Genomic DNA, 288,358 nt, shown 5'->3' with positions numbered 1-288,358 from the left:
TTCTAAAGATATTTAAATTTCTAAGACAATATCTTAATTATTATATTCATACAGGGTGGGGCAAAGTAGGTTTACAGTTGTTCAAATGGGAAAAATACAATAATTAATAAGTAATAATATAAGAATAAACTGTTTCTTGTACTCATCACTGTAAACCTGCTTTTGTCCCACCCTGTATGTTATATAAATAATTTAACTGGCAAGTTAAATTTGTTATATAACTGGCAAGTAAGTGCCAATACTTACTGGCACTCTTCATCCTTTTCTCAATTTGTCTTCCATCCAGCATAATTTTTTTCTAAGGACTTCTGTTAATATTTTCTGTATCTGGAGATGAATTCTTTCAATTTTCCATTTCTTCAGAATTTTTCATTTCATTTTTGTTCTGAAAGACAATTATCCTGTGTACAGAATTCTAAGTTAACAGTTTCTTTTGTCACTTTAAAGACATCACTCCAAAAACATGTACAGTAAAATGACAGCAAACTCACAATTATTAACAACCACACCTAAAACAAAAACAAAAACAAACTAAGCAAACAACTAGAACAGGAACAGAAACACAGAAATGAAGATCACATGGAGGGTTAGCAACAGGGGAGTGGAAGGAGGAGAGAGGGGGATAAGATACAGAGAGTAAGTAGCATAGATGGTAGGTAGAAAATAGACAGGGGGAGGGTAAGAATAGTGTGGGAAATGTAGAAGTTAAAGAACGTATATGTATGACACATGGACCTGAACTAAAGGGGGGAAATGTGAGTGGGAGAGGGTATGCACGGTAGAGGGGAGTGAAGGGGGCAAAATGGGACAACTGTAATAGCATAATCAATAAAATATATTAAAAAAAAGACTTCGCTCCATTATCTTCGCACTTTCATTGTATCTGATAAGAATTCTGCTCTCAGCCTTATTTTTGTTCTCTATAGGACACATTTCCATGCCCATCCCATCCCCAGCTGCTTATTAAGTTATTTTCTTTCTCACTGGTTTTGAGCAATTTGATTATGTTACAATTTCCAGTTTTGTCTATTTTATATTGTTCTTGAATTTATTGAGATTCTTGGATTTGTGGCTTTATAGTTATTATCAGAGTTGAAAACTTTCAGTCTTGTTTATTTCATTAGGAAGAGGTAATATCATCTATTAATGTCTGTCATCTCTTAAAATTCTAGAATTGATGAGTTCCTTAGAAATTAGATAGTACCATACTTGTCACTTTTCTTGATAACTACAATGTGTTATAAAGTAAAATGCTCATGTTTTTGTTTATTTTTTAGTAGATTAGCCAAAAATGATCAGGTCTTTCTGATAGGGGACTCAAGATTTGGAAAATGTTAGCTTAAGGTAAAAAGCTGTAAGTCTAGCAAATAATGTGTATGTTAAGTTTTTGTTTCAGAAACTATAGATAAGACCCATCCTGGCTCCTGGGAAAAGCAGCCGACCTCCTGGGGCACTGACAGAGGATTACCTCCTGGGGAGGTCCAAACCTTTGTTCCAGGAAGAGCAGGCAACCACCCCTCCCCCTTGGAAACAGCTAACTGCCCAGGACAAGAATGTTGCAGCTTCTGAATCTCAAAGCCCTCACCGCACCTTGTTTGTCCTTCCCCCACCCCCTTATAAAAGATCGGGCCAGGAAAGAGAAGGGAAGATGGTTTGTTAGGGTATGAACCCGCCATCTTCTCAGATTGCTGGCCATCTGAATGAAGCGCCCATTGTGGTGGATACCGGGCCTGCAATATCCATCTTGGCTGTGGATGTTCGTCGAAACATGCTAAAAACATACACAGAGACAACCAGGTCTTGTGGGGGAATTGAGACAGAATGGCCACTCCTCACGTGGGGAGCACCCTGTGTCCATACCCAAGCAGATTTTTATTGAGAAAACAGACTTAGTTTGTGGATTCACAGTCTGGCAGAAAAGATTGAAAGATGTAAACAACTTACAAAGGTTTACAAAGGTAGGGACAGCACTCCTGCTGAGAATCCAGGGAAGGTTTGGGGTTTTTAACATATGAAAGAGGTACAGGTTCCAAAAGTTTCCGGCCTGTGCTTTTAAATTCCAAGGTAATAACATCCTTCAGCAAACAGATCTCACAGGATCTTGCATATTGTATGTCCCAGGCCTGATTACCCCAGGGGTCTGCTGTTTCTGGCCTGGGCTGGTTTGCCCCTGCAGGTCTCAGAAGACAAAGGCAGCCAGGAGACTTGGATTTCTCACATCCAAGTACAAAGACTCAGGCTTTGACAAAGCCAAGGGAGCAGGGGTTGATGTCTGATCACTCCTTCATTTCCACAGCCCTGTGAGTCTTGCTTCTGTCATTCCTTCGTGAACGTGTCTGTCTTAAATTCATTCTCTATCCAAGAGAATTGTTACCCATCATTGACTACCATTCAAGCCAGGGAAATAAGTTTTGTCTTCTTCAGTGGCTCCTGGTCCAGAGGTCTTTCACTCAGCCTAAGTCACTGGGGGTTACAGCTTCCTGAGACCAGGCAGGGTGGCCCGCAACAGCCCATAAAAGATTCAATCCTGTCATTGCTTATTGGATTTGGTAGTGACAGGCAGCCTGAATGCAGGTGTCTTTTCTAGTTATATTTCTAAGGCTTAACCTTCAATCAGCTCTTCTGCACATGGCTAAGAAGATAATTTTGATGCAGATCCCAGCTCATGGGGTCCACGTAGTTATGGATGAAACGAGACATTCACATGGACTACCGAGTCCAATGGAGAAAAAAGGACAGCATGACTTTTCTCTCAAGGGGAGCAAAAGCCTTGGCCCTTGCTCTGATGAGCTTTTATTGTCTTACTGGGCACATTACAAGAAGGTTCTCATTAACTATGCGCAGGCTCGATTTAGGTGGTTACCTTTTACAGAAAACAAAGGAGCCAATGCTGCTAATCACATCACAGAAGAGGGATATTTGCAAATGAAAAGGCAAAAGTAGTTGAACCGGTTACACTCATCCTTGGAAGGTTTAGCATGGATTTTAGGAAGTTGCTTTGTATTAAAATTCTTCAATTCAGGGTGAGGGAGTTTTAGCAAAAAGCAACTCATAGCGGCCTAGGTACATTGCAGGCCTGATTCCCCACAGGAGAACCAATCCGTGGGTGTGGGTCCTGTGCATCTTCCAGTGGGAGCTGGACCCACACCACACAGTGGCTTCCCACAAATTCGGTGTCCTGGAGTAGAGATTTTTAATAAAGGGTAAAAGTAGTATTACCTGCTCATACTTTACTAATTGCTGTATACATTGCCACAGGCTCTATGTATGTCAACTTGATACAGTAATTTCAGGTTGTGTAAAATTACTTGACTATGCTGTTACAGAAAAGATGACTCAGACAGCTTCGGAGTTTGAGAAGTGGAGTTTTATTCATTCATGTGGACCCAGAGGAGGCAGTCTCCAAATTCTGGGCCTTGCTTATGTACTTGCTGTAAAGGCAGAAGCGGGAGAGGGGAGGAGTGCAGTTTCTGGCGGGAAGCGGATTACAGGAGCAGAATGCGGAAGTTAGCACGCTGATAAAACAAGTGCTGCTCTGGCTTAAGAGGGCAGTCTACCTAAGATGGCGGCCGTCAGGGCAGTCCTGCCACATTCCCCCTTTTTGATGCTATAAAGTGTTTTAGTTCTTTTAGCATCACTTATACCTGGCTATACAGCTGAGGTTCTGGGGAAGGCTGCAACTGCTGATACTGGTGTTGGTACCGCTGGAGAGCTAACATTTTGGAAGGGGCCCTACGAGTCACCGTGGCTTCCAGGTGTTGGACTAAGGTCTGGAGGATGCAGGGCCCCAGGGTTATGCCTAGGAGAATTATGAGGATGGGCCCCAGGACAGGTATTATCCATCTTAGCCATGTTTGTAGGTTGAATTCAAAATTCCAATCCTTTAGGCCTGTTTTTTAATGTTTTCTTTCCTAGTCTTTTCAAACTCTGTCTGACTTATTCCACTCAAATGGCAGTGTCACAGGTGGGCACAGGTAACCAGGTTCTTAGTGATCGGGACAAAGAATTGAACCGAACACCAGAGTTCATAGTAGAGAACATGGGAGCAGGCCAACTCCAAGCAGAGATTGACCTCATGGGCTGGAGGGACTCTATTCTTATAGGGAGGACCCTTTCTGGCTAGTTTTGGTGGGCTTTTACTCAGTATATACAAGTAGTTGCATTACTTTAAAGTTACTGCGCATGTGGTTTCCCATGATCCTCCCTGATTGGCCACCAGGGAAGAGGGTCCCACAATGCTACCGAATTGACCCCGTTTCTCCTGGGGTCCCCTGTACTAGGTTCACCTTTCCCTAAGACAGAGAATTATAGCTCTCCATGCTAGAGATTGGTGAAAAAGAAAAGAGATATTTATTCAAGTTATACAGACTAAAAGTAATGACTTAATGTCTTTGTTAAAATCCCAAAGTCCCTTGAAACACCCACAAACACACATAGTCCTTCCTTCCCCCCTTTGCCCAGTCTGGGGTACCGTATCTCAGGAGAAGAAATAGAAGTCTGTGGCTTAGGCAGCTCTCAGTTTTTCCTAGTAATTTGTGCTCAGCTGGCAGGCCTTCCTTAGTTCCCAGCACCATTGGTTGTGTTGCCAGGATCTCCAGCTAAAGCCTCATGGTGATTCTTCTCATGGCTGCGGGGGCGGTGGGGGGGAGGGCCGTGATCCCCCTTTTGGGGAGAGTGGTGGCAGCAGTAGCAGCAGCAGCAGCGCCCAGAGGGCTAGCGCAGAGCTTATTGTGTCCTGGCCCCAGGTCCAGAGCAGGTGGCTGCAAGGTTGGCCTGAGGCTCCGAGAGCCTGAGCGGTGAGCCCGAGTGGTGAGCTTGGGTGTAGCACGCCAAGGCCTGGCAGTGGCTGCGGCGGCAGGGCGGTGACCTGGTGCTCCCAAGTCACTTACTGGTGGCCCCTTCTTGTGGCTGCAGCCGCAGAGCTGGCTGGGGCTTGGAGCCAGGCAGTAGAGGAGCCACAGGCGGCTGCATCACGGATGGTGTCTGCACGGCTGCGGGAGTCCCCACTCTGCTAAAGCCACATGGTTCTCTCCTCAGTGGCTGCTGTTCTCCCTGAACTGCCACAGCTGCATGGTTCTCTCTTCAATGGCCGCCAAGTCTGGGTTTTAAATCCCCGCGCCAATCTTCCTCTGCAGCTCCATTTCCGACTCCTCCCACACTCGGCCTCACATGCCAGAACTCATATCATTCCAGCTTCACTGGGCTGCCATCATGAGTCTGGGCAGGCATGGCCCCATGTCATGGAGCCAATCTTCTCTGAGCTGCCACGCAGGCGCTGTAACTCAGGGGACCTGCCTCCCAGTTACATCTTGGTGGAGAAGTTACTTCCATTCCCCTGGCTCAGAGCTGGTCACAGCTATTTAACATATCTATGCAACCAGTTAAAGGTTGTAGATATGCTAAATGACCACACCAGAGGGTAGCTATAAGGCTGTTGCTATGTGAAACAGCTCTCAATGGCTCTGCTCCATTTGTCCCTTCCCCTGGGGTGGAGGGTGAGGACACTCTATATATTTTTCTAATATTTCCTGGACCTTGAGTTCTGAACTCCATTACAAATCCTTTTGGGGACCCTTTGGATGCACCCTCCTACAGCAGTAATAATTCTAACATATTTGTTTGTCTGGGGTCCCATATGCCTGACATATCTGGGTCTGATATCCTATGATCCCAGACATCACCCTAATCCAGTATACCTTCCCTCCCCAAATACAGAGGGACTGCTGTGGCAGAATGCAACCTGATGGCATGTTGGTGGAGGAGCTGAAAGCTGACCCTGGGAGATAGTAGGAGACCACTCCACCACTGAGCATAATCCTACTCCCGGGGGTATTATATTTACAGGCTGGGGCTGAGACAGGAGCTGCATTTGTCAAGCAAAACATACAATAAATCCAAATGCAGAGACCAAACAGATATAAACTGTTCCCGGGGCGATCCACTCCACGGGATTCCATTCTGCTGGCGTCACAGTCACTAGTCCAATTCCCAATACTCTTGTGAAGGTGCCAATTAAAGTCAGGTATCTTGTGGAGCAATGGTCCATTCCTTGGTGTCTTCTTTACTGGTTGGCATTCTCTGGAGCCTCAGTGTGGGTAGTCTAGGTGCAGGCCTAGTCCTCGGGTCCTCAGGATCTGCTGCTTCTTCCATCCGTGTAGTAGGTGGCATCAGGTCGGGCCAGGGGCTGGTCCTGGAGGTCTGGCTGGCTGGCGTGAACTTCTTCAGTTACTTTGAGACAGTCATGGTCCAGCTCCCCAAGTTCTGCCAGTAAGTAGATGACCAGATTGACTTGTTTTACGGTTTTAACATGTACCCTCAGGTTCTCTAGGAGAATGGCCTGGTACTGAGTTAGTCGAGAGTTTGACAGCCACTTATGTCCCTGCCCGGCGAGGAGACTGTTCACCATGTGTGGTACGGGGAGATTGATTCTTGGCCTAGAGTTAACTTGTCTGCCTCTTTCAAGAGGGTCATGGCAGCAGCGACTGCCCTCAGACAGGGCAACCAGCTGGCGGTGACATAGTCTAACTGCTTAGACAGGTGAGCCACTGGGTGTTGCCATGGTCTGACAGGCTGGGTCAGGACTCCCAGGGCTACTTTATTTCTCTCGTGGGTGTACAGATCAAAAGGCTGCCTGGATCTGGCAATTCAAGGGTAGGAATATCACTGAGGAGCTCCTTGATATCTTGGAAGGCCTTCTTTTTATTTTCTCCCCATTTTAGGGGCTTGGTATCTGTCCGGACCCTTCAAAGCCTGGTAGAGGGGCCTCGCCATGGAGACAAATCCTGGTATCCATATCCGGCAAAAACTGGCTGCTCTGAGAAATTACCGCAATTCCTGTTGAGTGCGAGGGCGGGGGGAGGGGGAGGAGGGAATCGGGCTATGACGGGTTTTCTTTTAGTGCTCAGGGCCTTCTCTTGTGAGATGAGGAAGCCTAAGTATTTTACTTGTTTCTGGCAGATCTGTGCCTTCTTCCAGGACACCTGATACCCTAATTCAGTCAGGTGGTTCAACAGTGTATGCATTCCCTCCCAGCACCATTCCCGGGATGGGGTCACCAGGAGGAGGTCGTCCACATACTGCAGAATTGTCAGGTCTGGCTCCCCCTTGGTGAGGGGCTTCAGGTCTCTTGCTAGGGCTTCTCCAAATAACATTGGGGAGTTTTTTAACCCCTGAGGCAGTTTAGTCCAGGTTAATTGAGTCTTAACCACAGTGTGCGGGTCTTCCCATTTGAAGGCGAAAATGGGTTGGCTGGAAGGTGCCACAGGAATGCAGGAGAAGGCATCCTTCAGATCAAGGCAGGTAAACCACATTGCTGTTGGGGGAAGCTGGCTCAAGATGGTGTATGGGTTCGGGACGACTGGGTGGAGGATGATGGCTGCTTCGTTGAAGGCCCGGGGATCCTGGACAGGCTGGTACCTGCTCTCATCTGGCTGCCATCATGGGTCTGGGAAGGTGTGGCCCCATGTCATGGAGCCAATCTTCTCAGAGCTCCCACACAGGTGCTGTAACTCAGGGGACCTGTCCTCCAGTCACATCTTGGGCTGGGGGGAGTCTCTTTCCATCCCCCTGGCCCAGAGCATGGCCACAGCTATTCAGCATACCTAAGTGACCAGCCGAAGGCTATAGGTATGTTAAATAAATGACTATGCCATAGATTAGCTGTAAAGCTGTTGCTGCACAAAACAGCTCTGCATGTTCTTGCTCTGTGTGCCCCTTCCACCAACTTACACCTGTGGAGGAAGGGGTGAAGACATCTTAAAATCTCCTGGACACCTTGAGTTCTGCACTCCATTTTAAATGCCCATTTGGGGTCCCTCCTTTTGGCTTCACCTTGTAACAATCTCTCCTTTCAGATATACACCCACTTTAAATTCTTTTAAAGAACAATGGACAAAGGTCTCATCTTCTTGTAAGTACTTCCAGCTGGATATGGAAGTCGTCCTACCTACCCATGGGTCAGGGGTGCCCTGAAAGGGAAAGGGGGTGTAGCATGGAGGGAGTCCTTCCTATAAGGGGAAGGACCTTGCAGAATCCTGGTTAGTTGGCTGTCACCAGGAAGTCACAGGCTTGATGTCCAAAGACTGGCATTACTGGACCGTTGGCATCCTGGTCATATTCTGGAGATGACACATTTGGACAGAGTTGGAAGGCACAATTAAATCATAACCACTAAATGACAAAGGCAGGAACTTAAGTGAAGAATGGCTTATCTGGAAGAAGGTGTACAAGGCATGCTACATCTACCCAAAACTCTCGTGGTCCACTATACTTCACTCGGGCTGAGGGGAATATATTAGGATTTCCCTCCTTTCAGATTTCTGGACCCTTTCTGTCCAAGCCATCAAGACAGAAAAGGAGAAATCAGTTCTAAAGTGAAGCCCACAGACCGCCCTAACCATTCACCAACCCAACCACTTAGTTCAGCCAAATCATTGTTTCAGGGGGCGATAATGGAAAGTGGGCTCCTTAAGTGAGGCCTATATTGCAAGCAATCACTAATGTAATGAAGTCATAGGCATACGTCCTATGAAAACAGAAGAACACACAGGTTAATTCACACAATAATCCCCAAACCAGTCTCTGTGCCTATGAGACTGTCTTTTGGGAAGACATTCAGTTGCAAGGTACTTCCTGCAATAACATTTAGCAATGGCAATTTGACAGGTCATCCATACCTGTAAATTGTACATCTTTGGTGATATTACAAACCCAGTTTCAACTTTCAAATGAAAACAAACTTTCAAGACAGTTAGCTGCACCGTTCTGATGTCCAATACTGAGCATTGTGATTTTCCTTGAACCACAATTTTTCTCCTTAAGATCACCCTCACTGTTATTAAAGGGACTACTTTGAGTCCCGCTTTTCATTTTGACTGTTCGTTTGCATAAACACACCAAGAGCAGCCTGAATCACTTATGATCTTTAATTCCGCTTTGCTAGAACTCACACAGGGAACCTTTAGATTGGCTTCTCAGTCTGCCCCTCAGGGCACAGAAGCTGAGCCACACATCCGCCACCCGGCTTCGCCTGTACCAGTTGTTTCACTCAAATCCTTGAGGCTTCCATTGTGCCTACAGGTTCCTTTTTGGCCATCTTTCAGAAAAGTGACCTTCATTCCTTCCCTGGAAAGACTGCCATGAACCATACAACAAACCAAAGTACCAGGCTTTTCTCATGGGCATACGCTCGCTTCACAAGTCAATCCCAGTTCCTCAGGGCTTTCTGGTGACGACCAGAACCCTACATGCCTCCTTCAGGTGTGACGTTCCATTCAAAGTCTTGGTTAACAAAATCACTATTAATGACTGGTCTTAATTGGTTTTATGCAAAGAAACTTTATGTCATCACTCACTCCTACAGAATGCCAAATTCTGGAGGGATCAGGTAGGGAGAAAAATACAAAGCATGAAGGAAAATCCTTTCCCTTTTGATATCCACCAGGCTTCTCAAAACTTCCACTTCCACAGACCTTCTGCAACATTCACAAACCCTCTATTCTTTCTTTCATACATCTTCTGATATCCACCAAGATTGCATCTCTATGCCTTATACCTTCAATTACTAACACCACATAATTCCTTCCTAAAACTTTTACTTTTCCATTTATCTTTATGGTTTCCCATTTACTTCCCTAGAGTGTGAAGTTTCAACCTTCCCTGGCATTCTCAATTTCTTTTTCAGAGCAGATACAGAGCAAAATCCAAAACACAGAGTTCCAGAACAATACACAGATAGAAGCATTCTCTTGCCCCAATGCGTCCATTGGTGCGTCTCGGAGACATGCTCCTTCAGGTCCGGTCTCACATCAGAGACATGCCCCCTTTGCCTCTGGCTGAAGCACTCGTCAGCCCCAAATGACCCTTCCTGGGTCCCGAGTGGCAAAGGCATGTTCCTCAACCAGTTACAGGCAACCTTTCTTAGGTCTTCAGATACAGGTTTCTGATCAGAAACAGAGCCAAATGTGAGAAATTTGCCCTTTTCCCATGAAACCAGAAAACAGGTAGTTCAGGTTTCCTTTACTCCATGTTTAAAACTTTCACATCCTTTACACATAATTTTACGCATCCAGATTTAACCGTTGATCTCTTTTAATCCTGGTTCCTTTCCCACACTGGGAAGGACTGTTCTTAAACTCAGTATTTAAACTCAGCATGTGGCAGCCAGAAGTCCCTAGCACTACAGGTACCTCCCACTAAAAGTCCCTGGATTCTCAGGGACATCCTGCAACTTTCTGAAGCTTAGACCTTACTAACATCCTATATATCAGATGCTCACCCTTGGACTTCAGTTCATGACCTTCAGAACCAGAGCCATTCCTATCAGAAGCAGTTATACAGAGAACCTGGCTGGTGCAGTGCCCACACAGAAGCAGCATACAGCCCATAATCTGAAGAGAACCCTTAGTTTGGCACCTTGCCCAGTTCCAAGATGGTAACGCCCATGCACACTCAGTCCTCCATGGTGAAGCACTCACATGGCTCATCCTCCATTTTACCCAAAATGGTGGCGCACCCACATGGCTTGCTGTCTGATCCTCACTGTACATGCAATCTAGTACCGTGGCAGAATGCGCCCCCCACCCCAATGATGAATTCTCCCGATCAGCACTGACAGACAAGGGAAGGGACTATTGGGTCGCCTGCCTGGCCTCTCCCCTCTCAGGGTACTTAGGTCGTCATAGCTAAGGCTGCCCGGGTAGAATTCGGGTTAAACTCCCAGCCGTTACGCTGTACGGCAGACTGAGGAACTGCAGGTTGGGGCTCACTCACGCTCTGTAGGCTTCTGCCGGTGGAGCAACAGACACAATCATCCACACAAACAGACCGAGTTTATCACGTTCCCACCCACCCGAACAATGGGAACCTTGCCTGGGCCTTCCGGCCTGAGGGGTGATCAGTCCCTCCTTCCACCACGAGGGTGGGCCTGGTGTCGGGCGCTGGTCCCTGGGGCACTTACCAGATTGGTGCCTGCTCAGGTCTCACCAGTTCACATCCCACCAGCCTGTTACAGGGTGCAGCCAAGAAGGGGGACCCCAAATGGGCATTTGAAATGGGGTCCAGAACTTAAGGTGTCCAGGAGATTTTAAGATGTCTTCACCCCCATTCTTCAGGTGTGGGCTGGGGGAAGGGACACGTGGAGCAGGGCCTTTGAAAGCTGTTTCTCATAGCAACAGCCTTGCAGCTAACCTCTGGCATGGTCATTTAACATATCTATAGCCTTTGGCTGGTTGCTTAGATATGTTAAATAGCTGTGGCCATGCTCAGAGCCAAGGGAATGGAAGTAACTTCCCCACCAAGATGTAACTGGGGGGCAGGTCCCCTGAGTTACAGCACCTGTGTGGGAGCTTGAAGATGATTGGCCTCAGGACTTGGGGCCACGCCTGTCCAGACTCATGATGGCAGTCCAGTAAAGCTGGAAGAGTATGAGTTCTGGCATGTGAAGCCAAGTGTGGGAGGAGTTGGAAATGGGGATGTAGAGGAAGATTGGCGCGGGGATTTAAACCCAGAGGCGGCAGCCATTGAGAGAGAGAACCACACAGCTTTAGCAGAGTGAAGACTCCCGCAGCCCTGAGGGAGAGAACCACACAGCGTTAGCAGAGTGAAGACTCCCGCAGCCCTGAGGGAGAGAACCACACAGCTTTAGCAGAGTGAAGACTCCCGCAGCCCTGAGGGAGAGAACCACACAGCTTTAGCAGAGTGGAGACTCCCGCAGCTCTGAGAGGGAGAACCACGCGGCTCTGGCAGAATGGGGACTCCCGTGGCCTGGGGAGAGAGGACCACGTGCTTTTGCCAGAGTGGGGACCCCCGCAGCTTTAGAAGGGGGAACCACCACCTGGTTTTAGCAGAGATCCTGGCGACTCAGCGGAGGGTGCCAGGAACCCAGGGAGGTCTCCCAGTCGAGATGGAGTAATAACTGGGAATAACCAGAGGACTGCCTGAGCCATGGACTTCTATTTCCTTTCCTGAGATATGGTACTCTGGACTGGGCAAAGGGGGAAGGAAGGAAGGACTGTGTCTGTTTGTGGGTGTTTTAAGGGACTTTAGGATTTTTTGATAAAGACATTAGATCACTACTTTAAGTTTGTATAGCATTAAATAAAGATTTCCTTTCCTTTTCATGAATCTCTGGCATTGAGAGACGTCTTTCCTCTGGCGGCGGACATAACGGACCTGGGGGCTTCTTTCAGTAATAGTATATTGTCCCAGGCCCCCCCTTTTTTGTTCTGTAACAAGCCCGGGTGAAAGAGTGGTCCGGGGGCCAAGTCCACGGAGCCCGGGGTGTTCAGGACCTGCAATCACTGGGGAGTGCACCTCCTTTTCACTGCTGGGCCCCACCAGCCACCAGGTGGCCGCCTTCACCAGAGGCAGCAGCCTGCTCGGGTGAGTGGTTTCCCGGTCAAGGACCAAACCAAAATGTTACAGAAAAGATGACTCAGATGGCTTCGGGGTTTGCAAAGTGGAGTTTTATTCATGCATGTGGACCCAGAGAAGGCAGTCTCCAAATTCTGGGCCCCCAAGCCCAGGCTGGGGCTTGCTTATGTACTTGCTGTAAAGGCGGAAGCGGGAGAGGGGAGGAGCACAGTTTCTGGCGGGAAGCGGATTACAGGAGCAGAATGTGGAAGTTAGCGTGCTGATAAAACAAGTGCTGCTCTTGCTTAAGGGGGTGGTCTACCTAAGATGGCAGCTATTGGGGCAGTCCTGCCACAACGCTAGATACAATAACACATATGAGCAATCTTGTACAATTAAATGTGGCAGCCTGGTGTATAACAGTAAAGAGTGACGGTAATATATATGCTCATCAATGTAGAGTACTTTAAATAAGTCATGGTCCATTCACACAATGGTACACTCTTTAGCCCTAATAAAGCATGAGAAAGATCTTGGTGTACTATCATGAAAAGGGAGTTGAGATATACTAATATATAAAACATGACATGTGAAATGGAATGTGGTTTGTGAAACTAACAGGGTGCAGCCAAGAGGGGGGACCTCATATAGGGATTTGGAATGGGGTCCAGAACTCAAGGTGTTCAGGAAATATTAGGATGTCCTCACCCTGCACCCACAGGTGTGGGTTGGGGGAAGGGGCAAATGGAGCAGGGCCATTGAAAGCTCTTTTGCATAGCAACAGCTTTGCAGCTAACCTCTGGTGTGGTCATTTTGTGGCAGGAAAAGAAAACTCCACAAGTTTCTTATGCTCTGTAACTGTAACACTTGCAAAATTTCACACAGGACTGTAGAAGCTGACAAGTCGTAACCAAAACAACGGCCAGTTACTCAAGGTCATACACAGACTCCCATGATAAGCTCCTGTGCTCTGTAGCTTCTGTAAATTCCTCCTGAGTTTTCTCTTTGTCTCCCATATAAGGTAGCTGGACCTAACTTCCACATTTGGCTTCTGTAACCTTGCTTTGCCACATAGGTATCGCCACGTAGGTAGGAAGCCCAGGACTATTTAAACCCCGGGAGAGTGAGGATCGGTGCTCAGAGGATTTGGATGTTAACCACCCCCTCTGGGCCCCTGGGTAATAAAGTTTATGCTTCATTATCTCCCCGAGTGTGGGTGGATTTTCCACAACAATTTAACATATCTATAACCTTTAACTGGTTGCATAGATATGTTAAATAGCTGTGGCCATGCTCTGAGCCAGGGGAATGGAAGTAACTTCCCCACCAAGATGTAAATGGGGGCAGGTCCCCTGAGTTACAGAGCCTGCCCAGAGCAGAGAGGGGACCATAGCCCTTGGAGAGAGAACTACTTGGTCTTTAGCAGAGTGGGGACTTCCGCAGCCCTGTGAGAGAGAATCACCATGCGGCTTTAGCAGAGAACCGCCACTTGGCTTTGGCAGAGTAGCGAATCCCCCTTCCTCAGAGCCATTGAGGGGAGAACCACGCAGCTTTGGCAGAAATGGAGACTCCTGTGACCACTTTGCGGGGAGAATCACATGGCTTTGCCAGAGTGGGGACCCCCCAGCTTTAGAAGGGGGAACCACTACCTGGCTTTAGTAGAGATCCCAGTGACACAGCTGATGGTGCCGAGAACTGAGGGAGGCCTACCAGCCTAGCACCGATTACTGGGAAGAACCAGGCACTGCCTGAGCCATGGACTTCTATTTCTTTTCCTGAGATAAGAAATCTATGGTACCCCAGACTGGGCAAAGGGGGAAGGAAGGACTATATGTGTTTGTGAGTGTTTTAAGGGACTTTGGGATTTTGATGAAGACATTAGGTCACTACTTTAAGTCTGTATAGCATTAAATAAACATTTCCTTTCCTTTTTACGAATCTCTGGCATTGAGAGATGTCTTTCCTGTGGTGGTGGACATAACAAACCTGAGGTGTTCCTTTCAGGTAATAGTATATTGTCCTAGGCCCCCCCTTTGTTCTGTAACAAAACAATACCATGAAAATCAGTTTAGTAGTCCAGCATTGGCATGTCAGTCTATTGTTTGTAAATGCACAGGACATTTCTGGGAAAACACATAGGTAGGGAGCCTAGATAACTGCAGGGTGAGGAGGGATGCTGACATTTTACCTTGGCCCTTTCACACCCTTTGAATATTGTACCTGCCTGAACTGCTTATTCGAAGGAACAACTCCAAACACACAAAAACTATGTGACATCAATGGTGCACAAAGAAGATAATTTCTTCTAATTCCTCAAATTCTGACCTCACGAGAAAAAAATGGAGACTAGTTTTTCACAGTTTGTTTATTACTTGAAGATGGTGAATACCATTCTTTTTGTCTCTGTTGAGAGAGCATATGGGGTTTGAAATTCCCATATTTTGCCTTGTATAATGCACACTTTTTGCCCAAATTTTTGAGGGAAAAATAAGGATGTGCATTATACATGGGTATAATGAGTACATACCATGGGTATAATAATGGGCATAATAATCCCATGTATAATATGCACAAAAATGTGGGTGTGCACTATACATGGCAAAATAGGGTAGAAATCCAAATGAAAGAACTTGATTAGAATGCAGTACACATGGCTTTGAATCCAGGCTCTGAGTCCAGGCTCTTCAAATCCAGGCTCTGGACAAGGTAGCTGGGTGTCATGGGAATATAAAATCATTCTTTCTGAGCTTAAATTTTCTTCTCTGTGGAGACTGAATGAGACCATGCCTGTGTAAATGCCTAGCATAGATTCTGGCATATCTGTTGTTTCTCATCCATCCAGGAAATATTGCTGCATTAAACACACAGGAGCATTTTAGTCTTGCTCATTAGACAAGCTACTTCAATATGTACATAATGGTGAGCCAGACTAGAGGTCCTCTGAAAGGTATTCTCCTGAGAAAATCAGTTGGAACAAGAAAAGAGCTACACTCTCCAGGAAGTACCATGCAAAGGAGGATTGGGGTGTGGGACTCCAGTGTCCTTGGGCTACCGTGAGGTCAGACAGTTGGCAGGTGGGGGCAGAAGGACTTTCTGGGAGCAGGAGTTGTTCCTAGTTGGGGGATAGTGTGGGATATATGAGTGAAGGAAGAAAGAATTGAGCCTGCAAATTCAGGGTATCTGTGAGATCTGTGGGGAGAAAGCTGAGAGAACCAGGAAAGGAGAGACTACAATAAAGCAGCAATGGAGTGTGAGAAAAGAAGAGGGGTTTTAAGTAATCTTGTGTCAATTGCACATTTCATCTCCCTTACAGCTCTCCAAATAAATCTTTGAATAACTTTTTAACTACTTTTTGTTGATAGACGTTTTCTTGTGCCTGGATCATAGAGAATGCCAGAATTTATTCAGGTCATAACTGTCACACAAGGATCTTGGGCCTTTCGGGTCCTTGGGGACACAGTTGTATCTTTAGAAGCTTTGAAGAGTCTTAGAGGTTTTAGTGGATTTTTAGAGGTTCTTAATGCTGTTATGCTTTTCATAATATTCTACTTCATTCTCTGCCTCCAGAGAAGAAGGAGTGGAACAGAATATAACAAGCTTTCTGATGCAACATGACATTCATCCTTTCTCTGCTATACAAACACCTCTGCGGACTAGGCCTTTACCATCCATACAGGGCTGTATGTGGTCTGGGCCCTGCGCCTCTTATTCCTCACTTTCCAGCACCACCTCTCTTACTCCCTCTGTCCCATGGTATTACTGTTCACCCCAAATATCACACATACTTCTGCCTCAGGGCTGCTTAACTTGTTCCATCCACATGTGTGGAGGCAGGCCCCAGCATTCTCCTCAGCTGCATGCTGTGTCATGCAGCTGAGGAGAAGCAAGTTTCTGTAATAAAGACTATTTAAAATAGTGATTCCATCTGCTTCATTGATAACATTTATTACTGACTTTTACTGAGTACTCTGTATTTATTATATACATTTACTTCTCTCTACTTCACTTGAACAAAGCTCAATAAAGTCATCACCTTCTTTTATTTATGGCAGTATTCTAAGGACATAAAATGATGCTTAATAGATATTTGAGTGAATGAATGATAAACATGATGGGACCTGTTTCTCAATCACATTGGCATCATCCACTATTGGAGCACAGAACTCAGTGCAAGGCAACTATGAAAAACACAGAAGAAATATAAGTGTCTAGATTCTTAAAAAGATTACAGACTAATAGGGTCAGGGTAGGCAGATGTTGGATGTATACCCAAACCTCTGTGGCACTTATAATTTGACCAAAGTTCAAAAGGCTGTGGTTGCAGCCCAAAGTGAGAAACAATAGCGTCACCTACTATTTAGGTAGTGCTTTCCTGTGTAGCATGGGAGCGTTGCCACACATAGTTTCTTTGATGATGCATGTGAAATTGATATGAAAATCTGAACTTACAAAACAGGTCAATTAAAGGGTGACTATCTGCATTACAAAAGAATTCTTTGTGGTACAAAAGGATTAGTGCAGGTTTCCTTTAAATAGCTACTCCCTGAGTGTATTAAAGTGTTTATTTATAGATCATTAACTGCTTGACCAAGATGCCTCAGGGCAGAGCAATGAAAAGACAACTGGTCAGGAGGCCTTACCAGTGGAAGATCAATTAAATTTGAAGACAAAGTGTCTTTGAAATGATGCACAAAGTCAATGGGGAAAAGGATTCATTTGCCCAAATTTGCTTTATCACATCTATTGGATGAGCTGCATACCTATGTGTTCCTATTGATGCCTAACCAAGGCAGATGTGTTCTCCACTCTGTGTGGCTAAAACCTGATATGTCCAGGGTCATAGCTATGTTTGGCCTCCTTTTGGTGGTGCTTTAATTAAGAGGTAAAATTATTAAAGCAGCAGATGTTTCTAGCCCGAGGACCTGGGCCCAGTTATACCAAGCAGATGGTCCTAGGCAAGATAGCATCCTTTAATGAAGAAGCATTTGCAATTCATGAGCATTCATGATGTCCATTTCTCTTACTCCCCAATGTTCTGCCTGTCAGGGGTCCTATTGTGTGGCCAGGGAGCATGATGAATTAGGCAAACCCCTTCTGCTTTGGGATGTGGTCTTGTGCTGATGAAAATTAAAAGTACTATCTCCCAGAAGATCAAGTGATTGTGCTCTCCAGAGAGAAGGCTCCTCCAGCCCTCCTGCTTATCTGCCTGGTGATCTGCTTGAGAGTCATCACCCAGGTCACAGCCCAGCCCAGAGTAGGACTTCACCTCAAGGGCCCAGGGCTGTGACAGAACCTACTAGCTCTTCCACTGAATTGCTAAAACTCTTACCTTGGAATTGTCCCTGGTAAGATCTGGGGTTCACTTTGATGCTTTGCCAGGAAGACTCAGGCAAAATATTCTGGCTAGATACCAGAAACCTTGAATTCTGCTTCTGATGACTGAGGGAAAATCATACACACACACATATATACACTCTGTGAATTATGATTTCCTCATTTTTATTTGTTCAATAAATAGTTGTTAAGGATCTACTCTAGGTGAGTCAGCTGAGAAAGGGGGATAATCAAATTTGCCTTCTTTATCTCACAAGAGAACAGTAAGAAGCAAAAGAGATAAGTGAATGCATATTATTTTACAGTAATGTATGTTGATTTAATAGTCAATGAGTCAATGGTGATATGAGACAAGGGCATTCTGCAATGGGCTAAGCCCAAGAAGCAGAAGCATCTCTTAGTCACCTTATGTAATAAAACTGGAGAGCAACAAAAACAAACTTTACATTAAAATTTATCAGATTTAATGTTTTATTCCTTTTTAAAAGCCTGAGTCTGTGAATGATGGTCAATGTTGTATATGAAAGAAGGTTGAGGTGCTGTAAGCCCCAGGTCCTGTCCCTTTTCCTGAGAATATCAGGTAGCGAGCAAGAAAAGAAATTGGATGCAGGGCTGCCCTTGAGCCATGCTAATCTAGTAGGTGCATCATCTTCTGTTTTTCTCTGCCTTTCTGGCACTGTTGTTCACTTTCTAGATCCCTCTGCCTCCTCCCTCTTCTGAGTTCTCGGTATCCTGGCACTTTCAGGGGACTCTATGCCATGATTTCATTTGACAATGATCGGGCTAGGGGATGCATCAGTCTTGTAGGAGAAAAAAATAGTTTCCTCTCTATTCTTCTGAGTTCTTAGCTGAAACTCCTGCAACAAAGAACAGATTAACAAGAAAAAACAAACTGAAGTTCATTAATATGGATACCTTATGTATACCTGGGGGAAACCCAGGGAGAAAAGAATAACTCCTTGAGGAGGCTTAGAATTTAGACTTAAACATCATCTTAATAGGGAAAGGGGAGGGAAAAGTAGGCCTCTCAGGGGAAAGTAAATGATTTTTAGGAAACATGAATGGACCCTTAGAAGAATAGGAGGGAGGTGTGATAGTTCGTGACAGAGTGGGGTAAACCTCCAGCCTCCTCTTTTCCGATAAGTCAATCCTCCCTGGTGACGAAATTCTGGTGAGGTGGGGAGGGATCTATGACAACTGAGTTCTTGTTGGAGGATCTGTCTTCAGGCAGATAAAAAAAAGTTCAGAAAAATCTTCTCCCTGTACTTTTGGTTTTTTAAAGTGCCTCCAAGTCAAAATAATCAGTATGTCGTCATGGCCTATTTTGAGGTGGCAAGTCTGTTACTCTCACTCTTCCTTCTCTCCCAAGGCTCCTGTGACTAGCCTCAATTGACTGCAAACTGAGAAACCCATCAAATAAACTAATTTACTCTAGGAATAAACAAATGACATGGTCTATCTGAAGTAGAGGGAAATTTATTACCTTGTTTCCTTAATTTTCACATGCCTCTAATGTAGGTTGTGCTATTGCTTTAATAAAAACTTCTCAGTAAAAATAAATTTGTTCATTAAATGTGACATCAATTGTAGAGATAGCACAATTATAAAAGTTTTGAAATGCAAAAAAAATTGTATGCTAAAGAAATCTGTATTAAAATGTTATAAAAGTCAGGGATTTTCATGAAACCCAGAGGTGGCGGTGCAGCATTTTATACCATGTTGTGTTAATCTGACTCACTCTATTCTCATTCCTGTGATGTAAACTAAATGGTGGAGGAGAGAGAGAAGAGGGCAAGTGATGGTGGTGAAAGGACTTCAGAATTCATTTTAGAGACTCTGGGGTAGGAGTCTTTATCTGTAACACAGTAAAAATAATATCAACCTTAAGAGTCACTGTGAGGATTAAATGTAATAGTGGAAAATGGTTGTGAAAATTAGAGTAGGATCCTGATATAAAGGGCTTGGTATGGGTCCTGACACATAATATGTGTTCAGTAAATATTAATTTCATTCAGCTCTCTAGTTCTCATAATCTTGCTAATTATTCATAGTGATTGAGAGCTAAGTAGGAAATACGGAGTAGAGCATATCATCCACACCACTCAAGCAGGCTATAAAAGGTTATTTTATTAAAATGTTTAGTGATGATAAGAGAAGTCCGAAGTAGATAGGTCAGCTTATATAATGGTCAGACTGCTTTGATTGTGAATGTCAGAAATCTAGATTAATTGTAGCTTAAATAAAACTGGGAATCTATTAGCATTTGTAACTAGAAAGTTCACAAAGCAGATATGGCACCAGGAACTGTGAGATAATGAAAAAAAAAACCACTTTTCTCTGCCCCCAGTTCCTGACACAGAGCTCCTAAAACCCTTGTAATTTCCTGGGTGATACAAAGATCTATTGTTCTAATGAGTCATCTCTGGGTGGGTTCCTGGATGAAAGGTGGTCACAGGAAAGACCAAGCCCTGAGCAGAAGCTTGGCACTTGTAGCTCCACTGCATATTCTCCAGAGACGGGAAAGGGGCTGGAAATGGAGTTAATGATCAATCATGCCTACATGAGAAAGCCTCCATAAAATCCCAGTTGGGGGTTCAGAGAGCTTCCAGATCAGTAAACACATCCACATTGGGGAGGTGATGCACCCCACCTCCATGGAGACAGAAGCCCCTGTGCTTGCTCAGGACCCTCTCAGACCTTGCCCTGTGTACCTCCTTGTCTGTTCATCTGTGTCCTTTATCATAAACTCTAATAAACTGGTAAATGTAAGCATTTCCCTGAGTTCTGTGAACTGCTCCAGCAAATTAATTGAACCTGAAGTGGGAATCATGGGACACTCTGATTTGTAGCCAAGTCAGATTGAAGTTGTGGGTCATGTGGGGACCTAAAACTTGCAGATGTCACCTGAAGCAGGGGACAGTCTCGGGATACTTGGTCCTTAACCTGTGGGATCTGATGCTTTGTCCAGTTAGATATTGTCAGACTTCAGTTAAAGTATAGGACACCCAGCTGGTGTCACAGAGGACTGCTGGGTGGGGGAAACTCCCACATACATGGTATCATAAATGTTGTGATTGTTGTGGTAATGATAGAGTAAAGGACACACATGAGGAAAGACTGAAATTTTTCAACATAGGCACATATGGTAATAGAGCTTTAACAACATCAGCAATATCTGTCTCTCTCCTCGTCTCCTGGAACTTCTTGCCCATAACTGGATACTTTCTCAGATAGATTACCTTCACATGGTAACAAGATAGGCTCTGGCAGTTTCCACCCCATATGGTCTGTAGAGCTCCGACACCAGAAAAAGAGGATCACCCTTTTTGATGACTCTTACAAGGCCAAGACCTGTGGAGGACTCTGTATGGACAAGTTTGGATCGTGTTTTTATCTCTAAAGCAGTGTGGGTTGGGACTGAAAAATGAATTGGCCAGGCCTACATCATGTGTTCACTTCTGTAGTAGTGGGAATGGGGTTAGCTGCACTAAACCACATGGAAGAGGATAAAGAAGTGTCCCTGGCCTTGTGGCTCAGTTGGTTGGAGCATCATCCAGACCAAAAGGGTGTGGGTTCAATCCTCGATCAGGGCACATACATAGGTTGAGGGTTTGATCCCTGCTAGAGCCATGTACAAGAAGCAACTGATCAATGTTTCTTTCCCTCTCTCTCCCTCTTTCTCTCCAAAATCAATAAACATAGCCTCAGGTGAGGATAAAGAAAAAGAATGCAGGAGTGGTTTCCTGCATTCAGGACAAAATCACATGTGCACTATAGATTATAATTGAGTAAAGATGGTGGCTTAGTCACCCATATTTAATTTTTTATGTGTATCTTTAAGTATCAGTTTTTTTGATTTTCAAATTTACTTAAAATAAGAAAAAATGTGTATATCCAGTTAGCATGAAACCACACACTAAAGACTGCAAAGTATATTTGTTCAATATCTAATTGCTCTAAGAGAATGTTCCACTGACATATATTTTAAATGTGAGGAGCAGCTCATCGAAGAAATAAGTACAAACATCCTTATATACCTTCTAACTTAGATCAGAGATAGCTGGTAAAGAGGGTGAGAATTGGCATTATGGTTGTGGAGGATGGGTCAGAATGAAAATATTACCTGCACCCTTAGGAAAAGGATCTAGTGAAGTTGTTCTGTGGCATTCTCTCCTGCCATGCAGTGGGTGCAGATGGTCCTGGTCAACATAAAGCAGGGATGCTATGACAAATGATAGCCTATCACAAATGTGTGCCTAACAAAAAGATGTGTTTTTGAGAGTTTGGGATTTCTGTCCAGGTAACTTCCCACTGGTCACAAGAAGTTAAAAGAGGAATTCCATAACTAAGGGATAAATTCCCTTATGTTTTCCACACTGTTGGCTCTCTGATCTGACAAAGTGACAGTAAATTAAATTTAAACAATTGCTTTCTCACGGAAAGGTTAAATATTACAAAGGAAATCTATGGAAAAATGTATCTATTCCAAATACTATTCCAATCTGTCAATATTCTTTGACAGGTTGGAAAAAACCAACACAAATCACAATGATTTGAGAAGACATAGCTGTTCAGCTAGAATCCAAGATGGTGAAGAAGTAGGTGGGAGCTATACTCACCTCCTCCCGGGACAAAACTGGAATTATAACTAAATTATAGAACAATCACCCTAAATAACCAACTGAAGTCTTGTGGGGGAGTTTTGTCCAGCAGAGCTCCCCTGGCCTCTGCAGATGAGAATAAATCTACCAAGACATGATCTGCTTGGGGAGGAAAGGCTGACCAGTCTCTCAGAGGAGAGAGTTCCTCTCTTTCAATGGGCTTTTATTGAGTTTAGCTTGCATAGGGATGCATATCAAAGAAAGGAGGTATGATTTACAGGTAACATCTCTGGGATCACAGGGGTCCTTTTAAGTCAGGGTCTGGTAGACAGAGTCTTGGTGCCAATTGGCTATAAAACCTTGGGAAACAAACGTATTTTATGCTTAGATACTTAACATTTAAATTGAGGACATTCTTAGCAAAGCAGGTTTCACAGGACTTTATACATTCTTTCTTAGGCCTGATTGCCCACCCCCCTGCCCCCACCAGGAACTTCTGCACCCCCCTTCATCATTGTTTCAGGCCTGAATCAGGTGGAGGAAGCAAGGCAGCCAAGAGATTAGGAGACTTCTTACAGATAGAATGAGGACTCAGGCTATAACAAAGCCAAGGGGTAAAGGTCCATCACCCCTTTTCTGTAGTCCACTAGGTCCTTCCCTGATGGCCCATTCATGACTGTTCCTGCCTTAGTTTGTTCTTCCTTTGAGGAATCTTACCCATCACTGACTATCCAGCCATCCTCCAGGGGCCAAGCAGGGTGAAGTAAAGGGAGCAGAGGCTGTGCCCCTTATGGGAGGATAAGTTTTGTTTCCTTAGTGGCTTATGGTCCCAAGGTCCTTTAGCCGTGGGGCCTTTTCACCTGTCAGTGTGGTTACAGCTTTTGAAACCAGGCAGAATGGTCCAACAAAGACTAGTTGAAGAGAAGCCTTATAACTAAAGATTTACGGAAGAAGCCACATCAAGCCTGATAGGAAGGGTGGAGATGCAAAAAGGACTGGCCCCACACCTACACGAAGCAGCTGAAGTTCCAGAGGGATATCTTAGCAGCAGGGTTCCCCTGAGAAGTACATCGGGGTCTCAACTCCAAGCTGAGCTCCCCAGCCCACAACACCAGAGCCAGGCATAGGTACATAACATCTGGCTGGGAAAAGTATCAGGGTTTCTGTCCACCAGGGAGAGACAGGAGTCTTCAAGAGACATGGACTCCCTCTTACAGGGCCAACACACAAAATTTTGTTTGTAGCTACTCATACTGGGCTTTGGCGAAGGGAAGACTCAGCAGACTAGAGCTGTGAGAGGAAAGTCTGGGGTTTGTGGTTCTGGGGAGAGAGCTGAAAGGACAGCCATCAGGATCCCTGTGCTGAGTCACCCTTCCACAGTGCAGACACCTTCTTTCTTGGGTGGAGCACACCCCTTCCTATGACATCAGCCTTGGGAAAGTGATAGCCCTACACTCTGGGCTTTCTTGTGCCCCATGCTGTGGATCTTACACCCTGCTAGGAGGCGACTACCTCAGTCAACGTGTAGAGGTCTGGGAAAACACAGAATGTCAGTGACTGTTGAGTGACTTTGGAATGGGGGTAATTTCCCCCATTTTCCTGTGAAACTGACTGGTGCTTCCCCCTCACAGGAGATCCACTAGAACCACCCTTTGGGCTTCTGGCAGATACACTCTCCAGGCTCTGGGTTCCCACCCACCCAATTTCTAGTAGTTACTTGCTGCCAAGATTGGGTCAAAATTTAGAACAGACTGAGTCATGTGGTTCTGGGATGGGGAACACACATCACACCTTCCTCAAAGCCTAACCAGCATCTCTTACTCATAGAACAACCACTCGCCCCTACCTGGTGACTCAATGTGAACCTACCTTATGCAAATCAAGTACCACCAGAAGCTCTTTCAGTGACTGAGCTTAACAGGTAGCTGGCAGGTGGAGGCAAGTGGAGGTGGATCTCAGAGTGTATTGGGACATTTGCTGACCTACTCTGAGCCTGGTGATTGTAAAAGCAAGCCTTGATGCACAGCTTGGTCCTTCCCACACACACCCAGTCCCAGCAGAGGCAACCACAAACTGTAGATCATTTTTTAGCTTCAAATAGGTTGCCCAGGACTAGTCATAGTCAGTGTCTGACATTGGCTTACATCAGAGTCCATCCCAATGACCCAAAAAAGAAAAAAACCCATATAGACAGTGGCTAGCTTCAGACAACATCAGGGTAGGATTCAATAAGGTTCATTAGCAGCATAACCAAAAGGAAATCTCAGCAGGCATCAAACCCTGCTGAGGTGAATTCTGTTCTGTGTGGTGAGCACCTACATAACAGATCACATGCTGTGGTTGTGGTTGAGCTGTGGTTGTGCCTGGGGTCCAATCCCAGGCACAAATAGGCCAATAGCAATCACAACTCAAATGCAACAAGCAGGTTCACATAATCCACACAAGGAACATTCCTGGAGCACCTAGCTCAGGTGATCAAAGAGACTGCATGATGGATACAACAGGACATCGAATATATAAGGTCACCCTACTAAGACTTGGAGTCATAGCAGAGCTCTCTAACACATAGAAACAAACGCAAATAAGCAGCCAAAATAAGGAGACCAAAAAAGTCCCAAATGAAAGAGTGGGAGAAATCTCCAGAAAAAGAGCTAAATGAAATGGAGGCAAGCAATTCATCAGATATAGAGCTCAAAGTAATGGCTACATGGATTTTCAAGAGCATGAAAAAAAGACATAGAAATCATAAAAAAGTACCAGACATAAATGAAGAATCCAAATCTGAAACAAAGAATACACTAGAAGGAAGAAATAGTAGGCTGGATGAAGCAGAGGATCAAATCAGAGATTTGGAAGACGAAGTAGAAAAAAAAAACACACACACAATCAGAGCAGCAAAAAGAAAAAAGAATTTTAAAAAATGAGGATAGTTTAAGGGACCTTTAGGACAATAAGAAGTGTAACAACATCCATATCATGGTGGTACCAGAATGATAAGGGAGAGAACAAGGGATTATTTGATGAAATCATGACCAAAAATTCCCCTAACCTGAAGGGAAAAGACACACAAGTCCACAAACAGCAGAGCATCCCAAACATGATGAATCCAAAGAGGCCCATACCAAGCCATCAAATTTAAAATGGCAATGGTTAGAGACAAAAGAAGAATCTTAAAAGCAGCAAGAGAAAAGCAGTTAGTTACCTACAAGGGAGCTCCTATAATACCATCAGCTGATTTCTTAACGGAAGCATTTCAGACCAAAGGATATTTCATTGGCATGAAATATCCAAACTGATAAAAAGAAAGGACGTAAACAAGGCTACTTTACCCAAAAAAGCTATCATTTAAAATTGAAGGACAAATAGTTTCCCAGAGAAGAAAAAGATAAAGGATTTTGTTACCACCTAACCAGCATTATAAGAAATGCTAAAAGGTATGCTTTAAGAAGAAAGAAGGGGACTTAAGATGGCGGCTTTACTCTAGGCAGCGTTTTTCTCGGCTTCTGTGAAGAGGGGGGAAATTCGCGGATCGGTGGAGAGACAGATCAAGTGGGCTGGGTCGCCGAATCACTTTTGAAAGCAGGACATCAGAAATTATTGCACTCACTGGAAAACCAGACGGTAAGCAGTCTGATACAGGACAAAAGGGGCCCGGGGATCAGCGCAGGGTCTGGGGGAGTGTAGACCCCAGGCCTGCCCGGTGCTCCGGGCTCTGCCCCAGGGCTCCCAGGAGAGAGGGAAGCCGCTGCTCCCTCCCTCCCCCAAATACGGGGGTAAGAAACTCCAGGGGAGAACCGGTGGCTAGAAGGAACAGATTGGCCAGTTGGACTGAGAAAAAAATCGCACAGGGAATTGTGAACAGCGGCCCAGAGACCTAGGAGAAGTGAGAGTTTCTAGCCGACAGGACCAGGGGCATCCCTAGCCCGGAGGAAGTGCAGATCAGTGGAGAGCACAAGCAGGCCGTGCTCAGCTCGCACCCCAAAGGGAGGCCGGAATCGCGAGCTCCGATCCTGGAATCTCGAGCTGCGCTACCGGGACAGACGTGGTGCTGGGTGCGTAACTGCAGTGGTGGCTCTGAGATTTCCAGCCAACTCCACCGAGGGAGCCGGGAAAGGCGCCAACACCGGGTCGCGCCCCATAGGGAGGCCGGAATCGCGCGCTGCGATCCCGGAATCTCGCGCTGCGATACCGGGACAGACGTGGTGCTGGGTTAGTAACTGCAGTGGTGGCTCTGAGATTTCCAGTCAGCCTGACGGGGGGAGCCAGGAAAGGCGCCAACATCCAGTCGGAGCACGGGACGGCGAGAACACGGAGCTGGAAACTGCCGGGCTCGCGCAACGTAGTCGGAAAGACTGACTCTCGTGCGCCAGTGTGTAGGGGCGCATAAGGTACCTGGCGGACTTGCTGAGATCGGGTTGTGAGAGAGAGAAGCATTTCAAAGGCCCCTCAGCCAGCTGAAGCCAGCAAGAGCAGAAAAACTGGTCTGGCCAGTTAGAAACGAACAAGAGGTTTTTTTGTTTGTTTGTTTGGTTGGTTGGTTGGTTCGTATTTGTGTGTGTGTGTGTGTGTGTTTGTTTTGTTTTGGGTTTTTTTTTGTTGTTGTTGGTTTTGTTTGGTTTCTCTGGCTGTGGTTGGTTGATTGATTTTATCTTGTTTTTTACGTGACTTTTTTTTCAATTCTTATTATTTTTTATCTTGCAATCCCTTATATTTCTCTTCCTTTCAACCTAATATTATTCTTTCCACTCCGAATTTATCTCTCCTGCACTACATCTTCTGCTTTTCTTTCCTTTCCCTTTTTTTTTAATCTTGCAAGTTAATGTAAATTTGTATTATCTTTTTCTCACTTTTCCGACTTTTTATTTTAATAGTATTTTGGTATTCTTTTTCTTTCTGTATAGTCTTATTTGCTTGGCTGGTTATACTATCATTCGATAGGTTCCCCCCTGGTATCTCAGTCACAAGGTGTTGATAAGTTACTATCCTTCATCTGTGTTCCATTAACACACCCCTCAAGGTTCTATACCCTTTATTCTGGTTATCTAGACCTCATCGATTCTGCCACAAGACTGTCACTTTACTATTACTGCTAGTAAGACCTAGTCTATACAATTGTTAATGCTTCTCAATGCCCCTACCTGATCTCAGCCCACTTTGCAATTTTCTGAACTATACTATTGTGGGGGTTGTCTCTATTCTTGAACTCACTACTCCTATATACTAATCTTTAGTCCAACCCGACCTTAGAAGCTGACCTCCCACAGCTTCACAGCTTTCTAGATCCAACTAACAATCCTCTCGGCCCTAATAAGAGTCTTACCTTCTTTCCATCCTTTCTAAAACGTGGGATAGTGGGGTGGAGGATCACGGTTAACACTATAAGGAGCCAAAGGATAACACATCTCTTCTCTACTGGCTGCTAAGTAAATATCATAGTATACTGTCTTGCTGTTTTAAACCATTTTGCCTTACTCCTCCAACTGATCCCAAAAAAAGAGTAGGGGGAAGCTGTGAACACCAGGAGACATGAAGGAGATTGCACCACTGAAACACACAAATATTCTACCAAAGAAGTTCACACCATAAGTACAGGGAATCAGAACAGTTCAAATTAACAATCAAGAAGAAAAAAGAAGAAACCCACGAACAATGAGAAAACAAAGAAACAACCCCCAACTGAAGGGAAACGAGGAAGCCTCAGGAAAAAATGCTAAATGAAATAGAAGCAACTCAACTATCAGATAGTGAGTTCAAAACAATGATTACCAGGAAGTTCAACGAACTCACAATGAGCTTTCAGAAATTAGAGGGAAACTACATCAATCTCACTGCAAACTATATAAACATGAAAAAGGAAATAGAAACTCTCAATAAAGGTCAAGAGGAAATGAAGAATACAATTTCTGAACTGAAGAACACAGTGGAAGGAATGAAAAGCAGGATTGATGAAGCAGAAGATCGGATTAGCGAGCTGGAGGACAAAGTAGAAAACAGCATCCAGAAAGAGCAAGAAAAGGAAAAGAGGCTCAGAAAGAATGAAGAGGGATTAAGAGAAATGCAAGACAATATGAAACGTAATAACATCCGTATAATAGGGATACCAGAAGGAGAAGAAGAAGAGCAAGGGATTGAAAACATAGTTGAACAAGTAATGAAGGAGAACTTCCCTAATTTGACGAGAGAAAAAGTCACACAAATCCAGGGAACACAGAGAGTCCCAATCAAGAGGAACCCAAAGAGACCTACCCCAAGGCACATCATAATTAAAATGACAAAATTTCAAGACAAAGAGAGAATCTTAAAGGCAGCAAGGTCGAAAGGAAGTAACATACAAAGGAGCCCCAATAAGGCTGACAGCAGACTTCTCAATGGAAACACTTCAAGCCAGAAGAGAAGGGCAAGAAATACCCCAGGTAATGAGAACTAGAGGTCTGCAACCAAGGCTACTATATCCAGCAAGGCTCTCAATCAAGATAGAAGGCCAAATAAGAAGCTTCCCAGACAAAAGAAGTCTAAAAGAATACACCTCGACCAAACCAGCCCTGCAAGAGATTCTAAAAGGACTGCTTTAAGGAGGAGAGAAGAAAGAGAGAGAGAGAGAGAGAGAGGAACACACGTACATAAAAGACAATGAATAAGTACCTGTCAATAATAACCTTAAACGTAAATGGATTAAATGCTCCAATCAAAAGACATAGAATAGCTGATTGGATAAGAAAAAATGACCCACATATCTGCTGTCTACAAGAGACCCACCTCAGGATAAAAAGACCTACACAGGCTGAAAGTGAAGGGCTGGAAACAAATCTTCCAAGCAAATGGACAGGAAAAAAAAGCCGGGGTAGCAATACTCATATCAGACAAAATAGACTTCCAAAGAAGGTCCATAAAGAGAGACCCAGAAGGTCACTTCATAATTCTCAAGGGAAGAATACATCAAGAAGACATAAATATTGTAAATATATATGCACCTAATATTGGAGCACCGAAATACATAAAGAAAATCTTAGAGGACTTCAAGAAAGATATGGACAGCAACACAATTATAGTGAGAGATTTTAACACCCCACTATCAAAAACGGACAGATCTTCTAAACAAAATATCAACAAAGATATTGTGGCATTGAACAATACCCTTGATGAAATGGACTTTACTGATATATACAGGACCCTCCATCCAAAAGAAGCTAAATATACATTCTTTTCAAATGTACACGGAACATTCTCAAAGATAGACCACATGATAGGACACAAAGCAAGCCTCAAGAATTTCAAGAAAATTGAAATCATACCAAGCATTTTCTCAGACCACAAGGGACTGAAGCTAGAAACCAACCCCAAGGAAAAAAACCAAAAACACTCAAAATCATGGCGATTAAATAGCATGCTATTAAACAATGAATGGGTCAAGAATGATATTAGGGAAGAAATCAAAAGGTTTCTGGAAACAAATGAAAACGAACTCACAACAACCCAAAACTTATGGGACACAGCCAAGGCAGTCCTGAGAGGGAAGTTCATAGCGATACAGGCCCACCTAAAAAAGGTTAGAAACATTCCAAACAAACAACCTAACCCTACATCTACAAGAACTCGAGGAACAACAACAAAGGCAGCCCAGAGCAAGCAGAAGGAAGGAAATAACCAAGATCAGAGCAGAATTAAATGACATAGAGACTAAAACCACAATTCTAAGGATCAATGAATCCAAGAGCTGGTTCTTTGAAAAGATAAACAAAATTGACAAGCCTTTAAGCAGACTCATCAAGAAAAAAAAGAGAAGACCCAAATAAACACAATCAGAAATGAAAGAGGAGAGATTACAACAGATACCACAGAAATACAAAGGATTGTAAGAAATTACTACAAAGAGCTGTATGCCAAGAAATTTGAAAACCTAGGTGAAATGGACAACTTTCTAGAAAAATATAATCTTCCAAAACTCAATGAAAAAGAAGCAGAAAGTCTGAACAGACCAATAACAACAAAAGAAATTGAAGCAGTAGTCAAAAAACTCCCAACACACAAAAGCCCGGGACCTGATGGTTTCACAGGAGAATTCTACAAAGCATTTAAGGAAGAGCTAACCCCCATCCTTCACAGACTATTCCAAAAAATCCAAAAAGATGGGAGTCTCCCAAACTCTTTTTATGAGGCCAACATCATCCTAATTCCAAAACCAAATAAAGACACAACAAAGAAAGAAAACTTCAGGCCAATATCACTGATGAACATTGACGCTAAAATCCTCAACAAAATACTGGCAAACCACATCCAACAATACATTAAAAAGATCATACACCATGACCAAGTGGGATTCATTCCAGGGATGCAAGGATGGTTCAACATTCGCAAGTCAGTAAATGTAATACATCACATAAACAAAAGCAAAGACAAAAACCACATGATCATATCAATTGATGCAGAAAAAGCATTTGATAAGGTACAGCACCCATTCATGATAAAAACACTCAGCAAAGTGGGAATAGAGGGAGCATTCCTCAACATAATAAAGGCCATATATGAGAGACCTTTAGCCAACATCATTCTCAATGGACAAAAATTAAAACCTTTTCCATTAAGATCAGGAACAAGACAAGGCTGTCCACTTTCACCACTTCTATTCAATATAGTACTGGAAATTTTAGCCACAGCAATCAGACAAGAAAAAAGAAATAAAAGGCATCCAAATCGGAAAGGAGGAAACAAAACTGTCACTGTTTGCAGATGACATGATAGTATACATAGAAAATCCTATAGACTCTACCAAAAAACTGCTTGACCTAATAAATGAATTTGGCAAAACAGCGGGATACAAAGTCAATATCCAGAAATCAAAGGCATTTCTATACACCAACAATGAAACAGCAGAAGCAGAGATCAAGGAAAAAATCCCATTTGAAATAGCAAAAAGAAAAATAAAATACCTAGGAATAAATCTAACCAAAGAAGTAAAAGACCTGTATTCAGAAAACTACACAACACTGAAGAAAGAAATCAAGGAAGACACAAACAAATGGAAACATATACCATGTTCATGGATTGGAAGAATTAATATCATCAAAATGTCCATACTACCCAAAAGCAATTTACACATTCAATGCAATTCCTATTAAAGTACCAATGGCATATTTCACAGACATAGAACAAACACTCCAAAAAATTTATATGGAATTATAAACGACCCCGAATAGCTGCTGCAATTTTTGAGAAAGAAGAGTAAAGTAGGAGGGATCACAATACCCGACACTAAACTATACTACAAGGCCACTGTAATCAAAACAGCCTGGTACTGGCATAAAAACAGGCACATAGACCAATGGAACAGAACAGAGAGCCCAGAAATAAGCCCAAGTCTCTATGGTCAATTAATATTTGACAAAGGAGGCAGCAACCTAAAATGGAGTAAAAATAGCCTCTTCAACAAATGGTGTTGGGAGAACTGGACAGCCACGTGCAAAAAAAATGAAACTTGAGCACCAACTTACACCACATACAAAAAATAAATTCAAGGTGGATAAAAGGACTTAAATATAAATCGTGACACCATCAAAGTCCTAGAGGAGAACGTAGGTAGGAAAATCTCAGATATTTCACGAAGAAACTTTTTTACTGACGTGTCCCCTAGAGCAAGGGACATAAAGGAAAGAATAAACAAATGGGACCTCATCAAAATTAAAAGCTTCTGCACAGCTAAAGAAAACAGTACCAAAAATTAAAAGAGAACCAACTGTATGGGAAAACATATTTGCCAATGACACCTCAGACAAGGGTTTAATCTCCAAAATATATAGAGAACTTACACGACTGAACTCTAAGAAGACAAGGAATCCAATTAAAAAAGTGGGCAAAGGATTTGAACAGACACTTCTCCAAGGAGGACATACAGAAAATCCAAAGACACATGAAACGATGTTCAATATCGCTAGCTATCAGAGAGATGCAAATTAAAACCACAATGAGATACCACTTCACACCAGACAGAATGGCCATCATAAACAAAGCAACAAACAACAAGTGTTGGAGAGGTTGTGGAGAAAAGGGGGACCCTAGTGCACTGCTGGTGGGACTGCAGACTGGTACAACCACTATGGAAAGCAGTATGGAACTACCTCAGAAAACTAAAAAATGGATCTGCCTTTTGACCCAGCAATTCCACTGCTGGGACTCTATCCTAAGAATACTAAAACACCAATTCAAAAGAACCTATGCATCCCAATGTTCATAGCAGCACAATTTACAATAGCTAGATGCTGGAAGCAACCAAGATGCCCATCAGTAAATGAATGGATCCAAAAAACTATGGTACATTTACACAATGGAATTCTATGCAGCAGAAAGAAAGAAGGAGCTCCTACCCTTTGCAACAGCATGGATGGAGCTGGAAAACATTATGCTAAGCGAAACAAGCCAGGCAGTGAAAGACAAATACCATATGATCTCACCTTTAACAGGAACCTAAATAACAAAACAAAGAAACAAGCAAAAATATAACCAAAGACACTGAAATAGAGGTCAGGCTGATGGTGACCGGAGGGGAGAGAAGAGGGAATTTAAGGGGTCAGTGGGAAGGGTTCACGGGAACAAACTTAAAGGACACATGGTCATAGACTAAGGGGAGGGTGGTAATGGGAGGGAAGTGGGGAGGGTGGGAGGGGGGTCTGGATTGGGAGTAAAAAGGAGAAAACTGTATTTGAACAATGATTAAAATAAAAAAAAATAAATAAAAAAAAAAAAAAAAAAAAAAAAAAAAAAACAACAAGGGAACATAGTTAAAATAATAAAGTGGCAACAAATATGTATCAATCAATAATCACTTTACATGTAAATGGCTTCAATACTATAATCAAAAGACAAGGTCGCTAAATGGGTAAGAAAAAAGACTCATATAGGTCCATGAAAGACCTACCTCAGAATGAAAGACACACACAGACTAAAAGTAAAGGGATAGAGAAAAATATTTCATGCAAATGGAAAAGAAAAAAGGAATCTGGGGTAGCAAAACTTACAAAATATCGACTTTAATCTAAAGCTACAGTATGAGACAAAGGACCACGTAATGACAAAGGGAGCAATCCACAAGAGGATATAATCCTTGTAAATGCACCCAAAATAAGAGCACCTAAATATGTAAACCAAATCTTAAGAGACATAAAGGGATATACAGTCATAGTAGGGGATTTTCAAACCACACTGACATCAATGGATAGATTTACTAGACAGAAAAATCAACAAAGAAATGTTGACCTTAAATGATACTCTAGATTAAATGAATTTAAATGATAACTTTGGAGCATTTCACCACAAAGCAGTAGAATGCATATTCTTTCTAAGCACACATAGAGTATTTTATAGGATGGAATACATATTAGGACACAAAACAAGTCTAACTAAATTTGAGAAGACTGAAATCATATCAAGAATTTTTTCTAACCATAATGCTATGGAACTAGAAATCAATCATAAGAAAACAACTGAAAAACACGCAAACACATGGAAGCTAAATAACATGTTACTAAACAATGAATGTATTAATGATGATATCAAAGAAAAAATCAAAAGATACCAGGAAACAAATGAAAATTATAACATAGCAATCTAAAATCTATGAAACATAGGAAAAGCAGTCCTAAGAGGGAAATTCATAGCCTTACAGGCCTACCTCAAAAACAAAAACAAGAGAACCTCTACAAAGCAATTTAACTTTACACTTAAGGAACTTGAAAAAGAACAAAGCTGAAAGTGTGTAAAAAAAGGGGGAATAGTAAAGATATGACCAGAAATAAATGAAATAGAGTCTAAGAAAAGATCAATGAAATCAAGTGGTAGTTCTCTGAAAATAAATCAGATTGACAAACCATTAACCAGACTTATAAAGAAAAAAACAGAGAAGACCAACATAAATAAAATCAGAAATAAAAGAGAAGTAACGAGACACCAAAAAATGCAAAGGATTGTAAAAAAAATATTGCAAACGTATGCCAACAAATTGGACAATCTACAAGAAATGGATAAATTCCTAGAAACATACAATCTTTCAACCTGAATCAGGAAGAATCAGAAAATCTGAATAAACAGACTACAACTAGTGAAACTGAAACAGTAATCAAAAACTCCCCAAAACAAAACCTCTGGAACAGATAGCTTCACAGATGAATTTTACTAAACATTCTGAGAACTACATGTTTTCTTCTCAATTTTTTCCAAGAAACTCAAGAACAAGGAAGACCGCTGAGCTCATTTTGCAAGGCCAGCATTACTCTAATTCCAAAACCAGATAAAGAACTACCAAGAGAGAAAATTATGGACCAATATCCCTGATGAACATAGGTATAAAAATCCTGAAGAAAATATTAGCAAACCAGATTCAGCAATGTATTAAAAAGACTATATACCATGATCAAGTGGGATATATTCCAGAGCTGCAAAGTTGGTACAAAATCTGCAAATCAGTAAACGTGACACACCACATATACAGAATGAAGGATTAAAACCACATGATCACATCAAAAGGTGCAGAAGAAGCATTTGTTAAAATCCGGCACCCATTTATATTAAAAATTCTCAGCAAAATGGGAATAGAGCAAACATACCTCAATGTAATAAAAGCCATATATGACAAACCTAGGGCCCATATCATACTCAAAGGGCAAAATCTGCAAGTGCTTCCCTTAAGATTAAGAGTAAGACAGGGATGGCCATTTTTTTAAAAGATTTTATTTATTTATTTTTAGAGAGGGAGGGGAGGGAGAAAGAGAGAGAGAGAGAGAAACATAAATATGCAGTTGCTGGGGGCTGTGGCCTGCAACCCTGATTGGGAATCAAACCTGCGATGCTTTGGTTCACAGACCATGCTCAATCCACTGAGCTATGCCAGCCAGGGCTGGGATGCCCATTTTCACCACTCTTATTCAACATAATCCTGGAAGTCCTAGCTACAGCAATCAGACGATAAGAAGAAATAAAAGATATCAGAATTGGAAAGGAAAAAGTAAAATTGTTATTATGTGCAGGTGACATGATACTGTATTTAGAGAACCCTAAAGATTCCACCAAAAACTATTAAAACTGATAAATGAATTCAGTATAGTGGCAGGATACAAAATAAATATCCAATCAGTTGCATTTGTATGTACCAGTAATGAACTATCAGAGAGGGAAACTAAGAGGACAATCCTTTTACAATTGTTTTTAAAAATACCTAGGAATAAATTGAACCAAGGAGATAAAAATCTGTACTTGAAAAACTATTACACTGAAAAAAGAAAGTGAGGAGGATACAAATAAGTGGAAGCATGTACCATGCTAATGGATAGGAAAAATTAACATAATTAAAATGTCCATACTAGCCTTGTCAGTATGACTCAGTTGTAGTGTTATGCCATATACCAAAAGGTTTGGGGTTCTATTCCTGGTCACAGCACAAACCTAAGTTGTGGGTTCAATCCCTGGTTAGTTTGTGTATGGGAGGCAACCAGTTGATGTTTCTCTCTCACATCAATGCTTCTCTCCCTGTCTCTCTCCCCATTAACTCTCTCTCAAATTAATAAACATATTTTAAAAAAAATAAATAAAATTTTCATACTACCCAAAGCTATCTATAGGTTCAAAGCAATTTCTATCAAAATAACAATGGCATATTTCACAGAACTAGAACAAGTATTCTAAAATTTTATATAGAACTACAAAGGACCCCAAATAGCCACAGCAGTCTTGAGAAAGAAGAGCAAAGTTGAAGGAATCATGCTGCCTGATATGAAACTATTCTAAATGGTTCTAGTATTCAAAACATCATGGTACTTGCATAAAAACAGATTTATAGACCAAAGGAACAGAATAAAGAGCTCAGAAATAAACCCATGTCCTTATGGTCAATTAATATTTGACAATGGAGGCAAAAACATACAATGGGGTAAAAAGACAGTCTATTCAATAATGGTGTTGGGAAATTTTGACAGATACATGCAAAAAGTGACACTAGACCACTTTCTTACACTGTACACAAGAATAAACTCAAAATAGATTAAAACTTAAATGTTAATTTTGAAATTATAAAAATCCTAGGAGAAAACATAGGCAATAAAATTCTAGACTTTTTTTGGTAGCAGTACTTTTGCTGTATATCTTGTTGGACAAGGGAATTAAAAGAAAGAATAAACACATGGGACCATATCAAACTAAAAAGTTTTTGCACTGAAAGGAAACATCAACAAAATGAGAAGACAGTCCACTGAATGGGAGAACATATTTGCCAATGATACATCTAATAAGGGGTTAATATCCAAAATTTATAAAGGACTCATGCAAACCAATACCAAAAAACCCCCAAACACTCCCATTAAAAGAATGGGCAAAGGACTTGAACAGACACTTCTCCAAAGAGGACATACAGATGACCAATAGATATTTAAAAAGATGCCCAGCATCACTAATCATCAGAGAAATGCAAATAACAATCACAATGAGATATGACCTCACACCTGTCAGAATGCCTATCACTAAATCAACAAACAAGGGTTGGCAAGGATGTGGAGAAAAGGGAACCCTGGTGCACTGTTTGTGGGAATGCAGACTGGTGCAGCCATTGTGGAAAGCTATGTGGATTTACCTCAAAAAAATAAAAATGAAACTGCCTTATACCCAGTGATTTCACTTCTGTGAATATATCCAAAGAAACCTGAATCACTGATTCAAAAGAATACATGCAACACTATGGATGGACTTGGAAAGTGTAGCATCCAGCAAACGCGAGAACAAATATCAGAGACTTTCAGGGTATCAAAGATGTTACTTTATTGGCCAAGTTTAACTTGCGCAGGGGCGAACTCTCAAAGTGTCCAGTGACACAGTGCCCACAAGGAGTTGCAAACGAGAGCCGCGCCGAGCGCTTACAACTACGTTCTTATATATGAGTGGGCAAGCAAGCGTTATACAGAAGCAGACGTGGCAATTTCAAACCAAGCATTCTTTCATAAGGCGGGAAGGCAGGATGTTTGTTCGTTAACCTAGTAATCTCCTGGCTCTAACTAGCTAGTTTTCTATTTTCTCACTAAAAACTACAAAGCACTGCTTATCTAGCCTACCCAGGGGAGAGCGTCTGCTAGACACAGGATGTTTGCTTTAACTGTACTTTGTCTCTTTTATCATTTCTTTTTAGCTACAATGTGGTTCTTATCTATTAAGGTTAAATTTAGTTCTTAATTTCCGTGTTCCCAACAGAAAGCATTATGCTAGGTGAAATAAGCCAGTCTGAGAAACATGAAAACTGTATGACTTCACCCATATGTACAACCACACAAACAAAATAAATTAATAAATAAAATAGAAAGAGACTCATAGATAGAGAACAGACTGAGAGCTATCAGAGGGGAGAGGTCTTGTGGGACTGGTGAAAAAGGTGAAGACATTAAGCAAAAAAAACAAACAAACAAAAAACACCTCATAGACACAGACAACAATATGGTGATTACCAGAGGGAAGGGGGTGGGGAAGGTAGGTGAGGGTAAATGGGGGATAAATGGTGATGGAAGAAGGCTTGACTTGAGGTGGTGAACACAATAAAATATACAGATGATGTATTATGGAACTGTATACTTGAAACCTATACAATTTTATTAACTAATGTCACCTCAATAACTTTAATAAAAAAGATATAGCTATTCAAAAAAAGAAGCAATATGGTATAAAGCAAAGCTAGCTTTTGATACAAAATTACCCTATGAAGTGAAGAGAACTTAGGGTAAAAAGCCTCTTCCAATTGGTATTTTAATACTATATATGATGACATTGTAGCTATAAAATGTGAGTTATGAAAACAATGTAAGATTGCCTGAGGATGAAACTGATGCAGAGAGATCTGATCCAGATGATTCAGATCACTGGGGAGAAGTAGGGTGGGGCCCTAGGAGGAGTTTGTGGAGGAGGCAACTGTGGGCAGTCTAGGGCGGGATTGGCTGGAAAGCTGAATGTCTGCAGAGCCAATGGAAATAAAGAATGGGCTGGCTCTCTCTCTGGCTCCTGAGTTGGCTCTGGCTCTGACTCAAGCTCTGGCTTAGCTCTGGCTCTCAGGCTCTTCTTCCTTGAGGATGCCTGGATGATCTTGCTGCAGCTGCCTGCATTTCCCATTGGATGGTATTTTGTACAGGAAGGAAATCAGGGCACCGCCTAGGACCAGAGTGGCCTGACAGAGGGTGGCAGGTTTACTCTTTGGGTATTCTTGAAGGAAGGGACTCTGAGGCAGAAGCCTGCCATTTTTCCAAAATGGTGTAGTTTTTGTATCTTTTGTTGTTTTAGTTTGTAAACTACCCCTATAGAAACTAGATAACTAAAAACTAACAGGGAAAAGCTAGGAGCCTTAATTGATAGGTTTAAGTGATTAAAGCTGTGACTTGATTGAAACAACTGCTTTTGAATAAAGACTCCTTTCCTTTATCACCAAACCTTTGCCTCTGGAATTTTTGCCTGGAGGGTGGCAGCAGGCAGCAGAACCCCACCATTGTCAAATTTAAAAAAGGAAAGTAGTGAACACTTTGATTTATGCTGAAAATCATCAGAATTAGAAGGAATGCATTTGATGAGTAAATATGAAAATGATGAGAAAATAGATTAAGGCTACAAGGTTCTGGTTCAGGAGTTTACATACATTTTAATCATCCATTTCAGGTTTAGTGCAATGTAAATTTTATGTTGTAGGCTTCTTGAGCAGACAAGAGGGCCTGGCTGATGACAGAAAATTAGGGCCTTAATTTTAGGCCTAGGAGGCAGGAAAGACTGAAGGACCCCATGGATGATCCTGAGGAAACTTCAGAGCACTGTAGGGCCAAAAGTCCTTGAACTCTAATTCATCAGTATTATCCACGCCTGATGGCCCAACTGAATTCCAGGATGCAAGCTTAGGTTTCAGGTATCTTGCTGACCTGGTCAGAAGCTGTGTATCATAGTCCCTCAGGACACTAGATCAGTGGGTACTAAATGTTTTCCCATGGCGGTCCAATCTCAAAACTGCCAACAAGGCAATCAGCTCTTTCACTGGGTAGCCTCACTAGACCAGGGGCTTGCAGTCACTGAGGGTGGAGCATCCTTAGCCCGCAGCCCTTACCTTTGGATCACTGCTGTGTGGCCTGCCTTCTTTCCAGCTTACAGGTACAGTAGCCCAAGAAGAGCTGGAGTTTTTCTCCTTGAGAATTCTCTGTTAATTCAGAATATTCTAAATTAAGTGAAATAACATTAGAGTCTGTTTCATTAACAAAATTTGTGTGAAACTAAATTAAAATAAAAATAAAGTATCAAAATACATTATAATGTAAAATATAGACTTACAATGGAAAGATTTGTGCCGAGAATGATTACATATTATATAGTATCATCAAATAGCATTTTGAGCTGTAGTTTTATTGCATTAGTATTTTTCAAATATATCCTTTTTTCTACCCCTTCCCCTTTTGATAGATCAATGTAAAATTGCCAGTTTTATCTTTTTTGGGAAAACACTTGTCATATATTCTGAAACTATATGCTTTTTACTTGTGGGTTTCTCTTTTTAAATTAAATGATGGTAATGGTAGAAGGTAAACTTTTAAAAAGCTCTATTTGACAAAATAAGTTAACTTTAGTGGCAATTTTGGCCAATGGATTCAGTAGACCTACCCCATCTCTTCTGTTTACTCTCTCACGAAGCATCTGGCAGACTTTTCAGGGTCATGGGCCAAGGTGCTCTCTCCCAGGTTATGAGCAACAAACAGTCTGGACTAAAACAGAACGTTTTCCTGTGGAAGCTACTGCTCACTTTCCTTTCTTACTTTAGGCTACCATGTAGGTCTGTATCCTATTGTATGCATTCATATAATCATTTTAAATATATTTTTTGTTGTCAAATTTCCATTTGGTTCTATTATTGTTGGTATTTCGGCTGAAAATTACTATCTTTTCATTCATTGTGAGTACGTCTTCACTTAGCTCCTAGACCGTAGTTATAATGTTGGTTTAAAATCTTAACTCAAACATCTGAGTCAACTTGGAGTAATATTTATTAACTAATTTGTCTCTTGAGAATGGGCCATGTTTTCTTCTATTTTTATATGTCATATAATTTTGAAATGTATTTTTTTGTCATCACTTCATTTATTTATTTGTTATTTATTTTTAATTTATTTTAATTTTTGTTGCAGTACAATTTTCTATCTTTTACTCCCATCCCAGCCCACCCACCCAGCCCTCCCCGCCTCCCTCCCATTTCCACCCACCTCTAGTTTTTATCCATGTGACCTTTATACTTGTTCCTGTAAACCCTTCCCCTTTTCCCCTTAAATTCCTGAAATTCCCTCTCCTCTTGAAATGTATTCTTGATGTTATAATATTATATTGTAAAAACTCTGGATTTTTAAATATTCTTCTGAAGAGGGTTGATTTTTGTTTGTTTTAGTAGACAATTTATTTGGTAGGACTAAAGGTACAGATTATGTTTATTGGACAGCAGCTCAAGTTTTAATTCAGTTATTTTATCCTTGGTAAATGGCTTGGAGTCTTTCCATACATGTGTGGTTCAAGAAATAGCCCAAAATTTAACCCAGGTGTATACACAAAATTTGGGGCTCCCACCTCTGGCTCAGTCCCTTATAAGGTTCCTTCCTAACCTTCTAGTGGTTGTAGTTTCCCGCAACTGTTTCAGTTCTTTGGGCCAAAGATATGGCAGGCTTTCCCTAACGCTTTGGCCATCTCCACATGGTGAAGATTGAGGACTCTTTTCTGACTAAAAGTTTTACAAATGGGAAGCATCCAGTGCTATTTGAATCCGTTAAATGTCAAGTCCCTTCCAGAATGTGCCTACTTTTGGGTCTCTCTTCAGTGCCTTTTTTTTAAATTAAAAAATATTTATTTTAAACATTGTCTTCAGAGTTCATAGTTGCACTTTGCAAGAGGATCAATTCAATAGGAAATTACTTAGCCATATCAAAGGTGGATACCATTTTTACAATTATATAATATGTGTGGAATCAGTACTTTTAGTTTCAAACAACCAAGACCATTTTAGCAAATTCTAGCAGGAAATAAACATACTGAAAGATATTAATGTATTAGTTTGCTAGAACTCCCATAATAAAATACCACAGATTGGGTAAAATAAACAACAGAAATTTATTTTTTTGCAATTTTGGAGACTAAACGTACAAGATCAAGGTGTCAACACATTTCTTCTGAGGCCTCTCTCCTTGGCTTGCAGGTGGCTTCCTTCCCACTGTGTTGTCATGTGGCCTTTTGTCTGTACAGAGCATCCTTAGTGTCTCTCTATGTCCTAATCTCCTTTTCTATGGACACCAGTGCTACTGCATTGGGGCTCAAACTAATGATCTCATTTTAACTTAGTCATTCCTTACAGGCCTTGTTTTCAAATATAGTCACATTCTGAAGGACTGAGGGTTAGAGTTTCAATGTGTAAATTTTGGGGTGTAGCACAATTCACCCCATAATAATTGGCTACCTCACTCATTTTCCAAGAGGGCCAGAGGGTAAGGCCATGGAGTCAGGACAGTTGTCTGTCTGAACCACCTGGGAGCAGTGGAGGTAGAGACCCTGTTCCTACTTCTGTCTAGCACACAGTCTTCAACTTGTTTTTACACCGGGCGTTAGGTACAACTTCCAATGAAGCAGACAGAATTATCAACAACAACAAAAAAAGCACCATATCTAGACATTTCCTGTTGAAAATTTTGAATTTCAAAGTTTTAAAAAATAGCCTACATTAAAGAAAAATGTTCTCATTACTTATGAATGAAAAAGTTTGTCACTAGCCTTCTCAGCAACATTAAATGTCAGATGACTAAAGAAAATAATCTAGAGAATTTTGAGGAAAAATGCATGTGAACCGAAAAATTCCAATCAATGTATGGTCACATGCTTACCAGCAATACTATTCCTATGCATTTTCTAAAAATATTATCAAACAACTATTTTTACTGCTCAGTAAGAGAATGAATAATAGTAAGGAGTTTTAGAACAGGGGAGAAGTACTATAAATGAAATAAGACCAAAAGAAAACAGAGTGAAATATAAGCAAATTGTTATAAAATTGCAACACTATCAAAACTAGTCTCTTCAATGAGAAGGTACATAATTTAAAAATTAAGCTTATTAGAAAAATTATTATCTAAAACATGATCCCCACAAACATGAGGTGTGTGGATCTGGAGGAAGAGTAGAAATAAAAGCAAATTGCACTTCTCACCTTACTCAAGAATGAGCCATGTCAATGTTAGTAAATAGCAAAAAATAAAATCTTTTAAAACTCTGAGTAACATTAAATAGTACACAAAATTATTTTTATTTAGAATTTACTACCAATAGAATAGCAAAAATCTGTGAAACACCCAAATAATTTGTAAGTGAAGATACAGAACAACATTATATAATAAGACCCAAGGAAATAAAATAGCTTCAAAGTGAACAATGACATGTAAAGATATGATACCACAAAATTTACATGATAAATAACACCACTGTAAAATATATAAAGCAAGAATAGTTAAAAGCACAATGAGAAGTTTATAATCATAGCGTACAAGTTTAAAATACTACAGACAGAAAAGATAGCCAAAAATTAGAAGAGATATATTTAAGATATGGAACTCTTCTTCAGACTACTCATCAAATATCCATGGAACAGTTATAAAAGTTTATCATATATGTTAAATGGGCTATGTGCACATCCAAAAATAGATGAATAGCATATTTAAATTATGGTGCAAATGGTAAAATAAAGGCCTCTAAATGCTTTGCTAAGAAATAGAACATTACCAGTTTTTTGAAGCTCCCTGTTATCTCCTCTAATTTCCCCTATTTCTGCAACTTGCCCTCCAAATAACCTTCAGGAGGAAGGTTATTCTTACTGAATTCTGCTTATTATTCTCTTGCTTTTCTGAACAGGTTCACTAAATACATATATATCCCTTCATAATTGTGAACATAGACTCATACTGCAAGAAGTCTTCTGCAATTTGCTTCTCATCAGGCATTTGAGATTCACTGAGGTAGATTTGAATAGCTGCATCTTATTATTGGCATTCTGTTATGTGAATGTGCCATAGTCTATTTGCCATTCTTATGGCCAATTTTATTTCAATTATTAGGTATCTTTTTTCCAATTTTTATTAGTGCTTCTCTGAATATCCTCACTCATGTTAACTGCTACACACACACACACACACACACACACACACACACACGCTTCTCTGTGGTGGTGTTTTTTAAACTTTAGAGTCCCATTTGTTGGTAGGTCATTACATCAATTTAGTGGGCTGCAATGAGTACTTTTCAAAATAAGTTAATGTTTTTTAAAGAAAACTCACACACACACACACACACACACACACACACACACAACTGAAGTAAACATAATCAAAACAACAGGGGAAAAATAAATATACAACTTTAGGAGTGAGACAGGAAAGGTGACCACAGATTCTAAGTAGATCAAAACAGTCAAAGAAGATTCTGTAAAAAATCCCATGCTAATAAATTAAACCTCTTAAAGAAATAGATACTTTTTAAGGAAATATCTGTTACCAAACTTGATGCAAGAAGAGGAAACCTAAATAAAGCAATAATCATGAGAAAAAGTTTAAACATTTGTCAAAGAAATGGCCTAAAATACTAGGCCAACAGGGCACTAAAAATTAGTTCTATGCCTTCAAAGACTAGGAAATTCTTGCCATATTTGATGTGTTCCAGAGCACAGATAAAAATAAAAGGCTTTCCGGTTAATAGAAGGCTTTTCCTAGGTTAACCTACACACTGGTGCCAGTCAGCTTCTCAGCAGAACACAGATGCAACACTCACATTTGGTCATTGGAGGCATGTTCAGTGAAGGTGTGAGAAGGGTGGAGCAATGGCAGATGGGTACTGCAGTCCTGTTCCCAGCCTGTAATCTGAAGGGAGAGTGACTATCAGAACCTAGCTGGAGGGCCTGACAGAAGCTCTCCTACTTGTGGGTCCCAGACAGCTTCCCTTGACTGTGCAGGGAAGGGGCTGGGAGAATAGATGTCCTTGCTTTGTTTCCCTCCCACCCTTCAATTTCCTTCCCAGCTTCCTCATTGGTCAAACCCAACTGGAAGCCTAGGTCAGTGGAGTTCATTGACATGGTCTGTGCAGTCAGCCTCCTAGAGCAGAGAGCAGGTGAAGAAAGGTGGAGCTGTCTCTGGAGGTGCAAGGGAAGCCATCATATACCCCATGACACCAGTGTCCTGACTACAACCTAAAAAGGATTGCAGAAAGAATACAGTATAAGTGGAGGAATCTAACCTATGAGTGTAGATGCAAAAGTATTGAAATAGAATATTTGCAAATTGAATTCAGAACTTTATTATGATGCTATTAGCAAATAAGGCATTGGGTGTTTAACTGGGTGTTTTTCCAATTCTTCATATTTTAAGGAAATTTCCCACAATTTCCTCTCCTTCTTGTTCTCATCTTCTGAAGGGAGGGGAAATTACTTACTTAAGTGCTGAATATTGAAGAAGATGCCAGCCCTGCTGGATCTTGTTAGAAACAGGCTGTGCCTAGAGTGGAAGCCTCCTCTGTTTCTCAATAGAACAGCACCCCAGGGAAGGCCTCCAGGCTTCTAGCCAGGCCCCTGACCAAGCAGGCAGGTGGTTGAATTCAGGGGAATTAGCATCATCCAAACCAGTTTTTTAAATCAGTAATCGAGCTTACTTGGAAGAGAAAAATAAACAGTGTTAAGACACTGCCAATGTCGTCACCATCGAACAGTCATATAGCCATTGGGACTCTAGGAATCCCATCTTCTCTGTAGGGAAGAATCATTGGCTTTTGACCCCCGAAATGCCTTTATAAATCTGTATCTGGAATACAGACTTAAAAGCCATGGCTGTTCAGCAAGAAAGAAAAAAGCTTTGGTTTCTAAGAAACTTGGCTGTAAGTGGAGGAGGCAGACAGGAGATTTATAATATTTACTGGAGTATAGGAAGAATTAGTGAGGAAGAGTCTTTTCTTTGCCCAGAACAAGAAAAGATATTAACAGCAGGTAAGAAAGAAAGAATGAGAGGCTACTTGAGGTTGGAGGTGATGTTAAGAAATGGAAATTCTTATAGAATCTTCAGGGGAGAAGATTCTCAGAGTTGAAGGAGGTGCCAGAGCACAAAGGCCATTTTCAGGCCCTGCATGGAGCCACTTATGCTGACTCTCATATCAATAAACCAAAACTGAATTACAATTTTTTTAACTGGAAAAGACACCAGCGTTTGGGCTACCCGTCACTACCAAATCCAATAAGCAATGACAACGATTGAATCTTTATGAGTGCTTTGTTCAGATGGCCAGCGATCTGAGAAGATGATGGGTTCATACCCTAACAGACCATCTTCCCTTCTCTTTCCTGGCCAGAATTTTTATAAGGTGGGGGTGAGTGGATAAACAAGGAGTGTTACAGAACAAGGTGGAGGGGGGAGCAATATACTATTACCCAAAAGGAATCCCCCAGGTTCGTTATGTCTGCCGCCAGAGGAAAAGCATCTCCCAATGCCAGAGATTCGTGAAAAGGAAATGTTTATTTAATGCTACTAAATGCAGACTAAAAGTAGTGACCTAATGTCTTCGTCAAAATCCCAAAGTCCCTTAAAAAACCCACAAACACACACAGTCCTTTCTTCCCCCTTTGCCCAGTCTGGGGTACTGTATCTCAGGAAAATGGAAGTCTGTAACTCAGGCAGCCCCCGATTCTTTCCAGTAATCCAACTCAGTTGGTAGGCCTCCCTTGGTTCCCGCCACCATCAGCTGTGTCACTGGGATCTCTGCTAAAGCCGGGTGGTTTTCTTACATGTCCACAGCCGCATGGTCCTCTCAGCACAATGGCTGTGGGAGTCCCCACTCTGGCAAAGTCACGTGGTTCTTTCCCCAATGGCTGCTGTGTCTGGGTTTAAATCCCCGTGCCAGTCTTCTGCAGCCCCATTTCCGACTCCTCCCACAATTGGCTACACCTGCCAGCACTCTCATATCCTTCCAGCTTCACTGGGCTGCCATCGTGCCCGGGTCCCCCGGGTAGGCATGGCCCCATGTCATGGAGCCAATCTTCTCCAAGCTTCCATGTAGGTGTTGTAACTCGGGGGACCTGTCCCCCAGTTACATCTTGGTGGGGAAGTTACTTCCATTCCCCTGGATCAGAGCAAGGCCACAGTTATTTAACATATCTATCTAACAAGTTAAAGGTTATAAATATGATAAATGACCACACCAGAGGTTAGCTGCAAAACTGTTGCTATGCAAAACAGCTCTCAATGGCCCTGCTCCATTTGTCCCATCCCCTAACCCACACCTGAAGGGGAAGGGGTGAGGACATCCTAATATTTCCTGAATACCTTGAGTTCTGAACCCCATTCCAAATCCCTGTTTGGGGCCCCCCTCTTGGCTTCACCCTATTACAGGAGCGGTGGGGGCTTTGAAATTCAGGTAGGATTAGATGACCAAAGCTTCAGCATTCCTGTTCTGGGCAGTTAGCTGTTTCCAGGGGAGGGTGGTCCTCTGCTCTCCCTGGAACACAAAACGTCTGGATGTCCCCAGCCAGTGATCCTCTATCAGTGCCCCAGCTGTTTTCCCAGGAGCCAGGATGGGCCTTATCTGTAGTTTCTGGAACAAAAGCTTTAACATACACATTACTTGCTAGACTTACAACATTTTACCTTAAGCTAAAATTTTCCAAGTCTAGAGTTCCCTATCATTTTGGCTCTCCCAGAAATGAAATCTTAAGCTAGTCCATCAGGAATCTCGTGGTCAGCACTAGTGAGGCCAACTGCCTGGTAGACCCCTGCTACCCCTTAAAGGAAAGTGACCTTGCATTAACCAACCTGTTTTCTGCCTAGTATAACTTCCTTGTCCCTTCTGCCTACAAAAGTTTTTCATTTTGTACAGTGACTCAGAGCTCTTATCTTTAAATGGGATGCTGCCTAATTAATGAATTATTGAATAAAATCAATAAGATCTTTAAAATTTGCTCAGTTGAACTTTTTTAATAAGTCTGAGCCCAGACAACAAAACAAAGCAAAATAAAACAAAACATGGGTGCTAAATTGCACTGACTTCAGTTGCTGTGAAGCCATATGAACATGAAAGTGGCCTTGCAGATTCCTCGAGGAAAAGCCTATTGCCCCCTGCCCCCGTGGTAGAGTACAAAATATCTGGAAGAATCACTGTTCTGTGAAACACACCCTGGGATTTGCTGCTGTGCTTAATTATTGGATCTGATGCCAAGAGCTTACATTTGGATGAACGTGCAACAGATTATAACCATCATGTATAAACACCCCTTGGACAGCATCTGATCAGCAGTCCAGAGATGCTTTGAGTTGCCTTCACTTTCTTTTTTTTCTGGAATCCACATGGATTGCATCCACAACCTGCCAGAGGCCAGTGGCTCTTGTTTTCCCCAATAACCTAGGTACATTTCTCAGACTACTTTCCTGTCTCAGGAAGCTTCACCATGCTGTAATGCAAGAAAGAAATGTCCTTGGCTAGCCTTAAAGAGCCTGTTGTACAAGAAGAAGAAAGGAAACAGGTGGAAGGTAAGAATGAAGATGCTCAAAATGACTAAAACTTTTAAAGTACTCACTGATAACAGCATTGAACTGGAGTCATCTGGAGATGAGCAAAGTGGTGTTCCAAGAGATTAAAAAATATCCCCAAGAAAACAAAGCTATGAAGTAGCAGAAAGGGCATTCAAACACAGTTTTATGATTCTCTGCTTGTCACATCCTCCCTCCATCTCCCTGGGCTGCAGGGATGGCTCCAGCCATGGTGAATGGCAATGAACTTTTAATGAGGTCTTAATCAAGTGCTTCATTACTTGGACTCTCAGGGAGCTCTTAGGAGACAAAAGCTGGTATTCAAGCCAAAAGGGCTTGGGAGAGCTCACAGGTTCTGCTCTCTTTCAAGGCCATCACTGTCTGCTTTTTCACCTCTTTACTCCCACTGCCCTGAAGACTGGGAAGCAGACAAAGGGAAACCCTCAGATCTACTTTGCATTTGCTCTGGACTGCCCTTGGCCTCAGTGCTAATGAAGTAACTTAACAAATCCCCTCTGAAAAGTTGCATTGCATTTACATATGTTTAGTTGCTCCCAGCTTCCCTACTTCCTAAGACTGATGTAACCCTCATAAAACCACAGGAAGCCACATTTTTCTTCCTTTTCTTCCTCCCCCCTCTTTCCTACCCCAGCTAGGCTTGTCTTGGTTATTGAGGCCAATCTAACAACAAAGTTTTGCCCCTGGCAGATTTTTCACACAACCAAAAGGCAAAGTTTCATATGCCTTTACTTAGAGCTGCTAAATTAGTTTGAAAAAAATCCCAGCTTGACCTCATTTCTTACTCTATATTTTCCCTCAAAGACCCAGATGTGGACATGCTCACAAATTGATAGAGCTGCTGCTAGATTAAGGAACATTCCCAATACGCTCTTGGTTTCAATCGGTTTACCAGACGATGCGGATCTGTCATAAACATTATGTCTGCACAACGAGATCATACATGAAGAAAATTACTACAGAAGTTTGGTGAATTTTGGACTCATTCTTATCCAATGCTTTGAACATGGAGCCCTGAAAAGAGCAAATTTGAAAAACTCAAATATTGATTCTGAGTACATAATGCTCAAAAAGAATGAGCTAAGCATCCTATCATTTTACTCTTTGGAGATTTTGTGAGCAATAATATTCTAGAAACATGAATATAGGTGGCATGAGGGGTGTTGAGGAAAAGTCCCAAAAGTCTAAATCAAGATTGATTCTGAAGAACTGATGAGTAGCCCTATTCAAATTCCTAAGAGCTTTAAGAGGAGGAACTAGTATTGCCTGGGCAAAGTAGCTGCTCCCAGTGGTGGTGGCTGGGAAAAAACACACCCTCCCAGCACAGGGTCTCTCTCTCTCTCTCTCTTTTTCTTTTTTTTTTTTTTAACAGGGGTTAATAGTGAAACCATATGATGGATAGTTAGGTAGACCACCAGAAAGAACAATGCATTTTTAAGCTAACAGATACCATCAGGCAGTTATACCACTTTATATACTCATTAACCTCCTTCTTAAAGCAGGGAAAGTAAAGCATGGTGTTTGTCTTTGGGTGGCATTTCAGCTTTCTGGATAGTTATCCAAGCCAGAGGCTACAGAGTCCATTTCCGACTCCTTTGCTGCTGGAGCCATATTGCATCTCAAATGAGTTCTCCCACAAGGGGAATTAAGAACACCTACTTATTGGAAGAGTAGTAGAAAGCAGTTTTGTAGTTAGAAATAATAATAATCATGGTTCCAGTGCATTCTCTTTTTTCTGTTTTATCTCTAATAACATTAGGTACTTAATTCAGCATCAACCAGAAAATGACAGTGAAATGATCACCTTACAAGCTCACTCTAAGTCTATCATTTCCCTCTAGATGCCTTTTCCTCCATCTCTTCTCCATCTTGCTCCCCAACCACCTCAAGCACAGAAGGGAGGGAAGGAAAGGAAGAATAGAGTCTAGCATATAGGTACATAGTATCATAAATGAAGGAATACTAAGCTTTTGTTTCTGCTATTTTTTTCTGCCTCTTGGTTTTTCCTGGCCATGCTATTGTGAATGGGAAAAGTGCTGAGCAGTTCTAGAAACGGAAAGGAGTTGTATACTGAGTAAAGGGAGGATCTGTTACTCAATCAACATGGGCCTAAATGTTTAGCAGTGGCCAAGGAACAACTCCTAGATGATTTTATGAGAAGGAATTTTACTGCAAGCCAGCAAGCAAGAAACACACTGGGAATTGCTCCCAGCACCCTGAACAGAGCATTTGGTGCATCTTTATTGGGGGGAAACTGTGCATAAACATCAAGGTAGACTGTCATTTCATGGATAGGTGAGGACATTCTAACTCATGCCTGTACAGACATTCCATGGTCACCATGGTGGAAAATCTCTGCACCTGGGTGACTTGAGTATTATAATGGGGGTACGATGGGAATATCCACAGGGAAGTCACTAGAGGGTCCCTCAGGCTGATGCAGCCAGTCTTAGGTGATTTCAGCCAGTTGACTCCTGGTCTTGAAAAATGTGCTGGTCTTGTTCCTGAAAAACAATTCTAGGAATCTTCAATGTCAGGGATTGCATAAGTATGGATAAACACCTAAGTCTTAGTCTTTCAGTGAAACTTTTAGCAAATTACAAAATGTGTATTACATACACCTTATAAATTCTAGAGGGATCTAGATAGGGTTATAGATTAATCAAGGCAGTTATAAACTCTAAATAAAGGTTAATATATACTAGGCTATCTATTAGGATACATGCATGTATAAATTATGTTACAGGTCTGACAAAAATTACACTTGTTTAAATTACATAGGAAGATGTTAAATGTATATAAAGTTACTTTACTATTTGCTTATAAAAGTTAAAATTCACTGGTAGGTGGGTGTGTTTCACTACACAGATTGTTATTGGTGGGAATTAGGCTCTTCCAGGGAATCACAAGGAGAACATTCCAAGGCCCCCACACTGGAGACTGAGGTGTTGTTACAGAACACAACAAGGGGGGCCGGAGACAATATACTATTATTGAAAGAAGGCCCCGGGTCCGTTATGTCCGCCGCCCGAGGAAAGATGTCTCTCAATGCCAGAGATTCGTGAAAAGGAAAGGAAATGTTTATTTAATGCTATACAAACTTAAAGTAGTGACCTAATATCTTTATCAAAAATCCCAAAGTCCCTTAAAACACCCACAAACACAGTCACAGTCCTTCCTTCCTTCCCCCTTTGCCCAGTCCAGAGTACCGTATCTCAGGAAAGGAATGGCTCAGACAGTCCTCTGGTTCTTAGTTAGTCCTCCATCTCGACTGGGAGACCTCCCTGGGTTCCCGGCACCCTCGGCTGAGTCGCCGGGATCTCTGCTAAAACCAGGTGGTGGTTCCCCTTCTAAAGCTGTGGGGGTCCCCACTCTGTCTAGGCCTCGTGGTTCTCCCTCTCAGGGCTGCGGGAAGGGGAGAGTCCCCACTCTGCCAAAGCCGCGTGGTTCTCTCTCCTAAAGCAGCATGGTTCTCCTCCTCAGGGCTGTGCATGGCTCTCCTTCTCAGGGCTGCGCATGGTTCTCCTCCTCAAAGCAGCATGGTTCTCTCTCTCCTAAAGCAGCACGGTTCTCCTCCTCAGGGCTGTGCATGGCTTTCCTTCTCAGGGCTGCGCATGGCTCTCCCCCTCTCAAGGCTGCACATGGTTCACCTCCTCAGGGCTGCGCATGGCTCTCCTTCTCAGGGCTGCACATGGTTCTCCACTCTGTTAAAGACGCATGGTTCTCTCTCCTAATGGCTGCCAAGTCTGGCTTTTAAATCCCCGCGGCCAATCTTCCTCTGCAGCCTCATTTCCGACTCCTCCCACACTCGGCTTCACATGCCAGAACTCGTATCCTTCCAGCTTTACTGGGCTGCCATCATGAGTCTGGGAAGGTGTGGCCCCATGTCCTGGAGCCAATCTTCTCCGAGCTCCCACGCAGGCGCTGTAGCTTGGGGGATCTGCCCCCAGTCACGTCTTGGTGGGGAAGTTACTTCCATTCCCCTGGCTCAGAGATGATCACAGCTATATAACATATCCATGCAACCAGCCAAAGGCTATAGATATGTTAAATGACCACGCCAGAACTTAGCTGCAAGGCTGTTGCTATGTAAAACAGCTCTCAATGGCCTTGCTCCATTTGTCCCTTCCTCCAACCCACACCCTGGGTGGGGGGGATGGAGACATCTTAAAATCTCCTGGACACCTTAAGTTCTGGACTCCATTTCAAATGCCCATTTGGGGTCTCCCCTCTTGGCCGCACCCTATAACAGTGTGGCCTGGTTTATTTGTGTGGAGATAGAAGCTGCCCCCTGGGTTTCCAATGTCCCATCTCCCTCTGTCCCACCATGGAAAAAGTTAAACCACATCCTCAGCAAGTCTAAGACAAAACCCAGTGTTCAGAGTTTCTTCTTCATATTAAAGTCCAGTCCAGTCCAGCATCTGGCCAGCTTAGTGTGTGTTTCCAGCTGTGGTCCGTTGTTCCCTTTGGAGCCCATGAGGTCTGCCATAGGCCCTAGTAGCTGCTAGACCCACATGATCATGTGCTCCTGGGCGAGAGAGCGCATGAACAAATGGGCAAGTGCATCACCAGGTGGGCAAGAGAGGCAGTCCTTTCCCCCCAGGGGATTATATTGACTTGGGTTTAAGACAAACCAGGTGTCTTTTCAAAAGAACCAATCAGCTTCTCAGGTTCCTGCAGGCTTTGGATGGGCCCACCTCCCAACCAATCCCTTCTTTCCCTAGACGAGACTGACAGGACTCTTTGGTCAAGCACCCACCTGTACCATTTTGACTTCCACTGTGCATGTGCCTGCTGTCCCCTGCTCCCACCTGGCAATCTGGTACCAGAATGGGGAAGGAGGAAGTGTTAATTCCCTTGGTGGAGCAATGCTGTAACCTCTGGGGGCGTGAAGCTATAGCTTCCTGGCTAGCAAGCAGGCTTATGTTCCTCATTTTATTAAGCTCAATGTTTAGTTCCTTTTGCTCCTCTTTTATAGCTAAATACCAATGGTAACATAATGGCTAATGTAACCTTTAATTTGGGCACCAAAAGACTGAAGTACAGAATCCACTTAGTTTAAAAGAGCCTGTGTGCATCTATTCCTGTCTCTGAGTTCTATGACTTCATGTTGGTAATATGAAATCAGCCACAACAGGGGGATATACACCAGAGAAATTGGCATATGCCACAAATCAGGACTTCCATTCTTCCTGATTTACCAGATCGCCACCAGATGTATTTACTTATGTGGCTCTGCTTCTGTCACCAATCTGCCTGCCTGATCTCCCTGTTCTTTCTGCTTTTCCTCCTTTTCTCAGTGCAGAGACAAGTAGTGATCCCTTACTCATTCAGCACCCACTCTCGTAGCACTGTGTTGGATACAATGAAAAATACTATGACATGGATGGTGCAGTCAACCAGGCCATTGTAGTCTGAGGCAGAATTGAGTATGGTAAGAAATTGAGGGCTAGAAAAATATTAATACTGTTCCTTCCAACTTTTAAGTTTTGTTGGTTAGGCTAATAATGCAATTAACATGAACAGGTTTATAGGAGAAAATCAAGTTTTAATACATGCATTTGGGATATTCACATAAGTGGAACAACCCCAGAGGCAGTGAGGCAACATCAAGTATGTAAGACATTCTGAACAAAGGAGAAAAGGGGTGAAACAAAGTCTTAGTCTTTAGAAGTGAGAATGGATAATTTACAGGTAGTTGAGGAACAGCAGAACTTACATGGCAGGGAAATCTTGCTGGGCCGCTCAATGGGACACGGAGTATGTAGTGAAAAGGTCTCTGTACGAAACCCTCAATTTACTATACTTAACTTCAAATTAGGTGAAGGTGACATCCTAAGCTCTCCTTCCTGAAGCAGGTTTCTCTGTCTGAACCTAATGGGCAGGAAATGGGAAGAGGGTCAAAGTTTCTTTGTTTCTTGATAGTCAGCTTAAAGTCAAAGAGGCGCATTTCTTTCCTTCCATAGAAACACATTTAACCTTTCATTGCTTTTTATAAGCAATCCTTGAAAACAGATTCTTTTTAAAAATATTTTATTTATTTATTTTTAGAGAGGGAAGGGAGGGAGAAAGAGAGAGAGAGAGAAACATCAATGTGTGGTTGCTGGGGGTCATGGCCTGCCACCCAGGCATGTACCCTGACTGGGAATCGAACCTGCGACACTTTGGTTCACAGCCCGCACTCAATCCACTGAGCTACGCCAGCCGGGGCTGAAAAAAGATTCTTGAATTTTCTATATTTTATTGTATATTAAATATAGATCCATAAGAGTGTTACCAGAATAAAGGGTTTATTTGCCTGGGTGCATCAAAGTCTAATCAAATATAAACAGGATTTGCAGCAAAAAAGTAAATGTTTATTTAAGGAAATGTTGCTAAGCTTGGAGCCACAGTAAGCTGGTAGTCTAAGACCAGGCTTCTAGAAGGTAGATTGTATAGGGGGAAAATCATTAATCTTGGTAACTAAGGGAGTCTCCGCTGATTGGTTGAAGAGAATGTTGTGTGCAGTTGATCACTGCATCTGGTCCTAATGAGGCAAGATAGTAAGAAGTGTGGAAAATTCTGTGGCAAGTGGAATGAGAGAACTGGGACAGACAGCTGAACAAACTGTTCGAACAGTTTACAGCCAGATGATAAATTGCAAGGCTTCCCCTAACCAAGGACACTTGGGAGCAAATGGAGGCAAGTGTGTAACTCCAGACTGTGCTGGTTAGATCCATGGTCCCAGTCCCTCTTTAGTGACTTCTCTGAAGGAGAAACTGCCTGGAAAATACCCTTATACCTTTAAATGCTTATTTTTGATGAATCAGCATGTTGAAGGGCACACCTGGAAAGCTGATGAATATCCTATGGAGATCCTCCCCTGAGACCTCCCTAAAATCCCCACCTTTGGAAAGCAGATAAAAACCCTAAAGATAAAGGAAGCTATCAGCCTCTCTCCTTACAGCATACTTGTGTCCCTCCTTTTCCTGGGCGTGGACTTTTGCTCTCTCCTGTGGATGAAAAAGGAGCCACATACTGAACCTGACAAGCCCATCATATAGGGCCTGACAATTTTAGAGACCGAAAGTAACCACATAGAATGGACTGAAATTAAAACTTTCTAGCTAAAACAACTCATGGCAGGTAGTCATGTCCTAGGACAGTTTTGCCCTGATAAAGTTCAATCTGCCCCTTAATTGAACCTGTCTACTGTCTTTTTATATTACCAAAATGAACCTTTGGAATGCCAGGGTTCTTTCTTTTTTTTACCTGGATCCCTCATGGCGTAGCCAATACACCAGAGTAGAGCAAAGATCACAGGTCCCTTCATTATTATTGTTATTATGTTCATTGTTGACTATTAACTATTCTGTACCTACCTACATAAAAAAAGTATGCAACTTGTTTTACTTGTTTTTACAGTCCCAGAGATTTCCCTGCTTTACTTTCTCTCACCTCCTTAATCTATCACCAGTGAAGTTTATGCAACCCTCTTACACCTCCTCCTTGGAGCACACCCGGGCCCCTCCTTCCCTTGAGCATGTACTTTTATTTTCTTTCTCATGTACTCCAAGTTTCCCCATGCGGCTTGCAACCAGGGGAGCAGAGAGCAGCAGTAGCTTATCCTGGGTCAACCCCTCAACCTGTCTCCATGGTCCCCTTTTCTCTGCCTTTTCAGTGAGCTTAAAGCAGCCCTGCTTTGGCCCACTTCTGTCACTGTGACTTTCACTTCTCAGCAAACCCCTGCAGTCCTGTCTGGCTCATGTCTTTCCTATAACGTTTCTAGGAGGCCAGAGCAGCATGGCCTGGGCTCTCATGTTGATTATTCTGTCCTAAGCACTTTGTTTCCCTATCTCTAGCTTTCATACACGTACACTCAAAATCACCTGGATTTGTCTGGTGAAATCTTTCCTGCACAAAGTCAAGAGCCCACACACTACAGGCTGGTCAGAGGCAGACTCACTCTGGGCCCTGTCCCTTTCTGGTGACACTAATGTAAGCCATGGTGTTGTTCTGTCTTGTTTTTCAAGGACCTGCTCAGTGGGGTTGTTTAACTTCTCTGGTGTGGCGCTGAATCACAGCTGAGTCTTAGATGCTATTTATATAATATAACATTATTATTGAAAACTTTTGTTAAAAAATCTTTTATTTATATCTACTTATTAGTTCTTAATGATGCTATAAGATTTCAAAGTTAATTATTACCCAAGCTATTTTCTTAATGAGTTTTGTAACAAATATAATATGAACTTATTATTGTAAATCCAGGTAAAATAAAAATACCATATTCAATGTTAATAACTCTAAAATCCATGTCTATTTAATTTACCAAAATTTACCAGCTTAATATCAAATTATTTCTTAGATCATTTGACCCTGAAAAGCACTTGAGTTAGGCTTTATTCTATTTCTTAATTTATATAAGCATTTAATTTCTTTAAGCAAATTAAATATTACAATCTAGTAAACTATCTGGAGGCAGAAAACATGCCACATATATGTAGTATGTAAATAAAGGCAAACATTACAAACATTTTGTACATAAGAAAAATTACTAATAATTGTAAAGAAGACACAAGATTTTTTATTTCTCTTCGATAATTTTTAAGGAGGATGTAAAAAAGGAAAAGAGCTCAAGGCACAAGATGCCTCCATTGCTTATATTAAAAGTGTTACTTTTCCAATTTTAAAAATTTCTATCAGACCTTGAATAGTTAGCTTCTAATTATGCTAAATTTCTGGTCATTTATTAAGTTCTTTAAAACCTATTCAAGTATACCAATTCTCAGGATCTTTTGTCTCAATAATCTTTAAAAAATTTTCACACTGTAAGGAAATTTCTAACTTTCTGTCTTTTAAAAAAATTCTCTGTTAATTGAATCAATTAGCATCTGTAAAACCAAAAAAGCTAAGTGGCAAATTCAAAAGTCTTAAGACAATGATATATCCGTGTATCTATTTAAGTGCAGGTCAATTGTATTTCAAGTGTTTGGGGTTTTTTTTTGGTTTGTTTTTTTACAATATCTGCAAATACTTGAAGGAAAATAGTAAGGGTTCTGACTGTGTAGACTTTGATTTTTGTTCTAATTTCTTTCCTTCCATCTTATTAAAGGAGTCTTAATGGCTAGTTACTATACCAATATGATAATTCTCTAAAATTTTTAAATTTAGAAATTTTTCCAATTCAAAATATCCATCTTCTGACCAGTGACAGTAAGATTTACAGAAACTTTAGCCAATAAGCCTTTTGTGACCTAACTAGGAAAGCAAAAGGTGTTTCTAAGAGCTTAAAGCAAAGGACAGAGCCCTTACAGATCTCGCAGCTCATTCTCAGAGTTAGCCTACGAAAGATAGGGTAGGGCGTGCTGTCTTTGAACAGCTCCTCCAAAACACAAGGGATCGTGTGCTTTCTTCCCTTTTGAACAGGATAAGGTTTAAGATTCCCCAAGGTTGCATCCACAGCCTGTTTAGCTGTCTGCCAGATGCATATGTCTCATTAAACTGGCAGAGATGAGACCCTCTCTGGAAGGAACAGGGTTAATACAAGGGGACTCAAAACAAGTTTTTACCAGAGTGTTTGTTCAAGAAACTAGTTTCATAAATATTTTTTCCTACCAATCTAAATTTAGATGAGAGACCAAAAAACCTCATTACTTCCAACTCCCACCAGATTCTGCAGACAAGAAATCAGAGAGGCTGGCAGGGTGAATGCTTACCACCTCTGCAGCCTGTGGTCAGCTGCCCATGATCTCTCAGCAGCAGCCGTCCAGGGAGCTAGCAGTGTTGCCGCCAGTAATTTTCCTGGCTGGCTCACTAAACTGTGCAGGCTAAAAAAAATATTAAAATGTTTCCCCCACCTTCTAAATTCTTCTGGCTGGGTGAATAATCAAATTAGTAGGAACAAATTAACAGGAGAAAATCAAGTTTTAATACATGAACATGGGATATTCACATAAGCATAAAAATTCCAAAGGCAGTGAGGCAATGTAAGACTGGGTATGTAAGACATTCTGGACAAAGGTGAAAAGGGGGGTGGAAACAAGGCCCTAGACTTCAGAAGTGAGAATGAGCGGTTTATAGGTAGTTGAAGAAGAGAATACATACATGGCAGGGAAACCTTCCCAGAGAACTCAGAAGCCATGGGACACAGGGAGGATGTAGCTAACAGGTCCCTGTATGAAGCCCTCTATTTATCGTACATATTTCACATTAGGCTAAGGAGACATCCTAAGTTCTCTTCCTGAAGCAAGTTTCTCTGTCTGAATCTCATGGGCAGGAAAGAGGGTGGGGGGAGTTCTTTCTGAATCTTGTTTCTTAACAAAAAGCTAAAATCAATATTGTAAAGGGCAGTTTTAGAATGACAAAACTTTTGTTTCTTTCACTGGTATGGGGTATTATTCACTAGTATGGCAGTTTTTTAAAAATGTTTGTCTGAACTGTGTACAACTGTATTTGAATTTCTCCAATTATGAATGAGTTACCTGTTTAATATGATTATAGACCACTGTATTTAATCCTTGTTCAAGCTGCCCATGTCTCTTACTTGTTCACTCACATTTTGTATTGACTGTGTAAATGCTTTGCAAAAACAAAAATGGGAATTGATTATTTAGCTTTCCTACATTGCTCTTATTTCTGTTGTGTTTTGTTTGTTTTTCTTTGAGTGTATGATCTTATTCTTATTGATAATACAGAATTTAAAAATACCTTTTTGGGTATCAATTAGTCAGTCTTTCTCTTTATGGGTCTGGAATTTGTGATCTGTTTGGAAAGAACTTGGAAATGTATAAAACACTTCCTTCCTGTCCTGGGGTTGGGAGGGAGACTCCTTGGAAGATGCCATCCACCCTGGCATGCTGATTTTTTCCAGCTGAAAACAATGAAAACCCAATAAACTTAGGAAGAGGGATTTTTTGTTTTGTTTTGTTTTGTTTTTACCTCCCTCTTACCTGCCTAAGAATATTCAGATAGAAAAGCCTGCTTCAGGAAGGGAACTTTAGCATATGATTAGCACATATAAATTGAGTGTAGCAGTCAGGGAGCACCCAAGCAAATATTTGCTCTTCAGCTTCCCCTTTGTGTCCCACTGTTTCTGGCTGGCCCTGAAAGAATTTATTTACCAAATGTTTGCTCCTTCTCATCTACCTGTGAATTGTCTACCTCCTCCCCTCTCCTTTAGTCAAAAATATTATGGATACTTTATTTTGCCTTATTATCTTTGCAATTTTCATGCCTATGTGAATTCATTATGTGCATGTATTAAATTCAATTTTTTTCCTGTTAATCTGCTGAATGCCATTTGAGTTATTCAACCAGCCAGGAGTACTAAAGGGGTAAGGGGAAAGTTTCTTATAGAAAATTGATAACTTTATTACTTTAAAAATATTTAAAAGCAAAAAATTATAATAACAGAACTCTATATTTATAGCAAGTTTGTAATAGATTCATTCATTTCATTAGCAATCATTTAAAGTCTATAGCAAGTTTGTAATAGATTCATTCATTTCATTAGCAATCATTTAAAGTCTATAGCAAGTTTGTAATAGATTCATTCATTTCATTAGCAATCATTTAAAGTCTATAGCAAGTTTGTAATAGATTCATTCATTTCATTAGCAATCATTTAAAGTCATAGAGAGATGAAAAAAATATCCTTTGTCCTCAAGGAACTCTTATTCTTGTGGGAAGACATATAGTTAATTGTTATTATGTATAATATATTGTATATAATACAATTATATATAACTATAATATATTATATAATTAATTCATTAAAAATCTAGGGAGCCCTTTATATTAATGTGTTTCATATATATGCACACACAGTAGAATTCATTCATCAAAAAATTAGGGTGTCCTCCCAAAGAGGGAAAAATAGATGATCTCATTTTTAGGACATTCTGTCTAGGATGTATGTGAAGTAGTACAGAATATGCAGAAGTCAGCACAGTAGCTAAAGCAGCTTTGGGAAGGTGTGAGAGCAGATGGGCTATGGTCCCCGTGGAGAAGGGAGCAGGGGCTGAGCTGCCAATTAGAGGATTCCCAGAAGGTTTAGTCTTTTCACATTCAGGTAAATTTGAAGACCTTATTGTTTGCTCAAGAAAGAGATGGGAGAAACTACCCAGTAAGTATGGGGAATGCCAACAAGTGTGAGGCAAACAATTACATGGAATGAAAAAGAATCTTGTTGGCGTAATCTTTAGCATAGAACCCACTAAGAAGCTAAATCCAAGCAATATAGCTAAAAGTTACAAAGCTAAAGGCTAATAGGGAAAAAGTAGGTAGTAGGCAGTAACTGCCTAACTGCCTGTGCAGTAGGCAGTTAGCGAGGCATGAGCAGAGCAGGAACAATGGGCCAGGTACTGAGGGTCTCGAGGGCAGAAAGCCCTGGCTACCTAGCAATGGGTAAAACTTGGTGGGGCCTGTCCCCAGGGTGCCTTTCCTCCCCTATAATATTGCTGGCAATGCAGTTTAGACTCCTGATTTTTCAGATCGCTACTCATGTGGTTGACCGCCTTAGAGAAAGGACAAAAGAGTGGGAGAATAGCCTCATTTGATTCCTGTACAAGCCCTTGCATGACCATTCTATTAATCACTGAGCCCTGAAGATAACATCTAGGCCTCAGTCTTGTTTTGGCTCCAGACCCAGAAAAGCAGCAAGGCCAGGTGGGTAGAAGCCATGGCTGACATCAGGACCAGCTGTGATGATGAATGACCCCCTGTCCTGGTGCTGACAAATCAGTAGAGACCATGACCCTGAAAGGACAGACCTGGAAAGTTGATGAACATTCTATTGAGATCTTCCCCTGGGACCTCCCAGTAAAAACCCTCAGGACAGAGGACCCAGTATGCTCTTTTTTTCTCGTGAGCAAGCCCTTGCATTTTCCTAATTCCTTCTTCTCCCAGGGTGTTCTCTCTCTCTCTCAGCACACTCATGTCTTTCCTCCTCTCTTTCCCAGAGGCACATTCTGCCTTTTTTTCCCTAAGCTCCAAGGGCCATTCCTTTGCCTCTGTAACTTGTTTCCTGAGCCCACACAGGCCAGCTGGCTCACCTTTTCCATCTCTGTGATGTTCTAACTAAATTTTTGCTTGTATTTGAGTCTTGGCTCTGAAATATTTTTTAGCCGGAACTCAAGTACTGAGGTTGCTAAACCAAGGCCTTATTGCTGGTAACATTCTCGTGCCATTTCACTGCTAATACTTGGTCTAAAAAAGTCCAGTGTTTCTTAAAGCAGCAGTATGACATGCAACAGCCCACACACCTCCATGTGTGCAGGTTTTATTCAAGATGCACACTACAAGAACCAAGGAAAGGCTCAGGGTTTATACAGGATCACTAGGTGAGTACCCACAGTCCTGTTTTTAAAAAGAAGAAACTGAAGTGCGGAAATGTTAAATAGTTTACCCAAGGAAAAATCTCAGTGAATCCAAGACAATACCCGGCAATTAATGCTGAGTTGTTCCTAGCATTTGTTTCCAATATTTTGCTGTGAATAAGCATGACAAGGTTTGGGGTAATACCCCAAAATATGGCACCTGGCATATTGAATATTTTAACTAAAGGAACTTGAGAAGTGGCAGGTACAGAAGGACTTTCTGACCTTCCCCTGAAACTCATGAGTAGGAACATGCCCTCCATTAACCCAGAGGAGAGAAATATCATTATCTCTGTATATAGTAGGCAGTTGAGAGAAATCTGAATAAACTCATACTCTTTGTTCTATCATGCATTCCCAGGACTTCCCACTTTTTATCAAACCTAGCATAGAAATACTCAGATTTAACTGCTTCTTTGGGTCTTTTTTTTCTTAATGAATTCTCCAGTGTCATGTAAAACTTGTATTAAATAAATGTGTAAACTTTTCTCTTGTTAATCTGTCCTTTGTTACAGAGACCCAGTCAAGAACAAAAAAGGGTAGGAAAAAGCTACTTTTCCTCCCCAACAAGCCTCCTGCTTAAATATGATTGTCCTATTCAGCAACCCTGCTGCTGCTGCCCCTATGTCCCCATTCGGTATTCACAGCTTCAGCCCTGCATTCCTGGAACAGAATAGAACTCTTCTCTCTGGAAAGCTGCAATCTAATTGACAGCAAAGTTGGTTTGACCAATGGCCAAGATTTTTAATTTGCACCTGGAAGGTCAATCTTAGCTCTCCCTGTCTCCTCTAGTCCAATCTACCCTAGACTGACCACCTCCCTAGTCCTAGGTACTTTTCCCTGCCAAGGGCCCCAGACCTTATGCCTTTGGACCAGGTCTAGCACTTTAGACTTTAGCTTTCCTGGGAAACAATCTGACACAGGATCTTATTCAGACCTGGAAATCTGTCTTTCATTCTTTTACTTTTCTTTAAGTAATGAAAATCTGTGACTCCATCTGAACACTCCAGCAGCTTGCAAGTTGAGGGAAGATGTGCTGTGGACCAAGGGTCTTTTTTCTTGTTGCTTATAAATCATGCCTCCCTTGCCCCACAACCATCTGCAAACATCACATTTGCTCCTTGTATCTGTAATTGAAAAAAAGTCAAATGCAACAGGTGCACCCTCTTTTCCCCAGATCCCAAGGGAACAGAGCTGCTGGTGCTGGAGTAGAAGCCAAAGGTCAGCCCCAGCTGTCCTTTGTTCTAGTACCATGATGCACAGGCCTCTCCATCAGAACACAGATCTGCTTCAGGTTTGCCTCCACTTCTTGTTCATCTCCTTTTGTCAGTAGAAAGTTGACCTGATAGAAAGACGAGGTGTTAGTAACAGTGCTCTTTTAAAATTTTAAAAAATGTATTAATTTGAGATGAGGGGGAAACATTGATTTGTTGTTCCAATTATTTATGCATTCATTTGTTGATACTTTTAAAAAAGATTTTATTTATTTATTTTTAGAGAGGGGAAGGGAGGGAGAGAAGCATCAATGTGTGGTTGTCTCTCATGCGTCCCTTACAGGGCAGCTGGCCCACAACCCACACATGTATCCTAGACTGGGAATCGAACCAGAGATCCCAGTTCCTTTTGGTTCGAAGGCTGGCACTCAATCCAGTGAGCCACACTAGCTAGGGCCATTTGTTGATTCTTGTATGTGCCCTGACCTGGGATCAAACCTGCAACCTTGGCATATTAGGACAACGCTCTAACCATCTTAACACTGCCTTTCTTATAGTCCTACATCTACTTACTCCCTTCCTCTTCTATCCCACAATTCCCTCTCATCTCTTCCCATTCTCTAGTTTGCTTGGTGATCCACTCTCCCTCCTACTCTCCTGAAGGTTACCCACAGCTTCCTAGCCCTCATTTGCATTGCCATAGGTTGGCTCACTGACGGGGTGCTCAGAGCTCAGTGCACGCTACCTCAGGAGTGAACCCAAGGGAGCCCTGCCCATCCAACTTGTGTTTGTGTGTTCTGCCGCCACTCCCATCCTGCTTATCCCTTGGAGCTCCATCACCGTCTGTCATTGCCTGTGGCCTGGGTAGCTCCTCTGCTTGGACCATAATTTCTGTGAAAGTAGAGACCATACTACTTTGTTTACTCTTGGATATTCACCATCCAGCATTGTGTTGACATATATAAAGACAAGATATATTTGTTGGCTGAATGAATGCACTGGATCTCTCTGTCTGTCTCTGTCTCTCTCTGTATGTGTAGAGATGGATGGGTGCACATGGGTAAGCTGCTTACAGGGAAAGGGTTCATAGTATAATATCAATCACTTGAGAATAAAAAAAGAAAAAAGAAAAACTGTAACTTTGTGATTGGCTGTGTAAAGGTAAAATTTATAGCATAATTAGTGGACTACCAAATGATCACATCTGCCTATTCCTCTTGGCAAGACCTCCTCTTACAATAGGGCCAAATGTGATGCCTTGAGTACTTTCCCAGCTTCCCTTGCAGCTAGGACGGGCCTGTGACTCAATCCTGGACAATGGCACCTGAGGAGAAACCTGCTGGCAGCTTCTGGGAGAGGGGCTCTCTTTTAATCAAAGAGATGCATAGGTACAAATGCACCTCCCGTTCAGCAGGATATTGTGTCTACAAGGGATGCCTGGAACAGTAGTTGTCTCATGACCACAATGGACAAGCTGATACACTGAGGATAGAGGCTGGGATAGAAAAAGAGCAGGAGCTTGGGTCTCTGAGTAGGAAAACCCCTCTTTCCTTATCTCTCCTCTACTCACACACTACTTCCACTTCTGTCACTAAGTATGTGTTGGCGGGGGGTGAAGGAGTGAGATGTTTCTCACATCCAACAATTCTCTGTGACAATAGCTGGGTGTCCTAAGATTTAACTCAATTCTGACACTGTGTACCTGGAGAGAGCATGAGATGCCACAGTTAAGGGTTCAATTCCATGAATTAAGGGAAACACATTTACCAGTTTATTATATAATAAAGGATGCAGATGAACAGCCAGATGGAGAGCTACATGGGGTGAGGTCCGAGGCCCAGGAGCTTCTGTCTCTGTGGAGTTGAGGTGTGTCACCAACTTGTAAGCTCCCTGAACATTGAAGTTTTATAATTTTGTGGCACTTCCTTAGTATCAATTATTAACTCCATTTCCATCTGGAAATGTTGCTAATCATAGCTTGGTCTTACTGGTGACCAGGTGACCAGCCTCCACCCAGCCCTCATCCAGGAGCCACCCAGTGTCACCTTGTTAGAATGAGGTGGTCCTGGGGTTCTTATCACTTGGGAATTTATAAGGGTTTTGGGAGCCCTGTATCATATATATAAATATAGATATATAATTTATGTATGGAATATATAGAATAGAATATATATATTCTATTATTTTATAGTCTTTGAAGATAATGGTGAGCCAACTTTGAAAAAGCCCTTCCTCCAGGCTGTTGGACATTTGAAAAATCTGATAAATTACTATGGCCATTTACATGAACAAACAGCCATTTCTGAATAACACAAGAAAACCTGTGTATACCAGTAAATATAGACTGACTTTTATGATTTGGGGGACTTTTTAAAATCTATTGAAGGGAACCAAAGTTTTGCCACCCTGAAGCTGCCTTTTTGGGATACCAATTTTAAGCTGTTTCTTAAGAAACAAGACTCAGAAAGAACCTCTGACCCGACCCCCTTTCCTGCCCAAGAGATTCACATGTAAAGGCCTGCTCCAGGAAAGGAATTTTAGGATGCCACCTTAGACAAATTTGAATTAAGCAGGGTAAGTCATCTAGGTACTGCTTGTGTGCCATTGCTCCTGAGCGGCCCAGCAAGGTTTCCCTGCAATGTGCGTTCTGCTCTTCTTCAACTCCCTGTACATCGCCCCTTCTCACTTCTGAAATCCAGGGCCTCCTTTCACCACCCCCGTCCTCTTTGTCCAGACAGTCCTACATTCCAGTGTTGCCTCATTCTCTTTGGAGTTTTCATGCTTATGTGAATTCCCCATGTGCATGTGTTAAAACTTGATTTTCTTCTGTTAATCTGGGTCTGTTAATTTGAATATTAATTCACCCAGAAGAACTTAGAAGGTGGGAGAAAAAGTATTAATTTGTTTTAGCTCCCACACTAGTTATAGATGTTGTGCCTCTGAGTTACTGTTCATACTTCATAATTATTAATGAAAATCTTGGAAAGGGGTGAGACCTTCGTTTCTAATTCTTTCCATTTTCTGTATTTTTACATCTACAAGTTAAATTTCTTGATGTCTAGAAGGTGCCAGAGCCATGCGGACCATCATGTGGGCCTGCAAACGCTGCTGTGGCCACTGACATTCTACGAGTCAGCGAGGGGCTTTTCAAGTCTTTTTGCTGTATTAATCCAAATGAGAATCGGGAATGCTGGTTATGTTATGAAAATCTGGTTCCAAGAAATGGCGAATGGAGTGCGAAGACCAGGGAGTCTGGGAAGATGCTGCAGATGTGGAACTTGGAGATAGGTAGGAGGATGTAAGTCATTCCCAAGTCGGTTCAAAATAGCATTAGTTACTAAGGAGCAAGTTCTTCCCACGGTTCTGAACTGCCTTTTGTAAAAACTCCGCCTTTGCACCACGGTTTAAAGGGAAATGAACAGTCATGAATTTCCCTGGGATTTCCCGATTTCTTTGGAATTCCCTTATATTCCAGTGGCCATACCGCTCAAGTCAGGATGAACGGGGGTCAAAATTCATTTGCAAATATATCCTTAAGAAAATTGCAGCCAGATGTGTGCTGGGATCGTTCTTTTCTATGCACGCAGTACCAGGCTGTTTCCACAGGGGGGCGGGAGTGGCCACTAAATAAGAACCTCTGGCCTGAGTGGAAACAGATTTATAGGAAATGTAATCTTTTAGCTCTGCACAGCTCACAATCAATCTGTTGTTTTAAAAATGTGCAATTTCCTACATTCTTGAGCAAGCAGAGTTCTGCTTATTAACATAGAAAAGAGACAGCCTATAAAATGGTCCTCAGAAATGAGAGTGCCCATCCAAGAACAAGAGGCAGCTCGGCTAGATAACAGGAGACCAGCAGGGTGCCGGGAGCTGGGGTTCTCCTTGTGCCTGTGGCATGACCGAAGCCCCTTTGTCGTCTTGGGTCTCAGTATTTTCTCAGATGAAGGAAGGAGAGGGGTGTGTGTGTGTGGTATCGATCCAATCTCAGATTTCCCTTCCGTCGGAAATCCTCTGATTTATGGTAAGGAGGTTATTTACACAGCTTTAATGTGAGGCGAGGGTCTGAACCAATATTGTGGTGGCAGGAAAGGAAAAGAAAATTGTAAAAGATTATTGCTTTAGGATACTTGGGGATAAATACGTGTCACATTTCTTTATTTGTGTAAAGTCAAATCCAACCATACCTGTAGGACGCAAGGCCCTTGGGAAGGGGAAAGCTGGCTGGGTTCCGTCTTTCCTGGAGGACCCTGCCCAGAGGAGGACTAGTCAGAGTTCTTTCTCCATGGTGGTGTCCGGCCCAGCTCAAGTTCGCTGAATTGCCCTGCAGGAGGGGATGCTAAGCAAGAGAAAAAAACACTGACCATACTTAGTGAGTGCATGCTTTTCAGCTGGAATGAAGGGGAAGGCTTTTGTTATTCTTAACTTAGAGAGGCATGAAAATGAACTGCACTGGGGGGAAAGTTAATGCATTTCATTCATCCATGTGTTCATTCACTTTTTTTTTTTTAGTTGAATGAGAGATGGCACTCCAGGTCTGTGATAACTAGTGTGGGAGCTAAAACAAATTAGCTTACATAACTCCAGATGCTGCTATGAAGACCTTAAGAAGAGTGTCATCAAGGAAGCCATCGGGATGTACCATTTAAACTGAATTTTCCAGAGGCTTTACTGCTTCCTCAACCAGGTGCTCTTTGCCTTGCTTTGCTATTAAACACGTCAGGTATGTGTTCGGTAAATATACCCTAGATATCTTCTGTGTCTTAGGCACACTGCCAGGCCTTGAGGCTATAAAAAGTTGAGTAAGTCTGTGTTGTTTCCACTGTCAGCATTCATCTGGAGTGCTTAAGTTCTGCAGTCTACCCCCAACTAGCTAGTAGCCTTGGGCAAAGTGATTAATTTCTTTAAGCCTCAGTTTATGCATCTGGATAATGGGAGTAATGGTAGCATCTACCTTTAGATTATTATAAGAAATCATATAAATATTTGAAGGATGTATCTATAATGATATATTAAGTATAAAGCATGGATAATGATATAAATGATGCAAATGTTATAAATCATGTTATAAAAATGTAATAAATATCAAATGCTTAGTACAGTAATTAGTGCAATAGAAAGCACTAAATGGTACCTGTTACTGTAGTTATTAATTTTTCAAGAGCTCAAATCTATTGGGAGAGGCAGACTAACAACTGGGTACTGATATAAACTGCTAGAGAGAAGATAAACATAAAAGGATCAGACACCTGGATAAAACTGAGGGGCAGCTTTGGGGAGGAAGTGATTCTTGAATTAGTTTAACAATTTGCCTGACCCCTCATCCACAGAATGAAAGAGAGAGAGAGAGACAGAAAGAGAGAGACAGCAAGCAAGCTAGCAAGCCAGGGGGACAGGAGCATCCACTCTTTTCCAGAAAAAACTGTAATAGCAAAGTCACGGCTCTGTGGGGAGATTGCCCATCTTAACCACACTTTCATGCATTAGAGTAGCTCAGCACAGGGGCATCACATTGTCCTTACGGCTTCCAGTTGCACAGAAGTAGAGGTGAGCTGAGCTGGAGGGTGTGGAATGAACAAACACGTCTGCTCTGGCTCTCAGGACACTGGTTTACTTTTGTGTCCACATGAAGCTGTGCAGCTGGTTCTACTGAGTTTTTCACCAGGTTAATGATGTTTGGATACCAGAGAGAAACAACCTAAAAGAGATTGATGGGCAGTTTCTCTCTGCATTATCTCAGGACCGGCAGGCCGTTGTCTCTGCAGGGGTGGTGAGGCTAGAAGGGATGGGCCAGGTCCACAGTTGAGGCAGGCGGCTTCGTGTGCACCGAGAAAGGGCTCGTTGGCTAACCTGTGAATAAAGCTGACATGCTTGAGTGTATCTGAGCCAGATTAAATCTGGCTCAAAAAATCTGTTATTTCACTTTTGTATCTAGTGGTCACCATCAGCATCATTGTGTGGCTGTAGGAAAACACTGAGGCAGCATCTTTATAAATAGTTAACTTGTTCTTCAGAATTTCTGCCAAAGGAGTTCATCATCATTGGTGAAAGCCTTTCCTGCCTGGTGAGTCTCCTAAGAGGACCCAGCCCCTGCTTCTCCTATTACAGCTGCCCATAACGTGGTGGCACTGTCAGCCCTTGCTCCCACCCCTTGTAATTTCCCGTGAGTCTCCAATAGTGGATGTGAGAGAAAAGGCATGGGTGAGCCTTTCTTACAAAACTTCATCTCCCCGAACAGTGCTTTGGGAGACAGGCGCACAGTCCCGTGCTGGCTTGTGGCACCCTCCGCTAGCATCCAGCTGCTCTGCACATCGCAGAGCTTCCTGAGCCTCGGCTCGAAGTTTCAAGAGATCAGCATCTCCAACAAATCATTAATGAATTAATTTCTAACTGCACATGTGGAGACTAAAGAAATATGAATAATTTTCCTCCCATCTTCTAAGCTGTTCTCGCTGTGCTAATAATCAAATTAACCCATACAGATTAACAGGAAAAAAATCAGTGTTTCAGTACATGCACATGGGGAATTCACATAAGCATGAAAAGTTCTAAGAGAGTGAGGCAACATTGGGTATATATGACATTTTTGGACAAAGGAGACAAGGGGAACATGGGTATTAGATTTCAGAAGTGAGAATGGCAGGAAAATTCTTGACAGGTAACTCAGAAACAAGGGGACACGAGGTATCCAGTTGACAAGCTTTGAGTCTTCATAATGCTGGGGTAAAGGTTCTTACATTAATTAAACCAAGGCTTCCATCCTAAAACAGATTTGTCTGTCTGAATTTCTTGGGCAGGTAAGGAGGGAGGGCCAAAGTTTCTTTCTGAGACTTATATTTCTTAATAAACAACAAAATCGATATTCCGAAAGGCAGCCTCAGGGTGGCAAAATTTTGGTTTCCTTCACAAATATGTTACATATGAATGGTAGAAAGGGTGGAGTAATGCAAGAAAATGAATATCACTGGTCATTCCGTCATCCAGGAATGACTTCTGTGAAGGTTTTGTAATATTTCTTTCCAGTTCATTTTATTACATATGTTTATGGGTGTTTGGGATTTTTCCATACAAATGATTTTTACAACTCCATTTTATTTAATTAATCATTACAGTTCACCTTGTCAACAAGTTCTTTAACATATTTTGTGTATTAAAGTATTCATTCTATTTGCTAGTGTAGGTAGCTAGATATTAATAAAGGAAGGAGCAAAGGGAATTGGACATTAATGAGCATAATCAACCAGGGAACATGAGCCTCCTTGCTTAGCCAAGAAACTACAGCTTCACACACTCGAGGGGATCACAGCTGCCGGCAAAATAGATTAATGACCCGACCCTCCCCTGTACAGGGAGGAAAGTCCGACTTTTCAGTCTGTTGGGTCCACTCACCCAGATAGCAAGGATATAGCATGTGTGCAGAACAAGTCAAAAAGGTGTAAGGGAAGGTGCTTCTATGACACATGTGCAATAGGAGCCAAAATAACAATCAGAGAGGCTGTTACAGAACAGGGTCAAGGGGGGTGTATGCTATAGTGTTACCGAAAGGACCCCCCACTAGGTTCACTATGCCTGCCACCAGAGGAAAGACATCTCTCAATGCCAGAGATTTGTGAAAAGGAAAGGAAATATTTATTTAAAGCTATACAGACTTAAAGTAATGACCCACTGTCTTCATTAAAATATTAAAGTCTTTTAGGATACCCACAGACACACACAGTCCTTCCTTCTCCCTCTGCCCTAATCTGGGGTACCGTATCTCAAGAAAAGAAGTCCATGATTCAGGCTCCCAGCACCATCAGCTGTGTCGCCACCATGATCACCAGTTAATCCAAAGCCATGTGGTACCTTCTCATGGCCCACCAGCAAAAGTCCTTTCACCCCTTTTCTTCCAGGCAGTCTCTTCTGCTTCCTAAGCCACGTGGCAAAAGGGAGCACCCCAAAGCTGCATGGTTCTCTCTTGGCAAAGCTGCGAGGGTCCCCACTCTGCCAAAACCTTGTGGTTCTCTCTTCAATGGCTGCTGCATCTGGGTTTAAATCCCCGAGCCAATCTTCCTCTGTAGCCCCATTTCCAACTCCTACAATCAGGTACACGTGCCAGCATTCCAGTATCCTTCCAGCTTTACTGGGCTGCCATAGTAATCATCTCATGATTACTGGAGCCAATCATCTTTAAGCTTTCATGCAGGTGCTGTAACCAGAGGGAATTGCCTCCCATTTACATCTTGGGTGGAAGTCACTTCCATCCCCCTGGCTCAAAGCAGGCCACATCTATTTAACATATCTATGAAACAAGTTAAAGGTAATAGATATGTTAAATGACCATGCCAGCTGCAAAGCTGTTGCTATGCAAAACAGTCTCATTGGACCTGCTGCACTTGTTCCTTCGCCAACTCACACCTGTGGTGGGGTGAGGACATCCTATATATCTTCCTAATATTTCCTGGACATCTTAAGTTCTGCACCCCATTCCAAATCCCTATTTGGGGCCCCCCTCTTGGCTGCACTCTGTAACAAGGCCTGTCAATCTAGCCTGGGAAAAGAAGGGATTGGTTGGGAGGTAGACCCATTAGAAGCCCAACGAAAGCTTGGGACATTGATTGGTTATTTTGAAAAAGGTCCTGGTTTGTCCCAAGTCACAGATAATATATATAACCTATTTTAATGAAGAAGTTCTCTCTCTTGCCCAGGAAGATGCGCTGGCCTCGTTTGTTTGCATGTTCTCTCCATAGTAACCATGGGCGTCTAACAGCCCCTTCCATGGCAGCCACACAGACTCCAAATGCCGGCTCCGGGCCGAGCCAGGGTACAGCCACACAGCCGGAGTGGAGTTGAGCTACTTGGATGGGAACTGAGACTGCTAATATGGGGAAAATGTCACAGAAACTCTGGACACTGGCCTTTGTTCTGGCCTTGTAGAAGAAACAGTTGGACTTTTTCCACAGTGGGATGATCGGAGATGGGACATGGGGGCATCCTTCCATTTCCACCTGAATAAATCTTGCCACCCACAGTCTCTCCTGCATCTATGAGGTGGTTTTCTTGCAATCCTGTGAAGGAGCTTCACTTCCATCAGCAACACTATTAGATTATAAAAATAGTCTATGTTTGCTGTAAAACGTTTAGACAATAATGTGTGATAGGTCTATCAAACATTTTGAAAACAGTTTATATATCATTTAAGCACTTAAACATATATAAAATAATAAAGAACTATACAATTCATTCTAACAGGTTAGCAGAGCACAGGTAAGAAGAAAGCCTTTTAAAAGTAGGGTATAAAAACATAGTGCTACACACAAATGTCATTTGTAAGTAAATATGAGAACAAAATCCTGAGAAAAATATTAACAATAGAATCAGTATCATAAAAGAATACTATATCTTGAAGATGTAGCATTTTATTTTTGTTTTTATCCAGAAACCCAGGGGTGATTTAGTCTTAGAAATAAACTAATAATAATGACTACATTAATATTTTGGAAGAAACAACCATAAGAAAATATTGACATTGCTAAAATATTTTGGAAATATTCCTAGTGGGGAAACACCCAACTACTTGGTAAATTGTTAACCCCAAGATAGTTCCTGACTAAGACAGAGAACATTTTTCTGAAATAAACTGCAGGGCAAGACACCAAAGACAACTGCCCCAGTGTGCATTACAAAACCAGGATGCCAGCTTTCCTCTTGCAAGCCCAGGCCACAGAAACACTCAGGTTTCACCTGCTTACTCGCTACCAGCCACAGCCAGGTGAAAGTGAGAGTGAGAAAAAGGGCGTCAACAAAATGTAGGAAACATCTGTGAGTACATGAAGAAAACTCCACAACTTACCTGAGATAGCCTAAGAAACACTGCAACTACATGGAGTAAATTTCTACCTGTCATCCTACACAGAAGACTTATTATTGTAAAGACATCAGTTTTCTCCTTAATTGATCTATACATTCCCATAGATTTTTCTGACATAAAACAGGTCTTTTTTATTATTAAAAACCATATCTATTGTTCGGAGCTTCAAACAAAATGGAAAACTATAGAAAAGAAAATATAATTAGTAAAAAATCCCCCAGAGAATAGAGGTTGCTTCTGAAAATAGTTGTTGAAAAATACCTTTGAAATTTATGCACACATAATTTGGCAGAATAACAAGGCAAGGTAATTTGTATTCTGGTCGTTGGCCTCTACCTTATTGCAAGAGAACGGAAGTTCTTTTGAAGCTTTACCCACCCCCAGGCAGTGAAGGGTTTGGAATGTAATCTTCCTTTTCTGGTCTTTTGTTTTCCAAAGGCAGGAGGGCGGCAGGCTCTGCAGGCCGGTGGGGTGCACATGGGGGTGGACAGAGGGAGCCTTGCACTTTGGGATGGAGCATTGGCTGCCCTGTAGAGTTGCCAATCTCAGTCCAATTCACTGAGGGACATTTGCACTCTCTTCTATGGGCTGGAATCATTCAAATATTCACAGGCATAATCTGTTTCTTAAGGATGTATTGAACTAAGCCATAAAATCATCTGACACTGGTCCCCCCCCTTTTTTTTTTAAGTAGTAGCTCCATGATTACCTCTCCAATTTCTTCTCTGGTATAAGCTCTGTTTGGGGTTTCTCACTTTTGTTGGGTTTATTTCATGAATTGTATGCAGTAGGAAATCTATTTTCTCTAGATTTTAAGCATTTTGACAGGTTGTACACACTTATTTATTCCTTATTAAGTTAAGAAATGGGATGACTATATCAGTTTTTAAACATTGAAACGAGGTGAAAGCCACAGCAGAAAGGCTTTACCCATTTTTAATACCACTGTGGAGGTGAAAAAAATGAATATTCTTCACCTTCTAAATTCTTCTAGGTGAGCTAATCAAATTGATGGAGATAGAGTAATAGGTAAAAATCAAAGTTTTAATACAGGCACATGAGGAATTCACATAGGCATGAAAGTTCCAAAGATAGTGAGGCAACATTGGGCATATATGACATTTTGGACAAAGGAGAAAAGAAGGGGAACAAGGTCTTAGACTTTGGAAGTGAGAAGGGGTGATGTATGGGTAGATGAGGAAGAGCAGAACACACATGGCAGGGAAATCCTTGCTGGGCCGCTCAGGAGCAATAGTATCCAGCCAGCAGGCATGTGCCTGAAGCCTCCTATGTTCCACACTTAATTCGTATTGGGGGAGGTCAAAAGTTCTTTTTGTGTCTTGTGTTTCTTAATAAACAGCTTAAAATTAATATCCCAAAAAGGCAGCTTCAGGGTTGCAAAGTTTCAGTTTTCTTCACTGTCTACAGAGTGTCCTTGTCATCACATTATGTATCCTTACCTATGTGAGAGACAAAGAAAGTGTAACTCCTCATTTTTCCTTACATTTCTTTGATTACCAGTGAATTAAACTCAATGTCTGGGTTGAGCAGAATGTTTCCTCTAACAGTTAGCCAAGTTTTAAAATGATACTTCTGAAAGTCTATTCTTTGTAAACAACTGAAAATGTATGTGTATCGCTTACTAAAGTTATGTATCTCCTGCCATTTGGAATTTTCTAGTTTCCTTTATCTACTTGCATGTTCATTCTGCCCATACCTCATTGACTTTAATTATTATATCTAATTTTAATTTCCGGTAGAGTGAGTTTCCTTCAATATTATTCTTTCAAATATTCTTACATATTTAGTCTTCTGGTGAACTTCAGAATTCTGGTGAAGCTCCTCCCTCACCCTGAAGAAACAGATAAATAAGCCAACAAAATAAAACAGAAGTCTTGGATTTTAATCAGTAGTGCATTAGCTTTATGAAGTTATTAATATTTCATTATATAAATATAATAAATGCAAATTTGCACTGTTTTTAAATTTTTTTTGCATTTCAGCACATACTGGTAATGAATGTATCTCTTGGATACAGGTGACCTACACTGTAATTTTTTTGACTGCAACTTCCACAGAGTTAATAAAATTTTGTAGTTATAAAGCTTTCATAATTTTGCTTTATCAATATCTAGGAAGGTTACCTAGTTTTCATATTTTATGCTATTTTATCAGATTTTTATATCATAGTCATGCCAGTTTCCCAAAATGGGACTTCTGCACTCTGCTTTACAAAAATTTATATAGCAAAGGTATAATGTTTTCATATGTTAAAATTCTGCCATATTTCATCTGATTCAGCATATTTTCACTGTAGTATTGAATAACTTTATATATATGTGTGTGTGTGTGTGTATGTGTGGATATATATATATATATATATATATATATATATACTTTTTCAGGTTTTCCACTACTGAAGAGAGTGCATCTCTGTAGCCTATGCTTTCAAAGAAACCAGCTTTTCAAAATATGCATGTGTGTGTGTACTATTGTATACATGTATACACAATAGTATATGTACAACTATCTCATAATTTTTCTTCTCATAATTTATTCTTCTTTCTATATATCATTATATATCCTTTCTTTTTTAATGTCATATATTTGCTTTTTCTCTCTCTTTTGTATTTGACTTAGCATTTTTTCTCTTTAATTAGTACTATTAAGGTACTGTGTTTGGAGGAGCATGTGGGCCGGCTGATAAGGATCCCACCCATCTTTTCCATGCCTGAAGAATATTCTCAGTGGAGCTGAATCATCTCCATCTAAGCTTTCTTCAAATTAATGACACTCAGATTGCTTTTAGGATATTTGTAGAAGGTGCTGCTACAATTAAGGACATTGTACTTCTAATCTCACTGGTGCTTTAATTTTTATAGATTACATTTCTCATGGTGAGATTGTGGGAACAAACATCCACATATTTTAACTTTCAATGGCTATTGCCAGAATATTTTGCAAAGATACTGTAGTAAGTTATACTCTTACCAGCAACGTATGAATGCTCATTTCTTTACATTTTCTCTAGCATTGGACACTATGACTTGAATGGGGGAAATGGTATTAGATGTTGCTTTATTTGTATTCCCTAACCACTGATGAGGTTGAGAATCTTTTAATATATCCAGTGGTCATTTGTATCTCCTCTCCTGTGGTTTGAACATTTTTTCTATCAACTTATCTTTTCCTTTGTGATTTATAGGCACTCTTCTGATCTGGGGGACATTAACTTTCCATCTGTCATTTGAGTTGTCAGCATGTTTCACTATTCCTGTTAGTGTGACTGGAGATGTACTGTTCAGTTCCAGTGCCCATGAGCAGATCCTCTTTGCCCTGTGAGTGACTCTAAATATTAGAGCAAGACCTGCAGGTGTCAGTGCCCTCTGGCTCTTTCCTTGTCCCAACAGGGCAGAAAGGCATGAATCCCTAACTCATGGGGCCAAGTGGTTCCAACCCTCACCATGCTGATGGCCCAGGGGCTCCAACATGTTTCTGAGTGTGCATATCTCACACAATGGGTGTTTTTCCCTTATGGGTCTGCCAGAAATTAGCTGGTGTGAAAGTCCTCAGTGGAAACTTGGTGTGTAGGACTCTGCTTCTGTCTCCTCTTGACAATAGGGCCCAGCACTCTCACCTTTGTGGTTTCCTAGTTGTCAGTGGCAGGTGACTCCACCAGGTGATCAGAAGCTGGTTCCTTGAAAGGTTGCTGGTGAAGACCAAGCCCTGTGTAACTCTCAAACATGGCATGGACAGATACACTCTTGCTGTTCAAGATGCACAAGGCTGTTCTATATTTAAGGCCTACAGGGTTAAACTAATCTGAGACAACTCAGTGACCACAGAGAGAATTCCACGTTGCACTATGGGATATGAAGGGCCCCAGGCCCCCCAAGGGACTTTCCTAGGAACCTTTGTCATTACACCTGTCTTCATTGCTTTTTGCCATTGTGTGCAGTATTTTTTGTTCTATAAGAGGTTCAACATTTTATGTAACCAAAATGTCTTTATAGGTTTTGGATTTCTGTAGCTGTTCTTGGAAATATCTCTGGAGTTAAATCCTCCTGACTTTCTTCTAGTGGTTTTGATTTTTCTTTTTAAATGTTTAATTCATGTGCAATGAATTACTGCATGTGGAACAAGTCTGGCTTTGTTTTTGTCTAGATGGATAAAAGAATTCATGTTAGCAATATTTGTTAAATATTATTATGGCTGAAGAACTCCTAAAATACAAAAAGAGATTTATAAAAAATGTAATTATAGTGGAAACTTTTAAAATTTGGGAAATCAAGTAACAAATATAACATGTATAGATGGCATTTGAATAACACAATCACAAAGTCATACACAGTTGAAATGGGGTTTGTGACACACTGTGAATACATACCAGCAGAGAGAAACACGGCATTCCTTGAGGAAAAGACATACCCTTTTTTTCAGGTCTGTGGAACAAGTATAAAGTTTCAGTGATGTACTTGACTAAAAGGAAACTTTTTAAAAGATTTTATTTTTATTTATTTTTAGAGAGAGGGGAAGGAGAGAGAAAAAGAAGGAGAGAAACATCCGTGTGAGAGAGAAACATTCATCGATTGCCTCTCACACGCCTTTGACTGGGGACCAAACCCTGCAACCCAGGCATGTGCCCTGACTGGGAATCAAACTGAAGACCTTTTGCTTTGTGGGATGATGCCCAACCGACTGAGCCACAACAGTCAGGGCTAAAAGAAAACTTTACTAATTTACTCAAAGTGGAAAATCTACAGACCACTATCTTTCTTTATAATTCAATAAAACTAGGAATCAACAATAAAAAGTACACCCCCAAAAATGATATGCTTAAATAAATTGAGGAACAGTCTCATAAATAACTTCTTAACTAAATGGGAAATCATATTTTTTACAAAGTCTCAAATTTAATAAAGTATTTCATTACTAGAACCTATTGGATGCAAGTAAAGTTTATAGAAAGTTGAATAGCAGAGGGTGGTAATGGGAGGGAAGTGGGGAGGGTTGGGTGGGTGGGCTGGAATGGGAGTAAAAGGGAGGAAACTGTACTTAAACAATAACTAAAATAAAAAAAAAGAAAGTTGGATAGCCACATATAGGTTTAATTTTGAAAACATACCAAAAAATGAACAAAGATAACCTCAAAAATTAAAAAAAACACACAAAATAAACCAAATGGTAGCAAGAGGTGTGTATTAATAAAGATAAAAGCTTTTGTTGATTCACTGGAAAACAAAGGAAGAGTTGAAAAGATAAATGAAACCAAAAGTTGGTATCTGAAATGATAAATAGAATAGATATTTCCCTGCTGATTCTGATTAAATATAAAAGAAAGAAAGAAACATTGTACCATGTTAGTAACAAGAAAGGAGATACAAATATGGAAGAGATTAAAAATATTAGAGATTACTGTGTACAACAGTATGACAATGCATTTTAAAATCTTAAGAACACAGATAAGCCCCTATTCAAATATAAATGTGTGAAATGGACCCAAGAAGAGTTAGAAAACTAGAACAAACACAGAATATACAGAAATAGCAATTACAATACTGCTATTGAAAAAGGAAGTAGGCACGAACGGTCTTATGGATGAGATCAATGTAGTAGAACAGATAATACCGACATTCCGATGGGTTCAGGCTGCAGAACAGGTAGAAACTCTGTGTGTGTGTGTGTGTGTGTGTGTGTGTGTGTGTGTGTGTGTGTAATGTTTAATGTTTATGTGTATATGATATTTTACACAATGAAGGGCAAGAGTGGATGCTTGTTCAAGTTTGCAATTGCCTGTGCTTTGATTTTCTTTTTTTTTAATCCTAACCTGAAGCTATGTTCTATTGATTTTAGAGAGAGAGGAAGAGGTGGGGGGAGAGAGAGAGAGACATCGATGTGAGGAGAAGCACTGATCAGTTGCCTCCTATATGCACCTTGACTAGGGTTCGAACCTGCACGCAACCTTCTGTGGCAGGGGATCATTTTTCATCCAACTGAACCACCAGCCAGGGTTGCCTGTGCTTTGTGTTTAGTAGAATAACATCTAAATATCTTTGAGAATGTAAAATTTCCTGAAAAAGTTTTCTTCTGCTAATTGCTTTGAGTCTGTTTTGAATGAAGTAATTTGCTCTGCTTCCTTATATTGGCTTTTTCTTAAACAATTCATCCTTATTGTAGGTCTGTGTTGAGCCATGACTGAAATTTTTGCATAGATTCTGTAAGAATTTGTGTGAATCATTTTCAAGTCGTTCAGGAGCAGACCAAATGGATGGGAGAATTTGTATCTTAATTTCCTTTGCCAGTTCCAATCTTGTGGACCCCGTGGGCCATGGGAGGTCAGAGTCTGCTGAGTATGCAGAATGTCATCTCTTGGTGACTCACCACCTGCAGCATCTGCTTGGGAAGCCTGCAGTGTCCCTCTCTCCAACAGGGCCCCTCAACTTGGAGCAGAGCCCTAGGCAGTGACCCCTCTTCTCTCTCCTGCTGGGGTTTCTGGGTATTGTCTTGTTCTTTCTATGTACATAAGCATACTTCCTGCAGATGGCATTGCATTGGTTTTATTAAGATATGCTAAATCCTAATTTTGAATGATAGTATGCATCAAAAATTTAGCAGTTTCTCAGGAAGTCCTGTCGATTGAGCTCCCAAATTTATCTTTAACTAGTCCTTTTCACCTCCTACCCTCCCACAGCTGCCTCTATGGTGCACTGCCCACCAACTCTTTCCTGGGCCCAGCAAGGGCCAGCCCCTCACCTCTCCATCTGCTTCCACTGCTCTGTTTCCCAATCCCCTTCCTATTCAGCATCGAAAGACATTTTTTAAAAATTCAAATTGGATCATATATTCTTTAGTATAAAATTCATCAAAGGCTTTTGAGCACATTAAAAATAACACCCAAATTCCTCACCAAAGCCTACAAAGCTCCACACTATCTCGTTTGGACTCATCTCTCCAGCCTGATCTTGCACAACCTTCCCCTTTGCCTCTTCTCTCCATTCCTGCTGTGCCCACATTGTCCTGTCCCCAGGCCTTTCTGAACACTGCACTTTTGGGCTGGGACACGCTTGTTGCTGTTTGCTGTGTGACTGCCTTGTCTTCATTATTCAGGTCTCCCTATTAGAACATACTGTTTATTTCCCTTGTTAGTCTTTGTAACCAAGAATTATTCTTTTGTTCTTTGTGATTCTCCTGTCCACCATGGAGGCAGATTTCTAAGAATGACTCTCAATGACCCTCACCTTTGTATAATCCTCTCCTGTGTGGCGGTGGGTGGAAGCCGGGAATATAAGGAGAAGTCATTCCCATGGCTATGTTATACAGCAAAAAGAAGATTAGCTGGCTGGGCCTAATCCAATCACAGTGGCCCTTTAAAAGCAGAGAGTGTTCTCCGGTTGGTGGCAGAAGGGGAAGCCAGAAGGATGCAAAGCACAAGCAAGACCAGATGTGCCATTGCTGCTGTGAAGATGGAGGGGCCTGCAAGAGGGAACCTGGCAGTGACACAGACCTGAGAGAGCTCCCAACAGACAACCAACAAGGGACTGGGGGCCTCAGTCCCACAGCCACAGGAACTGAAACTGTGCCAACAGCTTGAAGGAACTTGGAAGTGGATTCTTCCCTCAACAGAAGAGCACCGCTTGGCTGACACTTTGATTTTGGCCCCGGCAGGGGCCCCAGCAGTTCACATCCAGACTTCTGACCTCGAGAACTGCATGCTCCACATGGGTGTTGTTTTAAACCTCTGAAAGTGTGGTAATGTGCTGCACAGTAACAGGAAACTAATACACCATGTAAAATGTAAGCTTCCTGAGGCCAGGGGTCTTGTCTGTCTTGCTCATCACTATATCACTGACTCCAAGGACAGACTAGCAGATATCATGCACTCAGACATGTGGCTGGATTGGGTTCAGAAGTGACTGATTGATAAACAACAAGTTTTAGTTGGAAAGCCAAACAATGAAGGGGAGGCCCTTCTATCTGGGGTAAGTGACCGATCCCTGCATCACAGCAGTCCACATAGGGCCCTGATGGCATTGACCATGGGCTCTCCATACTTAATGCTCATAATTATTGGAAATCATTGTTCTTAGTGGTACATCTGTTGCAAAAGACAGTTGAGTCTTTGTTTCACTTCACTTTTTGTTCCTTAATTGGGTTACTTTGGGCAAGTTATGTAAGGCTTCTGAGTCTCAGGTTTTCCACTTGGAAGTTAGAGATTGCAGGGGGCAGGGCATATGATAAGTATCACTGTTATTTTTAAATGCATTAAAAGTTTCACTGTTTCTTTTCAAGTACTCATCATTCCTCAAACTATCATTTTGTGACTCTGTTGCAGAAATAATCTGAAAACATAATATGCCATTTTGCCACAAGAGGGGGTATTTGAACTTTGAAGGCAACAAAGCTTAATATTGAAAACCTCTCTTCAAAGACATGGACTTTTCAGAGGGTTTAATATGTATGAGATCAATTCCAAATGTCTTGATCAAGTTATTATGGATGTGTGTGTGTATGTGTGTGTGTGTGTGTGTGTGTGTCCAGGAAGTCTCTATATCCCATGTGTTTTCTGATGTATATGGAATGGGAACCATATTTGACAATATTTCCTCCATCAAACAGTAAAGCTCTGGCATTAGAACTAGAGATTGTCCCATGAAGAGGATAGGGATTTCATTTGGAATCCATTAAAAAAATCCCTGCTCAAAAGTACTGCTGCAGAGCGTCTGGCCTTTTGGAACAAGCTGAATGGCCCATGGGTGGAAAGTCCAGACCCAGAGCATTAAGTCCAAGAGCACCTTTCTTTCTAAATTTCCCCAGTTTATAATTCATGTTTTTTCTTTCCCTGAGGCTCAAACTTCTTCTCACTGTTTTTTGTTTTTGTTTTTTCTATATACCAGGGAAACTGCAGTTAAGCCTCTCTGCTGTGTGAAAAACCTGTGTGTTCCATGTCACGATGGGCTTGCTGGTTCTGGTCACCAGGTCATGATCATATCATGCCTTATCCCAGTATTCTTTGCCTCTTCTCTTCCCCCGCAGTAGGCACAGAAGAAAGAACACAGGCTTCAGGTTTGGACACACTGTGAACTTGAATCTTTTCTTGGCCACCTACCAGTTGGGTTACGTCAGATAAGTTACTTAAGCCTTCTTAGTTTCAGTTTCTCATCTAAAAATTGGAGACTAGAGTCATTAAATCACAAGTTTGTTGTGAGGTATAATGAAATAATAATAGTGTGGCAGGATGCATATTGAAAAACTCAGGTGTTTTGGGTTTTCCTCCTATTTTTTTCCTTCTCAGACCCAGGGAGAGTCAAAGGAAACAGCTCTTTTATGCTTCTGTCCTGGGAAAGGCTTTTAGGAACAGAAGTCACCTGCAAGCCACTCCCCTTCCCAGCTTCTTTGACTAAATTTTGAGCTCATTGATGAAATTCCACTAAGGAGCCCCTTTTGAAGGACACCAGGAGAGAAGTAGAGTGGGAGAGAGAGAGACGATCAGTTTGTCACTTGCAATAAAAACAGGCCAGAAGCCAGGACAGGATACGAGCACATGGCCACACACCTCCTGAAGTGTCCAGACATGGTGGGGAGTAGGGGAGTTCTTCTCAGGAAGCATATGGAGGCTGGACCCTTGGACCTGAGGCTGCCAGCCCGGGGAACTGGTCCCTCCACTTCGCCCACAGGTGGCATAAAAGCAGAGAGCCACCACATCTCAACAAGCCACTTTAGGCCCAGAAAATGAGAGTTTCAGCAGGGTTATGATGCACTGGAGACTAGAAACCTTTCCTGTCATTGTTAGATAGTGCACAAACATCTTGATTCAATTTTTGCAAGGGTGAGGAATGACTGTATTTTCTACCAGCCTAGTGGCAGCTGAGCTAAAAGTTAGATGTTATTAGATTTAAAAATATAAAGAAGTGGGTGTTTTCTGCATGTCTGGGTTTGTGCCCTAAGAATCATTCCTGCTACATTTGTAACACCCTTAGATAAGACCTAACACTTGGAAAGTTAATGGTGAAACTATCTTTTTCTTTTTCTTATAACTTACTTTGAATTCTTGGGTGACTTGCTTCCCATGTCTGAGTTCCAGGTCTCTCCCATGGTAACAGAATGTGGCTGTGTGATCTAGATGTCCCTGAAGGTCCTAACATGTTTTCATTCAACAAATAATATTTGGAACCTACTCCATACCAGAGACTGTGGCAAAAGACAGGAGAAATGATGGTGAGAGAAACTAACCATAGTCTCTGTTAACATGGAGTTTATAGGTTAGAGGGGAAAAAAGATGCTAGTAAAATAATCCTACAAGCAATAACATTACAACTATAATGGGTGCTATGAAAGAGCAGTACATGTAAACTGAAGTAGTATGTTTTAAAGTAGCTGAGGCCAGATTGTTCTGAGAAGTCCTACCAGGACATATGGTGGCTTGGGTATGATGGATAAGGGAGAGAGAGGGTTAAGGAAATTCTTGGTTTCTGTTGGTTGATCAGCTAGCTGGTGGTACTGATCCTAGGGTAGGGAATGCTGGAGTAGGACTTGTTTTGCTGGGAAGATCATCGAGTTGAGTGTTATTCCAATGCCCCTCTAGTTCCACCCTTTTTCCACCCAGCTCAGAGCCCCAGGAGCTGTGGACTGCCTCAGCGGTCCCACACTGCCTGGCGGAGGTTTGCCAATGACCAGGCAGGAGGGGAATGAAGTCAGAGTATTTATTCCCTCAGCTCACTGTTCCCTGTTGGTTTTCTTTGACTCTGCCTGTACCTTGATAAATAGTGCCTTTATGATATTTTTTGTTGTTGTCGTCAAATGCTTTTTAAATTTATCCTTACTAGAAGGTGCCATTTCTTCTCTGCCAACATGAGGACTTACACAGCAATAAATTCACTTTTGCTTTTGTTGCGTCTGAGGGGATTTTGAGATGGCCCTGAGGAAGGTGCATGGAACTAGGGGCCTGGAGCTCAGGGAAGAGGCCCAAATGAGTTAGTGGGAGTCACCAACAAATGCTTTATGTCAAATGTGTTAATCACTTTTTTTATAGGTGATAATTCATTGAGGCTGCAGGCATAGCTGAAATTGTCTGGGAAGAGAGCACAGGAGGAAAAGAAGGACTGGGACTGGCACTGAGGATCTCCACTATTTATTGGTTGGACTGAGGGGCATGACCTGCAAGAGAGACAGAGAAGAACCTGAAGAATGTCCAGGGAACCAAGGGAGGATTTCAAGAAGAAATGAGCTATTAACATGATCACACACCACTGGGAAATTAAGTAAAATTAAGAACTGAGAAAAATTTATTGCTTATAGTAACAAAGAGGTGCTTGATGAACTTAGGAAGAGCTGTTTTAGGAAGGAATGGGGATGGGAGCCATTAAGATGCATTGAGAGTGGCTTGGGGCATGCGTAAATGGAGATGCTGAGTACAAGACATATTTTGAAGAGTTGGAATGAATAGAGGACCAGAGAAAAAGGATATAGCTAGAGGGGGAATGAGAAATTGACTGGAAGACTTTTTTTTTAAAGATTTTATTTTATTTATTTATTTTTAGAGAGGGAAGGGAGGGAGAAAGAGAGAGAGAGAGAAACATCAATGTGAGGTTGCTGGGGGGTGTGGCCTGCAACCCAGGTATGTGGCCTGACTGGGAATCAAACCTGCGACACTTTGGTTCACAGCCTGTGCTAAACCCACTGAACTACACCAGCCAGGGCTGTGAGTAGAACACTTTTTTTAAGTGGGGGAGTCAAGTTCATAATACGTAGAGTAAGCCACTTGAGAGATGATTTAAATATAAATCAAGTTCAGCCTTGGCTGGTGTAGCTCAGTGGATTGAGTGCTGGCCTGTGAACCAATGGGTCCCTCTTTCTATTCCTAGTCAGAGCATATGCCCATGTTGCAGACCAAGTCAGGTCTGTGGTAGGGTGTGTGTGAGAGGCAACTACACATTGATGTTTGTCTCCCTCTTTTTCTCCCTCCCTTCCCCTTTGTCTAAAGTGAATAAATAAAATCTCTTAAAAAATCAAGTTCAGTAACTTTCTAATTATTTGTGTCATTATAGGATGGCAACCTAGCAGGAGAAACAAGAGTGACCTCTCTGTGAAGGGTGATCAACATTCAGAGGCATCAGACTAAAGGATGAACACATCTAATGGGACTAGAGGAAAGGAGGAGGGAGAGGAGAACAACAGGCCTGTGCTTGAAGAAAAGGTCGTTATTCCTGGTGAGTCACCTGATGTCATGTCAGAAGCATCAGTTGATTCTTACCACTCTATGACTGCAGGGTTAACCAGAAATGATTAGAAACAGGAAGACCAACAGGGAGGGCAGAGCAGTCAGAAATGGAAGTCAAGCTTTCAAGCAAATCAGGTGAATTTCCAAATCTGAGTCTAGCCCCCGGAAAGGCTGAAATTAAGTCCCAAGAGGAAGTGCCCTAATGAGAGGTGCCCTTGGAGCAGGGAGAATTAAAGGAGAGCATCGGAGCAGAGAGGACCTCTGAGCTGTTCTTACTCATAACACTTCTGACACCAGACGTGTGGGGGGCTTTCCACACTAACAGTTGGTTCTCCAGCTCATCCAGTTCGACTCTGGCCCTAACCACCTAGTCAGAGTCAACTTCATAGGTGTAAGGGTTCAGTTCCATGACATTGCCCCTACTCAGGAGCTAGTCACAAGTCCCAGGGTATCACTTATACTTCTGATGAACCAGCTTTAATCAGGGTTTCCCTCACACCCTTCCTAAACTTTGATAATTTGCTAGATTGGCTCACAGGACTCAAAAAAAAAGAAAAATGCTTTACTTGCTATTACTGATTTATTGGAGAGGATACAACTCAGGAAAATCCAAATGGAAGGGATATCTAGGGCCAGGTATGGGAGAAGGAGAACAGAGCCTCTGTGCCCATTCTGGGCATGTTTCCTTCCCAACATCTCAAGTGTTCACCAACTCAGAAACTCTCAACTGCACTCTGGGGGGATTTTAGCAGGTTGAATTACATAGGCATGGTTGATTGAACCACTGGCCATTGGTAATTCACTCTGTACCTAGCCCCCACCTTCAGTCCCGGGAGGTCGGAGCGTGGAGCTAGAAGTTTCAACCCTCTAATCATTCCTTGATTGTCCTGGTGACCAGTCACTATCCTGAAGCTATTGAGGACCCCCTGGCCACTGGTCATCTCATTGGTGTACGAAAGATGCTCTTGTCTCTGTGGAAACTCCAAGCATTTTAGGAGCTGTCAGTCAGGAACCAGTGCAGACTGTCCTAGCCTTTCCAGCAGTGACCTCTCCCCAGACAAACACTCCCAAACAAAAACTAGTACAAGCATCCAGCTATGAAGAGAGATTCAAGGCATAAATTAATTGCCTAGAAACATATAGCTGAGGTCCACAAAGTCAAAGCCTTCTTGTCTCCAGCTGAACACTAATGCTAAAGAGAAACACCCCCATTCTTACTTTTGGCAAAGAGTGGAAACCATACACCTCAACTCCAAGCAGATAGAAATAGACTGCAGTGGTCACAGACAGAGCAACACACAGTGGCATCGCTGCCCAGCCAACATTATCCCCATCAGCCCACAGCCACCAGGCAGAAGTCCAGGCCTTTTGTTCTGCAGGCTCCTATGAAAAGGAAAGTTGTTGTTCTTCCAAATACAGTTTGCAGTGATGCTGGGCTAGCAATATGGACCTTTTGGTAGTTCTTTCCCAGAATTGTTATTTTCATCATGATCCTGTTTTACCATTTCTGCCAAGTATCTACTTTTACTTATTTAGAGGGTAGCTAAGATTTAAGAATTGTTTTTTACCCTCAGTGGGAATCAAGAAATCATTATATTGGCTAATTTAAAAAAGGATTTAAAAATACATGTGGTGAGGATTCAAGGATTTCTAGTGTTGTGGATCTCATAGAAGACTTCAACATTTACAAATAGAAGCTAACACAGATACTAATTTTGCTATCTTCCTTCCCTGCCTTCCGTCATGACCCCCAGTCATCTCTGCCCACTCTTGGGGGTTCTGGCCTCCTTTGACTTGTAGACAACCCTCAGCAGGGCCCGCATGGTGATATCTTTGGAGGGTGTCATTTATGTTCTCTTCTGTGGGGGGTGAGCACCATGCCATTTCCCATAGTGGATTGCATTGCATCTTGTAACTCTGAAGATCTCTGCGGTCTTAGGCTCTGAACTTCTTTTCTTGCAATCTCCTTATCTTCATGAAGATAAGGAGAGTGTCTTCCTAGTCCTTACCCCTATTGCATTTATTTTTTTCCCTTTACTTTCTGGTTCCTTAGTTTCCTCCTTCGTCCTCTGAAGTCATCTTCCTTCACTTTTCTCTCTCTTTCTCTACTTATGATCAGCTATTTTGGTGATGCCTTACATAGTGCCCAATAGCTTGGGTCTTCCACCACATCCCACTGATGCCTCACCAAAGCCCATTTCAAATCTGCTCTTGTTCCTGGGTCTTAGGTGTTACTTAGAGAAAATCTGATCATGTGTGTACATGCATACATGCTGATCTAGGACATTACTGATCTATTCTGTTCAATTCAACAAACATTTATGGAGGACTACTCTGTGCAAGACATTGTTATGAACTTCTAGTATGTATTTTGAAGTTCCTATAGGAGAAAACATTGCCATAAACATAAGAGTTTCAAAAGAAGTAAAACTTTGGCAACTCAAAGGAAGACAAATTTACATCTGTGCTCAGATTTCCCCCCAACCTTTGGTGCTGCCCTAGCCTTCCTTTGATTTTGTTCTATTACTACATATCTCAACTGTGGTGATTCGGGTTCCCAGGAGCCCACCGGCAACATTCACGTGCTTCCTGAACTCCTCGGCCAAGTATCTGATTGAGCGTGAACTCTAATCACAAATTCCTCACCCACTAATCCTTTATTTATTGGTCTTGTTTGCTTCCTGCAGAGAAAATTGTACTATATGAGCTGTGTGTTGGACCATAAAATGGAATGTGACTTACTTCCATTTTTCTTTCTAGTAGCCACAGCTCAGGAAGGGGCGATTGAAGAAGTACTCTGCTTTCTCCCAGCTCTGTGGGAATAAAGAGGGATGAGTGCTGCAGATGTCTTAAATATGAGTACCATACGAACCCAGTCAATGTTAATTACCAAAATGGGGGTCTGGAGGGGAGAGGAATAGTGGGGCACAAACCAAATCTCTTTAACTATTTGCCAGTTCTAATTTTAGATTGCCTACATTAGATAATTACATGCGTGTTTAGAGGTTAGAAAAGTACTCTTCTTCCTGGCTATGGAATTTATACCTTTCTGTGAAAATGTATACAAACTTGCCTCCATGGTGAGTTAAATCCCAAGAGAGAACAAACTGGTTGTTATTTGTAGCTGGAGAGATAAATGAGATAGTTTATAAAATGTTTAAGGATTTGAGAGAGGAAACTTACTGTCAGCTGTTTGGAATTTCTCTGTTGACTTTAGCATGATGGCTTTGGGGGTGATAGTTTAGAAATTTACAATGTTAACATGAACTGTATGAACTAAGACTTTATTTTGCAGTTGAAATGGTTCAAAATGGCATCTAACTAGCAGAACTGTTCGGATCACTTCCAGCTTCCCATTAAAGTATTTCTGAAGACAGGGTGAGATTAAAACTCAGCCTGATAAACAACCCAATGCCAGAATGTGGAGCAAGGTAGATGGGGCCTGAGGGAGCAAACCAACTGGGTTTTCTCCCCTGGCTAACGCAGACTTTACTTCATCATGAATAATATTCCCACCGAAACAAAGGTAAGGGGATATTTCATATCTCACTTCACACTCTGAGCCTGGGGAGGTATCTACTTACTATATAGGTTTACCCTTTTGCAATTCTTAAAGAAATAACTTCCAGGGGGAAAAAAGGAAGCAGAAAAGTAGAATTGGAGGGCGTTGCCAGGGCAGGTGACAATACTCCAAGTACGGGGTGGGGGGCAAGGGCTCCCAAACTGTGCATGCAGGATCATGGAGTCTGCACAATTGATTACATTGAAGCATTAGAAAGAGTATCAGGGAAGAGTAGCAAGAGAGAAATCCCATCTCAGTAATTAGAACTGTTAGATGAGTGAATGACTGATGGATTGGGACAGGAGCTGTTATTTGTAAGCCTGCACTTCTGCTGCAGATCTGAGAAAGGGTTAACTGACTCTAAAGTAGGTCGTGCACTGGAAACCAAGACCAATGAGCATTTTTCTTTCCTTAGAGACCCAGTGTCTATAAACAGACAAACCTCCATTCTTACATAAATATATCTAAAAAGAAATTAAGAATTCAGTATAAGGAACTATAAAAAATACTGGCAGAGTCTACCTAGGCTTAAGGTTTTAAACACATCTGATGGATACTGATGGCTCTGGCTCACAATGTATGTATGTCTCTCACCCAGGTCTTCCTCCCAAACTCCAGGCTTGTAGATAGAGCTGCCCATTCAGCATCCCCACTTTGACATTTAATAAGCCTCTCAAGTTCATCCTGTCTAATACTGAACTCCTAATGTCCCCCTAAAACCTGCACTAATAACAGCCTTCCTCATCTCAGCTGATGGAAGGTCTGTTTTTTCAGTTGTTCAGACCCTGAATCTCAGAGTCAAGCTCATCTTCTCTGTCATGTATGACATCAAATTCATTAGGAAATTCTGTTGCCTTTACCCTCAAAGCAGGTCCAGAAACTACCACTACCACATCTACTGTTACCACTCTGGTGTCAGCATCTTTATTTCTTGCCTGGATTATTACCATAGTCTATCTTTCTGATTTTAACCACAGTGGGAAAAATGATTATTTAAAAACAGAAGTGAGATAATTCCATTCCTCAAATGGGTACTCACAGTAAAAGCCTAAAGCTTTCCAAAAGCTTCAGAGGCCCATATGTTATGAGGACCAGCCTCTCTTCTGGTCCCTCTTGACTGTATCTTCTTTTTTCCTTCTTTATGATGATTTAAGAATGTTCTTTTTTTTCATAAGAAGGCAACAATGAGACAGTTTCTGCAAGAGAACTTGTCAGTGTTACATGCCTATATATCTTGAGGAAGGTTACCATATTTAAAATACACTGCATCCGCCCTGGCCTGCATGGCTCTCTGTTGGTTGGGCATCATCCCCCAAAGCACACAGTTGCTGGTTCAATTCCCAGTCAGAGCACACATCTGGGTTGCAGGCCTGGTCCTCAGGTGGGGCACATGAAAGAGGCAACTGATCGATGTTTCTCTCTCACATTGATGTTTCTCACCATCTCTTTCTCCCTACCTTCCCATCTCTAAATAAATAAATAAATAAATAAATATTTTAAAAAATACATACTGCATCCATCTGAGAGAAGAAGCAAAAAGAAGCCTCGAGATTGTGTAAAATCTTCATAGAAAAGAATGAGTGTAAGTAATAAACATTTATGTCAAATAAAGATAAATTTAACTTTTATTTAGCTGGTTCCCAAGCTAAATAAAAATGTCTAAAGTTTTTCTTAAAATAGAATTTAAGATAAAAACAATATTTAACTATAGTAATATGGGCCTGAAATTCTAGACTTTACCGACTAAATATAGGAAGTAAGAAAAGGAACTGGGCAATAGGTAGGTGGGATATTTTTTAAGTGCTAAATTTAGTAATCAAAAAGTGCCTATCAGATATTGAAAATACTCAAAAATACCATTTCATTCATTTTAGTTAAGAAAAAATGGTTAAACATAATTTTGCTGAGTATAAAGCTAACTACCATTAGAATTAAAAACAGTATGTGATGAAAATATTCACCCAAAGACAGAAAACAAAGAAATGAAAACAATGAAGAAATTCATGACCAGAAATCACATAATAATAGAAGTGGCAACAAGCAATAATAACAGCTACCATATATTTCACATTTGCTATGTGCCAGGACCTGGGCTTAGAAATTTACAAGCATTATCTCTGAACCTTATGTGGTAAGCACTATTATTATTAATGACGAATTTGAGGCATAATGAGACCCCAGTATAGAAAAGATTTAATATATGATAAAGGTGACATTTTAAAACATTAAATGAATTAGGAATTATTAAATGTTTAAGTGGAAAATTAATAACTTTTTACCAGAACAAGGGAAAATTCACACCAGAAAACAAAACAAATCCTAAATGGACTTGGGTTAGATAAAACACACACATGGAGGAGATATGAGTGAGGGTATCAGTTAGGTTGTTTTTTCCTGTAAGTGACAAGATACCTGACTCACAATGGCTTTATAAGGAAGGCTTTAAATAGGTCATATTACGAGAATTCTGGAGGAAGGGAATTATGGGTTGATTCAGGGGATCAACACTAATCAGTTTCTTTCTGTCCTTTGGCTCTCATGTCCTCATGTTAACTTTTGTCTTCAGTGATATCCTCTCATGGAAACAATATGGTCACTTCCATAGCTCTAAGCATCCTGTTTATGCAGAATTGTTTCCAAAAACTAGAAGGAAAGGCACAGTAAGATGGTGGAAGGGAACTCCTGTTCTCTTCCCTTCCCTTCCCTTCCCTTCCCTTCCCTTCCCTTCCCTTCCCTTCCCTCCCCTTCCCTCCCCTCCCCTCCCCACCCCTCCCCTCCCCTCCCCTCCCCTCCCCTCCCCTCTCCTCGCTTCTCCTCTCCTCTTTCACTTTCTTTCTACAGATGGAAATCTTTCCTAGAAGTCCCCAGAAGGATCTCCATTTTGCCTCATTGGCCAGGGCTGGCTCACATGACCACTCTAGCTACAGGAAGCCGAGGAAATGGGACAAGCCTTTTTAGTTTCTGAAGTGAAAAATTAGCTGTAAGGAATAAATGACAGAGAAATGGCTATTTCTCTATTTCAATAGTAAATTTAAAAATTCACTACCATAGTGAATTTTTTTGAAAAATGAGAAAGGGGAATCCTTTTGGCATACAATAGAAAACTTAAAAAAATAGACCTGATTCCAATAAAAGTAGACCTGATTTCAAAAACACTTTAAACTCTTTTTAAAAAATTGAATAAAAGGAAACTCCTATTAAAAAATGAAATGCCCAAAATTCACCATCACACACACACAGACTAAATGATAAATTGGTAAAAAATATTTTTAAAGTATATTTTATTGATTATGCTATTACAGTTCTCTGAATTTTTTTCTTCCCTTTATCTCTCCCTCCCTGCAGTGCCCCCTCACCCTCCAGCATTCACCCCACCACAGTTCATGTCTATGGGTCGTACATATAAGTTCTTTGGCTTCTCCATTTCCTACACTATTCTTAACCTCCCCCTGTCTATTTTGTGCCTACCTATTCTACTTCCTATCCCTGTACCTTTCTCCCCCATTATCCCCCTTTCCCTCCCCACTGATAACCTTACATGTGATCTCCATTTCTGTGATTCTGTTCCTGTTCTGGTTGTTTGCTTAGTTTTTGTTTTCGTTTTTTGGTTCAGTTGTTGATAGTTTTGAGTTCATTGTCATTTTACTGTCCACAGTTTTTGATCTTCTATTTCTTAGATAAGTTCTTTTAACATTTCATATAATGTTAAAAGTGGTGGTGAACTCCTTTAACTTGACCTTCTTCTGGGAAGCACTTTATCTGCCCTTCTATTCTAAATGATAGCTTTGCTGTATAGAGTAATCTTGGATGCAGGTCCTTGCCTTTCATGACTTTGAATACTTCTTTCCAGCCCCTTCTTGTCTGTAAGATTTCGTTAGAGAAATCAGCTGATAGCCTTATGGGAACTCCTATGTAGGGAACTGTCTCCTTTTCTCTTGCTGCTTTTAAGATTCTCTCTTTATCTTTAATCTTGGCTAATGTAATTATGATGTGCCTTGGTGTGCTCCTCCTTGGGTCCACTTTCTTTGGGACTCTCTGAGCTTCCTGGACTCCCAGGAAGTCTATTTCCTTCACCAGATTGGGGAAGTTTTCCTTCATTATCTGTTCAAATAAGTGTTCAAATCTTGCTCTTCCTCTTTACCTTCTGGCACTCCCACGATTTGGGTGTTGGAATGTTGTCCCAGAGGCTCCTAAACCTCTCCTCTTTTTTTTTTTTTTTGCATCCTTGTTTCTTCATGATGTTCCAGTTTGATACTTATTTTTTCCTTTTGTTCCAAATTGTTGATCTGAGTTCCCTGTTTTCTTCTCTTCAGTATTAGTTCTCTGTGTATTTTCCTTTATTTCACTTTGTGTAGTCTTCATTTCTTCCTTCATTTTGCAAGGAAGCTCAACCAGTTCTGTGAGCATCCTGATTACCAGTGTTTTGAACTCTGCCTATCTCCTCATTGCTTAGTTCTTGTTCTGGAATTTTGATCTCTTCTTTCATTTGGGCCATATTTCTTTGTCTCAGTGCACCTGTTACATGTAAGAGGTGGGGCCTTAGGGATTTTCCAGGGCATGCCAACCCTCTTTGCTGCGTTGTGGTGCTGTATGTGGGGGAGGGGTCAGAGAGGGAACAATGCCACTTGCTTGCTTGGCTCTTGTCCCACTTTCTGTCACTTCACTTTCTACAAGCAGTATGTGCCCTTTAGGTGCTGATTTGCAGGTGGGTGGGTTTGTGTACATTTTAGGACCTGTGTGTCTCTCCAATGTACGCTTCTGTGACGCTGGGAGTTTCTCCCGCCACCACAATCCCCACAGATCTTTACCACAAACTGTGGTTTTGAGTCATTAGTTTCCTGCACTGAAACCCTGGGTTTTGCAGTCCTTTTCTCTCCCCCACTTTTCCCCAGGCTTATATGCATGTGACAGTGGGATTGCCTGTGTGGTCGGCCAGCCATTGCCTTGCCGAATCCTCTCCACCCCAGCTGCCTGTCTCTGCCCCCGCCCCAATCTGGTTGAATGTTTCCTCAACTCTTCAGTTGTTGGACTTCCATGCAATGTTCTTCTGGCAGTTCTGCTTGTTCTTTGTTTTTAAATTGGTTGTTTTCCTTCTTTTGGTTGTGCGAGGAAGTGAAGTGTTTCTGCCTATGCCTCCATCTTGGCCCCCCCTTCTGGTAAAAAATATTTGAAATGCATGGCATCAAATGAGTCTGAATACACTGAGATACTCTCAAGCACTTAGTCTTTTTGCATTTTTCCCTAATTTTTTTGTGAGTGTCTTATCCTTCAATCAGTAATGTATACCAACATCACCTTGAATAGAATTGGAGATGTTATGATGGGGATACAAAGAGAAAGACTAAATGTTTATTTTTTTTAACTTTGAAAATGAAAAACAAAAGGAAAGTCCAAAGGAAATCATAATGTGAAGTTTAAACTTTAACAATAAACCAGAGGAATGGGGAGCCAGGCTGCCTTGGGGTCCTAGAAGAAGATGGTCCTGTGTAAGAAGTAGGCAGGATGAGGGATATGGAACTTAGCCCTCAGTGAATTTGGGGAAGCTTGAACTGGGGTGCCCAGCTTGGACTAGGTGTTATTGTGGCTGGATGGTCAGGGTCAGCATCTACACCAGAGCTCAGCATCTTTGAGTAGTACCTGGAGTCCAGAAGACCATGATCTATCTCTCCGAGACCATTCCTCACCATGCTGGTGAGTATAGCACTGTCTGAGGTTCTTGCTGAGGGGCCAGGATGCTGTTAGTCTCCTTGTATTGGGGTGAGGATCTCCTTTCAACAGATGCCTGAATGTCCACTGTATATCATCCACTGAAGGATGCCAGCCTAGGCCTCCAGGCTTTGTCTAGCCCATTCAGATTGCCCTGGGTGGCCAACTCCTGTCCTACTGCTCCTTTCAACAGCCCAGAATACTTGCAGGGAATATAAGTCCTTAGTACCCTGTTGAAAAGTTGTGGTTTAGATAGCAAAGCCCCTGTACCTGAAATTGGGTGCAAATGAACAATGGTGAAAGTAATAAAATATTCCCCAAAGAGCTGGAATATTATATGAAAACTTGTCAAAAATTGGAAACATTTTACCATTCATGTCATGAAAAAAGTCAACTTCCTAAAAATGTTTAGTTAGCCATTTCAGATGATACAGTTATTTTTCAATTGTTTAAAATTCATGTTTCTATTTAATAGATATATGATTTTTGCTTACCACACTTTCCAGATTCTGATAAATCATTGCATTTTAAAATCAATCAGATGTAGGTGATAGTTTTTGTAGGTCTACTAAAGAATAATATTTGGTTCAGTTTCACTTTCTGCAGTTTGTAAGACAAAGTCAATATACATTTTTCAGCTATAAATCATGTTCAAATTGTAAATGTACACCTACTATTCAAAAGTAAATCACTCCCGGTATGTGTGTGTATGTGGGTGAGTGTGCACTCATGCACACATTAATCCATTTGAGACAGAAACTGAGACATTTTTTTTAACATCATGTTCCATAGCTCATGGCTATCACATGGGCATTTTATGTTTGAGTAACAATAGGTCAAGGCTAGAGAAGAAGGGGTCTTAGTTGGAATGGGAAAGTAAAATCCTGTTGTTTGGAGACTCAGCCTCTGTCATTGAGAAGGATCTCCATGGTGCAAGGGTAACCCCAATATCTGGTGCTCCTGAAGGCAATGGGAAGAAAGTCGGGTGCCCTGACCCACAGTGGAAAGAGCAAACATGTCACTGCTTTTCCTGTCATTGTCCCCACTTCCTATAGATGTAGTAGAATTTGCTTCTCCCCAAATGCAGGGTAATATGAATGCTCAGTCAGTAGAATGAGGGCTGAGTGTTCATCTTGCCTCAAGTGAGGCCCCAGGTGGGCTAAGGCACCGTGGAATTGTCCAGTGAAGAGGTAAGGTAAAAGTCACAGTTCTCCCATTTGCTGCTCTTCCTCTGCAGCCTGTGTGGGACTGTCTTGAGGGGGAGAATGGCTGAGCCACTTGCAGACCATTGGAGTTGACAAGCCCCGAGACCGTCTTGCCCGCATCTATCATTTTGATGCTGCAGGTGATAAACCAAAGCCCAGAGTTTTGGAGTGAGCTGCCCATGGTCACAAAGCAAGTGCAAAGAAAGGCATCAAGACCAGAGCTCTGCTCAGTGGAAGGCAGCCAATAAATAAAATGGCTTACCAAGGCTAGCAGATGAGGCAGGAGTAGTGGGGGAAGTTTCTTCTCCAAAATTCCAAGCAAAGGAATTTTTTGTAAGGTAACTGACTTCTGTTGACCCTTGATTCTTCAGCCTCTAGAGAGGGTGACTACAAGATGTCAAATTTGAAAACAACAACAACAACAACAACAACAGCAACAATAATACCTGCAGAGAGCTGGCGATTTTCATGTCTGAGTCTCACCAGAGCAGCACCATTACGGACAGCAGGCTGGAGGGAGAAAATCTGCCCAGGCCAGACTGGGTGGCAAGTCTGATTAATTCGAGAACTTAGCTAGCAGACCCATTCATCTCTCATGGAAAGAAATGTCCTCTAATATGGCCTCTCTCAATAAGAATGGGATATCTTGGTCCTCATATTTGCTCTGTTCTACTTCTCAACTTATTTAGTACTAAGGTGGGGGAGGCGATCCATATACTGGGGTCCCTTTGGAGAAGTCAAGAGTAGGCACCATTGGTGCTTTTAATGGTGCTCTTTAGTGGCACCATTTTGACTGTAGATTGAATTCAAATTGGAAATCCCTATTTTCATTCTGACTTTTTACCACAAAGGGGTGTGTCCATTTTCTCTGAAGTGCAGGCTACTGAAGAACCTGGAAAGGAGTCGGGGGACAGGTAACGCTAGAAACCACCCCTCTCGACCTCTTCCAGCCCAGGCAGCCATCATCTAAAGCACATGTTCTGTCTGTTCTACTGAGGTGCTCCTGGGGAAAAGCTCCCCTGTTGTTCTCAGAGGACTGTTTACAGTTGCTATGGTTTGCCCTGTCCAGAAATCCTGGTTTCATCACCCAAAAACGTTGATTTGGGCTGAACTGGGGACGGGGCACTCAGGCTCTGTTGGGGGTGCAGTCAGTTACAACCACCTTCCCATCTTCATTCTCCTGTAGATCACAGATGCTAGAGAGCCCTGGAGAAGCACCTGCCCATTCATTATTTGCCTCAGTTCCTTTGTATGTAGACAGCAGGACCTCCTTCAATGAAGGGCGCTAAACCCAGAACAGGCACCTGGGCTACACTTAGGTTGTAATACTCAGCGGATGGATCTATGGTGTCTCTGTCCAAGGCCAGATTATAAGAAGGAACAGCTGTCCCAGCAAGGGAATTTGCAGATGCTTGTTAGGGAAATCACACTTAGCAACACAAACCACGTTTCTGGGGCAGGGCTGGTCCCTACCCAGCACCAGCATGAAGGACCGCATAGGTTCAGCCCAGTTAGTGGGACTTTGGAACGCTGCATCTACTGCCGTAGGAGGGTTCCATGCAAATGGGCCTGTACCAGAGCTTGGAGTGGGTCTAAAGGCCATGTGCGTGGGGAACTCAGGCAGCAGCCTAAGAATGACACTCCCTCCTTCCCCCCCATCTCTCTCCTCCCCCTCACTCAATCCGTCCCTCCCTTCCTTCCATAAATGCTGAGTGAGGGTCAGCACTGTCTCCATAGGCCCAGGAACAGGGACATGCCCATAAAAGTCACAGTCTTCTGGGGGTGAGGGGAGGGAATCAGAAGACAGGAAATAGACAACAATTACAACATGAAAGGGTGATTTTTAACACCAGAACACCTAGGGAGAATTGGAAATATTTGCGGAGGAATATTCCTTGTAGTAGAGATGGCAGGACTTCAGAGCCCCTGATCTGGCAGGATATAGTTATGACTTAACCTCTGGACCCAGGGGCTTGGGGAGTTCCCTTCCATAGGTCTTCCGGGCTGCTGTGTGCTGCTGCCCCACACCCGCTCACTTGGTGGCATTTCCTGTGGTAGCCACCTTGAGAACAGTGCCCAAGGCAGAGGAATGCCCCTCCTCCCATTCTGTCAAAAACTCATCCTTCCTCCTTTCATCTCCCCGACCCTTGTCGTGCCCCCAGGGGGTGTTTTCTGTTATGCCCTCTAGTGCTTGCAAAAGTGAGGCAGCTAAACTACTGCTCAGCCTGGCACTTTCATAGGTAGCTCGTGCCCTTGTCTCCCAGCAGCCTCCTCCTGTCCCTGTGCATCTCTGTGTTTGCTGGAGGCTCCTTGTGAGTTGGAGCCTCACCCATCATCCTACTCCTTTTACTGAGAGATGAGGAGGTGGGCTGAGTCCCATGCAGATCACAGCAGATTAGGGTGGGTGGTGAGTTCTCCAACCTCCCTCCATGGTTTTCCTGCGATTCCCCACTTCTCCCTGACGCTGCCCGAGATACTTCCTGTGGAGTACTGGTGAAGTGACCCAAAGGCCTCCTGTCTGAACTTGCAACATCATGTGGCCTTGGTCAAGATCCTTCTCCTCTGCCACCAGCAAGGGACACTGCTTTCATGGTCCCCTTCCCATCACAGCTGCCATCGCTGTTCACGGGTAGCGCCCCAACCTTGACGGATGAGTCACCATTGACTTGCTTAAGTAAAATCCATCATTCTGTGGCTGCAGGCAGGGAAAGTGACTCCTGAGGCTACATCTCAAAGTCACAGAGCTAGCAATGGAAGACGTGCCAGGAAGCATTTGAAATCTGCGAGAGAAGAAGTAGGAAGATCTTTCTCTCTTTCAGTAATTCTGGCATTGGTGTTATTCTTAGATCATGGAGCCTTTTGGTAATGGAGGAAACAAGGGGTTTCCTGGACTTGGTAGCCCTCAATGCAACTGACTTAGAAAGTCACACTAAATACAGTGCTGGGACTCATCCAGGAGACCTGGGTGCTTCTTTTGGGAAGGAGAGGCATTGCAGGGAGAATGAACTGAGCCCCCAAATTGGTCATCAAATGTATGTTTTATTGCCTCATCTTTCTATATCAGGTCACTCCCAAATGGTCTCCAAGAAGTTAATTCAGTCTCCCCTCCTTGCCCTGTGGTGGGGGAGTGTTGGTGGAGTGAAGCCGGTTAGGAGGTGAGCTTGTGACCTTAAACACCGCTCTAACACTCCACCTCTTGGGCTCAGTATATTTAACCCCTCTGTTCACACTTTCCTCATCCATCAAATGTAGAAGAAAGGTCCCTCTCAGTCCTCTAACTTCCTAAGTAATATTATCACTCTATCCCAAGTGAATGAACAAACCAGCATTTGCTCTTCAGAAAGGAGACCTCTACTTTCTGTGTAAATATTGATGTGAAGATAACAAAGTCCAGTAAGGATTTATACTCTCATAAATGGCCTTCCAGGACTGGGAGCCAGGGTAAAGCAAGAGTCTGTGGCCATCTTTACTTCTTCACAGAGTGACTCTAACAAGGTGCAGGCAGCCCAGAGGAAGGCAGAGCCCATGTTTGGCTCCATTTCTCTGGCAGCCATTAAGAGGTAAACAGCCCTCTAATTTATAGCAGCCCATTACTCAACACCTTGGATTCATTGTAACAAACTGCACTGATGGAAATACAATGCAGGGCCTCTGGCCCCACCCCCCCTCTTCCTCCATCTGCTTATAATATTCACTGCTAAGCACATAAAACCCATTAACGTCTCTAAGAGTTGGCTTGTTTTTTAATCAAGATAAATATGGACAACTTTAGGGTAATTAAAAAAGTACTGGGTAAAAATGACTTCAACATATAAAATTTATTAATAGCATATCATAAGCAAAGCTGATCTATATTACTATCATATTCTTTAGTGACCCACTCTGTAAATGCTTGCTTTAGTGTTTTTCTAATGTTAATTTATCTATGGCTGTCACTCCAGGGCTGTTAACTTTAAGCAAATGACTGGTATTAATCACGAAGGGCCGTTAGATGCCAAGGCCTGGTATTAAATCAGCTCCAGACTGGCACATGTTAGCATCTTCAAAGTAAATTTTAAAAACAGCTCCAGTGGTGAGAGTTCATCACCACCAGTAGGATTTGCCCCTTTGGGTGCTGTAAACCTGGAGGAACCTGGAACAGGCCAGCGAGGGAGAAGGATTGCTGTCCTCAGAAGGGGCATGGGCCATGTCTAGAGGATGGCGCTGCTGCACAAGCAAAGCTGATGGACTGCTTCATACCTCAAGAGGTGGTTTTGCAGAGGGGCTTCCAAAGTGAGACTTGTAATGTAGATGAACAACAAGATATTTGGTGAGGGGTGTGCTTAGTGGTGCAGGGGAAATTGTAGTGAAATCAGAAACTGGAGAGAATAAAGGATCCCCATGATCTAACCCACAGTGGGGCTTTGGGTGGTCCCCCGAACAGAGGGGTAAGTTGGAGGAGGATGCTCCACTGTCTGGGAAATGAGGACAAAGGTGTTATCAGTCCAAGCACAGGCATAAAGTATAGCAGTGGTCAAAAACAGTGATAAAATAAAAAGTAATATTGTCACTTACCTTTGAGAGATGCTGTCCCTTTCTGAAAGAGGAATTTGAAATCTCCTTTGGGAGTGCAGGTCCAGCTTTCTCTTGCAGTGTCAAGAACAACAGGAAGATCTGAGATCTACTCAGGCAGTGCCCAGTTTACCTGTGTGTGGTGGGTCCAAGGCTTAATTCCCATGAGATTTAGGAAGGCTATGTTGTCAGCAGGACATCACAGGGGCTGGACCACTGCTCAGCGAACTGCTGTTCAAGACCTTGAGTCTTCCAGGTCTTTTGTAAGACTTCGTCTCCCAGCTGGAACAGGTGTAAGGGTTTCTCAGATGGGTAGGTGGACCTGTAATGAGCAAATTTGTGCACAATTGTTAGTGTTTGCCCCCAAATGTTGTACATATTGTTTGACTTGATTGATGTTCTAAATCTAAAGGAGGTGTTCCTAAAATAAACACTTGGAAGGGTCTTTCATAAACTTTTTCAAAGGGCTTAATTTAAGCCCACTTCAGGGTGCTACCCTAATTTGAAGCTAGGCAATAGGGAGTGCCTGGACCCATTTCAAATGTGTTTCCTGGCATATTTTCACCAGGGTCCTCTTTACTATGTGGTTCATTTTCTCAATCTTCCCTGTAGATTGGGGTCTCCTAAATGCATGTCGTTTCCATTGAATCTGTAGTGCCTGCCCTATCATCTTCTGGAAGATTTCTAAAGTGAACAACAGTCCAATGTTGCTTTGAATGCTTTAAGAGAGTCCAAACCTAAGGATTATTTCTTTGAATAGAAGTTTTTCTTCTTAAGTTGACTTCTCAGTTCTAATGGTGTGCCTCCACCCATTTAGAAAAGGATCTACAAAAACTAATAAAAATTTAAAGTTTCCTATGGTTTTGGGTGTCTATGAGAATGGCATGGCTGAATTAATCCTGATTTTAAGGATTTCTGGAATACTAGTTGAATTCTTTCTAAAGCATCCTTTAAGGGGGTACTGTTTCTTCTGTGAGATCCACACCCTTTCTTTTAGGTTAAATTTTATGGGCTGGATATTACCTGCTCTACCTGGGGTTTCATCAGCCCAAGTGGCTCAAACCACCTGCTCATAGATCTTGGGTGGGAAGAGATCACCTTTGCATCCTTCCAGGCAAGTCAGGAGCACCTGGAGCTGTAGAGCATATTCCACAGGGACTTCTATACACAATTACTGCTTCTCAGAGGAAAAAGTTATGTGTGCATGCAGTTAACAAAATAAATATCAGCCCAGAATGAAATGGGGCAGTCTGATGCATAGAGAGAAATATGCATAAGTTTTTCATCCCCAAACTGGAATTCTAGAGGTTGAAGGAATGCCTGTGTTTGTAATTGTCTGGTCGCTCCAGTAACTAACACTGCACTGAACTTTCTTGGTTAGTTTTTGTATTTAGCACCAAATATATAGCTCTCGTATCTATGAGCCTGTTCCCCACTGTAAGTTATACCTAGGGTTCCTGTGGGGAAGTAGTAAGAGGTCGGGGGGTGTCTAGGGGAGCCCCTTGGCCTCCTCATGTGTCATCAGGTCCATCATTCCTGTCTAATATTTCTTGGTGAGGGTTTCTATCCTTCTCATTTTTCTTTTTGAGTTCCTGGAAGTCCTTACTCCAATGGCCTTCCTCTTTGCAATAGGTACTATTGATTTCTATCTAGTGGGTCTTTCTCTTTTTTTTGGGGGGGGGGGTCTCATCTCTTCTTCTGGACTCCCCATACTGTTTGGAAGAAAATGGTGGCTGGGACATGGTAAGCTTTAATGGCTAATACACCACCTGGGAGGGATTTATCCTAATTCCCCATCTAAACATTGGTGCTTCCTTCTGATATCTGGGCATTTGGCCCAATAAACATCATGTTTACTGTTCAGACATTTTCTGGTGCCTGTGGGTCAACATCAGTGTACTTTCTATAGACTTAATAGATCCTCCCTAAAAATTCAAAATGGTCTTTGTTTGGTTTCTGGTGAATGGTCTGTATCATATTCAGGCTTCTGTTTAGACACCCCTTTCTTAAGCCCTTCCAATATGCACCTTTTGTAATGGTCTAGCAAGGCTAGGTCCTCACCATTTGGGTCCCACTTGGGCTCTATCAAGAGAATCACCCCTCTGCCTGGGTTGAGGGTCCTGTTGGGATTCTTTTCATAGAGGTCATGAGCCTCTTCATTTGTCTTATCTGTAATTAGCTGCCATTTATCTGTGATTAACAAAATGTTAAGGAGAGCCTGTGTATCTGCCCAGTTTGAATGGTAAGTGGCAAAAATGGAGGCGACAAGATCTGGAGATAATAAGTTTCTGTGGATCTTCCCTCTATGAGGGGCTGGAAGTTTTTCAATTCAGTAAATATCAAGTGGCAAATGGAGTCTGGGCTTGGTAGTAGCCAGCAGGCTGACATTCCTAGTTTAATCTCCCTATTGAGTATTATAGCCACAAAGGGAATTGACCCACTCTGGATAGGGGTACACCATGGAAAAACTGGGTGCCCTGCCAGGTCTTTGAAGGGGACATCATTTCTTGATCATACATGGGTGGGGCTGCAGCCCTCTGGGCCCTAATTCAGGGGTATCTAGCAGTTGGGGTAGTGATGAGAGAAATCTTTCTGCTGCTAATGCTGGGTTCCATGGGTTTAGGGCATTAAAAAGACTCATCTCCTCATTCTCATGTTCTTCCTGTGTCTTACTAACAGGAGAAGTTTTGAAGCCAGTTCCCTTCTCTGCATCATTAATTTGTTCTCTTTCTTTGCCACATCCTTATTGTGTAAAGACACAAACATGTGGACATAAGGGATTTTGTCCTATTTCCTTGACTGTTGGCAAAACAATTCCAATTGTATGATGGTGTCATAATTTAGGGAACCATTTAGAGTCCATTTTCTCCCATACTCTAAAGTATACATAGGCCAAGCAATGTTACAATAGAAAGCCAATTCTTTCTTAGATATTGGATCATAGTTGTACATGGACCAATCTCCTAAAACCTGGTCAAGTGGGCTCCCTTTAAGAGTCAAAACAGAACCACTGATGGCATGAAAGTACAAAACCAAAACCATAACAAAAGCAATACCCCCAGACAAAGTGGGAACATATAAACAAAACTTGGATCCATAATTCCATTAATCCAAACAAGCACTCACAAGCAAGTGCTAGCATCTTATCTCCTGCCACACAATATTGTAAATGGTCCTGACTGAACCCAAATGGCACAAAGCCCAAGTGACATGAAACCCCAGTGGCATGAAACACAAGGGGCAGGGAAAGAGGACCCCCTGTGTACCTGCCAGTTCAACTTACACACTTTTGGGGATCACCTACTCCTCAGAAACCTGTTCCTTTTCACCAGACAAGCATTTCAGGCTTCATCTTACATCAGGGAGCTCACATGCCCTCATGACAACAGCCCGTTGGCATGACTATGGCCTTGCCTTTCACACATTATCTACAGAGTCTTCTCCCCAGTTACTCCGTGCCTGTCTACAGTAACAGAGCCAAGTGGGAAACAGAAATGAGTATATCATACCAGATGTACCATTGAGTGATACAAATTGAAGCCCAAAACCTGTATTTTTATAGGAAAATTCTCAACTGAGAAAATGCTGGCTGTCTTTGATATGAGAAAGAAGAACACCACATGGACTTGGTGAGAGTTTTCCCAGCCTATGACCTCTAATGTTTCTTGTTTAAGGTTCAGCAAGAATAAATTTTAACTCAGGGGAAATTTTTTCAATCTGTTAGAGAAGGTGGGTAAAACCAATGGGCTGCCCTAGGTAGGAACCTGAGGCATGGTATATATATTCTAAATGTCTGTTCTGATGAATGAATGACTACAGACTTGATTCCCCTGATTTTAAAGCTTAGGAACTTAATGTTTCAGTTTATTCAGGAACTAAGATAACCAAACTCCACATATGCACATGCACACAACCTTACACACACACAAATACATTCACACACACTAATATGACATTTGCTACTGGAGCCCAAGGCTTCTTTTCTGTCCTCTAAGATTGCAATTTGTATTACTGTGACTGAGTAAATAATGGTACCTGTCTATGGCTGGGTGAACTAAATTCATGCTAGAGAAAATATAAACATGTTGTCCTATTAATTATGAAAAATAATTCCAAGAACATAATATAAGGCTGTAAAGATACAGGTATATCTAACACACAATATATTGTGTATCTATATGTATATTTATAACCTTTATTACCTATTTGGAATTTATTTATGCAAATATGAATATATTACAGACTCATATATAGAATTTGCACAAAGAACATGAAATGATGCTCATTATTGCTAGCTGTCAGAGAGATGCAAATTAAAACCACAGTGAGATACCACCTCACACTGGTCAAAATGGCCATCATAAACAAAGCAACAAACAACAAGTGTTGGAGAAGTTGTGAAGAAAAGGAAACCCTAGTGCACTGTTGGTGGGATTGCAGACTGGTACAACCAGTATGGAATTTCATCAGAAAACTAAAAATGGATCTGCCTTTTGACCCAGCAATTCCACTGCTAGGTTTATATCCTTAGAATCCTGAAACACCAATCCAAAAGAACCTATGCACCCCAATGTTCATAGCAGCACAATTTACAATAGCGAAGTGCTGGAAGCAACCTAGGTGCTCATCAGTAAATGAATGAATCAAAAAACTATGGTACATTTACACAATGAAATTCTATGTAGCAGAAAGAAAGAAGGAGCTCCTACCCTTTGTGACAGCATGGATGGAACTGGAAAGCATTATGTTAAGCAAAATAAGCCAGATGGTGAAAGACAAATACCATATCATCTCACCTTTAACAGGAACCTAATCAACAAAACAAACAAACAAGCAAAATATAACCAAAGATGCTGAAATTGAGAACAGATTGACAGTAACTAGAGGGGAGAGGGGAGGGAATTTCAGGGGAAAAGGGTGAAGGGTTTGCAGGAACAAGTGTAAAGGACACATGGACAATAACAAGGGGAACAGTGATGGAAATGAGAGGGAGATGGGGAGGGCTGAGGGGTGGGCTGGGAAGGAGGGGAAAGGCAGAAAACTACTTGAACAACAATTAAAATAAAAAAGTTAATTTGCACAAAGAAATTCTGGAAGGATTTTTAAAATGAAAATGGCACCAGAAGCAATGAAAGCAAGGAAGCCCCTGCCCTGCCAAAAGCTGAAGCCAAATCAAAGGCTTTGAAGGCAAAAAAGCAGTGCTGAAAGGTGTCTACAGCCAGAAGAAAATGATCTGCTGTCACCATCTCCTGATGACCCAAGACTGCAGCCTGGAGGCAGCCTAAACATCCTCAGCGGAGCACCCCCAGGAGAAACAAGCTTGACCACTCTGCCATCAAGTTCCCCCAACTACTGCGTCAGCCATGAAGATAGAAGACCACACACACATGTCTTCATTGTGGAGGTCAAGGCCAACAAGCACCAGATCAAACAGGCTGTGAGGAAGCTCTATGACAGTGATGTGGCCAAGGTCCACACCCTGATCAGGCCTAATGGTGAGAAGGTATCTGTTCGACTGGCTCCTGACTGTGGTGCCTTGGATGCTGCTAACAAAATTGGGATAATTTAAACTGAGTCCAAATAGCTAATTCTAAATATAAAAATTTACCCTGTAAAAAAAAGAAATTCTGGAAAAAAATACTTCTGTATGTGTGTAGGTGTATATGGAAGGGGAGAAACTGGGGTAATGAGGGACATGGGAGCATGGGTAGGAGCAAGTCTTCTTGCTCTATATATTTAGTATTATTTTGATTTATGAAATTTATTACCTATTCAAATAGAATACAATGTTTGCTTTAAATAAAAAAGTAGAGCAGTTAACCATATTCTATGACTTACTATACATGAGAAGTCAGCAGATTCTCCTGCATGTTACAGTCACCTGGGAAATTTTTAAAACTTCAAATGCTTTGGCTGCATCCCAGAGCAATGGCATCAGAATCTTTGTAGGAAGAACCAGGCATTAGTGTGTTTCAAAGTTCTCAAATGATTCAGTGTGCATTCAAAGCTGGGAATTGCTGAAGTAGACCACGTGTTTAAAAATAAACGTTAAGATACTTTAAAAAATGATCATATCAATGTTAGTTTATTGAACCCAGGTTTTTCTAGGAGGCTAAATAGAAAGTGCAAAAAACTCTTGTTTGAACCAGAAGCCATTTTGAAGTATAGTGGTGATGATATTTGTTTGTCCGGAAAGGAACTTTGCTTCAACAGCCCACAAACTAGTCAGTCTTTCATTCCCTCCTTATAGTAGTTGGCAAAAACCAAAACCAAACCAAACAAACAAAAAAAAAAGAAAATAAAACAAAAGAAAAAGACCCTTGCTAAATCCCAACGTTCAGTCTTTTCCTTTGGTTTTAGGAGAAGCTGATTTTCTGCTCTGTCTACTTCAGTAGCCAGATCATGGGAGAACTATGCTCACTATTTATTGGTGCTCAATTTTTAATGAGCATGAAGATCATCTGAAGAATTTGTTAAAAAGGCACATTCCTTGGTGAATGCTCAGAATTCTGATAGAGTAGTTGTGGCTTGGAGCTCAGGAATATACATTTTTCATAAGTTCCTCCAGGTGAGTCTGATGAAGGTGGTCCAAGAACCAAATGCGACTCTTGGAGGGCAGTGGTGTGCCGGAGCCAGCTCTGCTGGCTTTTGATAGTTGATTGTTACCTATACAGGAAATCTGCAAGCTAGCTGCTAACCTATTGGTTAGTGATGTTGCCTAAGCTAAAAACCTTATTCATTCTTTACCAGTTTTCCCATGGGCTCATTCGTGTGTATGTGTGTAGGTGTTCTATATGTGTGTTGGGGGTTCTATAAAATTGGATAACGTGGGTAATTTTACCCAATCACTCCTATAATCAGGATATAAGACTGTTTCATCACTCCAAAGAAACAGCCCCCTGTGTCCCTTTACACTCACCCTTCCCCCATCCTCACTCTATTCCTTGGAAACCACGAACCTGTTCTGCCTCTGTACTTTTGTCCTTTTGACAAGGTTATATAAATAGAATCATATGGTGTGTAACTTTTTGAGGTTGGCTTTTTTCACCAAGCCTGGTGTCCTTGAGATACATTTAAATTGTTGCATCTATCAGTAGTTCTTTTTGTTGCTGGGTGGGATGACTTTGTACAAAGGTATTGGAGTTAAACCTGTTAGGTTGTAGTCACTCAAGAAACCAGATGTACACAGCGAGCTAAGGAGAGCAGGGTTTATTAGCGGGGAATAAGAGGGAAAGTGGAGCCAACCAAGGGAGTTTGGGACTCACTGCTTGTTCTTAGGTCAGGGTTTTTAAATGCAAAAACCTGTGGTTAGGTTATTAGAGTCTGATTGGCTAGAGCTGGTTGCTGGGTGAAATCTGAATCCTGTTATTCTGGATAAGCTGACCCTAGACCCTAATTTTCCTGGGTAGGGTCTTCAGGCAGCTTCCCAGGGTGCCATTTTCTCGCCTGGTGATTTCCTAGGCCTGCCTAGATCTAACAGAACCATGCACCCAGTGAAGGACATTTGTGTTGTTTTCATTTTATGGCTACAAATAAAGCTGCAAACATTTGTGTACAAGTTCTTCTGTGAACATAAGTTTTTATTTCTCTGGGATAAATGACCAGGAGTGTGATTGCTGGGTTGTATAATAAATGTGTGTTTACTTTGGTAAGAAATGACTAAAATATTTTCCATAGTGGCTGTATCATGTTACATTACCACCAGCAATATATGAGAGACTCGGTTTCTCCATGTCCTCACAAGCACTTGGTGTTACCACTATTTTTAATTTTAGCTGGTCTAAGAATAAGTGGTAATATATCATCATGGTTTTAAGTTGCATTTTCTAAATAGTTTATGAGGATGAGGTTAAGCATCTTTTCTTTGCTTATTTGCTATCTGTATCTCTACTGTTGAAACATCTGTTCATGTCTTTTGCCTATTTTTTAACTTATTTAAAAAAATTTATTTTTCAATTACAGATGACATACAATATTAATATTATATTAGTTTTGGGTGTACAACGTAGTGGTTAGACATTTATATAATTTATGAAGTGATTACCCTGATAAGCCTAGTAGTCATCTGACATCACGCATAGTTATTATTGTATTATTGACCATATTCCCTATGCTGTACTTTTATCCTTGTGATTGTTGTTTTTTAAGATTTTATTTATTTATTTTTAGAGAGAGGGGAAAGGAGGGAAAGAAACATTGGTGCACAAGAGAAACATTGATTAGTTACCTTTTGCATGCCCCACTGGGGATGTATTCTACAGCACAGGAATGTGCCCTGACCAGCAATCAAACCAATGACCTTTTGGTTCACAGGCTGATGCTCAATCCACTGAGCCACACTAGCCAGCACCCTCTGATTGTTTTTATAACTGGAAATTTGCATATCTTAATCCCTTCCCCCTTTTATGCCTGCCCTCCAACTCTCCTCCCATCTGACAACCATCCAAATGTTCTCTGTATACTTATTTTGTTTTGTAGATTCCGCATACCAGTGAAATCATATGATATTTGTCTTTGTCTGATTTATTTCACTCAGCATAACACCTTCTAGGTCCATCTATGTCATTACAGATGGCAAGAATTTTTTTTATGACTGAGTAATATTCCATTGTATGTATGTACTATCTCTTTTCTATCCATTCATCTATTGATGGACATTTAAGTTTTTTCCATATCTTGGTTATTGTAAATAATACTGCAGTGAACATAGGAATGCATGTGCCTTTTCAAATTAGTGTTTTGGGTTTTCTTTGGATAAATACTCAGAAGTGGAAGTTCTGGGTCCTTCCTTGTCTCTTGATATATAGAATTTGTTTCAAAGTCTATTTTATTTGGTATGAGTATTACTACACCAGCTTTTCTTAAATTTCCATTTGCGTAAAATATCTTTTTCCATCACTTTACTTTTAGTCTGTGTGTGTCTTTTGATCTGAAGTGCGTCTCTTATAGGCAGCATATGTATGTGTCTTATTTTCTTAGCCATTATGCCATCCTATGTCTTTTGACTAAAGTATTTTTAATCCAGTAAAATTTAAGTAATTATTAATAGTTATGTAGCTATTGCCATTTTATTATTCATAGTTTTTACAATTCTTTTTTCTAAATAAGTCCCTCTAACATTTCTGTTAATACTGGTTTGGTGGTGATGAACTCCTTTAGCTTTTTCTTGTCTGGGAAGCTCTTTATTTGCCCTTCAATTCTAAATGATAACTTTGCTGGGTAGAGTTATTACAGAACAAACAAGGGGGGCCTGGGACGATATACTATTATTGAAAGAAGGCCCCGGGTCCATTATGTCCGCCGCCCAAGGAAAGACGTGTCTCAATGCCAGAGATTTGTGAAAAGGAAAGGAAATGTTTATTTAATGCTATACTAACTTAAAGTAGTGACCTAATGTCTTTATCAAAAATCCTAAAGTCCCTAAAAACACCCACAAACACACAGTCCTTCCTTCTTTTCCCCTTTGCCCAGTCCAGAGTACCGTATCTCAGGAAAGGAAATAGAAGTCCATGGCTCAGGCAGTCCTCTGGTTCTTAGTTAGTCCTCCATCTCGACTGGGAGACCTCCTTGGGTTCCCGGCACCCTCAGCTGAGTCGCTGGGATCTCTGCTAAAACCAGGTGGTGGTTCCCCCTTCTTAAGCTGTGGGGGTCCCCACTCTGGCACAGGCACGTGGTCCTCTCTCCCAGGGCCACGGGAGTCTCCACTCTGTCAAGGCCACGTGGTTCTCCTCCTCTGGGATGCGGGAGTCTCCACTCTGCTAAAGACACGTGGTTCTCCTCAGGGCTGCGGGAAGGGAGAGTCCCCACTCTGTCCAAAGCCGCGTGGTTTCCCCTCAATGGCTGCCGTGTCTGGGTTTAAATCCCCCGCACCAATCTTCTTCTGTAGCCCCATTTCTGACTCCTCCTACACTTGGACACACTTGCCCTCAATCTGCTGTCTTCTCCAGCTTTTCTGGTCGCCATTGTGGGTCCGGGCAGGTGTCACCCCATGTCATGGAGCCAATCTTCTCCCAGCTCCCATGCAGGTGCTGTAACTCAGGGGACCTGCCCCCCAGTCACATTTTGGAGGGGGGAGATCCCCTTCCATCCCCCTGGCCTTGAGCATGGCCATAGCTATTTAGCATATCTAAGTGACCAGCCAAAGGCTGTAGGTATGCTAAATGACCATGCCATGGATTAGGTGCAAAGCTGCCCTGCATGTTCTTGCTCTGTGCGCCCCTTCCCCCTACTCACACCTGTGGAGGAAGGGGTGAAGACACCTTAAAATCTCCTGGACACCTTAAGTTCTGGACCCCATTTCAAATGCCTATTTGGGGTCCCCCCTCTTGGCTGCACCCTGTAACAGAGTGATCTTGGTTTAGGTGCTTGCTTTTCTTCACTTTGAATATTTTGTAACAATGCCTTCTGGCCTGAGAACTTTTTGTTGAGAAATCAGATGACAGTCTTATGAGAGCTCCCTGGTAGGTAACTAACTGATTTTCTCTTGCTGCTTTTAAGATTCTCTCTTTGTCTTTAACCTTTGGTGTTTTAATTATAATGTGTCTTGGTGTGGGTCTATTTGGGTTCATCTTGTTTGAGACTAGTGCTTCCTGGACTTGTATGTCTATTTCTTTCACCGGATTAGGGAAATTTTCCATCATTTCTTGAAATAAGTTTTAAATTTCTTACTCTCTCTGTTCTTCTTCTGGTACCTCTATAATGTGGTTTGGTATGCTTAATGTCATAGAACCCCCTTAAACTAGCTTCATTTTTTTGGCTCCTTTTTTTTTACTGTTCCTTTTTTTTTTAAAGATTTTATTTACTTTTTTTAGAGAGGGAAGCGAGGGAGGGAGAGAGAGAGAGAGAGAGAGAGAGAGAGAGAGAAACATCAATGTGTGGTTGCTGGGGGTCATGGCCTGCAACCCAGGCATGTACCCTGACTGGGAATCGAACATGCGACACTTTGCTTCACAGCCCGCGCTCAATCCACTGAGCTACTATGCCAGCCAGGGCTACTGTTCTGATTGGGTATTTTCTGCTATCTTGTCTTCCACGTCACTGATTCATTTCTCTGCTTCATCTAATCTACTGTTGGTTCCCTCAAATGTATTCTTTATTTCAGTTATTGTAGTCTTCATTTCTGACTGGTTCTTTTTTACATTATCTCTCTCCTTTTCTGTGTTTACTATCTCTTTGTTGAAGTTCTCACTGAGTTCATTGAGCATCCTTAGTACCAGTGTTTTAAACTCTGCATCTGGTAGATTGCTTGTCTCCATTTTGTTTAGTACTTTTTCTGGAGTTTTATCTTGTTCTTTCATCTGAGACATATTTCTTTGTCTCCTCACTTTGGCTGCTTCTTTGTGTTTGTTTCTACAATATGTTTTAGGTATAGCTGCTTTGTCTGTCAGTTTTGGTAGAGTGGCCTTATGTAGTAGGGGTCCTGTGGACCCCAGTAGTGCAGTTTCCCTGGTCACATGAACTGCATGCTCCAGGTAAATCCTTTGTTTGGGTTATGTGTGCCCTCCTGTTATGGTTGAGCCTTGATTGCTGTTAGCATGTCAATTGGAGAGATTTATTCTCAGGCTGACTAGCTATGAGGACTGGTTAAGACCATAGCAGAGTTGCTGTTGTGCAGGTGCTGGCCCCATGGAGCAGGATTGCTTTAGTGGGGCTCTGGTGACTGCCAAACCCATCCTTTGGGTGTGTCATTTCTGAATGTGGCTGTGTGGTGTGCTGGTGTGGTCTGAAGCTGGTCATCAGGTGTGTTGTTCTGGGGCTTCTTGGGTGAGGCTCTAGTGCAGGCCAAATTTAGCTGCTGCCTTTGCTCTCCCTGGGACCACCTGGCATGGGCTGCAAAGTGATATGCAGGTGATTGCTGCTTGATCTGGACTTGGTGCCTGGGAGAGGCTACGCCATGAACTGAGGCTGGCTGCCACTAGTGTCAGGTTTGGGGCCACTTAGCAAGAGGGATGGGGCATGCCAAGGCCAGATACTGCTTATTGGGGTTTGTAAGCCTTTGAGAGATTTTAGGAAAGTGTTCAGCACAAACCAAGAGAGGCTCTTTATACAGAAAAACCATTGGAAATGGCTGGGGTGGGCCTGCAGGTTCAGTGAAGGTGGGGTGAACAGTGTTGGAAAGATTGATGGAAGCTCAGACATGGCCTCTACTTGCACCTGCAGGGGTGGGCTCAGCAAAGGAATGATGGTTTCTACTAACACGCCTGTCTGGGAGAAAGCTGCCCCTCCAGCACTCACCATAAAGCAGACAATTCAATTCCTCTCTGTACATTCCTGGCTCTTTCACTGGAGCTCAGAGTAAATGAGTCTGTCAGCAAGTGAATCTGTGTGTGGACCCTTTAAGAGGAATGCCTGGGACTCCAGAAACACCCTATCTCACTCCGCTCACTGAAACACTGGTGTCAGGCTGGGTCCCCTTGCTGCTCAGAAGAGATCCCTGTAGTCAAGATATTTCTCCTGATTTTTTAACTGCCACAAGTATGTGTGGGACCAGCTTTTTTTGTGTGTCTCTGCTCTTTTTACCAGCCTTGATGTGGCTTCTTTATATTCTTAGTTATGGAAGTTCTGCTCAGCTAGATTTCAGGCAGTTTTCAATGATGGTTGTTCTACAGTTTGTCATTTTGATGTACACATGGGAGAAGACAAACACGGCATTTACCTATTTTGCCATCTTGAGCAGAAGTCTTACCTATTTTTTAATTGAATGTTTAAACAGTTGAATGTTGGTTATTTATTCTAGGTACTAATCCTTTGTTGGATACATTGTTTGTGAATATTTTTTTTCTGAAACTGTAGCTTATCTTTTCATCCTCTTAGCAGTGTCATTCTCAAAACAAAAGTTTTAAATTTTTATGAAGTCCAGTTAACCAAATTTTTCTTTATGAATTGAGTGTTTGGTGTCATGTTTAAGAACTCTGCTTTAGGTTTAATTTTATTATTATATCCTTTGCCATTTCAAAAATTGCTATAAGAAACAGGTATCAGTTACCTCTTTTGTTGTATAAATCCTGTGTATTGGTTACCAGTTTTATTACTCAGGATCTCCTCTGTGAAATTCCAGGTGAAGGATGACTTTTAAAACAGCACTTCTCAACCTTTCATGTGCATATGAATCACCTGAAAGTAAAATGCAGATTCTGACTCAGCTGGTGTGGGATTGGCTTGAGATTTTTTATTTCTAACAGGTACTTCTCATTGATGCTTATGCTGCCAGTCCAAAGACCATGCTTCAACCAGTAAAAGTTTAGAATCCATTGTTATTATGTTATCTGGTTGTGGGAACTACATAACATGGCCTGCTTTCATGTTCACCAGGAAAAAGATGACCTATATTTGAAGCATAGACATAATACACAGGTTTATTTATGTTGAGCATTTTTGTGCTCTTATTTTTCTTGGTTTTAGTTTTCTATTTTTATAACAGTAAACATATTGTTTCACATTTCCTCAAAAACCTTCCAGAACAAGGTGAACTACAAAAAAAATGATGATGAAGTCTGAAAGGGAGGCTTTCTTTGCTCTGTTCCCAGTGTGCAGCCTACGACTGTGACTTGATTCAGGAAGTGGTTTAATCCACTTAAGCTTTTGATTATGTTTCTCTGTAAATGTGCTTTTAAGTTGTTTTGTACATATGTAAATATTCTGCTTCTCCCAGCTAGATGATAAGTCTTCTAGGATGCAGACTGTGTCTTTTATTTCTTTTACGATCTTTCACTGATCCTAGAACACTTGTCTACACATCACCATGCGGGTGGTGGTGGTCAGAGAAGGGAACAGGGTTAAATGCGGTTCTTCAGAAAACATCACGACCTACCACTGATGAATGGCACATGTTTCTACTAGCTTACAGAACTTGACTATGACCAGCTGTTCTATAGTGGCTTCAAAGCTGCTTGCTTGAATGGTTAGGATCACTAGCCTGAAGGACGAGTCCTCAAGGGCTCTGTGGGCACAGGGCAGGGGATTAAATTCTAAGCCCTTTGAGGGAAAAATCTCTGGACTGTGAGACATCCCTCTTTGAGACTCTTCCACTACCAGAGGCATGAGTTGTGGGGTTCAATGTCATGGTCAGAAGGGGCCAGGTAGTGGTTGTTTTTGTGGATGGTAGGGAATGTGACACCACAACCAGCACTGTGGCTGGATGCCCCAAGGAGACAGGAGTAAGGCACATCATTGGCAAGGATTTCTGCAGGATGGGGCCCATCTTAGTTAGAGCTGCTGTTCCAGTGGCTGCCATTCCTGTCCAGTCTTCTTAACTCCACTGAGCCCATTCCCTGGTGGGCATGAGCTCAGGCTACGTGGCCCAGGAAGGGGCTGATCCCATCCCCAGCATAGTGCAAAACTTTGTCGGGATTCATACTCCTTATCCCATTATTCCCTCTGTCCATGCTACTCACTACCTTGCCTTTTGGAGCAATGCAGTGGCTCTCTTAGTGGCCTCTTTGTCTGCAGTTTCACCTCCTTCCAATGCATCCTATAAACTGCTGGTGCGGCGATGGGTCTGAAGGGCAGATCTGGCCATATAAAATGTTTTGAGTCCTTCAGAGACTCTAGGATGAGATCCAGACTCCTCAGTTTGACTAACAGGGCCCTGGACTCTGAGTCCCTTACTGGCATGTCTGCTTCTCTTGCCTCTCCTCCCATCAACCCCACATAGCCTTTTCTGCAGGCACACTAAGCTAAGCTTTTCAATTTTTTTTGTCTTCCCATAGGCTCTGTCCTTGGTCTAGATAGCCTCTCCTCTTTGATTTCCTAGGTGACTCATTATTATTTTTAAACCTAACCCTCAAGCATTTTCTTCTCTAAAAAGATTTTCCCTGATTACCCCAGAGTGGGCACAGGCCTCTGTGCTTCAACAGCATTGTACATCAAGCTGTACCTGGGCACTGATCCCACTATGTTACTATTGTGACTTCATGGTCTGCGCTGGTAAATGGATTTCATGACCATTCTGTACCTAAGTACTGCTTCCATCGTAATCTAACCACTCCAGAGAAAATTTGTATCCTGCAACTTCTCAAATGATAGTAAAATAAATGACTGCAATCTAACTTGCTGGCTGGGGAGTCAAGGACTCAGGTGACCCCCTAACAAGAAGGCATGCTAAAAAGAAATTAAAATACAGAGTTAAAGGATTGTCTTCTTTACTCCTATGGGTGTTAATAAAACATTAGATGAGTAAACACCCACACAGAGGTAGCCTCACCAGAAACCTCTTCTATAAAGGCACTTGTCCCTTGGTTTATTGGAAAGCCATGCTGCTTTTATAATCCAGACATCCTGACACTTCAGTTGACTGGGTGACTACAATTCCTGGAGGATAGTTACATTCACAGGGCAGAGATAATACAGCAAAATTCTTCTTTTGAGGGCAACTATGGACCACAGAGATATGGAAAACCAGGGGCTTTCAAGTGAGAAGGATAGGATGACTATCATCCTCTTGGCTTCAGTGCATTTCTTCCTCCAGAGAAACGAGGAACCTTCTCATCACACGGATGTTTCTCTAACTTGGATGTTTCACACGTGGTCCGTACAGGAAGCGTTCCAAGTCTATTACTAATGGTAAGAAGATTAGTGTGTGCAGCTCCTTGGCAAGGCTACAGGTTTAGTCCAGGACTTTCAGTGATCTGCAGGGGTTTGAGAATGTGCCAACCAGTTAGGCTTCTGGGAAAACTCCCTTTGAAAACCTACAGGGTTATACTTCAAACAGTAATATTTTGCACGTTTCCCCCTCTCCCCTCTCACTGTGTTCTAATCATCCAGATGGAGTGGCCAAGACAAAACTTGGACTTTGGTTTCTATCAGTACCATTAACACAGTTTCTTTTTCTTTTTTTCTTTTTAAAGAGGGAAACCCTCCCTCTAATTGTTTAGCGGGAAGTGTGCTCTTGGCTCCTGTAATAATCTGCTTCCCTCTACCTCGTCAGACAGGTTCATCAGAGCCCAGTGTTAAGATTAAGGCTGCTGGCTTGCTCCCTGGTTAGCTTACATGGATGACAACTGTTCCATGACCATTGCCTGAACTCTTAGGTATAGATAAGAGCTTTGCACCCTAGTCCCATAAAAACTCAGTCCTGTACCCTTAACCATGCAGTGCCCACATGCTTCATGCCTGCTGCAGCAGAGCAAACACACTATTGCTCATGATTGGATTTCTCTACCTGCGAAGCTTAGAGAAAACTTCTTGATGGTTACATGACATGGATCTCAGCTCCTGGGGTCTGTGGCATTATGGCTGAGATGAGACAAATGCACATGGACTACTGAGTCCTGTGGAGGAAAAGGAACGGTGCAGCTTATCTCTCAAGGGGAGCGCGCCTCCACCGTTGCCTTGACAAGACATTATTGGGTTCAATTTGCACAGGAATACAGGGTGTATGTGTAAAGCTCATCAATCATTGTCAGGTAGAAATGATTAAACAGTAGATAACATTCAAAGAACTCTGAGGGTGTATTCTGAGGCAAGGTCAGATAGTTAACGGGCCATAAAACTTTGGGAAACAAACTCACTTCCTGCTTGGACCCTTATCATTTAAATTGAGGGTATTAGCAAAGTAGGTTTCATAGGATTTTGTACATTCTTTCTTAGGCCTGATCTCTCTAGGGAATCTGCCCTTTCTAGCACAGGGATGTACCCACCTCCAGCATTGTTTCAGGCTTAGGTCAGTCAGGGAAAGTAAGGCAGCCAAGGGATTAGGAGACTTCATGTGGACAGAATGAGGACTCAGGCTATGTTAAAGCTGAGAGGCGAGGGTCCATCACCCCCTTTTTCTATAGCCCCCAAGTCCTTCCCTGAGGGCCCCTTCATGACCAGGCCTGTCTTAGATCATCCCTCTTTTGAGGAATCTTACCCTTTATTGGCTAACCAGTCATCTGCCCAAGGTCAGGCAGCATGAAGAGAAAGGGGGCAGAAGTGGTGCCCCTACAAGGAAGATAAGCTTTGTCTCCTAAGTGGCTTATCATCCCAAGGTCCTTTACTCAGCCTTAGCCAAGCGGGGGGTGGGGGGGGTCGGTTACAGCTTCTGAAACCAGGCAGGGCAGTTCCCAACAGGTAGATGCATGAAGTCCAATGTGGCAGGACTTCTGGTTCAGCCCATTTTGGGAATGGTGGATCAGAGCCACTGCATAAAAATGGTGTCACCGAAGTGTAAAAACTGTATAGCTTACAATTCTTACCAAGTTTCTACACCTGATCCCCCCTCCATCCTTATTTATCCCTCATTCCATCTCCTTGGGAGGACCAGCTGAGGCTGAGGCATGGTGTAAGTTTCAAAGACAGGCTAAGACTAATAGGCAAGGTGAGTTGAGAAAGTCTGTTTTGTACATTAAAGATAATTTGTTTTCAGGATTTATCAACCTCAGAGTCAAAGCAGCTGTGTCAAAGAGGCTGCTTCAAAACATCAGACATGGCTCCTGTCCCCTCCCTCCAGGTGATGGCGATGTGCACTGCTGGTGGAGCCAGTGTGCAGTGGAGGGCGGAGCTTCCCGTGCTGCAGTGTGCATAAAGATGGCCTGGAGCTCGTCCAGGGCACATTCTGATTCAAAGGTCTGAGCTGGGGCATGAAATGCTACATTTCTGGCAAACTCCCAGTGACCTCCACACTCAGGTTCATGGACCACTCTCGGAAGAACCAAACTGTAGAGAGCCTGACAGTAATATTCATAAACCTTGTGGTGGAAAGGAAGCCCCCGATTCTAGCTGTGAAGAAGTCTAAGTGCTTAGTTCAGGTTTGCTCACCAGACTGGATAACTCCAAGTATTTTATTGCAACTATTCTCAGAATTGTTGGGGGGCATTATACACTTTCCCAGGCAATGTATTTTTCAAGAAAAATGTTTAATGATCTAAGTCATTGTTTCCTAAACTGTGCACTGATGACCACAAAAGACCTTTGGTTGAGAAAGTTTTGAGAAATGCTGCCATCGGCCCCCTGGAGGCTCACTGTGCACATCACAATTCTAAAGGTTCTGAGAAGTCCTGCAGTAAGTTAAAAAAAACACACAACAAAAACATATTTGACTCTTAGGCCACACGTCAGTTTGTCTGACGACGAACTCCTTTTTTTCTCAAAGAAATATTAACTTTCAAAACAGCAGGTTTCAGGGGCACGAGGTAGTGCTGGTCTGAACCCGGGGACCTGGCTGCCCTTGTGAGGGAGGCATTCCCCCTGGGCAGGGTAGGGGTCTCTCTCAGGGCTGGATGTGCTGTGTTCCTCCCCCCCTTCCTGTATATACTTATGCAGTTTCTCTCCTCACCCCTGTGAATAAATCTGTTTAATTTCTTGATGTTACATGTTGAATTAACTTTGTTGTAACATATGTTGTTTATGCATAAAGATTAGCCAGGCCCTTTGAAAGGTTGCTGAATCACTCATCCAGCAGCCTCCTGGTGGGGGACTAATTGTGAGCAGCTGCAGTATTGTGGGCGTCACACGCTTTTATTACAACAAGGAAGCTGCCGAGAGGCACTTAAAAGTTCTTGGAACCAGGAAGGGCCCATAAGTAGGCAGATTATTATAACTAAAAGGAGGAGTCAGTCTAGGGCAATTAGAAAGGTGATTCTTAATCTATTTTTCATTAGAAAAGCAATATTAATACAGAATTAATGAACTTCTGTTTAAAACAGTTGTAATTAGAAAAGTGAGAGAATGGATTATCAGACAATGATCGTAGGTCAGTTAGTCAATTAACAGCTACAATACTCTCCTATACTAAGGCTATTGTTTGTTCTCTCTCTTTCTCTCTGGACTTTCTTTATGTTAAGGGAAATGCAATGTTTACTGAGTTTTGAAAGTATAATGCATATTTCTATTTCTTCCACAAATGTATGTTTGCCTAAGGTTTTATTAACTGCCAGAGAGCAAACCTCTGTAACGACCTATCATCCCAAGAAAACACATGTGACCCAATGTGGTAGGGATGAAAGAAGCAGGGAGAGCTTATCCATACTTCCTGTATACAGGGTGTCTAATCACCTCTTTCCTTTTTGCCCATCTTTCTTCACCTTGCCTGCACCCACCAAGTCCTGACCTTTGTAGGTAGGTCTCTAGGACAACTCTTGGCCCCTTGTAAAGGCCACATTGGTTGAATGATGAGGATGGCTCCTAACGAACTTTCTCCCCCCTCTATGTTTCTGGGAGAAGGACGAGTGGATACAATGGCTGGGATCTGCCTGGAGAGGAAGACAAGGAAAGTAAATGACTGTGGGCCCCTAGGTCCTCCTGTGGTCACATGATGCAGAGTTATAGAAATACTTTAAGAATATCTCTGGGTTCCTTAGAAGAGTGGAAGGATGTTCCACTCCTTCTGGCCAAACTGGACACAGGCATGACACACATGAGAGAGGTCACTCATTCAAAACATAGGGGACAACACAGCTCTAAGATTCTAGTTTTGCGAGAGTCAGGGTTACCTGGAAATGTGGGCAAGCCTGGGGATGTAGCAGTTTTAGGGAAGACAGCCTGGTCCTCCCTGTCATCTTTGCACCAATGTGCAAAATAAGAGATGCACCTAAGAGATGACTGAAGTCAGGACCTTTCTAGAATAGAGCATGCATCATGTGGGCTATCAAAGTACAGTGCACTGAGATTCTCTAATGAAGCAGGGAAGAAAATGCAGGAGGAAGCAGGGGCAGGGGGTAGGCAGGGTATGTAAGCAGCCCAATTATGGAGCACAAGCATGGCTGCTAAGTGAGGTGGCAGAGATCCAGGGTGTGGTCCAGCTATGCATAGAGTGAAGCAATGGCAGGAGAAGTGTCGGACAGGTAGCTTTAGGTGCTAAACTGTTAAGAAGGCCTAGATGGAAGGAAAACGATCCCAAGGAGCCTTCTAAATAAATTACCTGGTTGATATTTTATCACTCTTTTCTAGCAAAGCAGTAATGTACTCTATGAGCCTTATTGTGTGGAATTCAGAAGTTCAGTGGTGTGAAAATGGATTCTCCTGAAACAAGGCATTTCAGAATTGTGGGATGACTTTCTGGGTTGCCACATCTCAAGGCTCCAATTCACATAAATCACTTTGATTGTATGTTTATCACACACACACACATGCCTCACACACCTCAGCACAGGACTTGAGCTGCATATGATTTTTAAACAAGTTCTAAAGTACCCCCAATTACAGAGAATAGAGCGATAGTTTTATAATCCAGGAAACTGTAACAAAGATAGTCAGCAAACCCCCAGAAGCTGGGAGATAGGATAGAAGAGATTCTTCCTCATAGCCAACAGAAAGAACCAACTCTGCCTACACCTTGATCTTGAACTCCTAGTCTCCAGAACTGTGAGAACAACTCTTGTTCTAAGCCACCCAGTTTCTGGTACTTTGTTATGGTAGCCCTAGGAAACTAGTACTTCCTATCATTCTCAAATGTCTTCCTATTTGCTGATAATTTCCCAATGTACAACCTAGAGTTAAACACAATATATTTTAAATAATGGGATTTTCATGTATATGCTTCTGGGATAATGGCCTCAAATCTGCCCTTGGGAACAAATTAACTGCAGAGGTTTGCATCAGTGATTTGGATTTCCTGCTGCATTTGCTTTCAAAGAGCAAATACACGCAGATTGGAACTGCTTTGTAGGTTTCTCTTCATGCAAGTCCTCCCTTCTGCCTTAATCACCCAGATTGACTGTGTAAAAGCCCAAGTGAGTGTAGCTCACTGAAGAGCATTTCCGAACCACGTGCCTTTCCTGCGATGATGTATAATTAATCACCTCCAGGCAAGGCAAACAAGTCAAGGTGGCTTTTAAAGACTGTCAGTCTTTCTTCTTCTCTTCCTGTTTTGTACTTGTCAGAAGAAACTGCTGCCCAGCTCTCATATTCTCTGCAGCAAGCCTAATGTGACCACATAAGTTTCATTAGAGGCTTCTGGGAAGCACCTTTGTCTCATCTGGATGCAAATGCCAAGTTGAGAGGACAACAGACACCCAGATGAAAACAGGCAATGGTCTGAATCAACACAGAAATCTCTGCACTTCCCAATGTCCTTCAATTCCCCTTTTCTTTCCTCCTCTAGCTGTACCCAACCATGGGGGGTCCTTATGCAACAGCTCTTTAATTTGTCTTGCACCTACTTACCTGGTAATGACACCTTCTGCCAAGGAAAACTCCACTCTTGGGCATGTGTATTGTGGTAAGGATTTTCAGAGGGTACCTGAGGTTGAAGCGCTCATTCTAATTGGACCTGGAAAAGTTCTGCCTTCTAAGACAACTTAAAATATTAATGAGTAGATTGGGGAAGCTTAGAAGCAAAGGTGAAGTTGGTTTCACACATGTTCACTCATAAATAACTGTCTGGAATTGGCATTCTGGAAGTAAGTGTATTTCTACATGTAGCTACTATGGATTGAATTGTATCTTCCAATAAGATGTAAAAGTCCTAACCCCAAGTAGCTATGAATGTCAGTTTTCTTGGAAATAGTGTCTTTGCAGATGATCAAATTAAAATGAGGTCATTGGTAGGGGGTCTAAAAGGAGAAGTCTAGACACAGAGAGAGACATGTAAGAAATAGGAGAATCCAAGTAAGAGGAAGACAGAGAGTGGAGTGATGCTTTTACCATCCAGGGACAGCTAATATGGGTGGCAAAGCCCCAGAAGCTGGGACTGATGGTGGGACAGATTCTCCCTCCCAGCCTTAGAAGAAGTTGGCTCTGCCAACCACTGGACCTCTGAGTCCCAACCCCTAGAATCAAGACATTAAATCTCTGTTGCTCTAAGCCATCCAGTGTGTGGCACTCTGTTATGGTAGCCCTAGGAAGCTAGTACAGGAATCTTCCAGAAGGAGCAAAAGGTTGACATTTGTAGAGTGAGAAGTCTGAGATCAAAGTATTGCAGGGCTGGTGTCTTCTGAGGACTCTCTCCTTGGCATGCAGATGACACCTTCTGGCTGCCTCTTCACATGGTCAACCCGCTGTGCACGTGTACTGCTGCTGTCTTGTTTACTTAAGGACACCAGGCATATTGGATTAGGGCCTCACCCTGATGGCCTCATTTTAACTTAATCACCCCTTTAAGGACACTCATCTCCAAACACAGTCACATTCTGAAATACTGGTGGTTGGGACTTCAACATACATATGAATTTGGGGGAACATAGGTCAGCCCATAACACAGGGGAAAGGAGCAGGGCTCTGAAGCAGCTTGGAGGGCAGTGCTAGGACATTTAAGAACAGAGGACACAGGCCATCTATTTGACCAAGCCTGTCAAATAATTCCCATGGACTGATGCCTCCAGCCTCATATATGTGGTCCACTGAGTCAACATCAGGGACCTTGGTTGTCTCTCTGATTATAGCCTCACATTGAGCCTGGACTCATGCAGGCTTTGGTTTCTGGTTCTTGCACAAAAGCCCTGGACAGGACAGGCCTGCAGCCTCAGATTTACTGCTGTCTTTGCCCCAGGTTGAGCAAAGTTCCTTCTGGCCCAGGACTTCCTGCTATGTTTCCTGTAGCTGGTCCTGACTGGCACCTGGGCAGAGACTTTGAAGGGTATTGCATTGGTCTGGTGTCAGCTCTGTTGGATCCTCCCTGCCTAAGGGAGGCTGAGGACCCAAGTAGGGGGGAGGGAGATGGAGCCAGAGAGAGAGAGGAGACTAGCTGTTGCCCAGAAGCAGCTTTGCCCAGCCAGATAGTGATGCCTGTGCAAGGTCACTTGTGCCTGCCTTTCAATGGTACTTTAAAGAACAAATGGAGCACATGCTTGAAAAGTTACCTAGGCTCCTGACAATTGAAGTGAATATGGAAGGGGAGTCAGAGAGCAGTGTTTGAGGCTGGCAGTGGTTCTGGGTGAACAAAATCAAATACTGGCTGCTCGACTGGATGCGAAGGAAGCTTGCAAACAGAACTGCCTGTACTTCCCTACCATCTTTATCTCTGATTTGGGACCTATAATAGGATAATGGCAGCTAAAAGCATTTTTCTGGTAAGATCTAAACAGTAGCAATCATAATATATTATGCCTGAGTATGAATGCTTTGTTAGGATAAAGGGGAAATAGTGTATTTTTAAAGAGTTCTTATTTAGTTCTAACTTAAAAGCAACAGTGTAAATTTCTTTCAAATAATGTTTCCTTAATTATTCATTTTCCTTGGCACTAGTTAAAGAGCCAAGTAATGACTTCTGTCTCTTTATATTTAGTCTATTATTGTTTGAAAAAGGCCAGAGGAAGGCCAGAGCTGTGCAAAAATGATATTTGCTTTTTTTTTATTACCAACAGCCAATGTACAGGGTAATCTAATCACCAGCAGCTGAGAGACAATGACATTTTTATAGACCTTCTGGCAACACTGGAGTGTGAAGGAGCCTGACAGGTATTTGGCTTTCCAGTCTGTTCTTTCAACCGCATTTCTCATCAGACTGACTGCTGGGGGAGCAGGCTCGAGGGGAGCCCCACAGCTCCCCCCACATAGTGTTTTAAGAGCCTGAACAGCAGCTGTTGATTTAAATTTAGTGATTTTACATATGGGAACCAAGGAGGAATGCCTGCAGGACACCGGTTCACACAGTCCTGTGGGGCCCTCGCTGTGGCCCCTGGACCTTCAGTTGGATTCTCATATTCTGTGCAGACTTCAAGGGCTGGGGAACATGACCATTGATTTGAGACACCAATGACTCCTTTTAATTTGGAACACGCTCTCTTTAAATGTAATCTTTCTGTGGGGTCATTTGAAAACTGGTTTATATACAAGAATCCAGGTCCCTTTCCTTCCTTAGAAGGAAGTCATGTGAGGCTACTTTCCTTGCATCCACAGCCTGGGTCAGCCTCTGCTCCTGGGATCTCTCTTGGCTGTCTAAATTGAGGAGTCACTGGCTACCCCAGGCACAGAACTCCTCAGTTGGGACCTAAACATGAAGGTCAGATGTCCACCTTGAAAGGCACAGCTCAGATACAGGACAACTTAGATGGGCGCTTGTTCTCCTTTCGCTCCTCTGAGCTGGGCGTAGCGTGAGGACATTCCTTCAAACTGCAGAGGGGACCAGACATTTTCTTCTGTGGCTCCTGGAGGGAGTATATGTCTCATCTCATTTTCTTGTGCAAACTGTCAAAGATGTTTTGCTTTGTACTTGTGATCACTGAACACGAGACGCTAAGAACCTCAGCAGACACAACATGAATAAAAACATGAGCTAATATTGAGATGAGGTGACAGGATTTCCTACAGGTGACCCACTTACTGTGGGTTTTTTTCCCCATTTTGTTCCCTTTCTTTGGCCATTGGTTGGATCCTCTGGGAATTAGAAGTTGGGGCTCACAAATATCACATCATTATGTGGCATACTTGAAACTAATATAATGTTGTAGGTAAATTATATCTCAATAAAGAAAGGAAGCTTGGGCTTTTAGTATCTTTTTGAGTTTATGTGAGGAGAAAACTTGGCTCTTTATCCCACCAAAGGTCTTCAGGAAGTGTTTCCTTCTTACCCCTCTTCCTATAATAGTGATGGTTCCTTCTGAAGCCAGAAGGTAAAATCTCACCTGATTGGAAGCTGAACTCCAATGGGTTTAAACAGCCTCCTTGGTTAATGCCGAGTAGTAAAGCCACCTTTGTTAATAATACTGCTCTTCCCCCATGGAATGTTTGAGAACTGAGTTTCTGAAGCATATATTGGAGGTAAGTTATTTGCATGAAGAGGTGGAGGTAATCAGGAGGCAGAATTAGGAGTAATGTTTAGGGTGTTGCCTACTAATTTCCCCGGTGTTACCTGACCTTCCTGCCCCGACATGTGTCCTTAAATTAAGGGGTGTTTGGGGAAAATCTCCAAGTTCTTCCTCCTCCTGTGTGCAGCTTTGCCCTTTACTACTTACACAGAACACTTCACTTCTGACACTTCTAGCTGCCAAATGTGCCAGGCACCCCACGAAATAATGCTCTGACACCAGCTGGGTGTCCTACACTTTAACTCAATTCTGACACTGTCTACCTGGAGAGAGCGTCAGATCCCATGGGTTAAGGGCTCAGTCCCAGTGGACCGCCCCCTATTTCAGTTGCTCTTTGTAAACAATAGGTTCCCTGGTTACTCACAATTTCTGCTCAACCCAGCTAAAAATCAGAGGTTCCCATGACCCCCACTTTGGTTGCAGTAATTTGTTAGAGCAGCTCACAAAATTCAGAGAAACACATATTTACATTTATCAGTTCATTAAAGGCTATGATAAAGGACACAGATGAACAGCCAGATGTAGAAATACAAAGGGTGAGGGCTGGGAGGGTCCTGGGCATAAGAGCTTCTGTCCTCACGTAGTGGAGTTGGGGTGTGTCACCCTCTCAGTTTGGTGGTGTTCTCTGACTTAGAAGCTCGCCAAACCCAATGCTAATGGAATTTTATAAAGGGTTCCTTGTACAGGTGTGGTCAATTATTAATTCCATTTCCAGCCCCTCTCCCCTCTCTGGACAACTGAGGGCAGGGCTGAAAATGCCAAGCTTCTAATCAGGGCTTGGTCTTTCTGGTGACCAGCCCATCCAGGAGCCACCCAGAGTCTCTGCATTAGAACAAGAGATGCTCCTGGTGTTCTTATCACTCAGGAAATTGCAAGGACTTTAGGAGCCCTGTGCCAGGAACCAGAGCCAAAGACAAACTATATATATTTCTTATTGTAAATCACAGTATCACTGGGGGTCTGTATGTGACTTCACTTGTAGTCCCCCTGACTTCAGTTTTACTGCATTTAATGTATAACTTAATCTTGGAGGGGACCAGGAGGTTAGAAATGATAGAGGAATTTAGTTAGAATGATCACTACTAAAAAAACATTGCTTGATTCTTTCAACTATGATTGCAAATTAACACTGGACAGTGTTTTGTTTTTATTTGTCTATTTATTTATTTTATCCTGACCCTAGCATATGCTTACTGATATTTTTTTTTTTTAGAGAGAGAGGGAAGAGGGGAGAGAGAGGAGAGAGGGAGAGAGAAACATCAATGTGAGAAAGAAAGATTGATTGAAACCAAAACCTAGGTATGTGCCCTGACCAGGGTTCAAACCCACAACTGTTTGGTGTATGGAATGATGCTCCAACCAAGCAAACCACCTGGCCGGGGCCAGTGTTTGGTTTGTAACTTCTGGCAAAAATATGTCCAATGTACTTGATAGTTTGCTTTTTGAGATTATTCCCTGGTACAAAACAAGAAGTTTGCACCTATCTAAGACACAAATGATCATCCTTGCTCATTATAATAGTTTCTTCAGCTCCTGTGAAGTGAACACATGCACATGTACAAAGAAGTATGCTCCTGTGCTCATGGAAACATGTCCATGTGACACTGGGACTCTACTGTTAATATTTATTGGCTGGATGTGCTGTTGGCAATTATTTGCTTTCTATGAATCTGTTTTCACTGGTGGTATTAGGCAAAAAGAAGCATCCCCAAGTGCTCCTAGAAGGGATGTGGACAAATGGTTCTCCACCCACCTCTTTGCCCCAGGAGACCAAGACCCAAGGACTGCAGCCACCAGGCTCACCAGCTGTTTCCTGACAGCAGCAGATCAGAGGGCAAGTGGAGGGAGGGCCTTTCCCTTCTCCTTGCTCATTGCTGCCTGGGGCTCCATTTCTGACCAGTGTGTCTTGGGGACCAGGCTCCTGCAGAGCTGCCCCCACCCCGCCACCACCCCTAACCCCTGCCTCCAGCATGTTCAGAACTCCAGGAACCCCACCTTGCCCTTCAAGTCTGGGTGGGGCTGGCTGCCAGACAGACTACAGCTAAATTTAAATTTCATGTAAGCACGCAATAATTTAAAAGTATAATTATGTGCAATAATTGGAACATGTTTATGTGAACAAATACTCAATATTTGTCCGAAATCCAAATTTAATTTCGTGTTCTGCATTTTTATTTGAATCAGATGACTCTTGGGTAATAATAACCTTCCACTCTTGCCAGTCTCTGGGTGCCTCCTCGCCCCTCCTTGGTTTCCTAAAACGTGCTCACAGCTCTGAGCATTCACTCATGAGGATAATTATAATCTGGGCTAGATTCTGTTTCCTTCTGGCTCCTGATGGACACACTGCTCATACATAACAGGCCAGCGGCGGCGCTGGGCAAGAGCTTATAGGCCTCAAGACAAGCAGAAACTTCTGGGTGCCATCTGAGTGAGCACGAAAGCTTCTGGAATCAGGATGAGGCTGGGGGAGGGAGGTTTGGGCAGAGAGAAAGCATACAGGGCTGCCCCACTCTGGCTAAAGTTCTGGATCATTTCATTTTGTCCCTTAGATCCAAGTCCTATCTTTATAGCCCTATTCTATCATAAAGTAGCCATGAGAGCCAGAGCATGTATTTTCTTCATTAATTCAACAAATATGTATAGAATCCTATGATGGGCCAGGTTTTGGCCAAGATGTTATTTTTTTTCAGCCTTCTAATCTGTTCCTGCTTTGTTGTTGTTGTTGTTGTTCATATTTTGTATTTTTCATTTTTGATAGCTTTCCACAGACAGTCGAGGAGGTCATTTCAAAGCTACTAAATTCTGACAGCTTGTAACAAGTCCTGCTTATTTCTCAAAAATGTAGAGGAAATTCCAATTGCCAGCAACTCCCTTGAGATTTTGCTTGGTGAGGGTGTGGTAATGATCCCCATTTAAAATGACGCTCAAAAGAGGGTTTTATTCCAAACACAGGAAACTGTGTCAGTCAGAAAGACCTGAGAGAAGGGGAGGAAAAATGTGACCTGGGCCAGAGGTTTTCTCTAGTCCTTAATTTCCATAAAACCATATTCAAATGTATGTAAGGTTTTAAAGTAAAATAATAAATCCTTTAGCCACCAAATTCATCAGGCTAGGAGATTTTCAAAGTATTTCCCAAATTTTGTATTCTTAGAACCCCACTCAGTGGGTGGCACAATAGATGTATCTTAAATAGATGCATCTTAGTGTAAATAGCCCATATCACCAGGGACGTAGGCATTGAACATATTAGTAAATTTCCAGATGGCTGACTCTTGCCCTGTATAAGAAGTTTTAACTTGGGTCTTGGTTTTACTTTTTAAAATTAATTTCATTGAGGTCTAATTCACATACAACAAGATGCATCCCTTTCAGTGAAGAGGTTGATGAATTGATATTGTGTACATCCAAGCAACCCCCTTTCTAACTAAGATTTAGGTCACCTCTGTCATCTCCCAGATTCATTTGGGACCCTTTGAGGACAGCTTTTCCTATGTAATCATTACATATAAATGTCTAAAACATACTCCCTCCACGTCATTCAACTGGGATACCCAACATTAAGTGTATTCACTATTGACTACCCAAAGGCTTCAGTGAATAGCAGTTGTGTTAGCTTTGGAAGTGACTGAAGGGGTTACCATATTTTGCCTATTTCCCAAACGAGCCTGCCTTGCTTTGTTTTGGAGATTATTGTTTGCTTTTGAAAAACAACTTTAATCTCTTCTCTAATCAACATCTGTTATTTTTATTGTATGTGCCATTTTTTAATGATTTTAAAACAGTGTTTCTGCTTCTAGCAGTATCCCTGCTCATTTTCTTGTTTGCTTTTTCTAATCTGCTACAGGTTGGGAAACTAGATAATCAGTCTCATATTAGAATTGCTTAAAATAGAAGTAAATGGGATGTTCCTATGAAGAAATCAGTCCAGATTTAGTGCATGGATTTGGTGGGATGTCTCTGTTGGAAGGTATTTTTATATTCTTGGTTTTCAGTTTTGGGTAAGTGAAGGCTGACCATACTCAGCACTCTCTGACACATTTAGAACTTTTAACTACAGAATGTGGAAGTTTTCAATTAATTCTAGCAGTGGCTTCTTTAAGAATTTGGGAACAACTGTTTTATAGCAAGTGTTCTAGCTCGACCACCCAAGTGCTTTTCTATGCAATAACTTTTAGAGTTTCCTCCCGTGTCTCATTAAGAGAATCTCAAATAGGCAGACATCTCTCCTCAGCTCCTAAGCTGACCCTGCCATTCTTTGTGCTTCTCTGAAGTGCCACTGAGAGCTGTTCTGTGTGTGTTGCATGTAAGTGTGTTGTGTAAGTGTGTAACCCTTGGCCACACTGGATGAGCTACAAAAGGGACTCCTGGGACAGCCTGTGTTATGTCTGGAAATGTCTGGGCACCTGGAAAGAAGAAAGTCAATCAGGCCATTTCCAAAGGAGCAGGTAAGTGTGGATTTGAGCTGCGGTTTCCTGGTGAGTCAGTGCCCCGCTTTAGGGAGAAGATGCTCTTTAGTGGCCTACACGGCAGATGGCAGCTGGACGTCACGAACTCTGCCTCCACAGGGTGGAGACACAGTGTTCTAGTCCTAGCCTCTGAAGCTGGTGCTGGCCTGCCTCGCCAGAGGACTGATTGGCTGATTTTTAATATTTTTTCCAATTTTATTGAGATATAATTGATATGCTATATAAGTGGTATGCAGAACAATGGTTTGACTTACACATATTGTGAAATGATGACCACAATAAGATTAGTCAACACCCACCATCTCTTATAGATACAATAAAAAGAAAAAGCAAAAAAATTTTTTTTCATTTTCCTTGTGATAAGAACTCAAGATTTACTCTCTTAACAACTTTCCCATGTATCATACAATATGGGAATACAAAAGTGTTAACTTTAATCCAAAGTGTTAACCATACAAAGTGTTAACAATAATCATGATGTACATTACATCCCTAGTACTTACTTATTTTTCTTATAACTGGAAGTATTTTTTTACCACCTTTCTCTAATTCTCCCTCCCCCAACCCACTGCCTCTGGTAACTACACATCTGATATGTTCCCCTATGACTTTTTTTTTTTAATTTTAGATTCCACATATTAGTGAGATCATACAGTATTTGTCTCTCTCTGTCTGGCTTATTTCACTTGACATAATGCCTTCGAGGTTCATCCATGTTGTCACAGATGCTGGCTAAAGGATTTTGATGAGAAAGAGTGACTTGTCACTCACCAAACACATGGACTCTGAAGAGTGGCAGTGGACTAATGATTGATGGCTGTGGCCATGGTCCCTGACTGGGCTGTCTCTTGCTATGTGTTAGAGAGGCATCTGCAGGAAGGCTTGGGAAGCAGAAGCCAAGTGGTAAAAGAGGAAGAGGGAAAAATCAAAGTAATTAGCAAAGATGATAATATATAACCTGACTTTAGTCAGGAAAAACATTTTTAAAATTATTTCTGACAGATGAATCAATCTACTCTTAGATAATTTCAGATGTTTTATCAAAAAGATAAATAATGGGGTTTTAGTCTGAAACACAAGATAAATTTCTTTCCAACAGTTTGTTTAATTTTCCTGAAAAAATAAAGTGAAGAAAAACACAGTGGTTCCTTGAGAACGGAGCTCCTCTCCAAGGCCTCTCCCTTAGTGGTTGGAGCCCCCCAACCCCGCCCTGTTGCTCCTTAGCCTGCCTCAGAGTTCTTCAGCTCTGAGTGTTCTCAGCTCAGAGCAGAGTTCTCAGCTCTCAGAGTTCCTCACCAGGACCTGACTTTATATTCATCCTATTTGCTGACTAATTAGTGTGTCTGTCTCACTAGAATGTGTGGGCCATAGGGAGAAATTTGTCTATCCTATTTCTTCAGGCATTCCTGGTGCCTAAGACGTGCCTGGCCCAGGAAAAACAATCAACTGATATTTGTTCAGTACTCCAGTGGACATTATGGTAGTTTCTCTCTCTTTTTCTAAATTGAAAACACTAAGATATGTTGAACATATAAAAACCAAAGGAGAAAGAAAAACCAACCCCGAATTCACCTTGTGGACACAACAGAGAGCACATTGTGACACCTATCCTTCCAGTTTTTCAAATCATTGACTTAGGATAGAGTAACATTGCACATCATTACTGTATTTTTCCATGTATAATGCACTCCCAGGTATAATGTGCACCCGTGTTTTTGACCCATACTTTCAGGCTAAAAATCTTTTGTTTTAGATTTTTAATTCAATTTTTTAAATTTATATTTAAATAGTTTTTGTATTAGAAAGGAATTTTAGCATTTATTTTTGAACATTCAGATATCATTACTGCTTTCTTGAATTGCACTTTTAACACATAAGCATAAATGAAATAGTTAAAAACATTTATATAGATATAGAATTAATAATACCCATGCATAATGCTCATCCTTATTTTTCCCTAAAAAATCTGGGCAAAAAAGTGTGCATTATACACAGCAAAATATAGTACTGCAAGAGGCTCCAAGCATTCCCTTGGACTGGATGAAGGCAGACCATCTCATTGCAGCAGATGCTCAGGACTCTTCTAAACATCCGAGCAACTCCATGTGGCTGCACACATGGGTCCCCAGGCCCAGTGAATCTTGCCTGGAGAGTGTGGACATGGTACCTTTCTGAAGCCAGTACTGGGAACCTGGCCACTGAGGGCAGTGACCAAGGGCAGGGATGCATATGTTGGAACAGAACAAGGCTTAAAGAACCAGTTTTCATGGCAGCAGTTAGAACAATGGCAGACCCAGCCTGGGTCCTCTTAGGGGACTAGCCTCACTTCTATTTCTCTCTCTACCTGGAGTTTAGGGATAGTACATGAGGGTGCTGGCAAGGGGAAGGGACCTCAAGAAGGAGATCCTAGACTTCTTGGTAATGGGAGCATTGGGGTCTCTATCAATTAATTGAAAACAAAAGCTTTGTTATCAATTTATCTCCTAAGAAGATTAAATGTAAATGGGTTACATTTATAGCCAGGTGCATTTTTAAAAATTAATTTTACTTCTTTTTATTTTTATTTTCTCAACATTTCTAAAAACTCCTGAAAATGCAAGCCTCCTCTGGATTAATACAGGCTTCTCTGACATTTATGTATTGGAAAAATATAAAAATTGCAAATAATAGAGAATGTGTTGAGGCTTGAAGTCTTAGGATTAGTTCATCCAGAAGAAGACCCTGAGACAGTTTCAAGAACAAGAGAAGCACCAGTAGGGGTTGGGGGAAGTGAGATGGGACAGGAAAGGGAGGCGAGCCAACACAGGTGCAGTAATGAGCAGGCTACTTCCATGGGCAGTTGGCCTTCCTTCTCACTGGGGACCCCTGTGAAGGTGTACAGAACACAGGTGACACCTGATGGATGAGGACGCTATGGCATTTCTCACTAATGTTCATTCATGATTGACTGAGGTCTGCTTCTGGCCCTGGTAGCCTGCCCTGTGCTCAGGCTGAGGACATTCCTGCAGCCAGATCAAGCCAGGTGTAGTAGAAACATGCAGTAAGAAGCCATCAAGCTGATTCAGACAGGTGAATGCCTGCAGATGGGCTATGGGTGGGGCCCCAGTGGCATCTGCTATACCTGCTGTGAAGTTCTCCAACCCCAGTTCTATGAAACAACAAAGAACAGTGGGGTACTCAGCCTGGCTCTTCCATGAATGCTGTGCCATGTTGATTTCCACTCACTGTGTTTCCTTGCTAATAGACTCCTTGAATGGAAGGGATGATTGCTAGCTATGCATCTGGGCTGGGCTTGCTCCTAGGCAAGATGATGCTCAGGTAAACAGAATTTTTGGCCAAGGAATACAAAATAGAGAGCAAGGTATTTACAGGTAATTGCTATAATGAGATGTCCATTATGGAGGTAGAAGTCTTTTTGTTTAGTTCATTCCCGGGCAGCAGTGTCTTCTGCCCCTTTGACCTAATACCTCTGGGTGTGTGTGGAGGTCTGTCATTGCCTCAAGCTGCTGAAAGTGTCTCTCTTAGGCCCTGATCTTGTCCCTAGGTACATCTCTGAGCAACCCTCCTCTTAGGGGGCCTATTTTCTGGCTTTATCTTAGAGGCAGAAGTATAGCTGCTAATGCCAGCTTTCCTATCTGGGGTTGGGGAAAGAGAGGAGGAAGAGGGTCCTGACAATCACAGACTTGTAACATGGGCCTTGTAAGTGAACCATCCTGTGGCTGCTTGGAGATCTGTCTGAAGGTTGTATTTGTTGTGCTGAGAAAACCTGTTTCTTTGGAGTTTTTCATGAATATTTATAGCTTCCCCTTACCAGGAATTATTCAAAACACTTCTTCTGTTATTGAGATAAATTTTTTGTTTTACAGGAGTTTAGGGCTATTATGATTTTAAATATATATATTTAAATTATATATATATACACACATACATATTTAAGTTATTTGAAGTTATATGTAATAATAATTCAAATATATGTAATATATAATTCAAATACACAGATTAAAAAATATATACAATTTCAATGAAACATTTGAAAGTGGGTATATATACATGTATTTGTTCAATATGCCTTTTGAGCTGAAATCTTATTTTATTGTTTACTATTATGATGTTATTAAAAAATAAGATCTATGTTCAGACATGAAAAAAATAACCACTAAAAATCAGAAAAAAGTGGTTATAGTAGGTTTGTAATAAGAAATAACAATCTCTTTCTGTTTTTCTTGTCCTCTCTCCTCCACCCTCCCACAGTTTAGAGAAATATCTTGGAGGAAGCACACCAAATATTTAAGTGTTGTAGTAGATAAAATTGTGCCTCCATTCACATTTGTATGCTGAAGCCCTAACCCCAATGTGATGGGTTTTGAGGGGGGTTTCAGAGGAGGATATGAAAACGGGGCCCTCGTGATGGGATTAACAATCTTGTAAGGAGAGACACCAACAAGCTTGCTTGGCACTTTCCCTACCATGTGAAGACACAGCGAGAAGATGGCTATCTATTGGGTTGACCAAAAGGTTTGAGATTTTTTCCATAAAGTGGCTCTAGTAGTGCTTAGTTGTCTTTAATTTCATTTGAAACAGTTTTGTTAGGTTGTATTGTGGTAGCTGTCATAACAGCATGCATTTAAAAAAACTTATCAAAATTGGTGAATTTTTGTGCAGCCATTTTAACGTTGATGATGGAAGAAAATACACAACATTTTCAGCATATTATGCTTTATTATTTCTGAAAAGGTAAATACACAACTGAAAAATGAAAAAGGATTTGTGAAGTGGATGGAGAAGGTGCTGTGACTGATCGAATGTGTTAAAAGTGGTTTGTGAAGTTTCTTTGTACTATTGACATTGTGGCCAAATAATTCTTTGCTGTGGGGCCGTCTTATGCATTGGGGGATGTTTAGCAGCACCCCTGGCCTCTACCCACTAGAAGCCAATAGCAGTAGATAGTAGCATACTCAAAATCAATAAAATCAATAAAGTTATTGGTGAAAATGAAAAATGTGTCTTTCATTTTTGGCCACCCAATACAAGCCATGAAGAAAGGCCTGACCTAAAACTGACCACTGACCATGCTGCCATCTTCGTCTGGACTGTAAACCCCCAGTCTGGGACTTTTGTTATGGCAGGTCTGGCTGACTAACACAAATGTTTTAACTCCTGGCTGATAAAACAGGAGATGTTGATGTAAGGCAACTTTCATGTATAACTTTATACATTTCTATTTTGTTTGACTCTTCCTTCAAAAAGCATGAAGTTTTTTCATCATTAGAATTAAAAAGGAGCCCTAGCTGGCATAGTTCAGTGGATTGAATACAGGCCTGTGAGCCAAAGGGTCACCAGTTTGATTCCCAGTCAGGGCACACGCCTGGGTTGCAGGCCAGGCAACCGCACATTGATGTTTCTCTCCCTCTCTTTCTCCTTTCCTTCCCCTCTCTCTAAAAGTAAATAAATAAAATCTTTAAAAAAATTAAAAAGGATAGCAGAACCCATTAGCCTTGTAAGAGATGCCATAAAAAGAGGGATTCACGGCAAAGTATTCCTGATGCTGACAATGCTGTGCTGAGTGATGGTAAAAAGATGAAAGGAGATTTAGATCCCTGCCCTCTAGGACACTGGTCAGTGTTCTGCAGCAGTGGAAGCTGGGCCTGGGGATAGTAGGTGGGCAGAGAGCTTAGGTCCACTGAACCACCTCCCTCAGTCTGATGGGAAACAGACCACTGTCAGACAAATGTGGCTTAAGGGCCTGATACAAAGAAAAGTGCCAAAGGTAAGCACCTCTGTGTAGTCAGACACGTACAATGACAGCCACACGGCTTGATAAGGGAAGGGATGGTATGGCCACATTCTTTCATGTCACAGCCACCTTTGCCCACTCCCTGGATGCCTCCACCCAATCATTGCAACATATTCTCTCCCAGGAGTAGTTAAACCACATTAAAAAGCTGTACCCATGAGTGTTGTTTTTTGATGCTCTCTACATGTTTGCTCTGTATGGTAATGTTTCTTCTCCCAGGGGCTGAGTCCATGGGGCTGTGTGAGTGGGGGACTCATAGGGATCCAGGCCCATTGGAAGGTGGGCAGAATTTTATCCTGTGTTTCTTTGGAACAAGCATGTGAAGGTGCTATAATAACCCTGTGCTACCACCATGTAGAGGCTAGATTCCACAGGACAGACTGGAAACCCCACTTAGGTCTTGGGGTTTCCTTATCAAATGACCACGCTGATGGCCTTAAATAATGCATTACTGGGCTGGATAAATAGTAATAATAGTTTTTATTTAGTTACTCTTTCTTTCTTTCTTTCTTTCTTTCTTTTTAAAGATTTTATTTTTAGAGAGAGGGGAAGGGAGGAAGAAAGAGAGGGAGAAACATCAATGTGTGGCTGCCTCTCATAGGGCCCACAGTGAGGACCTGACCTATAACCCAGGCATGTGCCCTAACTGGGAATCCAAACGGCAACCCTTTGGTTCACAGCTTGCGCTCAATCCACTGAGCTACAGCAGCCAGGGCTAGTTACTCTTTCTTAAGAACACCTTCACTGAGAACAGTGAAGAAGGTAAGAAGGATGTGGGTATACTTGGTTCCTTGTCCTAATGCTATCTGACATTAAAATGCCACCACAACCCCAAGAAATATTGGGGATTTAGTAGCTTGTGGGATGAAATGAGAGTGTTGTTTAAGTAACTTAAGGTTTGGGAAAAATATTTTGATTTATATTCTTTCTATGTATTAATTACTTCAGATGTTGATGTGATACTGGGCTGACATGAATGTTATGTTATTTTGGTAAGAATATTTTTAGAACTAGATTGTTACCTTTTCATGTGTCCCACAAACATACAGGAATTGAAACTAATGAGTTCAAGGATTGTTGTTGATTGATTGATGTACACCTCACCTACTTATAAAACATGTGAAATTGTTCTTTGCCACCTTGATCCTTGGGAATCTTGATCCTTCTTGGCAGAATCTTAAAATGCATTCCTGGAACAAATACTCAAATATGTTGTATATCTGCAACAGTTGAAAGTAACTCTTCAATTAAAGTCCTAAATATTTGGCCAGTTTCTCAGTAGCAAAACCATCCACATCCACACTTCCATTTTTCTTTGAATCATCAATGCAGGAGTATTGCAACAGCATAAAAATGCTGACAACAAAACTCTTAATGTTTTTTTTCCTGTTTTGTTTCTTAAATTTTCACTGGAAATACTTAGACTGTCAAAAATATTACTATAATGTTTGTCATCTGATATGGAAAGCCTGACAAATTCCATTTTCTGATTTAGATGCAGTAATTTGAAACATTGGGATCAGAAAGGGGTTCTCATTAATTCTATTCTCAACATCTCTGCTTCCCCCAGCTTAGTTAAGATTATCCCCATTTCTTCCTGCAAAATCTGACTCAAAGCTCACTTTCTTACAGGCAGCCTATCCGGAGTAACTCTTCCCTATTTTCATCCCCCTTCTACCTTAAACAATTTTCTCTTAACATTTACATTGTACATTTGTGTTATATCAATAGACATTATTAAGAGCGTTGAGAAGGGAAGATGTATGGTAAGATTCACATTTTAGAAAGATTACTCTTGCCAAAGGATAGAGAATATGTGGAAGGGGGATGAAACTTGTCAGTGAACTGGGGTGTTGGCAGTGGGTATAACAAGGAGGAAGGAGATGGAAGGAAGATAGTTTAGAAGTAGACAATGACGATTGACCATGATTTAGTCTAAGGTGAAGACAATGTTTTGCATCTGTGCCATTGGGAAAATGTGGTGCCATTAACCCAAATGGACTGTAGAAGGAGAAAAGCAGGTCTGTAGGTCTGTGTGGAGGGATGAGATACCTGATGAGTTTTATTTTGTGATGTCTGCAGAGAGGGGACATTTGCACAGGATGTCTGATAGGTAATCAGAAATTTCAGTGAGTTTGGGAGAGGAGTTGAAACTGGAGATGTTAAGTGTAGCAAGTATCTGTGTTTGCTCTATGTGTGTGTGTCTGTGTATAGAAGGTGAGCAAATCTGTGGAAGTCTCTAGATCACAAGAAAGGTGTCTTAAAAAAAAAGAACTTTGAAAATTCTTTCATGTATAGGATTGTGGATAAGGAAGGAATATTGGGGAGGAAGCTGCAGAGAAGGGGAATGTAGAGTTTATCTTAGAAGCAGAGTGTTATATAGAATATATCCAGTCAATTCATTTTAACAAACACTTACTGAACTACTCACAGGACACATTGTTGGGCTCCAGCAACACAAAAGTGGTCCCTGTTTTGAGAAACTTAAGAGAGCTGGAGAAATGGGCATTTATCTGGTTGAACCATACAAAATGGCAACACTCCACTATTTTTGACCCACAAAAACTGCAATTTCATATGGATCAACTTAATGTGATTTAGGACAAATACAGTTATTATATTCACAGAGTTCTTATCAATGTCATTTGTATACACAGAGGAGGGACTCCAGACTGAAAGGCGCATCCCAGAAGACCTGACATATGCATATTCTGTTGAATGATTTCTTTAAAAAATTGCTCAGACCTTAGAACCTTGTGAAATGTCATCTAAGGCTGACTTGCTCTATTGTTATAAGATGGCTGCCAATACTTACTTTTCATTTATATCCAGAAATATGAAAAAGTTTGAGTTTCTCTCCAAATGATCCAACAAACATCCTAAAATCATTCTGTCACCCTAATTGGACCAACTGGATCCCACACTTACCCTACATCAGAGTTAAGGAATTCTATGTGTTGATAAGCTCACTCTGGAATATTGTCTATTCAGCAAATGGAAAAGGAGTCAGCCCACTCAAATGCACACCTACTGTCCCACAGGGAATGGGTAAGATGGAGATGAAGAAGGCCACCAGCCAGGGCAGTTTAGAGTATAAGCAACGGGGAGACAGTTCAGCAGTGGAAAGATTGCTTTGTATCGTTGTAGCTATAAATGTCAGAGACATGCAATCCTGGGGATAGACCAGTCTGGAGGTAATTGAAGGAATCCTGGCAAGGGAAGATGAGGGCATGGGTGACAGTGGGGGCAATGTGAGTCTGGAGTGGGTGGGCTGATGTAACTTGCTGTAAGACTGAAGCTATAGACTTTGGGGAATACCTTGATGAGGAGAGTGAGGGAGATGAGACTGGGGTAAGAACAACTGTCACATTTCTTGCCTGATGATGGTGCACATGGTGGTGCTGTCCCTGGGAGAGGAAGTGCAGGATGAAGACTTCTAAGTTTTGGTGGAAAGATGATTATGTTTATTTTCCTTTGGTTAGATGACTTTGGAATATGAAAATGAAGGCAGGAATTGTGAGATAGTTGAATGGTTTTGGACCTAGAAGAGGCTGGAAATGCAAACTTGGGGTTGGCATTCCATGGCTGAATATATGTGTGTGGTTGAAGTCTTCTTGGGTATAACAGGCAGTGAGGAGAGGGGTGGAGAAGGTTAGATTAGGGGAAGCTCCAGCAGGGGTGCTGGGGAGAAGGGCATTGGTTCTGGGCACTCACTTTAGAGTCACTGCTGCCTGAGGAGGAATTTGGGCCCCACAACAAAGCTCTGTGACTGTGGCAACCTCTTTTGACTACGTTTTCTTTAATTGTAAAATAGGGACAGTAATAATACTAATGATCTCCTAGGCTTGTTTTGCTGATGACCCAAGGAAGAGTATATGCAAAGCTTTCCTGGTACCTGACACAAAGGAAGCATTTGCAGAAATTCTATGTCCTGCCTAAGATATCTTTTTCATTTAAAATGCAAAATTCAGAATAAAGATGACATAAGTTGATGAGGTAAGAATTGCCTTTGTCCTTATGTTTGTAGCAGGGAAGAGCATGGACTCCAGAGAAGCCCAGTGAATACAGCCATGGTCCAGCTTTGGGGCCTTAGGTGAAATTCTCCCAGGCTGATTTCTCCTTTGTGAAAGGATAATCCATTGTCACACACTTCACAGGGGTATTGTGATATGCACATAAGGATATATGTAAAATCCTTACCAGAGTTCCTGGCACAATTTTGAAAGGAGCAGACCTAGAGGAATTAGTGTCCCATAGGCACAGGGAAAACAGCATGAAAATTTGGAACTTACTCTGTAGAATAAGGATGAAGAGCTGCACTGGATGTGGCAACAAGAAGAGGCTGTTGACTGGGAAGATGCAGTTCTGGAGGTATGATTGGGGTGGAATCTGACTGCAGGTGGGCTGCAGGTCCAACAAGGAGGGGAGGAAAATGAGACAGTACGACTTTCAAGTATAAAAAGAAGACAAGGGAAAGAGGAGGTAAAAGAGAATCTATAGGGTTCTGAATTTTTGTCAGTTGATTGGTTTTGGTTTCATTTTAACACAGAAATAAGTCCATTTCTATATTTCTTTGTGTGCTTCTAAGACATCCTTTCAACTCAGATTTTATGAAGGATTATAGAAAAATACTGATCATCCACTACTGAGAATGAAGGCCTGTTCTTCATGTAGGTTTAAATAAGACAGGTCTGTTTGGATATAAAGACTGTCCTTCTTTAATCATGATGAATGGTTTAAAACTGTTAGAAATATTTGGTGTTCTTTTTTTTTCCCCTCTAAATCACAATCTGTTTAAGATCAACTTAATCAGACAGGACAAGGAAATTACACTGTGTTTGGAAACATGGACAAAAGATAAAGAGAGCCGATGTGTTTTTCCTTCTCTCAGCAGTATTTCAATTCTGCTCTGTGCAAATCTTTTCTACCTAGCAGACACATTGTTAGTTAAACACACACACAAACACACATATCATGATGCCCATACACCTCTAAAGGCCACACCTGGCTTTTCCAGTGAGGAAACTGAGGCCAGTTTCCCCAATATCATGCAACTAGTCAGTAAAAGATGTGACCCATTACTCAGGTAAATGACATTTATTTGTATTTCTCATCAGCTCTCTTTGAACCTAGATTTCAGTTTTTCCTTTCCTTCCCCATTCTTCCATATTATGTGGTGCATACCTATGTTATTAGAATATATTTGCAACATATTATTCTGATTTTAGTACATGAATAAATGAATTGATAGGTAAATGATACATCTGATTTATATCTATTTTTCCTTACATAGATTCATGAGATGGCATACAGGCTTTGGCTCTTGGATAATTTCTGTGCACTCACAATCCAAATATGCAGACCTGTTCCAGAACCCTTTTTCCAAAAGAAGGGCTTCCCTCTTTGGCCTGTCCCAAGTCTCTCATCAAAAGCATTCTGGGAGCTCATGCACTTCTAGCACAGATGGGCAATTTCTCTTGAAAGTGAGATTATTTTTATGGATCTCAGTGATTTGGGATCTCCATAGTGTGTTTAACTTTGAGTGTCATTTGTGGTTATACTCTTTTTGCCAGAAGTTATGATTTCAAAAGATGACTCCAAATTAGAGGATAGCATCCAATTCAGCTTATAATTCAGCAGATAAGTCATTGAGGAATCTGCATGCTGTACAGGTAACCAACCCTACCACCCATCCTGGAAGAAATCTGGATGCCTTTTGGATCTACTGAGAATATCATCTTGGACTGGCTACTCCAGAATGGAAGGCAGTGATGATTTGAAGAGTACAGGAATTTAGCTTCTGAGACTCTTTCTGTTGTTCAGATTAGAGGAAGATGGGCCTTTTTCCAAATTAGTAGAATAAAATTTTACAGTATTGATTGCCCTTTTGGCTGCTGATCACCTTTCTTCCATTTTTGCCCAAACATCACTGATATCCACAACATTCTCATGTCCCTGTTACTCCTCAACCCTCCTGCAGTTATATTCCATCCCCACTACTTCTTACCTCCTCAGTGCCCAACAAATTCCTTTATTATAACCTATGTTCTTGTTTCTTCCCCTGTTGAATAATTAAGATGAGATGTACCCTGGGAAAACTAGAAATGAATGAAGACAATGATCAACTCCCAAGCCAAAAAAGCCATTGGTAAGCAACTCAGGTACATATTTGCATGGTGGGTTTCCCCACCCTTGAGAAGATAAGCAAAACCATGGGCTATGAAGAAGGCAATGGAGAGGGAGGCAGAGGGACTAAGAGGACAGGAGAAGGTGACATGGACAATCAAACTCCAGAGAGCAGTTAGGTTGCCCTCATTGCTTTCTTTGAGGGTCACCAAGAAAAGAATAGAAAAGAATGAATATTTTAGCAGTAGCACTGTCTTTAAAACTGGAATAAGGGTTTTAATTTTGATTTCTTGCCCACAGAAAAAAATGCCAGAATCCATATGCAATGGGTGAACCCCAACCAAAGTGTTTAAGTTGAAGAATTTCAGGGAGCAGCAGCCTTCCTCAATCCATAGATTTAATTACATTCAGCACTGGGCTAGAGCCAGCTCCAACAGGCATCTGAGAAACCATTGTGTGCAAATCTTACCCTTCTCCTGTTTCTTTACAGAATTAAGTGTTTTCTCTACAGATATCTCTCTCTTTGAGTATGTGTCTCTACTGGGCATAAACAGATGTAGGCTGCTTCTGCACTGTTCTTGTGAGCCAAAGGAGAAACTTCAAAGAACCAGAGCTCCTACAGTCATAGCCCCTAGCAACTCCTCTGCTCCTGCAGGCCTCTAACTTGTTTGCTGTCTTTCCTTCACAGCTGCCATTAGGACTTCTGCCTGGCTATCTTGTTTGAAGCTCATCATGGACAGATGATGTTTCCTAAGTTCTCGCATCCTTTCCTCTATTAGTCATGACTCTACCAGTTTTATCTGATAGAAACCCAAGTTAGTCTAAGCCAAAACGAATTAATTGCCTCATGTAACTGAAAAACCCATGGCTCATTTTGTTTTAGGCATGGGTAGCATTGAGGTTTAGATAAACATTATCATGTTCCCTTCCTTCCTCTTCATTTCTTGGGTCTTCTTTCATCTTCATTAACTTGTTTCTCTCATAGACTATCTCCATGCGATGGGACTTTCCAAAACTTGTAAGGTTATTATATCCCATGCTCTCAGGACTGATAACCTTTCCAATTTTCAGAATTCATATCACTCTCTGCAAAAGGGTTCTAACTGGCCAAGGTTGGACCACATGTCTAATCTGGAACAGTCTCTGCACCCAAGAGAGTGGGATATGCTTACTGTCCTCAGCCATATGTCTATCACTGGGATAGGGGATACTGGCACCTTGATTGATAGCTCTACTAGAATTACATGGTATGGAGCAGACAAGTTCCCCAAAAGGAAGTGTTATGGGCCAAACAAAACAGTAACAGTTGGCTGCTGTACTTGAAATAATCATACAAATTAATTCAGTAACTCTGAGGAAACTAATATAAGCAAAATGACAACTAAAGGGTATCATATAATAAAAACATCCTATCAGTAGTAGGTGTCCTTGATCTTCTAGACTTCTAAAGTGATGCTCTAACAGAGAAGGGAGAATTTGTCTTGCATGTCATTGTATTCTTAGTACCTGGCACACAATAGTGGCTTAATATAGTTTCTTTATAACAAAGGACCAAGGGAGGTGAAATTTAAAACAAGGCAATGAGTACTAAGTCACAGATGCCAACAGCAATATTAAAGGTAGAATGATTTCCTTATCACAGGAAGAGCCACTTTAATGAGCCCTCCTGATTATGAGATGATAAGGCAACAAGCACCTATAGGAGAGGAGGATGGTTGTACTCACTGGTGTGCTGGTAAATTTTTAACAACCAAATCCCCAAGGGAAAAACAACAATCCTGATCTGTAGCAATTGCTATGTCTTACTGTGTAAATTATCTCATCATGGTTGATTTCAAGCCATCAACATGAATCACTGAAGGCAGAGTTGGGAAGAGAGATGCACAGAACTGGTTCTCAGAAGCCTGTTGGAGCTGGCTGTAGTCCAGTACTGAATGTAATTAAGTCTTCTATGGATTGATGATGGCTGCTTCTCCCTGAAATTCTTTAGCCTAAACTCTTTAGGAGGGGTTCACCCATTGCATATGAAACCTGGCATTTTTCTAGGGGCAAGAGATCAAAATCTAAAACCCTTAGTCTAGTTTTTGAAATTAGTTAAATTACAATGAAGTGTCATCTAGTGGCTTTGAGCAAGGTTTGTGATCAAATAAGGACCGAGAGATTCCAAAGAGAAATTCCCATGATGGGAGTAGTTGTCTTGGTGACTCAGGTACAAGCCACCCACGTAGGAGTCTTGTGTTTCAGAGAAAATAATTGTCAAGAATTTGAGTGTAACTAAAAATGTTTCAGTAGTGAAGCCCACTGTATGCATCACTTGGGTTCTGGCAGGTTTCCAGAGAGCAAAGACATCACCACAGCTGTGGACAAACATTCTCTCAGTGGAAAAGTATGTCTTAACAGAAATATACACCAGAAGCTTACAATTAAGACTAAGTGCTAATGGAGTGTATCAGTCAGGGTAAGCTGAGTTATGCCGTGGTAACAAGCAGTGCTAAAGTTTCAGTGGCTTAACACAAAGCAGGGTTATTTCTCACTTTGTATGTCCATCATGAATACTCAAGACTGATGGAGATTTCTTCTTGATATCTGCCCCCCTCATTGCAGAGGCAGAAAATGATGTGGTGAATTCACACACTGGATCTTACATAAAACATCACTTCTGCTATCATTTCATTGGCCAAGGAAAGACCTATAACTGCATCTAACTCCAAGTGGGCAGAGTAATGTAATCCTAGAATGTGCCCAGGAGATGGAGCTGGCAAACAGCACTAACAATAACCACAGCCACTGATGAAAATCTAATTATTTTTTTCTCTCTTAGCCCTTGAAAGAAACAGCCAGGCTTATTTGATATTTGAACTGAATAAGCCCCCAGAATCTTGAAAATTCAGTTGTAGGAGGCCTAATGGAGATACTATGCCTTCTGGAATATGGGGGGAACCTCTAACAGTTAAATGAGCTATTTATTGTATGCTAAGTGCAAAATATGAAGATAGATGGCAGTGTTGGCATGTCAAAAGGTAAAATAAATCAAGTCAGGTACAGGTTGAATGAATGAATGAGTGAATGATAAATGATAGAAACTTCATTCAAGTGGATTTATACCTTTGTCTCGTAAACATCTTGTGATTCCTCTTGGATATTTTTTCCATGGAGATCCCATTTCTTTCATTCAATTGCTTTATTACTGTAGATGACAATAATCATTTACCCTTCTCCCTTGATAAGAAAACGTCATAATTAGGTTTGTTCCTCTCTCAGTAGGTTTTATAAATGGAATTGAAAGATTTATTTTTTTAATAAATGGGAGCCAAATGCTGAATGGGAGTCATTCCAGCATGAGCTGCAGTAAAGTTACAAAAACAGATTTTATCTCAGAGCACAGAAGTTTACAGATCATGAAACACTTTGGTCCTAATTTGTCAAATTGTTCTTTAAAAACTCCAAAAGCAAAGCATTCTTTGAGCAGCATGAAAAACAAAAAAAGAGACATACAAGTAAGAAAAGAAAATCTTCTGCCATCCCCAATCCCCTGAGTTAACCAGTATTAGTAAGGTGAGGCCTCTTCTACACTGTTTCTGTACCAATAAACACATGTATACATCTCTACAAAAAACATATGCATATATAGGATGCATCCTCCTTTCTTTCTTCCTCCCCCTTCCCTCTCTTTCTTTCTTTGTCTTCTTTCCTTCCTTCCATCCTCCCTTCCTCCCTCCCTCCCCCCTTTCTCCCTTTCTTCTCCCATAAATGAGATCTTAGTATAAAGATTACTCTGAAACTTGTTATTCAAATTTAATATTTTACAAACATCTCTTTAAGTTAGTATTCTTCAAACTGTGCATTTAACCATTTGTGTATCATAAAATCAATTGATGAGATCCTGACCAGCAATTATCACATAATATAACATAGGACAAAATAGTAATTATCAAATAACTCTGAACGTGATAAGGATAAGTATTGTCTTATGAGAATTTTATTTCAGATGTGTATACCTAATTTCCTCATCTATAAGATGGGCATAATAATAGTGCTTAATGCATGGATAGTTGATATAATTAAATGAGCTTATTATACATAAAGTGCTTAAAACATAGGCTGGTGTCATCATCATTATCATCATCATCATCATCATCATCATCATCATCAGTATCATCCTCAGTAATCTTTACGTTCTTTCTAACAGGAAGGTGGATGAGAGTATGCTATTTGCATTTTGATTTTTATTTGTTTGCTAGTGAGATGGCTCCTCTTTTATGTTTTTTGGCCCTTTGCATATTTCCTTGCATAATTGTTCTATTTATTGTTCCATGGTCATTTTTCTGTTGGTCATTTGACTTAAAATAATTATTTTATCTTTCTTTCTTTGTACTATGGAAATACTAACTCCTAACTCTCAGATGTTGACACAATTTGTTAAATCTATCATTGGCCTCTTGACTTTATGGTGTTCTTTGCCATTTAGACATTGTTGGTTTTTTTTTAAATAAAATTCATTTATTTTTTAAGTTACTTTTAGGTTTCTTGCTTCCTAAGAACTTTCTCACCCAATGGCTTGATAAACAGTCCCCTAAATTTCCCCTCAATAATCATATTCCTCTATTTTTTTACATTAGATCTTTAATCCATCTGAAGTTTATTTTTTGTCTACAGCCTGAAGTAAGGGACTAACATTGCTTTGTTCCAGATGAATAGCCAATTATTCCAGTCTCATTTTTAAAATAAATCTTTTTTTCATGACTGAATTTAAAAACTACCTTTATCATATATTAAGTTTCTATATGTACTTGAGTTTATTTCTGGGCTCTTCCATTGATTCCTTTGACCAGTCTTGTGCCAGAACATACTATTTTGATTGCATCAATTCATATATACTCTCTCCCTTACTCTTCTTTTTTCTACATTAGCTTAGCAATTTTATAAATCTTTTTAACATAAAATATTAAGTCATCTTCTTCCTTCTTTAAATAACTCTCTATGATTTAAATAAGAAGTTAAATTAATTTGTATTAAGGATTGTCTTTTTTGTGATATTTTTTCCATTCATTTATTTAGATCCTATTTTATGTTTTTCATTATATTCTTCACACAGACCATTTTTGTTAGATTGATTCCTTAGCAATTTGAAGTTTCTCATGTGATCATTAAGGGTATTTTTAAAATTCCCCTTTCATTCTAAATGAGTCCTGCTATAAAGACAAGACTTTTGCATCTTTGCGTACTTATTAAACTTAAAGTAAAAACAAATTTTCCCTTTAATTCCAATAGTTTCTAAAAAGAATTATTACTATATTTTCTGGGGTGTTCTTGCATATGGTTATATAACCTATAATAAAGATAATTTGCTCTTTTTATTTCCAAATTTAAACCACTCATTTTATTTTTTTTATTATTGCATAAGCTAGAATCACCAAACAATCTTGAATACAAATGATACATAGAAAACAATGCCACTCCTGTTTTCCTTCTGGATTTAATGAGATTGCTTACCATTTTACACTTATTATAATGTTTGATTGTAGGCTTTGATAATAGTCTTTATTATGCATAGGCATTTCTGTTTATTTCAGCAATAGTTGTGGTTGTTGAAATTTATCAAATGCCTTTTCACTCTCTATATGCTTAATTTGCTGTTGTAATAAATTTTATGAATAAATGTTTTAATATTGATCAATCTTGCATTCCTAGAATAAGTGACTATTTATTTTGAATGCAAAGAGGAAAAAATAGTAAAAGAAAAGGGAGAATAAAAAAGCTATTTTTGTGTGAATGGTTTTGCACCAAGGGGGGTTTATTGTTACTGAGGTTTGGACTGATCAGGAGAGAAAAGAAAAGGGAAGAAAAGAGAAGAAAGGAAACCTGTAAGAATGTGAAACAAACAAAACCAAAACAAAAGCATATTTCTAAATAGGCCTAATTACTTTTTTGGCAAGGTCCCAAGGGGAGTTAGGTCTTCTGATCCCTGAGTAGATGAGTATAAACTATTTTCCATCTGGTGGATAAAGGTTTTGCAATAATATTTGTGTAAAAGTATTGGGGTGGCGGAGGTTAACTGTGAAGTTCCCAGTATTTGAAAAGGGTTGCAAATATTATTTCTATATCTATAAAAACAAGTGAATTATTTTCTATTCCAGTGCCCATATTTAAGTGGTGATTAAGTAGAGCTACTTCTTGATCTCCAAACTCTCTCAAAGCTGACCTTGTTGCTTCCCCCAGATTCACTGCCTTAGGTCAGATCTCATAACTTCCTATTCAGAGAAAAAGAATACCAAGCTTAAAGGGCAAAGATTGGAAAGACTGAGAGTGACACATGGTCACCACAGAGTTTGATATGACAAAGTGGATCTAGGGGAGGAGGTAAATGCAGACACTATCAGCCTTGACTGAGTGTTAGAATCACAGGATAGCCCAGACTCCAACCAGAAAGTCTCACTAAATTGGTCCAAAATAGGACCCAGATAGTGTACTTTTAAAAGCACCATAGCCCCATGCACCCTCATGAAAAAACTCAAAGAAACAATCTAAACTTACACCTAAAGAAACTAGAAAAAGAATGGCATAGAAAACCCAAAGTGAGTAGAAGGAAGGAAATAATAAAGACTGGAGCATGAATAAATGAAAGTCTAAAAAATCATACAAAAGATCAGCCAAAGCAAGAGCTGGTTCTTGGAAAAGAGAAATAAGATCAATAAACCTTTAACCAGACTCATTAAGGAGAAAGAGAGGGAGAGAGAGAAAGAGAGAACCCAAATATATAAAATCATAAATGAAAGAAAAAAGTGACAACCGATACCACAGAAATATGAAGAATTATAAGAAATTATTACAGACAATTATATGCCAAGAAACTGAACAGTCTGGAGGAAACATAAATCCCTAGCAACATACTATCTTCCAAGACTGAATCAAGAAACAACAGATAATTTGAGAATGATTACTACTACCAAAATCAAATCCATAATCAAAAAACTCCCCCAAAACAAAAGTCCTGGATTGGATGGCTTCACAGGTGAATTTTACAAATACTCAAAGAAACAGTAACATTTATTCTTCTTAAATCATCCAAAAATTTCAAGGGGAGGGAAGGTTCCCATGTTCATTTTATAAGGCCACCATTATCCTGATTCTAAAACCAAAGACATTGCAACAACAATAAAAAATTATGGGCCAATATCCCTGATTCAAAAATTCTAAACAAAATATTAGCTAACTGAATTCAGTGATACATTAAAAAGATCATACACTGTTATCAAGGGGGATTTATTTCTGAGATGAAAGATTGGTGCAACATTCGCAAATCAATTAATGTGATACAAAACATAGACAAAATGAAGTATAAAAATGATATGACCACCTGGCTGGCATAGCTCAGTGGATTGGGCACAGGCTGTGAAACCAAAGCGTCGCAGGTTCAATTCCCAGTCAGGGCACATGCCTGGGTTGCAGGCCACGGCCCCCAGCAACTGCACATTGATGTTTCTCTCTCTCTCTCTCTCTCTCTCTCTCTCTCTCTCCCTCGCTTCCCTCTCTAAAAACAAATAAATAAATAAATGATATGACTATATTAATAGATTCAGAAAAAGCATTTGACAAAATCCAGCATATATTTATAATAAAAACTCTCAGCAAAGTGGGAATAGAGGGAACATACCTCAAAAAATAAAAGCATATATAACATACCAACAGTTAAGATCATATTCAACAAGGAAAAGCTAAAAGCATTTTCCTTAAGATCAAAAACAAGACAAGGTTGTCCACCTTTACCATGTCTATTCAACACAGTATTGGAAGTCTTAGCTACAGCAATCAGACAAGAAAAAAAAGGCATCCAAATAGGAAAGGAAGAAGTAAAACTGTCATCACTTGCAGATGACATGATACTGTATATAGAGAACCCTAAACCTTCCACCAAAAAACTACTAGGACTGACAAATTCAGTAAAATAGCAGAATACAAAATTAATATTAAGAATTTGGCTGCACTTTATATACCAAAAATGAACTATTAGAAAGAAAAACTAAGCAAAGAATTCCATTTACAATTGCATCAAAAAAACCCCCAATACCTAAGAATAAATCTAACCAAGGAAGTAAAAGACCTATACTCTGAAAATTGTAAGACATTGAAGAAGGAAATGAAGATGATACAAGTAAATGGAAGCATACACTGTGCTTGTGAATAGCAAGAATTTGTCCATATTATACAAAGCAATCTATAGATGCAATGCAATCCCTATCAACACACTCCTAACTTTTTTATGGAAGTAGAATAAATAATCCAAAAAATTATATGGAACCACAAAAGACCCCAAGTAGTCACAAGAATCTTGAAAAAGAAAACAAAGTTTGAGGAATCACACTACCTGATCATAAAATACTACAATGCTGTAGTAATTAAAACTGTATGTACAGCATAAAAACAGATACATAGATCAATGGAACAAAATAAAGAGCCCAGATATAAACCCACACCTATATGGTCATTTAACCTATGACAAAGGAGGCAGGAAAATACAATGCGGTAAAGAATGTCCATTCAATAAATGATGTTGGGAAAATCAGGCAGGTACATGCAAAAAATGAAACTACAATACCTTCTTATACCATATACAATAATAAAATCAAAATGGATTGAAGATTTAAATGTAAAACCCCCAAAATATAAAACTTCTAGAAGAAAACATAGGCAGTAATCTCTTTGACATTTCTGTTAGTGGTATTTTTTTCTGATACATCTCCTCAGACAAGGGAAACAAAAGGAAAAATGAACAAATGGGACTACATCAAACTAAAATGTTTTTGCACAGCAAATGAAACCAGCAACACAAGGAAAGAACAATCTACTGAATGGATGAAGATATTTGCAAGTGGTACATTTGATAAGGGGTTAATAATCCAAAATTTATAAAAAATGCATACAACTTAACACCAAAAAAACAAACATACTCTCTTACAGATAGGCAGTAGACATATGAAAAGATGCCCAACATCACTAATCATCAGAGAAATGCAAATTAAAAGCACAATGAGGTACCACCTCACACCTGTCAGAATGGCTGTCATCACTAAATCAACAACAAGTGTTAATAAGGATGTGGAGAAAAGGGAAAACTTATGCACTGTTGGTGGGCATACAAATTGATGCAGCAACTATGGAAAACACTAAAGATGGTCCTCAAAAAATTAAAAATATGACTCAGCAATTCTACTTTTGTGTACATATCTGAAAAAATGTAAAACACTAATTAAAAAGTGTTTTTGAATATATACTCCTATGTTTATTGCAGTGTTATTTACAATAACTAAGATATGGAAGCAACCCAGTGCACATCAATACACAATTGGATAAAAAAAGAATGGTACATATATACAAATGGAATATTACTCCACCATAGAAAAGAATGAAATCTCACCATTTGTGACAACATATTAGAGGATATTATGCTAAGTAAGAAAGGTCAGACAGAGAAAGACAACCACCACAAGATTTCACTTATATGTGGAATCTAAAGAGCAATATAAACAAACAAACAAAGCACAAACAGGCTTATAAATGCAGAGAACATTTTGACAGTTGCCAGATGGGAAGGGGTTTGGGAGGCTGGGTGAAAAAGGTGAAGGGATTAAGAAACACAAATTGGTAGTTACAGGATAGTCACAGGGATGTAAAGTAAATCATAGGGAATATAGCCAATAACAGTGTACTAACTATGTATGGTGCCAGGTGGATTTTGGAAATATCAGGGAATCACTTTGTAAATTATGTAATTGTTTAACGGTTAAGTTATACACCTGAAACTAATACAAAATGATACTGATTGCCAACTGTTTCTGAAATTTAAAAAAAAATTAAACTGAAAAAAAGGATAGTGAGGAGAAGCCAAGCCAGTATTCCCTCATGAGTGGAGAAACGAGATTTAATGAAAATGAAACTTTTCTTCTAAAAAATAAAACAAATAAGTTAAAATTAGTTTGTGGCTTTACCTTTCCTTTTTTCTATATGTCAGTTTCCAGAGAGGATGCTTCTTTGAACAGCTTTTGCTAGCTTTCCTCTGCCTCCCTTACACTCCCCCTCCCTGTCTTATTCATGAGGTTCACAGTCTTAGCCCTTATGTTGGTGCTTGTTAAGGATTGGTTCCAGCACATTTTCTTTGTTTCCAGATTAACCTCCCAGCTACCTCTGTCATCACCCCCTGGGGCACACCTGGGGGTCCTATTTTTAGGATTTCTACTGTAAATCTCTGACGCATGCTGCTTCTCCTCTGGAAATCTCACTACAAAGAGGTCCCTCAATTACCATAATTACTATAGCTCCCAGACGCATAATTCCCTTGCCCCAGAACATTTATTCACTATTCAGGCTCTGCAGGACAATGAGCCCCAGGACCAAATGTGATCAGAGGTTGGCATTTCTTTACCAGGGGTCCATCCTGGTCTCCTCGACAGTGTCCATGTGTCCCTGAGGGGCACAGGAGTTAGGGAAAGAGCTGATGGCAGGTTAGACAGACAGTGATGCCACAGCCAATAATCTGGGCAAGAGCTAGACTGCTGGGAAAACTAAACCTTGGCTTAAAGAAAGAGAGCTGTGTCTTGATTGGTTTTATTACTGATCATTTTGTTTTCACTTTCTGCTGTGTAAGTAGTCACCAGGGAGGGATGCCCTAGAACCCTGAGGGGAGAACACATTTGAAATAGCCATGGTGCCTAGGTTCTCATTTCTGTAAGGATGGCTGTTTCAGGTTTCTTTCAAAAAGATTATCTCTCTCTAGAAGCATCATGCTCTATTAAGCAGTCATGGTCTCCGCTCTGATTTACAAATGTGAAGGAATCACACAGCCTCACATACCAGGCAGGTCGTTGAATGTCCTTCACCAAAAACAGAAGCACCGCTAGGGTATTAGAGATGAAGTTTCATCTGACAGCTTGTGGATACTGGATGACTGTACTGGCTGTTTGTTATGTTATGTATAGAGTTTTTGTTCTCTCTCTCTTTTTTTTTTAAAGATTTTATTTATTTATTTTTAGAGAGGGAAGAGAGGGAGAAAGAGAGAGAGACAGAAACATCAATGTGCGGTTGCTGGGGGTCATGGCTTGCAACCCAGGTTTGTACCCTGACTGGGAATCAAACCTGTGACACTTTGGTTCGCAGCCCGCGCTCAATCCACTGAGCTACACCAGCCAGGGTTAGTTTTTGTTCTCTTTAAAAACAGTCCTATGACTGTAACATGCCCTTGATAATGTTGTGGACAAAAAAAGGGGCCACATACTAACCTTGACAAGCTCAGGGAGGCCTGCTTGGTGGCCTTATAAACTCAGATACCTAAAGTAACTGCATAGCATGGTTTGAAATGAAAAATTCCTCGTTAAAGACAGTTCTTGGCTGAAAGTCATGTTCCAGGGTAGTATTGTTCCCTAACAAAGGTTAGTCTTCACCATAACTGAGCCTATCTTTTTTCCCTTTTTTGCATCTTACATACTTGATAACATACCTTTAGAATATTAATTTCCTTTCTTCCCCTCAAAGTGCAACCACCCACGGGGCAGAGACCACAGATCCTTTTACTGTTATTGTTATTGTATTTACTGCAGACTGTTAACTGTCCTGTACTCACCTATGTAAAAGAAGTATATATTCAGTTTTTGCTTTTCATTCAATCCCAGGAATTTCCCTGCTTTGCTTTCTCCTTCCTCCCTAATCTATATCCAATGAATTTCATGTAACCCCTTTGGTCTCCTCTTTTGATTGTAATGTGTAAAAAAAAAAGGTGCATATTTGCCATTCTCTGGAGCATTTTTTTTTACCTTTTGAGATTTTGCTTCCCGGCAATTGTCATCAATTGGCTCAAGTAAACTTTTACAAATTATCACAGGTTTGGACATTTCTTAAATGGACAATGTTAAAAAGAAAACACTAAGCTCTAATCAGCTGTTGCTGATTAGTTGTATACTCGTATTGATCCATGCATATTGATTCTTAACACTGCAGTTTATTATGGATGGCATAGAATTCCTAAAGTCCTAGTCTGAAATATTTGTGTTTGTTTTTTTCTGTTGCAAGTAAGAAATCAAATTTGCTGAAGTGAGCATGCATGAGAGAGAGAGAGAGAATTTATTAGCAAACATCTCTTAGTCCAGAGATGGTTTTAGCTTCATGCGTGGTTAGCTTCATGCATAGGTGATTTTAATAGCCTGATACATGGTTTGATCCAAGTGTTCAAGTAAAGTGGTCAGGACTTGGTTTCTCTTCTTTCTTGATTTTTGGCTTTGGCTTGGTTGATTTTTTTTTTCGCAGTCAGATTCTCGCCTACTGATAGGATGGCTGCAGTAACTCCAGACGATGAGGCAGTGAAGTGAAGCAACCCTGTGGACAGGAGCACAGGCTCTGGAAAGAGTGCAGCTGGCTTCTAATCTTACTGATTGGGTGACTTTATACAAGATACCTTTTTTTTTTTGCAAGTCTCAGTTGTCTATTCTGTGATAAGGGCTCCTAATAAAATCTGCCTCTTTTGGTGGCAGTGAAGATTAAATCAGATGGTCTGTATGAAGCACCCGAAGGCTCCTGGCACATAGTCCCCTCTGTTAGCTGTTGCTGATGTTGTCATTGTCCTTCTAACTTCAAACTCCAGTAGGAAAAAGTATCGGCTTCCCTCCCAGGAATCGCAACAAGAATCATTTCATCCTGAGATGTTTCTGTGACTACAGGGATTTGTTCTCGGGTGAACAAGTTACCCAGCTTGTGCAATCAGAGTGGACTTTGGAAACTTTTCTTGGGCCACAGCAACAAAAACTCTTCTGCATTCATTGAATAGAGCCTCAGGCTGATTTGAGGCTAGGAATGACTACAGCTATTTTTGCTTCAATAAGAGAGCCTGGCCTGAGGATGAAGTTGTCAAAGGGGTTGGACAAGTAGAGAAAATATCAGAAAGAAGCCAGAGCTCCAATAACATTATGAGCTTCTGGACCCAACCATACCTGAAGGCCATTAGCACTTCAGCTCTGTGTGCCTGTTTGTTGAGTTCTCTATTACCTACAATCAAAGGATCCTTATAATACAAGAAACCCACATATGTCAAATAAGAACATAAATATCAAAGTAAAACATACCAAATCAAATCAGACATTATTATTTAATGAAAGGACATTGTATGAGTAATAAAAGTAGAAATGACTTTTGGAATATAGAACAGTTCTTCAAGTTGAATATATTTTGCTTCTTGAAAAGTATTTCTAATATGGTACAGACTAGAGGAAAAACTACATTGTGAATTTTACTAGCTCATGGACCAGTTTTTAGGGACCAATCAGGTAAGATACATAAAATGCTTATCACAAGGCATGGCACACCCTGTAGGTGCTGCAGATGGCAGCTGCATGTGCTTCAGAGAGGCATGGGGAGGTTGGGCTGTGGTCTTCTTGCAGGGGACAGGTGGAGGCAGTCACTCTGATTTTTGTATTCCCCAAAGGACCTAGCACATCATAGGCATTTAATATTTGTTAAATAAATGAATGACCTTCTCCTGAGGATGATGAAGAGTCTATAGAAATGTGGGAAGTTGCTCTGGCTAGTGTAGCTGAATGAATTGGAGTGTTGTTCCTTAGATGAGGGGGTCAAGGGTTTGATTACTGGTAGGGGCATGTGCTAGAGGAAGCCAATGGATATTTCTTTCTCTTATAGATGTTTCTCTTCCTCTCTCTTTCCCTCCCTTCCTCTCTCTCTAAAATTAATAAATATGGCCTTGGGTGAGAATTAGAAAAAAAAGAAAAAAAGAAATGTGAAAAACCAGCAAGTAGCCCTGACCGGTGTGGCTCAGTGAGTTGGGCATTGTCCTATAAAGGGAAAGGTCACCAGTTTGATTCCTGATAAGGGCATGTCCCTGTATTGTGGGTTCAGTGCCCAGTCTGGGCACATATGAGAGGCAACTGATGGATGTTTCTCTCTCACAACAATCTTCCCCTCCCTTTCTTTCTCCCTCCCTTCTCCTCTCTCTAAAAATAAATAAATAAAACCCTTTAGAAAGACAACAGATAAAAGAGAGAACAGTATATTCTCAAGGTGGTGTCAGCAGCTGGGTGGTGGGTGTTTCTTGGAATCCTGAAACAGAGAACAAGAGCCAGTGAGACTTGTCCATCACATGCCATCGTGCCCTGTGTACCAATGAAAAAGGTGGCCGTCTGAGGTCAGAGACCAGAGTAGAAATGCCTGTGTGTGGTATGGAGGAGGCTGTAGTGTTGGTATGGTGACAATCTAAAGTGGGAATGATGAACCTGGGCTCAGGAAGCAAGATTTTTATTCCTCTGTAGAATGAGGGAGGCCATGGCAAGGAACTAGCAACAAAATAAGGAAAAAGGAGTTTTGGGTGGGTATCTCTACTATCAAGCTAGTGTGTAAATTATGTTTAGTAAATTTTGGATGCTGAGGAAACTCTTACTAAATCCTCAGTCAACATAATGGGATACTACACAGCTATAAAAAAGAAGAAAATCTTACCCTTTTTAACAGCATGAATGGACCAGGAGAATGTAATGCTAAGTGAAACAAGCCAGTCAGAGAAGGACAAATATCATATGATCTCAATTATATCTGGAATCTAATGAAAAAAATTAATGGACAAACAAAGTAGAAACAGAATCATGGACACATGGAACAGACTGACAGCTGTCAGAAGGGATGGGTGGGGGAGAACTGGATGATAGAAGGCAAAGGGATTAGCCAAAGAACATATATACTTAACACATAGACACAGGCAACAGTGTGGTGATGGCCAGGGGAAGGGGTTGGGGTTTGAAAGAGGGGGCAAAGAGGAGGAAAATAATGTCAATAATAAAAATAAAGAAAAAATTGTAACTAGAGTGGGCTTGAAAGTTTGATTTTACCATGGAAATTTTATTGTTCAACAAATCTTACAGAAAGTGATTAGAGTGGTGAGTTTAGAACAGGGGTCCCCAGTCCCCTGCCCTTGGCATGTTAGGAACCTGGCCACAAAGGAAGCCTGCCCCGAGCTCCACCTCTTGTCCCCTTCTCCTCTCACCCCTGCTTCATGGAAAAACCGATCCTTGGTGCTCAAACCTTTGGGGACTGCTGGTTTAGAGTATGCCAGTTTTATCTCAGCAGAGATCTCTGATTCCAAATTCCAGGGTCAGTTAATGAACAAATATTTCCTTTTTTTATATAAAATTGTTTTTTGTATTGATCTTGGAGAGAGAGAGAAAGAAACATCGATTTGTTGTTCCACTTACTTATGCATTCAGTGGTTGCTTCTTGTATGTGTCCTGACATGGGGTTCAACCCACAACCTTGGCGTGTTGGGATGAAGCACTGACCAACTAAGCGACATGGCCATGGCAAACAAAAATTTCTCAATCCTCATCAAATGTAGAATCCAGCAGTAGGAGATCCAGAGAATACAAAGAGGGGTATTGGATAGTCTCTTCCCTCAAGCAGTTTAGAGTCTAATTAGGAAAATGGTACCATACTTGTAAATATTGAAATCCAACTTGCTCTCCTCCTCTTTACATTAAATATTTCAAGTGTTTTCCACTAAGTTTGCATTTCTGAGCCCATCCCTCTTAGCTGATGATCTTGCCTCTTTACAAAGATAAAAGACAGATGGGAGTTCCCTCAGAGTGGCCATTTGCACCTGCTTCCTTTTTATTTCCTGTTGCCATGGAGAAATGCTCCTCCACTCCCTAAAGGCCAGCTGCCTTCTTGCCCTTGGAATCCCCTTCCCCTCTGTCCTTTGCAATGATCTGTTCCTTCCGTTTTGTCCCTAAATCCTGCATTATAGATCCCTCCCTCTTCAGTAGAGTAGGTGCCTCACAATGCAAACATTAAAGCAAAGCTGTGCTGCAGCAGATGTTACTGGCTTGTAAGAACCAATTCTCAGCACCTCCTCCCAACTTCACATCCAGGGAAATCACAGGGGTACCTTGAAATCAACTCCCGTGAGAATATTTACACTGCAGAAATTGGCCAACGCTACAAACCAGGGCTTTCAGCCAGAGAGCTGGTCGTTAAACATTTACCAACACCTCACTGATTAAAACAAGCAGTAAGTATATCTCATTTAAAAAAAACAAGGAAACTTCCCTTGAGACTGAATGGAAGCAGAGTTTGCCACCCCAAAGTGTGGTTTTTGGAATATTGATTTTTAAAAACTGATTATTTTTATGAAAAGAAAGACTGAAGAACATTGACCTCACTGCCTAAAAGGAATGTAGATGAGGATCTGCTCCAGGAAGGGAGAGAGCACCACGGATGACTCAAGTTTAATAAAATGTGATGGACAGGGAGGAATCCAGCATTGTTCAAAGTCCTCTTGGTGTTGCATTGTTAAAAATGACCCAGCAATCAGTTATTTACTAAACATCTGCTTTTCCACCTCCGTGTGTATTGTCTTCCTGCCCTTTGAAGTGACAAAACACCCCCACCTTTGTCCTCAGCTCCAGAATGTCACATACGCCTCAACTGCCCAATCTGTTCTTGAGACTCATTTTCTCTGGCACCCCTGCAGGTATATCTCTAAAAAATTTTGGACATTTTCTCCTGTTAATCTCTCAGTTAATTGGATTATTAGTGAAACCAGAAGAATTTAGAAGGATGGGAGGAAAGTTATTTTTTGTGTTCCCAAAGCCCAAATCCTCCCTCCCTCTTACATTAGCAGCCAATCATGCCCCAAAGGGTGGTCTCGTCTCACGCGTGGGCTCTGCGTGCTCTCACAGCCCAATCCCGGCCGTGTTTATCCTTCTGCTCCCCATGCTGTAGCTTCTGCCCCTAACAGATCGCCTTGCCTAGGGCCCCAGGGACCTCCGTGCTTCCTGAGCCAGTGGATAACCCTTTGTTTTTATTACATATATGTTCTGAGATGTATTCGCCATTTTTCTTAGAAAATTTTGACTCGAGCTTAGCTGCTATGATTCTCAAATCTTTTAATTTTGTTTCTTCTATGAAGTAGTTCCTTTTTTCCCCCAATTCCTTATGCTTGGTCCTCCTTCTTTACCAAACATCTACATGTTGGGGGCTCCTAGAGGCTTAGATGGGAGCTTTCTTCTCCTCTGAACACTCTCCTAGGTGAGCATCTCAATTCCCCCCTATTTCAATATCATCTTGACATTAATAAAATCGAAAGCCTAGGCTTTTCTCTGTGTCCAAATTTGTTTACCCTTCTTGACTTGTTCATTAAGAGGTAGCAGAACACTTGAACTTAACATGGTCAAAATGAAATCTTTGAATTTCCTCCCCTTAAAGAAAACGCTTCCACTCTCAACACAACACAGTGTCCCAACACACAGCCACAACGTTTTTCCATATGCACGTGTGTTACCCATCAGTTACTTATTTTGAAAATGTAGGAGTCATTTTTGATTTCTCATTTTCCTTAACCAATGCCCTGACTAATTTATTATCAAATCCCTTCCATTTTATCTCCAATATCCCCTCTTTTCTCCAAACCTATTGCTGCTACATTAGTTTTAGGTTACCATTGTTCCATCTAGATTTCCAGAATTCCCTCTTCTTTTTCAGTCATTCTGCTTTTCTTCTAGTTCTTCACCATCTGGCATGCTTCCTTTCACCTCTTTGCCTTTTTATATGCTATTCCTTTCCCTGGAATGTTTGTCACTTTTCCTGGTTAATCTTACTTGTCATTCAGACTACTCAGCTGAGTGCTTGATACCTCTGATTGAGGCACACAGTTCTTTTAGACTCTCTTCTAGCACCAAGTTTTTTAAATTTTATTTATTTTTTACTTTGGAAACTTTTATCATGGCTACATGTTAACATTTTTATGAATGAACAAATGTCTGTCTTTCCCATAGACTATGAGAATCAGGAGGGAAGGAGTAGTTCCTTGCTTTACCTCAAGTGCTTTGTACAGCTCAGAGAAGACATTCAACACATAGTTGGGTTTTTAAAAAAGATTTTACTTATTTATTTTTAGAGAGGGGAAGGGAAAGAGAAAGAAAGGGAAACATTAATGTGTGGTTGCGTCTTGCACGCCTCCTACTGGGGACTTGGCCTGCAACCCAGGCATGTGCCCTGAGCTGGGAATCAAACTGGCAACCCTTTGCTTCATAGGCCAGCAGTCAGTCCACTGAGCAACACCAGCCAGGGCTCAACATATAGTTGTTGAATGAATGAATAGAAGTAGTATTAATAACACCAGTGTCAAGTTCACAGGAAGAAGATACCCCTGTGCCAATGTGTCAGAGGAGCTAGGAAACACACGAATTTTAAGACCTCTAAGAGACTCATGCAGATGAGAGAGCTTGGCCACAAGTGACTATAATAAGTGGTCTGCTCTCCAAATCCCACTCCCTAAGAGCAGAGGGGTGTTCTCCATGTAAACTCTGCACCGGGATGGAGGGAGTCTCGTCTGCTTCTACCAGTGCAATTTAGACAAAAAGCAACAGAAGTATTAGGTGTTCAGCACTCTTAACATACAGCTATAAGGCACATTTGCTGTTAATGTTGATCTTACACACCCAGTTTTTGTGGTCTTGGTCTATCTGTTTGTTTCAGTCAGATATGAATTGATCTTATTGCACTACAGCCTCTCCCACCTCAACTTCATCCCTTAAATTGTATCTTATTGTAAATTGATCATATTCCTGTTTACATCACCACTTCCTGGATAACCCCATCTAAATCATAAGAAAATTCAGAGAAATTGATCCCCAAGCTTCTCTCAGCTACCTTCTCAGTGCCTCTTTGTCTGGGATCTTCTCTTTAATTTCTTCTACATTGTAGTGTCTGTCATATGCAACATATTTAAACCTCTTTACCCCTTGGTCTAGTTAGTGCTTTTGCTCAGAAGCACATCCCAGTCTAAACCAATTGAAACTTTCATAATACTTCAAGTTCATTCACTTGCCAGTCTCTTTTGAATTCCATTTTTTTCTTTTAAAATTCAATATTCCTATGAGAAGAAACTGATGAAAAGGCAAAAGAATAATCATAAAAAATGATATCTCCCACAAGAGGAATGGTAGGACTAGGGCTTGATATGGATTTGCATTAGGATTAAGGAAAATCAACTGAGGGTTGATTAAAAAGGAAAGTTTTCCATGAGACCAAGTGAGGCTATCCTAACCTGTAGCAGCCAATCTCCAACTACTCCACTTCATTTGCTTGCAAATACTTAATATGCTGCTAAACTCTATTTCTTTGCCACCCTACCCCCATTAATCACTTTTCTAATTGAACCATTTTTCTCCATGCAATTAAAATGACAGTTTTTGGCACAGGACTAGCTGTTCATTCCTGTGAACACAAAGGAGTTGTTATAGTAGTTCTAAATGTTGCATCACTAGTATTTCGATCTTGTGCTTAGTATCATCTAGTCATGCTTGGTGCTGCATTCCTGTGGCCTTGCCTGGTCTCCTGTGGTGCACCTGTGTCCCTCCCATTGAGATACTGGGTGCAGAGATCTCTGTCTGCACACCCACAGTGAGCTGCCTGGGGATGGAGCCATGCATTTTAGTCCTTTCTGGCTCTCTGGCTATGGTGACCTGGCTTCAGGGAATTTGTTTGCTTTTATCTTCTGTCTTTCTCAAAGGGGCACTTGGGGAGTCATTTTCCAGTTATGAATTAGAAAATAGTGACTGTTATCAGTAATGGTGAAAAACTCATTCTTTATGCGCTGTATACATTCAAGAAGTGTTTGGAAAAGATCAGTATAACAGGTGCATAATTTTGCTACAAGTGCTTGTCACTGACTTAGTTTTTACACATCATATTGACTTATAGTTATATCTGGTTCCTCAGATTGAGATGTCCATGGATAATCTCTATCCTGAGCTACTTTAGCAAATGACAGCTAGTTCATTCCTGTTGTTCTATTTGCAGAAAAGAAAGTGTTGTTTTTTTTAACAAGAAAAAAAGTCTTTTAATCATACATCAGCTATGTTACTAAAGACTCTGAAACCCAGAACATTTGGACATGCTGGAAACCGATGACATGTCCTCATACCATTATTCTTCATCTGTGTCATTTTGTTGTATTAACAGTTTGGGAGAGGGGTCAGTTTTTAAGTTCAATGATAACTGATGACAGATTAGAAGTAGACTGTCTGATGTGATTGCCACTGGCTGCACATGGCTGCTGAGCCCTTGAATTATGGTTGATTTAAACTGAGAAACTTTGTAAGTGTGAGATATACACTGGGTTAAACATTTCAATAACTTTATATTGTTTCATGTTGAAATGGTAATATTTTGGGTATATCGTATTAAGTAAAGTATACTATTAAAGTGATTTTCACCTGTTTCTCTTTTTCACATTTTTTTTTACTTTCATCTTTTTATTCTTTACCAAAACTTAAAAACCACCACAGCTGCATTTATGGGTCACATTATATTTCAATGGGACAGAGCAGACCTCCCTCAGACATCACCCAAAATGTGTTTTAATTAACCTTTAAGAGGGCACTGTTGATCCAAATCTGGAAACACAGCCCCACAAAATCAGTAGGTATAACTTGAATGGCAATTTTGAAACAGGTCAGCTCCGTCAGAGAAGACATGTTCAAGTGCATTTTCATAAAGCTTGTCACATCCATTTATGGATCAGCACACAGATGCTTATGTTTAAACATTGGAATCGATGGGGTGTGTGTGACTGAGGCTGTGTGGGGTGGTGCTCTTTCTTTCAGTTTTCTCACAGTACTGGTTCACAACCCTCACAATGACAGACCCACACAAGGAACTGGAAGGTGCTGTGCTACTTGTCAAGGGAAGGCACCTTCCCTGTTTCTCAGCCCAGAGTTGGGGAGCTCTACAGTCACCATGTTGCACCTCTAGTTCCCATGCTCCAGTGTTGTGCCTCTTCCTCAGGACCCTGGTCCAGTCTTTGCATGCATTTCTTAGCCTATCTCCAGGCTGGGTGCCTTGTGCTGGCCATAGCAGAAGTTAAATTCCATGAGCTCTCCTGGATTGGCCTCATAGTCACACCTTGATCTTTTACCAGGGCTATCCAACCTTTTAGCGTCTCTGGGCCACACTGGAAGGAGAAGAGTTGTCTTGGGCCACACATTAAATACATTGTAATCACACACAAAAAAAAATCGAATAGTTTTAAGTAAATTTACGATTTTTTGTTGGGCCACATTTATAGCCATCCTGAGCCGCATGTGACCTGCATTGGCCTCCCTTAAAGCCAATCACTTCCTGGGCAAAATTCAGCTCAGCCAGAGCTGAACCCTCCAGCTCAGAGCACCTTGAACAGAACAGAGGATGAGCCAAGTGCAAGTTCTGGGCCTCCAAAGCCCTTTCAATCACATGTTCACAAGACCAGGGATGAGGGGATCAAAATGGTAGAGGTGGGATATGGCTGGCCAGATGGGCAGAAGATATGGTGTATGTGGTCTTTTACAGTTTCTACCTTGACAAAACCTTGACAAAGTCTTAGTTAACCAAACTTCAATGAAACAAATAGATGCATGACTTATGCTCTATCATTAATGGTATTACCATTAATAATACAGATTTTTCAGAACAACAATGTTCCATTTCTTACTATGTTTTTGGATAGTTAACAGTTTTCTTCCCTCTGGAGACTCAGGATACTATAAGAAATTGAGAGGCAAACTGTAATGTGGGAAAGGAGAGGATATAACCACTCATCTGCTAACCTGCAGACAACCATAGTTTTATGAGAAAAGGGATAAGGTCTGATGCATGAGGGGTGAGAAACTCCACCAAATAGATATAGTAAACCAATTGCCAAGACTTTTTGCTGTGACTTGAAGACATTCTGCTGTGACTTTAAGCACTTTGAGGATACGGTAGCTGGCAAGCTTCATCTGGGCCAAACTGACGTTATAATGGGTGCAGGGGGAGACCATCTCCCTGGCAGGGGGACCATTCACTCTCCTCCTTCCTTTTCACTGTGTCTCTCTATATCAGAGCACTGCTCTTTAGAATGACCACCTTCTTTAGCTTCTTTTTCTAAGTGTTGCTTCCCACAGACACAGTTTATCTGAAGTGGGAACAAATTTGAGAAAAAATAAATAGTGAAAATCAGTAGTACCATTTTCACAGACTCTTTTTTCCAAACATAACCCAGTAAGAACAGCAGTGAGAGCCCTTCCATGCAGGACCCCCCAGATGCTGGGTTTCATTCTCTGCTTGGAGCCCAGGAGCTGGCCTGAACGGAAGACACAGGCCACGTTAGGTCTTTTCATTCAGCTACATGGCAAAGCTAGAAGGAGCCTTAGGGGGCATCTGAATAGATGTTCTTTTGCACAGGAGTCTAATAAGGAAAACAGGTAAAGAGACATTCCTGGGTGTGATGCCCTGGAATTTCAGGAGTCTTTCTCTCGAGCAAGGTATATTAAGATGAGAAAACAAGTTGGACACTCACAGGATAATCACCACACAACTGATGAGATGGTGAACTGTTTTATACTCAGCAAGCACAGTGTTTCTCTCTGAGCTGGACTCTTTGTATTCAAGGGAACTTTAAGCTAAATATGCACTTTGTTAAAATGACAGTAGGTTCCCTGAGTCACTCTATGAAAAAGACCTTGGCTTTGGTGATTATAAGTGCCTATGTCTTGGGCAGACCACCTCCCTATACTCTTCCTTTCCTCTTCTTGTTGCTTACTGTAGTCCACTCTTGTGCCTTTTCCTAAGTCATTGTACTTACTGGAACACATTCTCTTTTTTACCCACCTGTCAATCCCTTCCTTTCAGAAAGCCACTTCTCTGTTCACTCTTTTTGTCCAGTTACCCTGGGATCTTATGTATCTAATTCACTTGCAGTGATTTATGGGGCACCATCCTGGTACCAGGGTGTTCTATGCTTTGATGATATAGGTGAGCAGATCCTGGTCTCTGCCCTCATGGAGCTTATATCGTAGTGGAGAGCGTGACCATCAGGCACTTGCTTTCGTGATGCTTTGCAATTACCTTACATGGTCTCTGTTACTAAATGGGGCTTTCAGAAGGGCAGGACCTTCTGCATATTGTTTAACAGCAGTAACCTTCCAGCCTAAGATGATCTCTGACTTTACAGACCCCTCTCCTTCCCTCTGCAGGAAGTCCATGTCTTCTCTGCACATAAATAGGAGAGGCCTCTCTTTACTTGTCTTTCATCTGGGAGCTGGTGTGTTTCTTATTGCAAGGCATTGCCTCAGGAGTCTTCCTCTCCCTCTGCATTTCCTGGCCTCCTGCCCAACGGTGTCACCACTTTTAGTCACCAGGTTTGATATGTTGGGGTTTCCTTTGGTCCCTTGCCTCCTTCCCACATTGTCAGTCAGGACTCTCTATATTCTAAATTGTCAGCAAATGTCAGTGATCCTTCCCATCATCTGTTTTGGACATTTTTCCTTTCCCAATTCCAATTTACCCCTTTCTAATGAAGGCCTTTATCCACGGCCAGGCTGGAGTATTTTAAAGCTCTCCTAATAGGAGTCTATATCTTCAGACTTTTCACTTACAAACACAAAAGCCTGACTATACACACATCACACTCCTTGATCAAACCTTCAGTCATTTCCATTTGTGCACAGGCTAAAATCGAAAGGTTTGGCTCTGGTGTTCAAAGACCTCCATAGCCTGGCTGTCCCCCAAATCTCCCATCTCAACTCTCACAACCTCCTTCTTTGATTCTTTTGTCTCCACTGAACTATTGCTTCCCTGAGATGTCTCCACAGCCCCTCTGTGCTTCAGCTCCATCCCACCCTTTTTCTCTGGGCCCCTGCACGCATGCTCTGCTCCTGTAGCATCCCAGCCCAGATTGCTGTCCCTTATCTCTGTGCATTCCAGTGTCCCTTGCAGAGGTAACCCTGTGTCCCTTATCCCTTTGCATATATTTCTTGTGTACTGAGTAAGAAGTGAATGCCTAGAAGCTAGAGAACCTATCTTTTTGTCTAGAGCAAGGATCAGTGGGTGCGTAGTAGACATTTATGAATGCAGATGTGCCCGTGTGCTCAGAGGAGGGCACTCCCTGCAGCACCCTTCCCTGATTTTATTCCATAAGGAATAAGAAATGCCATGCTGTTCTGTTTTTATGTGAACCAAGACCCCTCTTCTCACCTGACAGGTACACCTGGGGTGAGCCACCCTCTGTGGGTTCTAGGAATCTACCCATCATTTTTTTCAGCTGAAGGTTGCACCTCTCCCAAAGAAAGAGAGAGGAGAATGTGCAATTTTTTCCAAATAATGAATCTGAGGCACCAAGTGTTTTAGTTGTTTGCATAGATTCACACAGAACATAAACTCACACTGTGACATAAAGCCTAACCACATGTGTAAGTATGTGGTGATGTTGGAACAAAGTCTGTCACTCTCCTGCTTGTTTGGAAGAGTTGACTCTGCTTGTTGAATTTTATAGGCACCTTCAGTGGCGAGAATATGACACTTTTCTATTTTCAGGTTGCATCCGTTGCCTTGAATAGTTGTGGCTCCTGGCTGGCTCCAATGGTCTTAACTGGGATAGAAGCCTTCCTTGTGTGAAAAGAAAACCTTTTCTCTCTGCTTGTCTCCACTTATCCAGGGTTCATTTGTGGGGACTACCACAGGAGTTGGGGGCACTTTTCCTTCATGTGGGTGAGGTGCCACAGAGCAGAGATGACTTGCTCCAGCCTTCTGAGCCCAGTGGTAAATTAAGTCATGCTGTTGTTGTTGGAAGTGGGATTCTTGTGGTGTCACAAGGAAAGCATTCCAGGAGACCCACAAGGGAGGATGTGGTCTGGTGATAAGATTTAGTTGTGGTGCCAGACGCAAAATGAAAGGAGTTCTGCTAGGATTCCATTGTCTTATCTCTGTCCATCCCACCATGGAAAAGCCCAATCTTGCCTTCAACAGGCCCAGAAATAGGGCTAGTGTCCCTACATTTCACACCATGCCAAGACTAGTCCAGTCCAGCCTTTCTCACCACCTAGCTAGCTTAGCTTGTTTTCTCAGCTGTGCCTGGGCTTGGCCTGTATTCATTCAGAGTCTGTTTGGCCACTGGAGCTGCAGGCAGCTTCTAGTCCCACATGGCTGCCATGGAGAGAATGCACAAAAGAATGGTGTGAGAATGTGTTAGTTGGTGAGAGAGAGGGGGAGCTTCTTTGTTAAGGTGATTATATTATTTCAAGCTTGGGAGGGCCATATGCTCTTGCCAAATAATCAATCAACTTCCCAAACTTTCATGGGCTTATACTGGGCCAGCCTTCTAGCCAATCTATTCTTTCTCCAGGCTAGACTGGCAAGTCTCTGTGGTCATCATCTTGACTCATACATCGAAAGTGCTTATCTCTCCCTTTATCATTCTATTCTTCCCCCTAGCGATCTGCAAGGAATGGACTGGTGGTTCTCTGGAGAGTGTGGGAAGCTGTAGCTTCCCAGGAAAGCAAACAGGCTTCTGCTCCCTAGTTATGCTTAGTAATGTCAAATTCCCTTTGCTCCTTCCTTTATTAATATAAACAATGCCAAGGCAATGTTTACCTACATTAACAATGCCAAACCGTAGTGCCGAACTTTCCCCCAGTGGCCAATGTCTCATTCCAGCCCTATACCCTTCTACTAGAATGAAACTGGCATTTGTTTTTCCCATTTAGCTCTGAACTCACTCAGTAAATTGATAACAGGAAATTAATCCAGAGAGTCAGTGGCTCCAAGGACATTAAAGACCCCCAGATGCTCAGAAATTCTTTGGGAAGGTAGATGAAAGAACCCACCTTCCAACTGAGGTCTGCATCATAATGGGCCTGTGCATATCACTAAATATGACAGAAAGTACCACGACTGTTCATGTTTCTTTCAGGCAACACTGATAAGCACCTGCTGCCACCAGGAACAGTGTTGCTTATAGGGCATGCTGGATGGCCGGACCACCCCTTGTGCTAGAGGGGCCCACAGTGCCATCACCAGTGACAGCCTTGCCTTGAGTTTCAGAAAATGAGCAGAGGATCAGGTGTCTCTAGTTTTGTGATCTGTGCTCTTGATGGAGCTCTGTTTCTGCTTCAGAGAGGGCTTTTTTAGTATCTGCAGGCATCTCCCTGGTTAAGCCCACGCCCAAGGAAGAGGCACTGATACAAATGTTTCAAATCCGAAGTTACATCGAGGACTGTGAGGCTTGCTGCGTTTCTTTTTTATTTCCTTCAAAAACATTTCTTTAAAGTAGGCATGTGTCTTTTGAATACAGCTCAAATTTTTTACCTGTCCTAGAAAGGTGTGTGTGGACTGCCCCTGACTTCCTCTCCAGCTCACCTCTCCCCTCTTCTCTCCTGACCTCTGAGACACAGGCCTGCCACAGGTTCAGGGCACATGCACTCTCTTGTGCATGTGCTTCCCCTCCAGGCTCTGAATTTGCTCTTCCTTCTTGTTGGGTCATTCCTCTCTGGAAACAATGATACCTCCTCATTGAACAAAATCAGCTTAAATGTTGTCTCCTCCTAGAAGCCATTCTAGCTTCCAAAACATGCCCCCTGGGTTGTTTATTTTCCTCCCTTTGTCATTTCTGATGTGTATTCATTTAATTTTTTGTCATTGTTTGTTTGTGTGTGTATTAGTCTTTCCCACTAGAAAGTAAGCTCCCTGAGAACAGGGGCCCCTGAATTTCTTGTCCATGCCTAACATCTGCCTACCACCAGCTGGGGCTCAGGAGAGAGCTACTAAATGAGTTCATTGTAACAGTAATACAAAAGTACACAGAGTGAAATGGGAGATTTTCCCCTCCTCTCACACCACTGTCTGTCCCCAAGTCCCCCTCCTCTGAGTTAACTGCTGTTAATAGTTTGATTTATAGTGTTAACTCTGCATTTATAAAACAACCTTCATACCACAGGTGCATGCTTTTTTTTGTCCCCTGGGGGGAGCCCATGGCTTTTGCATTGAATGAGGATTCTTAGGGTAAAACCTGAAAATGCAAGCAGAGATCTGCTATGATAAGCATAAGAGATTACTGACTGAGCTCTGGGCAGGCATATTTGAAAACTCAAACTATAAATGTAGCTGCCCATTGTTATGGGAAAGGAAAGCAAGGCTTCTTATCTGAGAAGGAACTTGGAATCCAGACTTGAAAGTCAAAAATAATTATCTTATGTGACCCAAGTAATCTCAAAATGCAGAGTAGTGGTAGTTTTTGTAGGCTACGTTATTTTCATCATTAGTTTTATGATCAATGGTTGACCCTTTTCCATTTTTGTGGATTGAGTATGTAATGCAATGCTATGATAAGAACTAGATGTGCACATTTAACAAAAATCAATACACATGCAAGTGAAGTGATAGAGCTCCTGGATGGTGTTTCCTGTGCAGCTCCCTCCAGGAAGAGCTGCACAGGAAACACCATCACTGTGCAACCGTTAGGAAACTAATGATTATTGCAGCATGGGAGGGTTCGGAGAAAATCAGAATCTCATTATTATGTTTGTGAAAAATATTTGTGAAATGTTTGAGATCAAAATGGCACCTAGTGACTCAATTTTCATCTGGAAAACCTGCACAATATGAGGACTACTGAATAAACTCAGTTGCCAAGCATCACAATCATACTCAAAGAGACACTGATCTACAAGGTTATGACAAACACGTGTGCCTGAAGATAGCAAGGGCTTGGAGACTTAACACTGACAAGTGATGAATGTATTTGTCTTTGTCTGTAGGAGAGGTTTCTCAGTCATAGTCAAACACCCTCTCAATGAGAGGGACTCTGTGAGTTACTGATTGCCTGTGAGCCTAATTTACTGATGGGTGTGCTCCATCACTCTGTTTTGCTGCAAGGATCAGTGGCACTAGGTTAATTACTGGAGGGATGACATTTTTCTTTTCCACCCAATACTAGATTGTATTTTCAACTGGATATGATGTAGCAATGCTGGAAAATTAAGGCAGGTGAGTTCGGGAAGTGCACAGGTGGAGGAGTACTAATTTTGGAGTTGCCAAGCCTGTGGTGTAGTATGATAGACTCCTACTCATCACTAACTTTTAGCATTCATTTTCACAACCATAGCCGCAATAAAAGATGAAGATTCTATTCTGAAGACTTCAGAACATAAACACATCGTGGTCCATGGTGAATTATCACTTTAAGGAGTTGACCTATAAATAATTCCTTAGGCTTAAAACTCATAAAAATAAATCTCCGTGTGCCACTAACTGGAACTTCTGGTGTTCTCAATGTCTCTCCAAAATAGAGCCATTGTTGTTCAGATCTTTTTAGTACTGTGTGTATTCGCTCCCCGACCTCTCTCTAGTGAGAATGATTTAATGTTTTGCAGAGAAAGGCAGATACTCCACTGTCATCCAGAGAGACCAGGGGTGCTTAGCAACTCCACTAATAGAGCCCATTTCTCATCCTGATTGGTTGCTGGAGGGCCTGTCACTAACCACATTTAGCAAATCGATGAAGATCTTGTGACATTTGCACTGTGAGATCCAGTTGGACTCATCTGCTACTTTTGTTTTCATTTCATCCAGAAAGAAACTGTTCAAAGATTCCTTGCATTGTCAAAAATGGAAAGAATCATTATCCACATTAAAAAAAATCTGTAACTGATGGTAAATTTACAAACATCTGTTGGAAATTCCTGCCTGGATTGATGAAGAAGATGCAGGCAGATGTAACTATCTTTTATCCCTTGTCCTCACCCCCATCATGGCAGTGGAGCTGTTCTTGGCATACCTGTTCCGACCAGCAATCAGTCCATGGAGGACCTTTGCCCCTGACACTCCCCCAGCCCTCTCAAAGAGGCCATCGAGTCACTTCTTCTTCATGTTCTCATACTTCCTTCTAAAGAGCTATGGTCTCCTGGCACAGAATGGGATAATAGTTTATTCTTACAGGATCATTGTCAATTTAGGGTCAGATTTGACCTGTCTAGAGACAGGAATAGTAAAATAATTGAGTTGCAGATATTTTATTTTTCTAAGCTGATATTACAAGGGAAAGAACTACAAATCACTCCTATGAGGATTTAAAAACATTTTTTTCTGATTACAATATTAATAAATGTTTATTTCAGAAAATAAATAATAGTACTCCATAATATTGCAACCCAGGAATAAACTCTTAACATTACAGAGCTTTGTCTTTCTTTCCTTCTAGAGGCGTGTTTCATTTTTGCTTTCTTGACACACAGTTTTGTCATGCTCTGATTGCCATGCTTATATTTTATGTTAAAACTTGTGTGAACTGAGTTTTTATATAAGATATCCTCAGCATTTTTTCATTCTTCAAATGTTCACTGAGTAATTTTGGCAATTTGTGTCTTTCAAGAAATTTACCAGTTTCATCTATGTTGTTGAATTTATTGTTGTAAAATTTACCATAACATTTTATTATCCTTTAATGTTTGTATAGTCTGCAGTGACATTGTCTCTTTAATTTCTAATATGGTTCTTGTCATCTCTCATGGTTCCTTCATCACAACGTTGGTAGAAATTTATCAATTTCATTTATCTTTTCAAACAACCAGTTTGATTTCACTGATATTTTTCTTTTTAAAATTTTCTATTTCATTGACATCTGTTCTCATCTTTATTATTTTCTTCCTCTACTAAATTTGTGTTAAATTTAATTTTTGTAGGTTAAAGATGAAGCTTAGGATATTCATTTCACCTTACAGGTGAAGCTTAGGTTATTGATTTTAGGGATTTTTATTTTACTAGTATTTACATTTCAGACTTAAATATTCCTCTCCATTTTACTTGCTTCCTACATATTTTCACATGGTATGGTTAAATTATCATTCAATTCAATAATTTGTCTACTTATTTTCAATTTTTCTTTAATCTGTAGGTTATTGATATGTCTATTATATAAGTTCCAAATATTTGCAGATTTTCCAGATATGTTTTCAGTTATTGCTATCTAATTCTGCTCTGTTCAGAGAATAAACTATGTATGGTTATAATCCTTTTAAATGCATTGGAACTTGTTTTATGGCCCAACAAATGATCTAAGTTAGTGAATATTTTATATGCTCTTGAATCAAATGTGTATTCATTCTGAAGTTATTGGGTGGAGTGTTCTATAAATAAATATTAGTTATGTTTGATTGGTTGATCAAGTCTTCTGTATCCTTACCAATTTTCAGTCTACTAGTTCTTAGTTACTGAATGAAAAGTGATGATTCTCCCATAGAAACTGTGGATTTATTTCTCTTTTCAGTTCTTAAAGTTCTTTATGAATTTTGAAGCCTGGTTATTAGATGCATACTAACTTAGGATTGTTATGTCTCCTTGGTGAATTGATCAATTCATTATTATAAATTGCTTCTTTTTACTCCTGGTAATGATCTGTGCTCCAAAGTCTACTTTGTTTGATATTGGTATAGTTGGTCTAGGTTTCTACTCATCTGTGCCATTATACAGAGTCCAGCACAAATGATGCCCTTTCTTTATTACAAAATCATAGGCATGCAATTCTGTAACGTAACAATATCACACTCAAGCACACTATATAACATTCTAGGTGAAATGTTCAAATTAAAACTATAAATTATTACACCCATATCATTATCATAACCACACTCAAGCAGGCATTATTTCTGCTGGACCCTCTATTTAAAGTGTATGTAAAATGAGTTTCTTCTAGACAGCATATAGTTGGGTCTTACCTTTTTTTCCTTCTTCAATTTTTGTTCAGTCTGATAATATTTTAATTAAATATTTGTTAACATTTTTTATTAAATATTAACTATTTAGTTAAATAAACATTTAATGATACCTTTGGGTTTAAATCTATCTTCTTACTCTTTGTTTTCTATCCTTATACCTCTTCTTTGTTTCCTTTCTCATTACTTTCTACCTTCTTTTGGATTCATTGTTTTTTACTGTTACATTATCAGCAACATGTATTTTTTTGATGTTAGCTATAGGGTTTATAATCTGTATCTTTGACTTACCACAGTAATATTGATGTAGTTAGTTGTAAGTCTGCTATTTTGCCTTTCTCCCCATTATCTTTTTATATTTTGGTATTCTTTTATTTTTCTTGATTGCTTTTGGGTTATTTTATTTTTTTTACTCTTTTATTTTAATTTTCCATTGGCTCCTGATATACATGTATTCTTTTTTAAAAATAGTGGTTTTTTTTAAGAATTAAGAATTAGTGTCATTAACATATCAGAGTCTGTTTATGGTCAATAGGGTACTGCCTCACATTTCATGATGACCCTTCATACCTTCTATTTTTTACACCACACCTGAAACTTTGCAGTCTCCTTTTCCACTTTGCACTTCTCACGTTAAAATTCACACTTCCTGCTTTTTATTTTCCACTTCACAAACATAATGCTCTAATACAGTATAATAATTTTATTCAATTACTCATCACGTTTGTGCTTTTTGGTCACATTTTTATATCTGCAAATGTTATAAATGCTGCTTTAAAATGTTACTATTATTTCTTTAATCAGTTCATGCCTGGTAAGGAAATTATAATAAGAACATAAACTACAGTCTGAACATATTTACCTATTATTTACCTTTTATGGTGTCTTTTTTCCTTCCTGTTAATCTGAGTTTCCATCTAGTATCCTTTTCCTTCAACCTAAAGAACATTCTTTTGCCTTTCTTGCACTGGTTTGTTGCCAGAGAAGCCTCAGCTTTTGTATACCTCAACCTGTCTTTTTTTCACCTTCCCTCTTGAAAAGTATTTCTTTTTTGCATATAGAATTTGAGGTTGCCCTGGCTGGTGTAGCTCAGTGGATTGAGTGCGGGCTGTGAACCAAAGCATCGCAGGTTCGATTCCCAGTCAGGGCACATGCCTGGGTTGCAGGCCATGGCCCCCAGCAACCGCACATTGATGTTTCTCTCTTTCTCTCTCTTTCTCCCTTCCTTCCCTCTCTAAAAAATAAATAAATAAAAATCTTAAAAAAAAAGAATTTGAGGTTGATTTTTTTTCTTTCAGCAGTTCAAAAAGGACTCTGTTTATTTTTCTAATGAAAAATCTGTGGTCATCATATCGTTTCTCTTATGCCACCTGCCTTTTTCTGACTGCTTTCAGGAGCTTTTCTTTGTTTTCTATAGCTTTGTCAATGATGTGCCTATGTAGGTGTTTTCTATAAATTTATCCTTTTGTGAATCGAGCTTCTTGAATCTGTAAGGTATTTTTGTTTTGTTTTGCTTAAAACTTGGGATATTTTCTCCCATTATTCCTTCAAATAGTTTTCTGCTCATAAACTTTTTAATTCCAAGATATCATAGTGTTCCTAAAATAAATTCCATTTGTCATTGTGCATTATTTTTGTGTATAAATTTAATATTCTTAAATAAATTTGTTATTTTTGCATACTGCTTCAGCAGTATGTTGTTGGATGCTTTTCATTGTAAGAATTTGTTATATTATTTATAAATGAGAGTTGAGCTAGATTTGGAATTCGTTATTTTTCTTTAAAATGTTGTAGATGGCTCTAAGTTCTTCTGACATTTAGTGCTTTAAAGGACAAATCTGGATGCCACCTTAATTTTTTTGGTAACTATTTTTTGATGAGTTTGATGTTTAATGCTTATAGGATTGTTAGTCTTTAAAATTGAAAACTGAAGTAAACGACACCTAAAATAAATGTGTATCTTTTGTCTGATTTGGCTTGGTTTTCTATGGACATATTCAACATAAAGATTTGAGTTTCTTTTCAGCTTAGGTTTTTTTTCCTTATTCATTAATTTTCTTTGTTTTTGGAATTTCTTTGTGTACATGTGTGCACACAGAGTCTCCTGAATCTGTGTCTTCTTTCTTTCATCATCTTTTCTTCTAATGGCATTTAGCTTTTTATTCTATTTCTTTGAGAGAAGTTTTCGAGCCAATGTTCTAAACCCAGTGGCATACCATGGGCTTGTTGGTCAGAGGATTTTACTCCAGGCTCAGGCAAGTGAAAGGGCACATTCTTTGTAGAAAATTTCCAAACAATAACAGAACTGACTCAGAGTAGGTCTGCTTTGTAATGTCACTATGCATTGATTATTTCAAACCATGTCAATTACAAGATACTCCTTGTCCAAAAGATTTTTGTTGCTTTAAATTCCAAATAATTACTGTGGCTATTGAGTTTTAATAGCATAATATATAGTAAGCATCACTCCAGCACATTCATATTACTTACCTTGTATAAGGAACAACACTCTATTGTGCTCCAGAAGGACTTCAAAGCAGTTGTGTGGTTGGCCTCTGAAACATGGGGTCACAATTATAAGCATTGGTTTTGAGGACGAATTAGTAACAGCTCAAAATTGTTTCATTTTGCTTTGTCTCTCCAAACCTTGTGATACTCCTTACCTCTACATTTAAACAGTATATTAGAAATAAACATTAACAGCATAATGATTGAAACAAAGCATTAGTTACATTCCATTATTTTGTGTGCAAATAATTTTTTCAACCACTCTTTGTCAAATGCATTCTTTTTTGAAACATTCTGTAACTGGAAAAGACACCAGCATTCAGGCTGCTGGTCACTACCAAATCCAATAAGCAATGACAGGGATTGAATCTTTTATGGGCGCTTATTCAGATGGCCAGCAATCTGAGAAGATGGCCAGTTCATACCCTAACAAACCATCTTCCCTTCTCTTTCCTGGCCAGATCTTTTATTAGGGGGGTCGGGGGACAAGCAAGTGCAGTGAGGGCTTTGAAATTCGGGGAGGACTAGGTGAGTGAAGCTGCAGCCTTCCTGTTCTTGGCAGTTAGCTGTTCCCAAGGGGTGGGAGTGGTTTACAAAAGGCCCGGATGCCTCCAACTTGTCCCCAGGGGGTAATCTCTAGCCAGTGCCCCAGGAGGTCGGCTGCTTTTCCCGGGAGCCAGGATGGGCCTTATCTGTAGTGTCTGAAACAAAAGCTTAACATATACATTACTTGCTAGACTTACAACTTTTTACCTTAACCTAAAATTTTCCAAGTCTTGAGTCCCCTATCAATTCCATCATGTGGTTTAATAAACATTTCATTTTAGAACAGTTTTAGGTTTACCAAAAAATTGAAGATAGTACAGATTTCCTATACACTTTATATCTAGTTTGCTCTATTATTAACATCTTTTGTTAGTAAGATGTATTTATTATAATAATGATATTGGTACATTATTGTTAACTAAAGTAAAGAGTTTATTTAGATTTTCTTAGCTTTTATCTAATGCCCTTTTTTTGTTTCAGGATCCCATCCAAGTTACCACATGTCATTTACTCACCATGTCTCCTTGGGCTCCTCTTGGCTGTGTGACAGTTTCTCAGACTTCTCTTGCTTTTGATGGTCTTAATCATTTTCAGGAATACTGATCAGGTATTTTGTAAATTGTTCTTCAATAGAGATTTGTTTGATGTTTTTTCATGACTCACCTGGGGTTATATGTTTTGGGGGAGAAGACCACAGAGGTAAGTTGCTGTTTTCCTCACATCATATCCAGAGTACATCCTGTCAACCTAATTTATCAGAGTTGTGCCGAGTTCCTGGCTGAGGTCACATCCGTCAGGTTTCTCCAATGCAAATGTACTTGTTTTTTCCTTGTTTCCATAATGTAGTTTTTGGAGGAATATCACTATGCACAGTCTAAACTTAAGGAGTTGCCCACTTGAGTTATGGAGTTATATTCTACCTCCTTGAAAATAGAATGTCTACTGAAATTATTTAGAATTCTTATGCACAGGAGATTTGTCTTTTTTTCCCTAAATTATGTATTTATTCATTTATTTATTTTTATCAGCATGGACTCATGAACATTTAAGTTATACTTTGGGTCACAGTCTAATAGTACTTCATGTTTTTTGCTCAAATTCTTCCATCTTTGGTCATTGGGGATATTTTTCAGTTGACTCCTGTGTCTGTTTGATATATGGACCATCATGTGTTTTTTTTCAATTGTTGAGAAATTTGTTATATTTTTGTCCTGTAAGATGCTGTAGGTTCATGTTGATTTTTCATGCCCTAGTCCTAGAACCAGCCATTGCTCCAAGTAGTCATGGTTCTTTTCATGTATAATAGTATTAGAAAGATTTTAATGTGAGGTGCACTCCTAATTACTGGGGTATCACAGTTTCCAGGCCCTCTCATTTGGCAGAACAAGAAAATATAGGTGTGTATTGTCTGTGTATATACATTTGTCTATAAATATATTTATATGTAACTGTCTGTATTTAAATACAACTAAATGTGAGTTCATATGGAAGTTTTTAACTCTAATGAATTATTCTAGGTGACTCCCCTTGCTTATCAGTAACCTTCCACTCCAGAGTAAGACCTGGCTCCCACTGCCCACCATCCATTTATTTAATTCTAGAATACATATATAGAAATAATCATACTAGTTAATTATCCTGTGCTTTTATCCCCCTTTGTAAATTGAAGGCATTGATGCAATTCAAAGTGCATTATCTGTTTTTTCAATAATAGTTGTTTTAAATTTATTTTTACTGAGAGAGATGATATGATACTCATTAAAAACAAGTTTATTGTCATCATTTGTTTTCTGATTATTATCATTATTTGTTTCATTTCATGATTACTAATGAAAATAATTTTTTCATTCATGGAAGCTGGTTAAAAAAATGATTTAATCCTAGTGTGAAATACAGTAAGTGTGCCACCATAATCAGTTTAGGTTTTTTGTAGTATCTAATATGTTAATGATCATTGCTATTGCTTTTAAGTTTAGTAATCTGCAGTCTTCTTTTGTTTTAAGGTAGTTTTCTTTTTTAATATTCAGAGTATTTCTGTTTCTTTGAGAGGGTAAAGTATGTAGAGAAATTGGCCTTAACTCCTCAGAACAATTCATTTTGTTTGAGCTATTCACTCTCAGCTACTGCAGTTCCTCCTCCGTTTGCTTGTTCATTTGGGGCAGCAGTGTTGTGGGGGCTGCTGCTGTCTACTTACTCTCCAGGATGGCACTTCCTGCCATGTAGTGACATTTAGGTACCTATCTGATTGATTCCATTTTTACCTATAACTTACAGAAGTTATGCACATTTCTTGATCTCTTAATGGAATGCACCTTATTCCAACACACCCTCAATCACATGCATGTTTTCTTATTTTTATATCTTTTCAAAAAATATCAGTGGGCATTCAGGATGGAGGAGAGGGTAGAATTGAAACCAAGGGTTTTAAGTCACATCTTGAAACGAATGCAGAGGAATGGCGGAGTCTTAGCTGTAGCTTCCAACTCCTAGTATGGTTCCTGACATATAGCAGTGGGCTAGAGATGAATTCATGTTACAGAGTTTCTGCTGAAATTGGAATACTTTTTAACATATCCAGGTGATAAAACAAAGACTTAAAGTATGAGGAAATATGGCATCAGAAATGGTGGGAAGTGATGTAAACCTTACATTTTACATCTGAGCAGCTACATCGTATTATATTTCTGTCCATTTTCTCAGTCTCTTCTGATGTTCCCAGTAGAAGCTCATGGACCTATCTCTTCCAACTTCCTCACCTTCTTCCTCATCACTTTTATCTCTTTAGTCTTTTCCTATGTCAGATGAATAGGATTTTTCATCCACTTAATTCATTTTTCCACAAAATTCAATCTTTATACTTTGTAATTTGGCAACCATGTTTTTTTAATGCTTATCTCTTTTGGTCAGAAATTATTTTCTCCTCAGAACTGTTGAATGGAGATTAATACAATGCCCACTTGAAAGTTATTAAGTCCGTGAATTACCAGTTCTCTAAAAAGTTATTTCTTATAGCAGTTATATTAATAAACAGGCATTTTCTCTAATTTTTCAATAAGGTACTTTACTCTGATAGCAGTGTCTTTTCTAAACATTGAACCTTTTCTCTTTTAGACTATTTTTTTAAACAGTGAGTTTTTTCCTTGTTTAAATAATGAGAATGATAACATTCTATCAACATTTGAACAGAAGGGCTGGGCAGATCTGAGGAGTGCCGCGGTCTAGACTCCTGGCCATTTCTGTCCTGAGGCTGCGATCCAGGCTGAGCTGTCTGCTCCTCTCCCAAGATGGTGGCAAAGCAGGTGGAAGTTACATTCACCTCCCCCCAGTACCCAAATGGAATTACAACTGAATTGTATAATATTCATTCTAAATAACCAACTGAAGACTACTGAAGAGAAGTCTTATAACCAAGGATTTACAGAAGAAGCCACATTGAGACTAGAAGGAAGGATGGGAAGATAAATGGCTGGCCCCACTTCTATGGATGGCAGCTGAAGTTCCAGACGGATGTCTCAGGGGCTGAGAGTTTCCCCTGAGAAGTGTGGGATCTCAATCCCAAGCTTGCCTGCCAAGTCCAGAGCACCAGGGCAGGAAAGAGGTGCCAACGTGATATGTGGCTATGAAAAACAGTAGCGTTTTGGCCCACCAAGGAAAAGGGAGTCTATGGGAGATACAGGCACCCACTTAAAGGACCAATGCACAAAATCTGGTTTGTAGTCACTCCCCTGAGCTCTGGCAGGGAGAGGGCAGAGTGGACTAGAGTTGCATGAGAAGAGTCTGGGGCTTGTGGCTCTGGGGAGAGAGTGGAAGGGGCAGCTACCAGGACCCCTGTGTTAAGTCATTCTCCTGCACCACAAATGCCATCTTTCTTGGGACACATCCCTCACACCCTTAACATTCCCTCCATGTAGCAACAGCCTGCGAGAAGGCAATAACCCCACTCTCTGGACTCCTGTCCTCCAACCCTGCAAAGCTAGTACCCTGCTGAGGAGTCAGCCACCTTGGCCAGAGTGTAGAAATCTGGGCACTCAGGAGGTGTCAGTGACTGAGTTCTGTGGCTTTGGGGCAGGGGCAATTGCCCCCGCTTTTCTGTGAACCTAACTAGGTGTTTCCTCCTCATGGGAGATGCCCTAGAGCCACCCTCACGGCTTCTAAGAGACCTACCCTCTGGGCTCTGGCTCCTGCCCGAGAGGCTCCACCCACCTGACTCCTAGTGACTCTACCCTACTGAGGTCAGGACAAAAACTGGGACAGTTAGTGGTGTGGCTCTGGGTGGGGGCCACATCCCTCATATTTCCTAAAGCCTGATGGGTACTTCCTTCTCATGTGAGATTCACTAGCCCTATTTTCCTGATTCTTGGAAGCCCCAACCTACTGATCTCCCGTCTCCTCCCATCAGAATTTGGCATGGACTGAGCTGTGTAGCTCTAGAACAAGGGCCATTTTTCCCTTGTACACTAAACTGGAGAAGAGCCCTCCACTCACATTGCCAAATCTTGGTCTGTTTGGGTCTGATAAACACTGATGGCTACATTCTGACAACTCCTTGAGACTTTGCCCCAAACACAAAGGTGTGTGTGCAAACACCCACCAGGTTGCAGCTAAACTTGGTATACCTGGAGACATTTGCTGAGTGTCCTCAGACTAAACACTGGCACCAAGTTTGAACTTGTGTCGATCTGGTGAACACGACTCACCACCACTTGTGAATTATTGAGATCATACCTCATGCAATTCAAGTACAGCTGGGGGTTCTTTCAGTGACTGAGCTTAACAGGCAGACAGAAGTCAGAGGAAGATGGAAGCTGATCTCAGTCTGCCTCAGGAAATTTGCTGACTTGCCCCCTGGCCCAGTGCTGGTAAAAGTTGGCCTTGGTGCACAGCTTGGTATTTCCTGCATTAATTCAGGCCAAACAGACAGCCACAAACTGAGGATTACTTGAAGCTCCAAACAGGTTGCTGAGGGCCAGTCACAAGTAGTATCTTCCATTGGCCTGCACCAGATCCATTCCAAGAGGCCCAGAACCAACGAACTTAGTGGTCAGATTCAGAAAACATTAGGTAAAGATCCAATAAGCTTCACAAGTGGTACATCTGAAGGGAGATCTTGGCTGATATCAAAACCTGCTGAGGCAAAAATCTGCTTAGTGTGGTCAAGCACCTGCATAGCAACTCACATGCAATGGTCAGGATTGAGCTTCACAGTCAGCCAGACTGTGGGTAGATCCCATGCACTAATGGGCCAATAACAATCAAGACTCAAATACAACAAGAAGGTTCACATAACCCACAGGAACATTCCTGGAGCACCCAGCTCAGGTGATCAAGGAGACTGCACTGTGGACCCCACAGGACACCAAATACATAAGGCTATGCCATTAGGACTGGAAGCCATAGAAGATCTACCTGATACATAGAATCAAACACAAAGAAGCAGCCAAAATGGGAAGGCAAAGAAATAGGCCTCAAATGAAAGAACAGGAGATATCTACAAAAAAAAAAAGCTAAACAAAATGGAGGCAAGCAATAATCAGATATGGAGTTCAAAGTAATGGCTATAAGGATGCTCAACAGTGTGAAAAGGACATAGAAACCATAAAAAAAGGCATAGTCAAAGTGAGGAACACAATATCTTAAATGAAGAATATACTGGAAGAAATAAGCAATAGGTTGGATGAAGCAGATGGGCAAATCAGTGATTTGGAAGACAAGGTAGAAAAAACACCCAATAGAACAGCAAAAAGAAAATATAATAAAAAAAAATAGAAGAGTTTAAAGAACCTTTGGGACAATGTGAAGCATAACAACATTCACATCGTAGTGGTACCAGAAGAAGAAAAGAGAGCAAGAGATGGCAAACCTATTTGAATAAATAATGATGGAAAACTTCTTTAACTTGAAGAAAAAAAGCTCACAATCCAGAAAATACAGAAAGTCCCAAACAAGATCAACCCAAAAAGGACCACACCAAGACATGTCATAATTAAAAGGGCAAAGGTTGAGGAAAAAGAGAGAATATTAAAAGCAGCAAGAGAAAGGCAGCTCTGGTAGTTATCTACAAGAGAGCTTCTATAAAACTGTCAGTTGATTTCATGAAATATTGAAAGCAATGAAAAGTAAGGAACTGTTTACCGAGGTGCCTTTACCCAGCAAGGCTATCATTTAACATTGAATGAGAAATAAAGAGTTTCCCAGACAAGAAAAAGCTAAAGAACTTTGTTATCACCAAATCAGAATTACAAGAAATGTTAAAGGGACTTCTTGGAAGAGGAGGAAGAGGAGAAAAAGAAGAAGGAGAAGAAAAAGAGGAAGGAGAAGGAAGAGAAGGAGAAAGAACAGAGAAATAGTTAAAAAATAAAATGGCAAAAACATACCTATAATAATCACTTTAAATGTAAGTGGCTTAAACAATCAAAAGACATAGGGTAGCTGAATGGATAAGAAAACTAGATCCATATATATGCTGTCTGTAAGAGACTCACTTCAAAATGAAAGATACATGCAGACTAAAAGTAAATGGATGGAAAAATACACCTCATGCAAATGAAAAAAGAAAAAAAGCTGGGGTAGCAATACTTATCTATGACAAAATAGACTTTAAAATAAAGGCTATAATAAGAAACAAGAAAGAAGAGTACATAATAAAAAAGGGAGCAATACAACAAGAGAATATAACTCTTGTAAATATTTATGGATCCAATATAGGGGCACCTAAATATGTAAAGCAAATTTCAATGGGCATAAAGGGAGAAACTGATAGCCATACAGTCATAGTAGAGGATTTTAACACCCTATTGACATCAATGGATAGATCTTCCAGACAGAAAATCAACAAGGAGATGGCAGCCTTACATGACTCAGTAGATCAGATGAATTAATTATATTGATATTTTCAGAGCATTTCACCCAAAAGCAACAGAACATGTATTCTGTTCAAGTGTATGTACAACATTTTCTAGGACAGACCACATGTTAGGTCACTAACTAAGTTTCAATAAATTTAAGAAGATTGAAATCCTATCAACCACCTTCTCTGATCATAATGTTATGAAACTAGAAATCAAAAGAAAAAAAGCTGAAAAACACACAAACACATTAAGGCTAAGTAACATGTTACTGAACAATGAATTGGTTAATAATGAGATCAAGGAAGAAATAAAAATATATTTTGAAACAAATGAAAATGAGAATACAACAACCCCAAATCTATGGGGCACAAAAAGCAGTCTTAAGCGGGAAATTTGTAGCAATACAGGCCTATCTCAATAAACTAGAAAAATCTCAGATAAGCAATTTAACTTTACACTTAAAGGAACTCAAAAAAACAAAAACAAAAAACAAACCCCCAACAACAAACAAAGCTCAAAGTGAGCAGAAGAAAGAAAATAATAAATATCATAGCAGAAATAAACAAAATAGAGTCTAAAAATCCATACAAAAGATCAATGAAACCAAGAGCTGGTTCTTTTTAAAGACAAACAAGATTGAGAAACCTTTAACCAGAGTCATCAAGAAAAACAGAGAGAACCCAAATCAAAGGAAATGACAAAGGAGAAATAACAACTGACACCAAAGAAATGCAAAAGATTTTAATAAAATATTACAAATAACTATATGCCACCAAATTAGATGATCTGGATGAAATGGATAAATTCCTAGACACATACAATCTTCCAAAACTGAATAACAGATTACAACTACTGAAATTGAGGCCGTAATAAAAAAACCAAAACCAAAACAAAAAAACCCTCCCAACAAAAGCATTGGATTGGATGGCTTCAAGGTGAATTTTATCAAACATTCCAGGAATATCTAATATGTATCCTCAAACTATTTCAAAACATCAAGAGGAGGGAAGATTCCCAAGCTCATTTTATAAGACCAGCATTATCCTAATTCCAAAACCAGATAAAGACACTATAAAAAAAAGAAGTGAATTATAGACCAATATCCCTGCTGAATATAGATTTGAAAATCCTCAATAACATATTAGCAAACTAAATATAGCAATATATCAAAGAGATCATACACCATGATCAAGTGGGATTTATTCCTGGGTTGCTACAATACCTGCAAAAAATAAACATGATATACCTAATAACCAAAATGAAGGATAGAAACCACATAATCATTACAATAGATGCAGAAAAAACATGTGATAAAGTCCAGTACCCATTTATCATAAAAATGTTCAATAAAGTGGGATAGAGGGAACATAGCTCAATGTAATAAAGGCCATATATTACAAACCTACAGCCAACATCATACACAATGGGCAAAAATTACAGGCATTTCTTTTAAGGTTGGGAATAAGGCAAGGGTGTCTGATTTTGCCATTCTTATTTGTTGTAGTAGTGGAAGTTCTAGCCACAGCAATCCAATAAGAAGAAGAAATAAAAAGCATCCAAATTGGAAAGAAAATGTAAAACCATCATTATTTTCTGATTACATGATACTGTATATAGAGAACCCTGAATATTTCACCAAAAAATCTACTAGAACTAATAAATAAATTCAGTAAAGTAGCAGCATGCAAAATAAATATTCAATAATCAGTTGCATTCTTATACACCAATAATGAACTATTAGAAAAAAATCCCATTCAAAATTGCTCCAAAAATCATAAAATACTGAGGAATAAATTTAACCAAGGAGATTAAAGACCTATAATTGGAAAATTAGAAGATACTGAAGAAAGAAATTGAAGAAGATACAAATAAAGGGAAGTATATATTGTATTCATGGATAGGAAGAATTTACATTATTAATATACCTGTACTATCCAAAGCAATCTATATATATCCAATGCAATTCTTATCAAGATACCAGTAGTGTATTTCAGAGAACTAGAACAAATATTCCAAAAATTTATATAGAACCAGAAAAGACCTCAAATAGCCACAGCAATCTTGAGAAAAAAGAACAAAATTGGAGGTATTATGCTATCTGATATCAAACTATACTACGAGGCTGTAGTAATCAAGTATCATTGTACTGGCATAAAAACAGACATAGATCAATGGAACAGAATAGAGAGCTCAGAAATAAACCCACTCCTTTATGGTCAATTTAAGATTTGACAAAGGAGGCAAAAACTTACCATGGGGTAAAGATAGTCTATACAATAAATGGTGTTGGGAAAATTGGACAGATCCCTGCAAAAAAATGACACTAGACAACCTTCTCACACTGTGCATAAGAATAAACTCAAAATGTATTAAAGACTCAAATGTTAGACTTGAAATCATAAAAATTTTAGAGGAAAACATAGGCAGTTAAATTTCAAACTTTTCTTGTAGCAATTTTGTTCTGGTATTTTCTCTCTGATAACAGAAACAAAAGAAAAATAAATAATAGGAACTACATTAAACTAAAATGTTTTTGCATAGCCAAGGAAACCATCAACAAAATGAAAAGACAAACCACTGAATGGGAGAACATATTTGTCAATGAAACATCTGATATGGGGATAATATCCAAAATTTATAAAGAATTTATAAAACTCACCAAAAAATGCAATTAAAAATGGGCAAAGTACCTGAGTTGACACTTCTCCAAAAAGGACATACAGATGGTCAATGGACATATGAAAAAATACTCAACATCACTAATAATCAGAGAAATGCTAATTAAAACCACAATGTGATATCTACTCACATTTGCCAGTATGGCTATCATTAATAAATCAACAAACAGCAAATATTGGCAAAGATGTGGAGAAAAGAGAAACCTAGTGCATTGTTGGTGGGAATGCAGACTGGTATAGCCACTGTTGAAAGCAGTGTGGAGTTTCCTCAAAAAATTAAAAATGGAATTGCCTTTTGACCCAGCAATTCAACTGCTGGGAATTTATCCAAGGAACCCAAAACACTTATTTGAAAGACTATATGCACCCTGTGATCATTGCAGTGTTATTTACAATAGCCAAGATTTGGAAGCCATCCAAGTATTTATCAGCAGTTGAGTGGATAAGAAAGCTGTAGAACATTTACACAATGGAGTAGTACTCATCCATAAAAAAGAAGGAAATCTTACCTTTTGTGACAGCATGGAATGACCTGGAGAACTTTATAACAAGTGAAATAAGCCAGTCAGAGAGAGACAAGTGCCATATGATTTCACTCATATGTGGAATCTAGTGAACAAAATGAATTAACAAGCAAAATAAAGACAGATTCATCAATAGAGAGCAAGTTGAATCTTGTCATGGGGATTGGGGTTGGGGTGCTGGATGTAGAGGGTGGAGGGAATGAACAATGGTGTGGTGATTGCTGGGTGGGTGTCGGTAGGAGAGGCTGAGGCGGGTATAGTGGGGATAGGCAGTGATGGGAGGAGACTTGACTTGGGGTTGTGAACACAAAACACAGTGCAAAGATGATGTGTTGTGGAATTGTGCACCTGAAACCTTTATAATTTTGTTAACCAGTGTCGCCTCAATAAGTTCAATACCAAGGGAAAAATAATTTAAAAAAATGGTGGGGCTCATGCCAAAATTCAGTAGTTCTATATGAGGGGAAAACAAAATTTACACTTTGGTATGCATTTTTATTAGGAATTTGGTAGTTTTGGATATTGAGAGATGAGGTTCTGGCAGTCACAGCTGAGAAATCCCCCACTGTACAAAAGAGTATCTTTTTATTTGTGTTGGCTGAAGCTAATGTACACACTCATGATGGATTAGACCAGGATGGGGTGGGGCTCACAGGCCTGTACTTTGTATGTTGAGGCTCCTAGCTCTACCATCAGCCCTTCCCCCTCCGTGGGAGGGAGTGTTGGTGACATTTTGACAAGATCTTCTGTATTTCAAATGTCACTCTAGTTTTTGGTGGAAAAGGTCAGGGGAGGTCAGGCTGGGTTATTTCCAATATCCAGGTCATCTGAAAGGCCAGATTTATTTATTAGCAATTTATCCTCATCTTACAAAGATATACTAAACCTGTATTTTGATTTGTTAAAAAAGTTCTCTTTCATCCAGCCTGGCTAACTAGTTTGCAAGAGTACTTATGAGAAGTTAGAGCTTTGAGCCAGTTGAAGACACCAACCTCTCAAGCACAAAACTTTTCTTCAGCACAGGATTCCCAGACTTGGAAAGAAAGAACCCACAATTTTGCTAATATTTTCATCCATACTTGGTTGACTTGGAATACAACAAAAGTGCAAAAGAGTTTGTGGCATCATGACAGGCTTTACTCACAATGTCAGAATTGGTCATGATATTTATTTAAATAGTCAAGAAATTCATGTGCACTGATCAATTCTGCAGTCTATGGGCTTCCTGGAAGCTTAGCATCAATCCCACTGTGGCAGAATTCCTTTGATCACAACACTTGCATACACTGAACTTCAATTTCTTCATCTGTTAAGAGGAGTAGGACATTCAAATCTCTAAATCATACACACACACACACCTATGTATTCTTATATATTATATATACATATATACATATATATATAGTCTAGATGCTGAAACAAAATTCTTAAAGAGTAGTTATAGTTCTATAATGACTGGAACAATAGAAACTTCATTTATCTGGTTACACAAGTCCGAGTATGTGTATTTAAAAAGTATCACTTTATCTCATATGATTAGCTACCACAACATACATAGCATAGTTCATGGGATATTGCAGAAAGCTGAAATATATTTGTTGAATAAATAATAAATGTGATCACATAAGTTTAAATGTCTGGTCCAGTGTGGCCTTTAGAGATGGGCACCCAGGACCCAGCCTTGAGCTTTGAGATATAAAGAGCTTGTTCTGTTTCTCCTCTTGCTGAGATTCCCCCTCAGGTAGTAGGGGTCCCCAGACCCTCAGGGCCAAAGGTTCCTGTCCACCAGAGCTGTCTTCTTCTGTCCCTACCCCACCAAGTTCTAGTATCTGAGATTGGGAAAAAAATCTGGCCATACTATATGCACACTATGACTTCATGACCTGCCCAAATGCCTCAAGCCTGCTTCTATAGCTGAAAATCCATCTGTTTTCTGGGTTTTCCTCATGAAGCTATATTGTGCTATACATGTGCCCACCCCTAGGCACAAGAGGTGGGGAAGGAGTGGCTGCTCTCAGGAGTAGAGGTAGAAGGAGCAGGGAGGCATGGGGCAGGAGTCTTCATTGTACTCTTGCTCCAAGTCCGGAAGTGTTAGAACAGGCTGATTATTACTCTCCCCACCCCCATTCCCCAAATACAAAAATAAGTAACTTTTTTATTGCAGGTAGAAAACCTCGGTGCCCATTAAAACACACTCACACACACACACACACACACACACACACACACACACACACACAAACAAAACCTAAGCCAAACAAAACAAAAAGTGCACTAATATTTCTCTGTCTGTTTCTCAATGTCCATGTAGGTATCCGTAGTATCTAGCTATATACGAAATACATGTAGAAACAAGGCATAATAAATAAAGAACATTTCATTCTTTTCTTTATTCTCCATAGAAAAAGGACTTTAAGAGGAGGGATGCAATAATTGACTAAAGACTATTACAAATTCCCAGTCTTCCAGGTTCATCCTTCTTCACTTTTTGTCTTTTCTCCAAACACCACAATGAATTCTGTGAAAACATTATGGCAATAGTATTGCAGGGGAAAATATGTAGTTCTTACTGAAACCTTTTGCTACATGATCTCATCCTGGACGCATGTGTTAGCCCAAGTGCAGATTCCTCACCACAGGGTTTGTGTGGGGATCCTACAGGGAGCTTTTGTTATAGCAATTTGTGGGTGCTGCTAGATGATAGCATTTATTTCCTCCCCACCCCCAGCCCAAATCTCAGTTTAAAAGAAGCTTTGTTTGCTTGGTTTTCCTGGTGTGAATTTTCAATATTTCCATTTTCCAGGGATATATTAACATTTGACCATCCGTGTGATGTGCCAATTCCTATTTTGTCCTTCAAAAATTGAAACAACACCCACCCTTAGAATTCCCCTCACAAAGCACAGGAAAATCCTTCCTAAAGCACAGTGAACCAGCTATAGACTTCATAATTAGTTTCTGTAATAAAGTACTTAATCGGCAGAGAGGTCCATACTAATTACAGCAGGAAGTCGGGACAGGCAGCATACCCACAGCTGGGGCAAGGCTCTGCAGAAGCGCCTGGGAACACGCACCCGCCAGGGTCCAGGGCCACATGAGAGCCCCAGGGCTTAATTAGCCCCAGCAATTAAAAATGAAAACAATCCTCCATTTTCTCATTAAAAGATGGGATCCCCTTCCCCACTGTGGTACTTGGAATGATAATTTGCTACAGCAAAGACCTTGCTGATTGCCAGAGACAATGGTTAGTTCCAGAGCTGCAAGACCACATCATCCCTTTTCCTACTAAATTTCAGGCACCTCTGCGTAGTGGGAGATTGATTAGGGTTAATAGACTTATTTTTACAGGTCAAGACACCAAACACTTCGGGTTGTGGGTGCTCTTGCACATAATATCACAAGCTATAAATCAATCTGTTTAAAAGAAGCACAGAGCTTTCTGCCTCAGAACTGTTGGAAACAATCAACTTTTGTTTCTCCTCAGCTTCTTGTCTCTCTTACTCTGATTCTTGAACATGCAGCCACAACGCCAGCCTGATCAATGCAAGTGGGGCTTGTGACTTATTTGCTCTATGCTATTTTTCAAAAGTCTCAAGGTGAGGGGGTTCCCTGATAGCTCCTTAAAATTCCTGTTGTTGGTGGTGGGAATTAGATTCTTCCACGGGATCACAAGGAGAGCATACCAAGGACGCATGCACGGGAGACTGTGGTGTGGCCCGGTTTAATCTTGTGGAGATAGGAGCTAATCCCTGACTTCCTACTGTCCCATTTCCCTCTCTCTGCCATGGAAAATGTCCAACCTTGTCTTCAGCAGGGCCAGAGCAAAGGTCACTGCCCAGAGTTTCTGCTCCATATTAAAGCACAGTCCAGTCCAGCATCCGGCCAGTTTAGCGTGTATTTTCTCCTGCAGCCCATTGCTTTTTCTCAGTGCTCATGCCCCCTGCTGGAGCCTGAGTGTGGGATTGCATGGCCATGAGCCATGTGGCTTCTAGGGCCTCATGTCCATGGAGAGAACAGGCAAGTGAACTCTGCAAGTACAGGTCATGAGGAAAAGAGAGAGCTTCTTTGTTTCCCTGGGGTTATATGTAGGAGCTTGGATTAGGGACAGACCAGGTGATTTCTCAAAATGACCAATCAGCTTCCCAAGTTTTTGTAGGCTTTGATAGGTCCACCCTGTAATTAGATTGACAGACCTCTATGGTTCAGCACCTCCCTCTACTCACCCCAACAATTGGGTACTGGAGGTGGGGAAGGAGGAGTGTTAATTACCTACGTGGAGCACAAAGCTGTGGTCCCCTGGAGTGTGAAGCTGTAGCTTCCTGGCTGAATAATCAGGCTTATGCTCCCCATTATATTTGCTTAATGTCTAAGTCCCTTTGCTCCCCTTCTCAATGTCTAGGTAATCACTTATGGTAACACTATGTTTGTTTTCCCTGCATTTCTAAGGTAACCAGTACTCAGCAGCAGCAGTAATAACTGTCCACATCTGTCAGTCTCACCTTGGCATGGTAGTCAAAAGTAATATAGCTATATGGAGAGATTTAAAAATTAAAAGTGAAAAAAATTTCCCCCCCAGGGAGGAATTTGAGTATTTAGTGTAAAAGACAGAGGGCAGACCAGAAGCCACTGATGACCCTAGGAAGGATGCTGCTTTGGGCACAGGAACCAGGGAAGCAAAGCCACATGCAGTGCAAGCTTCATGGAGACGGTTCTTGAAGTTACTGTGGAGAAATAACTGAGAGGAAACTGATACACAGGAGGAAATGTCCAATTTGCCTACCTGGAAAATCTAAGAATGCATTAAAAGAAGTACCTGGCTATGAAAGTTTAAAAGATTTGGGATATTTGCACCTAAACATTAGTGCATTCTCCTGGTGAGGGATGACCTTAAGTTTAATGTATTTTTTTCTAATCAAAAGAAAGCAACACTGATTTGTAGATTTAAATTTTTTCATCACTTTCACAAGATCACTTCAAAGATGATGCTTTCTTAACTTGTGAAATGTCATCGAGAGTTAGAGCTGAGGGCTCAGCCAAAAATATGTTTGATAATATTCAACAAATTGCCCTAAAGCATTGTCATTTCTCATCCTCTTTGTGTGTGTGTGTGTGTGTGTGTGTGTGTGTGTGTGTGCGTGAATCTTACCTTTTGGCCACTGAGAGCTACGTGGCTTGGCCACATGGAATCAGAAAGTAGCAAGTATTTTTCTCAGTTTCATAGAGCTGCTACCCTACCTAGCTTGTGAGGTGAAACCTGAGAGCTGAGGGAAGAATACAGTATAAGTGGAAGTGAGAAATAGGAAGAGAGGAGGAAAGACAAGGAAGAACTGGAAGAAATGCTACTAAGTGCACTTGGAACCTGGATCCACTATAGGGCAGTCAGCTGATGTGGATTCTCTTCCCTTGTTAGTCATGTAGAAATGCATAGTGAATCTACAAATAACAGGTGAAGTGATGAAAGTCCCCCAATGGCAAAAATAAAGAAGAGGAGCTGAAGCCATCAGACCATGGCACAGAGCTACGGGATGGGCGAAGGTTTTCTTGTCCTAGTGAGGATGAGAGGAAGGAGATATGTCTTTGGCCCTAATGAGGTGAAAAGCTGTAACTGGAATTCCTTTTATAGCTGGGATCCTCAAAATACTTCCAAGTTCATAAATATGGAAAACTCCATTTCTTGGCTCAGAGGCATAGAAAGAAAACAGAGAGTCTGCCTCATGGAACTAAGTGGATTTTTAAAAATCAGAACATAAATTTTGCAGAATCTAAACCCCAAGTCTGCACCAAGGATGGTGTTAAGTTCTACACTTTTAGGCATGATACAATAACCCCAGACTGAGGAATTAACCTATCATGATCCAAGACTCATTTTATTCCCGGAAGTCATGACTTGACATGGGGGGGGGGGTGGGCGTTGAGGAAAGCTTATTTCATCCATGTCCTGTGAACTCCTTTTTTGATTTGTTCATTTAAAAATGAATCATTGAATTTCCCCTTTGAGATGTTAAGCCAGCAGCTCCCTTCTCCTTTGTGTCTGCATCCGGAGGAGGGATGTCCCCCCAGGGCCCTCCAGGTGGCCACTATCCACTCACAGGGCCATTGTATGGGAGCTGGAGGCACCAGAAGGAGGTGTGCACTATATGGGGGCTTAAAATATAAATGCTATTTCTTTGCTTTTCCACAATACTTTTCTAATATTTTTTCTATGTCCTTAATAGCCTAAGCAAGTGTTGGATGTGACAGTCTTTTCTTTATACAAGACATTCGTTAGAAACAGCTGGCAGCTCAGATCTTTTATCTTAACCAGTAGCACTCACTAGTACTGTTGATGGTACAAGTGGCTTTTTCTTTACCTTATGTACAAGGAGGCTTTGTTTTGTCTCACTTGTGTTTCTTTTTAATTCCTCTCTTTTGGTTTGTTGTGTTTCCTTCTAGCTCAGACCGTAAACAGACGCATAGAAGTCACCCTAGAAAGTCCAGTTTTCTGTCTGTAGTATCAGAGTGGGTATCCTGCTCCAATAGCTAGTCCATTCATACAAAGGCAACATCTAAAATACAAAGGTGCTCATTGTCTGAGGATACATTATTCAAATTCCCAAATGTAAATGGCTCAGAGGGAAGCAAAGTGCACCACAATACAAGAACAGTCACCAATTTGCTAACCATGCATAAAATCATCCCTGTTTTAACATCACTCCCAGTTTAACTCTAGAGAATGGAACCTATCACCTCCACACATTGCAAGCAATCATCAGATATAGGCTAGTCCTACACACTACAAACATATTGTAAAGCAAACTTGTAAATCTTGCAAAATATTTAGGACTTTCTGAAGTCAATGGAGAACTGCTGGAATCAAACAAAGCCATTGACAAATGAGAATCTAAAAGATTTAAGCCAGTTAACAATTCAATTTATTTTTTATTTTATTTTATTCCACTTTCCCTTCCTCCTCCCTCCTCCCCATGAAGTGAGGAAATTGTGGGCAAAGAGGAGAGCAATTCAGAGCCTGCAAGGGCCTCTTTCTAGGCCTATTCAGCTGGGGATGGGGCACATCTCTGGTATACACACTTAAGTCCATGGGTGTGCTGGGGGTGGGGGGTGGGTTGCTGCTTTTAACAAGAGTGTTGGGGCAGAGTGCAGATAGGACTGAGTGAATTGAGGTGCCCACTGTGTGTGTGAGGTGTCACACATGTAGGACAGGGACCTCCACTTGTATTCTTTCTCTGAGTCACACAAATATGAGAGACAGACATACATGGAATATATTTACTGCAATCAGAAGGGAGAGAAGGGAAGTGACAGATGTTTAGTAACTTGCTGAAAGTCATAGTAAGTGGCAGATGTGGAATTTATACATACCATTAACTTCAAATCTTGGGATTTTTCTTTAATCCTCACCTGAGGATGTATTTTTATTGATTTTAAAAGAAGAAGAACTGGCATTATAGAAGAAGAAGGGGGAGAGAGAGAGAAACATCATTGATCATTTGCCTCCCATACATGCCACAACCGGGCACAGAACCTGCGGCCTAGGTATATGCCCTGACTGGAAATCAAACCTGCAACATTTCTGTGCACAGGACAATGCTCCAACCAACAGAACCATGTGGCTGGGGCAGGTTTTTATTTTATTTTATTTTATTTTATTTTATTTTATTTTATTTTATTTTATTTTATTTTATTTTATTTTATTTTATTTTATTTTATTTTATTTTTTAATTTTATTTTCCTGTAGGATCTGTTTAAGATAGATTCATCCATCTACTCTTTCATTCAACAATTATTTTCATTCTTTCCCTCTCCCTTCATCCCTCACTCACTGCTGCCTTCTCTGTCTCACTGCTTTGAAGTAGCTAACACACAGGAAAACACATGTATTGTGTAATGCACAATGGTGACTGCAGTTGACATGTGGTTATTGTGTTGTGTGCCATCCAGATCTCTTTTCAATAAAAGAGGACAGGAGCTGGGCATGCTGATGGGCCTGCTGATAGCACAGCCCTCAGCAATTAGCCTCTTCAGGGTTGCCTCATTTGGAGAGAGCTTCCTTGTACAAATCCATACTGCTTCCTGGGAGGCTCACATCTGAGGACTGAGAGATGCATGGTGCAGACACTTGGCTATCCCAGCCTAACTAGGTCAATGCTGAAATCACAGTCTGACTCCAGAGCTCCCCATAAACTAGGCTGAGGCTGCCACTTGCTTTTGATGGCAGCCTACTGGCTCTCTCTGCCCAATCTTGCTTCGTTTCTTTCTTTTCCACAAGTCTTGATACAAAGGACATTCTTTAATAAACATCCTGCACATAAACTACATTTCAGAGTCTGATTCCTGTAAAACCCAACTATAATGCCAGTTCTTACATAGGATAAACATAAAATAACACAAGTATGTTTCCTGTACCCTAGGGAGGAAGTAAGACACAAATAAAGTTGCTCCAGCATAAGGTGAATAAAATAAATAGGGTATGTGGGAGTTCAGATTGCTCTGTATGGGATGAGTAGTATATTAGAGATGCCAGTCATGTTTTTTATGCCCATATATGCTCTTTTCTCAAGTTCTCATGTAGGTTCAGCCTGGTTCCATGGTTGACTGGTCAAGGGGTGGACTTCAGACTCAGGGGAGTCAAGCCATTAGCTCAGCTGGATTTCTCATCTTTTCTCTCCAAGAAATTAAGAAGTTAGGACATAGTGAGTATGTACTCTGCTTCCACTAGACTATGGAATTGATGAGACAAATAAGCCATCAGACATATAGAGTACAGAGTTGGTATGATGAGAATGAGAATAATAAAGCAGATATGAAGAAAGCAGCAGACAAGTAGAGACTTGGGTCCCAGAGAGGGACAGAGAAACTTTCATTTCTGATTTTCTGGTACTGCCAACTCCAGATTCACATGAGACCTGCATGCCTTTGATGCCCTAGTTTTTGAGTTAGCCCTGTAAATTTTATCCAACAGATTAGCTCTTTTGGTTAAAGAAATCTGTTTCTTATAATAACATTACACAATCATAAGGGAAGGGATTTGAATTGGGGGTTTCTGGAAACATAAGATTTCAATAGGGAAAGGTAAAGGGAACATGGAATTCAAGGCTAGAACAGCACCACATACAGAGGTGTTGAAACACATATTTGTTGGACATATTTGAAGGATGATAAATAGGCCAGTTTGGCCAATATGAGGGAAATGGAAAGCAAAATAACAAAATGAACCAGTTTGCAAGATGGGTGAGAAAACATTGATTAATTGATGGATCCAGCTAACATTAAAGAGTCTGTTCATTTCTTTAGGAATTCCCAATGGCCACAGAAAACATGAAATAAGGATATAGAGATGTAAAGGTTGGCTGTTGGAAGAAGTGAGGAAATAAAAATAGATCAATGGGTGTTTTTCTTGTTGCAGGGAATAAGAAGAGATTAATGAAAATGGAGCAACAAAATAAAGTGAGTTAATGGGGAACTAGCATAAGCTTTGGCTTTTGTTGAATGACAGAGAATAGGTAAACTTGTTTCTTAGTTACACCCACTGCACATGTCACACATAGCTGCTCAGGCTGTGCTCTGTCAACCCTAAGGATTACTCTTTACAATGATTTCAATGTGAAGGGTCCCCTTGGGGTGGTGCAATATGGGTGGCCTTATTCGTAAGTCCAAAGTGTGTATCAACGCAAGATCTTTGATAAAATTATCCCAATTCCAACTAGTTTTAAAATACAGACTCTACTGGCTTATTTAACTGAAGAGTAAAGAGATGTACAGTTCCAACGTGTTTAATTCAGAAGTCTACAATCAGGGCACTGACTCTTTAATTTTTAATTTTAATTTTTTACCTGGTCGGGTCCATTATTTTTTCATGTGGTTTGGTCCTCTCATGGCGGCAAAATAGCTTCAGTAGTCTGAGATCTCATTTTTTTTTCAGAGGAATAATTTCCCCAAAGTCTGGAAGTTGTTAACAGCAGAAACTCAGTTCTTGCCAACGCAGTAAAGAATTACAGATCAGTAAGCCTATTAGCATGCAGATGAAGTTTATTAGTGATAAGTTCTAATGGGAGAGCAAAGCAAGGGTGGCAAGAGCAGAATACCCAGAGACTGAGTGGCCAGCACCCAGGTGGCCAGAGGCCAGGTGGCCAGAGAGAGTGAGTCCTTTGTTCTGAGGATGTATATAGTTGCTGGGATGAGGATGAGGGAGTTATATATTGATTGACAGGTAAAAGTGGTGCCAGCTATCCCTGGGAGATGTGACTACGCAAACATAGGTATGTGTGGGGGTGTGTTAGCTTGAATCCTTATCTAGCTCTAGACTCTATTTGTTCATTTTGCTTGCATGAATGAAGGCAGACAATTAACCAAAGTTGTTCTACAGGCTTTTGGGGCACTGTAGATCCCTGCCCCTTCCCTCTTCCAGGCCTTGTGATGAATATACAGTCTCAAGGTTTTCCTTTTCCCAGCTAATGGAGATGATACACATGGACTTTTAAGGGCTCCCCTACTCCTGCATTGTCAGAGTTTTGCTTGTGTTTGGAATGCCTGGCAATCTTACTGAACCAGGCTCAGGACTGCTGAGTAAACAGGTGAGACATGTTTTCCTCCTTTTTCCTGCCTTTGTTTGCTGTCTAACCTACCTAACAAAGTCATGCCTGTCCAGTAGTGTGTAGATGTTTAAAACACCAGCACGTATGTTCTATTTCTCTTTCTCAAAAATGAAAAATAAAAAGAAAGGAAAGAAAAAATGGCCCAGATTGTAGCATTTGATTTACTTGGCAGAAATACTCTTACCATGACTGATTTCAACCTACCAAAATGATATCATTAAATCCAGAGTTGGCAAGAGGCCCCCACTAAGTTTTAGAAGCCTGTGAAAGCTGGCCACAGTACCCTGCTATTCCTATCTCAGAACCAATCATTGGACACAGATCGGTAATGCATGTTGATTGGTTTAGGGCAATCAAGACTGGTCTGTGAAGCTGCTGCACACAGGAGTGGGAAAATGTCTAGTATTGTTAAAATTAATGCAGAAAAAAGATAAGGAAAAGAAGGTAAATTATTGGAGAGAAGAAGACAAATATGGAGTTGGATATGGAAAAAGACTCAAAGATTGTGAATGGGTGATAAAAACATGAGCCATGAGGGAAAAATAAGAGGAATTAAGTGGAAAATAATGACAGATATACCAAAGTATTCATCTTTGTACTGAAAGCTTTCCAGAGTTTGGCTCCACTTCATTATCCAGGACAATTTGGGAGGCACTATAGTATAATGGTGAACAGTCATGTGATCTTGGGCAAGTTTTAAAAGACATTCTGAACCTCCTTCCTTAGAACTGTATGGGGTGAGGCTTTTTATTGTGAGGATTAAATGAGATGTAACTATTTCCAGAGATTAACTATGGGGAAGTTTAGGGCATGGTGGCTAAGAATGCATTCTCTGGGGCTGAGATGCCTCGCTTGACATCCAGTTTTACCTGTTATTGGCTATGGGACTTTGGGCAAGTTGTTGAAACCAACATGCATCCCAGTTTTTGAATCTGTAAAGTGGGGGCTCCAACACCATCATTAAATTTATAAAATAAGGAGGCCATGAAACTGAGGTGGCTCTAATGCCTTAGGAGCCCATGTAAGCAAACAAAAACCTAAGCCTGGAAGTGCCTTAAGGTTAAGAAATTAATATATAAAGACAACTGATCATAAGTGGTTAATGAGACTTTCTCAAATAAGGCAAATACTTAAGCCATTGCCAATCAAATAATTGCTTTGCTTTGCTTTTGTGTCTTCTCTATCAAGGTCTTGCCACTAGCTCTTGTAGGTGCAGTGGTCTTTCCCACTTCTGGTCTGGCCTGATTTGAACCGATTTTGCTCAAATAAAGTTGTAAAATTTTAATATGCCTCAGTTTGTTTTCTAAACAATATTTATCTCTTAAGGTTATCATGAGGACCAAATGAGTTAATATACTGGCAAGTATCTGAGACATTACAAGTACTATATGGCAGTGGTAGCTGTAATGGTTATGTAAAGTGCTTAGCAGAGTATCCAGACACATACAAACTACTAGGTAAGCATTAGCTGTGCTTGTTATTACGACCATATACTACTCCTTAACCTAAGTTTTATAGTCAAGCAATTTTTTATGTTTCTTACTATTTTTTAGAGAAATAATTGCAAGAGAAACCCAGGCCACACTCACATAGTTTTTTCTTCCCCTAAGCTTTCAAACCCTGCACTGGAAGCTCTGTGAGCACTTACTCTCTCAGCTGCATATGTTTGTCTTCTGTGGGCTTTCCTCATTGGCTCACATTGCTGAGGTGAGACTGAGACTTGGGAATTTCTTGTCACCCAGGGGCTCAGCACAGTACCTTGCTCACTATAGGCTGAGCTTTAAACATATTGTATGAATGAGTCACTGAGGAGCACTTGGATAGTTAAAAAGAGGAGTGAGCTGATTTCTGTGCATCAGGCTCATCTTAACATAACAGGAGACATTTTGTCTACAGGCCTTGGATTTGGGCTTTTCCTTTTGGTATGCACAGGAAAAAATTGGCTATTATATAGTAGGTCTCAGCAGGAAACAGAATTCACCCCAGGTGCTTCAAGTAAATAGCCATGAATAAAGGGATGATGTAACAAATGTGCAGGGATCCAGAGACCAGCAACAGTGGGAACTGTTGCTGTCTGGGGCTGAAGTGACAAAGGAAGGACATTGTGTTGCCAGAGTCCAGGGAAAGGGGAAGCCTTTGGAGGAGCTACCAGGTTGGAGCTGAAGTCATGGAGACACCAAGCTTCTCCAAGAAACATGACCCTAAAGTAGGGAGAGGAGAAGAGGAAAGAATATTCCAACATCTCATTCTCAGATTTCCTGTTGGGGCCACTCATTGGTTGAACTGAACAAGAACTCAGCTAGCATGAAAGCCAGTGGACTTGGTCCTCAGAGGTGGTCCTCCTGGAGCCCACAGCAGAACACAGAAGTGCAGAGAATGGGTGAAATCAATTTTAAAGCATAGCGTATTTAGTACACATGACCCAAAATATTATCATTTCAACATGTGAGCTATACAAAAGTTATTATGATATTTTGCATTTTTTGGTACTAAGTCTTCAAATCTGGCGTATATTTTATATTCTCAGTGCATTTCACTTCAGACTAGTCACATTTGGGGGACTCAATAGCCATATCTGGTTAGTGCCTATCACATTGGACAGTATAGTTCTAACCTGTTGTCAGTATTACTGAACTTAAAACTGAAACAAAAAAGAATCACTAATACAACAAAATTGCACATTAGTAAAGACTAATTGTATTGAGGATATGCCATCAGAGTCTTCAGCAGATCTAAACCCATGTTGTGGGATTTACAGTGTTTATGAATAGAGCTGATGAATGACTAAAAGGCATTTTTCTCATTTTAATAAGAGACATTCTTTTTAGCCACCAGATCACAAGGAACCAACTACCATTTGTTCAGATAACTTGACATGCAGATTATCCAGGAACCTCTTAACTTTTAAGAACTAGATGTGACTGCAAATTTATTATGTGTAAAAAGTAAGTTAGTGACAAACACTACAATAGTTTCTATTGTAGCAATCTGTTTTTAAACACTCATTGAATGTATGCTGTGTGTAAAGAATGAATCTTAATCCATTTGGACTGCTATAACAAAAATATCAGACTGAGTGGCTTAAACAACAAACATTTACTTCTCATGGTTCTGGAGGCTGGGGTGTTCAAGATCAAGGCTTTGGCAGATCCAATGTCTGGCAAGGGCCCTGTTCCTGGTTTGCAGCTGACAGTTCTCGCTGCATCCTCACATGGCAGAGGGGACAAGAGAGCTCTGGGAGTCTCTCATATAAGGGCACTAATTTCACTCATGAGGGCTCCACCCTCATGACTTAACCACCCTTCAAAGGCTCCTCCTCCCAATGACATCATATGGGGGAATTTGTATTTCAACACATGAATTTGGAGGGGACACAAAAATTTTGTACACAATAAGTTTCTTAACCATTACAGGTAAAGGTCATTTTCTATTTCAGAATTTTTTCTTGTGGTGATAAAAATGGCCAGTACTCTTTGTGGAATGGCCAGGGGGTCATGGTTGCTTTTTCCATAATAAGTATAGATTCTGATTTTGTTTGTTGTTAATCTTGTAAAATTTCCATTCTGTGACAATATGGCTAGTGTCCTTGCAGTTTGGGAGAGTTGGTTGCTTTTTTTGGCTTTCCAAATGAAGTGCTTTTTTTTTTTCACAGTAATATTGTGAACTGTGCCTTTAGATTTTCCTGGGTTTATTTTCAGCTAGGGACATTGCTGGTGTTATCCCCAAACCTCTCTACTGTCCCCTACCATTATAGGAGAAAATGTGTTCAATCCAATATGCACCTTCCTAAGGACACAATACACTGCTGTTTTATTGCTTTTATACAATAATAAAATCCACGACAGCATTACTGTTTGGAAACTGAAATGAAACAAAATCAAATTGTCTGTTGCAATTAGAAATTGGATTGCTATAGCGTGGTAAGCAATTATTACAACCTGTTGATTATGTGGTCTACTTCCAGCAGGCAAATCCAAGCATGTATTAGAACACATTTAAAAACAATAAAAATTATGTAAGGCTCTCTTGACTTTCAGCCTTTCTCCCTCCTAGACATCTTGTCTTCAGAGAAGTACAGAGCACAGCATCCATCTGTTTCTGAAAGGATCAGGAAATTCTCTGCATTCATGCCTTTCTGCCCCTCTTCCAGAAGGCCAGGCAGCCAAGGGCTCTGCTCCTGGAGCATCTGTGTGCCCACGTGGAAACGTGAGGCTTCCAGAACCACGTCTGTGATTTGATGTTTGTGTTCTGAAAAGTCTTTATTCACATTGTAAGAACTTGATGAAGACTCCTCAGAGTAAACTCCTGGCTAAAGATGGATGGCCTGAGTTTATTCAAAGACCAAATAATTTCCAGACATTTATTTTGGATGGAAACACATGTCTTTTCCTTGGCAATAATTTCCTTGTGAGATATACAGGCGACCCCCAACCTGCAAATAGGCTATTCGTAAATTTCATTTGTAGGTCAGTCATTTGGAATGCACAATGATTTTTTCCATAGAAAAAATATTATAAATGGCAGTTAAGAACTCAGATTATCCCCCAAATTCTTACTTAACCCACACCTTGGTTCAGCTTGAAATATTGAAATGGAGAGTAATAGAGCCACATGGTACTCCTTGCTTATTTCTAGGATATCTCTGTGGAAGTAGTATCTCAAAGTGATTTGGGGCAGTTTCCAGGGCAGACTGACTGAACCTGAACCTAGGCTTGGACAAACACTAGCTGTGTGATATTGACAGGTTACTTAACCTCTCTTCTCAGTTTTCTCATCTATAAAAGGAAGATGATATTAAGATCTATTTCATAGAGCTAGAGCAGTTGTATGAGAAATACACACACTCTCTCTCTTTCTCTCTCTCTCTCACAAACCCCTTAGAATAATTCCGGAAACCCAGAAAACATCATGTCATTATTTGCTATTGTTATTATTGGTTCTAGTAACTGGCATAGTGCTGACTATATTTCAATCACTGATTCATATTTTACTGAACAAAAAGCAAGGGTAGTGGAATATTAACAATGGAAGAAGATGGAGAAAAAGGAGGTGGTATGGGTTTTTTTTGCCCATAGCTAGAGCTAGTTGGGTAAACTAAGATAAATTAGAGGAAAAAAGAATACAGATGAATACTGATGTTGATATGAGGATATTTTCAATGATCCTAAAGGTTGCATTTTTTCAAGTTAGGTTTATTTATTATAAATAATTTGGAAAACATAGAAGATTACAAAAAACAATAAAAACCTCTCCAAATGGGACCACCCAGAAATAACCACTAATTACTTTTCATTTTGTCATCTTTCAGTATCCTGTCCTATGTATGTGTACAAGTCTCAAATATGATTAATAACAATTATAATGAAATAATCCATGTTATTTTCATACTTGATTTATTCACTTAGCAACACACTGTAAACATTTTTCTCATATCCCTTTGGTATGTGATTTCTAATGGTACCATGGAGTCTTTCATGTGGACATACTAAAAATGATGCAGACAATCCCCAGTTGATGAACATTTAGTTTGTTTCCCATTTTATACTATTCTAAATAATGACACTATAATTATACATATAGATAGAATTGACTCATGTTACTAGTTTTCTCTTTAACAAAGAAATTAAATTGTCTGCATAGATTCTACTCATAATTTAAGGCTTTTGTGACATTTTGCTGAACTAGCTTCTGAAGAGAATGTTGTAATTCACATTTTTCCAGCAATACGAATGCAGTTTCCTAGAAAGTTCTCTAAATTCTGAGATTGGGAAAATATTTAATCTCGAAAATCTGATAGATAAAAAGGAGCATTTCATGATTTCAATTTTCATTTTTAAATCTGATGTTGAATGTTTTTCATATGTTTATTGTCCATTTGAATTTCTCTTGTCAATTATCCATTCACTGTCTTTGACCATTTTTCTATTGCTATGCATCTTTCAATTTGTTTTTTTTTCTGTTCTTCTTTTTTTCCTATTTTTTATTTTAATCATTGTTCAAGTATAGTTTTCTCCCTTTTACTCCCATTTTCCATTTTTCTTAAGAAAAACTATTTTCCTTTGTATTTGAACAATATAAAATATATTTAAAATGTAAAAAGCTTACCCTGTGTATGATTTAAAAATTGTATTTTAGTGAGATATAACTGACATATAATATTGTGTAAGTTTAATATGTACAAGGTGTTGATTTGATATATTTATGTTGGCACACCTCATTGTATTGCATTTTGCTTTTTGTGCCTTGTAGACACTGTGTTTTTTACAAGTTAAAGGTTGTGGCAACCCTGCCATAAGCCAGTGTATTGGCCCAGTTCTCCAACAGGCTGTGAAGATGATTAGCACTTTTTAGCAATATTTTTAAGTTAAGGTACATACATTGTTTTTTATACATAATGTTATTGCACACTTATTAGAATATAATATAATATAAACATAACTTTTATATGTACTGGGGAACCAAAAGTTTTGAGTTACTTGCTTTATTGTAATATTTGCTTTATTGTGCTGGTTTGGAATCAAACCCACAATATCTGCAAGGTCTGCCTGCATTCCAATATGATTACTACCATAGGGTTAGCTATTACCTCTATTATGTCACTTAATTCTCTCCCCCCCTCCCTCCCTTCCTTCCTTCCTTCCTCTCTCTCTTCCTTTCCTTCCTTCCTTCCTTCCTTCCTTCCTTCCTTCCTTCCTTCCTTCCTTCCTTCCTTCCTTCCTTCCTTCCTTCCTTCCTTTCTCTCTCTCTCTCTCTTTCTTTCTTTCTTTCTTTCAAACAATTAAGATCTAATTTCTTAGCAACTCTGATGTTTATAATACAGCTCACTTTTGATGAGACACTGTCATTGAAAAGTGAGTTGAAGGCTTGCAGAGTGCTCACTGCATGGTGAGGCTGAGAGAAAGTGAGTGGGAAGAAGAGGCAGTGAATACCATCTCCAATGGCTGGAAGGAGTGTGGACGATAACAGGAAACTCAGGAGCAGGCAGCGTCTGATATGTAGAAAGGTTTTAATTTTTATGCATGTGAGAAATTAAAATGAGCAGAGGAATAATCACTATGTAGAGGATTTTGAAAGTAGACAAATGAAATCAAGCAATTGTCTTGCCTTTCTGGGTGTCAGTTATGTAGTCTCATTGATAAAGAATACATTAAATATACATAACACTGAGGAGAGAAATCAAGGAAGACACAAACAAATGGAAACATATACCGTGTTCATGGATTGGAAGAATTAATATCATCAAAATGTCCATACTACCAAAAGCAATTTACACATTCAATGCAATTCCTATTAAAGTACCAATGGCATATTTCACAGACATAGAACAAACACTTCAAAATTTATATGGAACCATAAACAACCTCGAATAGCTGCTGCAATTTTGAGAAAGAAAAGTAAAGTAGGAGGGATCACAATACCTGAAACTAAACTATATTACAAGGCCACTGTAATCAAAACAGCCTGGTACTGGCATAAAAACAGGCACATGGACCAATGGAACAGAACAGAGAGCCCAGAAATAAGCCCAAGTCTCTATGGTCAATTAATATTTGACAAAGGAGGCAGCAACATAAAATGGAATAAAAATAGCCTCTTCAACAAATGGTGTTGGGAGAACTGGACAGCCACGTGCAAAAAAAATGAAACTTGAGCACCAACTTACACCATATACAAAAAATAAATTCAAGGTGGATAAAAGACTTAAATATAAAACGTGACACCATTAAAGTCCTAGAGGAGAACGTAGGTAGGAAAAAACTCAGATATTTCACGAAGAAACTTTTTTACTGACTTGTCCCCTAGAGCAAGGGACATAAAGGAAAGAATAAACAAATGGGACCTCATCAAAATTAAAAGCTTCTGCACAGCTAAAGAAAACAGTATCAAAATTAAAAGAGAACCAACTGTATGGGAAAACATATTTGCCAATGATACCTCAGACAAGGGTTTAATCTCCAAAATATTTAAAGAACTTACAAGACTCCACTCTAAGAAGACAAGTAACCCAATTAAAAAATGGGCAAAGGACTTGAACAGACACTTCTTCAAGGAGGACATACAGAAAATCCAAAGACACATGAAATGATGTTCAATATCGCTAGCTATCAGAGAGATGCAAATTAAAACCACAATGAGATACCACTTCACACCAGTCAGAATGGCCATCATAAACAAAGCAACAAACAACAAGTGTTGGAGAGGTTGTGGAGAAAAGGGGTCCCTAGTGCACTGCTGGTGGGACTGCAGACTGGTACAACCACTATGGAAAGCATTATGGAACTCCCTCAGAAAACTAAAAATGGATCTGCCTTTTGACCCTGCAATTCCACTGCTGGGACTATATCCTAAGAACACTGAAACACCAATACAAAAGAACCTTTGCACCCCAATGTTCATAGCAGCACAATTTACAATAGCTAGATGCTGGAATCAACCAAGATGCCCATCAGTAAATGAATGGATCCAAAAACTATGGTACATTTACACAATGGAATTCTATGCAGCAGAAAGAAAGAAGGAGCTCCTACCCTTTGCAACATCATGGATAGAACTAGAAAGCATTATGCTAAGCGAAACAACCAGGCAGTGAAAGACAAATACCACATGATATCACCTTTAACAGGAACCTAAATAACAAAACAAAAAAACAAACAAAATGTAACCAAAGACACTGAAATAGAGGCCAGGCTGACAGTGCCCACAGAAGAGAGTAGAGGGAATTTAAGGGGACAGTGGGAAGGGTTCACAGGAACAAACTTAAAGGACACATGATCATAAACTAAGGAGAGGGTGGTAATGGGAGGGAAGTGGGGAGGGTGGGAGGGGGGTCTGGATTGGGAGTAAAAAGGAGAAAACTGTATTTGAACAATGATTAAAAATATAAAAAATAAAAAATAAAAAAAGACTTGTAAAAGTTGGGGCTTGGAACTTGGATTTGCTTATTTCTGGGTGGCATTTGGGTAACAGGAAACTTTCTGTAAATACAAAACAAAACTACTGTCCTGTGATGCAAAACTCATGGAATCTTTCTAGAGATTTAATGACAGAGTGGATACATGATTATCAGTAATGGAGGAGAAAAAGTAAGTCAGCTGGAAGCAGGGATAGATGTCCCAAGATTTAAGATCCTCCATGTTTGTACAAGGAAAGTTTTACCTGGGCAAATTCCCACTTAAGGAACCACTTAAAACCCTGTTAGAGTTTTACTGCTATAGTACCAGTCAAAAGCCCAACCTCAGCTTGAGACTACTAAAAAAGATTCTAGGAACTCAAGGGTCCCAAGTGATACTGGCCCAAGCTATGGCCTACTGTCTCTCCAACCTGTCTTCAAAGCACCAAGAAAGTAGCACAATTTATGGTTAGGTACAAAAAATTCATGAGTAGAAAAAGGTGCACCTGCAACCCTAAGCAAGTGACACTCCCAAACAAAGCCATGATCCATTAAAACCCCAAAATCACACTGGAAAGCAATTGAGTCGATAATGGATTCTGTGATATAAATTATTGGGTCCACAGGAACATCAACAAACATTGGGTGGTGAGTTGGGAGAAGAGACTTTACATTCAGGTTCTCAAGAGTGTCTTGATGTATGTTTAGAGCTCAGTCTTTGAGACTGGCTACAGCTGGATTGATGTCCCACCTCCGTCACTCACTAGTAGGTGATCTGGGGCTAGACACACTCTCTCTGAGCCACAGAGATCATAAAAAGACCTGCTCCATAGACATGGAATAAAAGTTATATAAAATGAGCATAGAGGGCACGTAGCATAGTTTCCAATATGGTCAACAAATGTGATCCCATTCTCCTGCTAAGCAACCAAAGTGATCTCCTAAAATTCAAAGCTGAGTATATCGTTCTTCCACCTAAAACTCTCCTGTGGTTTTCCATTGCAATTAGAATGAGGCCAAAACTTCTTAAATGGCTTGCAAGTCCTTAAATGATCTAGTTGTTGTCTTACTTTGCAACCTCATTTTCTATCAGTTTTTCTCTCATTCATTTTTTTCTTGCTATATTGACTTTCTTTAGACTTCTCAGATATCCAAGGGGTTTTTGAAGCCATGCTAATGTCCCAAGACTTAATCACAGGATCTTATCCTCTGTCTTCCTCTATCACCTGTCATGCTGGAGATGGTTGAACACATCATTGTTCCTATGGGTTTCTGTTTGTTCTGTCCCAGGCCCAACCCCTCAATTACCGTTAGAGCGAATGTGTTCTTTCAGAAGGTTTCCATAGATTTACCTATGAATCTATTTACCTCAATGCATGCCCTACTTCCTATTCTCCTGGGTCTCCTATGTACTTACCTTGTACAGCTACCCTTAGCTGGTTTTACTGAGACTGAGAAGCAGACCAGATGTAGGATGAAGAACTTTGGCTCATGACTCTCAAAGGGCTTACCTCAGAGCTCCCCCAGACCCCCACTTCTGAAAACTTGGCAGTTCTCATTCTGGAATCCATTCCACACTACCCCACATGAAGGCCTTCACGGAGCCAAAATGTTTACCTGGCACAAATGTGGTCCTCCCGGCCAGCCATCTTGGTCACTTGCAACTCCTGAATGGCTTCCATGGCTCATTGTCATTTAGGTTTTTCCAAAAAAGCAGGCACTTTTTTTATTGGGTTGCCTGGATGGGCCATGGCTCAGAAAAATTGACCTTGGTAATACATAGAATTAAACCTAGTTACTGCAGGATACCATATCTCATGACATCTGTCCTGAAAATTGGGGGCCATGAAAACAGGGTCTTTGGCAGTGGAGTGCTTTTAGGATCTTGTGATCAATCTAGTTTCTTATTTCTACCTTTTTCCCATCATTTGGGCACCTGTCTCTGGATGGGTATCTGGGGATACAAGGATTCAAGTGCAACAGGTATATCTTGGAGACAATCCTAAAAGCTATGAGATGGAAAGAAGAGGAAGCAAATAAAGGGTGTCCTATTGAGCAATTTATCACTAGGATATTTGCTGAACACTCCCCATTCCCCTGGGGAAAATGGGAGGCAGTGTAGGAGATGTGTCCAAATTATTCCCCCAAAGGCCTATGAAGCCCGGTATTTATTTATTAACTCCAATCAGTTATTGCTTGAGGGCTGCTGAGGTGGCGATAATTTCCTGAGACATTCAACTTCCCAGAAAGGTTCAGATAACTAGGAAGATACCTAGAGACTCATGGGTATTTGTAGTTGGAAGCTGTCAGATTAGCATGTGCAGTTTAGCATGGCAGCATCTGTTCCAATAACTGGGACATGGAGAAATGTGGTCTCAACTATGACAGAAATAGACATTTTTTGCCCTAGAGTCCAGAGCTCACCCGGATGTTTTGACTCCTTCTGGATGCTGTATCTGACTCCCTGTGACACAGTTATCCTGGGACACTGTGAGATTAAAACTCAGATACATGGAATTTGACTTTCTACCTTCCTGTTGATGCCATACTTCACTGTTCTTTTGGTGGTCACACCAATTGCTTGTGGCAGAGCTTAGTCCACACTCTTGACCGGAATGATTGTAGGATCAATGATTGCATGACCACTTTTTACTCCTTCAGTGAAATGCAGTCTATTTTTTTTTAAAAAGATCAACTCCTTTGAATAATTAAATAACTCTTCCAGTGAGTATGAACAGAACTGTATTTCTCAGATTTTTTCTAATTATAAGTTATAAGCCTAAACAAAAAAATAAAAGTTGTTTCTCCAAGAGTTAGAGGTCTGATTTAGCACAGCTTTTTTATTTTCTCATGGAATATGAGCTAGAAAAGGCAGATTTTGCTTACAGTGTGGGTATATATGTGTATGTGAGAGAGACAGAGAGAGAAAAGAGAAGGGGGGCAGGGAGACAGAGAGTGACAGAGGAGAGGACAGGAGAGAGAAAGAGAGAGAGAGAGAGAGAGATAGATCAAAAGGTCAGTGAGAATGCCAGTGCAGCATATGATTTTTACATTGGCAGCTTTACAAGCAAAAGAAGAGGGCAAAAAGAAAGAATGAAGTCTCTTCTTACTCCTGCTCTGATTGAAAGTTTAATTCTAAAATAGTCTTTGGCTTGAAAGCTTGAACTGCATCATCTTTCCATTTAAACGGCAAGGCAAGACACACTTTTATGTGTGGTTTTATGGGATTTTCTTCGCATTTTTAATGTCTAACTGTTTTATAGTGTTTGGCTTTGCAGGGCCCTAGAGAGATCCTCTGAGCAATACTGGCTCTTTTATTTGCAACACAGGAATAGTTAAGAAAGTGTCTGCACACCAATGACAAATTATTGCAATCTTATCTAGAAAGAAGGCAGTAAAGATTGCTCAGACTTAAAATTTAAGAGAAGGTGAAATACAGAGAGGAAGAGAAATCTTTCAAATAGAATAATGAAGTTAATTGGTACAAATGAGTGTGCTTTACAAACCGTACTTGAAGATTAATTGCATTTTACTGACTGTAAAGTTCTGTCTTTTTCATCAACCTCGTGGCCTAAAAAGAAACATTGCTAAAGATTTCTGTGCAGTTTTTTAATAAACAGATCCCTTGATTCTGAGAATTTGGAGTGCATCTTTAAAAGTACATTTGAAGAGATAAGACCCATAATGTAAGATTTTATCTATAGAGCTGTTTGTTTATTTGCTGTAAACTCTGTGAGATCTCATTATTTGCAGATCATAAAAGCTCTGAACTGTTCTCATCCATTCTTCTGTGTTCACCACATGTTTTGGCATTGTGAGTATCCATTTCTTTTCAGTTTCTAATGATGGGTTAAGTATTTTGAGGTTTTGTTTAAAAAATCATCTTAACCGTTTGAATTTTTCTCTTTTTCAAACTTACTCCGATAATTAAGAACGTAACTTGTGAGGTGGTGAAGAACACAGGCATTGGTTTCAAACAGATTTTGATTTAAGTCCTGGCTCTGGCTATCACTAATCGCGTGATCTAGTATAGTTGTTGAATTTCATTCAGAAATTGGTTTTCGTGGTTTCTCACCTATAAAAGGGGAATATTGACAATGCTTACTTCATAAGCATAACATCATTGTGAGCATAAATCATATGATTATGTGAAGTGAAATCATATAATAGTAATATAGAATTAATGTAACATAACAATACTCTGAAGTTTTGGAACATGAAAGCATTTCAAATGTTAGAATACAACATGACTAATAGCAAAAACATTCCACATTGACGTATTTGGTCAGATGTCAAACTATATCTGTATCAGAGCAAAAGAAGCAAGTAAGGGAACTAGTAGAGTAGGTAACACAGTCTCTGATTCTGGGCCTTTTGTTTGACTACCCATGTACACATTTAATGGTCGGTGTTTTTGGAGTCAAAAAGCGATTTCCACCGAGATGCTTTGTCCCCTTGTAAGGGTCTCCAGGCAAAACAGAGCTCTCTTGCCAAGAGTATTCTGACCCAAATATTTTATATGTAAGGTAGTGAAAGCAAATGTTTAAAATATGCCTATAAAAGTTGGAACTTAGTGTTTTAAAGTCCTCTCTTGGTTTTTCTTTTCCACCAGAATCACTTTCTTACCCCAGCGAGGTGATGGGGAGGGAGCAGAAAGAACAGTCAAAAAGCTTCACACACTTTGTTTCTTAGGTGACAGTGACATGGCTGTGGCTGCCTCCAGCCTCACCCTGGAGTTTTGCTGGTTTGTTAAGACTCAGTCCCTTGTCATAGGTATTGGAAACTTGGAATGTAGAATTTCTGCAAGAAGAGGCTAGCCGTTGTCTATTGTCTCCTAAGGCAATTCCTCACAAATGTCCCCAGAGAAGTTCCCCTACTTTTTTCTATGACCAAATACATTTCCTAAGGTCCAATAAACCTCTTTCTTGAAATTTCACCATGCACATTAGTATATTCAAAGTTCTGAGAAGTCCTGAAATAAAGAAACTAATGTGATAGACTTTCTTTAACCCCACATTTTTCAAAGTTATGTGTCCATGACACCCAGAAACAGCTAATATTTGCAAAATTTGTATCTCATACTGTAGACTTCAGGACACACTGGGCTACCTCGTCATGCCACCTGGAGCTCATTCAAGTGGTTTTAGGAAAAATTCCTCTTCTCTGTGGGTCCATGTCTACAATCCCTGATCTAGGCCTCCTGGGCACATTTACACCTGCTGCAAAGACCTGTCTATCCCAGAGAACCAGGGACACAACCTGATGTTGGCAGTCCCAGCTTTTAGATTTAGTCCCCCACGATCCCAAAGCATCAGCATGGATGCGGGATGCAAACAAACAGGTTATCGTGGTCCTCACCTAGATGGAGGTATCAGGGTGGCTAACCTGAACCTTTGCACAGAGGTAACTGTGGAAGAGCCGAATGGAGTTTAGATGTTTGTCCTAGCCAGTACATTTTCTTTGCTGAGGCTGGAGAAAATCAGCAGCACTGATTTTGCCATTTCCAATGTGTGTTTCAGTGTAAAGAAGAAAAGCTAATAATTAAAAATGAATGATGAGATGCTTGTGTTTGTGAGAAAAGAAAACAGAAATTGACTATTCCTTTATCAGTAAAAATGTTTGAAACCCCTCTAGCTACTCCTCTTACTTCCCAAGGGATAGTCTCTTTGCAAATGTTGAAGATGAGAAATTTGGACAAATCCGATTATGCCAAAGAGTAGTGCAATGGGTAGAGAGAAGCCAAACTATTTCTCTAGTTTTCTTTTCAATTTGGTTTTCAGGATGGACTGGGACTATAGCCATGGACTTGGCAATTTTTCTTCCTATGCGTCTCCTGAGTTTTCTTCATGACTGGAAAACGTTTGTGATCATAGGAGGAAATGCTCTTGCTGACAAAGGGGCGTTTCTTGTTGTGTAGGTTCCAAGCTCTTTAATGACAGCCATGGAAAACCCAAGTTCCCAATGAACCTCTGCATTGGCCTCGGGCACTGTGTAGCTGCAAGCACCTGGTGGGAAACAGATAACGTTTGGCTGCCCTGATGATTGATGCCACTCTGTGTGTGGTCACAGAGTAGGAAGGCTCTCTGCAGGGCTGTAAAGAAACTGCTCTCTTAATCACAGAAAACAAAGGAGACTAAGAAATAGACTGAAAGCACTTTCTCAAGGGCAATGCTTCCCAAAGTGCACTCCTTGGGCCAGTCGCATCATTCAGGACCAGGTCAGAAATGCAAATTATAGCTTCCCTCCCAAACTACCAAATCAGAAACTCTGGTGGGGGTCCCAACAGGCTGTGTTTTAACAAGCTCTAACCACTTGATTGTTCTGATGGTGCTCAAGTTTGAGAACCACTGCTCAAAGAAAAACAGTCTGGTGAGATGGGGAAGAGCATCACTGGAAGTCCTTTAGGTAATACTCGGTATGTCCTGTGTGGTGCAGCCTCCTTTTGATCCCTTTGCCACTGTGTCCTGTGCCACAGTTCTGGCAGTGCTCAGTGTCATTCTCACCTACCTGTCAATGGCTAAAAAACACTTCTTCTTAACTCCCCAAGTCCAGGGAAGTCTGGATGACAATTTCTAAAGCAGTGATTCTCATCTTTGGCTGAATACTGGAATCATCTGGGGGCAGAGTGGATTTTAACAGTCCAGATGCCAAAAATGACTTCCTAGACCAAGTAAATTAAAATCTGGTGTAGGAGGGGAGACTCGGGTATTAGTATTTTAAAATTTGCCCATTGGGATGATCCCAATGTGCAACCAATGTTGGCTCTAAAAGAAATAGACTAACAAAGCCAAGGGAAATAAAACGTTACCAATGTAAACATAGGCAAGCTCTTTAATCATAGGATTCCAAGCCTAAAAACTGTAGGAGATGAAGAAAAGGGCTTATCTAAGTCCAAATCCTATATCTTGATTGATGGATCTCAGCAGGCACTGTCCTCATTTCATTCTCTTCTTCTGTAGAGCACAGATTCTGGGAGTCATCTGGTTTCCTGTCCTCCAATAGCACATCCACCTGGACATTGTATTTCATAAGCCATTGTCTTCACTCTTCTTTTTCCTCCAAGACTCCTACATGCGAATTAAGATGAAATTCTGATAAAGTCAGTTCCTCAGGCCATGGGTCTCACATGATGCTATCTGCATTCCTGCCTCACTACGTCTCTCTGTTTGCCCCAATATTGTACTGTTCATGCTTTGTGGTGTGGTTGTCTGCAGTGTCTCCATCCACTCTGTCTGCTGCCTTGGTCCTCTGGGTCCTGAGAACCCCAGGCTTGGTCTGGGTGGGGCCTCAGGAAGAATATCTGAAGTAGAGTTGGGAAGATTGGAAATAGAGCCTTTGCTCTTTGATGTCAGTGAGGTTATGGGAAACAGAGGAGATGGGCAGAGTCCCAGAAAATCCTAGGGCTGGAAACCAGCTTTTAATAAAAAATGTGCAGGTATGTGCATGTGTGCTCACAGGTGTGATGGGAATGAAACCACATGGGATCAAGAAAAACTACCTTTGATAATGCTGACTACAGAAATGGAGTACTAAGAGAGAAAAGATATATTTACCACTTTCTCAGACAGTGGGGAAAATGCTACTGATAGCTCTTTTGACTCCTTACACTTTGGTATCTATCATAACTTAAGGATTATCTGTGTTATTAATATTCATTGACATGGAGGTACAAATGCCCAGAAGAAGTTTAATGACAAGCCCGTGGGAGCATGTGAACCAGCAAAGGGGAGGAAATCCCAGGGCCCAGAGCAGCTGAAAGCCATTAACACCTCTAGGCTCGAACAGGCACAGCTAGGGAGCGGTGGCTGTGGGCAGGGGGCCTCTGATTAGGATGTATGGCCATAGGTAGAGAGAGGGAGGCACGCACTCATGGCCTGCCGAACCACAGCCCAGCAAGGCACAGCTAGGGTGGGCGTGGGGGCGGTCTCTGTTGCATTCCATCCTCAGACATAACTTCATCTGAACTCAGTAATTCCTTACCTTGGGTTCCCGCTGGGTATTTCAGAGCAGCTAAATTTTTGCTTAGCAACTGCCAGAATTTCCAATGTTCCCATGACCAGACTGGAGAAGAAAGAAAACACTTACTGCAAAACTGAATTAACCCTTTCCCCCCTCCCCCAACCAAATCTGAAAGGCTCACAAATCAATGTATTGCATTTATACAGCAATTTACTCCTTGACCCACAACTCTACCCTCATTCAGAGCTTAAAGCAGAGATGTGGCAAATTTCATTATCTCTGATTTATAGGTAGGAACAGGTGAGTCCATATTGATAGCTGGTCTAAAGGCTTGTTGAGTTCCTTCTGTGAGTGTGTTAAGAGGAATTGAGCAGACCTTTATTTCTTATGAAAACAAAAGCCAGGCTCTGTCTCTCTAGATGTTTAATTATAAGGGACACAATGTCAGGTCATCTTCATTTCACAAACAAAATGTAAACAATTTCTCTAAGGGTAATTGTATTAGTTTTGAGATATTTAGCTGCCACTAATCCAATGAGGAAATATTTCCAGGACTCTAGGGGAGGGAGTAGTTGGGGAAACATTAATTTCCTGTGAACTATGGATGAAGTATATTTTTGCTCTTAAGGCAAAAACAGAGTGAGAGGCACCCAGGAAAGCCACCTAGAAATACTGCATTTGTTTACGGAGAGCTCTTATCCCAACTTGGCTCAAAGATCCATAAGGGACAAACCTGAGAGCAGAGTCTAGGTTGCGAGAGAGAGGCTGTAAATGGAGGCATGGAAGAGAGGCACCCTGTAAATGTCTCCAAAACCATTCTACTTGGCTCTTTGACAATATGACTGTTTCCAGTAATGGGGCTTCATTTTAATCAGACTTGTTTTCATCCTGCTGACCATTATGGAAACAAAATCATAGATAAAAAGTGGTGCCTGCTAAAGCTTAGGGCATCAAATTTTGTATTCCTTCTCCTATAGGTGATGAAATTTGAAATGGAGGGATAGTCAGGCAATTAAATGTAAAGACATTCCATTTATATGAACTTAATGATGGTGTTAGGTTGTAATTTCACTGAGTTCATAAGATAATAGAACTGAAGAACTGAGAATTTACCTTAGTATACCCTCTAATTTTATAAATGAGTATGCCACAGGTTGTCAAAAAGCTGGGGCTCCATCCTAGCTTTCCTGACTTCTCTCTGTAACCCCTGGCTGCATGATTTTTAATGAGTCACAAAAACATTATTGCCTGGTGGAGACACAATGAAGTCTGCATCTTCTGTTCAGAAATGGTGCTTTATGCAAGCATAGGCATCCATGGGCTCATGCAAATTAAATAACAGAGGTTCTTTACATGGCTGGGACCAAGAGCTTGAACAATGTATTTGGGACTATGCTGTTCTCTCTCTCTGTCACTTCTTTTGTTCTGTGTGTTGCCTTTGCCCTCAAGTTGGTCTTCCTCATATGGTACCAAAAGTGGCCCAGGAAAACATAGCTTCACTTTCAAGTGAAAGTACAGATGGTACAGAAAATACTTACAGTAGAAAGTATAGACCTTTTCCAATAACTCTGCAGGAGACTGGGGGATTCTGGTTGGGTAGCAGGTTACAGGACCAAGCTTGGAGCAGGGGTGCAGGCTCCGCCCCTTAAGCTCCATAGACTAGGAACAGGAAATTGCTGGTGGCTCACAGATAGGCTGGGTGGGCAGACCACAAGTGCACCTTGGCTCTCTGCTTGGGTGGCACAACCATTACTCTGAGCTTTTGCATCCTCTCCCACATTCATACCCAAACCTGAGACTGCAGGCGCAACAAAGCCACACATTTTTAGGAATTTGTTTTTTAGAGTTTGAAGAACTCTCCCAATTTCCAAACAATTCTGAGTTCAGACTCCACACAGACACTCATGTCAGTTTTCTGAAATAGCTTTTCCAATCACGTGACGACTATTTTCTGCCCAAGCCATTTCTTTCAGGAGAATGCTTGTGTTAGTTTGGCCTTGAGACTGAGGACCCCTGCCCGGCAGTTGTGCCCTTTTCCTCCAGGTGGCAGTGGAGCCAGGGCTGAAAGCCTCCTTTGGAAACACCTGTTAGGAAGCTGCACACCTGCTTCCTGATGACCTCACCCCTGGCCATGCAGGCATCTGAAGACGGCAGCTAACAGTCCATAAATCCAACCCACTCACCGCTCCTCCACTCTCACATGGGATCAGAGGCTCCTTTTCACATTTCTTTCAACCCACAGTTTCTGGCAACGGAAGACTTTGATGTTTTCTGAGAGCCTCGAAAACCTGCATTGTGCACTGCTAGCTGCCATATTTTATCATTGTCCTGGCCATGGAGCCCTTATTTCTAAGTGTTGAGAAACATACTGTCACCTGCATATTAAATGAGGATTACAGAGGGATGTGAATTAAAACATAAAGGCTAAACCATGGGAAAACCTAATATTTGAATCTCTTATGGGAATTATTTAAAGCCAAAGAAATGAAAAGACAAAGTCTTTGGCCCTTCCACAATATATTAAATTCCTCCATACTTAAGGTCAAAAAGCTTTCACTGAAGGGTGAACCATGAATAATACTATCAAGTGGTAAGCTGCTCGCTGGCTATAGACAATCCTTCTGGAATCCACACATAGCCAAGCACAGGGTGTGGACATACAACTCTGTGCCTGGAGGCACATTAAATTTCCTAATGGAGCTTTGTAAAACCTGAGACTCTTGGGTCTCAACAGAACATTAATGAACCAAATCTCCAGGGAAGGGATTTTAAACATTCCCAGGTTTTAAGCAGGGTTGCCTGACTTACTGGGAGAGTGAAGCATTGCAACTAGCCACAAACCCCAGATTTACTGTCTGGGGCTGGCAGCTCTCATAAAATAAAACCACCTTGAGATACAGCCCATCCCACTGCCTGCTGACCAGTTATTTCAGCTCCACATAGCACATCGAATGAACTGCAAACTCAGGTGCCCACATTCCTGAGGATCAGGGTCATCTGAGACACTGTCTGCCCACCTCTGTTTGCTGTGGGACCTATAGGAGCCAGAGGCTCCCCTCCTCCACTTCTTAGTGCCCATGTCCTTTTCTTGCACCTGGAAGAAGTGCCAGGGGTGTTGCCAGGACCAGTCCATTGCACTAGGGCTGAGGGAATGGCCCATCTTGTTCCTCTGACTTCTGTTCTCAACTGTTTCCCCTTTAGTCTGCATCCTATGTGATAGGCATGCCCTATAATCTCCAGGGTTGCTCCTGACCCAGCACTTTGTCCTTTTTATTTCCAATGGCTGGACTCTTCTTCTTCATGTCTACATGGCTTACTCTCTCAGTGAGTCCATACCTTTGCTCGGATACCACCTTTCAGAGAGGGCTCTGCCTATTTCCTATTAAAAATTGTGAACTGCATTTCTCCAACTCCCTTACCGTGCTCATGGTGTTCATAACACACGTCACCATCTGTGATACGGTATAATTTACATATTCATTATGTTTATTGTCAACTTCCCCTGCCATGCATCAGACAGTAAGCTCTACAAGGGGTGTGGGAAAGGGATTTTCTGCCACTTTTTGTCTGATTTTCAGTAATACTTGTTGAGGGGATGAAGGAAGAAGTGGATGTCTGAGTCTGCTACTCTTGGGAGAAAGCCACATCCTTTTTTCTCTTTTTCCTTTTAGATGGTCTCCCCTCTTCAGAATGGCTGCCTAATTGAGCCTGGAGGGAGGAATGCTGGGCAACTCAATTCTAGTCCTTTTGCCCACTCCCCGTGCCTCCCTTGTGTCCTGTCCCTCTCTCACACCCTGGGTTGCAGGGGTGGTTTTGCCCTTCTCTCTCTGTGGGGTTGGGAGTCTGATCTGTGGGCTACAGTGAAGCAGGCAGAGACTCTTGTCCTTCCTGGTCTCTCATCCTGACCCAACTTGGCAGAGGCTCTCTCCATGGGGCCAGCCTGGTGCCACCAATTCTGTACAGGGTCTGGGTAAAGCCCCAGCTCATCTCCGATTCACTTCCTGTGCAGATCCACTGGGGAAGGGCAGCTGGCTAAGGGCAGCATTCAGGGAGTCCCTGATGTATCTGGCTTTCTAACCTTGACCACTCCCTGTAATGTGCCCTTATTCTTTATGTGTGTCACCCCTGAGCCAGCCTAAATTATCTGTACAATTTGAGGTGGGGCTTAGGCTGCATAACTGGGCACATGTCAGCACCAGGAGCACGTTCCGGTTTCTATATGCACACTTCTGCTCTGCCCCTGTGGGTGGTTTTGGGGACCCTAAGAAGTCTGAACAGGTACCACTGAACCTGCATCACCCTTCCTATTCTCTTTTCTCTGGACCTCTCAGTCTCATTGGTTTCTTGTAGCGAATGCAATGGGTGGAAACTTTGTAATGCTGTGTGATATGCGATGGAAACATCATAAAACCTTTCTTAGTTCATATTCTAGGTAGGCATCAGGACCCACTCTACTTCTGATTTTATGACATCCCATCCCAAAATAAGAGTTATCATCCTCACTATAGTCATGACCTGAAATCTTTTAAGCATTTATGTTCCAGGCACTGTTCCTAGCTCCAGATATTCATGTTCTCTTTTATTCCTCACAACTTTGGGAAGTAGAATCTATCTTTATCCCCACTTTACAGATTTGAAAAGTGAGGGTAAGAGTAACTTAAGCAACTTCCCCAAGCTCACAAGATTAGAAATAGCAAACTCTTCACCTTGACTTGGGTTTTGTCTGGGGTGCAAGCACATGCTCTTTCCCCACTATGTGATGGGTCAAGAAGGGTTCAAACAGACTTGAATGTTTGTACAAATGCTCAGTCTCAGGAGAATGCCTGAGACTGAGCATGACTAAGTGGTGCCTTGCTCCTCCTTTAACCCCATGGTAAGGCTTCCAGCACTTCAGTCTAATGTGGAACCAGCAGAGATCTGGGGACAAAACCCTTCCTTATCAGATGGTAGCCAGGCCATCTATCAAACACAGTTTACATGGGTTCCAAAGAATGATGCAGCCTGGCTGGAGTCAGCTAGTAGTCTGGATCACAAAATAGCTTTCTTAATTTGAATTTCTCCCACCAAACATATATTTATTAAGTGTGTACCATGTGACCATCATGGTAATGCCCTAAGATACTCTGCCTGAGAATGAAGCCATTGCCCAGGACCAAGTCTGTGCCTGGCTATGGATCCATGGACCGATTTCTCAGGCTTTCCTGGGCATGGCTCTCTGGCAGGCAGACGTTTCCCTCAGTGTGCTCTGTGGAACACTCTCTAGTTCTAGAAAATTGAAATAGATATTAAAAGGACAACAATCTTATCTGTCATCTAAGCTTGGGAGAACATGGGTTAAAAAAATTTTAGGCCTTGGTTGGGTGGCCCCGTTGGTTGGAGCATTGTCCTGCACACCACAAGGTTGCGGGTTCCATCCTCTATCAGGGTACATCCCTAGGTTGCAGATTCGATCCCTAGTCAAGGCACATATGGGAGACAATTGATCAATGTTTCTTTCTCCCTCTCTCTCTCCCTTCCTCCCTTTCTAAAAAATCAGTAAACATACCTCAGGTGAGGATAAAGAACAGAAAAACAGAACTTGGCACTTTTTTTTTACTAAAAGACCTCTGAAAGTCCCTACCATGTGAATGTGAGAGGTAAATCAAGAATAAAGAATGGGGCAGCTTTTCAAACATTTTGACTGTGTATTGTCCCCTACCATTTTTCCCATCATCACATTCTCTTTGTGCTAAGCACAACTCACTTTGAGAAATGCTGATTCAAATACAACATACTTTTCATTAAGATAATAAGCCAAACAAAATAAAGTATGGACACTCAAATTATTCTTCATTTAACTTTTATTTGCCCACATGTGTCTATTTCAGTTGGAGGAGGATGAGAGGTCACACAAATGTATGGTGCACATGACTTTGTTCTGACAATTAGTCTGTAAGCAAGTGGTGTCCTTGTCAGGTCACCCATGTCCCCTGCTTCCAACACCCTGCCTTTGGTTATTGTCACTGTGAAACTGCTTGCAGTTATTCCCTAACTCACCTACCAGTCTTCTGTCTAACTATGTTTCTTAAGTGGTTTATACATTGTTTTCCTTTTATGGACTCCTTTAAAGCAAATACAACTAGATGTTTAAACAGTGCTATGCCACAATAACAGTGGTTTCCTCATAGTGCCCCTTCAGATGTGGCCCCTGAGTACCCTGTAGGGGCCTAATGATTTCTGAACAGTAGTGATAAAGCTGATTAAAGCTACTCCAGTTTCCCTGGAACTCCAAAACTCATATTATATGATGAGAATTACAATAACAAAAAAAAAGAAACATTAAAAAAAAAGCCCTGGCTGGTGTGGCTCAGTTAGTTAGGCAATGTCCCACAAACCAAAAGGTTGGAGGTTCGATTCTCAGTCAGGGCACAAGCCTAGATTGAGGGTTTGGTCCCACCAGGACATGTGTGGGAGATGTTTCTCTCCCTGTTTCAAAAAAAAGAAACATAACCACATCTAAGGCTGGGTATTTTCTTTTCAACTCCATATGAGTGCTTAATTAAAGAAGCTACCGATGAGATAGAATTCATTTTCAAAATTCTAATTCAACTGCATTTTTAGTTCACTTCTCTCATCTCCTTTGGGTTTTTATCTTTGGAATTCAGGAACAAAACATATGCCTTTTGGTTCATAAGACTCTCCTTTAATGGATGATAAGACCAGGTGATTAATCCTCACTAGGCTCTGATTGTTTTCATTAGAACGATAACATATGGACATGCTGTTGAACCTCTTCATGGAGCCCCAAAATGGGATCATAAAAGGGGAGATGAGAAATTCTGGTTTAGATTACAGCAAATGGCTTGAAGAATTGGCTCTGATGAGCTACAATTTACTGTTGTAAAAGCTTACAGAGAGAGCCTTCTGCCGCTTTCTTCTCTTGTGTGTGAGATGAGTTGGAGAGGCTGGTAGGGGATCATAATCTTTCTGTTTTTAGCAGTCCCGATTGATTCCAGTGACGTAAGTTATAAATGAGATGGGTGTGTGGCCCTCCACCAAATTCCCAATAAGCACTTAACTGTAGCCTCAAATCCAGCACACATTTGTCATTATTTAGCCCCACTTGTTCAGCAAAGGCCTAAAAGGATATCAGTGGGATGGGTGGGAAGCAGAGAAGTGGAGGGGGATGCAAATATACACTGAACTGAGTCATCAGGATGGTATAGGGACAGAGAAATGCAGCTTTAAGGTAACACCCGCATTGTGCCAATGGCACAGGGAGAAGGCAGGAGAGAGGCTGTATAGGTCATTCAAACCTGGCTTTGAGACAAGCCAGCAACCATGGAGGCCAGGCGGCTGCAGGCCTGGGAAAAGAAATTGATATTTGCTGAGGACCTAGGAGGGCCAGGCCCTGGCCTAGGCTCCCAGACATGTTGCCTCATTTACATTTGGCAACAAATAACCATTAACCACATAGGTCTCTTTTCAAATTCTGAGAATAATAAAAGGAATATGTACTCCAGGAGGTTGTAGTAAGATAATAAGGCAACGCACATTAAAAAAATTTAGCAGAGTGCCTGATGCATAGTAAACACTCAATAAATGTCAGTTTCTTCCATTCCCCATTCTTCCCCAAACCACCCACAAAAGCAAATAACAACAAAGGCAAAACTTTACTAGAATGAGGAACTCTAATTAGGTCCATATCAAAGATAGGAAATCTAAGTGTTTTCCAGGGTTCTGCCTTTGCCCATCTCTCTGAACTTTGTCCAACTCTGGTCTGTATATTTAAACACAAATTACCATTCTTCCCTGCCAAATCAGCTCCTTATCCTGACTTTTGATTTCTATTAGCTGAATATTATTTGTTTCTGTTTTTGAACTTAAAACTGTACAACCAGAAATGACTGGATGAGTCCCCATAATTTGAATCCCCTTTCAGCAGATAAAATTATTGCCCTATTAGCTCAACTACAACAGTATTTCTTGGGTGTGTCCTTTCCTTTCCATTGTCACTACAGTTGTTCAGGTCTCCAACCTATTTCTGTTGGACCAGTGACTTTTTGGCCCTTATAGCCTTCCACCACATTGCCTCACAGAGGTTAATTTCCAACTACATTGCTGCAAATACCTTAGGCTTTGATCATGTCCCGCCTCTGCATCATCACCCTTGCTGTTGTCAGCCAGCTTCCCTGGGTCCCACTTCCTCCCACTATTCCTCCATCCAGATGTTGAAATAGTCAACATCATATAACTCATGTGCTATATGATTCACTCATTTACAGTGTATAGTTCAGTGGGCTTTAGTATATTCACAGCATTGAACCACTGCTACTGTGTCAATTGCAGAACTGTCATCACCTTGGAAAGAAACCCTGTGCTTTTTAGTTATCACCCAACTCCCCATCTCCCCAGCCCTAGGCAGGGACTCATCCACTTTCTTGCCATAGATCTGCCTATTCTTCACATTTCATACAAATAAAATGATGTAATATGTGGTCTTTTGATTGGTTTCTTTTATTAACCATAACGTTTTCAAGGTTCATCCTTACTGTAGCATGTGTCAGTATTTCAGTACTTTTTCTTGCTGAATTATATTCCATTGTATAGACGTAACACACTTGGTGTATTCATTCATCATTGGATGGACAAATGTTTTGTGGTTCCAGCTCCTGTCTGTTGTGAATAATGCTTCTATAGACTTTGGCATACAAACATTTATTTGAATACATATTTTCAGTTTTTTTGGGTGTATCCCTAAGAGTGGAACTAGTGGGTTATATGGTAACTCTGTTCAATCATTTGAAAACCTGCCAGTCTACTTTCCAACATGTCTGCACAATTTTACATTCCCACCATCAGCATGTGAGGACTCTAATTTCTTTTAATCTTCACTGATATTTATCATCTGACTTTCTGATTGTAGTCATCCCAGTTGGTGTGCAATGGTATTTCATTGTGGTTTTTATTTGTAATTCCCTGAAGACTAATGATGTTGAGTATCTTTTCATGTGCTTATTGGTTATTTGTATATCATCTTTGGTGAAATGTCTATTAAAATACTTTGTCCATTTGAATTGGCTTATTTATCTTATTATTATTGAGTAAGAGTGTTCTATTTAATATGTTCTGGATACAAGTCTCTTATCACATATATGATTTGCCCATATTTTCTCCCATTCTTGGGGTTGTTTTTTAATTTTCTTGATAGTGTCTGAGGAAACATACAAGTTTTCTATTTTGATGAAATTCAATATATCCAATTTTTTCTTTTGCTGCTTGTACTTCTGGTGTCATATCTAAGAATCCATTGCTAAATACAAAGTTACAAAGATTTACACCTGTGTTTTTTTCTATGAGATAGATTTGGCTCTTACACTTAGGCCTTTGAACCATTTTGAGTTAATTTTTGTATATGGTGCGAGGTAAAAATGTCATCTAAAAGTTTTTTTTTATCCTCACCCAACATTTTCCATTGCTTTCAGATAGAGAGGAAAAGAGAGAGGGAAACATTGATGCAAGAGAGAAACACCAGTTGGTTGCCTCCCATATGCGCTCAGACCAGGGATCCTATGTGCAACCTAGGTATGTGCCCTGATAGGGAATTGAACCTGCAACATCCCTGCAACCTTTTGGTTATGGGATGATTCTCCAACCAACTGAGCCACACTGGCCAGGGCAAAAAACAATGTCAATTTTAAATGTCTCAACTCAAACACTATATCTTTACTAAGTCTTTTTGATCCTACTAGATAAATGATGGTGGCAGTGATAGTGTTCATAACACTATCAATAAAGCACCTCTATGAGATAAGCACTAGTTTTTTATCTTAACTTTACCTAATTCTCATAATCCTATAAAGTAGTTGCTAAGAAACATATTAAAAGAGAGTTGATTAATGAAGTCTGTTTATCCCTATATTATAAATGAAGAAAGTTAAGTAGTTTATCCATGTTAGTGGTAGATCTAGGTTTCAAACTAGGTCCCCCTCTACATTCTCCAGCATGATACTTATTGTCTTCTTCTTTTAACAAAGATTTTACTTATTTGTTTTGAGAGAAAGGGGAAGGGAGAGAGAAACAGAGGGAAACATCAGTGTGTGGTTGCCTCTTGTCCACCCCCTACTGGGGACCTGGCCAGAAACCCAGACATGTGCCTTGACTGGGAATTGAACCTGTGACCCTTTGGTTTGCAGGCCAGTGCTCAATCCACTGAGCCACAATAACCAGGACTCATCTTCTTTTGAGCCCTAATGTGACTTTATTTGTACCTCTTGTGCTGGGCACCATCACACTTTTTCTTGAATTACAATGTCTTCGTATTGTAGTTATCTTAGCTTTTGAAGTAAATGGTTTGTAAGGGCAGGAACCCATATATTTTGTAACCCCTATGGTATTTATCACAGTACATAGAAGGTAGTTGACAAATACCTGTTGAGTTGAACAGCAACTCTGAACAGTAAACTCAATAGTTTACTAAAATCAGAGCCTGAAGATTCCCCTTAATTACCAGTAAGTGATTGATGGGTGCAAAAATAAGGTGTCTCCATTTTCAATAAGAACCTGGAAACTATACTGTTCTTTGACCAAGAAATAGCATAATAATGGCTCAGAGCAGAAATAAGCAAGGAATGCTTGCTCCTAATCAGCAAGGTTTGACTTTAACCTGAAAGAAGGTCTTACATATTTAAAGAAGTAAAGAATGCATGTATTCCTTGGAAAGACATTTATTTGGGTCATTGAAACATAGAAGACTATTCTCATTATCTATTGCTGTGTTAAAAGAAACCACCCAAAACTTTGAGATGTAAACAATTCACTGTTATTCATTATAGTTCTGTGGGTTGATTTGGCTTAGCTGGTTTCTCATTTTGAAACTCTTACACAGTTTCAAACAGACATCAGATGAGGCTGTAGTTAACTAAAGGTCCAATTGTATTGATTGGCCAAGAAATCTCACTGAAGATTTAGACCACTAGGTCGAGGCCAGCTGGAAATTCAACTGAGGTTGCTAGAAATTCAACTGAAGTTGCTGACAGGCACACCTACACATGGCTTTTCCATGTGGCACAGGCTTTTTACACTATGGTGAATGGTACTACAAGTGAATTAGCTAAGGAGACGAAGAGCAAACTGCAAGGCTGCTTATGCTCAGCCTGAGAAGGCATGGAAACAGTGTCACTTCTGCTGTATTCTATTGGTTAAATAAATCACTAAGATCTAGGACAGAGGATTTAGAATCTGTTCTTGATGGAAGACGCAGCATGCATGTACAAGAATCTGATGGATTGATGGAGGTCATCTTGAAGAAAGCTACCACAAAGTTAGAAAGTAAAAGATGTCAAATTGGCAGAGTACATCCAAGGGAGAGAGTTTTCTGGCTCAGGAATGTGGCTGCCTATGCCAATGGCTGATGACTATTTTCTTATTACTTTACAAAATTTTAATTCATAACTTTTATAGGTTCCAATTCATCCTACAGCAAGGAAAACACAACAAATACCAAAAGCTACCAAGTAATCATACAAATATGATAAAACACATCAGGAACAAACAGGTTTAATTGGGTACATCAGAAATCTCAGTTATTTTAAAAGTTTTAGGTGAAGAAAATACTTTTAGTGGGCCCACCACAAAGTGAAACCCTGTCGTTCTGGTCAATCTGTCTTACTGGACTCTCGTGCTTGCCTGCTCCTTCCATCTCATTTTTTTAAAGCTGTTCTGATCATTACCCTTAACTCCCATGTGTTTTGATTTCTTCCCCTGGTTCTGTATCTCCACCCAAGCCCTGTGTTTGAACTGTAAACTGATTTCCCTTCCAAGAAATCCATCTGATTTTTATTATGGACCTTTTCAACATCTTGCACTATAGCAATTACTTCTCTGATGTCACTTCATTCTTAGAATATTGAGTACTGAAACCTAAAAAAACCCAACCCTACTTAATCATGAGTTTAAGCATACTTTAAGAACACTGAGGGAGAAAAGGTGTGTTTCTGGATGTTACTCTGCAGGGGATGCCTTACCTCGGAGTTGAGAAGATAAGGGCACTATGATTTCTAACCAATATCTTGTGAAGTGGACACCAAGAGGTAATCTGTTTAATGTGATGAAGTTCAAGGAAAAAGCAAAAGAACACAAGAGGGTGTATATTCTGCTTTGCTCTCAAGGCAGAAGAGCTTAGGACCTTATAATATATGCTATTTTAAGTCTATGTCAGAAGTGTGGGAATTAAAAATCAAGAACTAAATCAGAGTAATAAAATTGACATTGTACACCACATTAAAAAAAACAAGCAGCAAGCACTTTTGTATTTTAAAAGGCTATTAAATACATGGCGTATAAAAATATAAGATGTGGTCAAGGCATTAATCACAGGAAAATGCTTAGCTTTAAATGAATTAATTAAGCAAGGAAAACAAATATTAATAAGATTCAACTCAACATAGTAGGAAATAAGTTAAAATAAGTAAGAAAATTAGAGAAAGATAAGCAAAAATCACTACTTTTAATAAGAAAAGAATCTCCATAGTTGACAAATAATTCTAAGAACTGGTTTCTTTGAAAACATAATGAGATAGACACATTTCCTCAAAGATTAGTCAAGGGGTGGTGCAAATTAAGAATGAGAGATGGCATTTACACATATAGAGGAGATCAAGAAATAAGAGAAATTTATATTCCAGTCTATGTTAATCATCTGGAGTAAATGGGCAATTTGAAAAAAATACAAACCATAAAATAAATAATGAAGAGAAAAATTAACAAAGTTGTCAAAGAACCATTTCCCTCAGAAAGTCGAGTCTGGGGCAGTTTCATGGGTGGGTCTTTTTTCAGGACTCAACAAAACTTCTGCTGTTTAAATCACTTCTGGGCAGAGAGAAAGATGGAAAGCAACCTAACCTGTTTTTGAAAGTTAGATTAGCTTTAAATATGAAACTGGAGAGAGAGAATGTTTCAAAAGAAAATGGTATATCAGCTTTTATTTTTAATGTAAGTAATAAATGATGGAATAAATGCAATACACCACATGACCAAGTAGGTTTTTCCCTAGATTTCTAAGAAATATATTTTAACATGTTAATAATCAAAAAAGCTATTTCATAGTTTCTAAAAAATTTTTATAGAATTCACTTACATTCCTGACTTAAAATAAGAACAAACACCATCACACTTAGTATTGCAAGACCAGGGTGTTCCCATGAAAGTCTGGAATAAAATACGAGTATCTGTCCCTAAAATAGCCTCATAATTGACCTGCTTCCTTCTAATCTCACCCAATTTCTTCCCATTGTCTGACATAGGGTTAGAATGTTTCTTTAATCTGCACATCTAGTCAGGTTATTGTTTTTTTAATTTTATTTTAATTATATCCTTTGTTTTGGGGATGAGAACAAAAATCTTTAATTGGCTTCAGTTTCCTGCAAGATATGGTCCCTCCTCAACTCTTCTTCCTCACCTAAATAAGTTGGTACCTATAAACTGGGGTGCAGGAACACAACTGATGATTATGAGGAGAAGGAGGAGGAAGAGAAAAAGGAGGAAGGCACTCTCCCTAGGCCTGTAGTTTATTGACCTTTTGGACTTCTTTTAAGTCCCTCAGTTGTGGCATGATCTCTCCTCTCTCATGGCCCTCACATGTCTCCTTCTTGCCTAGAATACCTCTCCATCTTCAGCTGGATAACATCCTTCATAACCTAATAGCTTATAGCTCCTTGACATTGATCTTCATGCAACCAGTGTCAAGTACCTCTCCTTACCCTAACCAGCTGCATTCAGGGCAAAGACCCTTGCAGGGAACCCTGTGGCTGTTGCAAGCCTTCTTGTTTTGTTATAAATGGTGGGGAGGGGACAGAGTTGCTAGAAAAGAGGGGATTGGACAGGCTACCCACTATGACCACTGTTAACCAAAATAGTTTTGGAAGTGCTAACCAAGAAATGTAAAAAACAGGAAAAATGGTACACACATACAAATGCACACACATAAATTCATCACTACAAAATGCTGAAATAATTCAATAGAAAAATATTTTTACTCTAATAGGACAATTTGTTAAGGGGTCACATAAAATTAATGTGTAGGATAATGATTCAGAATAACAGAATAAGCTCAATCCTTTTCCTCTTGTTCCAGTCCTTAGATATTATAAAAAGGGAGGCATTGAACAAATGCTTAATAGTTTAGAAAGCAAAGCTAAAACAATGCCCTTTTTAGCATAAACTGTGTGAACTCCCTGAAAGATGGGAGAACCAGATGAGTCTGGTTTGGATGAGAAAGCCACATCTCAAAACCTGGTGGAGCGGTTGCATGCAAATAGGGCAATCTGGAGATGTGGATACCAGAGGCAGGAGGGGCCCTGGGGTAGAATGGAACAGCCAGGTGGGTAGCCCTTCAGCATCCCGAAACCTCCTATGCACACTTACACACAAGACTTTCAGTCAAGCAGTGATTACAGATCGGTCTGCCCCAGGAGTGCCAAGGAGAGACAGAACCAACACCCAGATGGTGATAACACCCAGAATGGACAGACAGCTCTCCTGGCTGGAAGAATGATTCCTGGTACCTCTCTCTTGGCAGCAGGGCTTACCTTTTCCCTTCTTAAAGAAGGCTGAAATTAGGCACTTGTCCATGGTCTTATGCAGAGACTCAGGGTCATCACGCACTTGAAAGCTAACCCTCTGGAAAAGAACTACCTAATGTAAATACTGAGAACACGGAGTTAATATAAGATGAAGGGGGGCAAGGGTTCTCAGAGAAATGCAGGAGGATATTCTCTTGAGTGAAGATCTTGGAATTGAAAGCTTGATTGTCAAAATTAAAACACAACACAAAACATAACCCTAAGCACAATAGGTGGGCTGGAAAGCAAAATTAGGAAAGATGGAGAATAGAATCAAAGAATTCACACAGAATACAAGTCCAAAGGAATAAAATATCTAGTAGAAGAGTAAAAAATAAAAAGAATAAATCCAGAAGGAGCATGGCCAATCTAATAGGATTTTCAGAAGGAGAGAACAATGAAACTGCAGAGGAAGAAATTCCTAAGCAATAATGACGTATCATTTTCCCAAATTAAAAAAAAGTGTGTTTTCAAATTTGTAGAGCTGGAGAGCATGAAACAGGACTCTCACCTGTATAAGTGGGATTTCAGAATGCAAAGGACAAAGAGAAAAATCTCTAAACCTTAGAGAGATAAACACACAAAACACTATGGGAGACAGAGAGATAGAGAGAGAGAATGAGAGAGAATGAGAGACAGTGATGGAATATGTCATTGGTTGCATTGGCTGAAAGAAGACAGTTGGGCAATTCATTTAATCACCTGAGGAAAATAACAAAAATATAATTCTGTTTCCAGACACAACTATAATTTAAGCATACAGACAACACAAAATTTTTCTGATGTTTATTCACACAGATTCTTCTTGAAAGAATTATGAAACATCATATTCCAGAAAGAAAAAATAAAGCCAAGGTAGAAATGGGATGCAAAATGCAACTGAAGATGTAGGTGACAAAGATATGTATAGTAAGATAGCAGTTGTGTAAAGTTTAAATACACACTGTGCAAGTCTATACTGTATATGACTTATGGACACATGTAGGTGCAGTAAAATATAAAACCAAAGTGGGAATGATACATATCAAAATCACAAGAGAGGTTACCTCTAGGGTATGAGAGATAATAGGATTGGGAAGGAGTCCAAAGGGGGATTCAATTATATAGGTAATGTTTTATTTCTAAAAAAAAAGAAGATACAGATCTTGAGCAAATATAGCTAAGTGTTAACATCTGTTAAATCAGAGTATTGAAAACATGGAATTTATTATATTATTATTTATCATTTCTTTTACATTTGAAGTTTTTCAGAATTGTTTTAAGGAGTAAGAAAGTAAAGAGGTGGAGAAAGCTTGGATAGATGATCACTTAAGGTATTTGTAGTGAAGGAGCAGAGGGGTGGGGCAGAAATTGGAATAGGTTGCGGCATCAGGGAGAGTGTTGTTTGCACTCTTAAAGAAAATGACCTGGTAGAGGAAAGAGACAGAGCTGGGGAGGAAGGGAAGAGCAACAGGAGGAGCCAAGGTGAAAAGAATTCTGAGCACCTGAAGAAACATTTGCCTTTCATAGAAATAGGAAGTCCTTTCTGCTCTTTGATCTTGAGGAGGAAAGGCAGAGGTAAAGTTAGGGATGCAGGTGGGTTTATAGAACTTGGTGATGAAAATATAATTTGCCCAAGATGTGTTTTATTCTATTAGTGGTATACAAGTTAAAATCATCATCTGAGAGCTGGTGAGATGGTATGAAGGTGGCTTTTTATTGCTAAGTCAGGTTTATTGAGATATTATTTATTTATGGTTAAAATTCACCCCTTTTAGTATAGAGTTCTATGAGTTCTGACAAACACAGTCACTGCATCAATCAATATACAGAACAGTTCCATCACCCCCCAGAATACTCTTCTGCCCTTTGTAGGCAACCTTTTCCGCATTCCAGACAGCCACCAATCTAATTTTTGTCCTTATAGTTCTGCCTTTTCTAGAACGTCACATAAATAGAATCATATAGTATGTAGCCTTTTGAGTCGGGCTTTTTTCACTTAATATAAATGCCTTGAAATTTATCTATAGTTTATGTATATCAGTAGCTCCTTTCTTTTTATGGCTGAGTGGAATTCCATTTCATGGATTTGGATAATTTCCAGTTTGGGGGGATTCTGAAGAAATCCTTTCTAAATATTCATGTACAGGTTTAATGTGAACATAAATTTTCAACTTTATGGGTTAACTCCTTGGAAATAGGGTAGTGAGGTAAATTTGTGTTTATATTTATAGCACACTGCTGAACTGATTTCCAAAGAAACTTTGCCAGGGGCATGGCACTTTGAGGTGAAAGGGGGAGGCATGATATCAGCATCCAGGAGTACGGCATGTTCCTCATTCCCTGTTTGCAGCCCCAATGCTAGTGTCCATCCTGTACCCTGCTCTGCACCCTGGAAGCTTCCTGCCCCAGCCCACTGCCCTGGCTGGCTGAGCCATCTGCTCTGTCGGTATGCATTTGGCTGGGTTTGCCAAGGGCAGGCACTGGCAGGAGACTGGGGGGAAAAAGAAGTCTATATTCTCTCCCTGCTCCCTGTGACACAGGCACTCCTGCAGACACCTCCTGTCCATGGCTCCAGTGCTCTCCACTGAGTACGACTGCTTCCTTCTCCTCTTGTCTCTTCAGATTTGAGGAAGCACCAGCATCTGACTTTTGCCCATCTCTGGTTGAAGAGGTTGAGGACAATCCCTCATGCTCCCCTTAAATCTGCCCACCACTGTGAGAGGTGCTTTGAGCCATCTGTGTTGGACCTTATTATCTGCTGGGACCTGGACTAGTTGAGTGAGAAAGCACACTCTTAGGGGCTCAGTAGGATTCTAGGAAGTCATGCATGCTTGTTTGATGTTTGTTTTTTGTTTAAGAATTTAAAATGAGACCAGGCACTGTGAAGATATGATTTTATCTAGCAACTGTCAATTGCATAGTTGTAGGCATGGAGAACAGGTTAAGTTCAATCAAGGTGGGTACTGAGTGAGTACTTGATAGTAAGAAGACCAGACATGTTCTGATCCTTCAGATCCCAGCTCAAAGAAACTATTTCTGATTACTCTTTCTAAAGAGGTTCCCCTGACACCCTCTATTTCCCAGTTGGCTCTTTCCTTCATTATGTTATCACAACTGGTAACTACCTTGCTTGGTCACTTATGTATTTGTCACCCCATGGGACTTAGGCTTCACCTCATGGGATTGACCACTGTGTTCATCGATACATCTCTAAAGTTCCAAGCAGTGAGTGGCACAAAGTATGGGTCTCATGAAGTGTGTTGACCTCTTCACCGAGTCCATGCTCTGCCTTATCATTGTATCATGGTGTGTCCCCCTCTCAGAGACAGCCCTGCTACCTCTCTACTGACATTCTAATTGTGCATGTTGACACATTCCTTGTACCTGAAATGTTTAATCTGAATTAGTGTCTTTAAAATAGGAAGTCTAAGAAGATAGGCTTGTATGTTTTTATTAATTAAACAATTGACCATGAAGGTCCATACAAATTCAGATTGTGTCAGATGTGATGAAAAAAAAATGCCCACCCATGCAGAATGGGCCAGGTCAGAACTTTTGGGGCTGATTCCTTGACCTGAACACTGGACCTGTGGGAATTGAAAGAATTAGGTTAAATGTAGAGAGTTAAATTATTCAAGGAATGAAAATCTGTAGGAAGATTTCTTTCTCTCATGAAGAACTAAAGTCATTTCACACACACCTAAGGTTATGCCATGAATGTGATAAATGCTCCTGATAGACCCAAATGGATGACCTTTTCTATGTAGAAATAGGGTAGAGAATAAAGGTGATAAGACTTACTTAAAAACTAGAATAAATATAGAATGAAACCTACAATAAAAATATACAAATACTGTTCACAGTATTTCCTGGGGGGAGGGTGAAGTTTTTGGAGTCTTTCATATTTTGTATCTTTGATATTTGAATGTTTTTACTAGTGACATGTATTACCATTATATGAAGAAAAATATTAAATGTTAACAATTAGTAGCTAAACTGAATTACTTTTATATTTAGAAAATAATAATAAATAATTTTAACCTATGTGACTAGGTTACATAGGTTACAGGTAGCAGTACTTAGAGAATGCAGGTTTTGCATTAGGTTGGCTTTGAATAGAACTCTACCCACCCTTGTCTATGTGACTGAATATGAATGAGTTATCTCCTAACTCTCAAGTATCCTCATTTGTAAAGTGGAGATTAATATTAGCCTTCCTTGGTGGTTGTGAGAATGTTCTGTAATTTATTTTAGGCATTTGCCTTAGTGTCTAACACAAATTTTAACACTCTCTCTAGAAGATGTAACTTCAAAGGAATGTGTGTTCATTTTCTTCTGAGAGATCCTACGAGTGATTTTATTTTTGAAAGAAAATCACTCATCTTCATAACACATGCACTGTTTTCATGCCTTTTACTTTTTTGTTAATTAGACCACTATTCTCCCAAGCTTAGAAAACTCTATTTTTGATCAACTTATCACCTCCTTCAATCCTCATACATCAGTTTCAAAATTTGATTATTTTTTCCCTATAAAATGACTAATATTCTATTTTTGTTTTCTTGAGCACACTTTGACCTTCATCCTCATCCCAGTTTTACACGAGGTGACCAGATTAGACTTACTGCTACCTCCCTCCCACCTCCACACCTGCCATCCTATTTGTCCTCTATCAGCCACTGCTCCCATCTGCATGTGTTTCTCCACTTCCCAGCTCAGTGCCTGCTGCATGCCAAGTGCTCAACCACTGTTTGGTGAGTGATTCTCAGGTGCCTTCTCCAGACCTATCCTAATACAACCATACTCAACTTGTGCAATTTTCTCCAGTAAAAATCATCTCATGTAGGAGGCCATGATCCCTGTTTTCCCTCTGTGCGAGACCTGATTCACTGCCCATGAAACAGAATCATCATGCTTCTCTGCTACAACCTATGTGTGCTTTAAAATCCTTCTTATAATCCAGCTCTTGAAAAGTCTTCATGATATAATCTGCCTTTTTTCAAATTTTTTAGCATTTACATTTAATTGGCACTGTATAAAAAAGGACACAATGTGTTCTCTTTTGTATCATTTACTATTGTTTTGCAAGTTTTGGTCATAACTAAAGCCACGACAAAATTGTGACTTTCAGGAGAGCTAGAGACCAGAATCGACCTCAGCAGAGTGAAGAAAGTTCAGTGTTTACTGATAATTGATTAATGTGTGAGATATTTGTTTTCTGCAGGCTGGCCTTTGATGCTGGGGTCTGTACACAGTGCTGAAATCCTTGATTTGAGACATGCAGAAAAGGCGCAGGTGGCTGAAGACACAGGGTGTGCCAGACCTCTTGACTCTGTAGAACCTTCACTTGGACTTGCTCTGAGGATTATGTCAATTCCTGCGGGTAGAATCTGCCTGAATATAAGCCAATATCTTTAAATGAGACAACACAGAAAGAGTTATATTTTTCTATAAACTTGTTTATTGGTTTTGTGAGAGGCAGCCAGATGGGGGTAATTTGCCAAGTTAAATAGGTTCGAGCTTGATGAAACACCGCATCTCCTCTGTTCATCTTCCCACCTTCCTGGCACACCCGTTAGCACCCCCTGAACTACTCTCTGCTTTATTTTTCTCCCTGGTACTTATGGCCATATGACAAACTATATATTTCATTTGTTTGTTTCTTTGACTGCCTTTCTCCATGACAACAGGGAGGAACTTGTCTGTTTTATTCACTGCTGTAGCCTTAGTGCCTAGAACAATGCCACGTACTTAACAGATATTCAAAACATAACCAAGGAGTGAATGAATGGATGGATCAACGAATGAATAAGTGAAGAGTGCCTCTGTCAAGAACTACCAAAAACAGCCTTGGTGACTGCTGACTGACATAACAGTGGAGCCTGGTACACAGTATCTGCTCATAGGCTCTCTAGAATGCATAGAGAACTGGGTGGTATAACAGTCACGCCAGGTGCCCAGGCACAGCCGCTTGGCCCATCCCTGACTTCAGCCAAGCTTCGGTGCACAGAGCTCTGGGCAAGCTCAGATTTCTCTCTTTGCAGGAAACTGGGGAGGGACTCTCTCTTTCTTCCCTGGGGCTTTCTCTGATGCACAGGGTACTGGTGTGCATGCACAGGTGCAGCTTCATTGCACCCAAACAAATGTCCCTGGAGGCAACCTCCATTGAAGGGGGTCAGGAGCTGGTGCATAAATAATGACTCCAGACCCTATCCTACTGGTGGGCCATTCTAGAGGTATTTTGTATGCATCTCAGAAGGTCCTAGAGGAATTAGTCTACCCTTGTCTGCCCTATACTGCTTTGTTCTCCTTGTTACTTCACTTGCTCCCTCATTCTTGCTTCTTGGATCACCCACATAAACTAGCTTATCTCAGGCTTTGCTTATAGAGAAATGCAAACTGAGGGAGTAGGGCCTTTAACTTAACTTAATAATGAGTGGCAGACACAAGCTCTCAGTCTTGCCCACCCCCAATTACCAGTTACCATGAGATTAGGAGTCAGAACTGAGATTCTCCTGCTGGTTGTACCAGTGCTTTAGACTCCACGTGCAGTATCAACTCAACCAAATGCTCTCAAGGTCATATCCTTCAAGTCCCACTTTTTAAAAAACCCACTTCACTTCTTCATGAGCTTTTCTCCAGGAGTCTTGCTTAAAACACTTTTTTCCCTGTAGATGGGAAACTCTGGAGTTGGTTGTGTCTTTCCACCTGTTGCCTGGTGCACCTTAGGTTTGCTCTCCTTTTCAGCAGCCCAGATCAGGTAGTACACAGGATGGTGAGAGGTCAAACAAGCTATGCTGTGCAGAGGCCAGACAGGGCCTTCATGCCCTGGCTGACAGGACTTGAGATGATTCTGGCATCAGGTTAGTGACTTACAACTAAGAGCCTCCTCCTGCCAGAGGCTCTTCCAGCTGTGTTGCATGGAGCCTGTTTCACAAGAGGACAGGCTCATCTCACATCAGTGCACTGCACAGATGTTACATTTGGTACAAATTGAAGGCAAGACCATCCACCAGTAAATAGATTATGACTTGCTTTATTACAATATTTCCTTTATTGTGGTGGTCTAGAACTAAACCCGCAATATCTTCGTGGTATGCCTGTATATCTTAGGTTTCATTTTATGATGACTTAACTATTTTTAAATTAATTATAAAAAGCCATTCACCAGTTCACACTATTTCATGTTAAATCCAAAAACATAGAGCTCAGTGCATCAAGTTGTGCTCCTATGTTTCCTCATTTCTCTGTGTGAGGCAGAGCCTACCATCTCTTGGCTTATATGTGAACATGCTGTAGATATGTGTTTGATAAGGTACCTTGTGGCTTAGAATCAAACTTTCAAAAAAGAGTCAAACCTGCACATGTCCTTTCTGGTAAGATTGCAAAGCAGTGCATTTCTGCCCCATGTGTGCACTGCACTGCATTGCATGTGTTAATCATTAAGCTCTCATCGGTTGTGTGATAGCGGGCCCTATGATAATATTGTATCACTAATTTTTCTGCATAAGTTTTGGGTGCTTGTCATCTAACTTTCTTAACTTTTTAAGAAAAAATTAAAAATGTGAGCAACTTTTAGATATTGTTAGTGATTCAATTTTGTTGCTCAACATTCAGCCTCTGGACAGTTTCATTGAAGGCTATCTTGAGATTGTTGACTCAAGATATCAAAGACTAACAAACAAATAAACAATCTGTCATTTCTAATGCTTTATCCATGGAAGTTTGGAATTTTATTCAAAACCAACCAGAACATGGAGACAAATTTGTTGCTAAAGTTGATATGTGACTGTAACTCTTGACCTTCAGCTTGGATTTTAAATATTTCTATTCATCAAAATAGCCTCATTCTCACTCTTTCATTAATAGTGGTATAAACTTGAACTTACAAATAGTTAATGGTAAATACTGCTCTTTTTCTGTTTTGTATATTGAACATGTGGACATTAATTTTAAAGAGCTCTTGCAGCTAAAAAAAATGTTCTGAAAAGCCCACGTAGGCTCTGCTGTGAAGGCCGCCTGGGGTACAGAGTGAACTTCTATTCATGGTATTAAAAGTCCAGTCAACTATTGCCTTCTACCTAAACTCACATCCAATCTCCCCAGCTCTTTCCATTCTCTTTAAAATCTCTGGTCTCTTATTCTGTTACCATGGGTATTAGGTAGGGAGAAAAATAAATATGACATATCAAAAATTAAAAGTTATGGAAAGGACATTATTGAGGATGCACTGTTTAGTTTATAAACACTTTCTGGAAGCAGGATCCTTGCCTGTGTACCCAGGTCAGCTGGTGAAATTGGAAGCTGTGTGAGCACTGAAGGGATGCCAAGACATGCACAGGGTTGCTGGTAACCACGCCTTTAACTCTATGTTTTACCATAAAGCCTGTGCGTTACTCTGCATATTTTCACTCTGAAGCCTGTGTGATTTACCCTGTATGTTTACCCTGAAGCCCATGCTTTTTCAATAATTAAAAAAATCCATTCCAGTACTTAAAAGCATCATCATCATCATCATCATCATCATCACAAGCCACAACCTAGATTGACACTTCATGATGCACATGTAGATGTGCAACTGCTGTCTCTTCTGTATTTAGTCTGTAGGGAAAAATGGTATATGTGACAGATTTCTTTAAAATGAAAGAATGAAGATTAATGAAAATACACCTAATGACTTTGGGGTTAATATTGATTGTTTAGCACCGGTAAATAAATGGAGTTTTTTGTCTGACCAAAGGAACCATGCAGGGGAGTTTTGGTGTCTAGGGCTCAGGCTACCCTGGACTGTTTGGACATGTGGAAAGAGATATACTAACTGGAGTGGATGAAGATAATACACTGGAAAGTAGCCAGAATCATGAGGTAGTGGGCACTTGGGTTTAACTGGGTTTCCACAAATAGAGCTCTGTTACCCATGGATTTAAAATGCCAGTGGTTTATTTCAAAGCCAGTGATCTGGAACTTGGAACTTAGAGTCATGCTATAAATGGTGTTGAAGCTCTTATTTGTCTGTGCTATATATTATAGTCACCTTGCACAAAGTAACCCCAAAGAAAGTTGAAAAAAGTAGCAATGATAGTAGTATTACTCAGAGTGGTCTGTCTACTCTTTTTTTTCTGGGTAGGAAAATTGGGTAGTATTAACATAGTAAAAGAAATGAAACAAAAGGGAAAGTAATGTATGGACAGCATTCCTATGGGTTTTAAACATTTATGCAAAGCACAACCTAAATACAAATTAGAAAATCCAGGTTCTGTCACTAAGTATGCATGAGACCTGAACAAGCCAGTTAACCTCTCCCCTCAGTTATGACACAATGTCAGGCCTGTTGCTATGCAAACTCACAAAGCTAGAGACAAGCAGGGAACAATGTTGGCATTTTTTTAAAATATATTTTATTGATTATGCTATTACAGTTGTCCCATTTCCCCCTTCACTCCCCTCCACCCTACCCACTCCCTCCTACCCACATTTCCCCACTTTAGTTCATGTCCATGTGTCATAAGTTCTTTAGCTTCCACATTTCCCATACCATCCTTGCCCTCCCCCTGTATATTTTCTACCTATCACCTAAGCTACTTAATCTCCGTACCATTTCTCTCTCTCTCCTCCTTCCACTCCCCTGTTGCTAACCCTCCATGTGATCTCCATTTCTGTGGTTCTGTTCCTGTTCTAGTTGTTTGCTTAGTTTGCTTTTGTTTTAGGTGTGGTTGTTAATATGAGTTTGATGTCTTTTTTACTGTGAGTTTGATGTTAATATTTTTTATCTTCTTTTTCTTAGGTAAGTCCCTTTAACATTTCATAAAATAAGGGCTTGGTGATGATGAACTCCTTTAACTTGGCCTTATCTGAGAAGCACTTTATCTGCCTTTCCATTCTAAATGAAAGCTTAGCTGGATAGAGCAGTCTGGGATGTAGATCCTTTCCTTTCATGACTTGGAATACTTCTTCCCAGACCCTTCTTGCCTGCAAGGTCTCTTTTGAGAAATCAGCTGACAGTCTGATGGGAACTCCTTTGTAGGTTACTGTCCCCTTATCTCTTGCTGCTTTTAGAATCCTCTCCTTCATTTTTACCTTGGCTAATGTAATTGTGATGTGCCTTGGTGTGTTCCTCCTTGGGTACAACCTCTTTGGGACTCTCTGAGCCTCCTGGACTTCCTGGAAGTCTATTTCCTTTGCCAGATTGGGGAAGTTCTCATTCATTATTTGTTCAAATAAGTTTTCCACTTGTTGCTCTTCCTCTTCTCCTTCTGGTTCCCCTATAATTCAGATGTTGGAACATTTAAAGATGTCCTGGAGGTTCCTAAGCTTCTTCTCATTTTTTTGAATTCTTGTTTCTTCCTTCTTTTCTGTTTGGTTGTTTCTTTCTTTCTTCTGGTCCACTCCATTGATTTGAAACCCAGTTTTTTTTTCCATCACTATTGGTTCTGTGTTCATTTTTCTTCATTTCACTTATTGTAGCCTTCATTCGTTCATCTAATTTGTGACCAAAATCAACCAATTCTGTGAGCATCCTGATTACCAGTGCTTTCAAGTATGCATCTGATAGGTTGGCTATCTCTTAGTCGCTTTAAAGTATTGGCTGCAGGGCTTTGATTTGTTTTGTTTGAGCCATTTTTTGGGGGGTCATGTCTGTTAAGGTATTGAGCGGCAGAGCCTTAGGTGTTCACCAGGGCGGGGCAACCAAGTCGCTGGGTTTTTATGTTGTATCTGGGGGCTGGGCCAGAGAGGGAACAATGGTGCTTGCTCTGCTCTCTCTAGGACTTCAGTCCCCTCTGCCGCTTCCCACAAGCAGATTAGGCCCTTCTGGTGCTGGCTCCCAGGCGGGTGGGCTTGTGTACCTTTTAGGACTCTGTGTGTCTCTCCAAGGAGCTTCCTGTGAGGCTGAGAGAGTCTCCCGGCCTCAACCCCACAGGTGTTTTCAATTGATGCTTTTAGGCTTTATTTCCTGGTGCTGGGTCCCTGGGTTGCTCAGTCTGTGTCACTGCCCATTTTCGCTTGGTTTATCTGCTCGCGAATGTGTGACTGTGGACAGCCAGCTGCCTTGTGCACCTCACTGGGTCTGCTTGTTGCCTCCCCTGCCCAGGGTCTGCCACTGGGTCCATCAGCTGCCCCTAAGCGTCTGGGGTCAGCCAACTGCTGCCTGCACCCTGCGTGCCTGTGTCTGCCAGCCACCACTTTTTCCTGCCAGGACCCCTCGACCCCTCTTCGTAGGCCTCCAACTCCGCCCCTCTTACCAGTCTGGATGAATGGTTGTCAGACTTCTGTACAGTTCATTTCTCTCTGTTCTGTTTTTTTTTGTTTGTTTCTAAATTTTTGTTGTCCTAAGTTTTGGTTGTGCAAGGAGGCACAGTGTGTCTACCTATACCTCCATCTTGGCCAGAAGTCGGCATTTTGTTTTAAATGTATAACCGTAAATGTCAAATGGGTAGGCAACCATACATTATTTTAGTCAATTCTAGCTACTAATCTCCAACATGATTATTTCACATTTCCTTTCTCTGACTCTCAATGTCTCCTCATTTTTCTTAGAGAATAGAAGCAGCCAAATGAGATCCCATTATACTTTACCCACCTTCCTGCACCTCCATATATACACTCCACCTTCCTTCATAATGTTAAGGGTAAACTACCCATTTTCTGATCAAAGGGTTTCTCCCACTATTTGTCCATTGAGTCTTCTGTCTTTTTGTCTAATTCAGGTTGCCTCTGTAGCTATTTCTCTTCCCTTTCCTTTATCATCAGTTTTTCCCATCTAGGGCTCATTCCATTCAGCACATAAAAATGCTGCATCTCCTATCTTATAAGAGCCTTGTGGACCATATGGATGTCTCCAGTTATCTTCCTGTTTTTCTACAAGCCCCTGCAGTGACCTACTCTTGACAGTTTTGTATAGTTGCTGTATCCACAGCTTCTTCTTGCATCCTTTCTTTAGTTTATTCCTATCAGCCACTCAACTGAAATTTCTCTTGTCAGGTCACCAGTGACCTTTATGTTGCCAAATCCCATGGTCATGTTTGTCTTGGTCTTCCCAAATGTGTCAGCAGCATTTGATGCAGTTAATCTCTTTCTCCTGTGAGACACTTTCTTTACTTGCTTCCAGTATACCACATGCCCCTGGGTTCCCTCCTTTTCACTCTCATGATGATACCACATACTTTTCAAAATATAAATGGGGTAGTTCTCCAAGGCTTTGTCCTTGGATTCATCGTTCATTTCACTTATCCATAGGTGATTATCCATTCCCATGGTTTTATATCTATAAACTGGTAACTCCTAAATTTATCTCTCTATTCTAGCCTCTTCCCTTAACCTGAGTATGGACATCTTCATTTGGATGCATCATAGACACCTCAAGCCTCACTCAGGATTTCTGTCTACCTTTCCTTGTGAAGCCAGGAGCAAATGAATACAAACAGCTTGTTCTGTTCTTGTTCTTCAGGATCTCAATAAATGTCAGGATGATTCTTTCAGCTTCTCAGACCCAAAACCTTACAGTCATCTTTGGCATCTTTATTTTTATATACTCAGCATTCAACCCATTAGCAAATGCTGTCATTTCTAAGTATGGCCACTTCTCACCACCTCCCTCCACTGCTATCATATAAATCTCACTTGAACTATCTCAATATTCTTCTAAATGTCCCCTCCCCTAATAGCCTGTTCCATGTATAGAAGGTAGAATGTTAACACCTACTAGATTATATTGATCCTCTTCTTGGAAAAAGGTTGCTCATCTTATTTAGATTAAGTTGTAAATCTCTCATCATTGGTATGAGGAACTACAAAAACTTGCTGCTGGCTACCTCTGTGACCTTGTGTCCTAAAAATCTCTGTGGCTTATTCTGTTCTAGGGATACAATCCTTTGATTGTGCCATGGTCACTTTGGGCATTGTTCCACCTTAAGGATGCTTATTTGCTGTTCCTTCAAGAAGATGTGCCCATGTCTCAGATGTCTGCAGGGCTCACTTATTCACTGTCCTTCCAGAGCCTGGCTTCTTGTGTGTTTGAAAGCATTGGTAAGATAGGGCTTTTTGGGTCATACAATCAACAAACAAAGATACATATTTTGTTACAGGTAATATTTATTAGGCAGAAAAATAGTGAAACAGAGCCAGGACCTAGAAATTTCTAGAGGGGCAGGGAGATGCTAGTTAAAATGTGATAATCAGGGAAGGACTGTCTGGTAAGGCAACATTTACATAACAGATAGCCTTAAAGAAGTGGGAAATAGCTTCATTTTACAAATTCTCAAGTGACAGATTCAGTGGATACAAACAACTGCGCTTGACTTTTCTACACTTCTAGTCTTCTACCTCTCATGTTCACTTACCAGTTTCTCTCAGATTACTGAACCCTTGAGGATACAAGCTGATGCTCAAAGAATTTGAGACATTGAGACATTAATATTCCTCTCTCAGGCAGAGTATTAAATGTTGTATTTGTATATTATATACATGAACATTATATAACAATGTATTTTTTTTACTCTAAATTTTACTTTCTTATTATATCTTCTATCATTTCCAAAGTAAAATATAAGGTGATAATAGGCATGTGTTCTTTCTTCACTTAGTGAAAATACTTCCAATGTTTTACTTGCAAGTTTGATTTTGGTATGTAGCTTCATTTCTCAGTCATATTGAGTTTATTAGAAGTTTTATTCTGTTGCAAATGGATTTTGCATGTTACCAAATGTATTTCAGCCTCTGTAGAGATGAAGTATCCCTTTCATCATTTAATAAAGGGATGGTTTAATTATTGTGATCTCTAATATCCATATAATCCTGGTCTAAATGGGGCAGTCTTCCAAGTCTTTGCCTGATTGTGATGTACATTACTACAAGTACATTCCTAGAGTCAGTTTGTTTAATTTAGAATGTTTACATTTATAATTATAAGTGAGATTGGTGCAATGCTTCTCTTTCTCTGCCTTGATAAATTGTTGAGTCAGTTATAACAGAGCCAGGCAAGAATCAAAACTTCCTTTTTATAATATGTTTTGGTACAATTTAAGTAACAATTTATCTGGTGCTTGAAAGTTTGAAAAACAGTTACCCATAAATCCTTTTGGGCTGGTGGTATTTTGAAAAGTAGTTTTTTAACACATTTTAAAATTTATTTTATGGTTTTAAATGTATCAGTATTTCATTTTGAGTAAATTTTTATAATTTATATTTTACTGTAAAATTACTCATTCCATATTCCATCCATGTTTTAAACATATCAGAAGGGAGTTATACAAATTCTTTCCACTTTCATTGAATTTTTTCTATATCACCTTCCTAACTTTGCCTATTTGTATTTTCATTTGAACTTTTACTTTGTCTACTTGTGTTTTCTTATTTATTTCCTGATTAGGATAAAATGAATGCTTCTGCTATTTAAATATTTTTGGAAACAGTTCTTAAATTAATTATATTCTCCTGGTCTCTCATTCATGATTGTACAGCTTGTGTCTGCTCTTATCTTTGGAAACACTCCTTTATGCAAAAATGTTTATTAGATTAACTGGATATATCCATTAAGTTGACTATTTTTCTCTTATAATATTTATCCCTTATATTCTTCACCTATTGTATGAAGGGGGTTTTCATGAACTGATAGTCTAATTCCTGGATTTGAGTTCTTATACTCTGCCCTATTCACTGAGTTTTCATTTATTCATGGCATTCTGATGCTGTCTTACTAGCATTGAATATCGTTGAGGGTAGAAATTAAAAATAAAAGATAGACACTTTGGAAGAGTTTGACAATTCCTTATAAAGTTCAGCATATAGTTACCATAGAACCCAGTAATACCCCTCCTAGATATTTACCTAGGTGAATTTAAAGCTTATGCTCACACAGAAATCTGTGCACTAATATTTATAACAGTTTTATTCATAATTACTAACAAAATTAGAAACAAATAATATGTCCTTCTAAAGGTTAATAGATAAACTGTGGTACATTTGTACAAAAAAATACTATTCGGCAATAAAAAGGACTGAGTGATTAATATGACAATGTGGATAAATATTAATGTATTTTGTTAAGTGAAAGAAGCCAGACCCCAAAGTCTACGTATTATATGATTTCATATATATGATATTTGGGAAAAGCAAACTATTAGAATGGAAAACAGATTTTTAGTGGCCAGGGATTGGGGAACTATCAAGGAGATGGGGAGGGGAGTTTCTGAGTAATGGAACTGGCATGGTGAGATCATGACTTCTATGAACTTGTTAAAACCCACAGAGCTATATACATCATAAAAATGATTTTTTGTTATAATTATTTTTTAAAGTTTTAGTTTAATTGTTGTTACAGCACAATTTTCTATCTTTTACTCCCATCCCAACCCACCCAGCCAGCCCTCCCCTCCTCCCTTCCATTTCCACCCACCCCTAGTTTTTATCCATGTGTCCTTTATACTTGTTCCTGTAAACCCTTCCCCTTTTCCCCTGAAATTCCCTCTCCTCTCCCCTCTGAACTCGGTCAGTCTGTTCTCTATTTCAGTGTCTTTGGTTATATTTTGCTTGTTTCTTTGTTTTGTTGTTTAGGTTCCTGTTAAAGGTGAGATCATATGGTATTTGTCTTTCACTGCCTGGCTTATTTCGCTTAGCATAATGCTTTCCAGTTGCATCCATGCTGTTGCAAAGGGTAGGAGCTCCTTCTTTCTTTCTGCTACATAGAATTCCATTGTGTAAATGTACCATAGTTTTTTTGATCCATTCATTTACTGATGGGCACTTAGGTTGCTTCCAACACTTGGCTATTGTAAATTGTGCTGCTATGAAATAAAAATGAATTTCAATGTATGCAAATTAGAAAAGAAAACCTGGTTGTCAAGAGGTCCAGGAAGCAGTGTGCATGGTGGTAAACAAACCTAACTGCATTGCCTCTGTCAGTGGACGCTCACCCAGGCGATGGGGCAAACAGAGCTGACAAGGCTGCTCTGGGAAGCACATTTTGACTGCAAACTGTAAGGGACTGTCTACAAACACTGCTCTCCAGCTGGTCAAGTTGTTTGTGGAGATACAGATTAGCAATTCTGAAATTGCTTTACTTAAATACCAGGGTTGAACAAATAAGTCAATGGATGGTGGATAGCAGGAATCAGGTTTTTGCTGTTGGAGAGGAAAATTACAAATCCGCCAGGTGGAAAGGTTAGAATGAACCATGTGACACTAGATTAGAGTGGAAGACCATGATGAACTCATGCTTAGCTTAATACACACACACACATGGAATAGAGACAGGAATAACTACAGATGTGTGCATATACTTGGGTTAGTATACTTCCACCTGTTTTCTACCTCTGTTCACTGAGGGGACCTAGGAACAGTGAGATCTTAGTACAAACAAGCACACCCAATGCAGAGATCTTGATTCCTAAGTACAATTCTCTAAATAAGAAGAACAAGAAATTGTTGGGAAGTAGAATTTTTTTTGGGGGGGTGGGCTTAGACAAGAAAAATGGAAGCTGAACCTGGAATATCACATAGTGACAGAAAGCAAGAAACTATTGAAAGGAATAAGGAAGGAGGTGTGTGAAAGGGACCCAGGAGCCCCTCTGAAAGAGTCCCATGGCCAAAGCTGGAATGACTTGAGAACAAATGAAGTAGAGTTTAACCGAAAGTGTAAATATCCACAAGTCCATATTTATACAAATAAGTAAACAAGTAAGTATATGGGGGAAAAGACATAAAATTCTCTTTATAGGAAAATTTCAGATACTGTATACGTAGATAGGAATATACTCATATATAGATACAGGTAGACAGATATATTAGTTACACTCCCTCCAGTGGATAAAATGAAACAACCCCACCTCACTTTCCTAAGTGTAAGGTAGGTTAAGACTCTCTTCCAAATAAGAAAGTAGGGAAAGGAAAACCCAGTCATTTTATAGTGGAGAAAACTGGGAACTTCACTAGGCAATGAAGGTGAACATTGCCAGTGGGAAACCCCATTGATACCATGTACTGTTTCAGGGATCTGATGAGGAGGGCACTCCACCTCTGTGATATCCCTCCCCAAATCCATAACCTTAGTTTTATTATGAGAAAAGTATCAGACAAGCTCTAATTAAGAGTCATTTCATAAAATGCCAAATACTTCTCAAAATGTCTTAGAAGAGAAGGGAAGGCCAGACTAGGCTTCACTAGAAAAAAGGAAGAAAACTCAATGACTGGATGTAATGTGGTATCCTTTATTGATTTTGTAACAGGAAACGGGCTTTAGTTGAAAATCTGGTGAAAGCCAAACAATGCATGGCATTTCGTTAATAGTAATTACTGATGTTGGTTTCTTAATTTTAAAAAATACACCATAATTATATAAGATGCTAACATTAGGGAAACTGGATGAGAGTATACAGGTACTCTGTATTATCTTTGTAACTATTCTGTAAATTTAGAATTATTCCAACTTTAAAGTTTATTAATTTTTTTGTTTGTTTCTTACAGAACTATTTCATCAGGGGCAGAAGGTGAAGATAGGGATGTTTGTTCCAAAAGGTCAGGTAAACCCTCCAATTGACTTTTATTCTCAAATACTGTGGTATTTCTGTGGCTGTTCATTTTTAGAGTGAGGTTTCTGTCCACTCTAGGTAGCAGAGATAGGTTCCCTCACAAATCCTGTGGCACTCTATGCAATTCTTTGTCCAGGAGCAACTTGTCCCATTGGTGACCCCAATCCAGCTGGGATGGAGTTTCTCCTTGGCAGGGGCTGAGCCCCACCTCCACTGCAAGGAACCCCACTGCCCAGTGTCTAGCCAGTGGTCTGGGCCTGTCAGTGTCTGTGAGTGGGCCAGAGCTGTGGTACTCTGCACCCTCGTGATCTCATGTGCTGGGGCTGAACTCCCAATGGTCCTCGTTAGCTTGGATTTGAAGTCAGCTTAGATGCTACTAGTGGGGAATGGATTCTCATTTTCTGCCTCTGTTGGCTTCCTTTCCAATTTTCTTTTTCTTTTATTTTTTTTGACTTTTTATAAGGGTTTATTTCAGCCAAACTGGCCACATATGCCAGGGACCAAGATCTCAAATGTTCCCAATGTCAACTGTAATTTTTTAAAAAATTAATCCAACTATTTTCCACAGGCATGACTGGGTGTTCTGATCCTGCTCAGCTGAGTTCTTCCTCTTGGCCATGTTTGAAGTTATCTGGGTTCCTGGGGTATATGCTGAGGTGGGATTATATCTTCCCTACTTAAGGGCTGGCTTTGGATTTAGGCCATGCCATCAGGCATTATGAAGTGCTATTAGGGGGTTGTGTGTATTTTTTTAATGTATTTTATTAATTATGCTATTACAGTTGTCTCATTTGCCCCCTTTCACCCCCCTCCACCCTGTACACCCTCTCCCACCCATATCCCCCCCTTTAGTCATGTCCATGTGTCATACTTATAAGTTCTTTAGCTTCTACATTTCCCATACTATTCTTGCCCTCCCCCTATCTATTTTCAACCTACAATCTATGCTACTTATTCTCAGTACCTTTTCCCCCTCTCTCCTCCTCCCACTCCCCTGTTGCTAACCCTCCATGTGATCTCCATTTCTGTGGTTCTGTTCCTGTTCTGGTTGTTTGCTAAGTTTCTTTTGGTTTTGCTTTAGGTGTGGTTGTTAATACTTGTGAGTTTGCTGTCCTTTTACTATACATGTTTTTTCTTTATCTTCTTTTTTTAGATAAGTCCCTTTAACATTTCATAAAATAAGGGCTTGGTGATGATGAACTCCTTTAACTTGACCTTATCTGAGAAGTACTTTATCTGCCCTTCCATTCTAAATGAAAGCTTTGCTGGATAGAGTAATCTGGGATATAGGTCCTTGTCTTTCATGACTTGGAATACTTCTTTCCACCTCCTTCTTGCCGGCAAGGTCTCTTTTGAGAAATCAGCTGACAGTCTGATGGGAACTTCTTTGTAGGTTACTGTCCCCTTATCTCTTGCTGCTTCTAGGATTCTCTCCTTCATTTTTACCTTGGCTAATGTAATTGTGATGTGCCTTGGTGTGTTTCTTCTTGGGTTCAATTTCTTTGGGGTTCTCTGAGCTTCCTGAATTTCCTGGAAGTCTATTTCCTTTGCCAGAATGGGGAAGTTCTCTTTTATTATTTGTTCAAATACATGTCCAATCTGTTGCTTTTCCTCTTCCCCTTCTGGTACCCCTATAATTTGGATGTTGGAACATTTAAAGATGTCCTGGAGGTTCCTAAGCTTCTCCTTGTTTCTTTTGAATTCTTATTTCTCCATTCTTTCCTGTCTGGTTGTTTTTTTCTTCCTTCTGGTCCATTCTATTGTTTTGAGTTCCCCTTTCCTTCCCATCACTGTTGGTTCTCCGTGCATCTTCCTTCATCTCTTTTATGGTAACCTGCATTTTTTTCATCTAATTTGCGCCCAAAATCAACTAATTCTGTGAGCTTCCTGATCACCAGTGTTTTGAACTGTGCATCTGATAGATTGGCTATGTCTTGGTCGCTCAAAAGGATGAGTCCTGGGGCATTGGTCTGTTCTTCTGTTTGAGACATGTCTCTCTCTCTCTCTTTTTTTTTTGGTCTGGTTGCTCCTGTTACGGTGAGGGGTGGAGCGTTAGGTGTTCACTGGGGCTGGGCACCCCAGTCGCTAGATTGCGACATTGTATGTGGGGGCGGGGGCAAGAGGGAACAATGGCGGTAGCTCCATTCTCCTGGGACCTCAGTCCCCTCCCTGGGTTCCTGGGTTGTATGCTCTGCCCTGGTCCGCAATCGCCACCTCACTGAGTCCGCCAGCCGCCGCTTGCATACTTAGGGTCCACCGCTGTGATCTTGCGTGCCATGGATGCCTTACATGCTCCTGGTTGCCTTCTCCCTGTTCTCTGCGCGCTGCACCCCACGCCTGGCTGCTCCTCTCTGCCCATCCTACCAGTCTAGATGAATGGGTCTACTTCAACTTCTTGGCTATCTGACTTCCATTCAGATAAGTTCTCTGTCAGTTCTGGGTGTTATTCTGCCTCTAAATTGTTGTTATTCTAATCTTGGTTGTGCGTGGAGATACGGTGCGTCCACCTATGCCTCCATCTTGCCAGAAGTCCCTCCTTTCCACTTTTCCTGTCGTAATTGGTTAGGCCTTTCTACTCCCTGACCTCTCACCTTTACTTTTGCCTGCTGAGACACTGAAGCTCCAGCTAATGGGTGAGTCATTGCTCACTCCAGCGGTGGTCGTCCTGCTGTCTTCAGTTTGGTTAATTTTGGTGGAAATGGTGGGAGAAGTGGTCTGATACCTAGACTTCAGCCACCATTCAGAACCAAGCCAGTGCTTTGGAACACTGTTTTAGAATTTAAAAACCTTGATGCAACAAATTATTAGGAAATGCTTTTATTCTTGTATTGGAAACCTTTATAGTCAAAGAACAAAAAAAACCTTCACCACATTTTTGTGTTAGTATCAAGAATTAAGGAACTTCCTGTTTTCTACAATATGGAAGATGAGAGAATTTGCTTGCTCTGTTTCAGAAATATAATTCTCCCCAAATCCTATTGTAAGTGTACATTTTTAAATTGTATAGTTTTACTGTATTTCTTTCAGAAAATCTTTTCCAAAAGAAACACTAGATTCTGCAACTGTGGCTCACTCCCTGGCTGTTGATATACGGCTGCCTGCTTCCAGTTGTTGGCTAGTTTTTCTCCAGATATCATACATCCTGGCACTGGGAGATGGAAAAAACTCAGTGGGTGTGGGTTGGGGTTCAAATCTCCTAAGTCCAGAGAAATGGAGGCAGGGACAAGTGGCTTTTCTCTAGGTTTACTCTGTTAGCTTTCCAATGGAGGTAGAGGTGGACAGGGAGGAAGAAGCTGAAGTTGTAAAAAGCCAAAAATAGTAGAAAATGCCACTTCATCTTTCACAATAGCGTCCTGAAGCCAAACTCACCAACTGCCCTGTTTCTACTTAACATGCCCCCATGCCTCCAATAGCCAAGGTCCCTCAGGTGGGATCCCTGCCACAGACGGACACTCCAGATGTGTCATGAGCAGCCTCCATGGGGCTCTGCCTTCTTCTCTACCTCCAGCCAAATTCTCTGTGCTTTACATTTGCCTTCTGTCCCTGCTGCTTCCTCTTCTCTCTACTCTTTTAGTACATTTTTTTCCAAGGTTGGTGACCTGCATGTTAATAAACTCTTACCTCCATCTAACCTTTTCTGATTTGTATTTTCCAGAAATCCCACAAAGTTGCTATCAGTGGATATGGCTCTTCCTTAGTTTCCATGAGTGATGTTGCTTTCTCTCTGCCCCCCAAAAGTCCATGGTAGACCTTTTGGTCAATTCATCAGGAATTTGGATCAGGAAGTAGGGGAGAGGGGTGCTTGGTTTCAGATTCTCCTCTTAGACTGGAAATCTCCACTCTTTTTTAATTCTCTAGGTAACTATTTTCTTTTTAGATATTAAGCTTCTCAATGATGTACTTATTCCGTTCACCAGAAACTTGCATGTAAGACATTCAATAAATATTTGCTGAGTGAATACACTGAATGATCAGGTTTAGAGGGCCATCCAATTTAATTTTGTCACTGAGATGCCCTCTCAACGTTGAAGGCACTACTTTTCAGTCTAGGCTTTCTTCTGGTTGCACATTGTCAAAAAATAGCAACTGGTTGTTAAGTAGGACTAATCCCTGTACTGTAATGTTGCTCAGCTACAGGGCTCTGGGCAGAGCCAGACTGGAATGCCCTCTGCTGCATACAGGGAGCTGCTGGTAGACAAAGACTCCTTCTCCTGGAGCAAACTCTGTAAATGGCTCCCCTTGCAGAACCCAGCAGGAAGATGCAACAATGACAGAAAGGTTGCTCGGTGGGTCCTATGCTATGGATAAAGAACAATTCCTGACAAAATGATGAAGTTGAAGCAGTTTGGAGATTAAAAACAAAAAAATCCTTGGTGTCATTCTATTGCACGGGAGCTATATTCGAATTTTATCTGGTGGATGTGAGTCTCTTTGATCAGGTTGGCTGTTTGAAGGGATTTGGAGTCGAATAGATAATCCGAACTTTGAGCATAAATCAGGGCTGTGGGCTGATGGATGCCTGGCACTTTCTTATGATAATGTATGATTGGAGGATGATGGAGAAAATGCCATGGTCTTATCTCAGGGCAGCAGCAGACAAGGGGTGGGGGGAGTCTTAAGTCCAAAGGGAAGAGGGGGTGGGGCATAATCATAGGGATTTTTTAAAAGAAATTGTGAAACTGAGCTAAAAATGATCTGGGCCAAGGCTGGAAATGCAGCATTTCAGAAATGGATAGTGACAAAATACCCAAATAGTGGAGCAAAAGCAGAGATGACTGACAACCCTTTGCCCTGATGATGTCCAGTTTGCTGTTGCTAGAATTTCAGGGAACATTGGCCACCTCAGCCCTCTTCCTAGAGACCACTTAAGTGTGAATAAGAGAAAGAATTTCTGCCTGTTTCCTAGTACACCTCCTGTAACACTCAAGACTTAAGGGAAATTCTTATCTTCAGGAAGGTGCATACATTAGGGTCCAGGACAATGGATCTGCTGGGTGTAGGATTCCAGTTGGTCCCTGGATATGCTGGCACTATACAGAGCCATTTGCCCTAGACTGAATACATGAAATCAACCTCCACCTCCTTTAGTGCACAGAACTCCATCTTAATAACCACACACACAAAAAAGGGAAACTAATTACTGCTGAGTTGATTTTTAATTTTTTTATTTTTAGAGAGAGGAAGGGAGGGAGAAACAGAGGGAGAGAAACATCAATGTGTGGTTGCCTCTCACACTCCCCCTATGGGAACCTGGGCTGCAACCTAGGCATGTGCCCTGACTGGGAATCAAACTAGCAACCTTTTGCTTCGGAGGCCAGCACTCAATCCACTGAGCCACACCAGTCAGGGCTGAATGAATTTTTTAACTATGAAAATTCCAGTGTCTGGCCCAGTGCTTCTAAATGGCCTCTTCCTGTTAAGCAGAACTTACCCACCTCTGGGACACATGTCCCTTTTCTCTTACTAAGGACAGGGAGAAGATGAAGTGGTGGGACAACAGGTTTCTAAATGAAAAAGTTCAGTCAAGTGACCAATTCCTCTGCAAAATACAGATGCAAATAATCCCACTGACTTTAACACACTGCAAATTAGGTAAACCTATTTAGTCTGAATTAGTCAGTGAGGCACATCCCCACTTTCAAAAGGTGCACAGTATCAGACCTAAAATTGGAGTTTTGAGGGCCCTCTTTGAAGTTTAGGTAGCCACTGCCCAGGAGTCCACAAGATGAACTTCTATATGAAAAGTCCTTTAAGCACTGATATTGCCACTCCGGCCAATGTTCTGACCATGGAGGGTTGTAAAACCAAATTGTGGCCTTTCATACTTCACACTGAGAAGATTGCAACCCAGGGCACAGGAGCACTGTCTCCAGAATGCTTCCTGAGCATGAACATCCCATAAAGGAACAACCAACAAATATGTCTTCCTTGGACACTTAACTAAACTCTGCTTAGGTGAGTCAGGCTCATGTTTAATTACTTCTAAGAATGATGTAAACATAAGAAAGGGGCCATTCCTAAGCCTTGGTGCCCTGCTTCATCATCTAAGCAGTGGTGCAGAATGCATTAATAGCATTTATTGTCAACTGAGTGCATGCCATCTACTGTTTTAGATGCTTATGTGAATTACCTTATAAAACCAGAAGGGGAAGAAAGAACTAGATATAAAAATCTCAATATATGTCTGCAAATTGAGATGCTAACACAGAAATGGTCTAGGAAAAGTGATCTCAGTCCTTTCTTCAGCAATTTCCTTATGGTTAAGTCAGAGAGGCCAAATCCAATTAAGTAGGAGAATTACACTTCTGAACCTTGAAAGGTTCTTAGATCTTTCTTTCCCCCTAGATTTGGTACAGGCCTATGATCTGTATAAGGTCACACATTTTTTTCTGATTTAATAAGATGGGCAGAATTGAAAAAAATGGACAGAACAATCGCAGGAGAAGTTCAGCACCAGGCTTCTTCATTGATGATGATATATTTACCAAAGATCATAGGGCCAGGCAGCAGAGCCAGGCAGATATAGAGCTTCCTGCACGACTCCCTGTTGCATAAAATGCCTTCATCCTTCGAATTCCCTTTCCAAGGTGGGGGAAGGGATTTGGTAGACTCCCATGAAAAACACTCAAATTGAGGTTCAGACTGAGATGTACTAGAAATGAGAGCCACTTTGTGTTAATAATCCTACTGGACTGTTGTACCAGCAATGAAATAGATGGCACACTGAAGACAGGCTGAGCTAGGAAACAAGGCCCATGGAAGACCAAAGTCAACTGAAGAAAAGGATGGTGACTTACAGCAAGTGTGATGCCAGGGAGAAAAACAAGTTAGCTGCTAGGGCCCAGGGACACAAGATGGCAAGTGGTAGTCTTGTTTGTCTCTTAGTGAGACTGGAGAGAACCCAGGAACATGTAATTGGGTGATGAAGTGAGCTTGAAAAGAAATGCTGAGACAGACATCTGAGAGGCATATGCTGGGGACAGTTTAGATGGTCAGAGCCTGAGGGTCTCCTACTCATATCTGTGATTCATGTCTCTCCTGGAAAGAGGGGAGGCACCTGCCTCACAGAGGAAGCCCCTTTATGGACCTTGTCAGCCGTAGAATTCAGGTGGCATTCTGAAAAAGACAGATGACTGAACAAAGAAATTAGACTACCTCTAATGCTGAAGTCCCCCGCACCTTCCACCCCCACAGGGAAGGGATAACATGTCAGTAATTCTGACTGAGGTGAGTAGGGGTTTCTTTCCTTTGCTTTCTGGAAATTGAAGTTAACCAGTATTCTGTAACTGAATTCTCAATATCTCTGTGATTAGATTGCATAAAGTAGATTGACACTTTATATAAATATAAATTTGTAACAATCCTGGGCTAAGTATTTTAACTGTTCCTAGGAGGCTAAGAAAGGATGATGTATCGACAAAGAAAATTTGGTGAAAATAACTACCTGCAAAGTTTACCAAGGTAAGTAGTAAATGGTGGGGGAGGAGTCGAGTGTGTAGATGGCTGAGAGTCACTATTCCACCACGTCCTGTTGCCCATGTGTTTATACACCAACAGCTAATACTTTGTGTACATAGTTTGCCCCTATTCACACTCTTCTCTCTAGCTGAACTGCCCTTTCATCCTCTTAGTATCCAGATCATGCCATCCCTCAGTGCTAAGGTCATCTCTGCCATTTGAGGTCTTCCTTATTTTCACACCTTGAAGTAACCTTTCCTTTCCCACCCGTCCCCCAATTCCCATTAGGTAATTCCCATTAGCTGCTTATTAGGTACCATTTAAAGATACTAGCTAAATTTCTTAAAAAATTTTTTGGAATTATTATTTACGTACACATTTGAGCTCCTGTCTAGACTGTTATCTCTTTAATATTTACTAAGTATATAGAAGGTGTAAAAGTTTAGGAGGAAATAAAAAATATAGGGGGCAATAAAAAAGTTTGCTGAATACATACATAAATAATATATTTAAATAGTAATGAAAATTTTCAACATTTGGCTCTCTGAAATTTAGTTATATGTAATATGTATTAAGTAATGCTGATTAACTTGATTTGTTCCAATAAATAAAAATGCTACTTCATAATTTGACAAATTCAATTAGCTAAATGGCTGTGAGAGATCACTGAATTAGGAGCCACTAGAACTGGGCTATAAACCTGATCTGCCGCTAACTACTTGGGTAATTTCAGACAACACATTGGACCTATGAGCTTCCTTCCATTCCATCTTGACTAGAATAACATGCTTGGATGAGGTGATCTTTAAGTTCCTGTAAAGGTGTCCTGGTTAAGGAATAAGTTCAGGAGTGTGTTGGGTGAGTCAACATTAGGGTAGACTCACAAATTGACCATTTTGGTTGACCTGTAGAGTGGTTGTGAACAACCATACAAGAATTCCACTGGGGAAAGGCCATGAACATCTGGTCAGAAGTAGAGGCTACAAAATTTGACAGAATGATCAAAGACAACCATTGCTCTTTAACCTGGCACTGAAACAAACATTCTCTCATAAATCCTTATCTTTGTTTTCCTAATAGGGTCCTAAACAGTTAGAAATATTGGCACTTTGGATGAATTTTTCACTTACTTTTCTATCTAATCAGTGTCAATAACCTTGAGCCAAAAGCCACCAAAAACATCCTGTAGAGGAGTAAGTTGGATTATGTGTTGTTACCAGTTCCTAACGTTGAGACCTAGAAAGTTCAGCCTGCTCACAGACACCAGAAGTTGCTTTTCTTTTTCTCATAATTAAGATCTCATTAGATAAGTTATTTCTTAACCTAATAGGTGGTCCTAGCCTTGAAATTAATTTTATGGGCTAATGATAACAATTATAGCTGGCTTGACACCACAATTCTTGGCAAATGAGGTAAACGTCTTTGCCAAATATGCCTCATTGCATATTCTATGGATTTGTTTGACTCACCTTCTCTTTGGAGATGAAAACATTGGAATACAGGGGCAGATGAGATGCCCATTTAGTCATTTACTTGTAGAATCCTGAAGAATGAATTGCATTAATAAATATTTATCCAATTAGATATTAAGGTAATGAATACACCAAATAGTTAATGATAAATGTGGTTTTTTCATCATCTTAATAGATTACATCAGGTCAACTGATCAACAATTTGCTTTTTGCCTTTGTATTTAACCATCATCTCAGTTAAAAAGCAATAACATCAACAACAACACAAAGTCAAAGCCACTATCTGAATGGTTAATTCATTCTTCCCACTGTATATGTACACCCTATTATCATTTTATTTGAATGGTAGACCAACACTGACAGATCCAATGCAGTACTCAAAGCTTTGCATGTTTTTAAACAACCAGTGTATCATCTTTAAAATGCATATAACCTCAATTTGTGCCACTAGGGTTACACTAGTTTATTCAAGTGAAAGAAGAAAATGCCATCCATCACAGTTGGCTTTATCTTCAGACAAATTGCCACATATCTGAAAATTTCCTCTTTATGCTTGCCTGTATGGAATATTCTTTACATTCCTCTGTATCACTCATTCCCTCCACTATGTGTTCATTTTCACCTGACCCCACCCACTGAGGCACATCACCCCCTGGTGTTTCTAAAGAAGCCGGAAATTAACACAACTGTTTCTAATTACTTAATCCCTCTACAGTAAACTGTTGCTTCTGTACATCCAGAAGACTATACACATCTTTATCATCTGGCTCCCAAAGGTCTTCTCTCCTCATTAATTCTGTTAAGTGACTTAGTTTTTCTTCAGTTTAAGTAGACATGCCCAATTATAGGTCTAGAAAAATGAAATATGTGGTTCACCACCCTTACATTCTACCTCACACCCTAATTTAATGTGATTGGTTGGAAAGTTGCTAGTGAACAAACTCAAACACTTTTTACACTAGAGTTCTCTAGAGAAAAAGAACCGGTAGATAGATAGATAGATAGATAGATAGACAGATAATAGATACAAATACATAAGAGGAGAGATTTATTATAGGAATTAGCTCATGTAATTGCGGAGGCAGAGAAGCCCTAAGATCTTCCATCTATAAGCTGAAGAACCAGGAAAGCAGTGGTGTGATTCAGGATGAACCTAAAAGCTTGAGAACCAAGGGTGCCAATGATATATAAATATTAGTCTGAGTCTGAAGGCTGGAGAACCAAGAGGTTCAATGCCCAAGCAGAGAGCAAATTTACCCTTCATCTGCCTTTTTTTTTCTATTCAGTGTCTCAATAGATTGGATAGTGCCAATTGCATTAGTGAATGAAATCTTCTTAACTCAGCCTACTGATTAAAATGCTAATCTCTTCCAGAAACACCCTCACAGATACACTCAGAAATAATTTCTTAACAGCTATCTGGGCATCCCTTCACCCAATCAAGTTTACATAAAGTTAACCATCACACTGTCATAAGAGCAAGACAATTCAATTCATAAGATGTAATGGTAGTAATTCTTTTTTACTTACTGGCCCAAAGTGTGTCCCTGGGCAGTTTTCTCATCAAGAGATTCGGACCAGTGTTCTACATAGAAACAGTACAATTTTGTGGAAAGAGCCCTGGAGCTGAAAAGAGAACATCTGAATCCACATTTGTCTTAAGTGATGACTTTAGCTGCATCACCTCATGCTTCTGCCAGACACCTTTGTAGCCAGTAAAAGGTAGCCATAATTCAACTGAATATAAACAATAAAATTCATCAACTCACACACAAGTTCTGTGAAGTGGGCAGGTTCAGGAGTGCTGGCTTGGAGCTCTAGACCTGCTTCTCCTTGGTTTCCTTGGCCTTGCCCTCCTATGAGTGTTGGGCTCCTCCTCGGGAGACAGCAGGATGGCCAAAGTGACTTATCCAACACATTTAGGTCCAGCAACATTCAGAGGCAGTACAACAACTCTCACCTCTGGCTCAAGAACAAAAACACTTTTCCCAGCATGACTAATTGGCTAGAAACCCAGCACAGGCCTCCCTTAAACCAGTTACTGATGGAAAAGATGGGGTTACCATGATTAGCCTAGCTCAAGGGTTTGACTCCTTGGTTGCATATTAGAATCACCTGAGTAAATTTTAACCAGCACCATGCTTAGAGCACACTTCAGACCAATAAAATCAACCTGTGGAGTAAAACTAGGCATATTTAAAAAAAATTCTTTAGACTGTCAATTTCAAAAACCACTGGCTAAGAATAATTAGGATCTGCTCATCAGTTTCTCCTAAATTATAAGGAAGAAGGTACCATACTTTGCTGTGTACAAAGTGCACTTTTTTGCCCAAATTTTTGAGGGAAAAATCAGGGTGCACATTATACATGGGTAGTTCTAATTCTGTATCTATATAAATGTTTTATATGTTAACAGTGTTTATATGTTAATAGTGTAACTCTATTATGTTACATGTTTATATGTTAACAGTATAACTCTATAAAGCAATAATGATATCCACATGCAAAATAATACCATGAAATATGATTATTGGTTTTGTTTCTAAATATAAATAAAAAAGTTTAATGAAAAGATTAAAATGAGAGATTTTTTTGTGAAAGTTTAGGCCAAAAACATGGGTGCACATTATACATGGTAAAATATGGTATACTCCTGAACAATACTGGGCTTTTGATAGACAGGCAAAATAGCAGAATGGGAATGGCTAGAGAACAATAGTGGCCAAACATCCCGGGGGTCTGGACAAAGCTCAAGGCTCTGGCATTAAGCAAAGTCATGTACAATAGGAGGTTTAGCTGCCATTACCAACCTTTCTGCTCATGTGCACACACCTTTTTTCTCTTTGCTCACTTGGGTAGTACCTCATACCAAAAAAAAAAAAAGGCATCCCTGATCTTCAGTGACCCTAAAGGGGATAATTTCTGTGTGGTACTTAAGATAAACCACTCTTTTATCCTTTCCTGGTATAGCCAGCTCCATTTCTGAGTCCACAGAGGGAACTATGCTGACCTAATCCTGTCAATGAGAAAGTGAACTTCAAATCACATGGATTTTGTACCTTGTGTACAATATTTATAGATCAGACGTAGGGCTGGGTTCTTTGCTCACACTGGTATGACTGAAGGTGCAGAGCAAATGGGAATTTAGGCATTGGGAGTGATTAATCATGACCACCCTTTTCAGTCGCAGATTCTGGCCTTCAGTGCAACTAGGCTGAAATCTTCAGGGGCCATTAATGCCTCAGCTCTGCAGGGAAGCCCACACCAGAGGAACAGATGATCTCCATGTCATCATGATTAGAGGGTCTACTCGCCTTCCTACTGCTGAGGCTGCCTGCTGTCCACACACCTGCTCACCTCTAAAGCCAGGCTCCGCTGAAGTATGACAGTGCTTCACTGTCCAGGACAGTGACCTTCAGAGTGTGGCCTCCTTCCAGCAGTGTCTGTATTACCTGGGAGCTGGGCAAGGAACCACAACTGGAAGACACCTGCTTTTGTAGGTATTCACTGATGATATATGAAGGAGGGCTGATATTTAATACATTCTACTCAGATAAGAAAACATCTTATCTTCACCAGCTCCACTCTGCTGATTATAAAGGCAGAGGGTTAAGGGAGAAGAGTCGAGACTTACCACTTAATGACATTTTAATTTCTTTTGAACTAAATAGGCTTTGGCGTAAACTTTTTTTTCCCAAGTAAATGCCCAGATTTTTAGATTTCTTCTCCCTCTTCCTGTTCCTTCCTCAAGGCTTCTGAAAACCCTCAGTGACCCAAGTGAGCTGTGTCTTCACTAGAGAGAAGGCTTTACATACTGGTCCTAGTGCTGGGTCATCCTAGGTCCTCCATTTCTATGGTGAGGGCCTTCGTCTCCCTCCTTAGTAAGTTTGACAGCCAGCACACTTAGAGTCCGTGCCCTTTCGTGCTGACTTGGTCCCACCCTGGTTCTCCTGATGCTCCCATTGCTGAGTATAGATTGTTAGCCTCTCCTCTTTTTCAGCTGGGTCACCTTTCTCATGACAAGATGGCCTTGTGGCACGCCTGCTGGCTTTCTCTGCACTGCTTTTGCACCCTGCACCATTCTCTGGGTCTTTTGGTTGCTATGACAATGTTCCTTGGCTGTGTAGGGGAGGAAAAATAACTTTCCCTCTACCCTTCTGGGTTCTTTGGCAGAGACCCCCCCCCATTATCCCTATGCCCTTCCACAGCCCCCTCCCTGTAATAAAAGACACATTAACAAGAGAAAAACAAACAGAAGTTTAATCACATGTATACCTCCTACGCAATTAGGAGAGACCCAGGAAAACTAAGTAAAATTCCCTGAAATGGCCTAATCTGTAATATTAAATACCATCTTCAGCTAAAGACAGAAGAAAGATGTTGAAGAGTAGGGGGGAGGAGGGAAATGTGAGAGGTTATCAAAAAACTCATAATAAACAAGGGTAAGGATGTTATGCAGATTTAAGTAAGGTGCCTTTTCATTGATAAGAGTTTCTTGTGATTTAGAGTCAACCTTCTTGCCCCAGTATAGAAAAGGAAACACCCTTATAAATGGAGATTTCCCTCATAAATGCACATTTTCATTATAAAAAGAAAACTGTACTGTTTTAAGAGCTTCTCCTGTGTCTCCTGTTTCTTAAAATTAATCATCTCAAAATCATCCTTGTGTCAAAGAGGCATTTTGTGGGCCGGCATGTGATATACCCCTTCAGCTGCATGAAGCAGCTTCTGGGTAAGTGGCACCTGGGTGTGAAGAGCTGTGCTGACCTGCTGTTTGACCCTGGCCCTCCTTTTCTGGGTGCCACTCTCAGCCTCCTCTTTGAGGCTGTCCTGGCCACGTTCTGTTGGATGTGGCAGTAAGTGGTACATGTGGTCCTCCTGGTGGCCTGCAAGTGTCCCCTGGCTCTGCCCTCAGTGACCACATACACATTGCTCATTGAGATATTTTGTTTACATACCCTGCCTTTCCCTCAGGTTCCATATAAAAGCAGCAGAAACTGCTGCCCTAAAATATGCCTTTTTAGCAAAAAGGTTATTTGGAGCCTATTATTTTTAAGAAACAACAGACATAGGAAAAGCTCTAACAAGAGACTAGAACATACTCTTTTGTGAGGCAATTTGGCATTTGTAAGGGTGTCCTCTCTGTACCAGGAGGAGGAGAAGGACAATCTCTAGAAATTCTTATCAATGAAGAAGGCACAAACTTAAATCTGCAAAACAACCTTACCCTTGTTCACTGTGCTTTTCCTGGTCACCTGCTACACCTGACTCCCCTTTATCCCAGCATCTTCTTTTGTCTTTAGCTGGAGATGATATTGAACTTGGAGATTTGGGCCATTTCAGAGAGTTACTCAGTTTTCCTGGGTCTCTCCCCTGTATACAGGAAATATACATGTTAATAAACTTCTATTAGTTTTTCTCCTATTAATCTGTCTTTTATTACAAGGGATCTCAGCCAAGAGATCCAAAACTATTTTTTTTCTCTCTGTACACCCCAGGAGTGAAGGAGAGCAAAAGCACTGGCATTTTATGTCTTTGTGCCCTGCCCCCGCACTGTAGTTCATACCCTACCCCTACCCTCTCTTCTGGGAGGTATATGACACATTACTGAGTTGGCATTTATTCAATCCTGAGTCCTGGGCCATGTGGCAAAATGGATGCATGAAAACAAATGTATAGTGAGATAAGGGGACTTAAATTTAAAGTCTTATCTCAATTACATTTGTTCTGTGGGTGCTAGACACAGTGGAATAGACTCATTTGAGCTCCTCCATTTCCAGGACTTTCAAGGCAAAGTAGAAATGGAAAACATGGTATCTACCCTAGAGAGAGAGGGAGTAGGGGACAGCCTGACCACTGTTAAAGCAATAGAACTGGAAATAGTGATTATCATAGTATTTTTGTGCTTGTGTTTATCTATGCAGAATCAATAAACAACTAGCCACCTGGGACCAGGAGAGTTTCATATTGAGAATAATGCCTGTTTCATCAGATATTGTATCCCCAGTGCCTTGTCTGGCACTTATTAGCTTTAAGTGTGTGGACTAAAGGGATGAATGAGGTAAATGTGAACAGAGGAGGCAGGAAGAACAGATTCAGAAACAAGTAACTGAACAGCTTCAGCCAACTTAGATGGCAAGGAAATTCTCTAGCATGAAGGAAAACATGTTCTACCACCCCACCACCTCAGCTGAAGATAATCACATCTCTGGGAAAATTTCTGATAGTCAGGGGCATCACAATCACCCTGGATTTTTCACTAATTCTGCTTTATTTTCTCTTATTTCTAACAGTGGACCCCAAGGGCCCACAGATTGCAGCCTCAAGATAACAATATTTCACTTAACATAAAAGGACAGTTTTCAATAAATCCATGTGATTGGGAATATTCTATTACAAATGATACTCAGCAAAGTCTACAGGGTTGAGACACCATATATCTCACCTCTTTTCAATAGATTGAAATTTTACATCCATCATGTTTATTTCAGCAATTAAAATGACACATGAATCATTCTCCTTCTCTTTGCCCTTCCTATTGCTTGTTACTCTGACTCCTCCCTACCCCTCTAGTGGGTGCTGCTGGGACCATCAGAAGTTCACCCACATGAACTCTATGTGTTCCCACTGAGCTATGTGAAATGCATCCAGTGGCCACATGAAACAGCTCCCTGTAGGCTCCATATTTCCCAGCACAGTGAACACCAGGTGTGAACACCAGGTGTGAACCTGAGATGACTCCTGCTTCAGGAAGCATCCTGAAGTGGACTCCTGTGTTTGGGGCTTCCAGGACTCACCTACATTCCCCATCTGTCTCTTCTCCACTTAAGTAAACTCTCACAGGACCAATCTCTACCTCATGTCTTGCATATTGGCAGTTTTGACCATGGGTCTTAACAAATTTTTGCTATTTTGGTAAGATACCTATTAATAAATGCTTCTATCTTTCAAGCATAGTAGTTAGAAGTGGAGTCCAGGAATTAGAATAGAAGCAAGTGATTTTGTCATGGTGCCATTTATCACTGGCCAACATAGTATATCAGTTATGCACTAAGACAGCATGGGAATATGGGCCGGGAATGGAAAATACTAGGTGGCCAGAAAGCCAAATCAAGATCATGTAGAAAGAACTGGGGATAAACTGACTGCAAAAATGTTACCAGCTCTCCACTCTTGACTCAAAAATGTAAGAAGCTGATTTTATCTCTCTTCTACCTACCTGCTTAAACTACTGACCAGCATGCACAGTTGGTCAAGGTTTGTCTGCTATACAACCTTGCTGGGGTGGCGGCAATGAGCATGTTGTCATCTTGCCCCCACATTACAGGCATGAACATAGTTACCAGGCAATGCAGCTGGAAAAGGAAGTCATTCCATAAGCCTACCTTTCTGCACAAGCCCACTTTGTCCCCAGTTTATTAAAGGAGAGCTGGCAACCAAAGCCAGTTTGAAGGACCTCCTTTTCCTCTGTGCTGCCTCTCTTGGGCTCAAGTATAAACTTAATAAAATTTGCCTGGAAATTTTTCTGTGTTTTCTTCTCAATTTCTATCCTTGGGAACCCAAGAACCCTAAAACAGGTAACACTCTGGCTGCAAGTAACTTAATACCGAAAGAGATATTGCTTAAATAATGAGGTTTCAGAGTTGATAGGAGTGCACTGATGTGGCCCACCCAGACATTTTCTCAGTGTCTCTCTTGGTCTTTTCTTTTGGTCATCCTCTCCTGATCACAAATTAATGTGGCAGGTTCAGACTCAGAGTCTGCATATGACAGTGTTTCAGTTGGGAAGACAGGAGAAAGCTTCTCCTTGCGCAAGTCTGTTTCCCTTCTATGAAGGCAGAAAATCCTTCTCAGAAACTAAGTCCCCTTCTTTCCTTGGAAGATTCTCCTGTCAGGTTCCAGAGGCCACCATTGGATCATAAATCCACACCCTGGCCTCAGGGGAGTTGGGAACAGTAAGATTCAGACATTGTCTTCTATAATGAGAGGTAGACTCTGAATTGGCCATGTCCTGCATTTTCTGTATTCTGAGGATTTGACATCTGAGGTCTTGCTGATCCTGGAGGGATGCCTCCCTCCTCTTTCAGGATTAGCTAACTTCTAGGAATAGCAAACAACTCACCCACTTTTTAAATGGAAACAAACCAATCTAGGGCCCATGCATCAACCACCTCTTATATGGGGTTCTCACACTCAGGCCACTATTTCCCTGCCCTAAACACCTGAGGGCAAGGTATCAGACAACTTGGGACAGCCCCTATACAGCAGAGTCATTGAAATAATTCAAATTAGCCTATCCTAAATGTGCTGGCCTTGACTTCCTGTTCCTCCCCACAGAAAGCACAGTGAAGGCTCTTGCCCATGTCTCCTCCTTCTCCTTCACCTTCTGGCCAACCCTGGGGCTTCCCTGTGTGGCCCTCCCTGCATGGTACGCCCATTTCTCTTAGAAACTATGAGTAACAAACTATCTTTTCGACAGTAGTCATCCCCTAATCTGTTGGCCTTACCAAACTTCAAATTTTCTATCTGTGCACTATATTTTAAAACAGGTTCTACTGACAATGAACCCTCCTGGAAGAGTTTTATTCTTCCAGGGGAAAAGAATGAAAGTAAGGCTCTTTTTCTATATAAAATAATTACTTCTATTGCCACATAACAAGTTATCCTAAGACTTGGTGTCTTAAAATAACAATTATTTTATTATTTATCATGGTTTTGGTGAGTCAGAATCCATGTAGGATCCAGATGGGCACATCTGGCTTCGGGCCACTCACACAGTCGCTGTGGACATGCACTCACATGATGTACCAGGAGCTGCCATAGCACAGGGTGAAGGCCCTTTGTCAGGCATTATGTTCTGTACGTGTTCCCTCAGTTAATCTTTTGTATCAGTCTCTTGGAATTCATATTATTTTCTAACATAATTTTATAGATGGGGACATGGACTGACAGAGTTAAATAATTCTTCAAAGTTACGTAGTTGGTCAATGGTGTCATTGCTTAGGATAGCAGCCCCTCCTCCCACAGTCATTCTTCATCAATGTGACTGTGTTTTGATGTCTTCACAGCACATATTGATGTGTGAAATAATCTTGTGCTTTCATCTGTTTTTTGCTGATTTGTGTCTGTTCCTTGGTGGGATGAGTGTCCTTAAGAGCAGGGGCATTGCTCATTTCACTCACTTCCTTATCCCCAGAGTCTAGAGCAGGTGGGCACATTCCATATACTCAGTAAATAGCTTGGAACAAAGCACCAGCTTTATTTTGCTTTCTGGTCTGACCTATAGGATGATCACTCAGGTGGATCATTCTGACCAATAGAATGGTCTCAACAATCTCAGTCTCCAGAAACTGCCCCACCTGCCTGAAAGCTATTCCTTCACCTTGACTCCTTGGCAAGCTCCTCTTCCCAGCCCTAAACTCTGTTGTCTGTGTGTTTTCAGAGACTCTCCTCTACCCACAAAGCCTCACTCGGCTCCAAGTGAAGACTCTGGATCATTGGTGCAGCTCTGAATGGCTGAGGATACACTTTGTTAAATCATGTGGAAGGACATGTGATCACTCTCCCAAAACTTAGCAGAGGCAATTGGGAATTCAGAATCCATCTCTGCTGTTTTCTTTCCCTGTCTCTTCTTCTCAGTCCTACATCAAGCATGATTATCCAGCTATGGTAATACTTGTGCTGATGGCTGAAGACCTCCATGAACCCAGCCCTTCCTCTTTCACCCAGGATACCTGAAGCAGCCTGTTCAACCATGGTGTGGTAGGCAGTGGATAGATGGCTTAACAGAAAATTAAGGCTCCCTATACCCATTGTGTTTCCTGGAAAAAACTACCAAAAAAGGCTTAGTATTCTCTCTCTCTCACACACACACACACACACACACACACACACACACACACACACATTGTATTCCTTAAGCTTCATTTACATAGGTTGTTTTATTTCCTGGATGGCTTTAATTTTTCCAGGTAGCATTTGTGGCTGGAAAGGGATAACATGGTTCACTACATTAGAGGCCCCAGGGAGAGGACCCCAGACACTCTGGTTCTTCTTCCTTCAAAAATATAGAAAAGTCTGTTCCTGGGAATTTAGCACCATTGTACGACAAAAGAGCCAGAGGCCTGCGTGTGAGTGTGTCAGTGGGTCATTGATGCTGCAATGTCAGTAGTAAAATAGCCACATTTTGTGCTCACAATAAACCTCTAATCCCAACTTCATTTTCCATGTGATGGAGAAATCTATTTTCTTTTACTACCTTCACTGTGGAATCAGGGTTCTCAGTCCATAGTATAGCATGCTTTGTGTATATTGTGTTGTCATAGCAGGGTTTCATGAATCTTATTGAGCCTCCTCAGGGACTAGATGTTTTGATGGGCATGAGGGATCGATATTTTCTATGGGTAGGCTTAGACAGAGATCTGTGATAGGTGTGTGGGCCTGGCTAACGGTGCCTGACAGCAAGGTCTTTCTGCAGACAGCTTACTGAGAGGAGTGAGAGTTTTCCCACACAAGCTTTTTTTGTGTGTGGAGGGGAGCATTCTAGAGCATATCCCATGTGCTGCTGCCATCCTCTCATGGGTCCTCACAGCTCCCAGTTCAAGGAAGAATTCTACCCTAACTTCCTGGAGGATCTTGAACTCCAAAGCTTTCCCAGACATGCTGGATGGATTGTGTATGGTCCCACAGGCGATTGCTTTTCATAGAAAGCCATGGGCCAGAAAAAGAAAAGAACATAAATCCAGCTGAAGCGTTTCAAAATCTATAAGCAGAATATGTTTCAAACCTGGGTCATGGGATGGTAATTCTCTTCAGATACAATTGTCCTCACTAGCAAAATATGTTCCCCTTCATATGTGGAAAAATGGGATCACTGAAGGAAAGAGCTTGAAGGGTCTTTGCAGATCATCAAACACAGCCCCTCATTTTCTCTAGGATTTGAAGAAGCAAAGCATTTTTCCCACAGCTGCAGTGGGAATGAGCTGCAAGCCAGAAACTGAAACCCAGTGGTTCTGATTCCTACTCCAGTGTATCCTCATTTTGCCAATCAGCTGACTGACCTACCATTAAACATTCTGAGATTACAGCACATTAAAGAAAAAAATGGGGGGTAGAGACAGTGACTTTTTGGAAGAACATCTGGTCTGATTCTCCTATTCTACACTCAAATAAGCTGAGACCCAGGGGTTTGGAACAATGTGTTCCAGGTAGAAGAATTAACACTTTAAGTGGATTTCTTTACGGTCCCAGTCTGGGGCTCTTTGCTCTAACTGGACTGCATGAACCTCCCTCCTGACTAACATGTTTGCATTCTTCTGATGGTAAAATGGGAACTAGAAAGAAGCAGGTACTGAAAGTTCAAGTGATCTCGGGAACCAGGCAAACCACTTTAAGAAGAGAAACTTGCTCACTGTGAGAGAAGTGGTTTGGGTTATGGTGTAGGACAGGACATGTGTCCCATCTAGAGATTATCCTATTCTAGTTTTCGAAACATTATATTGGCCATATATAACCCATGGGCAAGCTACAACTGGCTTGGTGTGGCTTCTGGTATAGTACTCTGGCATGGCCGCATTAGAAACTCACTGGGATGATTTTCCTAGCAAAGGAAATGGTAAGTTTGAGTCTGTAACCTTATGGAACTTAAACTTGCCCTTTGGAAGCCACTGGATTTGAGAGCAGTTGTTATCTCCACGACCTTATATCTCCAGATGTTTCCTTCCATGTTCATCTAGGCCATAAACCAGCCACTAAATCCTGAGGACATGGCCCCAGCTCCCAGACTAGAGAACAGGAACATACACAGCCAAGAAGGCACTGGGCTCCCAGTGACTGTGTAAGTCTAACTAGCTTATTGTGTTTCATATGCCCAAATGGGATCTAACTCCCAACCAAGTTATTTTGGGAAGGATTTAATATGTGTTGAGAACTTATTCACAGGCAGTTCTCCTGCTCCAACCCATTTGTAGAAGTAAATTACCACCAGGGGCACTTGGTGGGACACCTGGTGCTCTCTGCAAGAATGCCAGGTCCCAGCTTAGGGATTGTTCCAAAGTTCCCAGAGATTCCAACCACTGAGGAATGAAAGAATTCCCTGCATTCCTCCATGATGCCCAAGCAAAGAGTCAATGAACAGAGGGAAGTTCCCAACACCCAGCAGTGTCTTATACCTCCCAAGTCCTCATGGCAATCTCCCTGAAGCCCTTGTCTCTGTGGGCACACAATCTATTCTTGGGTTATATTAATAAATGGACATCATATTGTCTTCTCCATGTTTCTCTTCTTCTCAGACCACTAAACACAAATTTTCTCCTTGCAGGCCATGTCTTCCCATGCAAGCCAACTAACTCAAACAGATGCCCAGAGCTGTCAGTGGTCCAGGCCCTCAGTATTAGCCCCCCGAATCCTAGTTCAGGTTCACCCAGGATACCACCACCTCTCCCTCCCCCAACCCCCACCTAGCACTGCCTGGAGAGCTTTGTTTGCTCTAAGCCCTTACAATAGTTATCTCCAAATGGAGTGTACCCACCCCAAAGGTAATGCCAGATCATCCATTTGATGAGAAAAAAAATCAGTGGAGCCTCTTTTTATTTTGCACTTAAGTAATTTATAAAGAAATTGCTACTATTTACTATTGTGACTAACAGTACGTGTACATGATTTGTGAACAAAAGTACTAATGGTTCCAGCTTCAAAAACAGTTTAATTTTGTTTACCACTGTCTTAGAGCATGCTCATTGGCATTCTTAATAAAAATCAAGCACGTGATTTAGGAAAAGAGTCTGATTCTAATATATAAATGAATGGTCAAACAAGACTCCAAAGTCCCAAAGGAAATCTTAATGCTAGGTGGCTAAGCATTCACATCTATGTTCAGGTCAGGTTCTTTGATCTGTACAATGTCAACTTTATTTGATAATAATAGTAACAACACAATAAAATAATAACAATAATAAACACTTATAGAGTATTTATCCAGACCCAGTACCTGCTCTAAGCATTTTATAGAAATTATCTATTTGCATTTCCATAACTCTGTGAGGTGGACATGAACTCTTTTTACTCACAACACTTCTGATAACAAATACATAGTGTCTTTTTTCAACTTTCCTACACCAGCTGGCTTTCCTACAATCCAATTCCATTCTGCCACTAGAGATCTGCAGTTCATGTCAGTGGTGACAAGTGAAGGGCTTAGTGCTGCAAGAGGGCCCCCACAGTGGATGGCAGTCTCAGCAGACTTGTGAGTCCCAGCTTGTCATTGGTGCCTCTGACCAACTGGCTGTAAACTCAGACAGCTTCCACAACAGTTTTGAATTTTTTCTGGAACAACTCACATAACTCAGGAAAGCACTTTATTTACTATTATCATATTATTACAAAAGATGCAACCCAGAAACAGCCAAATGGAGATGCATAGGGCAAGGGATGTGGAGCTTCCCTACCCCATTGTTTAGGGGTTTTAGTAGAAGTTTCATCACCGAGGCATGGTTGGCTGAATCACTGGCTATTGGCCAGTAACTTGATCTCTAGCTGCTCTCCCCTCTTTGGAGGTCAGGGGTGGAGTGGGGGTGGGGTTGGTGCTGAAAGTGTCAAGCTTCTTCTACTCAAGGCTATACTTTCTGGTGACCAGTTCCCATCCTGAAGCTGTCTCACTAAAACAAAAGATGTTCCTATCACCATTGTCACTCAGGAAATTGAAGGCTTTAGGAAATTTGTGCCAGGAACCAAGGACAAATACCAAATATCCTTTTATGATACCACAGGTGGATACTAATGCTATCTTCATTTTACAAATGAGGAATCTGAGTCTTAGAGAGGTTAGGTAACTTTCCCTAAAGTTACTGAGTGGATGGATACATAATAAAACCTAAAAGAGGGGCTTTTATGCTTATCTGTTGGACTCAATAGCTCATCTTTTCAACCACTTCACCATAATTTCTGCCTGAGTCACTGTTGAAAACCTGATCTTAATAGGTAGCAGAAAACATCTCCATGATGCAACTTTTGCGTTTTATTATAAAGCCTATGTATATTCAGCAGGAGCTACATTAAAATAAAACTTTATTGTGTTGGTTTATTATGCTTAATTTAAAATAGAATGAATTTTGCAGATAACTGAATTTAGGCATCATCTCTTAGTACCTTGGTGTAAGTACCTATATAGACAGATAACGACAAGGAAAGGTACTACTGAGAGAGATTCATTAAATTGAGTAAGGTTGGGTAAGGACCAGAGTGCCAGGCAGCTAAAAAGCATTGTGTCAAGTTCTTTGAAGCAGGCTCAGGAAAGGAGAAACAGGTACATTTTAGGGAAGTAAAAGTTCAGTGCTTCATGGAGTTCAGGCATCAGAGGTCAGGAAACCAGGTTAAGAAACTGGGGAAGAGAGTCAGGAAGTTGGGCAGAAGTTCTGGGAAACACAAGATAACAAGCTCAGGTTAAATCAGGGGCTAGAAGATGGACCTTAGCAAGACCCCAGGATCTCCACACCAATACTGGAGATTAAATGCCGAGGCAAATAATTTCTAATGCAAGGCTTCTCCTCAATGCTTTTTGCCCAGGGTCACATGTTGCTTCAGAGGGTGGGAGCAAGTGAGTCTGAAACTAGAAGCTCCTGCACATGTTGCAAGGAGGCAGCAGACAACCAGGAGATTCACGAGGAAATGCTAGCAGTGCACATGTGACTGGAAGCCCAATTAATAAGCAATAGAAAGTTGGAGACTGGCAGAATCACCACCACCTGTCACAGGCTGGGGAGTGGGGAAAGAATATAGCTCACATTTTGCTCAGAGGCAAGTAATTCTTTATGCTTCCTTTTTTCTTTTCATAGAGTGAGGGTGAAGCACACAAGTTTACCAATGTCCAAAGTTTTTATTTTCTGTTTCTTCTCCCTGATCTTTTATTTTTCTAACTTCTTATCTAGTTGCTATGCCCAGCCTAGCATCTAGCCCAGTTGAAGCTTAGAGTGATTATTATAGACTTCTGGCCCCATAGCACATTAATACTGACAGTATAGTGCCTCCCTTCTAAGGTTTGAGGAGGAAGCCAAATTGTTCTCTGACTAAATAAATAAATAAATAAATGGAAAAAGTCACCTGTAGGAAATGAGCTCCAAGGAACAGATGTCCTGAGGCTCTCAAGTGTTTGCTGCTGGAAACAGAGTTCAGTCTAATTTGATTAAGGGAACTGATTAGCACATTTATTTTCATTACAGCATAGTAATTTAGTTCTATCTGCAGAGGACTATAATATGTTTCTAGCTTGAAGAGGGGTGTGGATATTTCCCTTTACCACAGACTAAGGTTCATAGTTAATTGGGATACTTTATGGTTCTCTGGCGAGCAATATATCTAAACAAAGATAAAAATGTGTGTATTAGCAGCCACTTTTTCCCCAGGGATTTACAAGCCCTCTGAATTGTGCATCCTACATAAAAAATGAATGTGTACTGTACATGGCAATGATTGCTTTATGAGGAAATAAAGCCAAAGAGAAAGTAATAGTTATGTAACCAATTTACCAAATGCTAAGCCTCTTTAGATGATTTCTAGTGTTCTCATGAGTTGAGAGATTGTTAAAATATGTTTATTTTCTCTAACTGTAATCCTAATAGAGAACTGTGCATCAAATAAAACAAACAGTGGAATGTTAACTGAAAAAAAATGGGATCAGGGTTTGACCCTTCCTTGCCTGGAGTTATTTCTTTGCTGTCTCTTCGAGAATCTTTATTTCCTTGGGAAACTGGATAAAATAATGCTTCCAATTGCCTTCCACAGAGCACAGGGTCTTCCTAAGGGAGACCCTTGGTGGACCTGGGAGTTCAAAGACAAAGAGTAGAGCCGTGGAAGTTGAATTGCTCTATGTAAGAGTTGGGCAAGAATTTGGAGTTTTGAGAGCAACTCTATTTATATTTTAATTGGCTGTGATGTGTCTAAAGTCTCACTAAATTTTTATCTATATATCTTCTTTACATAATTTTTATCTTTGCAGTATGGGTCCTTTGTCCTGTAGAACTTGCAACAGTCTTTATTTTTCTGGTTGCACCCTGGCAATGTTGTGTGACATCTCCCAAATGCCCTGAGAGTTGTTAGAGGTAGAGATTTGGTCTGATTCAGGTCTGATTTTCACCCTTTCCATTCTCCCTCTCAGGTGGTGGTGTGTATTGCCATCGGGATGCACATAATGTCTTGTCTCTTTTTGGTGATAACAGCCGTTGATAATCATTATCTAAATCAAGCTTTGGCAGACTCAAGAGGTCAATTCGACCTGCCGCCTGTGTTGTCTTTCACTGGTTTTGCACTATAACTGCGGAGTGCAGCAGTTTCAACAGAGATCAGATGTCCCCTAAAGATGAAAATATTTACTTTCTGGCTCTTTGCAGAAAATGTTTCCTGACTCCGATTTGTTAAGTTATTCGGGGATGGAAATGGGTGACTTTCAAATTTTGTCATTCTTTCTTCACCCACTGAAGGGAAGGGTTGTGGAGGAGAGAGCGCAGTGCTGAGGGAGGGTAAGGAAAAGGCCAAAAATGTAAAAGAGGAATAAAGTCAATGACATAACACCTCCCATGATCACTATGCTTTCAGTAAAATATTAAATTTGAAAAACAATTGTTTTAATTTTTAACTACATTTTATTGATTATGCTATTATCGTTGTCTCATCCCCACCTTTATTCTTCTCCACCCTGCATCCCTTCTTCCTCCATCATTCCCCCCACCTTAGTTCTCGTCCATAGGTCATAAATATAAGTTCTTTGGCTTCTGAATTTCCTGCCCTATTCTTAACACCCTTCCTATCTATTTGTGCCTGTCAATTATGCTTCTTATTTCCCGTACCTTTTTCCCTACTCTCTCCCCACCCCTTCCCTGCTGATAACCATCCCTGTGATCTCCATTTTCATCATTCTATTCCTATTCTAATTGTTTGCTTAGTTTGTTTTTGTTTTTGTTTTAGGTTCAGTTGATAGTTGTGACTTTGTTGCCATTTTACTGCTCGTAGTTTTGACTTTCTTAATTTTCCTAGATAAATCCCTTTAACATTTCATATAATGGGCATCATTGATTGATTCAATGGCCATTGGTGAGTGAACTCAATCTCTAGCTTGCCCTTCTCTCCTGAGGTCTGCCATGAAGCTGATAGTACTAATTTCCAGATCATGTGGTTTGTTTCTCTGGTGACCAGTCTCTACTCTGAAGTTATGTAGGGACCTACCTTGACTCACCTCATTAGCATACACTCAGGTGTGGTCAAAAGGGGCTTGTTATAAACAGCAAAAAAACTCTCCTATCACTCAGAAACTTCCAAGTGTTTTACGAGGTCTGTGCCAGGTATTAGACACAAAAAACAAATATATTTTTATTATAGTAGAGCTGGTAATAAAGTATGAATAGTGTGTTGGGGAAAAACAGGATGAGGCAGAATATAGAATATGAATACATGTTCTAAATCTTGATAATTCTGGCTTAAACTCTATCATTTGGGAGAAGTCAAGGGGTAAGTAATTCAGGCCCACCAAAGGATCTGAGAACACAGAGGCACAGAACTTGGTGTCAGGTGAGAGTTTGGGAGGTAGCAGAGCCAGTGGCAGAAGTGACAGAGGCAGCTGTGAGAAAGCTCTGAGTGGGCAGCAGGGTGAGCATCTAGACATGCAGGGCAAGGACTCCTCCTTAGGTCCCTGCAAATCCATCAGCCATGATCAGGGCCCCAGGAGGGAGATCCAGGCCTCACAAGTCTGTAGGAATTAGGGAACCCCTCGGATAGAAATAAGATCAAGACAGGAAGGGAAAAGGGCAGTCTTCCCTGTTGGTAGCTTCAGAACTGAGTTCTAGCTGGGTAGTTTGGGTTGTGTTTTTGCTAACATCAGGTGGGTGGCTGGTTTTCCTAAATGGAAATTTGGCCTTTTCCTTCATGATTAAACATATTTCATAACAGGTGGCCTTTCCATTGCTGTTAAGTAGCTTCAGATTACAAAATATTAGAGAAATACCATTGGTTTTCCTGGCCACTTATGGATCTTAAATTTTCAGTCTGCTACATAAAAATGCAAAGTGTTAAATATTAACTAAATTGGGCTATTTTTAGCTTTGTATTCTGCTTATGCTTTCTCTTCCTAAAGCACTTTGCTTGCTTCTGGCCTTTTATAAGAAACTTTTTGCCCAGGGAGAGGCCAGCTCAATACAGATTGAGCTACTTGGATGCAAGACCAAGATATTTACACAGCTTGATTGATCCCAATAAAAATATTGGAACTACAGAAACACCTTAAGGCTTTCATGAAAACCATTACCCTTGACAGTTTTTCCCCCTACATTCTTTATATTTTGATAAAAAAGAGAATAATTTGATATTATTTTCAACAAAAATAGCCTTGATATCATAGAGTTTACTTACAAAGTAGAGGTCCTCAGAACATAAACTGATCAAGATTTTTAATTCTTTAATTCTGCTGTTATTAGCAGAACTTTGCTTCAAATGGCTGTGATAGCTTGTGTTGGTAGTTTAGAACCCTCACCTTCTCTTCAGCTAACTAGCCCGGGTGGAGCATTCATTTCACTGGCAGTGGGTAGAGGGATTCCCCAAATCCCAGTCTTCTTGGGCAGAGATGGAGTGTCCCTTCACACTCAGACACAGGATTGATGGCAAGTCATGGTACTACAGAAACAGCATGTGTCTCTAGATTTTTAAGGGGCAAACAGACAAAGGATGTATAGTAATTCAAAAATAAATTAGTACCAGAGAACTGAAAAAATAAAACTGAGAAATTTTGATACCATGGGAAAGAGGCAATCAATGGTTATCATTCCAAAATATGATTTTAAGTGAGATTTTGAGCTTTGATGTTCATAGACCCCCTATCTATAAAGCACCACATGGCTAAGATGGTGAGAAAATCCCCCTGGCCTTCCCTGCCATCAGCCCAGGGAAAAGTATTCTAGTCCTGTTCCTCAGCCAACTGCAGAGGCTTCCTTCTTTCACACAGCCGGGGACTCAGGGCTGCAAACAGGCCACTGAAAGCATAGGACAGATTTAGAGGCTGAAATTTTCTCATCCTTGTTTTTAAAATGAAGCCTATGGCACCCATTTCAAAGTCTCCCGCAGGTCTGCTTGGTGGGTCATTCATGTAGCAGTGCATCAAAGTCAGTACACTGCCAATGCAACATCAACGATAGAGGTTAGGCAGCCAGTGGTTCTCGACCTTCCCCACCATCGGAGTCACCTGGAGCAGAATCACCAGGGGGAGATTTAGAAAATACTGATGCTCAGGCATTGCTCCAGGGATTCAAAGATTCCAATTCAGCTGGTTTAGGATGGAATCAGTTTTTCTTAAACAGACAGAAAAATAAACAAATAAACAAACAAAAACAACCTTTAGTGATTCTAATATGCAATCAAATTCAAAGTTATTTCATCTTTTTCATTTTTAAGATGAGGACCTTGTTCCAAAATTTTGTAGCTGAATAGTGATGAGACTGGGATCCCAGGAAGTTCTGGCTTCAAATTTCTCTCACCTTTCTGAGGAGACAGATATATTCAGCATACCATGTGGCCTTCACGTGGGGAAGTTGGAACCTAGATCCCGGTTCCCTGGATTCTTGCCCAGTGATTCTCCTGCGTTATCAGAGCCACAGCCACAGCCACTCTTTGCTGGTTCTGGACATCCTGGCATGAGGATTGACAGCAATCTCCCCACTCACTTGTGTGTTCTACAGGTTGTCCCAGGGAATATGAAGCCAGCTCTCTCTGGCTTAAACATTAGGAAAAAGTAAAGTAATCAACATTTTTAGTCAGCACTCAGATACTCCTTTTCTTTAACATTCCATAACCAAGCTTCCAAAAAGATTTGAGAGGATTAGGGACTTGGTTTTCACATGAATGAATCAGTCAAAAAGAGGTCACCAGCTGAACTAGGTAATTCAGATTCAACAAACCCATCTCCTTTGTTTATCTTCTTTAGGAATCCTATTATTTACAAAGGATCATAAAGAAAAGAGTTCATTTCTATAGCCTCTTTTCTTTATGCTATCTTACAGAAAACATCTTTCACTTCCCAATGGACTGGAAAAATACTGCTGATGATAATGATGATGACAACAACTAACTGTTACTGAGAGCTTACCAGCAAACACAACATGTGTTAGTTCATAAAATATCACAGCGATCAAATGAGGTAGATATCATTCTTATTTGTTGTTTTCCAGTTAATGAAACTAAGGCTCAGAGAAGTTAAGTCATGTGCTCAGATCCTGCATCTAGCAAGAGGTGGGGCTGGCGCTCGGGACTTAGCATGATGAAGCCTGCAGCATGTGGTCTGGCCTTTACCTGCTCTCCCCTGCAGCCCGTGTACAAGGGTGTGAACTGCATGACTTTTTTCCTAGACAATATTTGTTTTTCTTTGCATGCAAAGGAAAAGATTTCCTTCTTCTACATCATTGGTCTTCAGGAAATAACATGACAAATGCTTCTATACAGAGTGAAGAAGTCTTTCCATATACATGACTGAAAGAATCAGTATTGCTGGTGACCATCAGAGGCTCCTGGGAAGGTGGTCTCTGCTCCCAGAGCATCTGCAGGCCCTGCTGGGCCTCAAGCAGAATGACAGAAAATGTTAACAGTCACAGTTTGGGGTGCAGAACTGAGGTCGAACTAGAAAGTCAGGGCCTCTAGAAACTTCTAAGTTCTTTGTGACTAATCCTTACAAATGAGGAAACTTACAGGTCTTGATGATAATGCCTTAAAAAACATTGCTTCAAAATTATTTTAAAAACTTGGGCTTGCTGAAAAAAATTTGGAAAAATGGGGAAAAATTAAATCACTTTTGATTAGTATTTTAAATTACAAGCTTGAAGTATTTTCATTTGCATACATTTCTGTCATAAAATGAAGATCATTCTGCAGATACAACTTAGTGGATTACATCTTTATACTGTTTTATTGTGAAATGTGCCACAAGCAAAAGCATGTAGAACACAGTGTTACGTTGAACATAAAAACCCATGTGATTTCCCCCAGGTAAAGAAATTGAACATGACTCATTCTTTATGACTCCCATGGCCTCCTGCACAAGCTCATTCTCCCCATGACCCCAAACCCTTGCCTCCGAAGGTATCCAGAATGACCCTGACTTTGGTGGTAATCACTTCCATGTTGGACTTTGTCACTTATGCTTACAGTTTTAAACAATGCAATTTGGTATGTGTATTTTTAAAAACATTAAGCAACATTTATAAAAGTTCTCCAGATTGATGCACATAACTATAGATTGATCATTTGGGTTGCTATGGAGTATTTTTTTATTTAAATGTAAATGCAATGTTATTGAAGGTATTATGAATATTTCCTTCTCTCATTAAAATTTTTCTGACCATGTTTTCTTCTAACTTTTGACAGCTTTTAAAAAGACATGGTAGCCCTGGCTGGTTTGGCTCAGTGGATTGAGTGCCAGCCTGCAAACCAAAAGGTTGCCAGTTTGATTCCCACTCTAGAGCACATGCCTGGGTTGTGGGCCAGATCCCCAGTAGAGGGCACTCGAGAGGCAGCCACACATTGATATTTCTCTCCCTCACTTTCTCCCTCTCTTCCCCTCTCTGAAAATAAATAAGTGAAATCTTAAAAAAATATGACAGTGTCTTATGGTCCTGACCTATCCTACCCCATGAAGTAAATACTGCAGTGAACAAGTTAGTAGATATTTTTCACCATTTTCCTCACTTTAAGATGTACCTCATATTCTTATATTTAAATATACATTTACATATGTTTATATACTTACAAAATATATACTTATAAACATATATAAATGTATGTAGACATATTTCATGTCAAACTATGCATAGATTTAAATTTATGTTATGTATCAATTTATATGCAAACATGCAGTGTATAAATTCACATATTTATCATCTATCTATGGAAAGCTCCGTATATATGCCTTTAAAAAATTTTCATAACAAAAACATCAAATTCACTGTAGAAAGTCTAGAATGTACACTTGTATTAGAGAGACTGTTGGTGCCCCACTCAGATCTCCCTCACTGGCTGTTGCACTCATCCCCTGGTTGCTGCAAGTACTGCATCTAATGACTTATCTCTTCAATCTTCTCTAGATAGTTGCCCTGGGTTGGCTGGGTCTGCCTCACCCAGACATGCCAGGGAGTTTGCAGCACCACTGTCCTGAGAAGAAGCCGGTGGACCACTATGCATGTGCAGGATCTACCAACCTATCTGAAGCCCAGACCACTCTGTGATATAACTCACACCCCAGAACCACCAACACTAGACTTTACCTGAGATCTCATTTGTGGGGGCTCCTTCTGCTGCCTGTCCTGCTTCCTTCATTCAAGATTTCTTTTTCTGAAGAGCACCCCTTTAGCAAATTAAAACATGAATTCCTTTCTTAGTCTCTGCTCCCAGGAAACCCAGTCTAGAAAACTGGTACCACAAGTAGTCATAGAAAGATGACTGTAAGGATGGAATTCTGAATTTGAATCACCTACTCTTCCTGGCTCTGGAGGTACCATCTCCCTGGTGGTATGTAAAGTATTATCATCCCAGGTGTGCTGTAGTGGTTGAGGCATTACGAACTGGGATGGGATACAGGTAGAAGGATATGCTCTATCTTGTGCGCTATCTAGAACAATTGAATATAATTATGTGGAACTGGGTGACTATAGCCAAATACCATTGTTGCTTTGAAAAGAGAAACAGGATGATAAATCACCAATTCAAAGCAAAATAAAAAAAGTGGCAGAGGTCCTTTGGGCATCACCTAAAGAGACTTTCCTCTCCTGTTTGGAGTTCTGGTCATCCTGAGGACCAGGCTCAGGGCATATTTGTAAGGTAGCAGAATTTCAGAAAAGGTCAAATGTCCAGCCCCAGACAGTCCCTTACAATAATCACAGAGCCTCAATAAGGAGGGGTGCTGAGGCTTGGGCTGGAGAGCTCGAGTCCTCTGGGTGTACATGAAAGGATTTCTCCTTGTTAGATAACATCACTTCCCTTCACCTGAAGACAATGCAGAAACTTCGTGAGACAGTGAGGCTCTCCTTAGAATATACAAAATGGGGGGCCCTCTCACAGTGTCCCCTGGATCCAGAGATACCATGTGATCACTTTCTCAGTTTCTGAATATATTAAACTGTTGGAGAAACCCTCATGCTGGTTCCTTGACCTATAAATACAGTTATGATAGTAATAAAGACCAAATGGAAGCCCCTGAAACTTGGCCCAACCCAGCCAAGATAGTAAATGTAGAACAATTATCACATGTTTGGAGGAAATGGCAGATATGTAACACCCTCAAAGACTTGAAGGGTGCAGGGGAAGTGGTCCTGCAAAAACCCAGCTGGGTTGTGGAGAATAACAGTGTACTATTGCAAACTTAACCAAATAGTACAACCAATTGCAGCTGTGTATTGGGAGAGGTATCTTTATTAGAGACTCTGGTAAGTGGCATGAAGCTATTGATCTCACAAATGCATTCTTTTCACTACCCCTCAAATAAGACAGAAGCAATTTGTATGCATATGGAGTAAATAGCAGCATACATTCATGGTCTTGCCCCAGAGATATGTTAATTCACTTTCTCTCTGTTACTATATTGTTGGAAACCTCAGGGCCATCTGGCCGTTCTGTGGAGCATCTTATTAGCCTGTGTTGCTGGCATCATGTAACTGGACCTGAGGAGCAGTGATAAGACATATGCACTCTAGAGGGAGAGAGTTAAAACTTACAAAGATTTAGAGGTGTGATACATCAGTCAAATATTTAGGGGCCTTGTGTTCTGGGTCAAATGAGTCATCCCTTCCAAAGTAAAGGGCATGCCATTTCTCTGCATATCTCCTACTACTAAGAAAGCTGCATAAGCCCTGGCTGGTATAGCTCAGTGGATTGAGCATGGACCTGTGAACCAAAGGGTTTGTGGTTCAATTCTCATTCAGGACACATGCCTGGGTTGCAAGCTAGGTCCTCCGTGGGTGTGCTTGGGGGGTAGCCACACATTGATATTTCTCTCCCTCTCCTTCTCCCTCCCCTCCTCTCTCTCTAAAGATAAATAAATAAAATTTAAAAAAAAAGAAAGCTACACAGGGCTTAGCTTGCCTCTTGAGGTTTTAGATATAACACATTACACCCTTGGAAATGCTACTCTGACCTGTTTATTTGGTAATGCCAAAGGCTCATACTTTTAAGAAGGCCCAGAGCAAGGAAGCCTTCTGAAGCAGATTCAGGCAGCAACATAAGCAGTTGACGCTTAGATTGCTTTGTGGAGTCTCTGGCAAGCCCAATAGTAAATTCATAGGGTTTTCTATGAATTCTTGGGTTTTTGAGCAAAGCCATGCCAGCTGCAAGAAAGTACCATACACCATTAAAACCACATTTGCACATTCACATAATTGATCTGATACAGATTCCTGATAGATACTGAACATCTAACCGTGGAACATCAAATAGCCTTGAAGCTAGAATTGTATGTAAGAACAGAATACTGTCAGACCTACCAAGTCATAGGTCTGGGAGGTCACTTCAAGGTAGAAGTGATACCTTCCAGGCTGAAGTAGAACAAGTTCAGAGACCACTAGGTACCAGAATCCCATGCCAACTTTCTGTATTACACTGATACTTGTCATTCAGCTCACATCCTTGACCTCATGAATCATTTGCTGTATCCTGCTGGCAGAGGAGAAAAACTCCAGTGTTTAATATACTAATGGGTCAGTTCAGTAGGTTTGTGTAAGCTGAAAATGGAATTCTTCACTCAAGTCCCACTTAGGTGTTGCCTTGAGTAACAGAAATGAAAGAAAGTCCTTGCAGTGGGCAGAGCTTCAGGTACTACTCACGATCATCCACTTCGTGTGGAGGTATCATTGATCTGAGGTTAGACTATATATGGACTCATGGTCAATGGCAAATGGCTTAACTGGTTGGTCAATGGCCTAGAGGACACAATAGTAGAAGAAGAGGCAAGAAGGTCTAGCTAGGGAAGAGACATGTGAATAGACATGTATGAGTGGGCACATTAAGTGTGATGATTTTGTCTTGTATTTCATTACTACCACAGAATATCCACTGAAGAAGAGGCATTAAACACCCAACTGGGAGGGTTTACTCAGCCAGTGGATGATAGCCAACTGTTGCTGTTGCCACTGCACTGTTTAGATAATGAGCTCATGAATGGGATTGCCATGATAATAGAAACAGAGGCTGTGAATGAAGCTGACAGCATTGGCTCCCTCTCATCAAGACTGAGACTTGCCAGGCTGGACTTCTACTGATCTGTCCAATCTACCAGTAGAAAAGACAAAAGCTGAGTATCTGTATGTTATAGTTCCATGAATAAGACCAAGTAGCTACTGTTGGCTATTCAGTTACACTGGACTCCTATTCCGGTAAGAGCAAGCCATCTAAACCAAGATTTACATGTGTTTGGGATAACAATTTGCCTTTCTTGCCTGTAATTTCTAAGCCAGCACCATTACTCCAAAGGCTCAGAGAAGGTTTGATCTTCCTATATGGGATCTTGCATAGCATCTCCTCAGTCCAACAGCTGGCAAAGAAGTTTTGGCTGTGGGCATAGGAGTATGGGATCCACTGGTCTTACCACATACTGCACCCTCCAGAAGCTGCAGGCCTGATAGAATAGTAGAATGGGTTCTTTAAGTGTGGCTCAGTTGGTTGGAGCATCATCCTATAAACTGAAAGGCTGTGGGTGAAATTTCCAGTCAGGGCACTTGCCTGGGTTTCAGGTTCAGTCACCAGTTGGGTTGCATGCAAGAAGCAACCAATGCATGTTTCTCTCTCACATCAATGTTTCTCTCCCTCTCTATCTCCCACCCCCCTTTAAGCATGTTTTCAAGGGAGGACAAAAAATATTTTTGAGAAAAAAAAGTGGCAGAGGCATCAACTTTGAGATGAAACCTTCTAAAGATGGGGCCCATGCCCCAGTAGATTGTATCTCCAATAGATAGAACATGTGGGTCCAGGAACCAAGCAGTGAAACTTAGGGTACTCCCTGTAACTATCATTCCCAGTGACCCTCCTGAAGAATATGTGCTTCTCACTCTGGAGTCTGTGAGTCTCAAGGTCTTGACTCCAGGGAAGTCTGTACTTCCATCAAAAGATACAGTAATAATTCCAGTCAGTTTAAAGCTATAGCTACCCTGTAGTCACTCTGGGTTCCTTGTGTTGGTAGACTGGTAGCCAAAGAGAGTGGTTACCATACATATTGAGAAGGGCTGTAGTCTGATCCCACTAAGAAGGCAGAATTTGAGCTAAATAAAGTAGTCATGGAGGTGATCCACTGTGGCGCTCTTGGTACCTCTGTGCCCAGTTATTCCTGTAAATGGAAAGTAGCAACAGAGAAGATAAGATCAGATAAGGCCTTGAGATCAAGTCAGCAGCTGGGGTATAATTCCTGCTGTTGTTTCCCCAGAAATTATCACCAGTGAGAGTCCTGGAAAAGCTGTATCTAGATGAACAGAATTTCTGAGTCAGAAGGAAGCACACAGAGCTGAGTGGTCCAAGGGGTGGACTGTGATGGCTGCTATTGGTGCCCAGCTCAGATTCTCAATACTGCTTTGTGAACCCATTCCATAGCTGTTGCAAGTACTAGTGGCTCATGATTGACATCTGTGACTTTCCCCATCTTCTACCTACCATGTAGCTACCTAATACTACTGCTGTTTCTGACCCTAATGTGATTGGGACCACTTTTTTTCACTGGTGACCTCAACTCCTAACCCTTCTCTAGCCTTTGGAAAGGGACCTGGCTTCTCTTGTCTCCTCAGAGCATAAGCACACCAAACTATGACTGGTAACCAAATTTCAATTCATTTTAGGGATTCCTCACCTACAGAATGTAGTCTGGTTTCCAGAGCCCAAACAATTCAATTCCAGTCCTCAACAATGTTCTCACAAAGTGTGGCATAGTCAGCCTTAGAGGGACAATGTTAATCCATAATCAAATCTGGTTCTATTCCTGTGAGTCTATCCTCTAACACAGTTGTTTTTCAGCCAGGGGTAACTTTTCCCCCACCCCAGGTTGGCATTTGACAATGTTTGAATACATCTTCAGTCATCACAACTGCCAGGGAGGGTGCTGCTGGGTCTAGTGAGTAGAGGCCAGGGATCCTGGTAGGTATCTTCACTACCTGTGGAACACCATCATCTGCCTTGTTCTCAGGAAAGAATTATGTGGCCCAAAATGTCAATGGTGCAGAGGCTGAGAAACTTTTGTTCTAGTGAGAGAAGCCTGTCTTTTCAGCCATAGTCTGGCTTCCCAACAGAAGTCAGAGTGAGAACACAAATCTCTCTCTCAAGAACAAACAAAACATTTCAAGTACCACACAATTTAAATTCAACTTAAGGAAAAATAAATCAGCAATTCTAGGTTAGCCTTGTCCCTAAAAATGATTGACATGCACAGTTTACTTTGTTAAACAGAACTTTTAACATCACTCAGTGTGAAGCACCTGTATTTAGATTAGTTCCCTAATTCCAGGAGAATTGGTTGTATATTTGCTTTGAATCTACTGCTAGAGAGGAGTGTCTTCTCTAAAGATACTTCTCTCTTCCACTTTAAACATGATATGAGAGCTTGAAATCCTCCCAAAACAGTTTTTCAACTTCAAAAATATAAACATATGGACTCTACCAAGTATTCATTCCATGTGGAAAAGTAATGCAAGCATATAAACAAATTCATATATGTAAACAAAATAAACACTACCCAAAGCTAATTACTCTTAACATACTGATCTTTCCTACCACTCATTCTTCTACATTAGACACACGTATTGGAACTGGCATATTTTTTTTCAGTCTTGAAGAGGTAAAGTGTAATAGTTGCTTTATATTTATATTTTGTAATTGTGGTATGGATAATTTTTGTTCATAAGTTAATTAGAAGAATATTTTTAAATTTCTATTTCTATGGTTTAATATTTGATCACCTGGAGTTTTATTTTACCCTGGTCTAAAAAGGGAATAGGAGAGAAGGCTGTACCATTTTTATTTTTAGAATTTGAGATTTTTGTGAACTAAAATATTTTATTAAGAATCCATATTCTACAGATCCTAAATATCAAGTCTCATGTTCATTTGTAAGAGTGTCAGTGGTATCTTATTGAATAAATCTTGTTATTTCTATATATGCATTTACTTTCTGCTTATTTGATTTGTTCTGTATAGACCAATATGTTAATATCTGCAAGTATTACTGCGTGCTCCTTTTTAGAGGAAAAAAAACCTCTAACAAAAAAACTTGTCGTGCTGTTTTATTAATCTCATAAATGTTTGTATACTTCATCAAAAGAAGTGAACTTTTGCTCCCTGCAATGTTTTTGTTTGAAAGTTGGTGTCTGAGATATACATATATATATATATACACACACACACATATATATATATATATTTGCACCCCCTTCCTTTTGTTTGAATTTGCCCAATGTATCTTTGTCTGATACTATTTTACTTTTAACATTCAATATACCTTTGTTCTGAGTGTTCTTTTATAGAGAGTAATTGGCTAGATTTTGGGAAAACAACTTGAGAGTCGTTCATTGCCTTTTAAGAGATGTGCTTAACATCAGCGTTTATTAGCACAAAAGGGCTATTTCATGTTCTGACATATAGTTTTATACTTTTTAAATATTGTTTTATGCTGTTTCATTTGCTACTCCTATTTGCTCTATGGACTATGTTTTCTTTGCTTTTACTTTCTTTGATGTTTATCTTTTAATATTTCAAAAGCCCTCTTTTTCTTTACATGAACTAATTCTCAGAGTCAAGAAGGAAATGATCCTTTGAGTACACAATCCTCCACTCTCCCTTCTCCTCACATTTCTCAGTCTCTGTTAATATTAGCTGACATTGTTAACTCAAGATTTTTTTCATATAATCATGAATTTTACATTATTTTTTAAAGGAACAGATGTTTTGATTTTGGATTCATTTTTCCATCTAGATTTACATCTTTCCTAGAGAGTTAAATAAGGTCCATGTTTCCCTAGTTTTAGTGCTGAATCTCATCACATTTGTTGAGGTGGCTCTCGTTTTTGAGCCTGAAGTATTTTCAGTATTCCCAGTTAGTTGGAAACAATTTCAACTAATTGCTTGTAGTGGATATTTTTCAAGTTCTTAATAAAAATATCTTTCTGTTGTCTTCATTTATAAAAGGAAACTTCTATCTCAATAACTTTTGCACAGAACTCTGAAAGTGTGGCTCCAATGTCTTGTGGCATTAGTGCTGCAGGTAAGAACCCAGAGTCAGCCTTCTCATTTCTACTTTCACACATAACCTTTTCTTCTGGCTGAAGTGCTTTAAACTTGGATTGCTCTTTTTACTGTAAGCATTACTCCAGAATTAAATGACCATATTCACATTGCTTTGCCTAGAAGAATATGGGAAATTGTCATCTGTCTATAGGGTTTTTTTTTCTTTAACTTTGGAAAGCTGAAGTTTGATTTGTATTTTTCTTTGATAATTGCTTATGATTCATTTATTCCAGCCTTTTGTCCCTTTGATCTTCACTCGTGGTCTTCCATATCTGTCGTTTCCTTTCTCATAATTTCCTGTGGATCTTTCCCTTTGCATCCTCTGCATGGATTTAATTTCTTTTTCAGCATCAATTATGTCTCTCCTCTTTTTTATTCCGACTCCCAAAGCATAATTTCTAGCAGGTTTTCAGGCAGAGCTGAACTGTTCTGCAAATTTGACATCTTTTCCCTATGCAGCTTTCTTGATCTTTGAGTCTTATGAAGAAATAGAATTTGTAGCCTTGACAGCCCCTGGCTCTTCCCACCTCTCTGCCCTGACCCTGAATCTTTTCTTAGCCCGGCTCTTCCTTTTAGAACATGTTGTACCAGAACCGGTCATTACTACTCCTTTATGCTCAATGCTTGCAGAGACTTTATTTCCAAATAGATTTTAGAAAGACAGGAAGTTCCCTATTCACCAAATACACCTCAACACTTGTTATTTCTTGACTTTTTGATACTAGCCATTCTGATAGGTGTGAGATGATATCTCATTGTGGTTTTGACTTTCATTTTCGCACCCCACTAATTAGTGATACTGAGCATCCTTTCATGTGCCTGTTGGCCATCTGTATGTCTTTCTTGGAAAAATGGATTGTAAATTGTACAGTCAGTGTGGGGATTCCTCAGAAAAGTAAAGACTGCCATATAATCTAGCTATTCCACTCCTGGGTATTTATCTGAAGAATATAAAAACACTAATTTTAAAAAATATATGCACTCCAATATGCAGAACAGCTTAAGTGTGCATTGACTGAACAGGATAAAAAAGATGGGGTATGTACAGCTGACCGTTGAACAACTCCAGTTTGAAATTCATGGATCCACTTACATACATACTTTTTTTCATTTGTGTATTATTGGGAGTCTGCTAATGCAAAGGCCTACTATATGCATCAATTTACGTGGTTTTATATGGTGACTTGAGTATTTATGGAGTTTTTCATCTGCAGCGGTCCTAAAACCAATTCCTGTGGATACTGAGGGGCAACGGTGTGGTTAAGTTTGGGGGAAGTCAAACGTTTTATGTGGATTTTTGCCTGCACAGGAGTCAGCAGCCCTAACCACCAAATTGTTCAAGGGTCAACTGTATATAAAATGGAATACTACTATGCCATAAAAAGATGAAATATTGCCATTTGTGACAACATGAATGAACCTTGCGGGTATAATGTTAAGTGAAATAAATCAGATTTAAAAGGACAAAAAATATGGTTTCATACATATGTGTAATATAAAACAAACAAGGAAGAGAGAAAGAAATGAATAAATAAAATAAAAACAGACTCATAGATATGACAACAGAATGGTAGTTACTAGAGAGGTGGGCTGTGTGCGTGGGCAGTGAAATGAACGAAGGTCAATATGTGTAGTGGCAACAGTCAGAAACTAGATTTCTGGTGGCAAGCACTCTGTAGTGTGCACAAATAATGAATTACAGAGTTGTACACCTGCAACTTATGCCACCCCTACTCTGAGCCCCACCCTTGAGACAACCACTTTCAACTTTCAGCTGATTTTCTTAGTCTAATTCTCCATATTACCAAATGTTGTATTTGTAGGGCTACATTTCTTAATATAATACTTGTATACAATGTCTAACTTTTTTGAAAGTGAACATTTAATTCTCACACACACGCACATATATAGTCCTTTTTTCTCTTTCTAATATAGTTAAATCATGCTTTTCAGTTAATTCAACTATTTAAGCACATGTTGCCATAATAATATAAGTATCATTCATTACCCAGCCATGTGGTATACTACAATATACTTTCATATACAAATTTTTCTGTGAGTCTGTAATTGCCTTATTTTTCATTTCTTTGGATTTTTATATTATTATTACTAATACTGTCCAAGCTCTCTAACAGAATTATTAAATACTCTGAATCTTATCTTTAGTGCTCAGGCAAGCTCAGAAATCATAGAAGTAATGTAATATGAGAAGAAAAGCATTTTCTGATTCTCAGAATGGGGAATAATTTCTCTTTTGAAAACTCCCGTGGATCATGTGCACTTTCCACATCGCTGACACCTTTCTGCCTCATCATAGCAGTCTACACAGCTCATTCGTTCTCATAGACTTTCTGACCCCTGAAGGAAGAGTCTGTCTAATTCATGGTTCTGAGTACTCAGTTCAGTGCCCTGCAGACAGGCCACTCCACAAACACAATGAGGGGCTGCATACATTAACCCTGTGATCTACTCTGAAGCAAGGCTCCAGTTTTCTGTGCCCCGTTGTACGGCTGCAGTGCTCCTGATGGCATGAGGTTGAATTTAGTGTGCTTGGTCTGCACACTGTGTTGAAACACAGAAGAAAGTGTCACAGAAAGGAAAGTCGGGGGCTTTAAGTAACTTCCCCAGTAAGTGGCAGAACAGAGTCCAAAGCTGGGTCTGACTAAACTCTGTGCTCTTACCCACCACCCAATACCATATTCCAGGCTCCATGCAAAGCCACAGAGCAAGAGGTAATCATTTAGCAGATATGTGTGCTTGGATGGCCAAGACATTTCCTGTTTCGCTTATGGGTATGCTAACATTCTTTCCTTCCATGCAACCCTAAAGTCCATAATTTCTTAATGAATATTCTTAAATTTTAATAAGATTTTATTTTTATCTTCCTTTGGGGACTGCTTATTACTTTTAGAGAGAGGGGAAAGGAGAGGGACAGGGAGAGAAACTTCGATGTGAGAGAGAAACATCGATTCGTTGCTTCTTGCATGTGCCCGGACAGGGACTGAACCCGCAATCCAGGCATGCCCTCTGATGTGGCATTGAACCTGTGACCTTTCAGTTCACTGGACAATGCTCCAATCAACTAAGCCATGCCAGCCAGGGCATAAGATTTCATTTTTAATGGAAATTATCGTTCCATCTGAAACGTTTCTAAAAACAGTATTTTCAGTCTCTGAACTCAAGATGCTGTCTCTGTAAAAGCATGAAAAGACTTCTCCTGAATGAGGTGTGGCCTGGTGTAATCTTGTTTTCCTTTTGGAAATCTTTGAAGACAAACACTAGGTCACCTTAAGAAGCAGGCATCCCAGAATTTAAAAGACCAACTTTTGGAGGTTTGCTGTTGAGCCCACCAGTAGAGGGCACCTAACCATCAACAATGTCTCAGAAATATTCCTAATGGGTTCAAGCATTTTATTACCTTTTACCTTCCAGCCGCCAAAGGAGTAGCAGAATGCAATAATCCATTTTCTCTTCATTTTACAAGCGTCTTGCATCATGGAAAAGAGAATGCTTTCCTAGAAGATTCAGATGTAGTGTTGGGGATTTGGGGGTCATATAAAACAGAAAAACAAGGTTTTCTGAGTTCATGAGCATTGGGATGATTTACATGCAAGATGTTGTTGGTCCTGGCCTGGTGTTTACCTGGTTCATCTCTAACAGTTTAGCCACTGGCATGTGGCTTTCTCAGCTGTTGATAAGGCTTTGTCTGTGAAGAGACCAAGTGTGTTTAATTCTCTTTAACAGAATCCATAGGAGCTTCCACCAGATGTCATATAACCCAACCCCAGACTGTTAGCAGGGACTTTGGAGATCATTTAGTTCACACTGATTGATAAACAGATGAGCAGATCAATCCCTGAACAGGCAAAGGCCTTGGGACATTAGTTAAAGGAAGAACAGGTAACAAAACCCAGCTGCTGACCACACCCCGTGCCCACCCATGTAACATCCTAATAGAGAAGTACATCCAGCTCAGAAAGAGAGGGTCACTGGGGCAAAGAGATAAATTTATGAAGATTTTTCAGAAGTTTTGGTAGCCTTTCTTTGCATAGACCTGAACTAAATTCAGAACTGGACTTCAGATTGGCTGGCTTTAGTTTATGTAGCTATCCTAACCTTTTGATTCTCATGAAAGCTTTTATCTTCCTTCTGAGTAATTACTTCCCACTATTCTCTACCCCAGGCCACCTCTGGGAGAGAAGATTTTAAAAGGGAAATTCTCATACTGCTTACCCAGGTTCAGCACATGCTACCTGATCTTGCCCCCAGTTCCTGACCAATCTGTTGCCATCTCTTCCTTGCCATTTTACCCCTTGGGCACTGGTCACTGCAGGCTCCTCCCTGTCCTAAGGGCTTTGCACTAGCTGTTCTCTTGGCCTGCAATTTTTTTCCTTCTGAACTTTACATGGCTAGGTCTTTCTCTTCCAAATCTCTACTCTTCCTCCCAGAAGCCATTTTTGACCAGTGGATCTAAGTGTTCAACTAACCATTCTTTATCCCATTATCTTGTACTATTTGCATCACATTTATAGCCCACTGGTAATGTTCTCGATTTTGGATTTATTTTAGTCTCACTGACCCATCCTGTCACTATAATTTTTGCACCATGAGAGCAGAGACTTTGTCTGCACATTCACTGTTTTATCCCAGCCTTTTGGACCATCTCTGACTCAATAGAAATTGCACGGAAATGTAATTGTGTGCAGGAACCTTTCCCTTACACCTGGCAGACAGCATCCTGGGCCACTTTCTTTTTAGAGGAGATTAAATATCTTCATGATTTTCAGAGGTGACTTTCCTTTGAGCACAATTCAAGTTGCGATTGGTGCTAACCCTAAGGCCTGGATGGCTGTGTGCAGGACTAGCCTTCTCCTCCACACCAGGGCCTCTTGCCTGACTGCTGAAGGAGCACAGATGCCCTGCCTTGGCTGACTCTCCCTCAGAACCCACCAAGACTGAGTCCATCATAAAAGTCTTCGTGGGAAGAGTCACATCAAGGGCATCAATACGTTGTGGGCGGTGTGTTGGGGGGTTGGACTTCAGAGATGATTGTCTGTAAACTCACTTTACAGGGATGAGCCCAGGCAAAGTAAACAACCAGCCTCAAGGAACTGGGGATGTCTGGGGACATCCATGGTGTGCAAGGGGAAGTTTGCCCATTCCTTAAAGCAGTTTAGTCAGGGCTTAAATTATCTCCTTTGGGCAGGCAAGTTTAATAAATCCTATCATTCTTCTCAAAACCCAGTGTTGTGTTACATGGAAGAGTGAGCAATCTCCCTCTCTATGTTTATGGTGCTATGAGTGTAGCTAAAGTACGTGTCAGGGAGCAGTTTGAGAGGGCAAATTGGAAAGAAATCCTACCACTCATAACATTTCAGGCATTGAGATCACTGCCCTCCCCTCCTCCAATCCATGACAAGGGGTGTAGATAGACCTGGAGGCTCCTAGGAAGATGAAGCAGTAGAAATGGGTGTGCCCAGTTCACCAACAACCTGTTGTATGCTACATGCCATCCTAAATGCTTCTTATAGCAGGTTTCCCCTAATTCTCACAACCATCCTAGGAAGTGTCAGTTTACCATCTTGTAGGTGATAACAATAAGCCTCAGGGAAGTTTTAAGTACCTATCAAATGCTGCTTAGGTGGTAAAGCCATGATTCAGGCTTGGACCTAGTACAGTCTAATATTCCACACTCTTGGACCATGCTGCACTTCTGTGTACCACCAGAGCATCTCTCTCTGCTACTGTTGCCTCTTTAGGGATGTTTATGGAGCCAAAGAATTTTAAGGGGCTACTAGTGCTCTCATGCTTACTTAAACAAACAAAAACATGTGAGTCATCCAAACTGAAGTCTGCAGGCTGGTTAAAATGGGAATAAGAGATACTGTATTTCTTTATTTTCTAGCTTGAAAACTCATTGGTTCAAGTTTATTACTCCTTTCATTGGTTTATTTAGCAACTATTAGGTGTTAAGACTGTCATGCCTAATGCTGGACACTGGTAAAAGAGTAGTAGAAAAGGTCAATGCTGTTTTTTTACCTTAGTGAGTGTACAGTTAATCATTGTCACTGGAGGAAAAGGAATAAAGTGAAAATATTTTATGATTCTGTTGTCTAATTCTTTTTGATTTGTCAAAACAATATCTCATTCTTGGCAGAAGTAACTAAAAATGGCTTATACTGTTACATTGGCCCTGGTATTCCTGTTTTGGACTTCTTTTGGACATCAATCACCAGATACAGATTCAGAAGAAAAGATTCCACTGTGGGGCAGCCACTGACAGAGAGGAAGGCAAGCGATTACCCATCAGCCCTGCAGTCTGCTCTTTACCAAAGATGCAGGTGGAAAGACCCTACTTGATGCTGTCCTCCATGGTGCCACAG

General features: G+C 40.8%; 1 pseudogene; it reads right to left on the bottom strand.

Annotated features, from left to right (window-relative positions):
- The window catches only part of LOC123809517, a 15,076-nt pseudogene extending 10,105 nt beyond the window's left edge, over positions 1-4,971 (bottom strand).
- Between the last annotated feature and the right edge of the window lie 283,387 nt (positions 4,972-288,358).

The sequence above is a fragment of the Phyllostomus hastatus genome, unplaced genomic scaffold, assembly GCF_019186645.2.
Source record: "Phyllostomus hastatus isolate PE091 unplaced genomic scaffold, TTU_PhHast_1.1 phas_scaffold_55, whole genome shotgun sequence".
In the NCBI taxonomy this organism is placed as follows: Eukaryota; Metazoa; Chordata; class Mammalia; order Chiroptera; family Phyllostomidae; genus Phyllostomus; species Phyllostomus hastatus.
This window is presented reverse-complemented; position numbering and strand designations above follow the sequence as displayed.